The sequence below is a fragment of the Cinclus cinclus genome, chromosome 6 (assembly GCF_963662255.1).
Source record: "Cinclus cinclus chromosome 6, bCinCin1.1, whole genome shotgun sequence".
Lineage (NCBI taxonomy): Eukaryota > Metazoa > Chordata > Aves > Passeriformes > Cinclidae > Cinclus > Cinclus cinclus.
This window is the reverse complement of record NC_085051.1, coordinates 11,010,783-11,299,140: the sequence shown is the minus strand read 5'-3', so window position 1 is coordinate 11,299,140 and position 288,358 is coordinate 11,010,783. Positions and strand designations below refer to the sequence as shown.

The 288,358-nt window shown below is 39.4% G+C and overlaps 2 protein-coding genes across 2 annotated transcripts; one reads left to right on the top strand and one right to left on the bottom strand.

Annotated features, from left to right (window-relative positions):
- Positions 1-46,429: 46,429 nt before the first annotated feature.
- On the bottom strand, positions 46,430-276,625 carry SBF2 (SET binding factor 2). The gene is made up of 41 exons (XM_062494271.1): positions 276,571-276,625; positions 231,935-232,020; positions 178,158-178,295; positions 165,429-165,542; positions 163,773-163,883; positions 161,370-161,475; positions 144,427-144,559; positions 143,288-143,396; positions 141,718-141,831; positions 140,870-140,947; positions 138,145-138,258; positions 137,502-137,630; positions 136,676-136,774; positions 134,269-134,473; positions 132,177-132,286; positions 130,543-130,692; positions 109,693-109,761; positions 93,504-93,674; positions 92,365-92,621; positions 90,955-91,127; positions 90,619-90,692; positions 90,038-90,233; positions 89,263-89,390; positions 86,896-87,071; positions 85,591-85,736; positions 81,634-81,832; positions 79,839-80,035; positions 75,732-75,869; positions 74,709-74,804; positions 68,923-69,107; positions 66,946-67,122; positions 64,015-64,116; positions 62,677-62,862; positions 56,167-56,293; positions 55,156-55,283; positions 54,403-54,636; positions 50,168-50,272; positions 48,872-49,065; positions 48,338-48,425; positions 46,800-46,931; positions 46,430-46,528 (listed from the first exon to the last, which is right to left on the bottom strand). Exons 1-41 carry the CDS (start codon positions 276,623-276,625, stop codon positions 46,430-46,432), a joined length of 5,628 nt encoding a protein of 1,875 aa, XP_062350255.1.
- A 6,549-nt stretch (positions 276,626-283,174) lies between these two features.
- On the top strand, positions 283,175-284,490 carry ADM (adrenomedullin). Its single transcript, XM_062495700.1, has 3 exons — positions 283,175-283,272; positions 283,532-283,672; positions 284,187-284,490. The coding sequence occupies exons 1-3, from the start codon at positions 283,175-283,177 to the stop codon at positions 284,488-284,490; spliced, it is 543 nt and encodes a 180-aa protein (XP_062351684.1).
- Positions 284,491-288,358: the final 3,868 nt, after the last annotated feature.

The following is a 288,358-nucleotide window of genomic DNA, read 5'->3' as shown; positions in this document are numbered from 1 at the left end:
GGCTCTGCAGGAAAGCACCTGGCTCTGCACACAGAAAGGGGTAAGGGGTCCCTGCTTGGTCAGCATGCCAGGGGCTGGACACAAGCTTGCCATGAAACACACAGCCAGGAGAATACAGCAGTGCCTGTGGAAAAGGGGCTCCCCTGATGCTCAAACCACAGAAATGATGGTATGCAGCTTCAGAGATTTACAGTTTATACTCGCCTCAAGGGTATGCAAAAACTATGAATAATTAGAAATATGGCTCTGGGTTCTCTAGGAAGTTCCCCATATCCATTTTACAGATAAACAAGCCGAGGTAGAAAGCAACTGAAAGCTGCTTCAGTGGAATGATACTGCCAGCAAATCAAACATTAGAGTTCCCTGGGAGATGCTCCTGCACCCACAGATACCTCATCATGCCTGCACATGTATTTCTTGCAGCAGCACATACCAAACAGCTTTATGTATCCGTGCCTCACCAGGAGCCAGCACAGTAAAGACCAGGACCTGCAGCTTCCAACAGCTCCTGCTTTTTTCTAATCACACACACACACACACACACACACACACAATATTAAAATATATGGTTTAAAAACCATAACCAGCAGGTTAAAAAAGAATTAAAAATAATCCCTTCAACAATGTGGTCACAGGGTGACAATTTCCACAATGGAAAGAAGATAGGGATAAAAAGCAGAAATCAAATCAGTTCAACTCAATGATCTCAGATTCATAGAAGAGTTTAGGCTGCAAAGACCTCAAAGTCTTTCCTCACTACTTAAATACTGTGCTTACACCTGTAACACAGGCATGGACGTGCAGGGGATGTTACAAGAGTCAGATTGCTCTAGATTCAACAAGCTCTGTTACAAGAGGATAAACTCCTTGTATTTCACCTAGAAAAACGTGATGCCAACCATTCATTCCTGGCAGAGACCCCATGGAGACATCCTGGCCATGCTCAAATACAGTGTTATGTATTTTTTTCTCTCAGAGTGTAGCTGCTCATGCTTGACTGTATTTTATGTTTTTGTGAAGAGCTGTGAACATCTAAAGATTAAAAACCTCAGGTTTATTGAACATCCCACTTAGGGTCAAGAGAAGCCCTCCTGTGATGCATGACCCACAGAGAGAAGCTGGGACATTGCAGTGGGTGAGGAGAGCCTTTGGATGCTGCTTCCCTGTGGGATGGGAGACCTTTCTGGCTTCTTTCTGGGAACCTGGAGTTGGACTGGCTCCTGGAGCTGGCTTGTGCATGTTGAGAGCATCTTACATGGCTCTGAAACACTTCCCTACCTCAACAATGGCATGAGGAGACTTTGAGGAGGGACAATAACAAGGTTTTCCTCAACTACTAAAAATACCTGTAATACAAGACTGGAAAGGATGAATGGGCTTTAGTGATTGGATAACTTGCAGAGAGATTAAAAAAATATTATCAGGGCAGAAAACACCCCAAAAAGTATCACCAGATTTTTGCCAGAGTAAAAAGGCAAAAGAGTTTTTATTTCTAACACGAGTGCCCCTGGTAAGTTCAGGTTGAGGAGTGATGTAGCAATTTTACCTGCAGTCTTATGCTGTTTGGTACCCCAAAGCTTTTTGGTGCATGGTCCTCTTGCATGAGAGAGTCTGTAATGGCAATGCCACCGCTCCTTCCACATGTGGATAAGAGTGGAAGAAAAAAGTCAGCAAAATGAGCAGTCTTAAGGGCACCTTCATGTAGCCCAGAAGCTGAGAATGCTTGCCTGTCAGAGCCAGGCAGGGGATGCTCATTGTCCCCAGCCCTTCCTTTCAGATTTTGCAGGACAGTAGCCTCACTTCCTGGAGCACTGCATTAGACAAACAATTGTAATTAGCAAGCAATTCTATGGAAATAGCCGAAATGCTTCAAGCTGTAGCCCAACAAATTTCTAACCCATGGCCAATCTCCAACTCTCTTCCCACTGAAGTCAGAAACAATCCCCCCTGCCCCATCTACAGCTCTTAGAAATGCAGTGAGCATTTAAAATTTTGGATGCCTTGCCCATTCTTATAACAGGGCAAAAGTCAGTTTTCCAAAATGCTGCTCATGCTGCATAGAAACTTCCTCCCCAGAAGTCCCCTTGTTTCCAGCAGACAATCCCTTATTTGACTACTGGTTCTAAATGCAGCCAAGCATCATCCTATTTAAAAGTCATCTTCCAGCAGCGGTAGCAATGAACACATTTGGCCAGTTAATTCACCTTCTGCACTCATGGAGCTGGGCTAACAACCTGCTTTATCTCCTGGCAGTGTAGCTTGTAAAACCAGCTCCAACTGGTAGCAGAGAAATATATAAAACGTGGAGAAGGGTTTCATGAGAAGGTGGGTTTGTGGCTTCTTATTTTGACTTGTTTCCATGAGATTCTTAAAAGTCTCAAAGCCTGGAATGAAGGAACCTTGGTTGTGCCTTATTTTCCAGCAGCTTCTCTAAAAGATGAGTCATTTGGAAAGCACGGGAAGTATCAGAGTAATTGCTTTGATGTCTTTTATAGAAATCTAGGATGGATTTGGAAGAAATGAGGGAAGTGCTGTTATTTCCTCTTGGGATGGCAGGCTGACACGACTGGTGCTGTTATACAACGGAGCGAGCAAGCAGCAGCGCACACGCGAGCCCGGCAGCGGCTGAGGAGCTTGTCCTCCGAATCAAGTCTAGGTCTGGATGCTGGTGGACTCAGCAAACAAACACTCGTGTTTATTATAACAGAATGAACAGAATGTACCACAGGGAATGTGACTCACTTTTCCATAGGACGCCTGTCTGCTCTCTGGGTTTGGATAAGGAAATGTCGCACCTCTCGCTCACGGTTTGTTTTACAAAGCTTTAACGAGCCTGTCCCAGCGAGCTGTCGTCCTGCCACATAAAACCTGATTCATTTGCCTCTGTGAAAATAAGCGTGGCTTTTGACAGGACACCCTGCACCAGGCCCTACTAAATCAGCCAGCCAGACTCGCTCACAGGTGGTTTGAGTCTGGAGTGCTTTTTGAAACAGAAATATGCAGCCAGCCTCAGCAGCATGTCAGCTGCTTTCCCTTGGGTGACAGGCTGTCCTGCTGTATCCAAAGTACCCCTCCTCCTCCTTCTCTGCAGGACAGAATCTGCCTTTTAAACTGGGCCTTTAAAACCACAGCTTTCTGTAAGAAAAAGGTTTGTTGAAAGCAGAGTTCGGGGAAGGGGCAGTGAAGAAATGATCACATTTTTATTTCAAAACTTGTAAAACTCCGAAAAAAAGCTGCCTACTAATTCGCAGGAAATTCTGATTAAAGTACGTGTCCTTACAAGACCCTCCTGCAAGAAATTCAAATGAAGGGAAGGGGAGGGAAAGAGATTTTTAAGTAAACAAGTGAGAAGAGCCAGGGAAAACAAGAGCAATAAGCAGAGTCTCAGGTGGCTGACTTGGCAGAGCGGGGTGTGAAGGAAGGAAGAGGCTGTGGGACAAGGAGCCGCTGGCGTTTACAGTAGTCAAGAAGTCTCCAGAGTTTGTGACTTTAACCACAAGTTGCTTAACAATACTGTATAATCCTTCTCCTTCACATCCAGCCCCAGCCAGGCTGGTAAATCCCTCCCTGAGTCCAGGGGGAGGATGCAGGTGCAGGGTGGAGGTGTTGGGCAAAGCAGGAGGAGCAGGACTGGCAGAAGGGGTGTTTCACTGCCCCCTGAAATTACAGGAGTGGTGATGAGAAAAGACAGCTCCTGGCTCTGGTCTCAGTCCCTGGATAGGAGGAGGCTGGTGAGTAACAAGTTTGGGATTGAGGGGCTGCCCTGTGGTGTAGACAGGGCCACTTCCAGCTAGAGAGATTTTTTTTTCTCCCCTGAAGTCAGTGAAGGCCTTCCAGTGCCAGAAGAGAGTCGTGAGAGAAGAGAAATGTTGTGTTTGTCCCTTCCCAACGATGGATGCAGGAGAGGAGAGGATCCACTAGAGAAGAGGTGAATGTGAACTGGCACTTCAGAGACCAACTTTTTGCTGTGGTTTTCTACCAGGCATTGAAAGTTACTGTGAAAGGCACTGAGATTCATGCTTGTGATGGAGATTAACCTTAGCTAAGACTCTGTGAGTTAGAAAACCATTTCAGATTAAGAAATGAAATATTCCCCAGGCTAAAGGCTGCTCAGGTAATATATCTCATCCCTATGGGAATTTGCAAGGATTTGCGAATATACTGTTTTAGAGCTACCAGCTGCAATAATGGAGAAACTAACTGGATGACAGAAAAGCAAGCCCTAAAATAGTTACCATTAACCCCAGGAGGGCTGGGGGTGTGTTGAGCTGTGGTTTTCTGTGCTCAGTAGCGATGTGTCATCATGAAGAGCCTGCATTTAGCAGCAGAACAATGCTGTGCATGGTGTCACCTTCCCAGGGGCTCACTGTGCAACAGCTTCTCCAAACTGCTCCATTTCTACTGCTGAAGCAATTCATTAAAAAAAAAATATCCTCATGCAGCTGGGAATTATAAAACTCCACAAGAGTCTGTGATGCCAAGGACCTTTATTTGGAGGCACACCTCCCTTCCTAGTGCTTTGGAAGCTGGTCTTTTCCAAAACATCTTTCTATAGATGCTAAAGCAAGGATGGATCTGGCAACAGTCCACTCAGCATGAGTGATTAGATCTTAAAGGGATATTTCCCTCTTTAAAAATTCCATCTCTTCTTAAAAATTCTAACCCATCTTTGTGATGGGTTAAAAAAAACCCATCGCAAAAGAACCAACCCTTGTGCCTAAGTCAGTGTCTTAGCTGTATAAATTTAAACATTCCATTGTAAGCTAAGATTATCTTGCCTCTTGCCCACTGAGACATGTGGGTTTGGCTTTATAAGTCTCCATAACTGGCCTGCTTGAACCCTGTCCAGCAAGTTTTCATCTAAATTGATTAGGACTTGGAACGTATTTTCTTGGACAAATTGTGTTCTAATGAATAGAACACTCCCTCACAGCTGTCCTGCCAGAAAGCCAAGATTTTTTCTGTCTAAAAATCATCCCAAAGCGACCCTTAGATAAAGTTCAGAATCCATTTTCATTTTTTTAATTAAGAAAAGGTTTGCTTAATTCCATTCCATACATTTCAGCGCTAGGCAGCTGACACATGATTCCCCCTAAACATTTTATTTTAAAGAATTCTGTTGTGATGTCAGGTCGGCCACAGACAATACATTTCTAAGCACACTGTTTACATTAAACACAAAGCATGAGGATGGTTTCAGCAGGAGGAGAAGCCTCTCTCGTCCCTGTACCTGTAGATGGCACATAGAGCAAACTCAAGGTCAGCTCTATTCCCCGCAAGACAAATTTAAACATCAATGAAGACAATCAGAGAATATCACTATACAGCCTCACCCAAGAACCAGAGATTTCCACAGCACCCTTCTTCAGGGACGAGGTTCCCCAAGAGACCCCTCCTCACCCCCAGGAGGTACCTTCATGAGCTCACCTTCAAGTCCAAGAGTGGACTGGCTGGAAATTCCTGCCATTAATTATTGCTGGCCAAACAAAGACATCACTCCTCCAGCCACTCCGGAGTAAAAGCTGTCCCAGTAAGGATGAATGCACCTTTTCTTTTTAGCATTTTGCTCTATAGTTGTTCTCCCAGATGTTCCAGCTTGAAACATCAGTAAATGTTTGTGTTATGATTAGCCCATCTGGAATTTCTATTCTATGACCACTCTCATGATAGACAAGGAGGATTTCATTCAGTCCAGAATACCCAGGGGATATCCATGGTTACATCATATTCCTTATCTCCTAGCAAGAGTATTTCTAGGAACCAGGAGTACAATTTGAGACGGGATCAGATCCTTTCTAGTCTGGCAAAAGATGGCTCTGACCCATGTGGAAATAATGTGTCTTCACCATGTTTTCAGGACTTAACTGACACGTGGCACTCAGAAATTAAATATGTATGCAAGAATTTAAAGGAACTGGTCTTTCAAAAAACACAACTTCCCAAGTCTTTAAACATTAGTTATATCTTTAACAAGACAGGAAATTGAGGCAAAGCCACTTCTCTTCAATCTTGAATGGAATTTGACTACTTCAGCTACCAGCCATGCTCAGACAAGAGAAGTAGATAATGAGAAATTGCTCAGCTACAAAAGAAATGAGCATCATGGTACTGCTTGTGGAAAATGGGCCATGAGAAGACAGGACATACTGACCTTCAGAAATTTACCTGGAATTCCCTGAAGAAGATGGTAGGTAGCTGCTGCAGCTATTCGTCCAGTCACATCAACATGATTAGTCAATATGCATCATTAGATAGCAAGATCTTACTTAAGCTTATGCTGCTTTGACAGATTTAAAAAATATCATGTACCTCTTCTAGAGCCTTATGTCATCTTTGACTGTGGGTGAAGAAAACTGGGTACATCTGCATTCATTAACTTGAGCCCCATTTAAAAAAAAAATCTGTGTGCTCTTAAACCATTAGAACCTAAACATAATGACAGGGAATGAGCACGAACAAGATTTGCTAGTACTTTATCACACTGTGTTCTGCAGCCTGCTATTGTCTGGAGATGTGGTTATAATGGGCAGATTATAGAGCATTAAACCCTCCTGAAAGCATAGACAGAAAATATGATATAATCTTGCTCAGAGCAATTATCTTTAAACACAAGAACAGCTTCAGCACCCAGTGGAGAGCGGCAAGCAAAGTTATGGGCCCGGGGCAAAACAATGACCAGCTGCCAAGAAACATCCTCGTTAGCCTTTGTTAGAGTTTGCCTCTTTAAAGTCATTGTGCAGCATGATTGAGTTGGTAACATGCAGATGAGAAAGTGGAAAAAAATGTGAAGACATAGGGAGATGAAATACTAAAGCACTGAAAGATGTCACCTCCTCTGCAAAATGCTTATATTGTGAAATAAAAAGAGAAGAAAGAACGAGTCATTTCAGGATATGTCTGGAATGAGAGATAAGAAGATTAGAATCTTCTGGTAGTCTCCCACAAAACTTCTTTCTACATCACAAGGGCTGAGTACGAACACAAAGCAAGAGGGCAAGAGGGCAGTCATAGAGAACAGACAAGATGAACTGGGGCCTAAGGAATGGGATCTCAAGACATGGTGGCTCTTTCAAGATCCTGAGAACTTGATCCGCGTGTTCCCCGAAATGGCAGCAACAAGAGCTGAAGGCTTGACCGAGTCTAAGCCATTACAGAGTGGTTAACTTGGAGATCACAGATGTGCAACAGGATAAGAAAGCAGAAGAGGGAGCAGAGCTTGAGTCAACCCTTGTGATCATCCTCTGGTGGCTCCTGTGTGCTACCAAGCTGATCACAGGCTTTAAGTCTTTTTTGGTTGTGCTCCAGCTTGTTAAACACGCTCAGCTCCTCTCACTGTTTATCTGTTTTGCAGTGTGGGATGTGTGAGTAGTTTCGTGACATTATTTAAAGCTTTTAAGCAGAGACAGACAAAAACATTTAGACAGAGACAGCAAACTATTTCTTGAGTTGAAGAGGAGATTTCAGGCCAAGATCCCAGTTGCCATGTCCAGGTTAAGTTCCCCTTTCAACATTTCCAGATTTGGGCTGTCATGGGGAGCAGCTGGGAATTTCCTGTACCTGAGGTGACCCACGGATGGGATAAGGCCAGAAGAAGCCAGACTTGTGCTGCAAGCAGGGGCTCCCCAGGTGCCTGGTGACAGGAGGGGACAACAGGCATCCACTGCTGCTGTCCCCTGGCTTGGAGCCCAGCAGGCTGAAGTTGCAAAACTCACACGAGCAGTTCCTGCCTTCCCACCCACAGGTACCAAAGAGGAGAAAGCAGGGAGCTGCTCCCAGGATTTGTGCAGCAAGCAGAGCTTTGCCCTGGCTTGTGCTCCTGGCATGACTCAAAGGCTGGCATGGAGTGGCCCCCCTTTTACAGACAGACAGGCAGGAGACTCTGGCAGCAAGACCAGGCATTGCATTCCCTTTAACTCTTACAGACCCAGGAGTCATGTGGATTGCCAGCATCCTGGAGCAGCCCTGGCTTGCTGGATTTCCACCCTGCTTAAATGACTTCTGCCCAGAGACTGAGTCTCCATTAAAACCCCCCCAAAAAACAGGTGCTGAATACCAGATACACCAGATACAAGCTCATGGTAGGTGGTGTTTTGCAGGATCCATCCTTGCTGATGGACTGCACATTTGTATCTCCGTGGCTGGATGGAGGGACAGAAGGGTTACAGGAAAGGCACAGTACAGCATGACATGAAATGAGCCAAAATGTCAGTGCTAAGCAAGCAGAATGGGGTAGAAAGCTCAGAATTATAGACAAATTAAGGAACCAGCAGTACTGGAAATGGTAACAAGCTGTCAGACCTTCATCTCTTACAAGGAACAACGAAAATATTGTAATTTCTGGTGATTTTGATGGAAACTGAGTTATGCAACACTGATATTGTTCACAGTGATTTAATTAAGACTCTGTCAGCAAGGTCAATCAAGCCTGATTAACCTGGTAGTTAGCCTTTTATAGGAATCAGTCATAAAAATGTGCCCTGCACTAAAACCCAGCATTCTAGAAATGGTCTCACTCCTAGAAGGGTCACTTTTTTGGCACATCAGGCTATTGAGACCATCCCACTAAGGTGCTAAGATATCCCTGTCTGAAAAGTTTACAAGTTCATGCTGCATTCCTTGCCTACACAGTCCTCTTCCTCTCCTTGCAGTTTGTGGGAATCTGGGGTGTCTGAGGAATGCAGAGTCTTGTGTCCTGGCAGCATCCCATCACCAAAATTATTTCACAGAGAATTAATCCCCAATCCTGACACTTCTTGTCGTGTGAGATTCAAATCTCTGCCTTTCCATGCTCATTACAGCTCAGAAAATGCAAAGACTAGACAATGGTCTTGCACCACTTGTGAACATTTTGGTTTCTGGGCTGGATAGTGACAGAAGCAGTTCATTATGTGGAGGAGCAGGCTCCTCTGCATGTCAGCAAGAGCCTATGGGTAGAACATGCCACAAACCTCAGCTGCTGTCATGTACAGCCCTATTCACTGGGGCCACAGCACCTCTAGCACTACCTCCTGCAGCTGTGGGACATGCCTTTCTCCTTGCCTTGTGGCAGCAAGCACACAGCAGCCTGGAGTCACCAGTGAAATCAGTTAGGTCTCCAGTGACCTCTCTCAGAGGGTATTACAGATAAGATTCAAATAGACGCTGAAAATTAATATAAATGAGAGCAACAACCAACACTCCCAGAAAATCCCATGTTCTGCAACTGTTATTGCTTCATCAGTGACAGGAAAGAGCAGTGTTCTAAAATAGAAGTTCACTTAATTGAATTTCCCTTAAGGCACAGAAAATAAGCTTCCATGAAGTGGTATCAATTGTTCAACAATAACATGTTCTCCCAGCTGAAAACTGGGTTAGGAATTTGCATTGTATTTTCACAAAACATAATTCCTAGCCCAGTTTCTTCCTCCTCCTTGAGATAACCAGGCAGATTCCACCTCAGTGATCACTGGGTTAGACTATGTGGGTCAGTCAGTGTGTAACCAGTGTTCAGCTTCTCCACACTCCTACTTAACTGGGCCTGCTGGATCCACCACAGGGTTTTAGATGTACAAAGCCATTAAAGGAGCTCTTTGCTTAAACACCTTTGTACTTAAGGATTTTTTCTGTAAGTACCTCTGCATCTTTATGCTCTGTGCTGGGGCATGAGGTTCAGGACTGTGTCAAGCCCAGGTGAGGTCAGCTGCACGCAGGGCTCACATCCTTGTCCCTCCTGGGCTAGAGGGCAGGCAGAACTGTACACCTCGGGGTGCAGTAAAATACAAAGGAACACTCAAAAAGCTACAGAGCAATGAGGACTCTTATCTTGCTTGGTAATACAGAAAGTGTTAGCAACCAACACTCACGTATTTATGTGTAAAATATTATCTTTCTGAAAGTTTGTCATAAATGTGGCTCAGAACACAGGGATGGCCACGCTTTCCAAGTCTGTGCAAGGGGAAGAATATTTTCTAGGGAATAAGGTCAAAATATTAGCATTCAACTGAATCAGTATGGGCCAAATTAATGAAGTTACTTCTCCATCACAGACTTCCCTACGTGAAACCTGAGAAAGCGGTTGTATCAACAGCACATCAATCCGTGGCACTGGTCAGCAGAACAGAAAACCCAGCCTCCAGTCTCAAAGTTTCACTCAGCTTTGTCACAGAAAGGTTAACTGCTGTTTAAACAATGCTTCTGAACAGATAATGTTAATTAAATGTTTGCATTCAAATCTTATTACACAGTGCAATAAGTTTGCTTTCTACACAAACACTGCGCATCCGGCGTGGAGCAGAAAGCTGGGGGGGCAGACCCTAATGAGTAATAGTTCAATCCCATGGATCCTTTTAAAACTAAAAGCAAGGAGAGGAGAATGTTGGCCATCTCCAGACTCTGTGTGTGTCCGCCTCTAAGTTTCTTCTTGTTCTCCAGGGCTTTGAAAAATTGTGTGTTTAAATATTCATTATCCTTCTACTCTAATACTGCTTAAAACTCCTTTTTCAAGCCCAGGGATGACATAGCCAGTGGATGAAAATTATATTTCGCAAAAACAAAGTCTTGTAGCAGCTCTGGGTAAGTCAAACACCCTGATGTGAAGGAAAGCAGTTAAATCATCCATCCAGATGGGAAATGTTGACAGTCCCTTAAACCAGAGTAGTTCTGCAATACAGAGAGGTGTGCAATTTGGCTTTGTGAAGCAGACATCATGGAGCTATTTATTCTGTCCTGGAGCTGAGCAGGAAGTTTACTAAGCTCACTGTTGCTGGACACATCACCTGGCTGCTGTGTTCCCTACTGGAATGCAGGGCTGGATGGACCCTTTCTGCACTGACGTCATGCTCTGCCATGAGGAGGATTTCTCTGTGAGCCCAAGACCTGTTCCTCTGACCCCAGGAGCACATTGGATGTGGTGCGTCCAACTCCTGACAGGAATGCTTCATTCTGCTCTTGAGCAACCATTTCTGAGCAAGCCAGGAGCAGAATCCAGCTTTTCTTGGCTGAAAAGATTGGGATGTCCCAAAATGGGGCTTTTAAAACAGATGAGTGAAAAAGCAGAGAGCCCAAAGGACCATCGCTCTCCAAAGAAAATTGTACAAATCAACAAGGAAAAATTCCTCTCCGTAGTTGGACTTTCTACGATGGTCAGACAGCTGTGTGCTGTTGGGCTTAGCTCTGCTCCAGCAGAGCCCTGAATATCCACTCCACTGTCTGAGCAATCCCCAGGGGACACAGGGAGGTCCCTGGACCTGCCTTTGGCAGAGGCTGAACAAATCCACTCTGAGCGTGCCCTAGATTTCCTGTGGGACACTGCCTTGGTCGGACAACTGCTCCTTGCCCATCCCTTCCTGCCACCACACCACCCTCCCTCCCCTGGGCTGGCTCTTCCCTTCTGCCAGGCTTGGCTGAGCTGTGGCTTCCTGCCCTGCCAATGTGGTGGCTTGCAGCCACCAACCCCAAATTGCTGGGGACGTCCTTGTGCTGCCACCGACTGCTCTGGCAGGCTGGAAAGCTGAAAATGTGGCACTGCTCCCTGTGCAGGGCAGCCCTCACCTTCCCCCAGGCCCAGGATTCTCGTGGGGTGCTGGATGATGGTTGGGAGCACAGAATTATTCCCAGCTGGAGGCTCAGGGAAGAGAATGGGGGTGATCAAGATTTTCAGACTTCAAGCGGTGAGCCACCAAGTTCCCCTGCAAATGCATCCCAGAGAACAAGGGAGCCCTTGTTCTCTAGCTCCTCTTTTCTGTGCAGTGAGCTGAGCATGACCATCCCCTACTCACCAACATAGGCTGTGGGGCAGAATTGATTTTTCCCCACTTTATTCGCCCTCCAGAAATAACTACCACGTCAATATCAATCCCAAATTATTTCCCTTTACTCTGATGGAAGTTTTCTCTTCAGAGCAAATAGTGTTGTTTTCAAGCTGCTCCTAAAACCTCTCAACACACATGCAAAATTTTGCTGAATTTAGCCAGTGGACATCTTTTCAAAGTGATAATTAAAAAGATGACTTGTTTTCAGCTAAAACAGTACAAAATACACTAGGTACTTTGTCCAAAGAATCCCTCCCAGATTTACAGCAGGCCAACTGGATTCATAAACTGCTCACAGGCGAGTAATCAAAGAGATTTAAAATAGGAAACATTTTCTCCTCTGTTTGTGCTGATTTTTTTTCAAAATCAGATGGCAGATACAACATCAGCAATGTTGTACTTATATGTATTTCTATTATACATATATAATATGAAATTTATACAAAGGCATAAAGGCCCTTCCCTGGCGCTTTTTAGCAGCCTGCAGAAAGTCATTTAAGAGGTAGGTATTTTTTGAAATATGAAGAGGGGCACACTCATCCAAAGCACACCAATATTTTTGGCTTGTTCCGAACAGAGAAACTTTAACAGCTACAGATATTTCCAGGAGGCTGGATATCTCTTGAGGTGGAACATTACATCTTTTCACTTCCAGCTTAACATGGTGGAAGCAGGCAAACCCCAGGGTCTGTACGGGCACGTGACCCCAAGTGCCACCCTTCAACGTTCCTTTGTGGCCTGATGATAATTATTCCCTCTGTTTCTGCACCCTGCCTGTTTGGCTTTGCATTTTGCTGAACCTCAGGGTGACCTCCATGGACTGGCACAGAACACAGGTCCAGTGGGTGTCACTGAGCCCAGCCTCCTGCATGAACCAGCACCAGAGCAGTCACAGGTTCAGCTGCTGTCCCAGCCACCACCAGGAAGTTTTGGCATAAAACCCACAGCAATATTCACACTTCAGCCCTGCCTTGAACCACTCCAAGGACCTCCTGAGTCTTTACAGTCCTGACAGTGGTCAAGAATTCCCTCCTCTGAAGAAAACAGTGTGGAATGAAGGTCCTCAGCTACACAGAAGTAGCTTCAAGCCTGACAACATTATGAATTTTTACAAACTGTAAAAACAACCAGATTCCAAGCTTTGAAGTGGGGAGAAAAGCTAACTCTATGCTGTAATTACATTTTATTTGGACTTTCTTTTCCATACACGAGAGCTGGGGTTGAAAGCACTTATTACAAAGCACAGAGGAACTTAAAGCATGCTCTTATTTAAACCAGCCTCCATCACTCTTGCTCAAAATAAATACACAACAGAGATAAAATTTTAGCGTGACAGGACAATGCTTTCTTAATTGCTGTCCTGTCTGTTCCCTTTCCAGAGGATTAACACCCACCTGTATGACTGTTTGACCTGTGCTGGCAGGAGGGAGAGTAAGAGTGCACAGGACACTGCTGCTGATGTGTTCACCCAGCCCCTGAGGCTCCCCACTGAAGAGCAGGCAGAACTGCTACCTGCTCCATGAGCACTTCTCAGCAGGTTCCTCATGCAGCTGCAACCCATGAGGGTATCTATCCCCTGGGTATAGCAGCCTTCTAGGCAGGTCAGGTGCTGAGGAACAGCTTTGTGACTTTTGACTGTGTGATGCCCTGATTCTGCTCTGAAGTTTCTTGCCATGAGTCAGAAGTCCTGTGCATTCCATTCACTTGCATGGTGAAAAGGCTTTCAGAGAAAAAAAAAAAATTCAGATACTTTCTGCAAGTTCATTGAAGTTCAGTAAGCTGTTTTATCTCAGTGGTAGGAACATGTCCACTTCAGCTGGAAAACTTCCTGGCAGAGTGCAGGTCTCTTACAGAGGAGTCAGTACTTGTCAACCATGCAGGAAGCTTGAGAGCACCTTTCTCAGCAAACCTTACACCTTCCTCAACACTCACTGTGCCTTTGCACATGCCTGCAGCTACATGCCCCAGAATAATATCCTAGTTTAAGAAGTTTTGAACTTTGGTTTTGTTTTGAAACCTTCCCCTTTTCTCCTGACTAATGCAGCTCATAAAGGAACACCTCCCTCAGGCCAAAAGCACAGAAGATACTTGTGATTATCTGCCAGGATTTTAACAAGGATGTCCTCAGCACCTCAGAGCTGCACATCCATGGAATGTGGCCCATATTAATAATGCTTTAACTGCTCTCAACATGCTCAGAGACAGCCTTGATGCCAACCCACAGGTTCCCAGGGGCAGAATGACAGCATCCACACAGGGCAATTAACCTGAAAGACAAACGTTTGCATTTTTTGCTAATCCCCTCAAGTACTTAGTATTTCGGAATCTCTTTCCTCATATTCGCCCTCACAAGACCATGGAATTACTTATTTTAGACTGAAGGAGGCCAGTCATGTGCTGGCATTAATTGTGAGAACTGTCACTTGTTTATGACTGTAACACTGTTGGTGCAAAGACAAAGTACCAGATTTACAGCTGAAGGGCTTTGCCCAGGAAGTTGCTCAGACACATGCAAAACCTCACCAAGAAAGGGCCTTTGGGGGATGTAGGTGTGGATAATTCACAACATGCCTGGGGAGCATTCTTCTGCACACCCAGGAGCCAGCCTGGGAGGGATGGACCCTGCCTGTGCACCCTGTCCTTACCCTGGGGCAAGCCAAGGAGCAGAGCAGCCCTTCCCTCAGTGTTACAAAGGCATCAGCTATATTATACACAGCTGATATATCAGCTATATATCAGTCTATACTGACGTTTCAGCTGCAGGAGTGCAGGTGACCACTGCAGAAAGGGGACCAAGGCTCAGTCTTTCCTACAGTAGATGCCACTATGGCATCAGCAGAGATCGAGAACATCTTGATTTGCCCATGCACTTTTGAATTACTTCATCAGAAGGAATATTACAAGCAGCAGGGATCTAAGAGAGTCACGTAGCCAGGGCAGTTTTATGCTGCTCTTATTGGAAGATGTTGCAACAAGATACTCTGTGCAGTGTTTACATTTCCAAAATGACGAAACTAGAGGATGGAACAAATGAAACTAAAACCCTTAATGTAGTTTCTACACCTTGGCAAATCAAGGTCAAACTAAAACCCCAAAATGTCTCCCCAACATTTTCTCCCTTCTCATAAGGGGGTAAAGAACGATTTTTAAGTGCTGTTGAAGGATGAACTTTTAGCATCACTTCCTCATCTCCAGTTTGTTAAGAGAGCGCAGTGGTGACCCCAGTACACCCCTTGTCAGGAGAAGACAGCTGTCATAGTAAGGTGAAGAAAATACCAGCAGTGCTGAGAGAAAGAACAGCAAGAAAGCAAGTTTAGTGTTACAGACTTTGTTGCCAAGTGGAGGCAGATCTTGTCCTGTTGACATGACACAGGCTTTGCTCTTGGGCTAGGTGTGCTGTGCAGGAAAGAGCTGGGATCCCCCCCAGCTGCTCCACTGCTCTTGGTCTGGTTATTGTCCACCAGAAAGACTCTTGCCAACCCTCTCCCTCTTCCAGCCATCAGAAGTAGCAAGGTTAAAGATCAAAATCCAAAACCAAAACATGTTGAAAGACTTGTCTTCTCTGCAAGTGAGAAGAAAGTATGTGTAGCTCTCCAGACTGCATGCTTTCCAGTGTGGGCATGCTGCATTATCAGAGTTTACACCATAGCTTTCACCAGGGCATCACACCACACACTGCAAACCAGGCACTCTTTAACCCTATAAGGCAGGAATAAATGAACCTTTTCTGTATTTCACCGAGCAGAAGAGTGAAGAACTAGAGAAATTTAGGAATTTGTGCAGGATCACATACCAGCAGGAGCACTGTGAAGGCAGCATCTGACCAAAATAATGTGGATACATAGGAAAAAGTCCAAACTCCACAGTTTGTCTGATCCTCATGGGATCACAGGCCCTAACATTTCACCAGGTCAAGCAAGTCACGGTCTGCTCAAGGATATACATTCCTTTTTTATCATGTAACCACTGTGTGACCCTGACAAGAAGTTCAGAGGGTTCTTTTCTCTAATGTAGGCTCTAACTACTTTTCCTAGGGAGAGGAAAAAAAAAAAGAGATCCAGGAAAAAACAAGACCCAGGTAAACATACAACAACGAAGTAATTCCTCCAGCCACACTACATTTCACATGCAAACAGCATCAGTACTTTTCTGTTCAGGTATATATGCTTTTTATATACACTGTAGAGGTATACATTTCATATAATATTTTTGTGTTCTGAAATAATAATAACCTGTCTTCAGGGCACAGCCCAAGCAAGAAGAAGATTAGAAGATTAATTATCTTGCTACCAAGAAGCAGCTACTCCAGCGTGGACTGGGAGTATCCCATCTGGGAGAAGGGAACCAGAGCTTGGAACTGAAGATGCCATGGGACAGACACCCCGTCCCAGAAGGACCTTTGAAGCCCACACACCCCTGTCCCCAGAGAGCTGTGCTCCCCTGTGAACAGCAGCACTACGCTTCCCTTTCTAGCCATGAAGCAGGAGTGAGGGAGATGCAAGGGCTGGGCTTGTTTTTGGTTCTAGGAGAGTTGCAAGATGAAAACCACGTCTGTTGAGCAGTACCAAAGAAAAATAAACTAGGCATCCCACAAAGTTTTCCAACATGTCTATTCACACCCCTAGCAAGTGACAGCCTCTACCTTTTGCAGCCAGTGGCATCAGCAGATGTTATGAATTTAGCGATCCAACATTTCAGTGAAGCGTAAACAAATTCTAGTGAACAAATGGTCCTGAAATCTGATCTCAGAGATATTTTCTTTTAACTCAGGACTTGATAGGGTGTGCTTACAGATGTAGCAGGGAACTTCCATCAAACTTTGGAGGAGCTTATGGGAAGTGCAGTACTCTCATCTGCAGCAGACATCCTTCTTGGGAGATTCATTCTTCTTAAGCAGAAAAAAAATTTAGCCATTTATAAACCCCTTAACTTTAAAGCTAGCAGGCATTCTGACACTGCATGCAGAAGGATGGATTCTCACTCTTTTCCCAGGAGGCTTGAAGACTGCAGCCAAGCACATGAGGATGCCAGAAAGATGCCTCCCACAGACTTGCAGAAACCCTTCTAGCTTTTTAAAACCTGAGAAGACCTTTGGTCCAAAGTCTTGCAGTGTGGAGTTCCCAGAAATGGCAACATGCAAAGGAAAAAAAAACACCAAGCCCTGGAGAGCTAACCTTATTAATAATCTGCTTCTCCCTACTTAAAGTTGGTTGGGATAGAAACACTGAATCTCAAACCCAGGAAATTATGAGTGTGAAGCTGTCATGCCCAAATAAGCATGGCAGAGCTCCCAGTGACTTCACACAGTCAGCTCTCAAGTTACAGAAGTTGGAGCTGGATTTACAAGTGGCATCAACCAAACCTCCAAATCCAGATCCTGAGGTACCTTCAAAGCCCAGACACAAACCTAGTTCCTTCTGCCATTGGCATGGACACATAAACATTCCAAGGATGGAATGTTGCTCTCGGCCCACTTGGGTGACAAAGTGCACACTCATTGGAAAGGTCAGGGGCTGAGAGCCTGTTCTGCGCTTTTATTGTATTTGAGGAGGAGAAATGGGTGGATGGAGAACTGTCTGCTGCCAATAGAAACATTGCTTCTTATTCACTGGGACATGCAGCAGCAAAACCAAAATTACTTAAAACAAATAGTACTGGAATTACTGGGGTCAAGGACAGTGGAGCCAAGAACACCCAAGAAGGGTGGGACACAGGTACCTTACATCATCCTGACATTTAAAAGGACTTGTTAGGGTTTAACCCTCCTGGTCTCCTGAAGGGAGTCAGTGGTGTGAGGAAAACCTCTCCTTTCCTCCTCTGGAGCTCTCCCAGAAAGGGACACCCAGTGTCTCTGGTGACAGACAGGTTTTCCTGCAGAGGAGGGCTCCAGCTGCCAAAGCTGCCAGGAGAGCCACACAGCAGCTGCAAGTGCAGCCACCACACCAAAGGAGAGGGTTTCCTCCACCCATCAAAGCCCTGCAGAAACTGGACTTTTTGGCTTTGTAGAGGCTGGAAGTGTGTGAGCCATGGCTGCTGACCCAAAGCATGGCAGGGTCCTGAGTTTGGCCAGGCGTGGCTTTGCCTGTTACAGTGCCAGCCCAGCTCAAGCCATGGCAGGGCAGTGTCAGCAGAAATGCACTAACAAGTTCCAAACTTCCATCCCAAGCAGCACAGAAATGAGCCCATCAAGGTCCCCACGCCACCCTCGTTTGGGCTCTGACCCTCAGTGGGTCCAGCCTGGCCAGCACAGCTGCCCCTCTGCTCCCATTAGCTGCAAAGCAAAGCAAAGCAAAGCAAAGCAAAGCTTACTCAAAGCCAGCTAGTTCAGAATCCCAGATTAGAGAGTGTCACCAGTTAATGTCACCTGATGGCATTGTTTAGCTAGGGATATTTTTTTTTTGAACTGCATGTTTATAGCACTCGTTTTGATAGAATAATCACAGCACTTAGTGCTGGCTTTCATCTCCCTCATGTGACTCACCCCTTCCATTTTCCAGGACTCAGCTGTGATTGCTGGAGTGGTTCAGCTATCTGCACTGGTGCTACAGACTGGCCTGTGCCACCAGGCTCAGATCTGGAGCAGTAGTGCTGGGAGTCAGATCAGGAGGGTTTAATCACCCTGGTTCTTATCTCTGCAGCTGGCTCTGCTGCTTGTCTGATGACTGCAAAGGGACAGGGGTAGTCTGGGGCTTAAAATGTAGGTTTGGCTTCAGTCTCATCTCTAAATATATATGGTCAGAGATATCTCTATTTTACAGCTACATATTGCCCTAAATATATGTATATTAAGAGATACTTTTGATTGTATATCCACTTAAATACACAGAAGGTTTTGAAACTTCCCCTCTCAAACAGCGAGGGAAAAACACCTTGTTTTAGACATACCAAAAATTCCCACGGGAGTTCGGAAAAAAAATATCCCTGCCTCCCAACCCAAAAGCATCAAGAGAGTCCTTGAGGAGGTATTCCCAAGTTCTGGGGTCTGGCAGGGCAGAGCAGAGGCAAGCAGAGACCTCTGGCCCAGCCCTGGCACAGAGGAGCCCAGAGGGTGACAAAGTGGCCGTGCCCTCTGGCCCCGGTAATGAGGTGGGTGGCACAGCAGCTGCATTGAGCAACATAAAGGTGGTGGGGAAATAATTTCAGTTTCCTGTAGGGTTTCATAATTTTATGTGTTTTTACATAAGCCAGTATAAAACCTCTTGGCTTTTTCCAACAGCATTAGAAGCACAGATAAACATGCAGATTTCCATCAACACTCCTTGAGCTCACTTTCTTGCCAGTTTTCAGGAAAAACTGCCCATACATGACTTGCCAATTTTTTATGGAATTTTGGCTCAAATAATTTTTAACTACTTAATACAGATCACATTTATTATGACCATCAGTGGAAAATATTATCTTCCCAGATTTCCTTGTATTGTAAGCAGTGGGAATAAAATTAATTCACTATGCAGTTACACAAATATGTAAATCCATTACAAATATAGCATTGAATGCATTTTCTTGAATTCCTGTGCTGTTTGCAGCTTTGCTTCTGGCAGCACCAATATCCTTCTGCTGATGATAGGATTGCCCTTCAGCCTCAGAATAATTCCTGGAGTAAACCTATTGATTAATGCTCTTGTGACATACTAACTCATATGGCATTTGGGAACAATTTTTATTGCTGGAGTCCATTTGTCCCTCGTACGTGCACACATTTTAAGTTCACATTTGATGCATCTCTCAAGCTGTCCTAGAGTTTGATGATATCCATCACACCACTGCAGCTCCAGCACTCCTGTTAAATTCCATTAAGCACTAGGGGTCAGTCAACCGCATCAGAAACAGAGAAATTTACTGAAGTGTACATTTAATGAGGCTGCAGGGAGGGAAAGGATGACATGTGCAAGTTACGAGTTTTAGGAATAAGACCTAAACCTATAGTGGATAAAGTCTAAACTGTGATGAGTCTCTGAAAATCCTCAGCGTAACCCCATGCCAGGATTCTACCAGCAGACTGTACAACCTACACTCTATTGTGTGTTAGGACTGATCTGTAGCTGTAATTCACCATGCACTTTCTCTTTAGATAGAAACAACTCCCAAAGAAATATAACAAGCACCTCAAACACCCAAAAAATATTTGGGAATGCAGATTCTGTTGTTGCTACCGATGAGCTTTGTCACAGTTGTGCACAAGGAGACGGGAGTTCAGGTTTCTTGCAGTGAAGCTGGAGGCTGGTTCCCACCCCAAAAACCTGTGTGAGTTCTGCTGGGCACCAACCACTGTGAGGAACAAGTGCACAAAAGCAGACACTGATGACAGTGCCAGCAGGAAACAGAGCCCGAGGTGACCCCAGTGCGCACAGAATCCCAAACCTTCCTGCTCCCTGAACTGGGATATACCTCCAGTAAAACCCATCCCAGCCCTCTGTGGGCACCTCTGCCCTGCAGCAGGTGATTCCAATGTAACAGTGAAAGCCTCAGGAGGTTCAGCCAGGGTAGAGGTGCTGATCAGTGGAACAGGATGCTCACAGAGCTGAAAACAGGAACATTTCAGCTGTGTCAGAGCTCCTCTTGCCTTACCAGCTGTATCATTAAGGCAGCCTTGTTGCAGGTGTTCATCTATACTATACCCCACCCTCTGTTTTAACTAAAGGTGCTATCTCTAACTTGCTCCAAGTATAGGCCAGGCTGGAAAAAGTACAGGATGCAATCTCTGGGTTCCTCCTAATGGTGAGAATGGCCACTTCATTTGCTCAGATCCAGTATGATCCAGCTGCTCACATCGCCTTCTTTTTAACACTCCCTCTGCCCCCACCCTCCACAGCCACCTGACTGAAGGTTGTAGCCCTGCAGTAACTGGGCAGAAAGACAAGCTCTAACTGCAGTGGCAAAACTGCAGCTGAGGATTAGGAAAAGAAGCAGCCAGAGACTGTAAAAATACAAATGATTCAAGGCACAAGTAGGGTTTTGCATACTTCTCGCTGGGCTGTTGGGTCACTTAACTCTTGTGCAATTCGTGCTGACTGCAGCTGCTGGGAAAGGTAAGAGAACCAAACAATAAAAGCAACCTTAAGGAAATCTAATTGAGGGAAGAGAATTGCACAGCACTGCAGTTCTCTCCAAGTGACTCATAACAGGCAGTACCATTCAGAGCCAGTGGTGTCCTTCCACTCCAGTGCAAAAGCTCTGTTTGTCCCTGCTTTTTGGAAAAGAGATACCTGCTTAAGTGAGGACAGCCAGTACCAGTGTGTAAACAAACACCACAAAACTGCTTTGCCTTTGTCACAACAAGCTCTGTAAAAAAGGATGCAGACATCAGTCTGATTTGCACTGAATTTTACCAAACTCCTCTCCTCAAGGTAGACTGATGCCCCTCGTTCTTTTTTAAAGGCAAAAACATTTTGAAAATGTCTTGCTGCCTCAAAGACTGGGAAGAACCAGAAAGCTAAAACAAAGGGGGAAGGGGGAGCAACCCAAGCTCTTTGTTCCAGTTGGCATGAAAGAATCATTCTTACAATAGCTCATTTTCTCCTTCCCCCCAACAGCTGACAACTCATGGCAACTAAGGACAGGGCTGCTATTGTCGTTAAGCAAATTCTTGTCCAATCTACGAAGGAAAAAGAAGAGCTCCAGAGATGACGACATGTTCAAAATGCTCAAAATGCTTGCAAGGTCATCCCAGGAGGCAAATAAAGAGGCAGAGCAGTGGAGGAAAGGGTTCCTGAAGTGAAAACAGGGGACAGAGCAGTGGCCTTGCAGATGCAGCTGCAGCAGAGGTTGAAGAGTCAGACTGCTTGACCCAGACAGGGACTCAGGCTCTAGGAGTCACCACAGATGCCAGACTGTTGTCATTCTCTGCAAGCCCCTGCTTCTGCCACCACATTTTTCTGGGGCACACCGCACCCACCAGCGTTCATTTCTGCATGGAGTGCTGGCAAAGGCACTGGGAGAGCCCCTTTTCCTCAATCCTACCCATAGCAAAACTTACCTCCAGCATTCAATGACCAGTGTGCACTGACGACACACACTTAAGATCTTTCACCAAAAACTACTTTAAAAACCCATTAACAATCAAGCAAACAAACAACTCACCACACTCCCACACAAAATGTGTTCATTGTTAGAAATCTCCTCTTTCAGTACAAAGCCTGAACTCTCCCCCATACAAAGCATTTCTGCATGTTCACCCCTCCAGCCACACACTTCAGGGGAGGATGGGGGCCATGCATCACAAACTTAACATGCGGGATGGGCTCCAAACAAAGCACAATGCACATTTTTCCATGAGCAGTCCTAAACCTCAGAGCAGGACCACTAATGACTACAGCCCAGCCATGACAGCATTGGTTTAGTAGTTGATATAAGGGCAAGTCTGCCTTCAAGGTAATCAGCATCCTCCCCCACCATGTCCCATAAAGCTGCAGCCCTTCCTTTCAGGACAAGTTGTGCACAAGAGCTCCTGCAGTTGCAGTAGAGCTCGGTGGAGACGTGCCTGACACGGGGACAGCAGGCACACACACCAGTCTCTGCTCTGCAGTGGCCCTGAGGGATGTGGCCAGAGGCTGCAAGAGGCACAAGAGTGCCTGGAGGAAATCTGCCACAAGGGGCTTTTCAAGACCCTCATGCCTTAATACAGGTGAACCTTCAGCTGGACCCTTCTTTATGGATTACTCCAAGTGTAAGCAAAAGAAAATCAAACAACCTGGGGGCTCCCAAATGCACAGACTCACAAGTACCCACTGTGGGCTGTTCAGCTCTGCAGAGGGCTTTGGTCACAAGAAATCTGACCCGTTTACAATCCTAGACCTACAAAACTAACCTGCTGCCAGGCATCACTGGCTGTTCGGATGGACCACGCACCATGGAGCAGGGCTGTATGGTAGGGGCAGGGGTGACATCCTGCCTGCCTCGTGCCAGACTCCTCCTTGGCTGCCCTTCCTGCCCTGGTCCTGACAACTTTGCATGTCTTCAGACATGCTTGCAACAGCCTGTTTATATTCATCGCCACGAACATCTCGGTGCTTGCCAATGTTTTTAAACTGGTGCTGGCTGGGTTGCAAAAAAACAAGATGGATGTGAGGACGAGAAGAATCATGGGAATTCAAATTTCACTCCAAGCCTCAAAATTCCATCTTCTTCCAGTTGGATGCCACAAAGCACACTATGTAAAGTCCCAGAACTTTGCACAGCAGTGGCAATGCATCTGGGGAAGCCTCAAGAGCCCAGCATGCCTTTGGTTAGACTGCAATGCTGGACAATTGCAGTGATCTGCAGCTACATCTGCTTCGGGTGCAGAACAGCGGCATTCCCTGCACAATGGTTGTGGATGTACAAGTCAACTCCACAAAACCACTGTATCTTGTTGCCAGCCTCATGAAAACCCTTCAGCAAAATGTTGGCTACACACAGCTGTGCTCTGGCAGCAGTGAAGTGGGACATCCAGCACCACAAGAGAGCACAGCCACAAAAAATGGCTTTTATTATGCTGGCCCTCAGAGATGCTTTCCCAAAAGGAGAAAAAAAAACCAAAAAACCTCTCAGCATTTTCAGTCTGATAGATTTTGTTTCTGAGAACATTATGCTTCAGTTTCTTATCAACTACTGAAGAGTTTGGAGCTTTTCAGATTGTGAAATACCTAAGAAGCCACAGCAGACAGGCACTATGCAGATAAACAATCTCAGCACAACAGCAGCTGCAGAAAGGCAGTAAACATGGCCTTCTGCAGCTAAACATTGTAAGACAAAAACAAGAAAGCATCCATGATTAGGGCAATTTATAGCCTAAAATAAACCTGAAGACTGATGTAGAACACGAGACCAAGAGAAACCATTCCTTCCATTTCACTGGTTTTGTAATTCCTTTGGAATGGGAGAGAACAAGAATTTAAGAGATTAGGGGAAAGTCACTCTTCATTCCCCATGAGTCTGATCCAGAGTTTATTGAAGTAAATTAAATGAATCCCACTCCAGGTCCACTGGATTTTCTTTTGAACAGTCACATGAGGTGATTCCTAAAGCGGCTGTGCATGAAGGATCACGTTTGTTTCAGAAAAATGTATTTAATCAGCACTTCCCTTGAAGGTAATCACAGACCCCACTAGGCAGTTAAAACTCAGTGCATCTAGCCACAGCACAGAAAGGTGAATTGCTGTGAATAACATCAATTTAAGATGTTATTTAAGAAAATTTAAGAAAACAACATTTGTTTTCAACATTTTTTTCCACCCATTTACTGCTAGCATGCCCAGGATGACTAGAGGTGATAAAAGAAAATAGTGTTGGTTTCTGCCCCTTCTCTCCAGCCCAGTGAACCTGCACATTTGAACTTGCACATTTGAACTTTCACTGTGTGCAGCCAGGCTCATTCCTTCCTTGAATTTTTGTGTTATTTCTTATACAACAGTGAGGAAAACCTGCAAATGTGAAAAGCTGATAGCACAAGACAAAAATAGGAGAATCCACGTGCAGATTTGACTTAAACTGCTCTTAATTCATCATTTACAGTTGTTTGGCTTGCGAGTCAGTGATGACTCTTCAAGCTGGAGTTTCCCCTGAAATTCTGACTTTACAAGCAAGTTTTACTCAGGCCTCTGTCCAGAAGGGGGAAATTAATGGTCCTTGCAGCCATTATCTTTTGGGTCATGTTTTTGGTTTGCTTTGTGGTTTTTTTCTGATAGGAACTTTCTGAAACAAAGGCCGAGTCAAGAAAAATACTAGTTTCTCAGTTTCCATTATGGTAAAATGGAATGTTCTTCCTAAAGAAAGCAAACCCACAAAAGCATAAACAAAAGAATCCCCCAAAGCCACACTGTGTGCAGTGAAGAAAATTTCAGCAGTTCAAGCAGGTGACTTCACTGGGTCAGTAGCTGCCTGTGCTCTGAAGCTCCTTGACAAACATTCCTGGCTTTAACCTTTCTAGGACTGAACTAACTTCTTGTTGTCATTAAAATTAATTAAGATAACCTCAATGGTTATGTTATTTTGGAAAATAAGCATTTGTCTTCTTTGGAACAGGTGCTCTTCCAGGTATATTCAGCCCTACAGCAGAAATATTGTACAACTCCATCATTGCTGGACTAACAGATGTGTTCATTTCTTCATAACCTAAAATATTCATCATGAATGTGGTGCACAAACTGCCTCCCATGTCTGCACTCAAAACAGGTCTTAAAAAGGTTCTAGAAGGAGATAATTTAATTAGGCCTATCTCAACAATAGTCTCTTTCAGCAATTAAAAAAGAAAAAAAAATATTTCCACATTCTGTTCTAACTCTAAAGTTAGTACTGACTCCTGCTGCTAAGGTTGGTCTCAGGTTCCATCTCATCCAGAAAAACAATTTACAGAGCTGGTTTCTTGAGGCATGCCATATGTACACTTATTCCACTATCAGGGTGCTTAATCCCTATCCACAGTGCCCAAAATCTCATCTCGCACATTCCAAACACGCCTCTCCCGATGCACTGACAGCATCCCAAACTATTGTTACACCACAGAAAAGGACAGAAGCTCATACATACAAGACAAGTGATTCTTTGTGCCCACATGTCCTGTACTCTGAAATCTCAGCTGTGCCATGGAAGTGAGTGCTTGGATCCCATGGGAGTTTGAGCTGACACTTTACACTGCTGGAAATGTGGAGGTTTTACCTGAGGGGCACAGAGTGCTTCTGCTGAGGTGTCCCTGTTTGTCAGCCCAGGTGCTCTCATGGGAAACTATGCAGTTCTAGCTCCTCCATCAACAGCAAGGGAACTGGCTCTGTTTTTAGGGAAGGATGAACTTCCAAAAGGAGCAGAGTGTTGGAGCTTTAAGACGTTTTGTTGCTGCTTTAACCTGGTGGGTTTCTTCCCCCCTGTCCCTTTCCAGCTCTTAGCCAGAAAATTCTGACTGCATCCTATGAGGAAGTTGAGCAATGAGTTTCAGCTCCTTCAACTGGCATTATTAGTGCATTCATGACCAATTCTACTCAGCCACACTTACAGCAGTCACTGCAGAAGAAAGTAATATTGAAGTATTGCTGCGTTTCCATTCTTTCAAGTGAGGGGTCCTGTTAACACAGAAGTAGCTCCTCTCAAATAGTGCAGCTAAGGACAGGCAGCAGGACTTCCCTAAGGAAGACAAGGAGACCAGAAACATTTTGAGTCAGAATCTGACTTGCTATTAATTCCTGGCTTTGCCATTCTGGAGAGGGCTGCACATATGTAGTGCTGGAGCAAACAGTGTATCTTATTTTTCCTCAGTGCTACCAAGTCTGGCAATCACACCATTGAATCAGAGGTTTACTATTTAGCTCTGCATTAATAGTGGGCTGGCCTGCACAATAATTTTCAAACTGGGGCAGAAACCACAAATGATTAAGGCTGAAGTAGTTGTTATCCATGAATGATAGGTCTTTGGAGCTTCCAAGTCCATTTTCAGTTGTTGTTCAGTATTTCTGGAAGACTTCTCACCAGTTGAACTAAGAAGTCAAATAATGGTACATTTGTGTATTCCATGTGTCTGTTTTCTGTCAGTGTATTTGCACACGTTTTGTTTTCCAGGACATGCTGATTCTGGAGAGACAGCAGACATTTGAGAAAGCTGAACTGAAGTGCAAACTGACCAATATATTAAAGCAGCAGAAGCTGCAAAACAGCCAAATTCCTACAGAAGCAAAGACAAAAGAGAGAAATAAAAAGAAACTAAAAAATGCAGTGATATAGCCAGTTGGTCTTACCTATTTTGGGCTGCTTTAGTTGCATCTCCTCAAGTATTCTTGCAAGAACACCTAACCTTCGTGGGCAGGAGGAGGAGGAGGAGGGGAAAAGCAAGCCTGCTGGGTTGGAAGTAGAGGCTCTGTGCAAAGATTATTCCCCAGTCATGCCCCAGTCAAGGAAGCACACAAAGCTGCAGAACTGTCCTCCTGGGAAGGTGCAGCACTCTCAAAGCAGGTGATCAAGAGTACTTCTGCTACAGCTTTTTATTTGCAATATTCCTACCAGCATAGCCCTTTTATTGAGCTTCCCTGCTGTCCTGATCTGGTCTGTCTGCTCTGATATTTTTAAGTTGGAAAGTGATTTGTAAATCAGAAACATAGTAAGGAAAGAGGGGCATGCCATCAGTCTCTATGGCCTATTTGAACTTTGTGCTAGTCTGAATAACACTGACTTGCCAATAGGATTCCAAGAAAGCATGGACGCTGCTTTGTTTTTAAGTTTGCTTGGGAATATACTTCTCAGCTGTTGCACAGGAAACAGTCAGCCCATCCACTACAATTGCTTTCTTGGGACCAGGTTTGAGGTATTTCATGGAGTCTGTGAGGTATTTAATTAATTATGCAAGATTGGGGAACTATCTGAGTTTCTTTGAAATCCCACAGATGGGCACATAAAGGACAAACAAAGTAAGCGCTGCAAAAGACAAACATAAACATGCCTGCAAACACAATTGTTCACTCTGCCTTGAATTCCAAAACAGCATTTTTCACATGGTTGGAGTCTTAGGTCATAGCAAGTGTCAGCGGAGAAGAATTCAGAGAGGCGAGGATGCAATATTCTGGAAATACGTCTGGTAGGACCTGGCTTTGGAAGTCACTTTTCTCAGAGAAAAGGCTTTAATAATAAGCAAGTGTATCAGATTTCTGCAAACACACTGTTAAGGTCGGCAGAGCAGCTGGCAGCAAGGAGAGTTCTGTGACCTGCTCCTGAACCCTTCAAACTCATTTCCTGTCAAACATCAGACCCAAGAGGACAAGCAAAAATCTGTTAAGCTCTTTTCTAGAAGAGTCTGAGATTAGAATTCCAGTAATGGCTCAAATTCCTTTCCAGTTGTCCTGAACTGGCCACTTCCAGTGATTGCTATGCCGTATGGCAGCGCTGTCCTCCTCTGGGGGAAGGAGGAGAGAGTGGGGGTGGAAGGAGCAGTGAGGCCATGGAAAATGGGATCCAGCTTTTCCGACAGCAAGCGGGAGAGCCAGATGTGCCATTCATTTAAATAAATCAGCGCTGCTTCCAGGGGATGGGAGCAGCTGGTGGGGATTTATTGCCCAGCTCGTCCTGGGCAGCAGAGGTAAGCCTGGATGCAGCCTGGGTGCCTTGTGCCTCTTCCCAAAGGCAAGCACCCAACAGGCACCGTGCTCATTCCAGCACAGGAAACACGCATCTGCACAGATTTTGTGGAAACAGCTCTTAACATCTCAAGCAATACCACTTTAAGACTTGCCTCTGTCCCAAAGTGGATCCAGCATGTCAGAACACGTAAATTAAAAAACCCCATTGAGGAACATCTGTCCAGTTGGTTCTGCACAGAACCTTCCCAGTTTTCTGAACCAGCTCTGCAGGGGAGTCCAATTTCACAAGGAGTTGAGCAAACACCTCAAATGCCCTTTGGGTTTATTTGGTAAGACCATTCTGGAGCCAAATTCTTCCATCCTGTACTGTATCTATGGACGGAAAGGTGTTGTTCAACACCAGGACAGATCTCCTTTCCTCTTGTCTCAAGGAATCACCAGTATTTCTCTCTCTTTTTAAAAAAGTTTACTCAGCCATCATCAACCTTTCTGTTAACAACTGCATCTCTATAACAAAGAAACAAATATTATGATGAAATTTTGATTTTCCACATTTCAGAGTTAAGAGGCAGCAGGGATCTGAAAACAAATTTAATAAACTTTAATTTATTGTATCGCTGTAGCTATCTTCAATTTCATCTTTCTTTCCAATTATACAGTTATAAACTAAACAATATATCTAAATATATAGAAGACTATTTGTATAAAGATGCAAATCCAATAATAAAGAAAAATGCTAAGGAAAACAAGAGAAGTAAACTTGCAGCAAATTAATCAAAACATTTGCTTTCCATGTGGGTGAAAATGCGAATAAATCATTACAGACAGGCTTGCTTGTGATTTTGTTTTTGTTTCTCTATTATTCTACCTATTACTGGCCAGGGGTTTATATTCATTTCTGGAAATGAACCAGCTTCTGATAAAAAGCACTTCTATAGCAGGTGTATAAACTGAGCAAATTCTACCATCAACAAAAAGTTAATATTTGGCAGGATTTTTGGATTTGGGTCTGTTTCCTCTAGTCAGTTCATTAATACAAAGTTTAACTGCCTTCCTTCCTTAACCCAGAAATAGCAAACAACCTCTCCTCTTTCCCCCCAAATCACACAGCTCCTAATCACTGGTTTGTGTCCCAGGGGCTCCACTGCTGCACACAAATCACAGTGGCCACCACACAATCCTTCATGTCAGAGAGGCAGGAGAACGCTTCAGCAGGATCAGATGTGTTCTCCAGATTTACTGCAGAAAATCCTGGGAAACCTAGGGACAAGCTAACATTTGAGTTGAGCTCAGTGACTCTGAATTGGCCAGTGCAGCTGCTGGCTGAACAGGGTCTGACCTGCAGCCAGCACGTAAAAATGCAGGGCTAAACAAAGAACAAATAAATAAGGGAAATGCCACCCTGAGAGAAGAAGGCTTGAGCTCCTCTGGACAAACCACAGTGTAACAAGGTCAACTCCCTCATCAAGGACACAGCCAGACTCTGCTTTCCCCTCACAGGCTTTCTTTCCTGAGAGCAAATGTTCTGTTCCATGGATAAAGGTGGGATTCCTACCTATTGGAGCAGCCTGGTGAGCAGCTACAGCCTGTGCCAGTGAGCTCCACACAGCTCCAAATGGGAATTTCTCTGCCCCCAGGATTTATTACAGGGCTCTCAACTGCTGTCTGCTCTTTCCAAGAATCTGTGTCAGAGCTTGAACTTCACAGGTTCTCCCCCATGATGCCCTAGATGTGTTCAGGAGTATTCCTGAACTTTGAAAAAGCTTGGATGCACCTGGGGCACATTTCTAGCCTCCACTTGACTGCAATCAATTAAGAGCAGTTGTAACCTCTCTGGAACAGAGGAGGTGTGCACAAGCAGTAGTTTGTACCTATCATAGCTTGAAGAAGTGTACAAGGAAAGAGATTTATGACCAAATCCTGTAGAATGTACTGAAAACCATGCTCCCAAGATACTAATCACACAGCATCAAGAGGCCTCGGACTCCAGACAAAAACAAGTTTTTCTTTCACTTATATAAATAATTTTGTAGCAACAAAATCAAAAACTAAACTTGACAGTGCCAGGTCTCACTGACCTCAGTCCAGGACAGCAGTAAATACATGTCTACCCTAATTAAGTTCCATTTGAGTTAGCAAGTTAAAAACATATTTACTGCTGTTTCAAATGAGAATATTTGCATTTTCATCTATTCTTACAATTAGGGCCCCATGGAGAGCTAAAAACAATTCCAAACTCATTATCAAAGTATAAATAAATCAGAGCAGCACTTTCCTGTGCTGTTATGGCCAAGGCATTTATGCTCAATAAACCACAAGATATGTGAGGTTTACCCTAGAAAAAAGGATATCAGAATAAAACTAGAAGCGAACTCTGTATTGCAGATGCATTTCAGATTGTAGCAGAAAACGTTCTTGAGAACCACCAGGCTATATTAGGTAAGGTTTTTTGGAAGGTATTACACCCACTGGCACCAGCTCACAAGATCAGTCCTGTTCAGACACCAAGGTACAAGAGAGCCCCAAAAGAGGACAGGAGGTCAGCACAGAACTGTGCACTGATCAAAACCAATCCAAACACTACCTGAAGACTTTTCACATGCCCAGGCAGTCCTGTACCCATATGGTTAATTTTACATCCTCTTTTACTGCTTAGCAGCCTTCAAAGAAAACTAACACTTAGGGAGGCCCAGTTAAAGTTGGGTTTGATAGCAATCACCTAAGTATTGTGCAGGAACAGCTTTGTAACACCCTGGATTACTCAGGAGAACTCTGCTGGGACATCTTGAGGTTTTGCTTGTTCTGGCTGACCATCACAGGAAGGAGCCATACAGAGCTAAATTAAAATAAGAATACATGCAGGGTGATTGAAATTTAAAGGCTGCCTCACTCAGAATATGCTGAGTTGGAAGGGACCCACAAGAATCTTTGAGTCCCAAAAATAGTGGAAAAGGAAGTGGAGCATGGCTGTACTCCTGTCCCTCCTGCTTTTGAGCAGAGTGGGTGCCAGCTGCCCAGAGAGCTGAGAGAGGAAGCTGGGCTGCAGGTGGAGGCTTTCAGAGAAGGTTGTTTCTTGTCACGAACGTTAAGGGAATTGGTTTGGATAATCACTGGAGCAGGAGGGAGCTACAGCTAATCACATATCCCAGCAGGAAACTTAGTTCATCAAATGAGGTTACTAAAAGAGGCAAGAAGAGGACAAGGTTAGAACACTGCAAAAGCCAATGACTGTTTCTGTATTGAAGAGTTTAGAATAATAGCTCCCAAGCATATTGAAAACAAGAAACTGAATTAGGTTCAGATGGTCTGCTCCTGAATAAACTTCACTGTGGAAGATATCACAAGGCACTGCTGAAGCATAAATATCCATACCCAGTATAACAATACATTTAACTTCGGAGGTGGGAAGAAAACAAAAAACCCCTCACAGGTCTAGACAAGGTCAGATCAGCATTATTTAATATTATCAGTAAGAGGTAAACTCAATTTATGACCAAAGGCCATGTGAGTGTGTGAAGTCCTTCAAAAACAGACTGGGTTAATGTCGTCCCTCTTTGCCTTCCTCCCTCCCCTCTGCCCAAATTTGATATATACTCTACAATAGCATTGACATTTTGGAATCCAGTCTTACAGATACCTCAGTGTTTGGCATAAAAACTAATAATTGTCATCTGGAATAAGGCATCTGGGAAACTTGAGGAGCAAGTTAAATAGGAATTGGTTTCAATCTTCAGAAAACCTAATTGTTTTAGGAATGACAAAGGTAGAATTTAGGCTTACTTGTTCCTATTGAACAGCATTCAGTGAATTTCACTCACTAGTAGAAAGTTATGTTGTATCTGAATATTTTACAAAAGTTTCTGAAGGACATTGTCTAGCAACCCGAAGTAATTTCTAGGGATTCTCTTGAAAGCATTAAGAAACATACCCTGTAGTCCTAGGATTCATTTAGGAAGGCATTAATAAAACTAACTTCTCAAACCTTTTGCTTTTAACTTCCCATCTAAACAGTGTTTGTTACACCCAAGGACAGTGTAGTAAAACAAAAACTTCCAGCAGTATTTAAATAGACTTTTCCTCTTCCAGAGAGTAGGAGTTTGGTTGCAAAGCAAACATTGCAGCACTGTCATAAATACTCTATAGCAGAGATATTGTTACAGCAGAGGTATTATTAACAGCAAGAGGAATTTTTAGGTCAAGAGTAACTCTCTAATAAGACTTCTGAACACAAAAACCCCCACATCAGTGAAAACAAGCAAAAATTACTCCCAAATCCCACTCATCCAAGCATTCAGATCCTATAAGGTCATATTTGCAGTCCCATAAGTTGTTCTGCATTAAGAAGGGAAAAGAAGTCTCAAGGAGAAAAAGAGTCACAACCTCAAAGTGGCAGCCCTTTCATTGTAAATTAGGTGACCTTCTCTGTATTTTAAACTACAGCATGCAAAAAGATAACTGCGCACAGAGTGAAGAAATAAACTGCACTGTTTGTCCTCCTGGTCTTACTACACAGAGGACTAGAAGATCTAGAACAAGGAGACATATAACTCTGAAATACACCAAAACTTTGGAAATGCCCACCCAGAAAAACTACACAGAGTGCAAAGTTCTTGCTTTAGTCAAGCCAAGAACTTCCCCAGATAATGACAACAAGATGAGAAACTCAGGATAACCAGAATAAGTAGAACATCTGGATAACTATGAAAAAAATGTAGGAGTAAACTATCACATTGCAAGAGTGAAAGCCTCACCCTGGTGCATAATTTTGTAGGACTTTAGAGACTGCAAATGCTCTCTGGTATTATGGATAACAGCATTTTGTTATGGAAAAGGCAGAAGGACAGAGTATTTGTCCCTGCTGGTGAGCAGCAGGCGTGGGATGCTCCCTCCTGAGATTTCTCAGTATCCATGAACTGTTGCAGGCCTTCATGTCATGTTCCTCACATAATCCACTGCACTGCTCCAGCTTCCTCAAATCTCATGGTGGGACACAGATGTGGTTGGTTCCTGAAGTAATTGACTGTTAGATAAAAAGCAGATAAAAAGGACGGAAAAAAAAAAGATAAAGTACAGTTCTCTGCTGTTTCTGCTTCCCAATTCACAAGATCTTCCATTTGCTCCACTAAGAAGCAGTGGTTTCACTTAGCACTTCCAGAACTGGTTCCATTCTCCATGGGTTAAAGCCATAAATAATTAATATTCAGCTCAAGGTTGTGAAGGCTTGAGCAAATCCTGTATAGAAGATAACACTATTATTTTGCTAGGTGTCTATGCCTTGGTTTGGTTTGGTTTTGTTTTAAATCATGAAGTTGACCTCATAATGTCTGAACTTGTGTCTTTGGGAAAATGAAAGAAGTATCAAACCTGGGAGTTGGACTTGTTCAGCCTTGGAGAAAAGAATGCTCCGGGGAGACCTTAGAGCATCTTCCAGTGCCCAAAGGAGCTACAAGAGAGCTGGAAAGGGACTTTTTCAAGCGCAGATAGTGGCAGGACAAGGGGATATGGTTTCAAATTGAAGGAGGGCAGGGTTAAATTAGATATTAGGAAGAAATTCTTCCCTGTGAGGGTACTGAGGCCCTGGCACAGATTGCCCAGAGCAGCTGTGGATGCTCCATCCCTGGAAGTGTTCAAAGCCAGCTTGGATGGGGCTCTGAGCGACCTGGGATAGTAGAAGGTGTCCCTGTCTATTGAACTGAAGGATCTTTAAGGTCCCTCCCAGCCCATTCTAGGACTCTTTCCAATGAACAGAGCCACAGACCCTCCAGAAGGAATGCTCGTAACTTTACTAAAACCAGAGTTAAAAGGAAGATGTGCTACTGTTTCTGCATGTTAACAGTGGATAGTGGGAAAAAAAAAAAATTAAATTAAATAAGTGGTTTCAGCATGCTGAGCACAAATGCCAAAGACACAGAAGCATTTTTGTGGTGTCTTGACAAAGCAATTTTTGTCTGTGACACACTGTAACAATGGTCCAGAAAACTTGACTGGAACCCTGGCACTGACCAATACAAAGCTGTGTCTAAACAGAGACCAATGCATGATGTGCATTGCAAACCATATGAAACACAGTGCAAATAATTTTTCAGTGAAAACTGTATGCAAAAAAACCCTTCCATCTGAAGGCTGTGAGGCAGACAAATACTGGCAACACCGAGTTTAGAAGTATTGCATGTCCCTCTCCTGCAGTAAAAACATCACTGGCAAACTGCATGGGCAGCTGCCTTGGCTTGCAAAGCAGGATGTAACCAAAAGTATGTATTCTATCACCTCCTGTTGAAACCAGGTGGGGTAGTGATCCTCATCTCCATGGAATATATCTACTGTTAATGGGCCATTTAGTCCCACTGCATGACTGATAAAATTACATCATCCCATTGGGAGATGCTCCACCCAGGGGGAGGAGGAGGCAATAATTTCCGACCTAGATAAAATCTGAGATTTGGACTATCAGAGCAGCCTTTTTCCACTGGATTCCAGAGGAAAAACAGACCCTTCTACATCATCACTGGACTTTGGAGGAAAACTGCACCCTTCTCCAGGAGCACTGCTTCAACCGACCCACATCTGTCACTGCAGGAGGATGCAGCCACCATTCAATGGGACTGCTACCAACACCCTGACTGACTGATGGGGTGTCAGATTGGATTCTGACTCTGTCAGTGTTTTGGGTTTGTTTGTTTTTGTTTTTGTTTTTTTTTTGTATTACTGTATTTTTAAGTTTCTTAGTAAAGAACTGTTATTCCTATTCCCATATCTTTGTCTGAGAGCCCCTTAATTTCAAAATTATAATAATTTGGAGGGAGGGGGGTTTACATTTTCCATTTCAAGAGGGGCTCCTGCCTTTCTTAGCAGATACTTGTCTTTCAAACCAAGACAAACACCCAAGCTGGAACAGGGCCTGAACAAACACCAACCAGTTCCACTAAATACCTGTAATGCTGATTTTCTCTGCCACGAAACATTGTGACTTACATCACAGGACTTCACTGAAGTTTGGTTTGAACCAGAACAACAGATCTGAGTTTTCCTGTGCTTTTAAAGAATTCCTTGGCCTGTAACTTGACAGGAGGGATCCATCAAGTTTGGCCCCGTGCTGAATCATGATATAAGGAAATGTCTCTGAGCTTCTTCTCCAAGTGTATCTCTCTAGAAGGAAGGAAGGAAGGAAGGAAGGAAGGAAGGAAGGAAGGAAGGAAGGAAGAAAAAGAATTGGACGTCTGCAGGCAGTTTCAGGGCTCTGCTGACCCAGGGGCAACTGCTCCTTACACATAGCAATGAATCCCATATACCTCATACCATGCCTGGCATCTAGGAATATGTGCTTATAATTCCAGAGATAACTGGGAAAAATTCTGTAGCCAATACTATAAATTATGGCTCTACACCAGTTTATTTTGAGCTTTGCCTTTAAAGGAGAATGTTGAAGGACTGAGTCCCATTTAGCACAGCAAACATAACCACCCCAAGGGAGCTCTCTCCTTGGGCTGTGCTCTCAACCTGCTGGATGCTGTGACATAAAAGTTTTCCCTTATTTTGCAGATAACCAGATCATAGGGCATAGGAAGCACTAACCAGTTTCTACAGTTGCTGTATTACCGAAGAGCTACAGCCCAACCAGCTGACTCTGAAATAAAATAATTCCTGCATCATATATTCATCGTGATTACTTCTTGTAACAAGCACAGTCTCATAATTTTTTTTGTGAAATCATAAATCGACAGAATTAAAAGCAATTTATGGTGTCATTTCCAAACCCATCTGAAGCTTCCCAGCATCCCATGATTATTAACATGTATTATTTTTGTTCTTTTTCCAGAACACAGTATTTTTGAAACTATGATGGTAAATCCAGAGAGGACAGAAACATGGTTCCAAAATACTCTGCTGAAAGAAAAGCAGCTTTAATAATAACAGCAAATACTGGTTTCCATGTGACCAGAGCTCAAACTCCATTTAGCAGATATGATAACCTTCATGAAGGACGGAACCTCTGCTTTGCTGAGCTCAGGGCAAGCTTTGCCAAATAGTTAAGCAGGCCATAATTTCACCCCCTGAAAAAGACTTCAGGAATAACAATAAAAAACAAAGGAGCTAAGAATAGCATTTCTCCTGGTCCCACATACATGACAGCTGTTCAGCTGCACGTTTTCCTGAATTTTGCTACCTATGACAGCAAAGAAACGGGCTTGTCAAACAACGTGCCAAGGAAATGGAGAGCTCCAAATATTTTTATCGTTGACTATGCTATTCAGGAAGTTAGTTATAAGTCAAACTAAGTGCTGCAGTATCCAATATATGCTGTTTATATTCATGTAATCACAGAGAAATGCTCTAGTTGGCCACAGTATCACTCAAGAGCAGAGCAATTGATCCCTTCTGAGAGTCAGCTAAATGCAAAAGTGCTGCAGCAAAGGAAGGGAAGATCCATCTTGTGGAAGATGCTTGGCTGATCTGAAGTAACTGCTACAGCCATTAAAATACAGTAGCTGAGGGATCTTTGAAAAGTGCTTTGAGATGATGCATCCATCCTACTGACAGAGAAAGAGGGTTGACTGCAGGTTCCATCCTATTCCATGCCTCCCAAACCAGCCATCTAAATGGAATTCATCTGCAGCTTACAGGTAAATTCTCGTTTGCCACACATGAAGTCTTATCATGGTTTCCAGCACGAGCTGTTTAACATCATGTAAAAAAGGATTCTGCCTCAATTGGCATGTTACACACACATCAGTGACATGTGTAATGCACAAAATGCAAAGTGTGCCAATATACACTCTCTGGATCAGAACAGAGGAATCTTCTCTCTTCTTCTGAGCACAGGAGATTTCTTGTTGCTCATAATTTCAACAGAATTTAAAGAATTTTCTGACATAGCAGAAGTACGATTTTTTTTTCCGACGAAACACAAAACATAGTTAATTAACAAGAGGAAAATTTATCAGTGTTTTCTAACACACTCTACCGTAAAATGAGTTGAGACTCCTTGGTTGGGAGATGGAAGAGCTTGCATCTGTGAAGAGTCAGTCTGACTTATCCCCTCATGCAGCAATTACTTACACATGATTTTAGAGCAAAATACAACATCAAAATATTCTCCATCACATTAACAGAATGTCCAAACTGTCTTTTATTCCACACAACTTCAACACGTTCAGCATATGTGCAGATTCGGTGTTTTATTTTAATGTGGAAGAATTCCACTGACGTGATTAGGCTCAGAGGTATTTCTGATCTACACCAAATCCTTTGGGAAGCTGGGATTGGATACAGAAAGACTCTGGTGTAACATAGAAATTAGATGCTGAAGGTGGGTTAGCTTCACTTATCTTCTCCAGTCTGTTTAATTTTTATTTGCTGATTCTGAAGCCCTTCTTTTCCACAGAGGCACATATGGAACCAAACTGTGCAATAATCTAGTAAACAACAGCTGCAGCCACCTTTCGGCTTGTTCCTGTTTCTGTAGCATATTAGCAGCTTTTGCTAGGACTTGGCAAAGCTCTAGGTGTTACCACTTAAAGGGAAGGGAAAGCACCTCTGAATTTACCTCAGAGTTGACAGAGATCAGCTCCAGCAGGATGCACCGTCCACAATCTCTGCATAAAATGTACTGTGAGAGACCAGTGTAACACATCCCAAACACTCCACTGAGTCCTGCAGCTGGTCTTGGGACAATTATTTGAATGAAATGGAGAAGCTTCCCTTCTCAGGGCAGAGTTCACCACTTGGATCATGGCATTTCATCTTACCCCACACACTTCAGCACTCCCAGCGGAGCTGGCTAAAGGTGACATGTTAATGGCACACACACACACACACACACACAAAATCACCAGGGAATCTCTCATTCCAGATATAAGAATCCTTTAGCACAAGAGACATCTGTGAATGTCCTCCCAGTGCAGGCTGCAACAAACCATCCAGAGCAGGACATGCCCTCAAGCACAGCAACATCCTATTCCCAAAATATCACGCTGCAAGAAAGACTGCTGCAAACTGAGCTGTTAACTGTTTAAAAGCCTTCCATGTTTTAGGAGTTTCCAGAGGACAACAATTCCTGGAATGTTGCACCATCAATCCAAACTTCCAACACTTCCCCCCAAACTCCATATGCCCCACATGGAGTTATCTTTTGGAGCAGCCTTTGGCAGAATCCCATTTAGAGCTCTGGTGGCTCATGGTGGCTTCTGCCATTTCCTTCCTGCCATTCCATCCATCCAGAATGTGCTTCTGGAAAGGGCATTAATCACCTGTGGATCTCATGGCAATCCTCTTTTGCCCTTCAGAATATCAACAAAATATCAGTCTAAATAACATACACTAAAATGATGAAATTAATGCAATTCACCTATTTTTCTACCCCAATTTTGTCCTCAGTCTTTCTTGTTCAGAAGAAAATGCTGCAATGCTCTTGAAACATAATTCAAAGGCACTGACCCCAGATAAAAACACAATTTTTATAATTTCTGTCCTTCCTGGGTTGGAAATTTTCAGTCTTCCATTCTCCCAGGGTCTCTGCCACCCTGTGCAATTCCAAGCAGTTATGACAACCTTTTACAAGTTCTGTAAGTAAAGAACAAATTCCCATTTTCTCCATTTGCCTGGCTGCTGCCCAGCCCAGTCATCTGTCCCTCTCTTCGATCAATGCCACCTTGTGGAACAAGGAAAGGGCAAAGAGTTTTAGGATCTACTTTATACTTCCCTTCTTTTGCATGTGTTGTATTTGTAAATGCCTTCTCATAAAGGCCTGGATTTTGCATTTTATATAGAAATGTAGGATAACACTCATAATTTAAAAGCATTTTGTACCATGTTAGTATTAATTCAGCAGTAACTATTTCAGATGTTGGCTGCTATGAGGGCTTGTTTCCCAAGTACTCATCTCCCTGTGTTTGAACAAACTACCCATGTTTGTTCCTAAAAAAGGACTACAGGTTTCTCCCTCCTCTCCCATTCTCTTCAAGCCTTGCAAACCGGAGTTTGATAACATTAATTTCTGATTTTGCAAGAAATCCTGTATATTAACTGTCCTCTTTTTCATGGGCTGTGTGACTATTTCTTGTTGAAGTGCACAGTGTCACTGGACTTTTGTCTTTAAAAGGAACTGCTTTACCTAACGCAGCAGAAGCTCAGGTTTGTTTTAACCACATACTAAAAGTCCAAAAGTTAAGTGTTTGTGTCATCTACCAAGTTCCTTTAAGAGCAGCAAAAGTAATAGCTCTAAGTAGCATTTCTTTCCTCAAGCATTTATTAGCACTGATATTTGAGCCCACTTTTACTGCCATATCATATATTTTGCTTTTTCCCTATGCAGATGAAATGGAACAGACATGTTTGCTATGTGGTTTGTGACTGAAAAAACATTCAGTGGATGCACCAAGGGAGACTTTGTTTTAGGTGCGGTGTTGGTGTTTCAAACTGCTAGGAATTCTGTCCTATAGAAAACAACAATACTAATTACATAATATCTCAAAATAACATTTGCAGTAATTACTAATAGGACACAGCAGTGCAGTAGCAATTTTTGGTCAGCTCAGCTACACTGAGGAAAGAAAATTTATCATCAAATTGTTTTCGTAAAAGCAAGAAACGTAAGGCAAATCATGTTTTTCTATATGGATAAAATCCTGTATTACAGGTTATTCCACATTTGAGAATACCCGTATAGCAGATAAGTATGTTACATCATGGAAAGAATGGCCCCAATTTGGAAATTCGAGAAGAGACTTGACAGTGCATCCTTTGTACCCATCTCCAGCAGCTGATAATAATTTGGCCAAGTCGGCGTTTGATAAACAAAGCTGTGATGTTCTCCTGGAAAGACACTGATAGCAACATTAGAAATGGTATTTCCAAAGACCAGAGTTCAGCATACTTGATGCTGGCTTCACGTTAACCTCTTTCCCCAGCGCTGTTAAATCTAATTCCAAAGAGTGATAATCACATGTCAAATGCTGAGGGTGTTTGAAGTCCAGGCTCAGGTCCAGTGTTATCCCTTACGGCAGCCCAGCAGACCACACTCAGTTTCCCTGCTCCCCAAAATTCCAAAATATACATGTACAACTTGAGTTTCAGAGCACTTAGAGAAACAAAGAACTTTTCCCTTTTGGCTTGCAGCATATCAGAGCACCTGCAAGTACTCTAGGCACCCCTAGGGAAGGAGCTAACATGGATCATCTTTGCTTCTCAAAAATTTCTCAGCTAAATTTAGACCTGATCAGACAAGTAAAGGTCAAAAACAAAACAGAGAGTGAGATAAGTATGGAGAGAGGTTTTGGGGAACAGATAAAGCAAAGAGGGAAGGAAAGGAGAGGGGAAGCCTTCCTCTGCTGCTGAGGGTGTGGGTGTATGGGATGCACTTCCAGGTCTGCTCACCTGCAGCTCTTCCCATTTGCACTGGGAGCTTTCCTACACCCCCCTCTGTCCCAGGCACTGCCTCTTCCCTGTGCAATGCTCTGATCCTCTGATCTTTCACCTGAATGTGCACCGAGCTGCTCACATCTGCTGTTCTCATCTCTGCTGTGCACTGGCACCAGCTCGTTGCTTTGTCAGGCACCTGCAGCCAGCCAGGGCTTGCTTTACCTGTGCCCTTCTCGGCTTCCTGACATCCACAGTCTTCATAATCTCATAATCATGGCTTGGTGAGAAGAGTTTTATCTAAAATCCTAGCTCCTAATACACTCCAGTGAGAGCAGTGACAGAGTCACTTGTCATTTCGAGTGTCACTGGAGGCCTCATCACACTCTCAGTAACTCAAACTGCTAATGAAAATTAACAGAAATCACTGGGCTGCAATCCCAATATAAACTGAAGGAACTCTGATTGGGTTGCATGTACATATTTTTCAAACAAAGTTATCACTTTTCTTGAGATACTATAATGAAATAAGGGAAGATGTCCTTATCTCAAGTATTATATGAATCTAATTGAAAATAATTAAATATGCATAATGTTTCACTGTGGAATGGGGAGCAGGTCTGCTGGAGAAAAGATAAAGTGGGAAATTGCACAGAACTGTGTTTCCAGGAAAAACCTGAACACCATAAGGCAACAAGCATGCAGTGACCTAAGGCCAGGGGAGAAGTATTTTTCAATTGAGGCTTTTCAGACAACAGCTAAAATAATTTAGTGGTAGTCCATAGCAAGTTGCTAGGGTATGCATGACCTTATTGACAGCAACATTTAGTTTTGATAAAAAAAATAGAAAATCAGCTTGCAAGACAAAAACCTGCGTGCAGCAGTCTTTGAGCTAAAGCACATTCAGCATCACAGGAAATATCTGTGTGTTTGGGTTTTGTTCCTAGGCTGAGAAACTTGTCACACCTGCACTGTGTGGTCAGCTGTGTGGTTTTAATGACTGAAATAATAACTGATAAATACAGTTTATCTGAAAAATTATTTTCTCACCAGAAATTTGTGTCACTGGAGAAACAAAGTCCCAAAGGCCTATGCATGAAGACGGGCATGCAGAATGTAGATTTCTGCATAAAACCAGATGTCTGATTGCTGTAGCAACAGAATGAGACTTTCTGGGGCTGTCAGAAGAGCTACAGCCTGCCCTGACACTGCTACCATACATCACACACTCAGTGGTCAACGACACCACCCCACATACCAAAACCAGCTCCCCAGTTTATTCCTGGCTCTGGTTCATTAGCACTTGATGGGATATTTTCCAGCTTTTTGTGCTCATACCAGATAAAGACTTACTGCAATCTTTCCTTTCAGTCAGGGGCCTGAAGTGGAAGCTAATTTTTACTTAAATTTTCACTGGTTTTGGCAAGTTTTCAAGATGAAGAAAAACTAGCTGTTTTATGTACAAAATGCAGAATAAATTTTTAAACTTAATTTTGCTTTGAAGCAAATACATGATTTACCCTAAATCAAGAAGCATGGAAAATGAGAGCTCTTTGAAAATTAAAAAATAATACAAAAATAATCTTAAAAGCATCCCGGAGAAACAGGCTGCCCAACTTCATAAAAAATCAATGGCAATTCCAGTACCAACTCTTCAACAGTATTTTTAAAGAAATTTCCATTTTAAACCATTTGACTGCATGAAACACTACAAAGATTTGAATGCTCTACACTAAATAGTCAAAGTATTTTTGACTGAATACTTACTGCAAGCACTTGCTTCAACTACTGCATTAAAATATTTAATGTGAGGGATAATGTGCACACAGCAGAAATAAAACTGGGTTTAAACTATTGTGAAGGCACAAAAGCAATGCAACATAAGCAAAGCCTGTGCATGCAATTAATTAGTGTTCTACTTGCACTCTTGCTCACTATATTGAGTTTCTCTCATAATTACATACAATTTTATGATGTTATCAAAAATTGGAACTTAGTGGAGGTCTTGACATGAACAGGGATGTGCACCTTGTATAAATCTTGGAAAATTAATAGAATTCAGATGGACACTACCAAGTTTTGGACCTCTTTTTTGGTGAGAGACTTGAATTACAAGACCTCTGGGTTGAACAGTGAGAGGAATTCATTAGACAACAAATTATTCATTTATTTGTTCAATACACAATGATAAAGAAGGCATCAATAAATAAAAGAAATTAAGATTATGCCTCAGGTTTTTCTAGGTGAGTACAGGGGCAGGAAGGAGCACTATTTAATACCTCAAAGAACTGCTACCTTTGTATTCTCCTTCCAGGACAGTACTGTGGTCCTTTTAGCCTAACTATTTACATCTCCTACTATTGCCTGTTTCACAGATAAAAGTATCAGCTCTCTGTGAATCTCCTAAAAGACACTTAAACACATCTTCACCAAGGAGCAGACAGTGGAAAAACTGAAAACGTGCCAAAACGAAGCAACATTTCCTATTTATAAGGGTGCAGGTTCTGACTTCTAAGCAAAGCCTGAAGAGGGAGGCAGAATCTTGAACTAAATGATACAAACTGAAACTGGACACAAATTTCCCACTGGAAGGTGACTGGTAAGTGAGAAGAAGGAACAACAGTGAACTTGCAGCATCCGTATTGACAGTCAGTTAATGAAAAACTGGATGAGAAAAAACTAGAAGATGAAAATTTCCTAAATGAGAATGTGAATGCTCACCACTGCCCTTGGCTTGCACAGTAGCCAAAACTGGGGAAGAATCTGATCAAAAAAAACCAGGTGCGACAGTGATACTCAGCATGGACTTCAGCATAACTGGGGAATGGGCAGATTAATTCCAGTTTTCTGACTCTCCAAAGCAACCACAGGATAATCATGAACAGACAAAATATTTGGATGATCACAAATATGAAAAATGAGAAATGTGGTGCAGCCACTTCGATACACTCCAACAATATTACCGGATGAAAAGGCAAAATGACAGTGTTTGGACAAGATCACCACATTTTTGTTATGTCTGAAATTCACAAAATATCAGATACAAATAATGTGTGTGGGATGTGACACAAAATTTTGAACATTCGTTCTTGGGTCTGCTAGCTGTTTGTGTACCATTACATAACCAATGACCCACATGTGTGGCATGCTAAGTATTTTATTTTTTAGTGTAGTAATTTTAAGGCTCCATCAAAAGAAAGGGTTTTTATAGAAAACACTTGTTAGACAGGAAAGAGAAATCACTGATATAATACCCCAGTAACAACTCTTCAAAGTCTAAACTTGCTTCATTCCTCCACCTACGCCGTGGATGTTTTGTTACTGAACAGAGAAAGGCAAACAATCCTCTCCCCTTATGTAAGACCTGCAATGTTGCAATTCTCTTTTCTACAGTAGGAATGTTGTGATACACAGTGTGGGAATAGTGATGTGACACAGCAGAGGGAGCACATCTGCTCATCCCCCAGCTCCTGGGTGGATTTTTCCAGAATATTTTCATGGAATATGAAGTTGAATCCCTTTGTACACAGCATTTTTCCCAAACAAATTCACGGTTCCTAATTCTCTGCTGCTGCTGATAAAACACACTGGTAAAACCTGTAGCTGAAGCTAGGCTGACCTACCCACATTTTCTCCAAGTCTCTGTTGGAATCTTCACATTGCAGAGGAGAGACCTTCAGGGACACAGCAAACTTTGTCTTCATACTGAAAGCCCTTCTCACCATTTCTTTGTACGTTCCCTACACAGACACCACAAATACCACGTCTCTCATGTCAGCTTTTATTTGGGTATTTTTAAATTAAGTTGCTCAAGTCCATTCTCCATCAATACAGACACTAAAAAACTGAGATCAACATTTAAGGCAACATTAGCATCCATGCCAAGCTCAATATGCAAACCACATCCTCCAAGCACCAAAGCATCCCAGAACTGCCACAGGCCCCCACTCCTGCCACACGTTCCCTTTCCCTTTGGACTCTGCTGCCCCACACCACATCAGGAATTCCATTTAGATGCACAAGCTCCAGTAAGACCTTGTCATTTCTTTTATAGTTTGTTTTTTTTCAGGAACTAGATCATTTTTGCATAAGGTGATATGAGTGAGATACATCTCAGGGTGAAAGCATGTTGACTTACGTTGGTGATACCACACAGAATCTTTTTTTAAAAAATATATTTAACATCATTATGCAATGACTTTAGTATGAACATTACATGTATTCAGCCTTTTGGCAAAGGCTATACGTTGAGACTCGTCAGAATGATAACTTTGCTTTAAATTCTGATTTCTTTAGCGTTACTGTTGACAAGTGTTTGAGTTAGGGATGCCCAAGTGCAACTTTTAGGTAAAAATATTTACAAGTATACAAAAGACCACATAGTTTTGAATACACCCACTATTCTTAATACAGAGTAAATAAGGATTTGTCTTGTGCCCGTGGAATATTTCAACAGGTGGGTCTTGATTTTCTCTCTTTTACAGTAAAAGGAAAGTTGTTACTTTTCCTTAAGGAGTGTATTTATTACAAGATGGTTAGCATACATATATCACATAACATACAAGCGTTAAAATTAACCAGTTACAAAATAAGCAGTGGTATGTATATCTTCATATAACCTAAGAACAGGATCAGTATTTTACAAAGTACATATAAAAGTACTTCATATACAAAGAAAAATACAAATGTGCAAACACCATTGTCACAGGTGGAAATTTGTCAATTGAAAAATGCTAGAAAAATCCTTCATATTTTTGTTTTGTAATTGCAAATGCATTAAAAACAGCTGCACTTCCTATTGTGTGTGGTGAGAAATCTATGTTCCTTTCTGACAAAATACATTAGTTATAAAAAAACCCACAAAGTTTAATAACTGAAAAACCTTGTAAGTATAGTCAGTTTGGTTAGGCTGACATTAAATTACAAGCAGAACGTCTGGAAAAATGAGAAAATAGTGGATCATATATACAGACCTTTTGTAATATTAGTGTGCTATTTAACATATTAACATTTCAAAGTAAAAACAATGGCTTAATTACCTACATATTCTACTCAAAGTCCTCATTATTGGTAGACTGCAAAATTTCAACTAATATGGGGCTATTAAAAATGTTTCACCAGAATTTTAAGCAGAACAAACACAAGTTCATCAAAAGTAAAAATCTATAAACAGTCTTCCAATTAATGTGCAAAAAAATCTTTAAAAAGTATCAAATCACGACACCTCAAACTCGCTTATGTACACATCTAATATCTGTAAATGCTGTTAACTAGCTAGTTTTGTTTTGTTCTGCTACAAATAACTTACCTCTGTCCTGCAAAATGTCTGCATTGTAAAGATTTCAGTGCAAGTGCTTGCTTCATTGTTTAGTGCATTATCATGTTCGTTATTTTTTATTTTACAGTGAGCAGAACAGCATATAAATTAACACATACAACTCACACACAAGGGATCCTTCATCTACTGAATTCCTAGTCTGGTGTTTTCCATCACTCCAGGGTAGTGTCAGCCAGTTTTCTTTCATTTATCCCATTGGAATTGCAAACAGAATCTAAAATAAAAGTGCTATCTATGGTCTTCAGGTAATCCCTAGGTTTTGAAATTCCGTAACAACATTGCAGAAGCACTCAGCAGAGCACGGGATTAGAGAATGACCTGCACACTGAGAAGACACTTGAAAGTCTGGCATCAGGCAATTCCACTTTTTTGGTCTTTAAAAATATCGACTGTCTATAAACATTGGCAACCTCCTGTGCATGTCACTGGACTTACATGCCTCATTCACTGATTTGTTTTTAGGAATTGTAGACCTGTTCCCTCTTATTCTTGACTAGCCTGGAAATAAGAACATTCTGCTTAAAAATCTAAACGAAGTGGAAATACACTTCTTTCTGAAGGGAAAATTTCTACACTTTCCTTTGGACAGGTTTCCTAACAGAATAGCTCTGAAATGAGAAAACAGGGATCAGATGCTAGTGCAAATACATCCCACTTTTATAGCGAGGAATTGTACTGAAGAAAGAGGAAATTCAGGATAAATGGATTATTATTTTCCCAAGCCCTCCCTGCAGAAAAAAAAAATAATAGCAGTTACAGTGGTTATAATTACTGAACAGAAAAGAACTTGTTATGAACTTTTATGGCTGAAATGTAAAGAAGGCAGGTTGTGTGTCAGTAACATTCCAGAACTCAGTTTCTTCCAGGATGAGGTGCTTTAAATGGGACTTTATTATGGAACATTTTTCTCCTTTCTATGCATCTGAAATGCAACTCTGGATCCTGTCCATCCATTGCTGAGCACTCTGTGCATCTTGAGCACAAAAGTTATACACACGTTTGTTTGTCTTCAGCTGCAAAGGAAAAACAAGGACACAAAGATATCAGCACATGGAAAAGAAAACCTGCAAACTTTAAACTGCAATATTCAATGTGCTAACTGGGTCTGAATGCAACATTTTAGAACTACTGCCGTTGAGAGTGATGCCAGCTACATACATTTTTTTTGTCTTGAGATGGCACAACAGCTCCTTCCTAGCTCACACAGGACTGGAAGCACGAGCTTAAAACCACCAAGGGAAGGAAGTTTCACATCAAGATCAAGTAAAGACCAGATATACTTACATCAAAAAATGCCTTTTCACTGGCATGTTTTGGAGCTCCAATTGTTGGAGAAGCAGGAATCACAGTTTCTACTTCTGCAAGGTCTATGTGTCCCTTACAGCTCGTATCCTCACCAGAGTCGTAGTATCGCAGCTGGAACACAAGAGAAAAAACAAAACAAATCCAGACATGCTTTTAGATGGACCTTCCAGATTAATTCCCTTTTCCTGGATACAGCCTGGGGCCGTTGACTGCTAAGGGTGGGAGGCACAGAGATTACTAGCAGCTGAGGAGGTGGGGGAAGAGTATTTTGTGTCCAGAGCGGAGAAGGAAATAGTCATGGATTGCTCTGGGCACAGGACATGTGAGGCAGGAAAGCAGAACCATTTCTTCACTAGTCATTACATAAAACTAACACAAAAGCTTAACTTCACCAAGGCATTGCCAGAACACTTACTCTCTGTATTTCAAGAATTTAAAGTGATCAGCAAAAATTTAAGCGTAATTTCAGGTAATTATAAACCACACAGAAAGCTCACATTTTCCTATACTGCACATAGAGGTTGAATGAAGTCTGTGCTCTTTTTTTTCTGCTCCTTACAAAGGTACTTTGATATGAATATTAATCATTCTGTAAACTGAGTTCCAACACGTAAACAAGTGCCAAAAAAAGCCCCCTCAACAAAACCCCAACAAATTCCCATAAACCAATGTAAAACAGCAACACAACCTTTCAAAACAGAATTCCAGCTAGGACTGACCTGTGTTTCTCCTGCATCTATCATACTCAGAAGGTTATTTGGTTATACAAAAAATGAAAAAGCATCTTTTTCTCCTGCAAAATGAACCTTTTCTTCTCTATATGATATACATAAGATATATTAGAAGAATAATTATAAACAGCATATTTGTTGGTATTTACCACACTGATCTCGAGTACTCAATTAGCATTTCAAGAGATGTCTGTCTTTATCTATGTTCCATATTTGTAAGTGTATTGACTACAATAAATTAATATTTTTTTAAACAAAAGCATGAGTCTGAGAAGTTATAACCCCCACTGTGAGGAATATTTGGCTCAGAATATTTTACTGCTTGATGACCCGACATTATTTGAAGTACACAAGACCATAAATTTCTACTGCAGAATTCTGGCATACATTGCAAATTGGATAAAAAGTTTAGACCAACAGATGTCTACTTTTGGCACTCCTTTTTGTACAATGATTAGGTAGAAGACTTATGAATAATTTTGCTACTGAATTGTATATATATCCTATAAATTTTTACATACTCTAATATACTTTTATAAAACACTCTTATGTGTTTTTTTCTGAAAAATAAAAGGCAAAATACTAAAAGCCCTCTGTCCACTGGGAATTCTGTATCAGCCACAAGACACACAAGAAAAACACAGATAGGTCTAGAATGATGTAGCAGACATCACATCTGAAAATCATCATTACTAATATTTTTTGTAAGACCAACCTATACAAACCCAGTCCCTAAAAAGGGAGCAACATAATAATAAAAAAGTCCATTATCTGGAAAGGTTTTACCTGGTGTTTTGTCACATCCAGCACAAACCAGCGAGGTTTCCAACCTTTTAGCAAAGCTCCTCTTTTGTACAGCGTACCTTCAAAAGACCTGAGAGGGACATGAAATACAGGGGCATGTGATTCCATAATATGGATACTGCTGAGGAATAAAAGCCCCAGAATTATACATACTAAACACTTACTCACAAACAAAATTAAACACTTATTTTCCCGCAGGAAAACTAGCAGGATTTAAACCAATAGTTTAGCTATTTGTAACTGTGATACACAGATAAAACACCCTTTTAGTACTTTGGATGCATTAAATGTGCAACTACAGTTTGCTTCTGCATCTAATGAAAGGAAAGGGTGAAGGATGCTGGTAGGAGATAGAGGCCCACCCACTGAGACAACTAAATGTAATCAGATCCAAAAAGAAGGAATAAGATAGCCACAAAACATTGTGTGCACGTGAAAGTTTCATTTCTTCCTAAGGCAGAGATTTTTACCAATCCAATAAAATATTACTAAATACTGCCTGGTTATTCAGTTTACCTATTTTCATCATTCTTTGATGTGAAATGATTGTACAGCGTCGTTGTTCTTCTGTCTACTCCATTGGAGGGAGAGATGCTGGAACTCTGCTCCTCACCCAGCCCACTGTCAGGTATTTCCAACAAAGACCTCTTCTGATAGGAATGTAGATTAGGTGACATCATCCCTGAGGAGCCAGAAGGATGTCTCCGGAGCTGAAAAAAGAGAGAAATAGAAGAAAAAAGGTAATGCAATGTGCTATGGTCTCAGTGCTGCACTGATAATAAATACATGGTACAACATGCAAGTTGGGAACTACTGGAAGGCCAAAAAAAAAACCCAAAAAAACAAAAAAACAAACAAAACCAAAAAAACCTTTCTAATATAAATCAGTGCTGCCTCAGAGAAGAAGCCAGAGGGTTGGCAATTCCCTGCATTTCTTAGGCAGAAGGGTTCACAGGGAGTGAGAAATCAGTATTTCAGAAAAGCTTCATATATTCCAAAGACATAATACTGAACACTGTTTGCCTTGCTTTCTAGAAGCATCTAATACTAAACAGACATTTGAACACAGTAAATTTCTCTGATTTCAAAGGGAAGGAAGGGGGAAAAGGAAAAACTACAGCTTCCAAGAGCTACTTTATAGATCCATGTCATTTTAGTAGAATCTCAATAGCCTGGAACAAGAGGGAACCTGTACTTGGTCCTAATCTAAATGACAACACTCTACAGCTACAGTGTTGAACTGTAACTCACTGTGCAAAGCTCAGAGGCCAAGCTCCCAAAAAGCAGTATCTAGCATTATTCCTGGTGTACACAGAGAACAAAGAGGCAGCCTTTGACTTAGAAAGAATCTATATTGTCAGGTCCTCTTGTTAACATGGTCAGGAATTGGAAACACAAGCAGGAATATTTCTTATCTCTGCTTAGAAACTGTAACTCCATTTAGCCATGGAAATATCTTTACTCATCTCTGGGAATCTGTGATATCCTCTTGGCTGCTTTCAGGAATTGAGCTTTTTTAGTACTTCAAGAATCTTTTAAACATGTGAAATCATACATCTGTGCATTAGTGAAATGCTAATTTTATCTGTATGCCTTAACCTACTCTGGAAAGGCAACTAGATAAACAGCACAAGTGAAAAAACATTTTTCAACATGAAGAAATAAAAAGCCAATATCATGGGTTAGAACAACACATTCAGTTTTTCAAAAGCAGTATTTTACTCCAAGAAATACACTGATTTTGTCAGTGCCTCAGGTAGCCTATAGAGCAGGAACTGAATTATTCTATTGGGCAAGCTCTTTGCTACTTACATTGTCTTGTCTGGTGTCATCCTTTAGATTAATTTTGATCCTTTCCCACAAAAGCTGCCACCTCTCTGGGCTCTGATTTAATTTACTTTCCAACCTTTCGATTTCCTGAAACAAGGAACAAGGGTTTCCTTAAGAATAAACATTTCTAACAGATGACTCCATGGCAATCATTTTTACACAACCATTCTCTAGTTAACATTTCCGCCCAGTGAAGTTCAAAACCCTCTGTCATACAAGCTATCAACTGAGATCCCCCAGAATCAGGAGTCAAAGGCACCCAAGGACAGCATCAGCCACACTGCTCTTCCTGCATGTCCCAGGTTGGAGGAGCCACCAGGATTTCAATTCCCCCCCAGTTCTCCTGAACACACAAAATTCAACACCCACTGCCTTAACAGAAACACAACACTGATAAGGACAGGCTGTATTTTGTGAAAATATTTACAAAGAACAAATTCTGTACTGCGACACCAACGTTGCACATTGCCAATATTAACATTTACCCTGGTTTATAAAATGTGACACAAAGCTGAATAAAAGAAGGAAATGAAACAGAAAGATTTATTCAATTTGGATGCCAAACTGTAACAACATGTTCTGGTTGTGGAACTTGGGAATATGACCTATGTTGATAACCTCCAGTTAGGGTTATTTCCTGTTAATAAGACAGTGCAAAGCTAAGTAAAAGGAAGCAATTTTATGAGTTTATGTTTAGTTGTGAACACTCATTGATACATTTGTCAAGACTTTGAAGGGTGGTCCATATTCCTTGCCATGCTTCCTTTCTCCATTTTTACTTTCAACAACTATATTATTATGAACATCTTATTAATGAAATAAAAACTTCAATTTTTCAAATTCTATTAAGAATTCATGGTGGAATTAAAAACTGCCACAGGACATAGGCTTCTCATGCTATACAGAAGCCAATTAAACACCTAAGACATCTATTTTCAAAGCAAAGAAAGTAAGTCTCTACTTACTTCTACCCTACCTAATAATTACAGTAGATTTCATAATATTGTCCAATTCTTATTGACCTTTTGATTGAAATTTTTTTCAGGAAATTGCTAATACCTGAAATACAGAAAATTATTACGCTTTCAAAGTAAGAAAACATTTTGATAAGGAAGTTAACTTCTGAACTAAATTTTGAGCTCTTAGGTGAAAAGAAAAAGCCACCATTTGAAAATGTAACAGGAACAAAATATTTCTACAAACTTTTCCTTGCTGAAGGTAAATTAGAAAACCCCAAAGTGAAACTGAATATAAGAAAGGTGGCTTAACAGCAAGAATCAAAACAAGAAGCTTTAAATATTGAAGGCCTCTGAAAGTCACACTTGCTCTCTTTCTGCTAAGAAATAAAACCAGAATAACTTTTGGTTGGAGCATCTTCAGGTAGATGAAAAAAACAAGGAATGATGAACAGAAGCCAGACTAGAACTTTCACTGGATTGATTACTTGTTTGTCTTTGAAAGTGCTGAAAGGAAAACACTTCTGGGGCCATAAAACAGAGTCAATTTACCACACACTTTTCAAAGTAAAATTCTTTCCAAATTGCTGCAAAAGGATAGAAAAATCTTTACTGTTCTAAGTTAGTTAGTTTAATCTGATCATTCTCTTTCTGCCCTAGTCTTGACTTCTGAGTACGAATCCTTCCCTGCAGAATCTGGAAGTAACTGAAACTTGTTACTTAGCAACTGGGTCACATTCCTTCTTTTTTGGCTCCATAGTGAGTAATGCTTCCAGAACTTAAAATGAAAAACTTTCATGAAAACCTTTCAACAATCTCCTGTATATAACTTGAAAAGTTAGGACTAAATTCTCCTTTAATAGACTCCATGTTAAAAAAAAAAAAAAAAAGCATACATGGCAATAAATCATTAAGATTTACTCTTGCCTCTTCAGTTTTAAATTTTACAGAAAGCAGTTTTTTTTTTCCCTTTCCATGTGTAGAATGGACTCTGAGTAGATGCATTTCCTTGAAAGAAAACAATATAATCTTTAAATTTATCTCTCTGGTTCATCTCCTGTTGTCCAGGCTTACAGGAGCAGAAAAAAAAAATAAATATATGGTTATAACAAATTAACTTATGAGAATATAAATTCCTCCAATTAATAACAAGCAATTAGCACTACTGTGCCTCCCAGAAGATCTGCTAAATAACCTGCTTGGGAATATTTGAATGGCAGGGACAGAAGTTACATCTGCAGCAGCAGCTCCAGAACTCTGGAGACTGATCACCTCCTTTGCATCCACAGTGTGCCTGTGAATGCACCCAGGTTTATTTCTCACAATTCTTACAAGTACCAGAATCTGATCCACTCTTAAAAGAAGAGCATCACACTCTACCATGAAAATTCTGAATTATGGCATTCAGTAGCTTCTCTGTTTCAGCTTTACATCCTGAAGTGCACTATCTGGTTTTTCAATTGAAAAATATCTTTAGAACAAACAAATTTGGGCTTATCATTATAAACTAAGCAAGAATCAACCTTCCCCAGTAATTTAGGATGCTAAATATGGTCTCAGCTGAAACATTTTTTGGATACCAACACATTCTCAGCGGATTTATGATTAAAGAGAGGTCTTTCTCCTACATCAGCAATAGCCCTAAATTAACAACTTGTTTCAAAAGAACGTTCACTTTGCTTTTTAAACTTAGAAGAATATTTTTGTAACCTTTATACAACCTCTCCAAAGTTTTCCAAATGTTCTCTGCATTGCTATCTTTTATTACTATAATCTAATTCACAAATAACATTTAAACTCTATAAAACCTGACCCACATACCTTTAGCCTATAATATGGCTAATTTCCCTGTTATATGGCAGTTTCTCACAGTTGTGGATATGGATATTCTGGCATCTAACCCGGGAAGAAATGCAGGAGATCACTGTTGTATTCCTGATGTGCTTCTGGCCTCTGGCTACCTGATCCAAAAGCTCTCTGTGCTTTGCTCTTCCTTTGCTTCTGGGAAGTTAGAAGCTGTCCTATGTTGAGTCAAGGATGGTTTTACATGAGATCCTCTTTATTTATCATTTTTTTATTAGGCCATGCTCCTGTGTTCGATCAATTGGGATTGGAAGGGGCAGCCCAAATGGAATTTGAGGAATGTGCCAGAATAAAGCTAACTCTATAAAACCTTCACAGACTCACATTCATTCAGAAGCTTCCTGCAATAAGGCTTTCTAAAAATCATCTTTGGTTCAGGAGAATTGGGGGCCTACAGCATATCCAATTTTCCAAGCATTACACTAGTGGGCTCCATAATACCACCTTAAATGTAAGGTAAAGTCTGCAAAGAGTTTTCAAAATAAAACACTGCACCCAGGGATGTGTGACTGGGCATGCAAGTGGCTCAAAACAATGGAAGTGAAGAATGCCCTTGTCCTTTTCCTGCACTATCAACTATGGTTATGATGATAACCAAATGTTAGGCTGTTAATTAATTATAATCAACAAGCATCTTCATCTTTAAAAGAAGACAGATGTTAAATCACTCTAAACAACTACAACAATGATGATAATGGGATAATTTTTCATCTTCTAGTGAAGAAACGATAAAACCTAAGCAGCCTAAGTGAGCCCGAACAAAAAAAAGCCAAATTCAAGCATCTATTTCATGTACTGAAATATTTTGAAGACTCTAAATTTATCAATTTGGTTCTGGTAAACATGACTAAACTAGGAGCAATCATGGCAAGCTTTTTTGAGAAATGTGGGCCAAGATGTTCAGTTTGTGTATCTGCTTCCCAATTGTTAAAATCAACAAGTGTCAGAGTCTGTTTTCTGATCTGTCCAAGAATCTGGATCATTATTTTACCACGCACCTACTTTAAAATAAGGAGAGGTCAAGAAAGCAAGATTCACCATTTGCCCAAATGAAAATAGCTGGTCCTGCATTTCCTGCAAAAGGCAACCTAACATTTTACTTATTCTTTAAAACAGACAGTGAAGAAATGAATCCATGAGTAGTTATTGAGTACAATTAAAACACAGTCCCAGGGAGATGTGCATTTAGAACAACATCAGCTTTGCAGGAAGTCTGATTGATCCCCAGAACCACCACCACATCTCCAGATCAACCAGTCTTACTGAAGACCTTTTATTGACATCTATCATGACCCTTTTGATCACAGTACATCTGTAAGGCAATAACCTCCATAAAAAGGAGATATGAATTTCATGAGCAGAAGAGAACTTACTGTTCTGTGCAACACAAATACTCACATTTAAAAGGCTGGTGATGGCATCAGGCTGTATTTTTTTTACATCATCATAACATGGCCACACTATTTTCCTCTTAGTCTGAGAGACTGATCCATCTGTTTGGTCATTTTCTTCTGAAACATTGCATTTTGCAGGTACCATGGTCCAATCATAGGAAGGACCTGTAGCCAAAATCTCTTCTACATAATAATCCCACTTTTTGAGGCTGGACATATTTACATTTGGCTTCAGTGCCTATTTGAAACAAAGTGTTTTTATAATGACATGAAGGAAGCCTTTGAATTTAAGATTTACACCACAATACCTTTATTTTCCAGATTACTCTTAATTCAATTCTACAATGGGGAGTGTACTGTGAATTTTCTAAAATTATTCAAGACACAGCCCAGTGTAGGGGACAGATATTATCATATAAGACAGAGATGGAGATAATGTGATGCAATCCGATTGTTAAGAAATGTGTCCCATCATGACTCTAAACTCAGTTGCCCTTTAGAGACAATTTTAATAATAATTCATATAGTTAAATGAAATAAAACAGGGAACCTCATTTAGTTCACCAGGATGCATGAATACATGTTTCAGAATTTGGCCATTTAAATTACATTTCCGTGACTTTCAGATACTGCTCCAATCAATCATGCAGGGTCAATTTTTCCACCAAACACTTAGTTCAGAACAATTCAGATATCAAAATGCACTCAAGGAATCACTCAGTATAACAAACCACCTGTATTTTAAGAAAAATCATACCTCGATTTCAGCAGGGGCATAGAGGTAATTGAAAAAAATAGGGCTCCTTTTGTGCATCTTTTCAATACATTCCCAAATACAAATTCCTTTCTTGGCATGTTTATCTCCTTTATCTTCAAACAATGTCCCTGGGGAAAAGAAGAGCAGCAAAAAGATGGCGTTGTGATAATGCTTAACAAATGCTAAAGCACAGCCTAAAGGAATTTCACTGATTCAAGGTATAGCAAAATCTACTTTCAAATGCCACTGCAAGAGGAAACAAATAAAGATGATAAATAACAGAAATCAACATTTTTTTAGAATAAAATGGTTGCTCAAGTCTAATCTGCCCCACAGCTAGAAGAGTTTTTAAGAAAAGCATTAAAGTTGATCATATGCCATGAGAAGCAGCCCACAAAGCAGAGGAACTCCGAGCCTGTTCCAGTGGACAAGTCCCAAGAAGAGCCTCAGTAAGATGGCTCTGAGAGGAGCTAAGGCCCTGGAGCCAGTAAAGTTGGACATGACAAATGGAGTAAACCAGGAAATATCTAAAGAGAAACACTGAAGGGAATGCAAGAGGAAGAAGTGGGAGATAATTGATGGAAAGGCTTTTCTTCCTTGGAAACTTTCTGCACTCTGTGAAGGGCTCACAGAGACTTTGTTTCTGTTAAAAGAAGGTATTTAGTAGGGAAAGAAGGTATTATAGAAGGTATTTAGAAGGTGTATTATAGAAGGTATTTTAGGGAAAATGGAACTAGTGGAAAGATTGCTAAAAGCCCTGAGGCATGGCACTGATTTCTTCCACTTTCTCTTAGGGCCATCAGAGGCATGGCTCAGGAATCACTGAGGCAGAAAATACTGCCTGTTCTTCACCTCCATTTTGCTTTCTAGATCTGAACTGTAATTCATTATGTGCTCACCCCACAGCTACTGGACCATCTCAACACAGGCAAATTTTTGTACACCAAATATTCAGGAGAAAAATATCAATAACTACAAAAGCAATATGCAATACACAAAGATCACACATACCATGTTCTAGTCTTTCATAATCTGAATCCAGAAGAAATGTTTTAAATCGATTTGATATGTGATGAAAAGCCAGAAACTTCAGATAATATTGATTGAACTCAAACTCAGTCGGGTATTGGTTATGAATCTAAAAAATAAAATTAAAAAAAAACAAAACAAAAGGAAAAAAGTGGATATTGAGGTATAATACAAATAGGTGTGTAGGAAATAATAAAGTGAAATGACAGCAAAGCAATCCCCCCCCAAATGAATGCTGAAAACAAATTTCAAGTGTCCTTCAAACATTTTGTCCTAGAATATTTTTTGCCTAAATACATTTATATATTGCCTATGCTGCAAAAACATTTCAGAGCAGATAGAGTGAACTTTGGAATGTGCAGTATTAAACTCTGTACAAACCCCACAATTCTTCCAGGAAATCCAACTGGATATAAATCTTCTATGACAATTCTTGAGTCACCATGAAACTTCACAGGTAAAGATGCTACTCCTGGGTGTGGCTGGAATTCAAACTTGAACTGAAAGGTTTCACATTGGATTTCTTGCTATTGCTCAGATCCCCACAAGGCAGACAAGCACAGAGACAATGCTGCAAATGCCATGCCATCTACCACTCCTGAAACAGCCAATTTCTCAAGTACTAACTAGCCTGCATAGATTTCTTCCTTTTCAAAATACGACCCAAAATATTAGAGTGTGAAAAAAACCATCACACCGAGGAGGTGTCTTGCCATTATTCTTTTAAAACAGTAAAAACTATGTCATTCCTTAAATTGCTACCCTCATTAGGTTGTGGGTCTGTCTAATTCAGAGAACATCTCCAACACGAGTCAGGAGCTGATATTTATTTAAGAAAAACTACACAAAAGTATCAGAGTACAGCACTGTGAAATGGTTGGTTCTTCACAGCTGCTTCTCTTTAACATTATAATAAAGAGACTGGTGTAAGATTTTAAGCATGAAGTTTAACATTCATGGCAAAAAATTACTGATATTTACACTTGATATCAAATAAAAGGAAGGATTCTAAAAATTTTGATGAGATAGTGCTTGGAGAAATTTCATGTGTTAATTTAAAATTTACTCTTCAAAGAAGTTTATGACTCACAATCTTTATTTTCAGAATAAACATGGCAGTTAAATTCCTAATTGCAGTGGAAATAAGCACAGTTTGCAATTGAAAAAGAAACTGCAAATTGAATTTCACATTTGAAATAACTCCCTCTGTGCTTTGTCTAGCTCCACATCAAACCTGTAATACACTTTTGGGCCTGCAATCCTCCTGTGCCTTGTCTGTTGCATTCCCACCACTCATTTTCCTATTCCATATTTTCCCTCTAATTTCTTATCTGTTTCTCTCTTAACTTGTCAGTTACCCAATGGGTTGTTTTCAGTACTGATGGCAATTGTTATTAAGACTATTGGAAGCTCCTTACATTTAGAATCCCACATAGACCAGTCAAATAAAGGGGGAAAGAAGTGTTTAGCAAGGAGAGGTTTTCCACTGACATACAACAGTGACAGGGAAATCCCTTGAAAGGGCCTATAAACACCCACACAGCATTTCAGAGAATTTGTAGTTATTATATCTCAATGTTATCTTGGGGCTGGGCATTTAAAGTGCTAAGATACTCTGAAGATATGTCAGTTCAATATACCCACTCTTATTTAATCCCCATTTTTCCCCTGATACAAATACTACATTCCTGTAGTGCTTTGTAAGAGTAGAGCTAAGCAATTTTTTTTCTATAATAAATTCAGGACTTCAATTTTATAGACAAATATTTAGCTCTAATTATTAAAAAAAAAATAGGGTTTTTTCCATATCTTCTTTAGTACATATTTTCCCCTTGTGTTAGGAGAAGATTTTTCTAATATACTGTAAGAAGGAAAGGCAACATTCTGCTATTTGACATGAAATATATACAGGGTCTTAACTTCTACTTATGGTCCAACAATTATTTTAATACATGTAAGAGTTACAAGAACAAGCTGCTGTTAAAATCCTGTCATAGATCTAGATGTTGTGGCGATTTCCTTTCTGAGATTTCTGGTTGCAGAAATATTGTAATAAGTTATTACAATATAATTTACTTTTAAAGAGAAAACAACTATAAAACATTTCTTTGATAGAGGTAAACAGTGTAGTAATTGTTGTTGTCGTAATCTCCATAATACATGAACATTTAAAACCTAATTAAACCTGTATGTGTTTCTAATACTATGATTAGAGAAACTCAGCATTTTGGACTTCTTTTTACAATTATCATGTTCCCACTGAAGTATCTCCTAAATGTCTTTAGTTATCTTACAGCTCTATCAGCCTGCCTTAGTTTTCTAATACATTTTGGGTTTTTAATTCCATTGAAGTTAATGGAATTTAATTCCACTAAAATGATCTTTTTTTTTTTTACTTAGTATGCATGAGGAATACAGCACTGCAGGTATGGTGATGTAGCTGGTAATGGCTACAAGGCTACTCCTGCAAACCCTGGAATAAGTGAGCACAATTCCCATGGGGGCAGCACTCACCTCCTCTCACACAGGGCACTGTGACCACAGCTCCTCACTGAGCTTAAAATATGTCAGCTCTAGAAAATCATCCTGTTCTAATTATATTTAATAAATGACCAAATAGATTCAGAAGAAAAATAAGAAAAGCTTCCTCACTGACATCACTTGAATAAATCCAGTCTCCTTAGAAGCAGGGAAAGTATCTGCCAGATGCTGCTATTGTGAAAGACTGATTTTGCATTAATAATTCAGCTGACACCTGGAGATATTGGCATAAACAATGACTTCTTATAAGATGATGCAGTTCTAATTTAGGAACCACTGCTTCATTTGTTTTCTCTGTATCTTTAGTTTAACCCATGACATTTAATGCATATACTGGTAATTTTCTGTGGTAATTTTCTTACTGCACCGACTATGCATTCTAAAGGTTAAAAAGACTTTGAAAGGACCAAATGTTTGCTTCCAGACAACGAGTAATTTTTTAAAAAACTGATCATAATATATTACACTTCAGGGTCCAGTTGCAATCTAATTGGATCCTGTAGTTGTCTTTTTTGCACAGAAACCAATGGAACCACAAATATTTTCAAGTACAGATGTTGAGAAAACTTCTTTTTCATGGTAAATTCATACGAAATTTCAACCAATAATTTGAGTTCAAAATCAATTTCTCTGGAAATTACAGCCACACTGTTATAACTTGGTAACTCAATACAATGCCATCATCATGAGTTAGGAGAGTAATCTAACTCTAGTTCAAGCAAAGTTACTCAGAACTGCATTCTCCATGGGAATGGAGGTCACTTAGCTTATAGACAAGTCAATATTATCTATATTAGACTGATTATGCTTCCCATGCCCTGTTTTGGATGAAGATAAAACTGGGTAAAATGATGATAACCCCTTCGCATAAGAAGTTACTGTCTCCTTCAGACAGAATTTAGAAGCTGAACTGCTTCTAATGGTCTTTTTTACCAATTTTTTTCCCAACATTTTGTTTGGGAAAAGCAGGCAGGCTCCCAAGAACCCCTGAGCTAAGAGACTGGAAGGATGCTATCTCCACCAGGGCATGTGCAAACAGCTCACACTCACAAAGCAGAAAATACACTTCTCTCTGTAAAATGTACCTAATAACCTGTATATCTCATAAGATAGAGTCAGACACCTGCTGAATACCAAAGCTGCTACCTGAGGTGAATTACAAAGGTAATGTTCTTGCATTTCCTTGACACATTCACGTGTGTGCAGCCTGAGGCAAAGCTGTACCTGACAGTTGTCAAAAGCAGGGATTTATCCCACTTTGCATTTCATTCTAGCTTTTAAAGGTGGGATGATTATAACAGATTTTGTTAAACATAACATAAAGAAAAACCAAGAATTCTGCCATGAAGAAAACACGGTTCATTCTATTTCACGACAATAAACCCAAATCCTTGAATTTAATTTTTAACTTTCTTCTGGATAACACATTTGTTTCCAAAATCTCTGAATCACTTGAGAGAGAAATACTACATGGGTATTTGTGGATATATGGATATATGGCTTTGTGGACAAATTCCTTGTAATGACAACTTTCTGAGATTTATTACAGTAAAACTGAAGCAAAGCGTTTCCAGTGGCAGACACAGGTTATGTCTACATTAGCAAGTAACCAGAAGCAACCCAGAGTAGACAACCAGACTGAAGCAGCTGCTGCTGAGGTCCCTGCAGCCATACTACACATCTGTGGTTTTATCTGGACTAGATTCAGTCCAGCTCAGTGGATGACTCCACACTGATCACCTCAATGGTTTTAAGATACGTGACAAGTCATTGGTGCAAGTTTAAATTCTTCCTCCCCAAAAAAGTCTAGAGTACATGCACCAGACCAGCATCAAAAAAATGGTAAGGGGAGATGCTGGAAGGATTCACTTCCAATTTACACTAGTGCTGAAAATCAGAGGTAGGTTTATTCCATTCTGCTAATGGATGGCATTATGCGATCAGCCAATTTAAGCTTAGAGAAAACACCTGGAAACAGAGAGAACACAGCACCATGACCACAACAAATTATTAATTTACAGAATTGAATGTAAATGCCACCAGGCAGATGAGTTTCAGTATTAGAACACATTACAATTTTGTCCTGTTGTAGCCATTGCAACCAAGAATATGGGTTTTCTTCTTCAGAAAAGGAGTAATAACCCTAAGCCTATTGTAAGAAAAAGTGACATTTGGGCAGATTATTTCATTTGAACAAAAAATGCAGTACTGACTCTCTTTAGAGAAATCTCCCAATTTCAAATAAAAAAACCTTGTGACCACAACCACTGGGAAATGGATGAAATGGAAGATGTGACAAATATTTCTAAGGTTTTCATAAGGGGAATGCTGTAGGAACCAATGCAAATTCTAAGAATATGACTATTAACTTCTGAGACACCACTAATGATGGCTGTTGGTGTTTAACAATGGGACACAAAGAAAGCTGGGGGTTTTTCCATAACATGTTTATCATTCATCTTCTTATAAGATCATTCATGATCAATCTCACACAGGTACATCTGAAGATTGCTTTCCATTGGTTTAGCAAGTTATTTAATCCGTGGAGTTTTCTTCAGGTAGCAGAGTAAGACTCCCCACAGACTCCTTTTTCATGCAAATTTTCACTATGAATGTGTGTTCCCAGTACAATGGCTGGTGCTTTACCAGTTATTTTCTGTGATACACACTCATCCATACATTTTAACTCAGGTTAATAATGCCAAGGAAAACTTTCAGCTTTTTCAGTGAGAAGAATCAAGGAAGTGGGAAAAGGAGGACACGTACAAGAGGAACTATGCAAGAACACCTCTTATGTTTGCATCCACAGAATCTCTGAAAAAAAATCTACATTTAGTGGTTTGAGATGAAGAAAAGGACAGACTCCAGAATTAACCCAAGAATTAGTATAATCTTAACCTAATTTCTTCCTATACAACACAACTGTTGGTGTCCACCTTCTTCTGAACATGTACTGACATAAAAGTCATTGTTTCTAGAACTGGTGCAGTAAATGACCTCTTCAAGGCTCATCATCGGGCACAAGGAATTAAAAACTGCCTAGTCAAGCCACTAGAAATCAGTCCCTTCTTCCTTCTGAACAAAGGACTCTAAAGGCCAGTCACAGCTTAAAAACCTTCTAATTGAAACCTCTACATAGAAGACCTTAATAGAGCAGTACTACCAACCATCCCTCTGAGTCTGCTTTGGGTCAGTCTCCTCTAGACAACCATCCCAGCTCTCCTCCAGGTGAAATCCACCCACTTTAATAAAACCTAGGGAATGTTTTTACAAGCCTGCTCCCAAACCTGTATCTAAAACATCAGAAATATTGGAATATACACATTTCTTCATGAAACTGTTATAAATACATATTATGGTATTAGCTTTTTGCAAATATTAAAGTGAATATTATATGTGCGGTGCTGCAATACTTTTTAAAATATAGTTTTCTTTAGGAATAACATAGACCAATAAAGTGTGTTCATAGTTAATAAACTACTTGCATAATACCTAGTGAAGTCACCTACAACTAATATACTAAATGCTAGCACTGACCATTTATAGAAATTGAAAACTACAGCCTAAATTAAAACCAATAAAATAAAAATAAACTAAAAACGCACGCACTCTAAAAAAGCAGAATCAAAAAGTAGCCACGTAAAACAATTCCTGGAATATAAAAAATAGTTCATAAATATGCAACAGGCTAATAAATTTAAGAAGTGTCTCCAAAACAGCAAGTATGCTCTTGGCTAAATGCCATTATAACCTTTTACTTTATTATTTATGTCTTATTGTCTTTTATTAAACCTTTAAAATCTACCCAAAAAACCACCACCACCACCACCAACAACAAAAAAAAAACCAAAACAAAAAACAAAACAAAAAAACCCCAAAAAACAACCAAAACAAAACAAACCTCATTTCTCACAAAACCTTCTTGTAAATGGAAGTTAGGGATTGGCTCACCTGATGCACACAGTCTAAGAACTGCAGGAAAACAGGAGTAAATCCACTGCCCTGACAATTGAGGGTCAGATTACTGCGCTGACTGAATTTGTGACCAAAAGAGAGCCACTCTTTCTCCACCAGCATTCGGAAACCTTCAAGTGTCCTGTAGAAGGGATCACTGAGTAACTGCACCAGAGACACCACCTGCATCACAGGACAGAATATTCTGTGTTATGAGTGACAGAAGTTAGGAGAAACCTTTAGCAAATGAATGTAAGCATTCAGTAATCTGTTTAAGGTTCAATAAAACAAAAGCTTTCGTACAAGCTCAGTGACAAGTATTTTATCACATACATTAAGTACCTCTATGAAACAAACCCAATGATATTCTACATGAAAAAGCTTCAATTACATTGAGATTTTATGGTATCTGTAGAAGTAAAACCTAAGCAGCTACAGACTTGGGAGGTGGTTACAATGCTTACTACATTTAAATCACGTTTGAAATAAAGCCCCCTTTTTAAATAAATGTTTAAAAGATAGTAACTGCTACCTCAGCAAAAAAAGCATTAAAGAATTGGTGCTAAGGGTGACTTCCAAGTTTTTGCCCCAGCCAACTGCAGTCTGTCTTTATACACAGCATCTCAGGAGACTTTAGAACGCAGCACAGCCTTCTTGCACTTCCAGCTATGTATCTCCCCTCTCTAGCTTCATTGTTTGGCAAGGATTCCAATAATTATGGTCACATTCTTTTGTGTGTTTGTTTGCCTGGTATTATGATGCTGGCTGCACATGAAGGTTGTATTTACCAGAATTATGGATATCTGTGTTTCTCTTCTGAACTATGAGCAGCAGCATGGACACAATGAACCTATTAAATGAGGCAGCAGATCTTGATTCACCTAATTTATAGTTTGAGGTGATCTGTCCTTGCAGCAGGTGTTACAGGCACTTTGGCAAAAATTCACTTTTCTCCCTGTGTGGTCTCCTAATGTTACTTATGGAAACTGAATGGAAGAGAACACATTTCCCCTGTGTTTAAAATGATAAATGAACAGTTGTGGCAACTTTTAGCTTTCATTCTTACTCATGATCAGGTGCAGAACTGCAGATCTTATATCTAAGCCTTAGAACTGCTAAGACCATCAGGACCTTTGGAATGAATTCATTTTAAGGAACCATATAATGACATAAATTGCAAATGAATGCAAGGATTCATGCATTGTGGTTTCTCCTCTGCTGCCACAACACAAATTTATTAATGTTGTGCCAAGTTATCTGTCACTTGTATAAAAAAGTATTGCCTGTTTCTTTTCCTTAATATTTAATTATAGCAAGGTTTTTATAGCATCTTACTTGAGCAGTAATATCCCAGCCATCTTCCAAACAAACCATAACAGAAGAACCATTTTCTAGGAGTTCAGAGATGATCACACCCAGTTGCATTATCCTGTGAAGCTATAAAATATTATGAATGAGTAACACACTCCAGATAAATCTTTAGATAACAGTAAATATAGTATTTTCATATTTTAAAATGCATTCCTGGATCCACATATAGCACAGAGAAATACATTGATGCAACCGATTAGGCAACAATAAAATGTAACAGACTAAGGATTTCTATCTGAACTACAATAAAACTAAAGGAAGTTTTGAAGATAGGAACTTAAAGTATTATAGCCAATGAGTACTGCAATAAAACAGCTGTCATAAAAAGGAGAATGGGAACAACACAGTTGATAGATTTACTGGAGAAAAATTCCATCCTGGGCTTAACACTAAAATAATTTCCTGTGAAATGTTAAGATTCCATAAAGTCACTAAGTACTTTGATGGGAGAACCCATGCAAGATATTTAAAAGATAATATTACTAATACTCACTCCCATGGACGTTGGAAATTAATTAACTGAACAATAATAGCAACAACAGAGAAAGAGTTTAGATAGTTGGGCAGACAGGCTAAAATATATGAAAAGAGGGCACTTTCATTATTTGCACTTCAATACTCATTACACAGTGATGCTAAAATAAGCATGTTAAAAAAGTTCAGGTGAATCTGGGCAATTTTATCTTACTGTGAGACTTTGCATCGTTATTAGCAAAAAGAAAACTCTATATGATGATTTTACCATTTTTGTATGCTATGACAGCACTCTTGGTAAACAACAGAATAGGCAATACGTAAACAATACTCTTTTTACAGCAGAGTGAAACTGTTCTTTGTGCAGCACTGAATATAATCCCACCAACAGAAGCAATAGGAAAGGTGAAAACCTGAATGAAGGAAGAGAACAGGATAGGAAAAACAAACAAAAGATGGTAAAAATAATCTAAGATCATTTATGCAAGGGAAAAAATAAGTTCAGAAAGTACAAAAGGCACAGGAAAGTGAGAAGAAAATTAAATTGAAGAAAATAGGAGGAAAAAAAAATCAACCAAACAACAGTTAAACCCTAGAAAATTCATCCTTATTCATGGCAGTCTGCTTTCTTCCTGTTAAAGAACTGATGAATATGCTATGGAAATTGTGATAGAAAAACCCTGACTCCTCTGAGCTTTCACACAGCCATTATTTAGAAAAAAGCCCAACCCAAACAGACTAATTTTACTGCTATTTTTATAGGAAAAGACTGAAAAGAGAAGCACTTTTAAAAGCAAGTTTGTTTATTCTTCTATGCTTTCTTAGGCAGTAGAACAGAAGAAAGGCTGTTTTTTCCCCATCTTTAATGAGGAAACTGATATGCAATCTGGTTTTACAGATTCACTGCTAAAAATGCAAACCACTATTTTTATAATTTGTGTTCAGAAGACAGGGCAGGGCTTCAATTTTCTTCTCTGCATTCACATTCTTACAAAGAAACAGTCCTTACAGTGTTAAAATCAGCAATTTTAAACTTCTGTTGCCCAGAAGAGGAAACCATAATACAATGAAAACATTTCTGAGATGACAGATCTATGTTCTTTCATGGGAATAGTAGAAAATGTGCCAAGTCAGTCATAAATTAATGCAATCACTCATAAATTAATGCTATCAGTCATAAATTAGCTTTATCACACAAGTCAGACGTGACACAACTTAAACCACAGAAATGTGGTTTAAATGCAACAAAACTAGTGTGTGACATTATGTCCCAGTCCTCAGCAGAGTGATGCACTCAAAGCAAAGAATGATCCTCTAAAATATTCCAAAACAGAGTAACTCCAGTATTACCTGCCCTTGATCCCTGGGCTGCTACAAGGGACATGTTTATCTCATCAATTCAATGATGAAATGACATTCCATTATTTTATCTACACTTATGAACTTGCTCTGTGATAGAAAATGTTCACATGATGAGGAAGTCAAGTCTTTTTTATGCTCTCCCAACTTGTTCCCTTCCTGAAAACCTTGGTGGCCAGACCCAGCCATGCCCAGCTCCTGCTCTCAGGAGAAGTTCAGCCACTTCTTGGAGCACATCTCAAGCAGGAGTGATGTGTAACACCTGACATGTTACTCACAAGTACTTCCTCCTTAACAAATCAGCACAAATTTCTGTTCTCCTTTCTGTGATTAATTGCATTTGAGAAAAGTATATTCTGCAGTGGATTCCAAACATAACAAGTAGCTGTTAAAAACCATTCACTGTCATTAAAGTTGTTTCAGACTTGCAAAGAGCTGGCTTTACCACACCCTTCTCATTCTGAATCTTGCAAAGTTTGCTGCAGTTTTGCCTTTGTTAGGTTAATATTTATGTAAAGGAATATGAGAAAGGGAAATCTAAAGGTACAGATTCAGAGAGAAGAGAGTAACACACAAAATCCTCTCTTCCCCATATCCCACAACAGATGTTTGCTTGCTTTTTAAGTTGTGCAAATCAAAATCTAGAGTGGGAACACATAGGAAGAGTCAAATATTTGTTTTAAAATCAAAGAGCTCATTTATTGTCCCACACTTCCTTTTTCTGATTTTTAAAATCTATAAAATAGGAAAAATAATTTAAAACCAAGGCCATGAATTTATGCAGACAGAAAACCCAGTCATCTCTCCTTGCGTGCGTGTTCCACGTTATAAAACATAAATTTTGCTCTAAAAACGCCTCCCATATTTGTAAATGTTATGATGGCTTTAAAATAATAGCAATTCTTGTGTAATGCCAGAATAGATAGCATGCAAAGCACTTAGAATGAGCAAAGAAGAACAGCTGGTTAGAACACAATAGTCCTCTGTCACAAGAGCTTGGAATTTACTTGGTGTGATCAGTACTGCACATAGATTATCAGAAGTACCTGTCAGACAAATTACCTGTGGGAACCACTCTGACTCCCCAAGTGCTTTGAGGAATGTTGCCTCAGATTCAGTAGGAATAGTGCTGGGAACACAAGCTCTCATCAGCTTCTTAAAGCTTGCCTTTGTCTGCCGGATGTCACTGAATTCAACAGGAACAAATTCACAATTCAAAGCAAAATCAAGTTTGAACCCCTGCATGAAAAGGACAACGGCAGATGTCATTTAAAAGGGAAGCATATTTTTTCACTGACAGTCTCCTTAAATCCCAAAGTCTTGCCTGTTTTATTGCCAAGTAATTAATTCCTCATGAAAAATCTGTGTAGTTAAACACCTGCCCAGGATAATAAAAAAAAATAACAAAAATCCTTGAAAAATGTACCACATTAAAAGCACCCAACTATAACCATAACAGCAGAATGTACTGCACAGCATTCATCATTTCAATAATAATTAGAATTATTCTAGCAGTAATAGTGGTGAAAAACCAAAGCTGAGTGACAATCTGTTCAGCTCTTTATACACAACACAGAGTACATCCTTTAACATTTTTAAAGCTAATCAGCAACAAGCAAATAAAACTGAAAATATCTGTATGGCTGACATATGAACAGTCCAGGACACATTTTAGGAGTTCAATAAAACAGAAAAAAGTAAACCCCACACCCAAAAAGAAGCCCCATAACTGCAAACCAGCTGCTCATCCAAACAGTCACTGGACATGGAGGGAGTTGCTTGTCTGCAGGACCTTGTTCAGCACAGAGCAGCAGCTGGATGGTTTTCCTAGCAGAATTCCTCATCTTTTATTTAACTTACTGCACTTAGCAATAAGAGAGGACAACTGAATTAAGGGAACAAGTTAGCTGACTGAAAAAAAAAAAAACCCACCAAAATCCAATGGATTATGATGAAAAGGGTAACATGGAGAACATTATGAGGAAGTCTCGTGTAGGAAAAATCAATGAAGACGTTCATGCCAAACTTTTTGAGTTTTCATCAGAAATTGCCTTCATTGAATTAAACATGGCCTGCAAATAATCTTCATTAAGCTCCTTCACAGAACGCCAAGCAAAGATGCAGGAAAGTGAAAGCTCAGTTTTAATTCTGTTAGTATTTTGGCATGGTTCAAAAATAAATTCAGTAACTCAACAATGGTAACTTGTAATAATGCATGACAAAAGCAACTGAGGAAAGTAGCATAATTGCTTTAAAATGTTGCATATTTCTGTTTTCCTCATCAATTGATTTGATGGGATATTTAGCAGAATAAAGCAGTAGTTTCTGTTACACAGCTGTAGATGCATGACTGAACTCTTCACTTACCATTCATTAAGAAATCAAACAAATAGAAGCAGTCATTATTAGTGGAATATAATAATTTAATTCCATGTAATTGATGCATTCTAGTACAGCATGTCTCCTCCACCCCCTGACAGAACACAATTCCAGAAATTATGTATAGTGATGTATTTTCCTACTACCAATAATGAGTTTTGGACCTTTTGTATTTCAAGAAATACATCAATGTTTTATGTATGTCCAAATTTTGAATAAGAAAGTAGAAAAAAACCCTGTTTTTTTAATCTTTGAATGCAAAGATTTATAAAAAGAAATCTGAAAACATTTTCAAAAAACAAGTAAGTCTACTAAGAATTAGAGGACACCTGTTTTTCCAACAATTGCATCTAAAATGTTAAAATCTATCAAATAATATGTAAAAAACTGTAGACAACATGGTCCTCTTCATGCAATCAAATCAGGAGTTCTGGTTGGCCTTATTCTCATCAATTTGGCCTTATGTGAGTTTAGTGCTGCCCACAGTAGTGAAGGTTTCCTTCTCTGATAATTGCTTCCCTGGCTAACAACATTTTGTTTCCTCCATAACATATTTCCAAGCTATCTTGAATATCATTTACTGTTTGTTACAACACGAGAATAATTAAACTCAACAGAATAAAACCCACACTAAACATGAAAAAAAAAAAATGTCATTACCCTTAACTGAGATTTTTCTCCAAATATATAGAGGGCTGCTTGTCTTCTCAGAAGCTGACTTTGCAGAAAAGAGCTGCTGCTGTAGGGAGGGGTGTTATCTTTTCCTGCAAGTCTTGCACCAACATCAATGAACGGAGTCTGAGTGTTGATAAATCGGTTGCTTGAACGAAGGCTCGCCCATACACCTTCATAAGGATGAAGAACATTTAAAAAAACACTTTGTGTGAGGCACTGGAGACCATAATTACTAAGACATATGTTTAAACATGGCACATGCATCCCTCACAGGACATAATTGACAGCATGTACTGGAAAGAAATAGATCTGAGACAAAAACTGTCAAAACCATCCTACTGCATCGTTGTTTAACCTGAGACACTCATCTAACTCTGCACAGTGCTTTCCCCTGCACAGAAAATAGTTGCTGTGATATCAGTAATGCAGTGATAAATCACAATTTGCAAATAGCAATGTCCATATATGTGCATGGAAATGACATTTCTAGAGGGACAGAAATCAGGAAATCCCAAAACCAGCAACAACATGAAGTGCAGTGTGATGTGGAACCATGGAGTGCAGCTGCGAGCAGCACTTTTTGAATGGCATCACACCAACATCCCAACAGCACTCTGAGTCTGCAAACTGTACACCCATATATGCATACATATATATACACACATATAATATACCCTATATATATATATACACATATATATATATATGTATACACACATATAATATACAAATAGTACATATTGCTGCTGCAGCTCTACTGGCACTGTCAGGGGAGGAAACTCCCACAGCACACAGACATGATCTGGTCTCATCATGCTGGAGGAAGTTTTGATGATTTTAACATAAGATAATGATAAACCTGATTGCCAAGGCCTGTTTAGTGCTAAAAGAAAAGACAAGCAGTAAATAATTTTCTGTTTCTTGTATCTCAATTAACACCCAGGATTTTGGGAGATTGTTTCTGTGTGTACAATGTAAGGCATGTGAAAGCTATTGGATTCTCAGTGTATGAATAGCACTACTTGAAAATCAAATCCCTTAAAGTACACTACATTTGGCGTCCAAATGCCTGTGTGAAATTCTTTATCCCAATATGCAGTAAATCAGATTATCAGAAGAGACTCTTGCCCATAAATCTGTGAAGCAAGATATCCAAAAGAGGCACAAGAAATACTTCACAGTACTAGAAATTTAGATAGTATAGGACCAACACCAACCACTCTTCAGGAAAATCCAATAATGTGTGCACAGAAGAAAAAAGATGCACGTAACAGTAAATTCCACTGAGACAGCTCAACCAGCAAAATAATTTTATTCTATTTTTTAGAAGCAGGATTGGGTTTCTATTCAAAAATAATTCTGTACAATAACTCTCATGAGAGACTTGTCTGCCTGCCTGGCTGCTAGTCTGAGACGTGAGCAGATGAACTGCAGCAACTGAGTTTGGCTGGCAAGAAGTTCTGAGTCAGTAACAGATCTCAGAAGCTCCCACTTCACAGCCAGCCACTTTTATAAAACACCTCAAGTAGGAAAGGAGAGTGTTTAGTACAAACTTTTATTCCATGTCTCAGCTACTGCAAGTGAAATAATAAAAGCTTTAGCAAGCAGAAATCACATCAAACACTTAATAAGAGAAAGACGTTCTCATCAATTTGGTGTGAAAAATGCAAGCTTCACCACAGACTGCTGTCCCCAAAGATGAAGTGCACAAAAATACACACTGACACTTCAGAATATTTCACACATGCACCCATCATTAGCACTTGTGGCACATCAAAAGCAACAAAACTGGCTACAAATGCATGCAGATGAACATTTTTACCAGCAAGGGCAGCAGTGATTAAAAGGCACAATTATGTTTCTATTGTACTTTTGCCAAGTAGTTTATTTTTGTTAGCAGTATCTTGATTTTATTATTTGGCACACACTGTATTATTATGACTTTCTGATTTCACAGTCATCAATTTCCCCCTGTTCATTAACATTAATAACGACTGGAAAGAAATTAATTGACTAGGTAACAGTGTTTCTTAGTTATTTTACTAAAGCATTAGGAATACTAAACTCTTTTTCAGAACTGATTTCTAGCTGTTTAAAATTTTCACACAGAAAATTTTCTACATAATCACTCTGTGTTACATCACTGTCACTTGTGCATACATTCAGCGGGTGAAAAACCTCCAAAACATAACAAATCCATAACACCGAGCTAAAAACCCCCAAATTTTGTTAATGCAGAAACAAGGCTTTGTGTCAGTATCACTTTAGAATTAATTAAGACATTGTAGCAGAGGGTGGTAGAAAGGAATGGGCTTCCAGGACACAGAATACAGTACCTTGATGGACTCTTTCCTTAGTTGCAGATTTGGAATTTGAATGAGTGAAACATTTATCTCTGTAGCCAAGCACTGGCAGATAACAGTTAAGACAGAAGGAGGAGGAATGGAATGCACATTGCAGCGAAAAACATTGCAGGAGAGAAGAAAAGGGTTACTTATTAATTTCCAAAGATCTAGTATATATTGCATTTCTTTATAGCACATGATTTATCAGACAGCACAGATCTTAGGCATCACAAGACAAAACATCAATCAAGCCACAAAACCAATATAAAATGGGAAGGAGGTAACCATTTATCAAACAGGAATAATTTCCATTGTCATTGCAATAGCTTCAAACATGTAGCAAAGCCATCATGTGTTTTTCCATAATTATAATACCAAAGGAAATGGCATGATTAAATAATTCTGTTGGATAATTTATTTAAAGTTTCTATCCAGCTGAAAGTTAGTTTAATTGTAAATCCCAACATTAATGCCTGTTACAAAGAACTGGTTTAGTCTAGGGACAATAAGTGTAAAAATTGATGGTTCTCAAAATTAAAGCAGTTCTATACACCTACAAACATTTTTAAAGGTCTGTGTACAAGTATACAATTTAGAAAACATGTAATATCTACCACAGAAAGAGATCTTCTCTCCCCTTGCAAAAATCATTATTTTCTGTGGGAGCCTGATGTGTTTATCAGTGAATATATCTTTGGCTCAAAACCCACATTAGCATAACCAAATCCTTTCAAAACAAATATTCTATTAAATCATACTCAAAATGTTAATGCTTCCTGCTTTGAAAATAATTGTCTGAGCTTGGTCTGTATTTTTAAATTATAAATATCTTAGTATTTCTCCAAAAGCAGCAAAACATACTGAGAAAACTATTTATTCTGTTAAATTACACAGCAATGCCAGGCAAGAAATGCTGCTCTGTAGAACTACATTATACTTACAAAGTAATATAAGAGGAAAAGCTATGGCTTTTGAGTCAACTTACAATTCTCATGAAAGGTATCAACCAAGAAAAGGTCAAAGAAGGAAAATATATTATGATACATAAGTATTTGACCAAATATTTCAGATCAAAACCAACTTGACTGAGCTTTGGGCAGATGCTTCGTGACAATGTTCCAGATAAAGTAAAAAAATCCTACTTGACACAGAGACAAATATTCAGAACAACTGATGAGTGTTCAGAACAATGATGGTTTTAAAAAATGGGAAATACTGATGACGCACTGGAACATATAGTTTAACTTATATTTTAAAACAGTATGTGTTACAAATACATTGTCTGGTTAAAAAAAAATAGCAAATGTAATTTTCTACTGGTGTATCATAGCTGAACCTGGCTCTTGAGCTTTGGTATGTGTGATAATAAACACAAGGAAAGAACGAGTGGTCCAGAACCCAAACCACATAAACACTGCTATTGTATTTTGCAGTGTAGTGTATAACCCATAGCTACCTGCTGCTTCACATGTGAAATACATCCAGCTGTGAAAAAGTAGTGAGGAACTTTGCAATAAAGGATTTGAGAACAATTTTAAAGGTTTTATATACCCTGTGTATTTTTAAATTTCTTTTAAAATAATTGTGTCAGCTAATGTAAAAACCCCTGGTGTTTACTTCTCTCCAGGGAGACGTTCCCTTTCCCTGTTCCCTCTTCCCTTGTCAGCTTCTCACCTTCCCTAGGGCTCCCACTGTACTTGTGCAACATTCCTATGTTCCCAAGTGCTCATGGATCCTGCAGAGCTGTGAGCAGACACCTTTCAGAGACACAGGGCAGGTGTGGCAGAGATCCAGCACGGCACAAGATAACTTCCCTGCCCTCTGACTGATCACTGCTGAAATGCAGCCAAGGGATTTCAATGTCCAACAACACAACACAACACATCTGTGACCTCATACTGCCTCCAGGCTCCTTTTTTCTTCTCAGAGTAGCAACAAACTCATCCTATCACACTTCCCACGAGCCCTAACCCTAGAAACCAGCAGCAGTTATTTCAGTAATCCCTTTATCTTCAAAGGACAACTTCCACACAGCAAGCAGCGAGCTCTCCCTGATGTGCAGCACCTTCACTGCCCCTCAGCACCCCTGGGCTGCTGGTGCTTTGGTGCTGGCACCAGGGGATGGAGCCAAAGCAAAGCTCAGCTGGCAGCCACCAGCAGTGCCACTGCTGCAGGGCTCAGCCAGGCTGGCCACAGCACCATGTGTCCAACAACTGCAGTCACTACTCCCTCCTGCTCTCTTCAGCCCCAGCTCACCAGATTTATTCATCTCCAACACAGGAACAGTGCAGTGAGCACAGAACATAAACAAAACTCTATGAAAGAAACATGCATTTACTATGATTCACGAAAATGCACAGAATTCCCCAGTCTGGTGATCCCCATGTCCTCTCCTGCCCTTTCTCTCTTCCCTTCTGCTATAATTCTCACATCACTTCCCTACGCATCCCTGAGCATTTTCCTTTCCTCCTCTCTCTTGTGTTATTCTTCCTTTATTAATTTCTTTAATCCCATCTACCTCTTCTGGAAGTTTTTCTCCACAAAGTATTTTTATCCTTCCTCATATGAAGCTGTGGGTTTGGTATCACACAAGAAGATTTAGGTTGAAATGGGCCTCAGCAGGTCAACACAAATCTAATTCTAGATAAGGTATCAAAAGAGAAGGAAAACAGCTTTTAGATGCTTAGAAATAATTATCAAAGGAGCCTTCATGGCTGAAAGGTAATAAATCAAATATAAAATGCCCTCTCTTATGGAGTAGATTCATCCCTATTTTATCAAACCTATATTTAAGGAATTTAGTGCATTAATTTATGCACATTACAAAATCATAGTAATTTCATCAGACTAGAAGTGTACCAGTAGATGGAATCCCCCTAACAAAATGAGATGTTCTTGTAGAAATGACACTGATGAGCCCCTGTAATTAGGAATAACTATTTCCAAAGAATGTGCTTTATCTCCCTACCTACTACACCTGGTCACATAACTCCCTACTACTTAGAGTGCAATTATTTGCAGATTATTTGTAATGCTACGAAGCATCAGGTAAGCTTCAGACACATATTGGAATGATCTGTAACTGCAGATTCTAAAGTCTACTAAATGCTTATATAAAAATATGCATTTTTCAGGCCATTCACAGACAAATTAAAAATATGGATGAATCTCAAATTATTTAGAAACATAATCCCTATCTGAGCGCTTAATTTTTTACCAATTCCAACATGTAACCAACTTCATTTCAATGGAAAGTAAAGGATTTGAACAGAAATTAGACAATGCTGTGGACTGAGGCCAATCTAATTTCTGTTTTGTTGTTTCACAGAGCAACAAATCAATAACGAGTACAATAATTTTTATTTCACTAACATATTTTCATCATTTATTACTTCAAATAATAGACTTGGAGCTAGTCTTACTAACCTCCTCGAGCAAAGCTATTGGATAGATTTACATCCAAATGTCCTGGCACTACCTGCTTAAACACAGTAGACATTCTTGAAGCCCTCGTTTCAGTGCCTAAAGTCAGCCAAGAAAAGAATAGAAGATTAAAAAAGCTACAGTGTTAACCAGACTAACAATATACCTGAAAAAATGCCCTTTTTCACCCAACACAGCTAATTCTTGCTAATTTTGCACCTTGGATTTATTTTTTAAGACAAATGCATACATTGGCAAAAGTATGGAGGTGTTAGATACAGCTAAGCAATCAAGGTTATTTTACAATAAATGAAGCAAAGCACACACACTTTGGGATGGTGTTACTTCACAAGAAAAGCCACTGTTTGGCAGTATTAGGCCAATAACAACCAACTAAGACAAGACAGACACAATTTCAAGTCACATAGTCCTTCCTGACATGTTTGGGGTTACCCTCACCAGGATTCATCATAAAATAACTGAAATAAAACAAATTCATTTTTTCAAGGTTCCATCTAGGCATAATTCAAGCAGTGTATTTTGAAAAGAGTTTTCACTGCAAAAAGAGCTCTATTTAGAAATTACATTAGTAGAAACCCATTATGAATATGTAATACATAAAGAGGTCTATATGCCTTCCACTGCTGCTGCAGCTAAACAGTGTTACCTCTTCTGATCTTGCAAGCTCATACTTCCCCCTTACACAAAATAGAGCAGATTTTGCCTCATTATATAAAATAGAGCAGCTTTTGCATCCTTTTAAATCTGGTAGTCTTTTATTCAATATGCAGTTTATGCTTAAAAGACTTTACTGACAGATTAATACCGAAAAGTATTTCAGGAAAGATTAAAAGCATCCTTTACGAAGAGAAAACATATTCACTGAAACCAGGAGTGAATAGTCTAGCTGGAAAGTCTAATAAGAAAGAAACAACAGAATTCATATGGAACACTGAACTAGCACCAAATCAGAGAAAATCACTTGTCAGCTTAGACAGAGAAAAGCACTGTACAAACCAATTTTACCTGGAGACAGAGCAATGGTTGGGCTAACAGTGAGAGTGCTACTGCCATTCCGTTTGCAGTGGACGGATATCACATTCAGTAAGGCTTGGAGGTATTTCTCCTGTTCTATACTGCTTGAAGATTCTAGAGAAGCAGGAGCTACAGTCACAGGAAGAACGGAATGCATTAAAAAAGAAAATTACTATTTGTAAATGCATAGAATAAAAGGCTTACTGTGTAAAGCAAAGCATTGAAAATGTCCTAGTTTGTCTGTCAAAGGTTCAAAAAGCCTTTCCTTTGATGAAAAGCTGTTCATTACCTGCCTGCACAGCAGGATCCAGCAATGTTCTCTTGCATTCCACACAAAGCTGAACTTCTGAAACTTTTACCTCATGGTCACTACTTAAAACACTAATCATTAGCAGTTACGTGATCAGCACAAACTGAATGAAGATCATGCAACTTTTCCTTCCCTCCCCTATTTAAAAGTAACATTTCTAAGTTCGTGCTACTTGTCAGCAAAATGTGCAGAGAATAGACGAAACTGTTCCTTTAACAATAGTAAGTTAACATCATACTCAACCACATTTCAGGAAAGGAAGGCTACTTACCTGAACCTGGAGGTTCTTTGGGATACAGTGCCCATTAAAAAAAGTTAAGAAACCATCAACAAAATACAGAATCAAGGGAAAAAACACTCAAAAGTAAAAAAAAAAAACCAGTCCCAACCAGAAAAACTCCACCCATTGTGTCCAGGTGCAAGGACTTAAGGAAAGGAGATGAAGCTCAGGTCCTGGGCTATAGCACAATGACAAAGTAGTGCTCACTATCAATGAGTCAGTTTAATTTTTTTCAAATGCCAAACAAAATTTTTGGAATTCCAGTTTATTGCAGCCATCTTTGGACTTACTATAGGGCAAAAGTTTCAGAGCTGCTTAAAGTAGGATTTGTTATCTTGCTCATAAGAGGCAAGTTTTGGAGTAAGAGACAGAGTCAAATAATTTGATTGAGCACTTTTTGACAAAATACCATGGTAATTTGTATATGGTTTTCTCCAATGATGATCCAATCAGATTCTATGCTGGAGACTAATAGACAGGAAGCTAATTAGCTGGTAAAAGAAATTTCAAAATAGAAATGAGTATCTGAATTGAAAGTACAATTAGGAAATGATGATGGCATTTCCTGCAGGAAACATTGTGCTGTTTCTGTCTCACCAAGTGGAAAAAGCCTGAGCAGGAACATTATTTTCTCTTCTATTCCTAAACAGGATTTACACACCCTGAAATCCACTGGAATGATCTCTGGGCCCCCTATCCCTTGAACTAATATTACAAAAGGTCAATTTAGATCTTAACAATTTAGTTAAATTAAAAGAAATGAACTGTCTAAATGTCTATACCACTGGCACTTTCAAAGTTTTATTTGTGAAGAGTATTGTGTGTGTTTCAGAGAACAGCCTGACTTACATCAAAGTCTGCCATTGAACCAAGGAGATGTCAGAGGGCAAAAATGTCTTTGTGACAGATTAGAGATGGAAAATTTGCCCCTTCATCCTTACCACATCTCATCCCATCACAGCAGCACAAAAAGGTGACTCAAAGCATTTTTCCCTCCCAGCACAGGTGAACTGGGAATTCTATGGAATGACCCTTTCAAGTGCTGCAACACATGTGAAGGTCACCACAGCAATGTGGATTTAAACAAAAGAGAGGGGATGGAGATCCCAATAACAATTTTATCCCATTTAACCTTGCTTTTATCTCAGGAAAGAAATGCATTGCTCAGTCCTGCAGTGCTAATATGTGCTTTATATGCCTGGTCACAGATTGCTCCATCTTTACCTTACAAGTCCTAATGCAATCAGTAATGCAGCCTGAATCAAGACAACTGTTCTCTTGGACAGTGTTACTACATCCAAGAAACATAAATGTTCTTTCCACAGGGTAGCTGACCAATAAATGCTAATTTAGGTGTAGAATGCCATATTTAGAACTACAGTGCTCTGCAACACAATTCCCAGAGAGGCCAAAGTAATTCAGAAACCAACTTGCAGGTTTAAAAGGAACAGTTCAAAAGATCTGTGTAGTCTCCATCACATATTTGAACATCTGTTAATAATCTTTTTTCTTGGACAGAAGTTAGAAAATACAATTCTGTTGCACATGCAGTTTGATTCCACACAGAAATTAAGTACTGTGCATAATTTCTCTAAAAATACATTCTGTGCTTCTTATAGAACATATTGACCTCCAGCTATGCTTTGACAGCTTGCATAACACACCGCACAACAGGAAATCACAAAAATGTGCAGTAAGTTCCAGCAGGCCCTCCTTGTTTCTCTGTATCAATCCAGAAATGACCAATAAAAATCGACTCTTAGGAAGTCTCTTCTTAGGAAAGAATTCATTTTTCAGCTTGAATTTAACTTCAGATTATCTCTTAGTTTGCTTCACACAGTGTTTTTCATTATGGGCTTTCCTTCACTGCACACAACTCCTGCTGAGGCAGCTACCTTTGCTGACCATTTTTGTTTCAACAAGCTTCAACTTCATTAAGAGTAAGATAAACACCCTATAAATATCCTCCATTTTCACTGCTGTACCTTCCTGAGGGAAATCTTCATTTTCTTCACACTTCAAAAGAAACACTAACCCCAGAAGCAAGTATCTGTCAGACACAGTTGTTGTCATTCCCTTTATCTTCATAAATAATTCTGGTGGAATTATATTACAATAATCCCACCAGAATCATTATAACTCCATAATAGTGTGGAATAATTCCACAATATTCTGGTGGACATATGGCAATGGCAATACAAAAGGCTGTGTAAAAGTAAGAAGAGAAACCATCTGAAGATTACTACAGCAAACAAAGTGTTTGCATTAACATAATTCTGAGACTATTCCTGCAGATAGTTTTTTTAATTTATTCTCTATTTGTACCAGATTAAAAGATGCCTCATCTGCATTTCAGTCAGGACAATCAGTATTAAACCAGCTGAACACTGACATTTGAATTGCCATGCCTGGGACTCTCACCAGAAGAACTGGTGTAGCCATTAGCTTTGGCAGCTGCTCTGTCAACTATTGGTAGTACTTCACTGATTCATTTTAATCAATCCTTTCAACAAAAACTCATTCTATAAATTTCAATTCATTGTCTTCATTGCTCATCACTCCAACTAAAAAATGCTCCCATAAAACACTGAAGAGATACACTCAATCCATGTTATAACAATGAATATGCAGCAGAGAATTAATTAGAGATTCACAAATTAGCCTGAACAGTCAGTCCAGACACTAACATTAAAAGCATTTTTCCTAATATCTTTGAAATAATGAGTTTTTAAAGGTGCATTTGATACAAACAAAATCTCATTATGTCTGAGATAAATTGCTCTTGAAGGAAAAATGTGGCTTTCATAAAGGTATTCTGTGAAGGAAAAATTATGGAAGACTGTTAAAAAGATTTAAATCACATAACCTTCAAATTCCTTTTATGCCACTGTATGTAAGTGCACAGAGCATGTTTCTTATAGGTTTTGAAAAATTCTACAGAACACACTTGAACAGAGTCAAAACTTTTAGTTGCATTTTAGCCATTACTGGGGAGAAACACAAACATAAACAGGACAAAAGGATTTCTTTGCTTAATGAGTTTCTGGTACTCCAATTCAATCTCACATTTCCTTTTCCTCCAAAAAGAAAAATTTCTAGACAATTATCAGTTTGATTAGAAAACACTGACCCATTCTTACTTTAAATTAACTCTGAAAAAGCTATCAGCATGAGATGGAAATCCAAGCAGTCAGAATTATCCTAACCACTACCTGTGAATGATGGAAGTCAATGAACGTCATTTCCAAAATTAACGTTACCCTAATATTATATTCTTCTGGAAAACTAACTATTCTGATAAATCTTGTGTTGGTCCAACCTCCGCCCAAATTATTCATTCACAGTTTTTTAACAGCTTTCATACCACTCAAGAATTTGACATAAAGTAACTACTAATATCAGACAACCACTTGTAACATCCTGAGACTTTCGATTCCATCGAGTCGCTGATTCTCCCGCATTTCCACGTGAAATCCCTTCCACAGAAAGGCTGGCCTTATCCACTCACCCGTGGGATGTGTGTTTTGGGATTTGAAGAGGCCCACCACACTTTTTCCATGGAAGCCCCCAGACCTCAGGAGCAGAGTGCTGTTCCTGGTGTTCTTCCAGCAGACAACGGGCAGGCGGTTGTGCCGGTAGCAGCGAGCCACTCTCTGCAGGCTGCTGTCCTGCACGGACTGGGGCACCACCAGCAGCCCAGGATAACTGCATTCACAGCAAAGTGGGGGGGTGGGGGGGGAAAAAACAAAGCAAAAATTGAACAATTAAAATCGCTTTCAAAATGCTCAGCAATTAAAAAAAATAATTCCTAGAACTACAAGCTGAAAACACGTCTTAATGAAATACACCTTAACTGTTAGAGTTACTTTTATTTTTTTAAGCAATTTTCAGTCCTAGCAAACGTATTAATTTAAGTGAACTACATTTTAAATAGAAATTGAATTATGAACCATTACTAATCACTTTCCATTTCAGGTTACATTTGATTTGGTAGTATTTTTCTTCTCAGCGTATCTCTTATCTGCCACCATAATGAAGCTGCATTTTTAAGCATGACAGAAAACAGATTTTTGAGGTACACAAATGATGCAGTAGTTCCATTTTGACAATTGTACATGAAATACGAGAATTGAAAGGAAAGAATGTTAGACTGCCTAAAGTATCACAATGAAAATAATAGTCTTTGGTTTATGGAAAAATACATTTAAATTTTACAGTCAGAGTCCTTGGAATAGAGGGCTTGACACTGCATTTTTGTGCTCTGTTTAAAACACTGCAACACACTGAGAGATTAGGAAATTCAGATATAATACCTTTAAAGATAGAAAACACAGCAAGATGGTAGTTCTGCTCATGCTAGTGAAAGAAGTGATTCAAGCAATACAAAATATGATTTTCTATCTCCTCCAAAAAATCAGAAATCAACTTAAGTGCCGATTTCATGCATTAAGAAGAAACTAAGATGAGGAACAAGGAACAGGTACTGCTTACTAAGTAACTTTTATTCCCTATCCAATATACACCATTTCTGCAAATTCAATTATTGGACATTTATTCAATTGCTCTCAGAGAAAATAAATGTCTATGGTATTTACAGTCTACACAGCAACCACAGTAATGCAGCAGTAGGTAAGCATTTATATCATGAGATTTTTAATTGTTTTAGATACAGATAATTGTATTTTCAATAAAAGTCTAGGGAATATTAAAAACTCATGGTTTTAGGGGAAGAAAGGGTTGTCTGCATAATGTTCAAAGCATGATGAAAATGGACAGATCTCATGCCTCCATCTGCACTGTACTCCACGGTGACTAAAGAAAACCAGTACTCTAGACATGTCAGAAAACAAGAAAGGATCTAGTATTTTTCTTCTGTGCCCTTCTTCCTGGTAATTCCATTATCCATAATGAAAAGCAATGACCAGCCTAAACTGGCTCTAGAGAATGCAAATATCTTCTCATATGACTCATGTAGATAGGGTTTTGTATTAAAAGGAATTTCTGTGGGCAGTGTCAGTAAGCTACATCAGCTTTCACAAAAAAAAAAAAAAAAAAGGACTTAGTAACACTGATGTGCTAAAACACAGCATGTGACTTTCAGCACATGACAAACTTTTAAAGTAAATACTTTCATGAAGTCACCTGCAACAAATACATTTTAATTTAAAGAAAATAGTTATTTATAATTGCTTCTGAAGCTTGCCTTTTTATTTTGGAACAGAAGAGATTTTAAATGCAAATACATGAATGCAGATATACACACGTGACCAGTTTCACCTACTTAAGTGAATTGATAAACTCACCTCCTGCAAAGGGAATACATCCTGTTCAGTGCAGTTATTCTTAAATATTCTGTTTTTGAGCGAGAAGAATTAGTGCTGATGGTCCCCAGCCCCAAACGCTGATAGTCCCTGAAACAGGCTCGCTCTACTAATTGCTCCATGGTTGATTTTTCTGATGCTTTCAGGGTCCCACCGGTGTGCAGCTCGCTGTCATCTGAAACTAAAGGGGAAAATCTTACTGGGGAGGCCACAGGTACCCAGCAAACAGTGTTTCTACTTTCTCCTGAACAAGTTTGCCCTGCTCTCAGTGATGAATGGGGCAAGATCCAGGACGTGCAAACACGGTTCACCGAATTTCTAAACCCTAAATGGAGTATTTTAGTCGGCAAACCTGATTAGAGCATGGAGTTACCTGCTATGACTGACATCTCTCTAGCTAAATCTAACTGGAGAAAGTTGTCTCACATATTCATTTGAACTGAAAACAGATAATCTTTCTTTACCTATTTACAAATCTTTTACAGATTCATTACACGTTCAAGATAAAAATAAACGACACAATTTTTATATTTAACTATCTTCAGAAGAGGTAACAATCTTTTTAAGGCTTGGTTCAGCCTAAGAAATGTTTCAGTGTTATAATTTCACAAGAGATGGCTGTTGGGTTCTGAATGTCTCAGTTTCAATGTCAGGCAGCAGCTTTCTTCAGCCGTGCATATCAGCTGCCCTTTCCAAAGCAGAAAAAACTTCAGCCATGAGAGATAAAAACTATGTCACAAGTTCAAACTACTCTGAAATTCAAGTCAAGCAAGGTCTTTGTACAAAACCTGCCACCTGCCTATTAGTGACACTTTCAACCATTCCCAAATACTTCTGAGCGCAGATTTACTGCTCACAACATGTATCAGTTACTTGCTACCACCTCAAGCATTGAAATATGTGCATATGAGAAGCATTTCTTCATGGATGAGGGACTGAGAAGTATATGAGGATTTAAACTTAAAACAGGACTTCATAAAACTGGAATTTAAGCTTATCTAGAAAATAAAAATTATGCTATAATTAACATTTAACTGGCAGTAGACAATATTCAGAATTTACAGGAGCAGTACCTCAATGATTTTGTTTTTCTTTACATCTTAGCATAAAATCTAAATGAAAAATGTTCTTTGCCCATTCAGCTAAAGAAAAAACACAATCTCTATTTGAGCTAAACAATAAATAAATTTGGATCTCTCCAATTTTTTTCCTCTTCTTTCATATCTGCCATGGTAAAAAGAAGTTACACAACATCTGAAGTATGAGTACGCTAATGAGAAATGAATTTAAATGAGCTTTAGAAAAAAATTTTTTGGATCACACAAAAAATTTGGTTGGTATTTAAGAGTTTTGAACGGAAAGCTGTAACTGACTATAAGATGAGAGTGCATTTTGTGAAACGTTTTTTCCTAAATGGATTTTTCTCCCATGAAAGCAGGTACATTGGTGATCAGACTTTGCAAAACACTCTCCTGCACATAAAAAGCTCAATGTAAGAGCTCCTGTGCACATCCTTAAGCTGAAGAGGGAGATGAAGATATTTTGCTGTCTCAAATTTAACATGATTCACGAAACAAGGAATAACCCTTCTGTTATACTGTTCTTGAGACATTACTATTTTCAAAAGAAGGTTTCACAGTCTCTTGCTTTATTGAACACACCCATATGACCACTAGAAGAAAAAGTATTTTCTAATGACTGAGAGATTCTAAACTCTGAAAACAAAGAGATAAGGAGGAATTTGAGGGAAATTAGATAAACAACTAATAACTAATACAGTACTGTGCCCAGCTTTTGAACTCACATTGCAAGCTATACATGGACCACCTAAGAAGCCTGAGAAAAGAGCAGTGGAGATGATCAGAAGACCATCAAGACTAATAAACAAAGAACTGAATGAACTGCATAGATTTAACATTCAGAAGACAACAGAAAAATATTACAATAGATCATAAACACATTATGCATTGCAATCAGAATGAGTGGAATCATCTCTTCTATATGTATTTAGTGGCAGAAGAAGAAATTACAGGATTGCTGTAAGGATTACAGCATGACAATGTTTAGTCCTGAATCTCAAAAAATTTCTTGTTTTCTCCAACATTAATGATGGTTTAAGTATTAGCATGAGCTGCCTAGAGTTGTGGAACCTTCATCTTTGAAAGCTTTTAAGAGGAAGGTAGGCAAACACCTAAGAGGAACAGATGAAGTATATTGATCTTGCCTTGAGGCAGAGTTGGACTACTTTATCTCTTGAAGTTCCTTCCAGCCCTATCTTTAACATTTCTTTTTTAAAGACAGTGCTTCACCTGCTGTAAGAGTTCATTGCTGGCAGAGCTGCATAGTTTCCTACACTTCAGTTTTTGAGACTTGCAAACAAGTCAAAAACAAAGCCAAAGCCACAGAAGTCAGTATAACAGGAATTGCAGTGATTATTCCCTGTGGCTCTCTGCACTCTGTCTGAAGCAGAGTCACTGCTGTTGACAGGTCCCTGTGCCTGATGTGCCAGGGCTGCATGGAAAGAAAAGCAAACTCAGCCTGTGCTCACCTTAACACATTCCCAGCCAAGACACCTGGAAAGCAGCAGACCTAAAGACTCACAGGTTATAATTTTGTAATTTTTTTAGGAAAGGAATAAAGTGACTATCACTAATCTTATATAGCACCTGTGCTCATGGAAGACTACTGTTGTTTTGTATATCAGCAATGTAAAAACACTTCAAAGTTCATCATCAAGAGACTATGCATACACAGGTATGACTTGCTTGGTGTCTCTGGGTGAAAGACACAAAATCACCCAAAAATCACCCAGGTCCCACCTGCAGAATTGTTTCTGACCCAAAGAACATGCAACATCAGAACACCTGCTAACTCAACGTTCCAGGAAGATGCTGGAAATTCAATTATGAACACATTTTTTTTCCGCACTCTAAAGACACTCTTGTGTTATCCAAACCTTTATTTTTGCCTATTTCTCATCACTTTATCTGGAATGAAAGAAGAGAAACAGTATTTTTAAGCTTGCCTGGAATGGATTTCTTCCATTTCAGAGACAAGAGAGGCTTAAGTCCTGCTTTAGGCAACATTCATACCTCTGCTCCTAAGTCACATGAGTTGCTTTGCTCAGTGACCAAATATTCAACATGAAAATTCAGCTTGTTTGATGTTTGGAAGAAATTATCAATGTTTGAAGAACACTTCATTATCTGAGATGCCTACTTTTTTTTTTTTTTAAAAAAGAAAGAATGCTTTGACAAAACAACACCTGTTTATGTACAGGAGAATCTGGTTCCCTCTAGTGGTTTATTATAAATTAGCAGTGGTCCAGATAAGGATACACAGACAGCAGGATATGGGAGGAAAAGAGGGTTTTTGGGGAAAGTCAAACTCCACCCCATCACACAAACTGCACCAAGTGCCTAAACCCCTTTCTACCTTCTATCCCAAAATAATTTCAACCAAAAATATGGGAAGTGGTATTTTCAGTAGTAATGAGCTCTGCTGCTTTCATTTGTCAGTTCCACATCCACAAAAGTCTCCAATTTGCTCATTCTTGCACCTCCCCAGTTACTGCTTTTTCATCACAGACTAGCTGCAGGTGTCAGATGTCCAGAGATAAATGGAAGCTGCAGCAAGCTTCTGTGCTGTTTCATCTCCACCAGCATGAAGTAAAAATGATCTAAAAGATATAATTTCTAAAACAGTCTGCTAATTAAAAAATAATCTAGTACTTTGCTGAACCACTTAATTAAGTCAACCTCCTCTTCTCACAGCAAAAGAAAACACTCACTAAATGCACAAGTTTGAAACCCTTCTCTTTACTGCGTAGGAAAACCCTTCGATTTCTTGTTGAAGGTATTTCTCATCCAATATACCAAAACAGAAGCATAACAGGATAGACTTATTAACCAACATGGATAAAAAAAGTCACACCCTTACCAGAGATATCATCATCTTCATTCCAACCCGGCCGAGTCCCTCTTTCCTCCACTATCGTGCCCGTTTTCTTCTTCAGTAAGTACTGGCGCCCAATTGTCATCTTCCCAGCACGTTTTGCTCCCTTCACAATGCTTTTGGAGAAGGTACTATAAATCCAAAACAACAAAAATATTTGGAAAGATTAATCTGATTCTGCCTGATAGCATATACAGATTTCTATGACAAATGTAAATAAAATGGATTTAATAATTTTTTCACTTAATACATACAATTATAAACTTCAGAAAAATTGCTTTCTATATTATTTTTAAACAAAAATTGTATTATTTTGAGATAAATTTGTGTCTTTTTTTTTCTACTGGTAAAGAATAAGCAGATAACATCTTTCTTTAAGATTTTTAATTTTGCTAGCAATGTGATAAATCTAGAAAGCTGACGAAGTAAAGGCAGGAAAGACAGAAATTACCTTTAAGTTTTAGGACTTCATTACTAGTTTGGGATTCTACTTCCTGTGTCAACAGTGCACTAATCAACAGAGAATCACTGGAGCTACCACTCTGGAACAGACTAATGATGCAGCTGGTCCAGTAAAAAATAATGTGTAACATAAAACTTGAAAGAGGACCCAAAGCTCAAACTCTAAATTAAAAACCAGTAAGGCAAATGCACAGGGTAAAATCAATCTTAATCCACACTAGGCTCTAAGTGGTCAGACTACTAATTTTAAAGTAATACAATTTATCTTATTTCCATGTTGAAGTTGCATAGCTCAAGATGCTACTTCCATTTAGTGTGTTTCAAAATGTAGTAAGGTGCTTGGTCAAATCTACTGCAGCCAGAAATTTAGCTAAATAGTATAATTCCTATCCCAAATAAACATCTGTATCCTACTAATCTCTCTCTCACTCAGGAAATACAGAGATGCAAAATAGCAATCACTTACTCTCACATGATCTCCGCTTGTGCGGAGCTTTCAGATTGTTCAGTGCATTTGGAAAATACAAGACAAGAACATCAGGGAGAGGAGAGGAGAGGAGAGGAGAGGAGAGGAGAGGAGAGGAGAGGAGAGGAGAGGAGAGGAGAGGAGAGGAGAGGAGAGGAGAGGAGAGGAGAGGAGAGGAGAGGAGAGGAGAGGAGAGGAGAGGAGAGGAGAGGAGAGGAGAGGAGAGGAGAGGAGAGGAGAGGAGAGGAGAGGAGAGGAGAGGAGAGGAGAGGAGAGGAGAGGAGAGGAGAGGAGAGGAGAGGAGAGGAGAGGAGAGGAGAGGAGAGGAGAGGAGAGGAGAGGAGAGGAGAGGAGGACTGTACCGAAACGAAGTGTTCTTTTCTTTCTGTTTAGGTAGAATTATCTGTGGTGCTGTTTGGCCAGCTGCAAAGGCAAAAGTGCTGAAGATGGACTGAGGATAACGGAACTTCATCAATTGTTTCTTAAATATTTCCACCACTTCCGGACTTACTTCTTCATCAAATGCTACTTTAATTAACTGTGTATTAAAGACAAGACACATTAGAAACTGGAAAACAATCTGAGAATTTCAGAAACTGAAACATTCTAAAATATAGTAGCAAAAATTCCCATACTTCCACAGTATTATGCCCTTCAGAAATACAGATATACGTACATATGTGTCATTTATTTTGACAGCTATTACACATTTTAAGGATTTTTTTATGTCTTATTTTAAATGTATGTCCTAATAGTAAGGTAACTTCACTAGAGAGAATCTGGAATTCTCGTAAGATCAAATACAAAATATTTTGGTAAATCCCAGTTGTAGTGCTGGCGCTAAGACATCTACAACAGTTCAGATTGTGGTCACAAGGGACAGCTTAGCTGGGAAATCATCTGCCAACTCTGCCCCTAACTGGGAACTGAGGTTGGTAATGCACTTCAAAGACTCAGCAAGCCAGCAATTTCAGCATTCATATGTCACAACCATTATATTTCTATTACTCAGACGTTCCAATTCTGGCCTCACCTTGCAAAGTATAGAAAACTGCTAGTAACAAAAATGTGATAGTGAAATCTGCTCCTTAAAAAGGAAATAACCTAGTGCTATTCAACACTGATCTGTCCACCACTTGACTAAAACTGCTTTTTTGAAAGCTTCTGGGGGAAAAAAAAAAAATCCCATCCAATCATCCTCTGCTGAAGGGAAGTCAACAATTCGGGGAAAATGAGTAAGAGACAGAGAATACGGAATCCATAAAAAGGCCCAAAGGAACTCTGAGAATGTGGAGAAAGCAAACAAACAAATATCCTAGAGCTCTATTTCTGAATGCATACCTAGACACCTTTTAAATTCCTTTGCTTGCCATCTAGGAGGTGGATTTCATCCTTGCTTTTCCAATTTCACTTGTTTTGTAAATACTTTCCAAATGACTAATGGCTCTGTGGTTCTAGGACCTCCTTTGAAGGTCCTCTAGGACCTCTTCAGTCTTTTGGGGTTGCAGTGATCCGAAGTTTTAAAGATATCAAACAGCATAGCTGCACACAAACCCATCTGAAAATCATAATTAATAAACAAAGGGGAGGGGCTATTTCATCTTGTGTTGAACTCTGGCTGTTACATAGGGGATAGGGAAGAAACTGTTCACAGATTGTTTTTGTTCTCATAACCTAATACAAAACTATGCTAAACAAAAGCAAAGATGATGTTTGACCCGAATCCAGCTCTGAAAACACTGAGCTGTGTCTGTATTTATCACATCATTGAAGCATGCTAAGTATTCTGGTAAAAAGATTTCTGGAAAATAAAAGTCAAAAGTCCACAAGAACAACCTTTTTTTTTTTTTTTCTTGTTTTACTCATTTGCATTCCTAGTTTTGTACTTTCGAAGAGAATACTGAAGGATGATTAGGTAAATGATGTTCATTATTGTAAGGAACTAGTAAAATGTTATTTTGCTATATTGTCAAATGTTGGAGTTCTTGTCCTCAATGAAAATACATTTCTGCAGTCAGTCAACCCAGCAAAGTACTTCATATCTTAAGCACTGCAGTCCACTTTCAGTCCATGATATAAAATTCTTTGCTTGCAGCTTTCAGTATCTTAGGGTTTGACCATCCTCAAGATCAAAAACCAAAAAGTAAAAATTAGGAATCCTGAAGTCTTCCCTGAATTTTCCAAGTACATCTCTGTCAATTGCCCTGAAATACACACTTTTGTTGAACACACCAGTGGAGATCCTACAGAAAATTCAAGATTTCATTGGTTCTACCCTAAAGATTCCTGGGAAGAGCAGCTTCCACATGTGACATCCCATGACTTTCTGCCATGGATTTTAACAGAAAGTTGGTGAAGTGACAAACCTTGAGAAGAAAGCAGTACTCAGAGCTTTTCCATATTGATTCCATGTAGCTGGAGGAGAGAGAAAGCAGGTTCTCACTAGCCTCCCATGGCCTCTTACATGAAGGGATTCTGGACTCGACCCAGCCCTTTTCTGGTTCCAAAATAGGTGAGGAAAGCAGTGAAAGAAATCCAATGTGAAAATAGCAACCCTCTGTAAATATCAAGTGGGCCAAGAAATGCCAGGGTTTCTATGAGCTCTGCCTTGTCTTATTGACCTTACGGGGCAGAAAATCGGACTCTTCACGAATACCAGGGCAAAATGCTGCTCATAAATATTCCGAGCTGACTGTAGCCACATAAATTTTCACAGAACTTCCTTTTACCTGAAAAGTGGCTGAACTGATCTGCAGCCCCTCCTGCATGCTCTGCTGCAGCTGGTTCTGGATACTGATCTTCTTCTCCTTGGTAACGGAGGCGATAGGAAAGCTGCGGATCACGGTCTGCTCCCCAACTGAGGATACAACACACAGACACTTGTTAGGTCACACCACCAGCTCTGCCCTGCTCACACTGTTACTGGGATAAACAAGAGTGAATAAGCACAAAGCAACATGAACATAGGATTAATTTCAGGCAAGATACCTGAAAAGTTGGCAAATTCCTAAAGCCTCATTTGTAATCTGAACTTCTACTCTATTTCAGCAAAATATTCTCCTTCTTTCTGAGTCTTTCTACATAATGGAGATGCACCCCTAAAACCTAGGTCAGTAGGGGGTAAAGAAACAATTTCAAGTTTAGTCACATTTCATAATGCAATACATAATTTATAAACAGAAGTTATATACTTTGATATCTTTATCTGTGACCATGAACTTTCCACAATAAATTTATACTTCTGAATGCCAATCTGCTTAGAAATGGCACACGTTAAATCATGAACAATTATCATTCAGAAGAGGTGACCTATTAAAAAAATACTGTTATTTCCAAGCAATAATTTTTGGTAGAATACCAACTCATGAATACTTTTCCTTTCACTTGCTTCCAGCATCTGAAAAAAAACTGTTTAATGATGTTGATGCTTGAATAGGTGGACAGGTCAGCTCAAAATCCTGCCTATCTGAAGGACCACAATTATCACTGTTTGGGTTTTCTTACCCAGCTGATCATGAGGAGTGCCTTTAAATATAATTCTGTAAGTTGTAAGGAACAGAGCTCCTTCAGCAGGGAGGATATGAGGACCTCCAAGCAGTCCTCCTGTGGCTTCCTCTCTACCATCAGGATCCAACAGCACACGGAGACCTTCACAAACAAATTCTTCTCCTGGCAGTAAAGTTGGCCGTAGAATTTTGGGCTAATGCAAATAAATGGAAGTGTAAGTGTAAATCAGTGTTATACCTCAGGCTAGTAATAATATTTGGTTTTAAAAGCTTAAAAACAAAATTGTTATGACACTGAGTCCAAAGAAAGGGGGATGGAGTTTGGATTCAACAAAGAGAAACGGGTCTCAAAAAGCAGTGGGCATGCAACAGCTTGTTTATGATCAGAAGTCTGGCTCTACCAGTTTCATATTTCCTAAGACCAAAGCCAAGCATTTTATTTATCACTGGTGGAAATTTTCTTTTAACATTTTGATATTTCCTCATAACATTATTGGGGGGGGGGGGGGGGGGGAAAGATGACTAGATTTCATGACTCTAATTCTTGTAAAGAATACAAACATGTTTCATAACACTTGCCTTTTGTATCGGTGGAAGCCTCCTACTCTCACGATGGACAGCCTCCAGAGTCTCTATGTGCATTGCTACAATGCCTGGAAAGCAGGGACACCATAAATGCACTCTCACACAACGTGAAAGAGAAAGCTGCCCTGTAATTAAAACTCTGATAATTCTGAAATTCTCTAATTTTGACACCAATGATATAATTATCTGAGATTCAACAGCAGTTACAGTCTGGAAAAAAAATCTAACACTCCATCTTATTTGAAGGTAACTCAAATTAGAAAGTGCATTTGTTTAATCCGGGAAAGAAAAGAGCAAGACTGTAAAGCACCTTTTTGTGACAATTCCTACCTGGTATCATGCAGTGCAGACCCTTGATGTGATCCTGTGTGACCCCACTTTCTGTGCAAACCTTGTCAATGAATCTGGTGATGAAGCGCACGACTGCGTTTGCAACATCATTGTTCTCTGAGTCCTCAAACCCACTCTCAGTGTCGTAACTCTCTGCAACGCTGCCTGCAATGCTGAAGGCAGAAATAAAAGCAGTAACAAGTGTCAACAATTCAGCTGGTGATGCACATATGATATTTGGATAGACATTGACAAGCTGTGGGGTTTTTTTCTAGTTTCAATTCACATAACTTGCTAAAAGCATATGGTGGTATCGCAATTACATTTTACTTTCATTGCCAAAACTTCATGAATGATGGCATTGGACAATTTTCTCTCCATGACCCCAGCACAGATAGGCCCAGAAGAGAAAACAGCTTTTTGGAAGTGAGCTCTATGCCTTCTCTTCATAAAGTCAAGTAAAGTATTTGCAACCCGTGGTAAGCAAATATCCAGTTCTACAGAGAAAGATACATTAAATGTATTTTTAGGTTGCAGAGCAAAACAATCACGAACTAAAAAGATCACAAGAAAATTGTTTTCTGCATTAGATAAGCAAGCAAATCAGTGGGAGAAGTACTTTGAAGGTCTAAAAATGCTTCCCATAATAATATTAGGGGCCAAATTCATCGATTGCAACATATACTACAAGCAGTCTACTGAGCATGTCCTAATGCCTGAGAATAGACTTGTGTAGACAGCAGAAATGAGTAACTCCATGGGGAGTTTCATCCTGACAGTCTTTTACTTGATGCCCGTGTTCTCACATAGTGTTCCATAATTTTATCAAGTGAGAATTTGTACAGAGAGGTGATAATGAAGACAATAAACACAGAGGGAGGAAGGGTTGTTATGAAATGTCCTGGTTTTGCATGCTAGGGAATGAATGGAACTGGCGTTACACTCCTACTGCTTCCTTAGTAATTTAACCTTTGCCATTGTGGTTTAGCCCTGTTGCTTTTGTGACCTCAGTGCCTTTCCTCCTTTGCAGCTGTTGCACAGAAATGCTGATTTTATAGATGCTATACAAATGCTTTTCTTGATTTTAGGTTCATACAGTGATTTTTCCAAGTTATATAAAAATCTAACGGAGCAGTTTTGGGGCTGCTGTTTTCTTTTTCACCAAAGCCCATGCTTGTCTTCAACATCTGCATTACTTGATTAAAAATTCTTACTGGGACAATACAATGTTCCTTCAAATAGAAGTAAATCACTCCAGACAAAGTTCTGTTATTTGAGAGGACTCATGTTAGACTCCTTCTCTCCTTAACTACTGAACGTCAAAGGAAGTGAAGATGCTGAAAGAATCTGGAATTTAGAGTACAGCCATGTACCCCTCCTGCTGGATGAGCAATGGCCTTGGACACTCACCTGTTTGTGACAATGCTGTTGCTCCCACTCTCCCAGTCCCCAGTAGCTGATGATCTCAGCAGCTTGTTCTTGCTTGTATCCAGTGGTACCAGCAGGTAGACCATGAGGTTGGCAAAATGAATGGCCTGGCTGAAAACTGTGCTTTCCTCATTCTGCACCAGCTCCTGCTGCGTCTGTTTATTAAGGGTTGGCCACAACCTCAGCTGCTCAGCAGCCAGATCCATTGCTGTCTTATCCTGGTCTGCAGGAGCTTTCTCCTAGAAGACACAAAGAAAGGAATTATAAAGACATGAAAGAAATGATAAAGCTACAAAAACCCTCTTGTTAAAAAACAATGCTTAGCCAAAGCTTTATTAATAAATTGCTAATTAAACTTCTTCAGTTATTTAAATTAGGTGTTCATTTTAAAAGAAAGAGCAAATAACTATTCTCAGTAGGGTTTAAGGAGAGTTATGATTATGGAAAGAGAGCTTTGAGAACAGTTTACTGAAATGCACCAGTAGCACAACGTGGGCAGATCTAAATAACATCATTGCTTTTAAGGTCTTTTTTATGCCATCCAATCTTCCATGTTTCTTCAGAGTGGTTTACTGATTTTAACATAGCTGCTCTCCTCAGCTTATCCACTTAGCTCACATAAGAACAAGCATAAATCAGATTGAGAAATAACATGGAGCTCATGGCTCAATGCTGGCAATATTCTCCAAATTCCTAGGATGTTCAGGTGAGTGAAGCTTTTACATAAATAGTTTCCAGACCAGCTGAAACATTCATGTTTTTATATGTCGGAGTCCAATTCTAGCATTAGATTAAAGCAAACTAGGTAGATGGCACACAGTCAAAATAGAATAAAGGAATCTGGCAGCTGGTATTAGTGACCTGAAGCCTGGTGTTAAATTAATAAATAACTAGGTATCTTGCAAATGCTTTTTCCACACTAAATTGAGGTAACATCAAATTATAATGCTTTGCAGATAAATGCAAGTTTCTGTTATTTCTCATGTTACTGTACACTGTGTAATAAGGGAGAAAGAAAAACACATAAAATTGGAAAAACCATAATTTAACTCTCTGTAACCTAGGAGGCAATTCATATGTGAATAAAAATATTACTTTAATATTTTAATGTGTTTTCCTACCTTCTGTTTCAACTGTACTGCATGGTTGTCATCTTTGGCTGTAAGGTAGAGGGAGCGAACTTGATTTTGCACATTGCTGTAGAAGGTTGTTTCCCAAAACTGTTGGTTAGTCCAGATAGGATGATCTTGTACACAGGTGTAAGCAAACTGACTAACCCCAGGTGCTAATTTCTGAAAGCAAAACATGTGCAAAGTTGACAAATCAGTCCTATTATTCAATTTCTTTTAAAGGCTATGACTTCAGAACTGACACGTGCGCACACACACACACACACACACACACACACACACACACATATATGTAAGTGTGTAAATATATGATTAGGATATAAACTAATATATCAAATTTTGTACTGCAATATGGGATAGAGAAATTATCTCCAGTTTTGTGCCATTCAAGAAATTAACACACAAGGAGGCTGTGTTATTGGACTAGTTGAGTTTAATGAAAGTGGCAAGGCATGGTTTTCTTGATACAGAGAAGAAAAATGAGAATTGAGGTAAGAATTTTGTGATAACAGTACAGAACACATCTGTAATATAAAACATCTTCCTTGCCAACAAACCACAGTATTTTTAATAACCTGGCTGTACAACATAGAATCAGTATTTAAACAGATGAAAATTATTTCTCGTTTTATTTAGAACTGTAGTAATGAAATTTTAAGGAATAGTAAGTGTCAACTGAGTCCTTCCAATAAACTGCATTTGTTGCAACAGCAGAAGATTAGATAAATCGTTATCTTCAGTGTTATTTACTGAACTGTGTGACCCAAATCCAGCTCCTGAAAGAGTGCTAATTTGGGTATGTTCTTTGAAGTCACAAGGGTCTGGATCACTGTAAAGTCTCAAACAAACCCAGAATTGTTACAGCATTAGTCATTATGAACAAACTATTTATTTCAAGTAGATCTATTTATTTAGGTTGCACTAGCCTCCCAGGAAGTTGTTTAATATTCTTGATAACCTCATATAAAGAAATTAAATTTATTTCAGTGACCTGAACAATGAAATCCTTTATCATATGTTCTCACTTTCTGAAAAAATAAGGCCACAAAACAATGTGTTGTATACTGCATGTAGCAAAGAAGCAAGTCATCTAAATTTGTGCTTATGATTATTTCTGCAGCAGAACTGAAGAACAAATTACATTACTGGGTGCCTCATTTAATGGCTATCACTGACAATACTACCCATACCTGACACACACATAGATCTATATCTAGAAATTAGATTTTACTTCAGTGATTATGTTCTGAACCACTTTCCTGGAGAAAATGAATACTACTCTATTTAATATTTGCAATTGTAGAATTGTACAGAACAACCAGTACTTAAAATATTTCCCTAGCTGGCACTTGGGCATTCAAACAGGAAGGTAGGAAATTACAACCAAAATTTTTGCAGTCTGGTTTACAGATTTCTGGTTTCGCAATTCTTCAAACTGTATTTTCCTCACTATGCTCTTCCAAGCACAGCATGAACTTAAAGTCCTGACCATGTGCCATGTACTTATTCCCTATCAAAGGTTCTTGAAAATTCTGTATCTAAGGAAATGCTATGTGACACGTTAATAAAATTTACCCAATTGTTGTGCGTAGCCATCTAAAAGTGAGCAGTTTTATTTTGATTTGATCATGCAGAATTTTATCAAAATCTCTCGGTAACTTGTTAAGAAATCTACATTATTCAATGTTAAATGTGACTTGGTTTATTCAATACAGACTGAGAGAGCAGATAGCTGTTTTTTTTAACAGATACCCAAGTTTCAGATGTGGTGCAGCTGATGGCAGATCACAGGAAATGATAACTGATCTCCCACGCCTGATCCAGCTGTTAATTCCAGAGCAGGTCAGCACAAAGTGTCCTACTGATCTTTGTAGGGATTGCTGGACATTCCCTTGAAAAAACCTAATCACGCAAAAGACACACCACAGGGCCCACAGATTGATCTGGCACAATCACTGACCTACCTCAAACTCCAGATGCACAAAACCTGTGTTACAGAGGAATAGGGATGATGGGTAAATCATGCAATAAAAATGTGGACAACTTAGCTTGAAAGTAAAGGTTAGTGCTAAAGCCATATCATGGCTTTTACTTTGATTTATTATTTGTTTTTTCACTGGGACTAAAATCCCAGTCACAACAGACCTGCAAAAAGGGAGTATGAATGTCAAGAAGAGGGGGAAGGAAAAACAAAAGGAGAAAGGAAAAAAAAAAAGCTTCTTCAAGCCTAGCTAGTTGGTAAGGTTAACTCACATCAATTTGTGTAGTAAATGCCCACAAAGGAGTGAAGTGACTACCAACCTCTTCAGCTGCCTTTGATGCCTCAACCCAAATCAGGTAATTGTGTAAACTGGGTAGAAAAGGGGTGATCTTTGACACAAACTCAAAAGGAAGTTTAAGCTCCTATCCCTGGGTCTAAAGAAATAAAAATGAGATAAATGATTTTCACATAGGGACAAACATGACAGGAAAGCTGAGGGGCTTTTAGATGCTCTTCCTGCGCTCATAATTTAAAACCATGAACAGCCATGTACAAAACATAATTTTTAAACAGTGGAGATTTATGTTCAAATATAGCAATGTAAATCAACACTGACAAGAACTCCTAGACCAAATAAAAAAGTTTGTTTACAAAAGCATGAAAGAAAACACATCAAAAAAGCTCAGCGATCATAAATATTATCCTTCTCATCACCTGCATGTGTTGAAACAAATGGCAAAACCTGATAGCGGCCAGGGCACAGAATCAAAATCAGGACTTGCAGTTCCTGGCTCTGCCAGTTATTTTGGGCAAAATCACTTTGGATTCTCTGCTTGTTTGGGTTAGTTTGTTTGTAAAAGAAGCAGTAAGACTATCAGCCTCAAGAAGCACACTGTTGTTCCTACGCAGCCTAAATCCATGGACTAAAAATACTCTTGGTACAAATATAAGCATTCCATGAAGTCTGCAGTGTCTATATTCTCTGTGCTGAGAGTGCTTAGTCAGCCCATTTCCCTAGAATGGAAACCCATCTAGCACATCAAAAGGGCCCCAGTGTTTACTGCTGCATTCAAAAGAATTTGCTCAGAATTTCTCCACTTTAAACAGAACAGTAGTTTGGTGTTTTCCATCAAGACATACTACATATATAAAACATATCTTCACCTAGCTCTCCACAGGGCAGCTAAACCACACTGATATTTGTGCTCTTTCTCTCTCTGTCCCAATAACTCACTCCTGCCAGACAGAATGAATGCAGGAGGCAGCAAAAGAATTTCCTACTTATAAGGGAGGATTTAGGGACTGACATCTTAAAAGAGACCCCAGAAGAAAATAATAAAAAATAGTTCTGAACTGATGAAGTCCTTATTCTAAAGCAGTCAGTATGACAGAAAGAGCACTGAGGGGTAAATTGTAACAACCAACAGAAAATCAGTTAACTTCTGCAAAGGACACTGATTTCTTTACATAGATTAATGAAACTTAAAAAACCCCTGAACACTTCCTTCCCAAATTCCATATGAAACAGACCTTACCCCTATCAAAATAATTATCTACATACTACAGTTTGTGAAAACACAAGGTAGATTTGGGATTTGCTATGTATGACTATACAGGCAACTTCCCAAATTCAGGAATTGTCTTTCCATTATTTCCACCTTACTGAGAGGTACCGGGGTAACACCTGCCTACAATTATCTCCCTGTTTCCTGACACAGGATACTTCTGATTGTGAAAATGGTATTTGCAGCTCATTAAGAAATATGCACCAGTTCCAACCCAAACTTGCTGAGGGTCCAGGTCCTCAGAGAACATTTCTGTAACATTACATTATCTAGACTGCCTGTTTCTGATAAACAAAAGCATGTGTTGTGCTGGTCACTCAGCAGTTACTACCCTTTACACCACAAAAGCTTAAAGAAGGAAGTTTATGACTGTGAAGTTGAAAATTATTTTCAAACCATAAAGAATAAAAACCGAAGCATGAATATACCTAACTGCTCTTTTCTCACAGGATTTTGCTGCATATCTCTCAGTTATGGAAATGAAGGGGTAAACTCAGCAGTGCACTGTATTTTGGAGAAATCCAGTTTAGTTCAGAAATAAAGTGCATTTCTGTCTCCAACTGACAGCCTGGGTTATTGGTTTGGATATATTTGCTGAGCAAACGAGGCCAAACTAGTGAGGAGGAGGAGGAGGATGCTGAATGCAAAGAGCAGTTTCTTCCCCAGCTCCTCCAAGGATCACTGGCTGTGGATTATCCACCTGACCTCTGTGATGAAGCTACTGCAGTACCTTTGCATGTCAAAGCTCTTCCTCTCCTCTACTGGCTACAGCTCTCCCTGGAAGCTGCAAGTGTTAGAGATCATCAGGACACAGTGACACAGTGGCACTGCCAATTTAAGGAGCTGCTCCCTGTCTCTGAGCTGCTCAGATAAACATCAGGAGTAGGTACCAGTTACTGCAGGCAACAGCTGCCCAAGTGATGCAAACTAAATTCTGCACATAAACATGTTCCATGATGTTGGAACCCAGAAGCCTGCGAGTTTTAAACTTTCTGTGCTTTCTCACACTGACCCCCAGAAGAATACTGCTTTTGACTTAAGGCCTTGGAGGATTCCAAGTTTGACTGATGGAGTTAAAATCATGTGCGTGTAGTTTGAATAGAAGTGTGTGATATCACATGGTGAAGGGTTATGAGTTTGGGGTTTTAGAATATAGTAATAGGAATGGGACAAGATGGAGGTTTTTGGGCATTGTCTCTTTCTCCTTTTTGTTCCTCCTTCTTCCTAGTTTCATGTAGTAGTTTTTGGTTGGATAGAAATTCCCGCAGTGCGGGCGTCTGGTTATTGGGTCAACAGGATAAATAATATAGGTGCTAGCTTTTAATTGGTTATTGGGTCAAAAGTATAAATAATATAGGTGTTAGCTTTTAATTGGACTGCTAGGCTTTGTAAAAGACCTTGTAACTAGCTCAATTCACCTCCATTTTGCTCACTTTTAGCTTGATAGCTAGAAGTGCTGAAGAACGCTCGGTACTTTAGATAAGATTTAATAAACAAGAAAGTCCGAACAGAAATCCATCTCCTTCGTGTTTTAATCCTGACTCTGAGTGAAGGCAGAAGAAAACAAAGACAAGCCACTAATTAGGTGGTGCAGCTAACCCATTACACTAGGAGCCAGTGCTGCAGTCACATCTGTGCTGTGCACACACAGATCCTGGTAAAGCCAAAAAGACTTCAAAGTTGTCCCCCAGGATGAGCCTTCACTGACTGACCAGCAGGACTGAGCCTTACCTACCTCCCACCTGCAGATAACACCACAGTGAGTGCATGCATCACAGAATCACAGGATGGCTTGCCAGACACCTCAAAGATCATCCAGCTCCAACACCCCTGCCATGGGCAGGGACACCTCCACTATCCCAGGTTGTTCCAAGCCCCATCCAGCTTGGCCTGGAACACTTCCAGGGATGGGGCATCCACAGCTTCTCTGGGCAACCTTCCCTCATGCCTCATCACCCTTGCAATAAACAATTTATTCTTGCTATCTATTCTAAATCCACCCTCTTTCACTTTAAAGCCATTACACACTCATACTCCAACAAGTACAATTGTATATGAATATGTTTTCAAGTCTGACTGCATACTGCATGGATAACATCTGCCAAAAAATTCAATTCAGTGAATGGCTTTCCTATTTGGTCTAAAAATATAAAATTATACCCTCACATATTGTGCACACAAATGTGGGGAAATGTCATAAAAGCATGAATGAAGAACTGCAAAGCTTTTGTAATTTCTATTTTACTGCTTTAGAAAGAAAAAAGGTGAAATACTAAACAGAGTTTTGTCTCCAACCTGAAAATCTTGGCAACAAAAAAGAAAAAAAAAAGGTCCCTTCTCCTGCCTTCAGTAAGCCACCAAAGCAGAGTCAAGATTGACTTCTATTTTAAAATAAAATGAGGAGTAAAGTGGTCCATTACACTGTTTATTTGCTATTGTTTCACCATGAAAAATAAGAGGAAGGTCAATTCACTCATCATTCAGCGCTACCAAATCACAGCCAGGTACACTAAACCAGCAGAGGGCAATAGAATTCTAGAATTTTGCAAAAATGGGATGTAATTCTGGATGGAGCTTTATTTACTGTATACATTTTCTGGCAAAATTCACTTAAACATCTAATTGCTCATGGTCTGTAATCCTAGATTCCTGAAGGTCCTGTGTAATTTACTAGACATTACTTAATGCCATGTAGAATACATCACATTTCTACATAGATTTATCAAGATAGATATATGCTAATACAAAGCTCCCTGTAACATTAAATAATACACTTAATAACATACTTCTTTTTCCAAAGAGATAAAAAGAGATTTAAATAATTCTGTTATACAAAGGTAGGAAGGAAACTAAAATCGTATGTTCAGATCCTACAGAAAACAGAGAAGACATTTTCATACCAGAACTTCACAGTTCTAAATCAGCTTAAACTCCAAGTGGATGAGAAACAGTTTGATTTTTCTCCCAAATAAAGTTTTGGTGGGTTAAATCCATTAGTTAAGATACAGATTTCACAAGTTCTCAGTTGAAGTGTTGAATCCATCTGAGGAGTTTTTCAAACTTTGACACAGTTATTTTGGAAATCTCCTAAGAAGTCATCAAATCCCTTTGGATCAGGTGGTTCAGCAGTGAGTGTGCACCTGTGAGTGCATTGGACTGGTGGCATTGGCTCTACCCACAAAAATAACCCACAGCAACCAAGTTGTTATCCAGGTCTGTGCTCAGAGATAAATAAACTCCGTAAACCTCACAAGTTTATGGGTTTTATCTATATTCAAATAAATGGTTCTTCGAATTATTGATGATCTGATACGTAACTTAAAGCCCAGTTAAAAAGAGCACCTAAGTAATCCCCCAAGGGGGTAGTAAAGTAACTAAGTTCTTCTGTCACTTCATTCCAGTTGTTCTTGAGTTACTATTTCATTCTTCTGTAGCAGCATTCTCTGCCTTCACTGGTCAAATTATGTCTCAATTTCTCTCAATATGCAGCATTTCCTTATCTGAAGAAATTATTAAAACAACAGTTCTCAATAGCCCTCAAGAACAGGATGAGCAAATTTGAAAGATGTAAAGGTACAATATAGAAGATAAATTGCACATTCATAAAATTTTAACAGTAATAGATCTCATCTTGGCAATACAAATTATATATACACTACAGAGTCCAGGTGAAAGAAAGAGGATGGACAAAACCAGGAACCACAGTATTCTGCAGAATTCTGAAAGTATGGACAAGAAAATGGAACCTGAACTCTGAGCTAAGCCATTTGAGGGATTAACCAAAATCCAGTTTGACCAACAGACACAAAATGACTGTGGAGGTGCTGAATGGAATATTGTCAGGATACTGGAGGATATTGTCAGGAACAGCTCTGCCAAATGCAGAGATGCAGTTTTGGTATGTGCAGTGCATGAGGAAGAAGAAAGCCACACACCCGCCCTCTGAATTCTTACTGGCACAGTGTTATGAACTTGTAACAAGGAGCTGATGAGGTATGCACAAGTTCAGGGAGCTGTGATCAATCAGAGGCAGCCAAGAAGAGCATCCTACCAAGAATTCCAACTGCAGGTACTGTCACGAAGGGTTCAGAAAGAGCAAATGGAAGAAAAATGCAAGGCTATAGATGAAAACAAGAGTAGGAGACACAAACTCCAATTATGGGTTTAAATCACTCGGATGTGTAAGGAAGAAAAGCAGTTTTGTCACCTCAACTCTTTGGTCACAATTTAAATTGTTGATGAACTATTTAGGATGGCAACTGAGACAATCACACAGAAGCAGGCAGTACACACAAATAAATCAACTATTTCTCTCCCTTACCATCTGCATTTGCTCTCTCTCTTATGGAAACATAAAATAACGCTGCTCAAATCATGAGGGATAATAATGCTACAGTGAAACAGGACTCAATGAAGGAAATTGTGTTTTTATGCAGAAAGTTCCATTCTACTGGGACAAGGACGGAGCGATGAGGAGGTGAAGTTGAACTTACACATATGGAAAACGCATGGGGGACTCTGTTACTTCATTTACATTCCTTCACTTTAAGGTCAGAAGCTTTACTAGATTTTAATTAAACCACCAAAAATTCTTTCAGGGTGAAAATTCACAGTGAATCAGAATTTCTGTAACACTGTAATCCCCCTCTAGAAGTAAAAACACAAAGAGATGGGCTGTAACGAAATTAAAATTGTTAAACCAGAGTTAGGTATCATTTCTAGAAAACAAGCTCAAGTGAACTCAGTGACAAATTATGTGATCCAGTACAGAGGAAATGCAACTGAAAGCTTTCTCTCTAGGCAATAGTGGGTCCGTTCCTCAGTAACAGAAATTTACTACAAAATTTATCATTATGTCTTATTTTAATTGGGGGGAATGCCCTTTTTTTTTGTTTGGTTTTTTTTTTTTTGTTTTCCTTCCTGACCAATTACTTCCTTCCACAAACCACTAAGGAAGGGAACTACAGATTGCCAAGTTATGTTTTCCATGATTTTATCATTCTGGGAAAGCCAGCTTCTTGAACAGAGCAAAGTTACCACAGTAATTAATTTCCTAAATTCCTTGTAAAGACACGTGTTAAAAACATTATCTAGTTTCTCTCCTATTAATATGCTAACCTGTTGTATTATACTTTCCTGCTTAATTTCTTTTTCCCCCACCTAAAAGTAGTTTTGGAGGTGAGATATTCTCTACTGCAAAGACACAGATGTACCCTACTAGCATGTATTATGTATCCATTCAGAAGCAAAGTGCACAAAATAAAATCTTAAGGATCAGAGATGACATTTGGGTGTCTGTTTGCAAGGGATCCTGCAAAACCATGCAATCATAACTAACAAGAACCTTCAGATTCCTGTTTTAACTTGAAAATTATGCTTGCCTTTACAAAAATCATTTACTGAACTATAGTATTTATATGAAAAGAACTTCTAATGGATGTAAAAAAACTTCTGACTGGAGGAGTGTTTGGAAATATTGACAGAACTTTGACCATTGCCTTAAAAATGCTCGTCCATGACCCCACTCATATTCATAAGCACCTGCCAAGTAACCACATTATCCTCTTTCAAAAGTCAATAAAATCCTGCTTTTAGGTCATGTCTATAAAAACCTCAGTCCTAATTAACTGACTGGGGCACAGAATCACCAACAGTAATGATGACTATTATGAATAATGATGACTGTCATGAATCAAGAACAATAATGATGACTCCACAGCTTCCTTCCAATGCTTCAAAACTGCCTAGCTTCAAGTATTGTAACTTATCACAAATACATATTGTAAGCATCTTCATTTCTCTGTTCTTTTGTATAAAAGCAACACCAGCAGTTCTGGAGCTCCACAATTAAGGCTCCTGGATTTCCCAGGAATGCAAATAATGCTCATATACACACTTGATAATGTTGTAAATGTTCTTTTGTGGTTCAGCTTCTTCCCTGTTTTCCATTACATGATGCAGCCATGTTCTTTCTGAGCAGGCAACTTAATGCATTTCTATATTAAAGGGTTTAGCATTCTGAGAATGGATAAACAAAACAATTTCAGTACTAAAAATAATGTTACTTAATACTATTTCAGTCACAAAAACATTTCCATAGACTAAGATAGTATCAGAACTGGCAGAATAGAGATACAAAAAGAAAATTAATGGAAGCAGACAAAACTCTTTGCCAAGACAATAAAGGAAGTCTTTCACGATGGGAGTTTCCTAAATTAAAGCCAGCAATTCAAGAGTGAAGAATTTTAAAGTAGAAGTGATTTTAATCCAAGCACGCCAGAGTAAAGGACAGAAAGTTTTAGAAGTATAATAACTAGGTGCAAGAATGAAAATATTTCAGTGCAGAAAGCTAACACTTAACAGAAAGTCCTCCTAAGCTTTCCATGGCTAAATGGATGCTGATGGTTATGAGAATTACTTGGGACAATCACAGTTGCGCAGAAATTGAAGTTGAAAATCAAAACTCACATTAAATGTAAAAAGCCCCACTAATTTTGCTTTTCTAAATTAACTGCATCATCCAATAACTTTATGCGATTCCCTGGTATTTACACAAATTCGAAAATGGGATGGGATGGGATGGCATGGGATGGGATGGGATGGCATGGCATGGCATGGCATAGAATAATAAAGCAACAGAGATAAGGTTAGTATCAAATTATTCCAGTTTTTCCACAGCACAGGTGGACCAATATTCCACTGATTCAAGCTGACACTAACTGTAAAATTTGCCTGACAAAGACATAAAAACACAATCAACTCTCCACCCATCATCACAGGTTTTCCACATCAGCCTCTCATGGGGTATCTTCCCTGTGACTTGCTACACCACAGAGAGCACATTTCAAATGACGAAGCTTCTGTTATATAATTAACCTTGAATTGGGTCTCTCCTGAAAGGGGGGGATCATGATAATCATTAAAATATTATAAACTATTCTGAATTTCACCTACAGACAAAACCTTTGTCCATGAAACTGGGAATGCCTCCTACACCCAACAGGCTCAGTCATTTATTCAGGCATTTCTTCCACTGATTATCTACCATAACTGTTACTGAAACTTGGGAATCCATTTCAGCTAGGAAAGTCCACACTCAAATTACTTTCATTTTATTACTGTGCTATGCAAAACACCATATATGTTTCACGATGGAAAACATTTTAATTACTTCTACTGGTGCATTAACATGAAATACTTCCAGTTTCACTTTTTTTAATTAATTCAACTTTTTACTTAACTCACAATTTTGTATTCACCTTGAAGAGTATAAAAAAAAACCTCTGGACTGAAATCTTTTTCCTCACAAAAATGTTGCCAGGATAATTCTTAAGATGACCTGAATCTGTCTGTTCTGTCCTATATTTAAAGATCTTAAGTTAAATGATTTACACCACATTTTGCTCATTTAAAAACTCTGAAAAAAGTCTCCTATTTTATGTAATTCTATTTCACTCTCAACAAAGCTACAGGAACATGGACTACAAATAAAAAATGGGCAGCCATGCAGATGAGCGGCCCAGTGATGCCATATCCTAAGGATTTCAACCAGCCCCAGTCTGCAAAGCTGCAGACTCATTTGTCTCATTCCATTTCAAACTCTTTACAAAAAAACTCACATCAGTATCCAACTGAAATTTTATTGGAAATTTTGTGGCTTAGAAGCATTTAAAAAAATAATTAAAACTTCAGTTTTTCCCCTCTCTCCCTCCCAAGAATTACATAATTTAGTCACATAAAAATTCTAAAACAGTCTCCAGTGCATCTTGCTAAAGGACAAATGTCAATTTGAATGCGATACATCCAAACTGCAAGACATTTTGTTGCATTTGGGTTATTTTTGCCTAAACTAGATCAGCACTCTCCAAGTATACATCAAACCGTTGAAAACATCCGACACAGAAATTTAAATTAAACACCTGTGATTCTGAAAAATAGCACTGCTCTGAATACTGCAATTTAAAGAAATGCTTATCTGTAAATGTGGAAGCCCGTTCATAATATCTACACAAAGAAAACTTTACTCTCAGAACAGTGTATTTTTATTACGCATTCAAACACTTCTGAATGCCAAACAACAAAAAATTTGCAAATGTGTTACTGTGGGCTATGCAGTGTGGTAGAATACACTCAGAAAGGTATGGGAACACAGATGACCATATACAGTTTAAGCATAACATTTTAGCCATGAAATTTTGGAGATGATCCCTGAGGGGTAGAAAATGTTACTGTAATCTGCACAATCAGGTTCAGAGGGGAACACAACTGTGTCTCACATGGAGTGGATGCAAGAAAGACCGGTCAGAGTGTCAAACGTCAGCTTAGCTGCACAGGGAGGGCAGATGGAGAGCACGGACAGAGGTGGAGCAGCTTTTGTTCCCTGTGCTGGTGTCCAGGACAGGCTGGAACTGGTGCCTGCCACTGATCCTGCCTGGCTGCACTGTGAGCCCCCCCAGAAAACGCAGCCTGGGGCTCACCACATCCTGCCACCTTGGCAGGGAGCCACAACTGCAACAGGGAATCCAAACCCTGCGACTCCGACAATGCCACTTGCGCAACCGTCAAACTGCCGTCCTGGATGAGTTAATAAAAGGAAAACATGATTAAAATACATCCCTTTCCTCTTGTCCTTTCTTCCCACACGTAGAACAAGACCTCTTTTCTGCTGCACTAAGGAATACTACATTTCCACTTCATCCACAGAAGTGACCACATACTAAATAAGCATGGGTCATTCGTACCGTGAAAACATGGAAAAATTCTTTTATCTTCACGTATAAATACATTTTATTTATATTGTTTCAATTTTAAACAAAATTCCAACGGCATTACTAATGGTAAACTAAAACCTTTTCCTAACTCAGAAGCAAAAATTTGTTTGTTTTTGTGACATTAACAGTACACACCAAAGTCCACTGTCACTGATGAGTCACATTTTGCTAACAGCTTGTGTCCAATATTTAAAATTTTGAAAAAGCATTGGGACTATTTTTTCTAGAAAAATTCAATTATTACTCTAGGCCACAAATATGCAACCAGTGCTGACTTCCTGTCTATGACTTTAATCCCATCAGCTTTGACTTAGAGTGCGATCAAATCCTGCCTGATCAAGTTTCACAATAGATCACTCACCAGACTTCAGGGAGAATTCTGAAATTGCACCAGACATCCCAAGAGCTCCTAGCACACTGCACACAGTGTGATGCTTCTTGTAATTTTAATTGGATCTGTGTAGAAATATCCTAGACTAGTTTTTAAATAAGCAAAGGCATTAAGACAAGTCGGGTTACATCATGCCAGCTTGCTCCCTTGCTCCCTTCTTTAAATTTTCTGCTGTTTTACCAAAAATATTTTGAAATCCCTCAAGGCTAATGCATGACACAACCATTCCAGAATCTTACCAACATCACCCCAAGTTTTAAGTTGTGTTACCGCTCAGTTTCTTGGTTTATCTGCTGAACTCAAACAAAACCGTGTCCTTCTCATTATTTACACACCTCAAATTCGTGACTGCAAGATTTTCAGTGAAACACATTAAATTATTTAGGAAGAACAGGTAATTGTTCTATTTATGCTCTGCTTTATCTTAGATAAATAAAATGAAGCCTAACATTTCATGAAAACAACAGTCCTTCCATTAAGGAACTGGGATGTTGTGTAACTTCTTTTTCCCACTTCATTCGCAGCAACAGGAATTACACCAACGATGAAATGCTGCGACACAAAATCCCATCATAATGCCACAGCAAGCATAGATGGGAAAATATCAGACTGGACTGAACTCTATATACACTTAGAACTCTACTACACTTTCAGATTTACTACAGATTGTGTCACTGATAACTCGATTTGGAGCACTGCCTGTGCAATGACACCAATGGACACACAAATGGAACCCTGTGTCACTGTCAGCTGCACAATTCCTGTCTATTCCTGGCCACTAAGAATATTGTCCAGTCTCAAAAGGGGTGGGGGAAATGAGATTTAACAGGCTGCTGGCATTAAACATGGTATTCTGAGAACAGAAATACCATTAAAACAAGTGCACTCTGCCAAGCACTGCTTCATCCTTGGGACGTATTGACACACTCATATGGCAGGGGTAAGAGAATTCTTCACGTTGAAGCACAGGTTCATGCCAGATAGAACATACTCACTCTAGTCCATGACACAATTTTGAAAACTTCTAGAGAAGCTGAAAAATCCTCCAAACAGTATAATTTTTTACCCCAAAGAAATCAGTTTACTCAAAAGTGTAAGTTTTATTCAGACTGAACCTTAAACTGTTAACCTGAATTTTAACTAATCACTGCAAAGCTAGTCTAACAATTTTATGTTCTGAACAGCATGTCAGTTTGTGTTTCGTATGAATAGTTTTATGCCAAAATAAGTACTTTTGCCAAAGAATTGTATCTAATGGGACATACCAAAGGGGACCATCACTGAACCTGAGGATTAGATCTGGGAAAAACAAAATTCTTTTTCTATTATGCATTAACAGCTGGGTTTTGCAAGTTAATAGTCAGGTTATTTTAATTTTTAATTCAGGTCAGGCATATTAAAAAAATCATCATGCTTCTTCCATCCAGGGACTCACAACTTCCTGAGTGTATTTTTGGAGTTAAATAGTCTAGGCTATTAAAAAAAGATTTCAGAGAACCTTCTGTGAGAGATATGGTGTGAGATCTTGGTACCCCTACCAAAAAAATACGAGTGTGTAGATGAAATTTTTTTAAACATATTTTATATTCAATCCAGATTTTTGCTCTGCTTGATGATGAAATCAAAACTTGTTTAAGCTTATTTCAAAACTCCTGATACTACATTAAAAAGTCTCTTTTTAATGTATTTTTTTTTTGCCTAATTGATCAAACTTTACTGAGGTAAGAATCTAATCAAACTGCTACAACACCCCAAAATACTCACTGTACCACTCAAGGTAAAGAGCTATGTGGACTCTCCTGGCTACTCTTATAAGTAAAACTATACAGAAAATAAAAGAAAGCAGAAGTTTCTTCAAGACATAGAATTTATGCAGTAGTAAGAATAAAATAAGAAAGAGGAAATTTCTACAGCTCATTAGATCTTCCCTTAAATTAAGTATTTGTGGCAGCAGCAAATGTGAAACAATTCTGCTACTGAAGGACTCAAACCAGAGGGAACGGAGAAAGGTGAACTTGGATCTAAAGATGGGAGAAGGTCTATTTGCTGGGACCAAAAAATTTAACATTTCACCATGCTACCTTAGATAAGAGAATGAAAATACACTCCACATTGTTCCCTAAATGCAGTTGTGGGGTATTATGTACAGCTATAGACTAAACCACATTTAAATAAAACTTTTTTACAGTTCAAATAATTTGAAGAGGAAGAAACCCTGCTACTTCATGCTCCATACACGTTGTTAAGCACTAGTTTAAAAATAAGAAATATCAAGAAACCTTTTACACGTTTAAGTTTCTTAAAATTGCTCTTGCCTTCAACAGATGATTCTGGTTTCTATGACTGGAAAAGGTTGACATTTTTCATTCTAAAAACAACATGACAGAATCTATTTCCGGCTTAAAAAAACCCCAGAAATTGATTAGAACATATAATTTAAACTACAAATGACTGACTGGTTTCTCAGCTTCTAGTTGCAGAAACCTTGGTTTCCATTCAGCTAAAATAGGGGATTTTCTGCATTTTACCTCTGGCTACTCATAAATGCCTCACAGGCCACCTGAAAGGTGGAGTTTGCATTTTTCAATTTCTATATTAATAATGTGTAGATAAGCTATCAAAGCCACTACTGTTTTTACAACATCAGTGTACCAATTACCAATGACTAAGCACTTATTTCCCAAACTAGGCTGTATAACAACATTCACATTAAACCAAGTTTATTTAGTATTGCAAGCAAGTCCACATTCTGAACTTAGCTCCTCAGGTATGTACATCTTAAAAAGCAGGATTGGAGGTACCCATAACTGGTGAAAACACTTCTGTATTGGGACATTGAAATAAATACAGTCATTCTACTAGAGTTCTGCTTCTGAAATAATTACTGATAAAATCTGCATTATTTACATTTTTGTATTTACTACCATATTGTATTTTGCCACTATCAAACATTATGTGCTTTCTCCCCAAAAAAGAAACCAAAACAAGAAATTGAAAACAAACATACAGTGGGAACAACCCATTCGTAATATCCTCCAAAATTAGCAGCTACAGAGATTGAAAACTTAACTTGTACTTTTGGCCAAGTACTTTATTGGCCAACTGTACCACAGTGACCATTGTGTTGTATTGGCCAGTGTATGTTTAACATGCCAAATTAAACACTGTAGTACTGCAATAAATAGTTTTTACATAGTAACATCAGAAATTATTCTTTTCTATTATTTTAGTGACTAAATATAATTCAATGATAATTCCCTAAGCCATCATATAGCCTGCATTTCTCTCTGGGTGTATGTCTCATAATCATAATGACCTAACATCAATAAATGTCCTTCCAGTGACATTAATACATTTTAGAATTAAATTTCCTTCCCATCATGTATCTCCTGTCATCCCTTTCTGCATTTTAACAATGTATGTGATGTAAAAAAACCCCACAAAATATCAGTGCTTTGCAATATAAACCTACCCTATAGAAGGCAGTTGTCAGGGGCAGCAATGCTGCAGCAATGCTGTATTCTTCTGAAGATGAACAATCCTGTAAGAAAAAACAAAGAAGAAAATAAGCAAAACCATGTAAAAATAACACATATTGTGTGTGTGTATGTACATATATATATACACACACACACATGATTTTTCCTAGACAGGTATTGCAGTCATTCTTCCCACTTTCGAAATTTATTAGCCAATTTCTCATTCATATGTCTGAAATAGAAATTCACTGACATAGTTGATACACAATAAAGAAAGTTTTCCTCATTTAGGGAACAATAAAAAGGTAGCTTGCTTCCAATTTGGGTCAAGAGCAAACCAGACTAAAATGGAAGTGATGTGATGACCCAAGAATGCCCTTTCAAAACGTCTCTGTGAAGGAAGTGACATTTATGCAGTATGAAATAATCATCTCCACAGCCTCTACAGAAGTTTGGCACAAGGTTAACTTTAAAAGAAGATGAAAACCCATTTTCTTCAAGTCTCTGAATGCCTCATTCAACAGTCAAGTGTGTCATTCATGTCTCTCTAGGCAGAGTAGGGTATGCCAAAGTAAATCAACTTGTAATTGTGCTGATGGAAGTTGTGATTTTATTACGGAAGTCTCTTCAAAGAAGGCAGAATTGGAATGCAACTTCATATTTAAAAAACAAACCACTTGAATTTTTATGACCATAGAAAAAAAATAGAACAAAAAACACCCCAGCAAGAGTTAAAAGTGATACCTTTAAAAAAAGTGATCAGGTGTTTTTTCAGCAGCTCTGCTCGCCACCACTAAGGAACACAACAATGCACATAGTTGTGCTAGGCAAATGTATCACCACTGTGCCCCTGGATGATCAGTGGACAACCAACATTTCCAGCTGAACAATTCACTTCAGTATTTTTAACATCATTGTTACAGTGGGCACCCTGCAACTCAAGCCACTCCTACTAACTGTAACAAGTGACCAAATGCCAAAATCGAAATATCTCAAGTGCTCCGGCGCCAGACTTTACATTTATGCTTTCATCTCCTATCACAGTTATCTAAAACAGAACAACTAGCAAAAACCTGGCACTAGCCAATTGTGACTGCAGAAATATGAAATCTACATTACAAAAACCATTATTAAGGATGTTATTTGTATCCATCCCATTCTTGGTTCTTAAATGGCTGCAGAGTGACTGCAGACTGCAGGTTTAAAACAACAGAGCAAAAACACTCATCATGAGACTATTTTGCTTCTCATAATTTTAAAGTCCATTTTAACCTTTGTGATTTTTCAATAACAAATCCTTCATCTTCTATTACTTTAATCAAACTCACCTAAATGGATTACCAGTGTCCATTATAGTTAAATACAGCAGTTAAATTGCTTACACATATATTCTGAAAAGGGATACAACAAGTTCACAATTGCACAGGTTTATTTCTGCACAGAGTTACTGAGGGTTTCAATGTGTCTAACTCTGCACAAATGCAGGAATGCTAACTGTGCATGGACAACATGAGTTGGGCAAGTGCTCACACTTCCTAACACTCTTCCAATCTGGTAGAGAAAAACTAACAGAAATGGACACTCAGAAACTCAATAAATGTTTCAATGATGCCTCTTGGTATTGCAACATGTATATAGCAAACCCAAATTAGTTTGTAAAATCTGAGAGCATAAGGCTAAAGGACACAGCCTCAGCTGCTTTCAATTTTCCATTTCTGCACTATTCCCTATTGTTATCCACATCCTTAATCCCCATTTGGAAGTTAGCACACGTATTTTTAGTTTAATATATGATAAATATTCTTAATACTTTTTTCACTTAACAAGAACACTTCCCACTTAAAATTTGACTTTCCAATCTTTAGAAGCATGCAACAACTTTCAAAAGAAATACATATCTTATTTCTGTACATGATTATTTATAACCAGGTATAAAATAATCCACCCTCAATTTCAAGTTACCTACTTAATCCCTTAGCTCAAATTATTTGAAAGAGTTTGGGCTTTTATCCAAAATATACATAAAAATATCTTTATAAAAACTGAGCAACATATCTTCACCTAGAGAGCATTCAATACTCCACGAGCTAACATATGTCTCAAAGATATATATCATCACCGTATAAACAACATATTAGATTATTTTTCCATTCCTTCCTTCAAGTATGAAATTCTCCACATATTCCATGTCAGCAGTACATGGACTTGCAGCATGGAAGTATTATCTTTCTATATATATATTTTTTTTTTTCTTCTCCTGTATATGACAAGGAATACAAAGTGATCTCAGTTAGGAATAAATTATAACACTGTTGTTTCAAGATGAGTGGAACTAATTAACTGTTTACCTGCTTTGTAGCTCCAAGACAGAATGCCACAGTTGAAAGAGATGTTGCACTGAAATCTCAGCTTCTCAATTTTACAGACAAACCGAAGTACTGGAAATGTCATGTATGTGTTGTAGGCCATTAATTTAGACTCCTGAAACAATGCAATCCAGCTGCCTTATATATAATGTCTTTACCAATTGTGAAAAATATCTCTTACTGCTGTTACAGATGTAGACAAAAATCAAATACCATAAAATAATCAAAGCTTTTCCACCTAATTTGCACAAAATGAAGCTGAAACACATCGAGGGAACAAAAATTATTTTCAGCAAATTAATCACCAAAAAACAACATCCTCTGACAGTGAAATACAGACTTCCACCATGACATATGCAGAGTAGTGCTTTGAATCCATGCCTAATTGAGTGAAAACCTGGCACGCTGCTCTGGCCATACCGATCCTATATCCAGACAGTTGCTGAACTCTGTAGCAGATTGGAAGTGTTACAGGAATTCATGTACACTTAAAATAGCTTTGCTACACTGAATTGACAAGTGAATAATAAAAGAAGAATGTTTTTCCTTACATCACTTACTTTGACAACGCATGTGAATTACTTTTATATTCCAGTCAGTTTAAATATGCAGCAAAACTTTGGTGGTTCAATACTGCCATCAGATTGCAGAGCTGAGAGCTTGGAAGTTATGGATTTTGACTGTTTGGCTGGACACATGGGGCTGATATGGGGGAACATTGATGCCTTTTGGAATCTGGTATGTGGCTTATGGTGCTGGAGGAGAGAGTCAACTCTGCTCCTCACTCTTGACTTCAGAACAGGCACTGCCCGAACTCTTGCTTGGAAAACAAGGTATAGTACATTACCATGAAGCTGAGATGCCCTGTGCAGTGTGGTCCTAGTGATGAACAGCTGGGAAAAGTCACCCCAGGAAAAGATCTTCCTTGATCTGCTCCTAGGCATGCAGGTGCAAGAAGGTTGTTAAGTCCTCTCTGATATCCCACAAGAGCAAGCCCAAGCCACTGAAGCGACGGTGCACAAAGACTACCTCTCCTCCTGCATTAAACAGCAACTTACACTTAGGGATTTCTGCTCTTAGTCACATGATAAAAAACTAGAAGACTTGTATGGAACATCTAGATAACATGAGGTGGAATTGAAATTCCATTGAGGTGGAATTTTCTTTTTAAATTCATCTTGATAGTCTCTCTCATTAACTGCTACCTGATACAGTTACCTTCCTGCATTAAAACCCATTCTTGCTTTAGGCACTAAGCTTTTCAAACACATACCACATTTTTAATAATCTGCAGAAATCCGAGGAAGCCAAAAACTTTGAGATCCAATTTTGCCTTACATTCAGGAACACCATAAATACATGGAATTCCCCATAGGCCTGACCATCACATGAAATCACTGTAGCACGCAGTGAATGCATCCAAACTAAAAAGCTGAACATGGCAGCACTTGACCCACACCTTTTTGGCAGCACAGTAGGATGCACGCATGCTCTGTTAAAAATGCTGCTCCTCACTGCACTGTCCCTCTTGAGAATAACTGAAGTCAATTTGCAGGCATTCAAAAAAAAAAAAAAAAAAAGACAAACTTTGGGGTCAGATGTGTTTTTAAAGCACTAATCCAAGAACTGTTAAATCAGCCTGTGAAACTACGTGCAGAACATCAGCTACAAATTACAGGTGAAACATTAGTTACAAATTCAACAGATTACTTCACTGTTGTCAGGATTTAATCCTAATTCTTACAGATGTATTATGCGGGCAGGGTTTTACTGAATCACGGAATTTTTATTATTGATGCAGTTTATATTTTGGAAATATAAACTGTCAGTCCTAGTGCATAAACTACTACTTTTGTCTAAAGCAGTAAGAGAATTCAACAGTCCAGCATAGAAAAAATGCTTTGTTTACTAAAAAGAATAGAGATTCATCAGGTAGAACTGCAATGTTACTCATAACTGTGTTTTAATATTAATGAGGTTCTTTTTTATTTTCATTAGATTAGCTACATACATTTTATTCATTCATATACAAATACAATATTAATGCAATTAACTATTACAAATGACAGTTTTGAAAAAGAAAACCTATTCTATGTACATTTATGTTACCATCAATGTCCTTTATATTCAATCTTTGCAGTATCAAAAATGCAAGTAAATAAACTGACAATTTAACAATATCTGATTATAGCTAATGTAATTCTGTGTTGTCTTGAAAAAACACAGTCCTGCTTGGAATTTCCAAAACAACTTTTAAAAGTATTTAACTTACAAGTTTTAACTTCACAGATAAAGCCATAGTTAAAATTACAGAGTTTGTTGGAATAAATGCCAGTATGACAATAATCACTTATATTACCTTTACTAGCATCATGTAATTAACTTCACAAGAAAGTTTTAAATCTTATTGGAATCATAAGCAAAATTGCTTTTTTTCGGTGAAAACTAATGCGCATTTTCCTCCTTGCTAATATTCATATAGAGCTTTGCCTAGTGAAGTTACCATCAATGCCAGCTGCTGCTCTGCTTTATAGTGGAATCAAACTTTTCCTTTTTTTTTTTGTTGACAAAGGTGAAATCAAACCTTATTGAAGCAGCTGTAATTTTATCAAGTGGAACTCTCCTGGAACCTGAGAAATAGGATGAAGAGTAGACATAATGAGGAAGCTCCACAGAGCTGACTACCTGTTGCCTTATCTTTTGTCAGAAACTAAAAGAACAAACTCAAAACTTGGTAGGTACTGCCTTTAAAAAATTCTCATTATTTTTAAAACTTCTTGACTTGGTAAGAACATAAAGAAAAGCATTAATTCACAAAAACCAACTCTTCCGTCATAAATGACCCAAACACGTTTCACGTGTTGCTCATTATCACAAGCTTTTAATTTTATTTTTGTTCTGCCTAAACACTGCTGAAGGGATGCACAGTTAATAAAACCAAGACAAATAAACTCTCTTGTCTGTGGTTTCCAGGTTTAACATTGATCAGATCTCTGGGCTTTTGATGAGCAGCTTCTCATACTGCTGCCTGGTCTGACAGCAATAACTGAACACAAAGTCCAGATCACAGACTTGACCTGTGCTCTGAATTCTGCCACATGTAACAGTTCCTTCACTCTCTGTGGCCATCACAGAGAGATGCCAGTGCAGAAGACAAAGGAACAGCACCCAACCCAAGAGAATCCTCGCTGATTTTACTTTGTGGTCCTTCTGCCTGATCAGAAGCCTTTGCAATGAGTATTTAATTAAGGAACCTATCCTGTCAGCAACAGGATGAGAGATATTGTGGAACTGCCATTCAGGCAAGAGATCCAGTTTTATTTTAGAGGTGTTTTACTTCCTGAGGAACTCCATGTTTGTCTTCACCTGGTCCTGAATTCTCCTAAGTTTGTCTGCCCTTGAAGCACAGCGGTATAAGGAACAGAATTCAATCAAGGCAGTTTATATACAATTACACAAGCATATAGTAATCAATGATTTTTAAATTTACTCCACACATTCACAAGCTAGCAAATGCAACAGATTTTCTCTGTGCAGCCCCATCCTACCCATGATCTCACAGCAAGTGAAAACAAGAAACAACATTTCACTCAAGGAAGAGCTGGCAAACCCCCCCTCACCCCCACGCTTTCTCAATAAATACATTTCCGTCTAGGCTTGAGGTTAGTCATTTCCTCCTCCTCGTTGCAAATTACGTTTAGGAGATCAGGAACCTCAATTTTTATGTGCAGAAATTACACATTTGTCACTGTATTTTTCCTGGACCCCAAAAGCCTAAAAACATTTTACTTTTTTTGCAAGAAGCTGATAAAAACAAGAATGCCATCCCTCGCGTCTCAGCACATCTGAGTTTCTTTAACAGAAATGCCATGCATGTTTCTGAATACTGTCATGAGGCCCATGGCAATAAAGTTCAACATGCTCAGGCTGTAATCTTCTCCCAAGGAAATGGTTGGGATGCCAAGATGCCTTTTGACTTTTATTTCACAGCAGGGCTTCATTCACAGTGACTCTGTCCAAACCTTAAACTACACCAGCTGTGATACAAGGTCCTGCGCAGCAATTTGTAAAAACTTTTGACAAACAACACTCCAATGATAGAATACATTGCAATTCATGACAAAAAAGTGATCAATATCCATTAACTGCTCAGTTGGAGGGGCTGATTAATTTGTAATATGTCTAGGAACTGCAGTGTACTCCTAGAATAGAGGAATACTAGACTACTCCTACTCCTGGTCGACCAAAACATTTCTGCAGCCACTGCAAAACATTAACATAGTATGCTCTGTACACTGCTGTACAGACAGACTGTTTAATTGAGTTAAGGCACAAGAGAGAAATGCTAAAGACATTAAAAGAACTATTAAAATAGGTGCCATATTACACTGAGGTCCAGTTCCATATTAACAAAGCAGTTCACAAGCACACAGGGCACATCCTTAATCCCAGCAGCATCTCCCCTCCTAAATTTTAAAGCAGAGTCATAAAGTCATTCACCATGCTTAACTTAATTTTACTGCTCTTTTCTAAGTTTCATGTGATTTTCCAATTTCACATCCTTTTAATAAAAATGCCTCACATCATCAGCGCACATTCTATACAATTTTTACAACAGGAATGAACTAAAAAAAAGAAAATCAGATTTATATCGCTATGTAAAGTGACTCACTGAAAAATTAGCTTTTCACTTTAGAAGGATAACATTTGGACAGAAGTGGAATTTTACATCCATCTTCTGTCACGTAATGAGCTGATGCTCAGCTCAAATCAGTTACCAAAAGATTTTGGGTCTACTTCACTACGGAGAAACTGAACAGTGTCTGATGAAACGGAACTTGGAAGTAGGGCTCGCTGAAAATTTTCCACTGAATAGCACATGATAGCAAAATAATTTTTTATTTTTGCTAAGAATCCTCAATGACATCATCTTCAGAAAGAGAACTTACAATTCCCAAGGTATTCCCCCCGGGAGATTCCATCTGTTGCCAACTGATTTTCTGGGGAACCAGAAACAAAACCTTCAATAAACAATTCAAAGCAGGCAAGGAACAGGTCTGGGGGAGCTACAGGCTGGACAGTAGGGAGCAAGTCCTCATAGAGAGCATTCCCAGACACAGGAAAAACACAAAAAAACAGCTGACCAAAGAAAACTAGGTCATATTCTTCAATGAAATACCGAGCTCTGTATCTGAAGAAAGAGCAGCCTGTCTTTTGTAGGCTCCTTTGGTGCCCTTGGGGACAAGGTGAAAGTCTGAGCAGAAGAATGGAAAACTGACTGCACTGTCAGGGTCAAGGTTTAACAGGCAGGTGGCTCTGAATCCATAAATGTTTTCACTGACAACATTGAAAATGGCATGAAATGCATCTTCGTCATGTTTCTGACTGACATCCAATTTGGGAGAGTGGTAAATATGCTGGAGGGCAGGACTGCTGCTGACTGCCATCACAGCCTGGCAGACACAGACTGGAAGAGCCTCCTGAGCCTCCCAAAGACGAAGTTCTCTACAAGGGACAGGGTAACTCCATGTGGAAACATGAACTACACACAGAAAGCACCAGGAGCCATGTGCTATATGTCAAACCAAGTCAAAAATCCTAAAACATTCGTCTCACAAAGAGTTCTAGCAGGGGCAAAAGAACAACACAATTAGAAAGTTTATGGATCTTAACCAAGAGACTGAGTCTACCAGGAGAATGCACAACTGAAAGTATCCCAAAAAGCCTAAATAAACACATAAAGAGAAAACAGTGTGCTCAACCAGCACAGACAGAAATTATTGGCAAGAAAACTGATGCCAATTTTATATATCTTTATCTATGTCCAATGCATCCACAGGGTTCTGGCAGGTGCTCCTGGGAACCCAAGCCCATGTTTTCTGCCTGTAGCACTGCTTCTGGCAGAGGCATTTTCCACCAACTCCCCAAAATGGCGTGTCTTTTCAATATGTATCTGACATCTTGCTGCAGGACAGCTTTGGGCTTTTTAAGCCAACCTTGATAGTACTGCACAGCTTTCCTACACTTTTGGCAGGGGCACCAGATAGTCTGCGTACAGCTGCACTGAAGGACAACACGAACGACGCTGACCAGCTGCTCCTGGAAGAAGCTTTCTTGGATCAGCTCTGTCGGTGCAGCTCCATTCCTGGATCATTGAAACAAGTGTCAGCTGCTGGAAGAGGATATTTCTGGGATGACCTGCAATGGCTGCAGAATTTCAAGGATGACAAGGGGCATTTTGTGGGTTTTTCTGAGGTAATTCTGATGTTAAGGTTCTGACTTTTGAATTCATCCAACAAGGGCTCTTCCATGCTCAGGCACAGATGACACACTGTATTAGCTGTGCTGGTGAACTTCACAGAACCCAAAATCCCTCTCTGCCAAGCTCGCTGCCAGACCTCTCTGCTCCTTAATAGGCTGGAATGTAAATCTTCTGTTATGTTTCAAAGACTAGTGCAGTTTCAACAACATTAATGGAAGCTGTTGTAGAAGTTGCTTAAGCCAAAAAATCAACCTTGTAACAACAACTGGAATTAGGCACACTGTACATTATGAAAAAATCATGTTACTAGGGCTGTTATCAGAAATAACCCATTTTTTTCTGGAGAAAAAAGAATCCGGCAATAAAGTAATTTCATGGACAAACAGTTCATAGAAGAGAATACTTAAAGCAAATTTGGGAAACTGAAAGACATATGTTGTGCATGATTAAGTAGCATGTTGTAGAGCAGTGTCCACCTTGATTAACACATCAGATCTGTGTGATCAGGGAAGAATGTTGCTACAAAGCCCGAAAAGCCCAAGAGGTTCAGAGATTTCAAGCCTGCCTGATTTAGTAAAGTGCTCCCTCCAAGATGACATCCGTCAATGAAATATATATTCCAATACAAATATTTAAGCTACGGAAAAAGAAAACACAGAAAATACAATATTTCTATTTAACTTGATGTTAAATATTTTAAACTTTCTGATTGTACTTTTCAGTGCATGGACAGCAGCCATCTCTTTCATAGAGATACAGATTTTATTTGAAATCTTACACTTTTTGGTGGTTCAACAATAAAAGCATGATAAATGCACAGGAGATATGGAAACTGTTTCTTATGAAAAAATAAATTTCTTGGTTATTAACAAAACGTTTGCTTCTCTAAAAATCCTAGTGAAAACAAGCATGAAGCATTTTTTTTTTTAAGAGCTAAAGACAATGGAAGAAAAAGTAAACCGATTTTGAACTGACAAATGTAGAACTACCCTAAGAATCCTTCAGTCTTAAAGATTGCTGAATTGATACTTTTCTGTGGGATCTTCTTCTGTGGCTTCAGGAAATAAGAAGGTTAGAATTCCATGAAGTAACTCCAAATTTGGCTACAGAAGTCAAAAAGTAAACTCCCAAAACATACTAGCTGGTCATCTAGCTGAAGAGGCACGTTTGGATGTCCTTAAAAACATTCCCGTTCTCTGTAAAAACTGGTGGGGCAAACACAACCAGAGGAAAAAAGACATCCTTGAGCTCACTGTGTGGACCAAAGAAGCAGAAGTGTACTAGCACTGCCTTCCAGCAAAATTCTTTCTTTGGTACAAATTCTAAGAAATCTTGGTACGATCCCTTCCTGTTCCACAGCCTTCTAAATCACTGCTAGTAGTAACATCCAGCTAACTAGCCACAGAGAAAGCCTTCTTTGCCAGATTTTGGATTGCCAGTTAATCCAATTTAAAACCCTGACAAATCTTCTCCTAGGCTAGCTGATCTTCCTTCCAGAAGGTTTTGTTCCAAACACCTGTTTTGTTCTTATTTCATTGATATTTTAAGAAAAAAATGAAGAAAGGGTAGTTCTGCTATGTAACCACAGTAAAAACAAGAAGTTTAATAAAACTTCTGTACCTTGGGGTATAGTGAAATATTTGTGAAGTTCTAAGTCCTAACTACAGTCATACTGTTTGAAATTCTTTCCTCACAATTCATGTTTGGAGCTTTCAGCAAGATGAGCCAAATTGCAATGGCAGGATAAAAAAGAATGGGTAGTGAAAACAAAAACTGAGAAGTTCAAGCATTAGCAATGGCTTTGGCATCCTAAAGCCAGCATGACTCCAATTCCAGAGAACACACTAGCAAATCACCAAATGAGTACAGAACACAATTCTGAAGATCAACAGATAATTTCTGGACAGCATGGCATTATTTAGTGCATATACTGAATGAAACACACTGTATCAGCAAGAACTATCAGCCATGTACAATAAATGTGATGACTCAAATGATAAGTATTTCTTATTTGTGTCTCTTCCTAACAAGAAGCAAGAGTGGATACCCTGATGCATTTGACCATCTTCTCATTCCTTTTATCTTATCTTCAGTTCTAAGTACCAAAGAAATCCTCAAGTTTTCAGGTAGACCTTCACTATCATAGCTAACATTAATCCCACAGTACCCCTTGCCTTCTCTTACCATGCTAGTACCATGCTAGTGTTGATGGCCACATTTTGTCCAAGTTCCTTATGCTGCTAAAATTTTAGATCTTGTTCTTTGCTGTTTTGCAAGGACATTTAGGAGCATAGCTTTTGGTTCATTCCTGAGAGACATCCTGCCAGGTGCTGCTAGTCAACAACTTCCTAAAAATTTCAAATCCTTTTAATTACCACCCTTCTTTGAATCTTCTCCTACGCACAGAAACTAAAATAATGAGGACTTGCATTTGCTAAATTAATACACAACAGGGTGAGAGCTGTGCACAAGCATGATGTTGCTGTGTCATCTGCTGGAACCCATTTATGCAACAAGACGTGACTGTGAGGATGCAGTCAAAATTCACCACAGCTTTAACTATAACAGAGGTGCTATACACCTGATTTTGATGAAAAGCTCTACAAAATATCTTACCATTAAATTGGTTGGAACAATTAATTCTGGTTTGCTGGACTGATTTTAAATTCATCAGTTCCAACACTTACTGTTTTCATGCACAGGTTGTACCTTGAATTTGGAAATTAGAATATTGCTAACAGAGTATTATAATGCAGACAAGGAAAAAATATGAAGTTGCTATAGAAGAAGTGCTGAAAATCATGGCACCCTCATAACCAAGTTGATTTTAAGTGTATTATTATTACTACAATTAGAGTAAGATCTAGAAAGATATTTCACTCCATCTACCTGGAAGGGATAAAGACTATTACATGCAAATTGTATGGAATTTACCTATGTATAACAAAGGATTTGTATTCTCTAAAGTGATGTTTAATCAATTAACATTCCAAGTAAAGGTTTTATAAGGTGCTCAACTGATAATGGACCTAATCAAAAGAAGCTGCTTTTGTCCTCAAAAGTCAAATATTCTGTATAGAAAATCAAATCACTTTGTTCATTTACAAACATTGTGGGACTTTAGACTGTTAAACATACACTTTCAATTCCAATTCTTCACTCCCAAGTGGAGTTTTAGACTTTAGAGTTCAAGAATTAGGGGAGAGGTGGACAAAAGGGGGTTGTGGGATTTGTTTTATCTATAGGAATTAGGTAAAATAATTTTTAAATACTTTGTTGGATCACTAGACACCAAAGCCTGCCCCTGTGACTGAGTACAGGGAGGGAGGGAATTACTAAAAATAATCCTCATTAAAGCATGTTTACATGGTATTTTCCATGCATCCCAAAAGCCAATTAATTAAAGTCATAATTCTGGGCTGTAATATTGAAAAAGAATGTCAACAGCAGCAACATATGCAGATTGTCAAATGTTCTTTTGTTTACACCTTATTTTGTGTTCTCATTTTACAGTGGCACACAATTCCAATGTAACAGCAGAGGCAGGTCTTTTACTGTAAAGGAATTGATCCTTATGCTTTTTTCCTTAGAAATCATTCTAAAATGTGACACAGTTCACTACTGTTTGTCATATTCATGCATTTGTCAAAGTTTACACAAAATACTGATAAAACCCAGAACTGGCCTGTGTTTTATGGTATTTCTTTCAGCACCACATTTCAGTTTTTGAATGAAAGCTGCCAAGATCTCCATTGTTTAAACCAAAGGTTATGCAAACATGACAGCAAACAAATGATTAGAATCATTAGGTATTTTTGGATATTGGATTAGAATCATTGGATATTTCATCTTCTTTCTGCTTCAGAAATGACCGTATGCAAAAAATAGTGAGGCTCTTACAGCCATCAGTCATTTTTCTGCAAATTCCCATAAAATCAAACACTTAGAAAGAGAAGCTTCATAAAATCTCTTATAGAACAGCAAACCAGTTGTCCATCTGGTGTGTTTCTCCTGGTGGCCAAGGCAGCACACCTTGAAGAGATGTCTCACTGCAGCTTCTCTACCTGGGCTTACCAGGCACTTGAAGGGTGAACTTCAGGGGAAGGAAGATCAGAGACCAGGTTACCTAGGAATTCCTTTTCCAAAAAACAGACTGTGCACATATGTTGCTACAGTGGTACAGTCACTGCATGGGTACAGCAAATCAATGCATGCAATATTCTGCCACTTACTGTACACATTAAATGGCACTCAGAGCAGATGAAGTGCATGCACACACAACAAACAGTGTTAGACACATACCTATAGGGAATGATGGACCTGTACTGTAATATATTTTATAAACATACCTAACATCTTAGATAAAGCCAAAATTCCATGTGTTACTTTCTTATTTATATAGATACAAAACCTGTAAAAACAGAAGCCACTGATTTCACACGGCTTGTTATATTAGCAAAGTGCCTATTTTTTCCAACATGAAAGACCTTTTGTTGGTTTGTTTTTTACTACCTTTCATCAGTTCACCTCTTTCCCAGCCAGGCTGGAGAGCAACTGCACAGCAGTAATTCCTAACACAATTCCTAACCCAGTCTTGTTTTATTTACAGCAGTAAGCAGCATACAAACACGTCTGCTTTTCATCACGACGACCAAAAATATTCAGAACATGGAGTCATTAGGAACACTTGGCAACCACAAGGCCACAATTAGCAGTAATATCACTTCAGAACACTCAGAGCTTACCATGTCAACACCCCAAGGAGCTCCATGGTTTCAGTGAGATACCTGCATTGAGCAAACACAGAGGAGCAGATCCTGCACCAACAGCAACTGTGAAAGGGTTGAACAGAAGGCCACCAACAAGGAGACATCCATGGAGAGTAAAACCTGAGTAAAGCCTGCTCCAACTGCCCAACAGAGCAGAGACCCATCTGGGATGGATGGGTTTGTACCACCCTCCTCACCCATGACAGGGAGCTGCTCAGGGAAATTCCCCTGTCAGCCCCAAAGCTGCAATCAGAGGAGCTGCTGGGGCCACTGCTCACATGCAACTCTGCTTATTCTTGTATTAAAACCAACATCCAGCCATCATTTGATATTTTTATACAATATTAAGAAAAGACCCTTATAACAAGGCTGGACCTGCTCTGGTATGCCTGTGCATATGCATACACATTGAGGGGAGGAGGAAGTGTGTGAACACCACGTTTTGGTCAGAAGCCTGGAGGGAAGTTGAAGGCAGATGCAGGAATGGTCAGCACACCACGGGACTCTCATTTCTGCTAATCCCTCTCTTTTCCTTTCCTCAAATAACAGTCTTGTGCAACAGTTCTGCAGGGCAGGTCCATGCAGAAGGCAAGATTAACAGAAGCATGGTCTCGGAAGTCTGCAGGAAAACAGCAATTTAGGAATTTCCCTGCCACACACGAACTCATTCCTGAACAGCACTGCTGGCACAGCCCCAGTGTGAAAAGCAGCTATGGTTCTCTGCTGCCGGGTCATCAAAAACCCATCCTTACTAAAACCACAGAGGCAGTTTAACACAGCTGGAGACAATCCCTTGGGGTGTGGGCACACATGCAGACACTAACAGCCCCAAGGATACTACAAGGAATTACCTGGACACTGTCACCTACACAGGGAGAGTCCTGGACCAAGGAATGGTTACTGCTATGCCAAAGGGGTCACCCCCCCGACACCTGCAGTGCAGGGAACGCTGACTGAACCCCTCCAGCAGGGGTAGGGAAGCTGGCAGTGCCATGACAGCAGCACACATCCACAGACACACACACCTAATACAGGACACACACAGGCAAGCCCTGCAAAGAAAGCAACTCTGTTTTTTGGGTTTCACAATGAAACGCCCTTGACTGGAATCTCCCAGGACTCTGTGGCCATCCTATGAGATGGGATGGTCCTCAGAGTGAAGAAAGGAAAAATGAAAACTGATCAACAATACAATCTTGTACAGTCCGTTTCCATTTTTCTTCTAGAGATATTATGTGAGCACTATCAGTTCAATATCAGTGCAATGATATTCTGGTACTGTGAAATCTCTTGGGAAGAAGACACTATCAGAAAGATTCAGGAATGGCAACTTCTTTTATTAAGTCCAGAATTTTATAGGCGGACCCCTAAAAAGTCAGTAGGATGATAAAGCTGTTATTTCTACTTTTTGGGAATCACATATCAGAGAAACCATATGACGTTACAAAAAACCCCTACCAAAATCATGTTCAGCACAACACAGAATTAAATCTGGAAGCTTGAAGCCCAAGCCTTAAACACTGGAATCTCCTTTTTTTCCCTCACTCAAATAATACCATTATGATGTCTAACGTGCTGAGAAAGTTCAAACTGGTAATAACTGATGAATTAATAGAATTAAATGTGGGCCTGTTAAACTCCCATGATTTCTCTTCATGTCCTATTTTGTACACTTTAAATTACCTTTAAATATTTTTAAATAGTGCTGTTTTTCAAACATGCATTCTGAGACTCTGCTTCCAGGAATGCAAGTCAAACTGAGTAACAAAAGACAGGTCATGAAATAGAAGGCCAAAAGGAGAGAAATCTACTGTAACACTCCAAAATAAAGACGTTTAGCAACATAGTTTTCAACATAAAATATGAGAAATGCTAGCTCATGTAACCTTCATATTGCCAAGAATTTGAATCATATGACACACACACCAAGCTGATTTTCTCTTAGGAATAATAAAATCCTTCTTGTTATTGGACAGTATTCGCAAACCTCTGAATTCTGAGAGGTTTTAAACTGACTGATAGGTTTTAAAATTTTACCTGGTGGCAAAATATAAGAGAAAAGTTACTTGTCTAAGAAAAAGAAATATTAGTTACAGAATGCCACTGTTTTTAATTTTGCTTATCAAAATTTCTTTCCCAACAGACTGCATAGTAAGTGCTACAAAGAGGCCCTTATTACATTAAAGTGATACAGCAGAATGAATCACAAGCAAAGTTCTAGAGGTAAAATAAATCAGTATTATCTTCCATTTGCTTTTGGCAATGTTGGAGAACAGATGATGGCCTAGATGTGCCTTTGTTGTAACCTACTACAGGCTACATTTTAGATTTTGTCCTGGCTGCTCCTAAGCTGTGTTCCATACTGTATACTTGTAGTATACTTATTCTAGAATATACAGTATAATCTATTTGAAAGACAAACATCTGGTTGTTGCCACTATGGAAAGCCACAGTGATCTATCAGAAACTACCTAAAGCACTAAAACAATGACTAATTAGTCTACTATTAAAGATATTCTCTCAGTTACAGTGGTACAAGACGTGTCTGTTGACACAGAGGTGACATTGGAGCAGGACCTAAGCCAGCACTGATGACTGTAACTGCCAGATTAAATCACATCACAAGAAGACCTTGCTCCTTCCCCAAAGCTTAAGACCAAAATTTTGAGAGTATTTATGTATTTATCAGCTTTAGGCACATTTTCTTCCGCTCTAACCACATTTAGATTAAGAATCCAGATGTCTGGGGCAGATGTGTTTTCCAATTTGACTCACATTTGCCAAATAAAAGCATTAATATGCAGTTAGGCAATACTCCTGACCAACATCTTAGACAGGCAGTGTTGTACCACAACATCCTGGAGCTCTTCCTTTGAAACTAGAAGTTTTATCTGTTCCAACTACCCAAAGAAGGTGTCTCACAGTCCTGATCTTTCCCCAGAAATACATTTTCTTAGGAAGATTGACTGTTACTGTTAAATATTTTATGCATGTTGCTTTGAATGTCATCAAATACCATCTCCAAACTGTATTCAGGCCTCTTCTTGCTTTTACTACCACTTTTTCAAACTAAGTGCAACCACATTTCAAAATACAGTGTTCACTTGTTGCTGCCAGAGGAAAGTTAGAGACAACTGAAATTCTGGACAAGTTATGACTGCAATAAATGAATGGAGAAGTAAGTAAATTCAGCCTTGAGATGGTTTCTGCCACAATTTCTGAACAAATATTAAAAGTACAATATGTTGTTGAAAACATAATTACATACAAGTGTTTCCCTGCTAAAAAAAAAAAAGGCATTTTTAGTTGCAAAAAAAAGTTCAGTATTTTTTTATGAGATGTCAGCAAATGTTATTATAGAAAATTAAAACAGAAAGAAAAATGTTTGAAATAGCAATTTATGTGGAACTGCAAATTTTTCTGCGGTAACCACAGCAAAGGAAAGCAAGTATAACAGCAATAATCTTTAGAGCTATAATTTCACATTTTTATCTGCAGTGGTATCTGTTTGAATGAACTGAATTGCCAATCAATATATTAAACTTTCACAACACTGCAAGTGTTTTTTAACAGTAATTTAGTCATATAACATATGGAACAGAACGTAATGCTCCTGCTCCTCTATCAAGGGTATTAAACCCCATGTTAAGACAGGCTGATTTAAATATTTGCCATATTACATGATTTTCAGGGGAAAAAGCCTTACTCAGGGCATGACAAAGTTTTCAGCAAGTGGTCAGTGACAACTCCTAGCAGAGATAAAAGCAAGGATTTAATTGCCCTCATTAGAAGGTACCTGCTTTAATCAATGACCATCACAATCTCCATGTAATTTTGAACTTCCTACTGCTAAAATCGATCAGAAATAGTTCTCTCATTTCTATTTCAGCAGCAGTAATTATCAATACTTCTCAGACACAGAAGTTTTTAACACTTGAGCCCTGACTTGCTGCATCATACCTTATTTTAACTGTATTTGTAAGGCCTCCTACACTCTACCACAGGTGTTAAAGAAGGCAGATTAATATGAAACTCTAATGTACTATTCCACAAATCATAAGTCTATTAAAATTTGCAGGTTCTACCTGTTAACAATGGAAAGAGTAACAGTTTACAACAATGTCCTCTTGGACTGAGAGAACTCAAGCTGACAACTACCAGAGATGTGGCTAGTCCAAGTTCTGCCATCTCTAGAGAAACTGGGAAAATACCACCCTCATTTCCTCCCAGCTGCAAAATGGCTATATCAGATCCTTGGGAAAATACAGCCTATGGAATTGTTCACTAAAATCAAATAGCTATTATTCACTCGAAGCAATAGTAGGAGTATTTTATTCCACTTCCTTAATCTCTTCTCAAGTCTTGAGGTAGCAGACAGATATGAGACCAGCAACAATGTACAACATGGTGGAATTATCACAAGCATTTTGTTAACATACAGCTCTTCATGCACAAAATGAGTTTACAGAAGCCCTGAAAATGCATCTGGTCTGTATTTTTGTGGACTCCAATAAAAAAAGAGAACAGATTCTATTAAATGAGAAAACCTGACACTAGACAGAGAAATCTTGACTAGCAAAGGAGGGCTCTGCATTAGATTTGCAGAATGCAATCCTCCTGATTTCCTAACACCTGGCACTTCACAGTAAGACAAAGAATTCAGTCCAAAAGACTTACCAGAAATGGCCAACCTGCATCTCTTGAAATTCTTCATTTTTTTGTGTCTTTTAACAGACACTGCTTAAATTACCTGGTCTAACGACCTGCAGCTAACAGCATTCATTGTCCATGGCAAAATGTTGACTTGCCGAGTTTGCAACAATTCACCTTTTTATTAGCAAAGGTTTGGTGGCTGGACAGCATCAGATTTCCCACCTGGATGAGCAGGTGAGACTGGTGTGTCCCAGGGGAAGCCACGGCACTGGAGCTTGCTGCACACACATCCCCTCTCAACCCATTGTCCTGCAGGGAGCCAGGGCTCTGCCCACCTTGCCCCTCTGCCAGGGCATTCCCTTCCCTTCCTCTCAGCTCTTGGATCACCCTCCCTGTGCCTCCAGCCACAGCAGGATTTCAGTTTGCATCCCAGAAGCCAATGGGAATGTGCAATAACCTTAGCAGAAAAATCTGATGCTGAGACTGAGGCAGTTTCTACAACTCCAGTAGTTCAGTGAGGTCTGAAAGCCCTACTGCAACCTGACTCTCCCCAAAAAAGTCCATCAATAATTAATGTGGTATTTCCCTATAGCTTCACTACATCTCCAGTTAAGACCACATTTCATAAATTAGATTTTTTTGTCTTTTAACAGACACTGCTTAAATTACTTGGTCTTATGACCTGCAGCTAACAGAACTCATGTGTCTACAGCAAAATGCTGAGTCCCACTGCAGAAAGGGCAAACTTTAGTAAGTTCTTGATAATGAGCTTTTTTCTTTGACCGATACAGGGAAGCTCCAAAATGTCATTGTTTCAAATAACACACTTGAGCAAAATGCACAGACAAATTATAAATCAGGTTTTTATCTTAATAAATAACTTCATATGTCATAAAAGTAGATGTTAAAAATACTTGCTTCTAACTCACTGCCCAGTGTCAGGAGTTCAGATGTTTTTATGTTGACCAAGCTTACTGCAGAGAAATGAAAACTTTCAATTCATATTTTCAAATATATGAAAATACTGTTGGGGAGGGGAAGGAATAAAAACTGTGCCTCCTTATCTGATCTCTTTCCTCTTCATGATTTGAGTAATATTTGTTAATTTTACTGAGGAAAAACAAGCCTGTTTTAATTTCAGTAACTCTTCAGACACATTCATTTCCTTGAACTTAAGCTCCTTCTTGGGCCTTCAAATCACCAGGATGGGGAAAAAGGTTTTTCTTCCAGAGTAAAATCGGCTTTTATTATTCTATTAAAAGATGATGTCAGTATTTCTTTCCTCAGAAAAGCAAATTTCATTTTCTTTTGCCATCATTTTTCTAGGGGGAAATACAGAAATACAGGGGATTTGTAGTTTGTTCCTGTTGTCTAAAAGCATCTGGATGCTTTTTTAACTCAGGAATGATGAAATAAGTAGAAGCCAAATCTGTGACACATCTAGACAACTAGATTCCTGGTTTGAAAGAAAATTTCTAACTCTGGAATACACAGCAGGTGCAATATTCTATTAGTCATAATTTTGGACAGAGAAATAGTTTCACTGATAAATTCAATTTTTCTTCCAGCTCTAAGGCTAAATTTAGGGCTTGGAAAAGGTGAAGACATGTGCCAAAAAGCAGATTCTATGTGCTGTGTAATTTCAGCCAGTCAACTTCAGTTTTCATCTGCTGACTGCAAGTAGTTTTGCTTTTAAGACACTGCTCAAAGATGTACTCCTTTCACAACAGTAGAAAAATATCTTACTGTGAACGAACAAGAAATGCAATATACTGCAAAACTTGCATTTGATGGTGACCTGAGGTAGCATTTGCTCAGCCAATGTTAATTTCTGCACTTCAGTGAAAGTGGCATTTAGCACTCACCTTTTGAAAAATGTGGGCCAATCTTTTTTAAATTGCTGCTGAACAATTTCAGTGGGTTTTAGGTTAGAGAAGAGTGGGATTAAAATACTAAGGCTTCCATCAAGTCCCTAATTTGATGCAATAACTCGGGTCAAAAGAAAAATTATAACCAAATGTGATCACATTACAAGTTAATAAAAATACCACTACATTCTCAGACAAGAGACTGAAAACATATAAGTCTATAAAATATTTCACATGATGAATTGAGAACAAGTGAAGGTAAAACAGACCTTTTATTGAAATGAAAGTCAAAAGAAGTCACCCACATATTTTGCTTTCATAGGTAGCTATCACCATATGTTGAGGCTTATTCAGCACATCATAATTTGTCAGTAGAATTCACTTTGGAGATGAACTGCAAACACATGCAGTGAGTTTCTGACAAAGTGAGATGTCACTGTGACAAGCAGAACTGCCACCATGAGCCACAGAAGCAGAAAGTATGCTTTCTTAAACTATGTTTAAACAAAGAAGACAAACTTCTGGGATTTTTAACTGAGCAGTGGTTGATACACATTTTATGAACTCTGGGTTGAAAATTACCTGGAAAAGCCAAGACCCACTCATTAAAAGAAAAAGCAGTTCAAGCCATAACATTAAATCATTTCAGTACCTACCAAAACTCAACTGCATCTAAATTATGGGAACAGTTTTATTTCTGCTTGTCATATCAGGCAGATGTGTACAGACCTGAGTGCTTTGTCTCTTATTCTTTCAACAAAAAAATATTTTAAATCCACCATCAAGAAGTATCTGCTACACCACTGTACGACACGGTCAAGTAATTTAATTATTTTGCTTCTCCGCAACCCTCTAAGCAATTTTGCTTATCCCAACCCTAAACAAGAGAAAGACAATCAAGGCCAAAGCCCTGCCAACACTGTACCTGCAAAGCACAGTTCATCATTCTCACAATGTAGTCAAACTGCTGGTGGTCCAGGATTGCTCGGTTTTCTTTAACGTGCTGGCCCAGCTCCTGAGTCAGGCAGTGCCGAGCTGCTTTGCCTTTCAGGGCTCTCAGAGCTGCAGGCAGGGTCTGCAGAGGAGAACATCTCACTTTATGGAAATGCAGTTAACTGGCACTACTCATACTGAACAGCATTCATTTTTTATTAAGAAACTGGAAGTGACAATGAAGAACGACTCAGCAAATTATTTGTTAGCTTGAATATCAAACTTTCACACAATGGTGGATTTAGCCTGAGTTACAAGTACTAAATTTTTCCCATTTTTTTTCCAAATGCATTAAACAGCATTTCTCACCTACTCCTGTAAATAGAAATCCCTTATCATGGGCAGGCATTGAATGGATTTGAAATCAGAAATGGATTATTGTGGATGAAGTGCTCTGTTCTGCACGGCCAGGCCAGGGCTGGAGTTTGCCTATCAAGGCCAAGCAGCACGTTTGGTGATAAGCAATGAGTGACAAATGGGTTTACAAGTGGCACAGCTCTCAGAGCAGTGAGGCCACTAGATGGTCATGCAGTTTTTCCTAAACCAGGGCCAACAGAATATTTATATCAAAGTTTTAAAGATGCAGCAAATGCTACAACAGTGATTATCAGCTGTGGCTCTTTAGGCTGGAGGTAACAGCCGAGAAAGAAAAGGCAGTGTATTTGCTAAGGAAAAATCTGCTATAGAGAGGTACAAAAAAGCCACTGAACTTTCCCAAGTGCCTGGAAGTTGAATGAGGTTAACTACTGCGCTCTCTGCTTGGATGAAAACTCTTCTAAAGAGTTGCACACTTCATTAGGACTTTCCCCACGAGCATTTTGACACCGTAACTCGTAAATCGAGCAAATCTCATTTTCTATCTTGATCTGCACAGAGATACACAGGTGATATTTCCCTGAGATATAAAAAACCCCACAACTTTAAAATAATTTTACAGTCATTTTCATATGTAGGATTAGATTTGATTGTAAGTTTGAGTGACTGTTCTACAACCAATACCTGAAAACTCTATGGACGGAGTCTACGTAACCTGGCAACTTCTTAATGAAGAGAAAACAAGAATGCCAAGGGTAACAACTCACTAGCACATTTCAGTGAAGACAGACGTGCCAAATATTTATATTCATCTCTCAATTCTATCAAGTTACTGATTTTTAAAACCAGTAAAAATTTCCAGAGAGCACTGGTTGTAAACACCAAAGCACATAGGTATGCCTTTTGTTTGCATTCCTTCTAATTAATGCTGCTAGACCAACATACACCCACCTCTTTAAAAAAATTATGTGGACAACGCTACTTATAACAGTAATAAATTTTGCAAAAAGGGTTTTCAACTCACTCATGTAGGATTAGAAACAGGTTTTCAAATCCATTAGCCTCATATTGCACACAACATTGCATTTAGATGATTATTTTTATTGCTTACTTTATTCATTTAAAATGGCCAAAATAATCCTTAGCATTTGGAACAAGACTTGAAAATGTACTTTGTGATTAGGCCAGTCTCCATTTGCTCATTAACAGAACAGAGAGTAATTTGGGAGAATTAAAATTTCATTTTATTACCTTTTCAGTCTCCAAAAATTTGTTTTCAAAAATAAACGAGATGCAGTTTCGAACAACTTCCAGCCTTTGAGCACTGTTGAAAACTGTGCTTCCTTTTTCCATTATGGAAACTAACAAAGAAAAAGAAGAATATACATCTGTGAAATGTCTGCAAGAACCACAAAGAATACCACAAATTTATTTTAAAAGATAATTACTGCATCCTCCCCTTTACTCTGTTAACCAAATACCATTCATAGGCAGGTGGGAACACAGGATCCCAAATCTCTGGTTTTCCTGTACCATCTGAAGAGGAAAGTGCTCTGAATTTTAACTGGAGTAGTTGATTTTCCTATTTGTTCTCTCTGTGCCTCACAATCCTCATTTTACCACGTCTTGCTGACAATTCTATTTCTGTGCTGCAATTAAACCCATTACTTCTTATTGCAGATTATTCCCCTTCTTTTTCTCACTGTCTCTTGAAGACTGCTATTATGTGTCCCCTCAGTCTCCTATTTTTCAGTCTAAACAACTCCCCATCTTTCCTTGTAGGTCACATTCTCTGGACCACTGGTCATTCCTGTTGCATTCTTATGGACTCCATCCAACAGAACCAAAAATGGAGACAGTCTCCCAGTGTCCAAAAATGGACACAAACACTCCAGCTGAGGTCTTAGTGAGCACAATGAAGAGATTTCTCCATGGGCATCACTGACTGCATTCCTGTTTATACATCCTACTAAGATGTTTGGCTTTTTTGCAGTAGCTGGATATAGTTGGGTCGTGTTCACCCTACAGTCATTGAAGTTTCCAAATTAATTTCTGAAGAACTGATGCCTAGTCAGCCGATCCCGCCTAGGCAAGTGCCATACCATATTTGAAGAAAAGCAGTGGAGAAGAACAGAATTCAATGGAGTCTTGTGGTTAGATATCTCATTTTTAAAGGTTGATTTGAATTCTGATCCCATCCTTCGAAGTTTTGCAACCTCTACCAACTTCACATGCAAGTTTACTAACCACAGTGCTTTATGCCACCATTCACATCAGTGAGTATGACTGTGAGTAATGGAACTTTTTGGCATTATAATTAAAATGACAGGCCTACAATGTCCACATCTGTTCTTTATGCTTAAATACAGGTATATTTATTTTGAGACAGATGCTATCTTTTCTCTTTGCCTTTTTCCAGTAATTTATATGTCTTCCACTGGCATCAAATGAGGAACTCCAATGGTTCAAAGCTTGGTTCAGCCAGTGCTTCAAGTGACCTATGGTGATATTTAACAGGCCTAGCTGAGCAGACAATATTGAGTTAATTGTTCAACTCAAAATCTAATTCAGAATAAATCCACCTTTTTTTGTTAGCAGTTACATCCCCCACTCTCTGGATGTTTGACTTCTTAGTAAAGGCATATAAAAAAGGGATTTCAAAATTGCACAGGCAAACACTGAAGTCTACACCCCAGAGTTTGCTTTGTATTGGAACCCTAAAGCCTGGGAGTTGTGAACTTTCTGTGCTCTCTGACACTCACCCCCAGGAGAACACTGCTTCTCACCTGAGACCTTTGAGAAGGCTTCCAAAACTGAGTGATAGAGTTGGAGTCACTGCTGTGTAGTTTGAATAGAAGTGTGTGATACCACATGGGGAAGGGTTTGGAATTTGGGGTTTTAGAATATAGTAATAGCTATGGGACAGGTGGAAGGTTTCGGGGCGGTGGCTTTTTCTTCCTTCTTGCTCCTTCTTCTTGGTTTTAGGAAGCAGTTTTTGGTTGGATAGAAAATCCCACACTGTGGGTCACAGGTGTTTGGCCATTGGGTCAAAAGTATAAATAATACAGATATTAGTTTTTAATTGGAGTGTTTGGCTTTAAAAGACCTTGTAAACAACGAGATCCAGCTCCATTTTTACTCTCTTTTAGCTTGTTAGCTAGAGCTGCTGTAGCACCCACTGTGCTATGAGTAAGGATTAATAAACAACCGAGTCTGAACACAAAAATCCTGTCTCTCGTGCTTCAGCTCTGATCACAACCACCACAATATTAACGTGAAATTGGGAGCAACACATGCTAATTATCCATGAGAACCAGGTAGGACAGGGAAGAAGTGAACATACCCACAGGGGGACCTGCTGGAACCACGCACTTCTTGTCCCCACGGGTGGCAGGGGGAGCACCCTGACTCCTGGCCAGCCCTTCCTGGAGCAGCTCCTGCACCCGGCCCTCGTTGATCCGGGGGAAGGGCAGGATGTGAACCCGCAGGTGAGAGCCCTCCGTGGGTCGTGGCACCTTCTGGAATGCTATGTGGGGATTGGGATTCTCCTGCAGGTCAAAAGCAAAAGGCCAAGCACAAAATTAATCACGCAGTGTTATCGTCTGCCTCATCTAATTGTGCTGTTGTTTGGAGAATCTCCCATACCTGAAAGATTAAGAAGTCAAATATCTAATGCAGATGACTAATAAAATGTTTCATATTCAAATCGCCCTTGACTCATGAACTTTAATATTTCCAACTTTCTTAAAGGCTTTTATAAAAAAATATTTTTGTCAACGTGCAAAATTCAAAACAAGAGCAAAGGAAAGCCCCTGCTTAACTTAGGCTGATTTTATGCAAATTAATGAATATTAAGGACTTGAATACAAACCAGTGTGACAGTCAAGCTCTTTATTAGAGACTATCTTTCACCATGCATAGAATCACACCTCACATTTCCAGGGGGACAGTTATCAAACAAAATGGGGTGTTTCCATCTCTTCATTCATGTCTTCTGAGGTTACCATTAATCACATCTGAATTTACTGCTGTCCAATTTGACCCTATACTGTTACTCATTGCTATACACCACTGGCAAAGAGTGCTATCCATCAATGAGGTTTCTCTTGTAAATGCACAATAAGTAAGAACATTTGTAAACAAGAGCTTAATACTGTTGTTTACAGGAGCAAAGGGCAACAAGGAGATCAAATGCATCAACTTCAGAAAGAGCAGTCAAAACAGAACAGCTACTTAGCCACATACATTCCCTGCAGAGGAAAATTTAATGGAACAAGCAAAAAATCCAAGGGTATGAGAGCAGCAGATGCCAGGGGAAGCAAGGGAGAGAAAGGTAACAGAGTCTCACAAGGAGGTAACAGAGGACAGAAAACACCAGAAAAGGAGAGTAACTGTTCCAATATCCATTTCAGTGAGAGGACAGATTCAGAGGAAATACACAGGAAAAGTCACTTTTATCTTGGACATCACAAATGGTATGTCAGATGTACATGGTATCAGACTAACAAAGATCTAATGACTTAGATTTTGCACCTGTACCAGCAAGACTCATGCACACATTATCTCTCCCTAACAGTAGAGAGACTGTCTCTCCCTTGTATCTACATTATCACAGCTACAATATTGTGATTATTAGAACTGTGAAAAAAAATGTCAAAATAGATTGTGCAGTCTGTTTAAAATCAGGCAGCTCTAGGCACAGCTTAAGCAGTGTTACCCACCATCTATATTTAGTCAAAGACAGGTGTATGCACAAGTACTAAAAATCTGATTTCTCAAGGCACAAAGTCATTGACTTAGTGGTAGTAAGGGAGCAGGTCAGTCACAATAGTACAAATAAATCTCATCATCAGAAAAGACAAAAGAAACCCCCAAACACCCCAGAACTCAGCAGCATTTGGTAGTTTTTGTGGGCTTTTTTTAAGAATTGTAAATGTAAACCACAGTTTTGGGGAAGTGGGATGTAGAAAAGAAAGGGTGACAAAGGTGTCAGCTGATGGTGTAATAGATACTGGTCTGGGGAGTCTGAATAACCACAGAAGTGGGAGGGGGAAGGAGACCAGTCCATGCCAAAAAAAGCCCACAAACCTCAAAGCAAACAAAAAAATCTAAAACACAAAAAAAAAATAAAAAATCCCAGAACCAGCTAATGGAATAGTAAGAGAATTTATAAAAGCAGTACATAAAATGAACATGATATGAAGGCAAAAATTCAGCTGGAAATGGAGTTGTAAGAAACCTAAAGAGTACAAGAAACAGGTGTAAAAAAATGAAATAATGCTTACTGGGCAGGCAAACCAGGGTGACTGGGTCACACAGTAGGAAATAAATGCTGAAAGTACACATTATGCCAAATTGTATTCTATATATGTATATTATATATATTATATAAAATACATTATAAATATATAATTTTAATATAATCTGTTGAAAGGCAAGAAAAGAGATTTATTTGGCAGGCTAGGTTGCAGCAGAGAAAATAGAAGTTTACAGACCTTATGTGAATACACACTAAAAAACAGATAAGTAGTTGTAGCTACTTCTTAGCATTACTAAATCAGTAACATCATATTGAATTTCCTTTGCATGTACAAATTTAATGTTCTTTAAAGTTTCAAAATCTTTTGCCATTATGTAGATGATGATTACCACAAGCAGTCACTTTTTCATGTTCTGGACACTGGATCAATCTGAGAAATCAGAATTTTCAATGTTACCACCTCAAGATGCAGCAGGTACAGTCAACTTACATTTTTGAAGAGCTGTTCTGCAAGTTCTCTAACATGCTTTATCATTTTTGGTGGATTGCCCTCTTCAGCTTTAATTCTTTCGACTTCAAAGGCCACCAACTTTTTTTAAAAGAAGAAAGAATAAAAATGTTGATAATTCAACTAAAAAATTATTATTTCCTATTCAAGTTATGAAATTTTAATCTGAAATTGAAACCAAGGAAAGAAAGCTGAACACTGAAAAATGTGTGATGTCACATTGCTCTAAACCATGAGACATTTTCAGTTTCATATGCAGCATTTGTTACCAGACAGAAAGTCCTATGTAAATGAACAAGTCCTTTCACATTTCTATACCTCAATCCAAACTTCTCATAGATACTACAACACAGAATTAATATCACACTTTATTTTTACTCTACATTCAACTCAAAGCCAACACAGTAAAAACTATGGTATTCCTTTTTAAATTCTTTTTTTATCTCAGTTTACATTGTTGGGTATTTAATGTAATATTTTTTGATGAGGTTGTTAACATTTCAGAGAATATAACTTAATTGTTGAAAAGAATTCTGTACTAGAACGTGCAATGTATTATGAAGCTACAGATCTGACAACAGGAACAGCATTACCAAAGTTTATACAACTATTTAACTTCATAAATATGAGGGGGCATAATCTTATGGAAGTAAACTAGAAATATCTCCTTAGCAGAAAATAGGAGTTGAGATTAGCATATACTTGATACAATAAACAGTGGGGATTCAGAAGCATTCCAGTAGTTTTTCCCATGCTGAAACATCACAGTAAATTGTAATTTACTTGGGAATACAGAAACAGTTTTCACCTCATCAAAAAGATCACAGGTTCTGAAGGGAGGACCCCTCTCTGACACAAAGCCAGCAAATGCCATTCCATTGAGGACTTTGGTTAGAAAGTCATTCTCAATTAAGCCTCGCTGTCCCAAGAAGGCTGCCTGCAACAAAGACAAAAAAAAAAATGTACCTTTTAAAATCAGCATCAAAATTACAATTAAAAGCAACTGTTATGTACTAGTTAAGCATTTTCACCAGCCTATCAGTTTACACTAGTAAGTGGGACTTTCTAGTTAATTTTTTTACTATACATAGTATCTTTTTATACCTAAATTCAGAATTGGAAATTTGATGCACACATTTTTTAAATCTCACAGGTAATCAAAGAGAAAACTAGTACCTTCAAGCAAGTTATTAAATACAGAGGTTTTCAAAATTCCACAGTAATTCCTCAAATGTTTATTTGTATTTAAATTCAGTGTTAACTTTGTCCTGTCCCTGCAATTAGTCCCACTAAAACACACTGATAATGCACTATGCCAAAACGATGTGCTTATCACATGTCGCTAATTTTATTTACATTTTTAAATGTTACCACTTGTTCAAAAGGCAGGCTCGTGGGAATAACGTGGCACAAAAGAATACCATAAATACACAGAACTGCTCCTCCTTTACCTTATGGAAGTGGATGACAGGCTCAGCATGAATTCTGATCAGCTGGAGACACGAGCGGTACCCTTGGAAGAGCTGTGCAAACAACCTAAGGAAGATTGCTCGCACCTCTTTGTCCTGGAAGCAGGAATTGAACATGCTGTCAAAACATCCTTGGATCCTAAATTTCTCCACACTTTGTATGAATCTGTATGAGAAATGCCTGCAGCTTCACGAGCGCAGCAGTGCAAGACATGAAGCATATCTGCACAGGTATGAGGTTTTCTCACAGAATGGTTGGGGCAGGAAGGGACCTTAAAGACTGTTGGAACCCTAAAGCCTGGGAGTTGTGAACTTTCTGTGCTCTCTGACACTCACCCCCAGGAGAACACTGCTTCTCACCTGAGACCTTTGAGAAGGCTTCCAAAATTGAGTGATAGAGTTGGAGTCACTGGTGTGTAGTTTGAATAGAAGTGTGTGATATCACATGGGGAAGGGTTTGGAATTTGGGGTTTTAGAATATAGTAATAGCTATGGGACAGGTGGAAGGTTTCGGGGCGGTGGCTTTTTCTTCCTTCTTGCTTCTTCTTCTTGGTTTTAGGAAGCAGTTTTTGGTTGGATAGAAAAATCCCACACTGTGGGTCACAAGTGTTTGGCCATTGGGTCAAAAGTATAAATAATATAGATGTTAGTTTTTAATTGGAGTGTTTGGCTTTAAAAGACCTTGTAATGAATGAGATCCAGCTCCATTTTTTTACTTTTGGCTTGTTAGCTAGACGTGCTGTAGCACCCACTGTGCTATGGATAAGAATTAATAAACAACTGAGTCTGAACACAAAAATCCTGTCTCTCGTGCTTCAATCCCAACTCTGACTGAAGGCAGAGGAAAAAAGAACACAAGACACTAATAAAAAAAGACATTAATAAAAGACCACCGGGTTCCCCTGCCTCGTGCTCAGATGGCCACAGCAGATTCTGTACACAGTCACCTCTCAGCCCTGCTGATCTCTCCTCTGCCTGCAGCACAGGTTCTGGGCAAAGCCAGGGTGGCTGAGGGGTGGGCAATGTTGTGAACCATACAAATGAGCTGCCATGAGAGAAACTTGATGCAAATAAAAGGAAAAGGCTATTTTAGCCTGGATTTATTTCCCAAAATAAGTGTGGCTTTGAAGCCACACAGTATTACAGAATCATAGAGTAACTAGATTGGAAGAGACCTTGAAGATCATTGAATCCAACCCATACCCTAACACCTCAACTAAACCACGGCACCAAGTGCCACATCCAGTCCTTTTTTAAACACATCCAGGGATGAGGACTCCACCACCTACCCAGGCAAAGCATTCCAATACTTTATTAGTCTTTCTGCAAAATATTTTTTCCTAATATCCACCTGTATCTCCCCTGGTGCAGCTTGAGACTGTGTCCTCTGGTTCTGTTGGTTGCTGCCTGCTGAAGACACAAGCAGTGTCTTCAGGGTGAGCAGGGGCAGCAGGGAATAACAGGAGCCTATGGTGGCCCTGCTACTGCTGCTGGAGAATCCAGGCTTGGAGCATCCCACTACAGCTCCAGCTGCAGCTCTGCCACATAAGCAGACTGCTCCAGGTTTGCCCAGCTACTTGTCTAGGACTCTTCCAACTCATATATTCACTTGCCAACCTTCTGCCACCAAAACAAGCCAGAGATACTTTAAAAAGTTGAAAATAGTAGATCTTTAAAGTCCTGGTTTATTTGAGTAAAAGAGAGTTTATATACACACCACCAGATAAATGGAAATTATGTGGACAGCTGGGGCAGATTTGGGGCAGTGACATCTCCACCTGGCCCAGAGGCCCCTAAAGACTGACATCAAATCCTGGGCCACACTCTTATTTAATCTCAGAAGCCATGTCAAAAAACCTGAGGTCCCAAAAATTGCTTTATGATCTCAGGTTTTATGGTGTTACATTACAAACTCTAATTTTAAATGTTACACGCAGCAGAGAATATTTATTATCTGGTAACCAGCTGATCAGTTAATTAACAAGCAAATATAACCTAAGTAAATTACAGCCTGTAACTTATTTTTAAAGAGAAAATGAGTATATAAGATTATATAAAGCTGGAATATATTATAGGTGTATTTTAGTAGATGACTGTTTGCTCTTTACTGGAACGTGATCACTGCTGCTCTATTTTTAACTTAATATTTTGCATGGCTCACTTCACTGACATTTATGCTCATTTTCTGCTGCTCTACAGGATTTGAGCAGGTACATTGGTATCCTGACTTTTCTGACTACTTGAAAACATGGTAATTTCTTTCAGATTTAGCAAAATTCTTATTTTGATACAAAATTATATAAATTTGAGACTTCCCTATTCAAAGTGAGAACTTAGCTGAATTCATCCATTAGTTTAGATGAAGTCTGGATGACATTCTCTGTCTTCAGCAATGGAAAATCCCATTCTTAAAGCAAGAAGTAAGTATAACAAATATACTGTACCACCTAAGAGTTTCACATTTTCAAATATATCTACACAAAAAGCCCCTGTGTGTGTTCTTAAATTGAACTGGCTGTTGGATTTTATAAAACTTCAAACCCATTGAATGCTATTAGAGAGCAAAAGGCATTTCTTTGCCCCACCAATAATACTATAAAGTATATGGAAAAGTAAACACAAATTCTTATAAAAGGACGTTAGTCTAGAATTTCAACAGTTTTCCACTTATGAAAGTCAGACACAAAAAATAACACAGACATCTTACCAGCATTTTTGAGTGTGATAAAGCTGTTCGTGGGGGAGGGAATGCATAATCTGCTGTTTCCAAATCAGGATGCAAAACCTAGAGAATTTTGAAAACAATCTTTTTTCCTTCATTTTGCTGAGGAAAAAACTTTTTTTTTTCTTTCTCAAATTAATATTCATTGATACTGAGTACCTCAAATAATAAATTTAGTTAAACTGTGAAGGCTGTAGGGAAATAAAGATGGAATTAACTTCTCAGCTTCAAGTCTCTCTATGTGAGTTAGTTATCAAAAACTCCTATCAGAGTCCGTGAAGCTGATCAACACCATTAGGGATTTTAGAGTCAATTCATCTGAAACAGATTAAAAATACTTCTGTTTAAGATAAGATTTGCTCAGAAGCCTCCAAATAAGGTGATTTCTAACTTATTACGACAGCATAAAGACAAACTAAGTACTTTTTATGGTGGCCCCCTAATGTAGAATCCATCATTCCTAAACTCTGAAACAAGGGCATCACACAAATAAACTTTAAAGAGTTATTAATTCATTAGATTTCAAGAAAATTCGAGCTGAAATGAATTCGTAAACACAGAAAGGCAGCAGAACTGAGTAGTAATAATGCTGCTCAAGTACTCATTAAAAATCATTATGAAGGAAAAGTCTCAACCTCTTCAACACTGAAAAGACATTTTACATTTCCATTACTGATGATATTACTAAGAATAAACTCCTCTAAAACCAGGAATATTGCATTAATCATTCTATTAAATCTCATTTCCAGCGTGCTTGAAATCTTAACATTGAAATTTTTCATTCTTTACAAATATGTGAGAGGGTGAAAAGTGGGGATTTTACTCAAACATACCAGAGAAAGTGCCATTTGAGTCTGGTGTAGCAGTGGCTCTGGCAGCTGGGACAGATGAATACATTCAGGAATTTTAATTGTTCCTCCATCCAGGTCTGCTATGATTACATCTAACTGTAAGGAACAAGTAGTAGTAGTAGAAGTGCATACAGTGAGCATAGCTTAAAAAAAAAAACACAACAGCTCAAATTTCTGCACAAAAGTTTAAAAGAAAAATTAAAACAGTAGCAACTTTAATGTACAGTATGCTTTTGATACAGGAAATACTCCAAATACTTCCTATTACTGAATCTAGCCCTAAAAAATGAAATTAAACCAAAGAAAATTAAATTAGGCCAAACTTTTAAAAGCAACTTTTGTTTCTAGATGTTCCAGGTCTGTGTTCAGAGACATCAGATATCTAATAGGCTCTTTGCAAAGGAACACAGTGAGGGCAACTAGAAGTAAAATTTCATGTTTCTAAGAACTTCCTATAGCCCTGGTTCAGCTTCTCCAAGCACATACTTAAAAAGGGTAAAATAAAACAATTGAGAATACACTTGAAAATCATTAGTGAATTGCTCAAACTCAGCACAAATAGATGACAAAGCCAGAAATGGATCCATTTCTTCCCCTCCTGTACTAGAATCAAACATTTTCCCTCTACTTGACAGCCTCAATGTATTTACATTAAAAATTATGTTTTTTCTCTTTTTTTCTCCTCTTGATTGTCTTGCCTTGCTTTCTTCCAGTAATATTTGGAACATATGTGGGTTATTTATACAACCACCTCCAGAGCACTCAGAAATGCTCAGCAGCTGAACACTGTCTTGGGTTGCACTGCAGGATGTGACCAGGGGTGTGTATTCTATCACCATCTTCTCAACCAGATGGGGCAGTGGTCCTAATCCTTGTGGGAGATACTCCCTGCTAATGGGCCATCTGTTAAAAACCAGGGGGGCAGTGATCTTTATCTATTCCACAACTCATCCTTCCTCCAGAAGGTATCTGCTGTTAATGGGCCATTGAGTCCCACTGCACGACTGATAAAATTACATCATCCCATTGGGAGATGCTCCAGCCAGGGGAAGGAGCCAAAAGTCTTCTTCCTAGATAAAATCTGAGATTTAGACTATCAGGGCAGCCTTTTTCCACTGGATTCCAGAGGAAAAACAGACCCTTCTACATCATCACTGGACTTTGGGAGGACAACTGCACCCTTCTCCAGGAGCACTGCTTGAACTGAACCACATCTGTCACTGCAGGAGGATGCAGCCACCATTCAATGGGACTGCTACCAACACCCTGACTGACTGATGGGGTGTCAGATTGGATTCTGACTCTGTCAGTGTTGTGGGTTTGGGTTTTTGTTTTGTAATACTGTATTTTTATTTTGATTTTCTCAGTAAATAACTGTTATTCCTATATTTTTGTCTGAGAGAACCTTAATTTCAAAATTATAATAATTTGCAGGGAGGGGGTTTACATTTTCCACTTCAAGAGAGGCTCCTGCCTTTCTTAGCAGACAAACCAAGACAAACACCCAAGCAGGCACAAATAATGGTGACTGTTAGCAGGCACAAATACTCACGAGCTCATGAATGTCATTGCGAAAGACAGAATGAACCCCAATGATGAAAGGTGTTGGGGAGCTGAGCACCTCCAGCAGCTGGGCAGGAAGAATTGGAATATAGGGATAACTGTGAAAAGAAGAAATGAAATAGAATAAAAGCTTCTGACTATCCTTTCACATAAGGCAACTTTTTTTCTTAAAAAGAAACTAAAAATCTTCCTGTTAATAATCAGGGATGCCAAAGTTATAGATAATACATTCATTTTAAAAATGGTATTAGTTTTGGCCATATACTGACAATTCAGCCTTTTGTAAAATACCTTTAATAAGAAGTCTCTAAAGGAAATATTTTGTTTTCATATTTTATTTCAACATTATGCATAGAACACTATTTCAAGTATTGTTTACTTGGTTTGACAATTTTAAAAACTCTGTGTGTTCATCAAAACAACATCAAGAGCTGGATCTAAACTGATTAATGCATTTCTACACCTAATCTTAATAGTTATTAAACGTTTCCATTCATTATATGTTAAACATTAAGAAACATATTCCTAAACTCAATTTCCAGTTTTTCCTTCTTATTCTATGTTATAATGAAACTAATCTCCAAAATATTTTAAATAAAACAAGCTATTGAAATACAAGCAGAGTTTTAAAGAGGTGATTCAGAATAAGATGTCTTCTTACAAAAAAAAATTGATTGACATTAAGTTTTCCATTTCAAAATTCTTGTTCCACCTGCGACTTTTTAGAGAGGATCCATTTGTTGACTTAAATTAATTCTTTGGTGGACACTTGTCAGTGACTTAAAACTGATAAGCACTAATGAAGCTGCTATCTTTGAGCCACAGAATCTTCTGGGTTGTGAGTAGGGCTTCTACCCTACATTTGCAGGTGGAATATTTCTCCCTTAATTGTTTCCACTGCCATGATGCAAGGAGATTTTTATTAATGATGTGTACACACTACGATTTGCATATATCATCATTAATAGCTTTGCTTATTTGAACAAATACAGCTAAGCTTTTGTTTGGGACAAACAAAAAGTATGTGTAATTTGTTTTTGTGATAAATTATACTTGGATTTGTAACAAAAGTTACAAAATTAGTTATAAAATTATTTAAGGAGTTCAAAGAATCCACACTTAACTCACCTGTATTTGAGGGGAAACATCAAAGACTCGAGAGCCCTACAGGCATCACTGAGCCTTTGAAAACTTGCTGAGTGGAAGAGAACCTTATTTTCTGTAAGCACGGCACAGAATAAGCTCAGTACATTTTGGATTCCTTAAAAAATAAAATAATAAGAAAGAATTATAATAACATCCCAAAAAATTCAAAATTACATTGAAATGTACCATTTTCTGGGAGGATTTTCAAAAGCATATGATAAACACAGAAATTGCCAAGCTTTTCTACCTTTTATTTGACTAGTGCAGCTTCCTTCTGCTTTTCAGGTTGCTAAAATACTATCTGAATAGATTTCTACATTTCAGATATACTGTACTACATCTCCCTCTCAATACCACTTGCAAGGATTTCCACTTCTCAGCACAAATCCCAGCAATGCTTAATAATGACTTCAAACAGTATTATGTGCATCTTCTGCATAGCCTTCTGTGCATCCAGTACTCAATTCTGGTCACTTCCAGGCTTAACTTCTAAACCTCTTTTGTATCTCCAAGCAGGGGGAAAGAAAATAAAATCATACTGCCAAGTTCCAAAGAAAATGAAAAGATTCCTAGTGAATATATTCAGACCTTATGCATGGAAAGCATTCTAGGAGTCAGGAGGTTAAAAGAAGGCAGTAAGTGTGTATCCATCATTAGCAAGATACTTAAAGGAAGATCTGACTGTTTAAAAAAGCCCCACTGGATTTAGGGTAAGACTCATGAATCAGATGACAGGATGGTTTTGGGGTTTTTTTAAGACATTATAACTTAACTAAAGAGACAAAGCCACGTGCTTTCAGGGAAAACCAAAAATATATTTCCTTTTATAAAAAAAAGTCCCATCCTGAGAAGCAGACATGCCTGACACATGTGAGATATGCTGAAATTTATGAAATTTCCTGAAATATGCTGGAATGTATGATGTTTCCCTGAGGACATGGCTGGTGTTATCAGTAAGACAGCCTGTATTACCTTCCCAAAGCTGCTGCTTATCCTGCAATAAAGTCCCCAGAAAGAAGTGTGACTACAGAGAACGACTGTATTAATATGTAATTAACACTATGGGTTTTTTTAAGTAATTTGTATTACATGCTTTGACAAATCCTTTTTCTTCCACAATGTATGCAGATTTTCCTAGCTGGAGTCAAACTCAGCTCATAAACACAGTGGGACAAGGATTTGGAGAAGGTTGCTTAGAAAAAGAAGACTTAATTCCTAGGGAGAAAAAGTCTAACAACAACATAACAGCTTGTGCTTCCAAGCTCCATTCTCCAAGAGTCCTACAGAACTCACACAACCAGGAGCTTGAGAGGACTGAGGATAGGGGGCTTTGTTACAAGGCTGAGTTAATCACTATTGCAAATGTTTGCTATAATTATCAGTGGCATAGTTAATACTGTGCTAGTAGAAAACAAACTGCTTTGTAACACACAAGGTAATGATGATGCTAAAAGGTCCAATTTGCTTCCTCATGTGAGTGAAACAGCAGCCAGCAGTGAATGGTTAGAAGGTAACTGGAAGTAATGTCCTTTCTTGTGTTTATGCACAAGGTGTATGAATATACTGGAACACAAGGTTAGAAACTGCTGCCTGCTTGAAAAAAAGCTCGGGAAAAATTTAATAACTCAGACTGTCCCTTTTATGCAAAACCACCCTTCTGCCTTTCCCAGAAAACTGCAAAGAATATTTTGGAGTATACTTTTTGTTTTAAACTAAGTTTTTGTTTTCAACTGGGTTTCTGACTCCATTTCATTCCACACCAAAGATCTTAAGACAGCTAGGAATACATATTTTTAAATATCTAATGATTTTTTTTCTATAATTAGATAGAAAGATTCTCAAGCAGTGCTCTAAAAACCCATAACATTTTGGCAGGTATTACTGAAGAAATAACACCACAAAACCTCACAAGTATTCAAAACATTTGGTACAATGAAATGCTCTCAAAAAGCCCTTCCTGTCATCAAAATACCTGTAATTGAAAATTCCTGAAAGAGATGGTTTTCCATTCTGCACATCTTAAAACCCAAATTTGAGTTATGAAAGGTTAGAGTTCTAAAATATTTTCTGGATGCTACTGACTTCAAACTTTGTTTTGGAAATAATTAGAAAATTCATTTACTGATGTAGAAGATTCAATTGAAACCAACCTGTGACAAAAATCACCCTTTTTAGCTATATGATATTATTTTGCTGTGTATTATGATGATTCAAGCATTTAGAAGGAATATTTTAATTCCAACATCTTTGAAAGTCATAAAACTTATCCAGTATCAGTATTTTTAATTTCAGATCTCTTTGGAATACAGGCTTCCTCATCAGATACCAAAAAAAAAAAAAATACAGATTTCTCCAGAGTACATAATAACTGAACACTTTTGCAAAAATTTTACTAAACATAAATGAAGGGGAAAAGAGAATTTTGCTTTTGTATAAAGAGGACACCTGCAAGTACTTCAGAGTATTCCAACAGTGCTTGTAGATCAGTCTCTCTTAGGGACTATTAAAATGATACACTTCTGTGTAAATAATAAAGGTAATCTTCATGTTCCTGCATAGTGTTAAGATGTATGTCTGATTATCATCTCTTTTTACCACTGTAAGAAATGGATTTTGTCAGCATCTCCAATTTGCAGAAAGTTCTGGATGTCCAGTCAATGGAACACAAAGTTTATTTCAATTACTTAGCAGTGATGGTATGGTTTGTGAGGTTTGCATAGTTTCACTAGGGAAATTAAGTCTGGTTTTGCTGCATTTTAGTGGCCACAGATCAAGCTACAGTTTGCACTCCACAAAGGCATTTGTCAGTGCATCTTAATCAGCACCAATATAAGCTGAGATTTAAATGACTACTTTCAGCAACTATTTTCCACAGATAAAGTTGATATTCCCCAGCAGAATACAAACTGCAAACATGTTTTCACTACATTCTGGGAGTTGGTCTCCCAGATGTTCACTACATCCTAACTGGCCATGAAAGGTGAATTTGAAGTGTTTACTGTGATATGAATGCACCTGATGTAGCCCCAGCTGTGCTGAGCTAGAGAAAAAACACTGCTTTATTTGCATTTATGGAAGAGACCAAACTTGAGAGCATCTAACACACTCGGACAATAAAACCCAGGCTAACAAATTCCACTGACTGAAAAGCTTGTAGAGCCCACACAGCTGCTTTTACCAGTGTTCTCCTTCTCTCTCCCTCTTTCTCTCCTTCCTTCTTTATTTCTCTAAATGCTCCATATGCAATACAGAAAAATATAAAATGCATAATACAAAGAAAGTATGCAATACAGACAGCTAGTCTGGAATTTTCTCATTTTCAAGATGACAGCCACTAATTCAATACAAAATTATTGCTCCACATGTACTTTGAAATGTATCTTTTCAGGAATATCAGCAGTATAATCACTGTGAGGGAAACCTTCATCTGTTAAAATCAAACAAATTACAAATAGTAGGACTTTCGATTACTTTCCTTTTCTAAACCATTGAAGCCATTGATGAAATTGTTTGAGGAAGGTGTTGTTTTAAGTTGTTTACTGAAAACAAGCCATTCCAGACCACAGCCTGAGCCCTGTTTCCTCATGCTGCAAGACACAATCGTGTCTGGCTGCAACCTTGAACCCTCTGCTGCTCTGCAGACTCCACTCTGCATCCGATGCTCATTTGTCAGGGCATAAATAGACAACATGAAAAACAACAAACAAGTTGATTTTTACAGATTACTCTTTTGCAGTCTACAGACAGACATCCTGTAAAATATTATACATACACTGGAAAATTTTGAATGGAGGTTTCCTGACCTTCACTGTTTACAAGTATTTAAAGAATCTGTAATTTGTACTAAATTATCTGACATCCTACATCAACAAATGTATCACACTGCCTGCTTCCTGTTGTTCTAGAATTTAAGGACTTATTTAAGCATGATTTAAAAAAAAAACAAAACAAAAACACCAAGCACAAAGTCTACTTGACAAGTTACTGTCTTCTGTATTGGGTGAAATCAAAATATTACCACTTACTTCTTCAGACTTTACTTGTAAAGAGTTATACACGTGGATTCAGAAACTCAACCAGTTGAATACATTATTATGCCAATACACCATTCTTGAATTACTGGACACAAGAAAAAGCTTAATAGACAAAATAATCCATAACTTAGCCAGACTAATCCAGGAAACGGGTCAACAAAGCCTGAAAAGCCTTTCTGAAAGGCCACTGGAGACTGCATAGTACAAGTTCTGTGCCAGGCAGTGTCAAGCTCTAAAGATAACTACGAAAAGAGTAGAGAAAAACAAAACTCTTTTCATATTTATTTTTAGATGTGGCTGCATAACTCTGCTAATGACCAAAACACGAGCTTAACTAGTAAATAAGAGGCACCAACTGTACTCAATACTCACATAGTTAATGCCTGCCAAATTGCATTGATTTGTCCACCCAAAAATCACACAGCATCTCCAATCAACTACACAGAGTGAAACCCTAAGTCACTCATCTGAGGATCCATTTACATTTAGGAAAACATGCAGGTCTGTTATTAGAGCAGGACTGCCCACTCCATGATTAAATCACAGCCAAGCTTGCTCACAAACTGGGAGCAATCCGGCTGTGCCAGCAGAGAGCTTTGGAAGGGTTAATTTATCTTGCTTTTTGGCTGGGAAACAGAGGACATGAGGCAGATGAGTAGCCCAAGAGATTAACTTATTTGGGCTTTGTCAGACTCAGGAGGAAGAGAAGCAATCCATACAGCATGGAGCCTTCAGCTGAGACTCCCCCAAAGAATCTAGCACTTTATGAATTCATCCCAATTCGAAGCCCACAGCAGGAAACACAGCTGTGATGTGCACTACTGAAGTCAAGCTCCATTTTTAGAGATGCATTTCTGATTTGGGAACTCAACTGAAGGCAATTCAGAATCTGAACCATGAATTCTGCATGTTCTTTGGAAGAAGGGTGGAATGAAGGCTTCCCTACAAACCAGTGTCTGGGGAGGGTGGGAAGAGGAAACAGGAGGATCATACAGAAGGATTCTGGTATAAACACCACTGAAGCCAACTGATCATTAAAAACTATTGAAGAGACTGTGAAAATGAGGAAATATATATAAAAAAAAGATGTCTTCAGCTGATGGATAAATACTCCTACAGCTATCACTCCCCCAAAGTTCAACAGTATCCATTCTGTTCTGTCCACACCGAGTCAAGCAGATGGTTGTTCTCCAAACCCTAAATCACACAAGCACAAAGAACCAGGGATTAAGCACAGCATATGGTCTACTCCAGAAAACTGTCTGTCTGTCTGTCATTTGCATGTTGATATCACTGCATTATTGCCAATTTCCTTAAATCCCTCTGCAGACCTACTTAAAGAAGCAGAAAAAGCCTTCTAGCTTTCTTGAGCCTCCAAATACAACTCTGCCAATACACTGAGTGAGCACAATCACTGATTTTTTTTTTCCAGAGACAATGATAAAGCTAAATACAATTTTTAATAGAAGATTTAGATAAGGTTGTCATCCCTGAAAAAGATAAGTGCAATACCATTTCTTACGCGTATTTTAAAGCTCTACATACCCAAAGGGAGATTGATAAACTCAAGATAATATGACTGTGTTAAGCGAATTTTCTTGACAAAGCAGAAAAGACATTGGAAGGTAAACCAGCCAAATAACCCCTTCCTATAAAGAAATATTCACTTGGCAAGGAGGTAAATGCCAATTTCATGTGAAGGGAGTGAGCTGAATTACACAAGTACACAAATATAACCTGCATTACCAGTTAAAAGTTTGCTACTGATTGTATGTCTGGCCCATACAAACAGGTAATGTTTGATAGATGCTACAAAAATAGATTTAAAGGGAAGAAATCAGATATGAGACTAATATTTTTCCCAGAGGGAAGGTAGCAAGCACTATTTCTAAACACTGAACTGTTAACTATGAAATTAAACCAGAAGGTTTTGTTCTCCTACTGTGTGTCTCTATATGCAGGCAGGTATTAAGATCTGAGTAACAGACTACTGTGCTGCTGAAATACGGTTTAATTTCTTGTCTGATTTTGCATCTCCTCTTCTGCTTAGTTATTTAGTTATCTAGAAAGGTAATTAAAATAGGAATCTATTTGTTTTGGATATTATTCCCATAAATATCTACTACTCCAACCCGGGAAAAAAAAAATCATACATACAGGAAAACAGTAATCCTGTATAATGACTAGTAATCTATGTACTAATTGCTAACTACCTGTATAATTACTAATATCAGGATATAGAAATTCTGCATAACCCTCACAGGTCCACACTAACAGAAACTCAATGAAATTCTGTAAAAGAATTTTGAGTGGACTGGGATAATGTATACACACCAATGAATTGAACTGCTACCCAATTTCCATGAGTAAAGTGCTACTGAAAGTTTCCCATGTTTTCACAAATTTTTACAGGTGAATTTCTTTCATTCATTCTTTCGAATTGCCCTTTCAAGAATAATGATTTCACTGCTTGAAACAAATGTTTTGTGAAACCTTTTCTCCCCACATACATCAGAACATATGTCATAAAAATAAGCACACGTTATAAAAATTATTTATAGCAGTTTGATTAGCCAAAATTATCTCTTTGTATTCTGACAGCAAATCGAAAACTGAGACTTAAGAAATTATTTGCAACTGCTGATATATTTAAGTAATCAAAAATAGAGCAGTTTACCATACCTCCAAACTGATACACAGATGGTGGAAAGTAAAGGAGGATTCTGATCAGCCACCAACAGACATTTTAAAATTTGGAAGGTCCATTAAAATTTTTTGAGCAACCTGATTTGTTTTTAAGATTTCATCATTTTTCCGGATTCACTTAAAGCAGAAAAAGTGTTCTTTAACAAAGCAATTCAGAGTGAAGGTAATACCAGTGGGATCCTTAGAAAGTAAACATCTAAGAATGAGAAGAGTATTGTCTTTCTTGAACTGTACACAGGAAAAACGGCCAAGGATACACAAGGGACTGCAAACATACCTGTTTCCTGTCTCAGGACTACAAAGTCTTGCTCAAGGAACACTATTACAGAAGTATTACATGTACATAACAAAATAAATGCAAAGCCAATAAGAACAGATGTGGCTGATCAGGATATTCTGTAAGAGCAATCTTCAGCCACTGTTGGCTGATACTCATGGAACACAAAAGGACAAATATTCAACTGAAGAAACATGAAAAAAATTTAAAAATCACTTTATTTTCTCTAAAGATCATGCTTAGATTCTCTTCAAAAAAAATTACGAAACTTTAAAAATTCTTTGTCAAATTCTCTGAGATCTTCCTGACCTCCTGAGACAGTGATACTTCAGCCCAAAATGCAACTAAAGAGCAAAACTTTAAATGAGAATTTACAAGATCGAATATATGGAAGTAAAGGTCTACAGAACTGCTTTTCTTTGCCTCTCACCACAAGAACTAACGCTGAAGTTTAGAAATTGCAGTTTTGCAAGTTCTTATGATTTGACAGCTACCAAGCCTGCTTTGGAGTACTGAGAAAACTTCTGCCTGCACTCATACCAGCAAAAACAGAAAGAAAAGCAATCTGGTCCCAGTAGGATCCCTTTCAGTATTTTCTATAAGCAGAGAAGGTTATTCTGCATAGTTTTGAAATTTGTCTGTTTCTCAGACATCTGCAGTTTGAAGCTTACATTTTGCTCATCTCTGAAAAACAATAATTTGTTTACACTCTTCTGGGACATGTTTTCTGAAGTCCTGCTGTAAACAGAAAATAACTCTTCTTCTCAAATGTCTCAAATAATAGTTTAAATTAATTTCATTGACTTGTTATAGAGCAAACTGCAATACATAATTTTTTTCTCATATTTGAAATGCTTCCTTTTAGCAAAACTCATTAACTACAGCACTTGATCAAATACACTGCTTCAAGCTTATTTACTTATGCCAGGTAACTTTGTTTTCTCAGATTTATAATTTGCTTAAAATAAACTACTGAACAGTTTGTCTCATTAAAAGAGTAATAAAAGTTCAGAGTGGATATAAGTGAGCATCTTATGTCGTGTTTGCTGTGCTGAAAAACACTGAGCACTGCGAGAAATATTGGATATAAGAACTATAGTGCCTCCAACTCGTTTCAGACTCCTGGCAGCTGCCACCACAGCAGCAGCATCTCAGGGAGTGCTGACCAAGCTCCCAGGGTATCCACAGGTGTCAAACAAACAGAAACAGAGCAGGACATACTGAAGGAATAGTTTGGCATTACCTGACTGGAATCTGCCCTAATCAGCCCCTCTGACAGGGGTGCTGCTGCTGCTTCCCTCACACTGCAGCAAAGCTCACAAGAGCGAGTTCAAGCTGGGTCTGTTCTCACTGCAGCACTTGGCCATTAGGCTGATTGAACCACAGCATCAAACCACAACAGATGGGATTCTCCCTCCTTCCACCCTCCAAATATTTTCTGTTAACTTGGTGAGATAGAACTGCTCAGCACAGCTGAGTCAAGCACCATTTTATCAAAGGTGGGGCAGCATTGTGCAACTGTTAGTGGACATACCAGACAGGATCATCTGCTTGGCAGTTTGTGCTGCTGGGGAAATGAAGCCTCAGTGACTGTCCATAAAGTGCCTTTACTTGGAAATGCAGAAGAGTCTCTGCAGAAAAACTCACTATGACAATGTCCCCTTATTTCTAACAGCATCTAAAAGAACACTTTCCTTTTGTTCTGCTCTTGCAGAAGTAAAGCCCCATTAGCAGCAAATGCCACATCAAATCCCTTCATAATCTATTTGTTCTTTGATGAACTACACAAATCTACTTGGAAAGCTTGTATGGCAAATTCTCTCTGGCTGGGTTAGGGAGCTAATTGCAGCTCACCAGCCAATGGGATTTAAACTGTAACTAGAGCATAAGCCAACAGCATCCAGCCATGTGATGCCAGGTCCCATAGGCTGGAGAGTATACAATTTATTAAGATCAAACACTGATTAGAAGTGTACATACCTCAATAAAATAGTTCTCATTTAATTGCACATGCTGCTAAAAACCAACAAAAGTTATCTATATTCCCATCACAGGATACATGATGTTTCATGGAAAGGAAAGAAATTGAGTGAGTTGGGTGAGAAGTTTGTAAACAACCTGACAGAGTGAAAAAGTTCTGGTTCGTATCACTGAAATCTCATAACACAGATAAGATGTGGAAGGGGTACCCTTGACCCTTACTGCATCTCCCTGTTATAGGTATTAATGTACTGAAAATGCCTGCATTTGGATTCTTCATCTGCTCTGCAGATTAAATCTCTCATTGCTTTGCTGCCCTACATATTGAAATATTAAAATATTCTTGCTGTATGTCAAAAACACCAGGATTTTCTTAGTCAACAAGTATAAGCCAGCTCACGTGCTGACTGTGCAGTGACCCTTTCATAATGTCTCCCAGCCATACAAATACTCATATATATTCATCAGGAATGTCTTTCCCCATTTATACAGTAATTTGGTATTGTCATCTGTTGGCATAAAATACATTACATGAGAGACTGAACATTTTATCTCCCTAAACCACAATTAAAATAATGAGAAGTTATTTTATTACAGAAAACATTACTCAAAGTGTCAACAAACTGAATTCAAAAGCAAAAATTCTGGGTATTTTAATAAATCCTGGATTTAGAAATATGGGATTGAAGGGTCTATAAGCAGTGAGAGAGTCCAGTCTTTTCCCATCACGGCCATATCAGACAACCTCAAATAAATCAAGCTTAATCTTAAATGTACTGATAATGCTTTGCATTACTATTCCCAATAGAAGGTGTTTCAGGATGTTTCTCATCCTACAGTTAGGTATTATCTTTTAACTTCCAGCCTTAAATAACTCATGATCTTTTTGTATAAGCCTGTCCTTGGTGCTCACCTGTTTCTCCAACTTGTGACTTCTCCCCGAACAATACTGAAGCAAAAGGCAGCAAATGGTAAATACATATGGTCTATGACAGAGAATAAACTAAAAAGAAAAGAGTAAAGCAGAAAACCCTAACAGTGTTCAAAAAGCAGCCTCTAGAAGCCAGCATGAGCTACAACACGACCAACAATTTAAATATTCCTTTCAGACTCCACCTTACTCTGGGATTTCTGTTTTCTAAAGGAAGCTACACTTTATAAGCAGTAGGGCTATTTTTACTTTCTTTCAGAATAAAAATGTAAATTCAGTTTTTTCTCCTTTTGATTCAATAGGTATTTTCTAACTCTCACAGTAAGGTTACACTGTTTATGCTACTCTATAGGCTGGACACTCTCACTGTTAATAGCCCCAGTAGCTCACACCATAATTTCTGAGGCAGGGTGTTGGGAAGCAATAAAACATTGGAAAGACAGTTAACAAATGAAGCCAGCTTCAGTGCAGAAGGCAGAAACTGAGCAGTGTCCATATTTTAAGATCAAGAGAACAATACAATTTAAAAATCTTGTTCTCTTCCCCAGAATCAAATTATACCAGGGAGTTGTGGTGCACTATTTCATCTTTTGTAGGACTTACAAAGCCTGAAATTGAGCATCAGAGAGAACAAAACTTCCTGCGAAGAACTGATACCAAAGTATCAGCTCGAGGCTTTCCGAAGGTAAAGCAGTGAAAACGGAAGAACCAGCAACTGCCAGGGATCAGCATCTCTACAACAGAGGGCAAAGCGTGGGGCAGGGAGGGAAGGGGCAGTGCCCTGACCAACAAGTGGGGTACCCAGAGAAGATGAGCTGGGTGGGTGTGGTGGCAGTCAGCCAAAAGCTGGGACAGCCACACAAGACCCCAGACACGAGGCAGGGACACAGGCCGGCACAGCCAGGTCAGCACGAGCTCAGTCACGGTGACCACAGGGCAAGTCCAGGCCACGAGCAAGACCCGAGACCAAGGCAGATGAGGATGCACTGCCTGGCACAAGAGTCATGGCCTGGCAGGCCCCGGGGCCACGGGCTGAGCTTAAGGCCAGCACCCAAGCAAAGAGACCAAGCAGCCCCTCCTTGTCCCATGTTCCACACGGCTCTTCCCTCTGTGCAGCTGTGCCCAGCTGTGCTGGCCTCCAGCACAGCCCAGCCCTGCCAGGAGGCCTTGGGGGCTGCCCCGTGCCATGACATCAGCTTCCAAAGGAAACAGGACTTGTAAGAACCACGGACAGAGCCTGCTCAACTCTCAGCTTATGCACAGATTTCTTCTGAGAGCAGAACATCAGTCCTATGGACCATTCTAAAATGTGGTTTTCACCAATTAACCAAAGCTGTAAAGTGCAAGCCTGTCGGTTTAAAACCCCTCGGCGCGTACAAATATCTACTTCCAAAGAGAGCTGGAGCAGCACGCTTCAATTTAAAAAATAATTAAAATAATGCTGCTGCAATTAAGACCTTTTCCAAGCAAATTTCTAAACACAAAATAATTACAGTATATTCATCATATTAAAAAATCCCTAAGCATCCATCATTCTTCATTAGTTTCCAGCAAATCTGACAAATTAGAAAATACAGCATTTATTTTACCTCTGTACAACTGAATACACAACTCCAAAAAATTCTAAACAGGTATGACAGTTAAAATATGATCCCACCATTATGTTTTACTGGACTTATCAATCTGTAACAGTAACAGGGTTTGGCTCCATGGCTGTTTAAGCCAACAAAAATCATCTCTGCCAGTGTCACTCCATGGAAACATGGAAAATAATTCACTTCTCTTTGCTTGCTTGTTGTTGTTTAATTATTTAATTTTAAGCAGCTCTCAGAGAAGGGTATGAGAGAAGTATCTGCTCTGATGCAAAAGAAAGGCAAGAACATGCAAGCAGGGCAAAAGGACAGGGAACGCTCTGAACTTCTCAGTCTCAAGTCACGGTGTTGAAATTTGGAATTGAATATTCAAATATTCACATTAAGAAAATACATCAGTGCTGGAGTGGAGCATTTAAAAGTGCTTGTACCGAAGTACTTCCCTGCTCAGCAACTCTGCCATCACCACAAACATCTGCCCTACTATTTATATTTTGTGTAACTGCAATAATCTTTAGAAGTTTAATCAATCAATCACTTTTGAGATCTGGAATTACAGATATTTAAGGACACTGCAGTCTTCAACTATACTACTTTATTTTTAAGAATTTTTTTTAGAGGCTTCATATACTGTCTAATGGTACACACAAAACTTCTAGTTAAAAATATTTTAAGGCACATAAAAAGGCTGGAGGATAATGATGTTTAACACTTTCAGTTGCATCATAGCTTGGACAAACCAAAGGCAAGCCTGCCAAGCAATCTGGCTTCACTTACCATGACCATTCATGTTTGTCTCATTCCACTTATTTCATCTCTATCCATACACATATACTCTATTCTGCATTCCAAAGCACCCTAACCTTGTGTCTTCATCCAGAAGATTTAAAGCAGAATTTACTTAAGTGTCATTTTCACCACGTAAAAAAATTACTTTTTAACACAAAGTCAGTATGATTTTACTGAAAATACTTGAGTGATGAATTTAAGATATGAGGAGGAAAACAAGCACAGGCAAACAAAACACGACAGGGGAAATAAGGACATAGGAAAACATACCTGGTATGAGACTAAACAAGAAGGAAAGGAAGGAAAACTCTTTTGTCTTTGATTATGTACTTGGAAAGGAGAGAGAAATTCTTCAGGAGAATAAATTTTCATAACTGTTCTGCTCAGTTTAACAGTGTGATTCATGCTACCATTCCTTGAAATGTGCAAAAATCAAAAGTGCTGGCTAAATCTTAGGTTTTTGTTTTGTTCCTCAGGTCACTAATTTTTTGCCTTGGCTTCGTTTGAAAAAAGCCTGCCCCTTGGGGAGATGGTGGTGTATGCCCCAGATTCAAAGGAGTGAATACATCACTGCTGAATACCCATATGGAGAAGGCAAGTAGGGTTGGAGTCTGGAAAAAAGAGCTTCAGGGAGACACTTAGGAATGTACTGTTAATGCAGTGAGACAGGAGAGAAATATAACCAAAATATAACCTAAATCTCCTTTAGGAGCTTTTATATATATATATATATATATATATATACACACACACACACACACATATTCTATAGATATCTGCCATCTTATTAACAGACAAGAAGAAATAGAATACTGAAAGTCTTCCTGCTACCATGGATAATTTTTAAAAGTAACTTTATGGTTCCTGTTTTTCTACCTAATCCTTTGTTGATTAAATAATTTCTAGTGATCCAGCTACAGGCCTGGTTTTTATCACACTATTCTTATACATTAGGCTTCTTAAAATAAAAAATAAAAGAAGGTATGATTTAAAATGTCAAACACTGTTGTTCCTTATTACTAAGCTTAAAACCTTTGGGGATATTTTTCCCAGCTGTAGTTTAACGCCTAAGCACAAATAAGGTCTGTTTCCAGATATGCTGTGGACTTGGTAATACAGGGAGGGTCATCTCCTGACATGGTGTTATCCTGCCAAGCAGAAAAAGCATGATGAAGCTACTATTGCACAATATTTCTCAAAATAAATGTCAAAATTACTTTTGTATCTATTCATAGCTGATACATGTTGTCTTGCTGCCCACCTTCCTCCAAGAAAGAGCTATTTTTAGAAAGGTGATTTATGCAGTTCACAAATATTTTTCTAGCTTCTCTTTAATTTTCTATTAATAATTGAGATAGGATGAAGTGACATGTACCAGCAGAGAAATAACTGAGCATGTCCTTATCTGACAAACAATCTGCTCAAGATCTGTGTCCTGAACACGAGATTGGATGGGATAACAGCTGCCACTGAAGAACTGAACAGCAGCAGAAAGCCTTAGCCCAGGTTGTAGAGACAAATACACATTAAGCAACCAGGAAAGAGAAACAGAGCAAGTGTGAATATTGTTCCAAGAAGCACAACAACTTCTGACAAGTTCAGCTGTGATCTCCAGCAGAAAGAATTAGGCCTTATCTTAGGAAAATAAACTTTCTCAAAGGAATGAGCCAGATGAGCCAGTAGGTCCTACCACACTCTTCTCCATTCACTGCCTTTAACTCTTCATAAGACTACATGAAAGGTGAGAAGAAACAAAAAGTTATTTTAAACACTCTGTTCATAATTCCTGGTCCTCCTTTTACAGTTAAAAACCATTGCAAACAGGCACGTGTGGCTGTAGTAACAACTCTTTTTTTCAGTAAATCCAAACAGAAACTTGGGATTAACAAGCCTTGGCACGAGGAACACGATGACAGCCCACCATCTACATGGAAATGGAATTTTGTGCTGTTCTGGAAAGCGAGGTACACTATGAAAACACAAACATTTTCTGATTTGTGTCCTTTGAGACACAACACAATTCTACCATTGTGCTGTATCCCCAGATACTTTGACAACTGAAGCACATATGGGAAAAAAACCCTAAACAACCCCTCAAAACACAAAGAAACAAAAAACCAAACCAAACAAAAAAAATAGGAGGTGGGGAAAGCAGCCTTTAACAAAGTGTTCAAGTACTTGCTTTAAAAAAAAAAAACAAAAAACTACCTGCCACCTTATTTGCACATTCCTTAACTAATACCAGGCCCATTCCCAAGAAACCATACCAAACAATAATGAGACACAAAAAAGAGGGCCTACACAAAGCCATTAGACAAGCTGCTCCTGATAATTCTTACAGTCCTTTAAAACACAAAGTTCAGCTACAGCAGAAGAGAAGGAAGACAACTCTTCTTTTTGTCCATGAGCTTGCATGATCCCCTCCAGGGAAACAGGATATAAGCCTGTGAGCTTCCCGTGGCAAGATTTGCCAAGTTTTATAACCATGCACTTTCTTCAATCTCTCCCTTCTTCAGGCCAGCTGAAGCATCACTAACTAGAGAAGTGAGCAGTGAGCTTTCATTCCTTATCTCCCTTCCTCTCCCCCTCCTTGTGCTGATCTTCCTATCCTTATGTGCACTGTGGCTGGAAAATGCATCTGGTAAACACACGCTTACTGACTCATGCTTCTTACAAGGCAGAACCTCCAGACATTTACTGGAAGTCAGGAGGAGAAAAGTAAAGCAGAAGAGCAGCAAAATCACACAGAATGGACAGCAAAAAGGCTAATGGACTATGGGAAAAGAAGGATGAGATGGTAGACAAGGAGTAAATTGGGGGCATAGATATGGAAAGTGTACAGGAGTGAATAAGGAATAACACAAATTCAAAATATAAAAGATTTTTGACTGCTAGCACAACAACCTGGTCCTGGTTAAACTCCAAACTCTTCACTGCTCTGCTACAGTAGATTTAGGAATTTACATGACATCCATCTGTACATATAAACCCTTTAATAACATGTGGTTAATAATATTAAATTAAACTGTATGTGTTTGAAAGAAATGCTAAATTCTCATATGGAAGTTTTATTAGTCCTTTTTATACACAACGAGAGAAATTTTAAAAACTTGTCCTGCAAAATATGCTATCAGTAAGACAAGAGAAAAAGATAGTCCTCAGTTTTCTGTTCCATATATTCACATTCCCACTGCATCTTTGTGGCTTACAATGCATACAATGACTTTTCAGGTTTGTTCTCATTGTTTTCCTCAGTCTGATTCTGTAACAAAACACTCCAATCCCAATTTGCCATCCAAAATCCAGGTGCCAGAAGACAGGGTACTTACCCAAGAACTAACTGAAAGCCCCATTTTCTTTGACATTTTCTGAACTGTGCATTTATAGCAACCTTCACTAGAACTGATTAAAAAACTGCCTCAAATTAGTTACCACATACACTATACTTACAGAACAAACATACCACACCACACGTTGAAACCTGCTGTACTTATGGTATCTCACACCACATTTCATGTCTTCAGAAAAGGGGAAAAATTGTTAGGCCTGTCCATATTCAAAACATTGCCTGCAATCTGATCAGACATTCAATCATAATGAATCTTGACATAATAAGCCAAGTAAAACCTCAGGACTGTGATCAAGCTAAGCAGCACTTATATACCATGTTAGCACAATTTCTCTTCTATTTAAACTGCTATTAAAAAAATTAAAATATTCCTTTTGGAATAATATTCTTTTTGGAAGGATACAATTAAATCATCCTAGTAAGAGATGGCATTGAGGCTCATCAGATCTGATACTGCTTAGTGTTCTTCACTATTGTTTTTCTGGTTTCCATTCCTTCTTACTGTCTGTTTGAGAAAAGAATGGATGACAACACATATCCTGAGGCCATTTGGTTGCTTGAGAGTAAAACTGAGGTTCACAGGTTCAGAAAAGATTATTAATTGTGCCTTTATCCATGGCTGCTTTAGAAGTTTGTGATTCAAAGTCACTTCACAAACCAAAGGAATGTAAGACTAAAAGTGTCAGGACTTAATGACAGACAAGATCAGTACTGAGGTACCCAGGTAAGAGTGATGCAATGTTGCAATTGGAATGAACAAGTAAACATTTGATGAGATTGTGTTAGAGCATCTTCTTGAAAGATTGGGAGTAACAGATATCAACAGAACTATATGAACTTTTCGGTCACACCAGTTTTATTACACACCTCCCTGCTTTTCTGTGGGGTTTGTACAGTATCCAAAGGGAGGGGGGAGCAGGGAATCTTCCTACATGAATGTTTCTGTGATTACATAGGGGCCATGCTCACTTCTGCCCTCAGTAACTTACAGATACTACATGGTGGGACTAGACTAGATGACCTTTAAAGGTTCCTTCCAATCCAAACAATTCCATGATTCTCTAATACTGGAGATAACTTACCACAGGCTGCACAAAGAGGTTCTCTGAATGTCTGATTAGGGAGTAAAAGCACAGTTAGTCATTCGAAAGAAATTAATATTTACCATGCAGCTTTCTTGGCACATGATTAGAATTGAATTAGAACAGAAAATACCACAGTTTATAATTTAGAAAAATAACGTTTTTCAAAGCAGACCTAGACATACCCAGTTGCTGAAAGAGAAGAGCCACACTGGTGCCTGTGACAGGAAGGCTATCATGTAGAGGAGTCTGTATCAGCTGTCGGTCTCCAGCTCCCAAAGAAAACAATTTCTGTAGAAATATTTTTTTAAAATTGAATTTATATAGAATGAACAAGCCATCATCATAAAGATAAGTGATTCATACTGCAGAAATTATTCATTTTGTATGTAGAAATTTAAAGTCAAAGAGAGATCTGAAATATAATCTGGGGGCAGTGATATGCCTCCTTGAATATACAGCATGATAGTGTCTCTCTTGCATTTACACTGCCTTTGTTAAATAGTTATGGCTTTGAAGGCAGTTAACAGAACATTTCTATCAATACAATAAAAAAACTCCCAGGAAAGAAAAAGGGTTTAAAACCCATTTGAATCAGAAAAACGTTCAGTATTACTAAGGGAGATTCTTTGCTATTTACCATCCTCATTTGTGTATTAAATATGAACATACTTGTGACATGTGGTTATTGAAGAGGACACTTCTGGTATTCCTGTGTTCCTACTCTGCACATTAAAGCAGAATTACAGCTTCAGTTACCTTTCCAGCACAAGAACAGATCTCCCTGGAGGGAGGCAGGAAATGGGAGTCAAAGGAGTGCACTTGAGTATCACATCCCAAGCAGAACTGCAATTGCAAAATACCCTTGCTTTCCTGTGAGCATATCCACATGGCATTCAAGCAGTGAGTGATGCCAAGCAGTTACCTCTAACCAGACTCCCATGGGCTGGGGGGCATTCCTGTGTGGTAAATCTTCACTCTGTATGGCAACAAAGCTGGGCAATGTAGGAAGGCAGCAAGCTCTGGCTGCTGCACAGCAGGTATTTTAAACCAAAAATCTCCCCAGTAAACCCAAAGCACTCCCTGAACTGTAGCAGAGATGCTCTGCCCCAGCACTTCAGGTCAGTAACCCATTTCACAGCTGACTGTTTCTGGAAATAAATGTCACAAGAGTGTTCCCACTCTAAGGTATATAATTCACTATAATTCACCTACAGTCCTGGAAGCATAAGGTTTAAGAAAGAAAAGAGAAACATTTAATCTCTGATTTATATGACAGTTTGACAGTAGCAAACGGAAGGTGGGAATGAGTGAGCATTTTATTTGAAGAGAGAAAGCAGAAGGAAGAACAACCAGAGGAGCATGACTTTTTCTTCCTCTTCTAGCAGAGCAAACAGCCACTGAGAAAAGCTGCATTTACAGACAGGGAGAAAAAAAAAAGAAGATAGAAGAAGAGCCAGAAGTTCAAGTGCATCACCAAAACCAAAAATATGAGGCTCAAATACCACTGAAAAAGAGGGTTACTGATGAGGAGATAAAATCTGCTTACTCCCCTTGAAAACCAAAAGCCTAGGATAGAAAAAAAACAGAGATGTGGCAGCCTGGAGAGCAGTAAGGCAGGGCTTGACTAAACTGACAGAACATTCTGACACTGTCTGCACTAAAAGAAGTTTCACAGCAGCCAGGGCTGCTGGAAAAACCAGCACAGAAAAGCTCTGGGAAAACCAGAACAGAATTAGGGAATTGTAGGATATTAAGAGGGTTGAAAATCCATAGATTGGGTGGGAAGCTGTGTGTGTAACTGACTTTAAAGTGTTGCCATTTGCACATGTAGTTTTCTGGTATGTCTCATAATAAGGATCATAATTTCCCATCAGTGTCACAGCATAAAGCAAAAACCAAACACAGAAGACTCAACTGGCTTATCAAACCCCACAAATGTAGAGGAACAATTTATAAAATGTAAATCATGAAACAAACCTGACTTTCTGTTCACAGAAAGCACAAGTGAAAAGCAGAAATAAGTCTGTTCGCTAGAAAACTTTATTTTAAGTTTTGAATGCATGGGCTATTTGCAGTATTTAATTCCTCTGAGGAAATAACATTTGAGTTACTTTTTAGCATTTAAAAACAGAGTATGAAAATAGAAATTTAAACGAGTTATCAAAGAAATGACCAGTGGAATCCTGAGGTCCATCAAGGAAAAAACATGCATAAGTGAACTGATATGAAGGTTATGTTAGAAAATGGCAAAGGAAAAAAGCCTTTAAAAAATTTATGTAGCAAGCAAAAATATTCCTGAACACTTGATTATTTAAAAACTAACTTATACAAACTGCTTAATTTGTTAATGTGCCCTGTAAAAGCCAACTCAGTGACAAAATTAACCCTTTGACCTTATCCTGGAATGGAATTTTTGCTGTCTTTAGAAGACAGGCCACAGGGAAAGCACTCACAGGCCACAGGGAAAGCACTCAGCTGAACTATGATCTTTTTTTCTTCAAAAATATCTCAAGAATTTATTTTTTGTTTTCTTCATAAATTAAATTAACTGGAAAAATACTCTCCCCCCCCCCCCCCCCATTTACCTGAGAGCCTCCAGAAGCAGGGACAAGGCATGAACACAGATTTGCAATGAGAGTCTCCAGTGACACATTCAGGCTGTCCACATACACGGTGTAGATCAAGCCAAGGCAAGCCTAGAAAGGTTGACAAAATACATCAGACTGCAATACAAGGAAGGAAGATGACAAATTATTCAAAGATCTATTTATATGACCTTTAAAAAAATAAGTTCTTAATAGTTACCAGTGCAGAGAAGTACACTCCAACCAAAGTAATTTGCCACAGAAGCAATGATTAATTTAAAACAAAATGGCTCGGCTTACTTAACAGGGATGTATGTCCTCTTTAAAAGCACTTCTAGATATAATATTTTTGCTTTGTTATCTAAGAAGTGTTTTATTATAAGTTACTGTTAAAAATGATAAAAATCAACACAGTGCTTTCAACTCTAATGGACTTAAACCTGACTGGTTTCCAGTCTAGAGTACTGATTAATCAATGAGCTTCTGAGGCTCATTTTAAGACCAGTATCAATCACTAACAATTCCATATGTTATTTACAGTGTAAATATATTTTATATTAATAGTACATTAACATTTCAGCGTATTTTATTATTGGATCCAATTTTGATTGAGAAACCACAGATATAGCTTTAGCACTTTTATTAATAATTTAATCCACATCAACATGACATTCTAAGAAGCCTTAGGACAAAAGGAAATAACAGCTTCACAGAATCTTTTGCCTTTTAATTGCTGTAACTTTGACAAATCAGCAAATACCTTAGTAATTCTCTTCTTAGAAATAATTCCATCAGTAACTTCTCATATCACACATAGTTAAACAGTGAAACTCTGCTGTGGATTGTTTTAAAATATCAATGTTAAGAGAGTGAACTAATTATAGAAAAACCCCATACAACCAACACCTCTGGTTCAGGATGTCACTTAACTATTATTCACATTGAATTAGCAAAGCATTTTGTAGAATTATTTCTACAGCCTGTCCTATTCTTACACACTTTGCTTTGCAATTGCTATGGGCCACTACGAGAGACAAAATACTGGGATATGAGGATTTCTAATCCCACATGGTGCAGTCATCCTTAATGTCTAAAGACATCTGCTGAATGATCTCCTCCCTTGATCTGTAAACTGAACTTTATTTGTTTCTGTTAATATCTATTAGCTTAGGAGAAATTTAAGCTTTTCATTTATCTCAGGTAAGTCATATTTTACCAGCTGAAAGTCATTCAAGGTCCTAAATCTCTGTCATGCATCTTGATTTGGTCTTGAAGAAGATTGGACATTCTGCTTTATATATGGAGGAGACTGAATTTTCACTGTTAATTTACCATTACACAGTTAATCAAATATTGTCTGGTTTTGTCCTAATAACTCCTTTCATTAGGGAGAACACTGAGCCCAGAAAAATTTCCACCACTCCTATGTAGTTTTAAAACTGCTTGAAGGGTAAAAAGGCACTACTTTAGCCTACAGGGGCTATTTACTGTCACACATGTTGAATTTTATCTCGTTTATCTAAAGCTGCTTTGGCTTTTAAATTCCCAAATCAATCCTGAGTGAGATATTTTAAATCAAAAGTACTGTCGTTGCTACTAATTTAAAACCAATTTTTTCTGCTGATATATTGTAAATAGAAATTTCAAGTTCTTTACCCTGAAAATTTCTGGATAATCCAGTCTGGACACCAACACCAGACTTTTAGGAGCAAATACTTCTGCAGGCTGAATTAAACCAGACTCCTCTTCACCTTCAATTTCCTTCGTTCCCTTGAAAACAGAAACACTTCAGTTAATAAGCAGGAAGAAAACGCTAACAAAAATGTTAGCATTTTAACCAAAAGTTAACATTTCCAGAACTTCAGAAAAGCACTGCATTACCTGAAACTGGTAAGAAAATCAAGTAACAGGGGCACACTCCAATGGTTGCCTGAAATCCCTAAAGCCTCTGGACGTAATTCAGTTTATTAAAACTCAGCCTGGGAAGTTGTGCACCAAAGTACCTAAAATACAGTTCTCTAAAGACAGCAGTTTAACAGGACACTGTTCCACATTAAATACTCCCTGTGCACATTTTAGATAGAGAAGGGGATCACAGAACAGGATCTTTCCACATCAAAGTGTTCGCTGATTTACAATCTCTCCAAATACAGAGATGATGCATTTCACAAAAGAATGTTTGGTTGTCCTCCTCATGTTAATATAATTCAATTTCTTACCAAATTCCCTCTAACATTACAGCTGAAATTATCTGTAATGTCATCTCCAGCCTGACCTAATGACTTTGGAATTTAAAGAAATCTCTTCACAGAAACTGATTCAGATTTCTCAAAAAAAAAAAAAAAAAAAAACAACAAAACAACAAAACAAAAAACCCTTACATTTATGAACCACTAAGGCAAAAAAAAAGAAAAAAAAAAAAAGCACAGTCCAAACTTGCAGTTGTTTGTGATATTTTGCAAGTGGCTATAACCTTCTTGCCAGAACTTATTCAATCCCATAATAGTTTATTATTATTCATAGCCAAAATTGAAGATGTCACTAAATATTTTCATTTCTAAAATTCCACACATTCTTTGACAAATTAAGTTTTCAGATGACAGAATGTCCTTGCTTTCCAATTTCTGCATGTAATTCTCTCCAACCCCACACCACCCACCAAATTTCTTGTATTTGTTCCTCTGACCAAGCATTCTTCCAAGCAAAAATCACTGTATTATCTTAATTAGGAATACGAGAAAAATTATGTCCATTTTCATATGACAACATGAAATATCTGCCTTCTATTTCTGTCACATTACTACTCATCATTTCAGTTTCTTTAAAAAAATTCCAGCATTTCTCCTAAATGGACAAAATCTGATAAAAATGCTCTTAAATGCCAGGAATGTTGCGAGTTCATGAGCTTTATTTCACAACCTTAATTCAGAATGTACACTTTCTTTAGGCAAATGCTAACCCACAATTCAGCTTTCAAGTTAAAATGATGTAAAAAGAGAGCACTGTGGTTTTATACTATGGTTTTAATCAGGATGGCTTGGTCAATACAATACTTCCAAACCAAAATAAAACCAGTTGGTTCAACAATACATAGGGGCAAATACTTGGCTTTCCACGTTAAATTTTACCTAAATGTCAAGCAATGCATTTGCATTGGATGAGCTTAGTTGAGTTTGCATCTCACTTCTAAGATCAAATTGTGATTCACAAATTCTAGAGAAACACAGTAACTCAACAGTCACACATCCCACACAGGTTCATTAATTTTCGTCCATTTTTATGCTGACAGGAAGAGCTTTTACAGGAATTACAGTTGTCTTCCTCTGCCCCCCAAAATCCCCAAATGTTTTACTTATCAGCAGAAGTTGACTGTATCAACCTTTCTAAAGAGAAAGTATGAGTTCTAGGCATCAAGACAAGAGTTTGTGGATATTTGACAAGTTGTTGATTCTGAGGTTCAGAAACATGAAATTAAAACACACTCCACATTCCTAAAGGCAGTGAACATGGAAGCTCCTCCATATTCACATGGTACTAAGATAATGAAACCTAAGGATGCAAAGGCAGGGAGGAGCTTTCCATGCAAGACATTTCTATTAAAATCCACACAACTTCAGATGTAGTCTTGAACTAATTCATAATTAGATTTAAAGCTTTTGGGGCACATGAGCAGCACAAAACTGATCGATAAAGCATTTTCACTCTTAAACCACTCTCTCCTACTTCATAAAAGATTTATAGAAAATTGCAATGCGACTGCTGTGTTTCTTCCCCGGCTCAACATTCTGACAGGCACACAGGCACATTATTAGGAGTCACTAGACTAAGTAGATAATCATTTCCAACACATGACTTTTAACCTACTTTTCAAACAAACTATTAACAGCATAAGCATTCCATACCAATAGTAATTACAAAGCAGCAAAGCCACAAATGTGATTCTATTTACGCTTCTGGTCAGACACACACACACACATTTCATCTTTCTTTATCCCTTTTCCTATCTATGGAAAAATACTGTCTAATACAAAATAAGAAAATGAAAGAGTTTGTTATGTTGGGAGGTTTTTACAGTAACTTTTTATTTTATATACGCAGCATTCAGTTTATAACTAAGAATATATGGATGGTATGGAAAGCCTTGCTAAGGATACACAGATTGCAAGATGAATTTAAATTACAGAATCACAGAGCCACAGAATCATTTAGGTTGGAAAAGACCCCTGAGATCACCGAGTCCAACCTAGGACTGAACACCATCGTGCCAATTTGACCAATGGCACTGAGTGCCATGTCCAGTTTCTTCTTGAGCACCTCCAGGAACGGTGACACCAGCACCTCCCTGGGCAGCCCATTCCAGTGTCTGATCACCCTTTCTGAGAAGAAATTCCTGTTGATGTCTAACCTGAAGCTTCCCTTGAGGCTGTGTCCTCTCATGCTGCCTCTCCTTGCCAGATAGAAGAGACTGATCCCTACCTGGCTACACTCTCCTTTCATGGAGTGGTACAAAGTGCTAAAGTCCCAGCTGAGCCTCCTTTCCTCCAGGTTCGACACCTTTAAAAACTCCCCCAGCAGCTCCTCATCAGACCCTTCACCAGCTCTGGTGCCCTTCCTTGAATTTGCCCAGTTTAATTAACATTGAAAGAGATTTCTCTTTTTTCCCCATTTTTCTCTTTTTATTTATTTGAGATAAACAAACTTTGAGAACAGCTGAATTTAGAAAAGTGTAACACTGGATAGCAGACCAGTGTTCCAGATCCTTAATAATCCGTTTAGTTTAACAGGTGCTAAACATCTAAAATCTAGTCCAGAAATACCTTGAGAAGGCAAATCAGTATTTTTTTCCTTTTTAACATCCAATTAGTAAAGTTCTGAAAAACTTTTCCACAGGCTTCAGAATAGTTAACTGAGACTGATCTAATGGTATCAAAGAAGTGTATGACCTGTGGCTATACATGATTTCACCATGCTTAAAATATTTGGTCCCTTGTACTTAGACATGAGCAAAGCCTATCAGGGTCCCTGTTCCCTGCCTGTCACACCTAGAATCCTCTTTTCTTCTCCATCTTGACTTGGTTTCTAAAGTTATAAGGAGAATATAATGCAGAGATCTGTAAACTATGGCTGTCTTATGTTCTTAGAGCAGTTTTCCCAAAAATTTTCCTGGATGTTTCAAACCATCATGAAAACTTACATGCAACATCAAAGTACTGAATCTTGACATTTATGTCACAGGAGATCAAAAAGAAGTATAGAAAAAATTAAGATAACCAATTTTAAAAGAAAAAAATATTAAATTCTTGAAAAATTAAAATACAATTAAACAAGCAGTTATTTCTTGTATAGGCAGAACATAGTTGAGGATTTATTGTAAGTTTGAACAGAAAATCTTACCTGGTTTTACAGCAAAGGGTTTGATTTATTTACCTGATCTTTTTTTTCCCCCCTCTCTTTTTCTGCATTAATAATATTTGACAAACAAACTCAGAAAATGGTGAAACTTCTTTTGAAGGTCATAGAATGCAACTTCATTTTGCTCAACTTGGTTGTTTATAGCTATAAAGTGGCCTCTTAAGAGACTGGCCAAAAATCTGTGTGTGTTCAGTACAGTTAAATCCCACCAATACATATATTTAAACTCAAATGTTTTCATGCATTTAACATGCTCACAACCACAATAAAATATATGTGTGTGTGTATATATATATATACACACACACATACATACACACACAAAACTCCTGGACTCCCGGAACGACACAATAATCAGAGTTTCACAGATCCTTACAAAAATGAGAGTACAGAACTAGAGAGTGCACATATTGCAACAGTTGGCCTTTCTTTTTTTATAGGAGAATTAGCCACTGAACATATTTGTGACCTCAGGGGATGGGATAAATTAAAATATACAATAACCAACCAATTGAACTAACAGCACCACTCCATAGTTCATTAACTTGTTCAATAAATGCAGCTGAATTAATAAATGCATTAAACCAGCTTTGACCCCTGACTGATAACCAACAGTTTAGAAAAATTAACTGTGATCATCACTGTTCATCATCACTCTGCTATTTATTTGTTTCCTTGTTTTCCAAAAACAATTTGTTCCTCAGGTTAGCCAAGGGATGTATATGGCATCAAGCCCAAACTAGACAAATTCAGTCTTATTATTTAAAGATTATTTTAACAAGGAAGGTAACTGACAACTGCAGTCACCAGCAGATCAGGAATGATGTTCCAGATCCTAGAAAAAGGTTTAATACCTTCTCAATCACTGTAGTTAAAATTGAATACTTGTGGGGTTTATACACATTAAGTAAGATATAGCTTTGCTTAATCAGGGTCCTTCTGCTCTAAAAATCCCTTTACAGCCATAAAGAAGTGTAAAGCTGAGCACAGTTTGCAGCATTTTATCAAGTAAAGATATAAGATTTTGAAAGCTTGGTATTAGAAGAAAAAGTATTAAACAAAGGGTAATTATGATAATAAAATATTGCATATTTCTGTCAAATAAATGGGAGTCAATCAAGAGCAAAATACTTTCTTAACAGTGAAATGCATATTAAATAAATTAAATATAATAAATATTAAATAAATAACTGCAACATGCATGTAACAAGGAAATAGGTACTTGTAGCCATGAATTATTTTCATTTCATGTACATTTGTGTCTAAGGTAAAAAACATTTGTGGGTTACACGACATCTGATAAAGGCTAACCTTACACTCCAAGTTTTCCATCGAGATGTAAATGACTATGAAACATCTCTCTGCTTCCCACTCACTTCCATGAAATCACACTTCTTGTTAAGTCCCATCTGGCTGACGCTGGAGGTGTTTCAATGTTGCATGGGGTAAATCAGGACAAAAGCAGACCCTGTCATCTAAGTCTCAATTTCTGCTTAAAAAATAAGGTTAAAATTTCTAGAAAGAAAAGGTGTCTGATTTTGTGCTACTTCAGTGAAAACCTGCAACTCCTTTAAAGGCAACAGAGGCAGCAGCCAAAAAAAAAAGCTTTAAAAAACAACTTCATTTGTATTAACCTTCTCTTCCTTAATTAGAGATATTAATTGCCATGATCTAGCCTTCAAACTTTAAGGTTTCCTCTTGAACTTTTATAACCCTACTTTTGCCACAACAATCACATCACTTTAAGATGTCAGCTCTGCTTTTAAATATCGACATTTAACTTAAAGATATCATCTAGCCAAAAATCAACAACAGGAACCAAAGTCAGTCATGAAAGATCAAAAGAACCTACCAATATGGTATAAAAAAATTCTCCCTACTACTGAGTGCAGTTATTATCATTTGCTCCATCAACACCCAACAGAATTACAGCACACACACAAACCATAGTCACCCTTCTACCTTTTCACCCTAATTTTCACAATCTGAAGTGCCATGTCTGATTCATGTTGAGCAGAGAAAAATTAGGCTTATCATCACGTCAGAGGGAGGAAAAACAATTTAAACTGAGGTACTAATAGAAAAGTTAGAAAACACAAGGCTTTAGATGTAGCTATGCTGCTCTGAGGGTGAAAGGTGGCAGGCATGATTTGAAACTCAAAAGGAAATCCAGTGGGAGCAGAAAGTGAAGTTAGTGTTGTGTCTGAACAATTGGTTCACCCTTCGAAAGAGAACGAACATCTCCCGTTACAAAACTTGCACTCTAGTACTTCATTATGCCAGAAACAGTTTGCCTTATGTAAAATTTTGCATTGAAATTATGCCAAGTTCAGCAAGCCTGTTGTTTTTCTATTAACTGCCCAGAGAAGTTTTAGAGACCATGCTCAATTTCTTATTTTAGGAAAAGTTATTTGAAGTTTACTTTAGTAATCTTATGCCAATTACTCATTTGGGACAGATCCCTCTCTCCTCATGTGACTTGGTCTCTGCTTGTCTTATTTGCAGCCAAATACAGACTTAGCAGCTTTATTAACAATCAAAGGCCAAAAAACATTCAGTATCAATTAATTTCATTTACTTGTCGGAGTATATAAATGCAGGTATCCAATAAATTCTAACACATGTATGAAAGTTAAAATAAACTAAACTGACTGCTGCCAGAAGTCAAATCTGCAGCCTGCCTGCAATCAGCTGTACTGATCTAAAACCACAGGTGAACAGATCTGATTTTTGGTTAGCCTACATGCAACAGAACCACCAGCTAAACTTATACTGAAAAAAATTAAACCAGAAAAGCCAGCAGAAAAGCCATTACCTTGATTTAATTATTCCAAAATGGGGATAACACACTGTAGTAATGCACAATAAGGAGACTATCAACTAAAAAAGACAGAAAATGACATGAAGATCATAGATTTATCTACTAGAGTAATCTCAAGTTTTTGTGACACGTCACCTTGTTCACTCCCTATGTACTAGTGACACTTCAGAGTACAAAAGTGACAGGAATGAGTTTGCAACGCACCCTCCAGCATTACACAAAATTTATACCACCACCATCTATTAGGAGTTTACCATTTAATACACCTCACTTTGAAAACCTCCAGAAGGTGTTGATATGGATTATCATATAAAAACATGGAAAGCACTTTGGAACCAAAATAACCTCACACCCACACTTTGCACATTCCAGTGCAGCTTCCCAGCCAAAGTATCTCTCTGGAAAAGGCCACTGGCATATGCAAGCCCCAGAGGATCTGGGAAGTCCCAAGGTGATGGCACTTGAGCTGCCCTGCAAATGCTGAAATCCCACAGGGCACTAATCTTATCTATTAATAATAATTAATAGCAGTAAGTAACTGCTGTTAATGTGTTAACCTTACCACTGAGGAATGGGAAAGAACTGCAGAACCAGGTCCTTAGCAAGAACTATGCATAAGCAAACATCATTTCAGAGCTTCAGGTTTACTAAACCTTTCTGAACTTACCCAAAGGCAGCTAACTTGATCCATGAATTCCATCCTTTCTAACTTTACAAACTTAAACTAAGGTGAGAAAACTGCAGACACCTATGAAATGCATGCAGAACAAATGGCAAAACTCAGTTCTAAGAACACTGTAATTCATACCCTATTTTAACTCACTATGATTTTTTTTAAATAATGTATGTATTAGCATATGTAGACATACACCAAGGCAAAATTTTACATGTACACAGATTGTTTTGGTTAATTAAAATGTTTAATCCCTTTGAATTGCACATGGGGAAATGCATTGAAAAGACTTCCAGTGAGTTGCTGAATTAGTATTGTACTACTGAAAGTCAGCTGAATCTGATCTCTACTGACAAATGCCTCTGCTTAAAAGATAGCATCTCCTTGTCCTGTGAGCTGAACTTGGGGCCTCTGTTCAACAACACAGGAATTAAGAGGACAAGGTGACCTTTACCCAACACAAGTTTTCATACCCTGCAAAAGCAGGAGTTCAGCTTGGGGATGTGTGCGCAAATGCACGAGCCATGAATAGGGATGAATAGGGCAGGAGAAATTATTGCCAGAGTTATTATGATGGAAATATGATTTCCTTTGTACAACTGTTCTCAACTTTAAATTCTGGTCTAAAGTGGACCTTAAATATATAAAACGACATTAAAATACAAATCTGTTTCTTATATAGAAAATTACCTGCAACCTGGCCTTTACACCAGAATAGAAAGGAAATAAGGCATTACTGAAATCTCCATACAATGTCACAACAGCCATTTTTCAGTAGATCCAGAAATATGATGATGCAACATACCAAACATTGCTTCTAAATCTGGGGGGGGGGTAATTTACACAAAATGTGCTTTGGAGCATTGACTATTTGAAGAAACTAAGACTAAATTTAGCATTTGGGATACTAACAAAAAATTATTAAACTTCATTTTAGGAAGAACATTCTCATTCAATATCAAAAGAAGGGGTCAGATTTCCCACACAAAGCAGGTACAACTGAACTGAGTGTTCCCAGCCTCTGGTAAAACCCAAACATCAGTGACTCATGAAGCAGCATATGCTTCAGCACAGCAGGATCACCAACTCTCCAGTCCAAGCTGAAAAATTGAAACTTGATGAAGCACAATCATTTTGTTGGCAGTTTTTCCCTTGACTCAGGAAATAGCTGTGAATGTTGTGAATCTGCCATTTTATGGTTTGGGATTTTTACAAGTTCTTCTTCCTCTTTTTGCAGGGGAGGGCAGAGAGAGGAAGAGAATGTGAATGGCAGGAAACAGGAAAGTTGTGAATTATTACTTATGTCCATTTTCCAGAGTGATATATTTAATCCTATATTTGTGATCCCAATGTTTTAACACACATACACTTGAGACAACACACAAGAATGATACAATCATGTAACAAGATTTTTATAAACAAATGTTTGGGGTGTTGTGCTGATCTCACTGAGCAGATTTTCTGTAATGCAAGAAATGCAGTTGCACAGGCTCAATTGCTGGCATAAATCATCCTCTAATTTGTTAATTGTGGGGTTGGGAAGAGAGGGCAAATTTCTTTCCAAGTGCAAAGCAATGTACAAATTGACCATTATGTTCCTAAATTATCTGAGTCAACATTTTTAAAAAAGGATTCTATCTGTGGTGCTCTTCCAAACATTGTTAATATAAATTCTAACTGCGTAACTGGTAAGAAGCACAACTGAGGTCACCAGAAGTATCTGCTGAGTCAAATGTATTAAATCAAGTCCTTGTCTGCTAAGTGGTAACATGCAGAAACTGCTGTTAGAAATAAGAACTTCATTTCAGCTAACTGTCTACACCACACAGAATTAAACATATTAATGTATGCATGTATATGTGTGCAAACATATACCTTTTCTATTATTAATAAAGCTACAAACAGGGAAACTGAATTTCATGGGTGAATTCTGTATAATAAGTTATGACTCTTCTGAACACACTTTGGCTGCTCCAACAGATTCTAGGTTCAGCTGCCAGAAAAAAAAAAGAAAAAAAAAAGAAAAAACCAAAAAAACAAAAACCCCACTAAATAGACTTGTTTTTTGGTTGATAGGACAAGGTTTTTCCAAATCAATGACATTTCAAGTGGATTTCAAATCTATGAGGTTTGAAGTCCATAGAAGCAATCAAAATACAGCAATGGGACATCACACCCTTCCACATCCTCCCAGCCCCCCTAAAAAACCCAACTAACTTTCCAGGCACTGTGAGAGGAAGGGAAATAGAGATGTTTTGATTTATTCCCCTCCTCCCAATTCCTGCAGATACATGGAAGTGATTGAGGCATCCAGCCCTGTTTGCTAGAGTATCTAAACAGCACCTTAAGCCAGACAGAAATGTGGATAAAGCCAAGCATGTGCTGGAAACACAAGAAGCTGGAAGGACAAACCAGTGCAGCATCTCAGATTTGTTTACACTCATGTAGGAACTTGAGGTGGGAGAGAAACCTTGCACACAGAACTGCTCTGCAACATACTCAGGATGCCTCTAAATGACAGCAGCTTTATCACTGTTAATTAAGATGCCTCGAGTAGGGTGGACCTGCAATCCAATTTACTCTGCTGCTAAGGCCAAACTTTCTAATGCTTCATTTTAAACCCAGATGAAAATATCCTTATTTAGCTTTAGCAAATGTTACTGAGATAAAGAAGTGAGACAAGTGTCCTGAGCCAGAACAATTCATGAAGGACTCCATGGCAAAGCTGTCTCACCTGAAATCACAGAGCACCAAGTGAGTTCCATTGCCCTATTTAATGGAAGGTCTTCATCTTACTCGTGCCTACAGATATGGAGTATTAATCAGACTAAAGTTCACAACAATAACTTTTTATATTATCACACCTTTTTGAGAGGTGATTGTTAATCAAACTGACCAGCACCTATGCAGGTAATAAATTCTGGGTCAGTCAGAAGTGCAACAGTGCAAAGGATGATTCACAGATAGCACTGAAGAAAACAGCATTCCGTTTTCTGTCCAGGGGTAAGAAGCTGAAAATAGGCCATCAGCTGATTGATTAGTAGAGCCTGTGCTTTCCTCTGGAAAACTTGTTAGGACATGCAAGAGACTAAACTGAATGCAGGACTTTCAGAGATAGCAGGGAAGATAGTTTTTTTTTTTTCTGCAGACTGTAGTTTTTGCAGCTGCTGTATTAATCTTGAATCCCAGGTTATCATGGTACCACATGTATTCCATGTGAGTACAAACTCCTTACACTTCTGGTAGCATTTATTTACAAATTATCCTGTAGCAAACAACTGAAGCAGGGATGAAAGGAACCAAAACAGAATTCTTCTTGACTTGAGTCTTCTCAGACTCAGCTGTGTCTAAAAGTTTTGTATTAATATGCAGAAGGTTCCAAAAAGGTTTGAAGGTTCTCTTGTAGCATTCACAGGCTTCAAAAAAAACTTCAAAATGGTTGATTCCCCCCCCCCTTTTTTTTTTTTTTTTTTTTTTTTTTTTTTTTTTTTTTTTTTTTTTGGTGAAGATGATTCTGCCAAGCCAAACATCTCATCCGCTGCTCTGGCTGAATTCCGACCAGTCTCCTTTATCAGCAAGGTTTACCTGGTGAAGGCTACTGGGAAAGAAGTGATCTTGTGGGGTTTATTTTTGAAATTTCATCTTCCTTTTGCCTCATTAAGTTATATCATTCAGTTCAGGAAAAACTGAACTGTATTTATCTGTGCAAAATACTGTCTAGATTTCATTTCAAGTCCTGGGCACTATGTTTCATAATGTTTGATATGTTTAATTAAGCACGCACCTGAATGGTTAAATCAGTATTACTGTCATAGCCCAATGTTCTGTGAGCTTAGATTTCACACGTGCTGAATTCTTGTCTAATGACCATGGAACAGGGCACGTTCAATTATTCTCTTTGGGTTTCAGAAAGAAACAGGAAGTTTGGCTATAAACAATGCAGTCATAGAATAAATTTCACCACAGCAAGTTCATCTGAAAAATATGCATTCTTTACAACACAGCCAGGAATGGCATTATAGGAACCATCATCCTGCTGCACTCAATTTTTTATTGTTTTTTTGTATTAATACTTAGGCAATATAAGAAAAAAGTTAATACTGGATGTTTTGTGATGAGCATTACTTCAAAGATGTGGACAGGGAATCAAAAGCAGCTGCTAGAAACCACAGGATAAATAACAAGTTTGCTAAATTTAGTTTATGTTATGAAATACATAGAGCAGAGGAAGAGTCAGCCATTATAAATTTTTATCAGCTGGGAAAGAATTACTAGAGAATACTTCACTCTCTAGAATATAAAGAAAATATGACAGACATTTAACTTTTAAGAGGAATGTGTCAGTTGATCTACACTAAACTTAAAGACTAAAATACATCTAATATTGGGCTACATTTCTGCTTTCAAATTCTCCTAAAAGTCCACAAAAACATCCAACTAAACTGCAGCACTAATGAAATGAGAATAACTATTATTATTCTCTGGCTTCCAACTGTGCCCAGAAAAAACACATCATTATTATTATTATTACTGCAACACATCTTTCAATTATTCTACAAACAGGATAACCTTTCAACTCCGGTATTAAATGAACAGAGTACTCTTGGATTATTAAAAACATTTTCTTAAAATAATCAATAACAATACAGTTCTTCACTAAAAGAACAAGAAATTACTTTGCTCAGCTATTTAATCTTAACTAATTCCATCATACTTAGTGCCAAGGTTTTAATTATTTTTAAAATTTTCCTGTTGGAAAGAAGATATTTCAAAGCATAACAATGGCAGTCTGCAATTACGATTGGATGAGGTTTCCCTAGGTTCTGGATTCTAAAGACTGCAAGTATTAAGTCACAGCAGACATTCTGTGAAGCACTATATATTAACTGGGAAACAAAATGTCTATTTTTGAAAGACTGAGGTTGCCAAAAAATAATTAAAGACATGTTTAAAAACAAACAGTGCCAATTAGCTGACACCTCAAATCTAAAAACAGAATAATTATTCCATCAGCTTTTGAAATCTTGCCAATAAATGCACTTACAGAAACCTGGAGATACACTACAGCATCCTTGTGCATATTTGTTCTGACAGAGCACGCCAGCAGAGGGAGCAGAAGTTAATAAACCTTCTCCTAGAACAAGGCTGAGACTCATCCATGCTATGTCAAACTATGTGAAAGGAAATGAAAGGAACACCATATTGCTTATCCCATTTGAAAAGAAAAATGTGGTGGAGAAAAAGAAATTCTGATCTGTGTCCTTGGCTGATTTTTTTTTTTTTTTAATTTCAAAGCACATGAGCACTCCAAGCACAAAAAAGTGCATCAAGCTCACCTTCTGCAAAAACACATGGATTTCTGCAGGACAGAAAAAAACACACTTAAGCAGGAACTGCAGAGTATTTTCTCATGTGACACTGATCCATTGTCTGTAGACATTTCTTCCAGCGTTTTTGTTCCTCACTGTACATCTCTTACCTGCAGGTTAATCTCTGCTTCATAGAAAGTCAGGCAGGAGCAGTAGTGCCTCTCTGAGTCTATGTCAGTCAAAACCACCACGAAGAACGTTGGCTGCTTCCTCTCTTTTGAAAGCTGCCATCCTCCAGGCTGGCAAAACTAAGGGAGCAGACAGACAGAGGTAAGCAGTGGCACCAACTGTTTTCAGAAATATGAAAAATATTTCAACATTATCAAGGATCATTTTGTTTAAAGCAAATCTATGCAGGGTTGTAAAATATTAAGAAAATGGGGAAAACCCAGTATGTCTTGAACTTGGTAAGACTGAGAAATTTAGCTCTATAAATATCGGTGGAGACAATAAACACTGTGAAAGGAAAATGTATTCCTTCAAATACAGTCAGTATTCAAGAGCATCTTTGTGGTGTTGAACAGGAAATAAAAGGAATAAATTTACACATGAATCAGATTTCATTTGGATGAAAGGTTTAGAATCTGAAGCTAAAATTCTTGTGTCTCCAAACATCTCTACAATTTTAATTTCTTCATTTATTTCACCAATAATTTATCCAATCAAACACAGATATATATCACTTGCACCTACTTGCAAAATTGTTCAATACCTACTCCTAAAAAGAATATTATAGAACTATGTTTATCACCCATTTATTGATTACTTCTGTAAACTTCATTTTAAACATTTGAAATGTTACATGCACAAGCAGCATGAACAAACAGAAACCACAGCTCAACAGCAAAGTGGAAATTGTGAGGTTTTTTTCCTTTTAAAATGAATGCTCTGTAATGCAAGAGGTGTGCTGAAATTCAGGAATCAGTTTGCTGACGACGGCCTTTATGGAATATGGTACCCCTCCTCTATTTTACTGAAGGCTAAAGCCACATCCACAAAAAAAACCCCAAAAAACACAAGTACATTTTTAATAGTTAAATTCTAAACCTAAAATTTAGACAAAAAAAGCAATAACCCCTGTATAAGAGTAATAACAATAATAAAAACCCACAATAAATTCCTAGAACTGTTAAACAATGCAGATACCCAAGGAACCAAACAGATAGGTCAAAATCTCAAGTTTCCAGAATTGCTTCATTCCTCTAGACAGATATTAAAGACTGAAAAAGCACAAAGAGTAAGTTGTAAACAAACATTTTCTACAGATTCATCTTTAGAACCTCTACAATAAAACCTGGGTAGTCTTAGGTGAACAGCAATTAAAACTCTGCCTCTGATATACAGTTTCTTTTATGATCCTGGGAAAATCTTCAAAACCAAAGTTTTCTCATGTTACATTCTTCAGATTCTAGATAGTCAGCTTAACACTTGTGAGTCTGTATCCTTAGAAGTGCTAAGCACTCCCTTCTACATCTGAGAATAACTGCTCTGAACATCAAAAAGTACTCTGTGAAAAGACATCCTAGTCATTCCAAGTTAAGCATCCAGTATTAGTCCATGATTTTGATAATACTGGCTTAATCTCCTTTTGTTTTTCATCCCATGTCAGTTAAAAAATAAGAAGATACTGCTATTAATCTTGCAGGACTGCTATAAAGATAATGTCATATGCTCAATATATACAGACATTTTAACAAAAACATCATTAAAAAGTATGACAATAAAAAAATCATTAAGAGGTCTCTATGAATTGCAGAGTTTGAGGGATGTCTGTGTAATAAATGAAGCCTGGAATCCACAGTTCAACAAGATAACCCCCAAAATTGAACTGCTCTTTGCTCAACAAATATGAGCCAAAATGCAAAGAATGCAGCAAGAGCCTAATGATAAATACAACCTTTCTATGATATGCCATTAAAACCAAATTATTCATACAAGGTAGGTGAAATTAAGGCTGTTCATGCAGCTCAGGCTTTTTAAGGTCCAAACACCTGAGTTTCCAATCTTAACACTCCTTCAGATCTGCCAAGTCTCCCAATTCTCACAGGAGCTCCTTGCTGGTGCCACTGCCTTTCATCTTTACAGGTGATGCTCCATCTCACACCTGGAAATAACAACCGCTCAGATTTTTGAGAGTCTGGGATTCCTGGACAAAGCACCACTGCCCATTCCAAACCCTACCCTTCCACAGGCACAGAAACGCTTTGCTGTTGTTTAAAAACACTTCTTTTTCTTGTAAAAATGCATTATTAGCAGGTCTGCTGCATAAAATTTATACCAATATCTGCCCTGTAAACTGAGAAATGCAAAGGGAAACCCAACAGCTAAACTTTTAAGTACCAGAGGAGACTTGGGATCTGGGCAGGCTGCTGTCAATAGCATTCTCTCAATCTATGCATGTCTAAAACCTATGACACAGGTGAGAATTGTCCCTGATTTCAAAGTGACCTTGTGTATAACACATTTCTAGATTTAACTGTTTTACTAGAAAACAACAATTAGTGATTGCTGAGGAAAACAGCTGAAGTAGAGTACATCCACTGGCTACACAGAGTCTGTGTTTTCAAATAAACTAGAAGGAATTTATAAATAAAGAGATTGAGGATAAAGACAACAGGCTCCTCCGAGAGATTAAACAATGACTGTTTCTCAGTTTCCTTAAAAGAAGGTAATAAATATTAGCGCAATATTTGAAATTCAAGCAACATTGAGAAGAACTTTCCAAATTAGTATAAATACAAGTTACCCTCCAGTATGATCACCAGCACTCTCTGGCTACTAAGAACAGGAAAATGTCTCCCTACCAAACCAGATGCTTTACCAAAACAGACAAAAGCACCACTGTGAACATAATCCAATGGTCATGTGCCTTCTCCAGTCAACACAAAAAACCCCAGAAGTTTCAAAACCAACACTTACATATTGTTTCACTTATTTGCCAGAATTCTCAGAGGCAGACTACAACTTCTATCTAAGATAGTGAAAATAAGAATGAAGCAGATTGTCCAACTTAGGATTTATAAGAATAAGCCCCTAATGTTGGGTGAGTGCTTTAAGCAGACTCCATGTTACAACTGATTGCCTTCTAAAATTTGCTGCAGATATGCAGAAACTGCACTGAAGAATATGCAGCATGTCTTATACTGCAAGTGCTGAAATTACACTTTACACATTGTTTGAAACTGCAGGTGCCCACTGGAGCAAAGAACTTTCTCTTAATTATTCCCACAAATGCTTTCAGACTAAACAAGAAACCAGACAGATTTAAAAATGACGCATGGTGTTTTAAACCAGTGGAACTGGGTTTGTTACCTTCAAAAAATCTGTATGTCATTACCACAAGCCTTCTTGCTAAGGTCTAGACATGATTAATCAATGTTTAAAAGTGACATTTCTTCCTTCTGATTTTTATAATCTAAACACATCATCTTTGTTTGATTCATAGATTTGTTTCCTCCCTCCAACCTAGAGCCACAGCTGTGCTGCTACTGCCTGCCTTGCCCTTCTCTATTAAATAAATAATTTGCATAAATCAGCATATCCCCTAGATATACTGTATATAGTTTTGGTGTCCAGAAACCTAGGACATCCTGAATGGGAAGGGACAGGTCCTGGAATAGATCCTCCTGAGCGTCTTCACTTGAAAAAGGACATTGAGATGCTGGAGTGCATCCAAAGGTGGGCTTGAACACCCAGTGGTCTGAGGCCATGACAATTTCCCCAATGAGCACTTTAAAGTCTGTTGAAAAATTGAAGAAAATGTTGAAATTGTCACCATTTCTATTAAAGCACTGGAGGATTTAGAATTCCTAGGAATAAGGCTTGTCGGTTACTGTGAATATGAAGATTAAATATTATCATGATAATGAACAGTAATTATAAAGTAATTATAAAGTTTCATTACAGAACGTAACAGTTCTTTGTAACATAGCAAAGAACATAACAGTTCTTTAACATTCATAAACAGTAATTATAAAGAAATTAAAGAAAAATTAAAGAAAAATTTTAGTCCTTAGCATCCTTACCACGGCAACACTATAATATCCATAGGTCAGAAATTTGATCAGAAATTACTCAGAATTAGAAAGTAATTGTTTTTTTCTGGGCTTGCAACCCGAGCACAACCAAGCCCACAACAGAAACTCAAACCAGTATTCTAGCTAGGTCTGTGTAGTCACAGACTGCTCTCTCTGCACTTTACATTGTTTTCTGTATCAATGATCTGGTCAGCTTTCCATCAGAAAACCACCACCTCTGATAGCACAACCGAGGTAGAAAGGGGAAACAGCTTGTTCAGAAAATTTACAACATGAAACATTCTTTGCAAGTCATCCTCTGAAAGCATTTTGTGAAGGGTGTACACAGAACAGCAGACAAGGTCTGTGACATACCATTACAGGTTCCTGCATTTGAATAATTACATTGAAGTTATATCCTCATGCTGTATTTTTTTCTTCAAAATATATTTATGCACTTGCTCCTCGTCAAATAAAATCCAAAGCTATCTAGGATGCACATAAAACAGAAAACACTTGGACTCCACTGTCAAGACTTGAATTAAGAGATCCCAAAATTATTTTAAAATTTAAAACATCTGAGAGAGATATCCACTCCCCTTTCCAACTCAACTCTTCCACCAAACATTGAATTCTCCTTTGAATCACTCTGGGCACAAATATTCATTTCCTTAAGCCTGCTTCTGTAGGCTCTTACTACTGAAGTAACTTGTGTTTTGTTTTTAACATGTATCATCATTATTTTTCCTGCAAACCTCCCTAAAAATAAAGAACCATGTTCTGGACATTATGTGAAGGAAGTTTGTTCCATCTGGACTTGCATGACCTAGCACCAGCTGCTGACTATTTCACCATTTCTCCGTTCACTTATGTATGGAATTTTGGCAAAGGGACTTTTCTTTCTCAGATGGATACCTCCACTTAAAATAAAACAATTACAACGCTCACTGGCACGATCAAAAACGCAATGTTATGAAGCTTGTAAATATGAAGAAACACTTGGAGATTTTGGACATCTCTGGATGTAAACACAACACAAAATATAGACTGAATTTTGCAACAGCTTCCTGCCCTTCAATACTTTGTATCTAAGAAACCATGTATTTATCCTAATCCTTGTCTAATATAAAACCAGGGCACTTAAAATACTCTCCAAATTATTTCCAGGTAAAAGCCTATTTGCAGCGATGCAGAATATTCAGGTGATCAACTGCAAACAATTAAACTCACAAAGAAAACAAAAGCTTTCAATGCAAAAGCTATGAAGAAATAGAAAATAAAGACCTTTTTTCAGTTTCTCCCTTGGAATGAACTGAAATGCAGCATTCTCCAAGAGGAACCCTTACATAATCACCTTGTGGCACCTGTGAACTACAGAAATTATAGGTGAATAATGCTTCACTCTTTGCCTGGGACAGACTCTGCCCAGGTGCTGAGGACATTTCCACCTCAGCTCCCCACTCAAACGCTTCAAGTCATGGAAAAGGAGACACTAAGAAACACTTCCCCCCAAAGGAAAGATCCTCAACCACATTCTTGAGCTTCCTGAGGCTGAAAGTTGCTGAAAGATGTCTCAATGGCACTAATCCAGCACAAGTGACAGATGAGGTACTCTCTAATTGGAGCTGTGGATTATTCCTCAATAACCAGATGATACTCAAGCTTGTCACAAAGACCCGGTAGCAAAGTTCCACAAAGCAAGAAAATCTAAAATACGGTGGAACATCTCAATTAAAAACAGTAAATTCATCCTCCAAAGACAAAGATGGAGAAGTCTTCTTCTGAAATTCTTCAAGGTTAACCTCCCTTGCACACTAGTGTGTGATATATATACATAAGATATAAAATATATATGAAATATACAATCCTGGGTGCACATCTACACATGCACACACAAAAAAAATCAGTTTCAAGTTCCTTGCTTTGCCTTTTTAAAACCTTGTAATATTAACCTGTGTAATTTTCAACACCTTTCCTCAATGAGCTGCTCTAATGAAAATTCAAATTCGTAAAAAGCATTTGTGCAGCAACTGCATTCCTAGTTTATCTTCTAAAAAACCCAAAAACCACACTAAATTGAACTGACTTTTAGAAAGAAAACTACACCCACTGGGAAAACAGTTTCTTCTTGTGTTTTCAGAACACTTAGTATAGCCATTCCAGTGGCTTATTTAAAACAGTAACAACAACAAAAACAATCTGTCAAATACTCTTCTGACCATTCCTGAACAAAACCAGACTGGACTACAGAAATGGTGATTTATGAGGAAGTACTGCAAGCTAATGCCTTTATTTCAGAAATAGTACAGGATTCATAATGGCACTGAATGGGGTTTCCCTCACAAAACTAACTTCCAACATCTCTGTTCTGATGAAGTTTAGAAGAACGTGGAATTGGCAGGCTTGTGCAAAGAATTTTTTTTTTTACCTATTTAAACAGTGGTCCATCCTGTTATTTTCAGCCAAGTGTTATCAACATAATCTTATGGAAAGCTAAAAATTTTGAGAGTCTTGCACCCAGAATCTTTTCTTACCACACCCACCCGCAGTAAAACCCAGCACTGTGCTCTGGGCTACCTCAGGTAAAACAAGCAAGATAGCTGTGGACAACAACCAGCAATTCTCAGATGTACATCAGTATGGCAACCCAAATATCCATACATTTGGTGTTTGAAGACATACTTTACACCAGAAAATTTCAGGTACTTTTATTTTTTTTAACAAACATTCTAAACTTCATGGAAGATTTAAGTTGTCATAAATTTAAACTTGGGTCTTGCAACTGAAATTCAGGAACACAAGGCCTCTGTCTTCAGAATTTCGTTCATAAAGCAATCCTTGCTGGTCAGCAGTAATTGCTGCCAATTGTACAACTGGTCAAAGGAATAAGAGAAGTTTGGAAATTAATTGTTCAGCATGAAAGCAGAAAAGACAATTACAACACAGCAATAAATCCAAGTCAGACACGACTTTAGCAATTTATACTTCAGTCACAGGTTAGTGAATACAGGAAAACAGTTCTAGTGATGTACAAAAAGACAGTATGGAAGGACAATTTCTGATATTTAGAATACTTAAAGGAGGACTATAAGAAGATAACACTATGAAAGAAACTGATTCCTTGTATTAAATGTTTGTGTTTTAATTTTCATCACAAAGTAGATAAAGAAGGATCTGCATCCCTCAACCTTTTAAACAATCATTTTTCAGGAGTGGTTTTGAAAATGCATTGAGACACTATAATAACAGTTAACTCATTTGGGAAGGTTCTTTTGCTTTCATTTTGTTTTGGGGCTTGGTTTTATTCCTATTTTTAATGACCCCCGACCTTTTAAAAGATAGGTAGTTATCTGAGGTTGACAAGCCTAGAAATAACAGATTCATTTAGAAACTCAGTTGAGCATTTTATGCACAATTATCAGTGAAGCATGAAATACTAACCTTGCCTACCTCCTCTCTCTCCTTCCTTCTTTCTTTTTCTCTTTTGGCAGTAGTAGCACTGTGTTAGAACAGCAGCCATAAAGGTTTCCCAGTCTTCAGTGACTTCTTAACTTATTTACTAGATAAACTATAAATTTGCTTTAAAATACATACAAGTATGTGCAATTATTGCATTGGCTGAATGTCAAAAGAAAAAACAATACAGCAGGGTAATTAAAATATATCACTCACCAGTTACAACTGGCACACAGTAAGCTATCATACTGTGTTAGTAAACTTCATATTTACACGAACGCAAATTTTGAATTAGGTCAATGATTAACACTACTCCAGACAACTCAGGTCAATGCTCTATAAAATACTCCCATAATACACAAAGTCCTCATTATCTCATTTCTATTGCTCACATCTGCACAATCAGATACTAAACCACCCTGTTAATGCCACGCTACCTTTTGGAGATGGTCTGCTGCTCTCCAGCAATTGTAAAAAATGAAGCCTTCCGCTAATATGAGTTAGGGATTTCGTATCCATCATCTTGTAAGTCCTTAGAATATATATGCCAGAGATGGGTTCAAGTCTCAACATCCAGAAAAAGGCACGTGGGTGTTGGGGGCGGTGTGTGTAAGCACGTGGCAACGCAGCGTACGCTGCAAAGAACACTGATGTGACCTGAGAGGTCCAAAGACTGCAAGGCCTGGGACTGCTGCAGCAAAATAGACTTAAGAGATTCAAGAGAGATGCCAACAGCCTCAAGATGACAGGATACAGAACAGGAAGTCTTGAAATAGGCAAATTAATTAGATGTCAGGATTTGCCCTTAAAATAGCAGAAATTCAACTGGAACATAAACTTGTAGAGCAAACCACAAAAGGGGTAATACATACCTAAAACTCCTGGGGGAAAAAAAGTGCTCAGTGCAAAGTGATAACCAATTTCTTTTTGAAATATCTCCTAAAACCTCCACCTTGTCACATGTCACATTGCCAGCAGCACCATGCCTGACACTGCCTGCTCACCATCAGCCTCAGACCCACAGACATGCAAAACTACAACAGCTCCCTGCACCAAAATCTTGACTCAGCCAGGAGAAGTTAAATTAAAAATAAACAAAGGAAACTATAGAAAGGGCAGTACATTGCTGGTCTGTTAATTTTGGGAATTTAACAATACTTCTTACATGAGTCATATTATTGTTTCCCACTTAAGGTCACAATTGATTTCCCCTCTTGCAGGTGTGAGTTTCTACAAGGAAACAGAAGAGTAAGTACATAAACATAGAAAAATTAAAAGTCACTAAAAATCTCACAAAGAAACATATAAGTGAAAGAGTAGGCTGGGAGCTGAAATAAAAAATACCAAACAACTGGATTGCAACGTGAACATATCCCACTAATGAAGTTCTGTACATTGGCTGCTGCTATTACTGAATTCTACATTTCCACAGCACTTACTAAGACAAACATGGAATGTATTTCCTGTCAGCATTCTCACCAGGAACACAGTCAAATACATAGCATGAAAAGACAGCTGAAAAGTTTGGTGCTTTCCAGTGAGTTTCAGTTTCCTGTGCAGAAAACTGGGATCAACAACACGAGACATGCTCGTCCTGTCCTCCCACAACACTGGGTTCTGTATTGTCTATAACCAGCGGGCACCAGTGCTGGCCTGCACTACAGGATGTCTCTCAGGGCTGTGGTAAGAGAGCGTGCCTGCCAAAAGCCCCACTGTAAACAAAAAGCCTTTGTGCCACTGCAGATGCTTCCATGTGCACAGCTGGCATGCCAGGAAAAAGCTACTTTGAGCAAGAGACTATTTCCTCCAGGTAGGCTCGCTGAATTTAGCAGTTTCTGCGCTATGAGATTCCAAAACTCATCAGAATGAAACTTGAGAGAGGTTTGGCACTGAGGAAGTTTGTGCTTCTAAGTTCCTATCTGATCATGGTAGCCACTTTTCCTCCCTTCTGGCAGCTCTCCACTGTACTCCACGTTTGGAGGACATGCTAAACTGGAGTTTTGCACAGCCACAACAAGACTGCAGTTTGCATGTTCTCTGTTCCCCACCACATGGCAATTAAAACAGAGCATCACACGTTCTTATGGGGGAGCAGACTTGTGTCACAAGATGTTGCTGGAACAAAAACAAAATTAAAAAAAAAAAACAAAACAAAAACAAAAATTAGAGAATGTGAGTACCTCTGATAAACATCAATATTTTCAAGCGAACTGGCTCCAGTAACTTGCATGCAGCAGAAAAGAACTAGGTATTCCAAAAGGAGGAATTCCCAAAGGCCCAGACACCAAAGACATAATTTTTATGCTTGAAGAGGATAAAAAAGAATGTCCATAGGAAATTACTGACTAGCTCAGCACAACAGTCAACTCAGGTAAATGAACAGGAGGTATTTAAAGCTGTATCAGAGCCAAAACCAAGATGCAAAGAGAATGATGACCGATATGTTTCTGTAAAAAACAAGGCATTAAAACGGTTTTTCAGTGGTAGGGTAATAGCAATACAATGCAGCTAATGAATACAATCATAACCACGTAAGTATACCTGGATATTTTTTTTCTTTCTTAAAAGTGATTTGACGCGTTGTGGCAATTACATTTTAAAAACACATTCATAGATTAAAGACAAGCCTGCTGAGGGACCAGAAAAGATAACCCATCTTTTGTTACCAGAGACACACATCAGTGAAGTCACTGAAGAAGCATTATCTAATATCTATCCCTGCTCCCAGCTAAAAAGCCTCATCCCATCCCATGTATCCTAACTGGGCAGACACAGAAAACTGCCAAAAAAAATCACTTTGTAACATGGTGTAGTGTAGAGAATACAAAAGAGAGTTTTCCAAGTAAGACAAAAAAAGCCCCAACCCTCAGGCTGGAAAACAAGTGTCATACCATGAGTTTAAAAGAGCTCAGCTTGTGGAGTTCACTGCAGAGAGTTGAGAAATACATCATAGAGTGGTTATTTGTAGATAAGGTGTTTGCTAGTAAGATGATTTCAGTTAAGTGTTCAGAATTCATTATCATAAAAATTCCAATCTCAAAATAAGATCTCATACTCTAGTCAGTGAAGAGGATGGAAAATAGAGTCAGATTATCAGGGTAAGCATTATGCTTCCCTCAGCTGGAGCTGGAGTCCTTCAAGTAAAATTGAACCATTTTTGGAAGCAATTACTTCGTCCACATGTGTCGGCACAAGCCAGTTCAGACCTATGTGGGACCTGGAAATCTGCACACGAAGCCTCTTGTTCTTAAACTTTCAGGGGCTGAACGTGCTCTTAACACTTGAAGCCTTACCTTATTATACAGCTATAATCACATCTCATACTTCAGAGCTTCAACCATTCAAGCATAGAGATTTAGACAGCATTTCCACCTGGATACCTAATTGGACACCCGAGTTTTTGCAAGAGAGCCAGTGGCAGCCATCCAGCACTTCACGGGGCTGGCAGGTACTTCCAGAGAAGTCTGGCTGGCCTGTCTTGCTTATGTGACTATACATTGCATGCCAAATCAAGGGTTGAGATGGAATTTTCTACCAAATCAAGCTGAGAGGGATTCAGGGATTTATTTTACTTGTTTGTTTTGCTTTGTAGCATATGGCACGTTAACATCATCAGCGCAATCAATTCCCTTAAGCTCAGGAGATGCTCTGTTTTCATCCTAATCTCAAGAACACTATCTAATTGGACAGGACTGAAACTAGATGGAATAACTAGAATTGCTGGACATTGTATCACAAATCAGTGGTGCTAATTAATAGACTCTGGTCAGATTAAATAAAATGATGTATCACATATGGTCTCCTCCCTGAAGCCAAAAAGGGGGGGGGGGAAGCTTTTAAAAATAAACTAAAATGTTTTAAAAAGAAACCACACTTCATTGCTTGTGTGCAACATATCTGAAACATTGTATCATTTCATACCATAAAATTTAGTTCTTGGAAAGTTTTGAGTAGGATTGTACATGAAGGAATAAATATTTTTCAAGTGGATGGGTAGGGATAAGAATTATCTTGTCTCCATAACTTGATGCAAAATAATTGGTCAAATTATACTTGCAAACTGTATTTGCAAAAGGGTTTGCTGCTTATACCGCATATAGGTAATTAATTAAAACAGTGTTAAGAGAATTGAAAAATGTAAGCTGATAACTTTGCTGTTCAGAAAAACCATGCATTTCCCCCTCTGTCCCAAGTGGGTTAACAAGTGCAGACAAAACAGAAGCACTGCACTTCAGCTGCATGAAACATCTCTGCAGGTACAGGATGCCCAGAAAGGGTTTTCTCTTTACTGCTGGGGTAATTCCAGTCCCCAGTATCCAAAGGGACCTGGGCTGCCCTTCCTGTTCTTTGAAACTAAACATTACTGAACATCAACAATTACAGGTCATCTCATAAAATACAGGGAGCACAAACAGAAACCACATCTTTATCATCTAAATTGCACAAGAGATGAGAAAAATATACTGTTGTTGTTATTATTATACATGTCAAATTATTACCAAATAGTTACTACACCATAGTAGAGACTACTAAATAATAGGAATTAATACACAGAAAATTACACTGTAAATATCACAATCTCATTGAAAAAAAAAAATAAATAACATGTTTCCTTCCCCAAATTAATCAAATGTTAGTGGTACTCATATATAAAAATAGAAACACTAGTCTACCATGGGGGGTTCCCTTCAATTGTCCCATAAGCATACAAAGGAAATAGAAATATTTCAAGGCATCTGTAATGTCTTACATACTTTGAATAAAATAAAGAGCCAAAACATTTAACAGTACTGAATTTTATTCCAAATTATACCCAAGAGGAAGCCATCTGCAGGAAAAATAAAAAGTAAAACAAGTAAAAACCCCACTCTTTTGCCTAGGACATCACTTGTGCAATACAGCTATCCAAAAGGACAGCATGTTCTTTTGAAAGAATGACTACTTATTCTTTCATGATACAGGCAGCATAAAAATCACCTGAAAACGTTTGGGATTTTTCTTAAATACTAAAACTAAATTCTGCACTGGTTCAGTGAAACATCGAACTACTTTTGGCTCTTTTATTTTTCTCCTCATCTAAGATAAAATACTAATATATTGGCAAAAGCCATTTCTAGAAGACTCTGAAACTGAAGTTACCCACAGTCAAGCAAACCACTGCTGCTGTGGTCTAGTTTGAGAGACTGAAACCCAAGGTCTAAAACTCATTAGCAGCTCAACATCGACACCTACAAGGCCATGAAAAGTTTGAAGCCTTTGCTTGAAACAACAGCAAATGCCTGGTAACATTTTGGTGGAGAAATAACATACAGCTAGGCAATACACCCACAGCAACACTAAAATTCAATGATGACAACATCTCAGACATGATGGTCTCGTCTGAGCGGCAAGGACTGCAAAGCTGCCTACAAATATTAGCACAGTCACTCGTTTGTCTCAGGAGAAATGATACAAGATGAGCAGAAATACCCCACTGCAGGCAGCATTTCCTGGTGCATCAATGTTTCCTACATTCCTAAGTCGCCCAAATATGAAACAGATCATACGAAAGAAAAATAATATGAAAAGTATTCGCTGTAAACTCCAAACAAATTAAGTGAAAATTTGAAAATAACTATGTAGTACTGGACAAGCATTAAAAGAATAATAGATGAGCTTTGACAATGTGTGTATGGGTTACATTATAAAAAAAAGGAAAGAAAAAGAACCAAAAAACAAGCAAATCTCCCCCCTTTCAAGAGTTGCATACCAGGAAACATGTGTTGACCTACGACACTTGAACAGCAAACAACAGTGTCCTACACAAAACCTCCAGCAGCACAGAAGAAAAGGAATCTTTGAGTATTTAGGGATTCAAGGACCCTGTAAAACATGACAAAAATTTCCTGCTATTTCCATTTTTCCTAGTCAACATCATGCAACTTAGGAAACTTCTTCTTCCTACAAGGCAGCATAGCAGGCAGTAGATTCTTTATCTAATACTTTTGTCACCGCAGAGCAGAGATCAGTGCCTGCCCCTTCTCCTCCCCTCACGAGGAATTTGAAACTCAAGAGCAGATTGCCAGAATGATTTTTTTATTATGCACAGATTTGCACCAAAACAGAAACCAAGAGACTGCTCTTCATGAAGGAGTATTCCCTACCCCCCCAGGTATTTAGGATATTATGTCCTTAAAAATCAGCTGCTACAGCTTGAGAACACTGGTGTAGAGCTCAAGCCATAGACACAGGCCTACACATTTCTGCAAGTGGTCAGAAAGTCACTGCACTTCATTCTGCAAGCTACATTTCACCCAGAACAAAAAGAATTCTCCATGTAAGGCCAGAACCATGTGCTATTTTTTTTTTAATTGAGCTCAATTCTTGAATATGTCATAGAATATGCTGAACTGGAAGGGACCCATCAGGTTCATCAAGCCCAGCTCCTGTCCCTCCACAGGGCACCCCAAGAGTCCCACCATGAGCCTGAGAGCATTGTCCAAACACTCGTGAGCTCTGTCAGGCTCGGTGCTGTGACCGCTGCCCTGGGGAGCTGTTCCAGTGCCCAAACACCCTCTGGGGGAGGAACCTTTTCCTGATATCCAACCTAAACCTCCCATGATGCAACTCCAGGCCATTCTCTCGTGTCCCGTCACTGTCACCGCAGAGCGGAGATCAGTGCCTGCCCCTTCTCCCCTCACGAGGAATTTGTGACTGCAATGAGGATCTCCTCAGCCTCTTCCCTCCAGCCAGAATAGACCAAGTGACCTCAGCCACTCGTCAAACAAGCTTCTCCCCCAGACCCTTCACCATCCTCCCTTGGTCCATAATCCTTGCCGAAGGATGCTGAAAGGCAAAGAATGCGTTGAACACTTCTGCCTTGTCCATGGCCCTATTTGCAGTGATAATCCTCATCCTGTAATGGGCCAGTTATTTTCACACTGCCATTAATGTATTTTAAAAATTCTTTTTATTGTCGCCCACAGTTCTGGCCAGCTTCAATTCCAGCTGAGTTTTGGCCACAAGAATTTGCTCCCTACAGTGGCAAGCAGCACCACTGTATTCTTCCCAGGACACCTGACCTTGCTTCCATCGGCACACACTTCCCTTCTTCTGCCTTATTTCCAAGAGAAGATCCATGTTCAGCCAAGCCTCTTATATGCCTCATCTGCTTGACTTGTGACATTTGGGAATTGCTGCTCCATTGCTCTTTAGGAGATGATGTTTAAAAAGCGACCAGAATCAATTCACACGTAAAGTTCACATCAAGTTCAACAAAGGCAAAGTCCTTCACCTGGGGAGAAGTTTTTCAAAAGAAAACCACACAAGTACATTGACTTACTTGTTACTGTGCAGTGATTTTTAAAGACCTAGTTTTACTTTCTGTTCCCTGCAGATATGGAAAGGAATCCATTACAGCAAACAAAGATTGCCCGACACACGAGCCTACTCAAAATGTTTGCAGCCCTCCCCAAGCAACTACCACGATCCACGATGTTATCAGAATTCTGGACTCTCTTCTCATCACTTCTCGTTCATGAAACCAGAAAACATTTCATTGGTATTACCATGGAACAATTGACGCATTTTAAAAACATTCCTCCATATGTTCGTTTTTCTAAAAAAAATTTGAATTAAATGGCGAAGCACAAGAAAAGTGACTTCAGCGGATGAGCACCGGATACAGGAAAGAAAAACATACCACAATACCAGAACGAAATGAGGCAGAGGGAACAGAGGGAACAGCTCTGCCAGGATCTAGACAGCATTTTCTGGAACTGTAGGTTATAGGACAGCTCACAGACTGATCTTCATTTGTAAACCACAGCTAAGCAGCACCTCCGAGTCACAGGAGTTGCCATCAAGTGTCACATGGAATAGCAAGGCTGTGAACAGCCCCCTCCACGCTGCCAGGGCACAGAACTGATATCCCCTGCTCTCCATGCACCAACTGATTCAGGTATCTTACAGTTCAAAACCAGTGAGGAAAAAGCAACGCTAGGGAAAAAGGGAAAGGTCAAAGTCACATCTATTTCATTACCTTTAATCCAAAAAATATCAGCAATGTACAAAGATCCATCAACACTTGGGACTAAGAACTGGATATATAAACATGTTTACAGACTGAGTGGCAGACCAAAACTTGAGTCATTATCCACAGTCTTTCAGTTGGTATTCCCACCCGCATCCAAGAAAATGTCATTTTCTGCCATAGCTGACCACCTCCTCTTCCTGTCACCGGTGACTCACATCTTTTTGACCCATTCTTCACTTACCACTGACACAAAAATTTCTTTATCTTGTACCATTTCCTTTATAACCTCTAATAAATATCTTTCTTTTACATTCTATTTGAAATTACATAAATTCTTCACTAAACTGAGGAACTAAAGCACTATAATTTGAACTGATTCTCTTAAAAATCCTACTCAGCAACTTCCTTTGTTTTAATTACATCAGCTCCTTAGCAGAACCCTTTCTTGTATTATCTCCTGGACAACCATGCTAAAATTTTAAAAACTAAACCGAGAATTTACTTACCCCTTTCACAAACTCTTACACTTGTTCACACTTAGGAATAACCTATTTTTTGGTGCAGGTATTAATTTTCTTCTTCTGTAGCCATCTGGGAAGCTCAAGAACTCCCTTCACTACCTTTCCCAATTCAGTTCAGCTTGAGCTTCTACAGTGCTCACTTTGATCAGAGACTTTGGTGGCATCACACTTATGAAGAGCAACTAATATGCCCTTGTTGAAACCTTTTCCTCAATTCAGTTTTAAAGATAGACACAACACACTTCACAGAAAAGCTGCCAGAAAAATGCAGGTAGAACATTATTACTTGAAAAAGAAATTCAAGGAAAACAAACTGGATAACACTCCCACTCCTGCATGGACAGGTCTTGAGTGCCTAAAATGGGCATATCTCAATTTTTTGTCTCACTGAAAGCTGCCATTCCAAAAATCATTCCCCCAAAAGCACAGCGACAGCAATGCTGTGGCCATAATTCAGTCCTGAGGGAAATGGCATCTTTCCCCTTTACTACTGTAAATTTTATTTTACGTTTCTTTGCATATATCGAGTATCCTATCCCAGAGTGTCAGAGATGAACAATTCCTTAACAGAATTCTCATCCTGCAAAAGTGAAATTAGTATGCTGCTGAAAGAAAATCTCCTAAACACTAAATCTTAACAACAAGCAAGGAACACCATCACATTTTGTACTCGTTTAGCTGTAGATTACAAGACACAGATCTTCCAACACACGCCAACAACAAAATCCTGCACAATTTAAGCTGCCTAATGCTGTACACATCTGCAAAGCCATCTCCATAGAAGTGGCAGAGCCAAGTGTGACTCGTGACCTGTGCCTGAAGCACTGACCGCACCCTGTAACCAGAATAACAGTGATTACAACTTCTGGAATGACAGCACGGGATCCCGACGATCCGGGCGTTCTTCCACTGCTCCGGTGACTCTGTGCTCAGTAAGGTGCATCTGTGCTCGGCTAAATGCTTCAAGGCTTTCATATTTTTAAGAATGTTTAATAATCTTGGGTGAAATAAGGCAGATCTTCACTAACATCTTGAATTTCCATTGTTACAGGCTTTTCCTCACTTCTTTGGGTGGTAAAAATGTAACAAAACACCCTAACACTGATAATGTGCTAAATTCTACCATGTATTCACAGCTACCAGTGCAATGTCTTAGAACACACACAAAAAAACCCCAGGTCTTCTTTCTCTAAACTAAAATGCATCTATTTCTACATGATTTAATTTAAATCCCCAGTCACAATGATGTTTAAAGCATGACAGCCAATAAATGTGGTTACAATTAAAACTAGAGTTGCTGTTCTGAACTTAATATTCTTTAAAGCCCACTTGTTCCTCAAAACTATCATTCTACTGCCCATTTTCTACTTTTGCTTCCAGCTGTTCAGCACCAGCCACCAAGACAGCTTACACAGCAAATCAAGCTGTGCTTGAAGGGTAAAGTAAAAAGTAAAGCAGAAAACAAAGATCAAGAACGTCTTGTTTATAATAGAGTAGAAAAGGAGAAATTTGCAGTAGCAGCTACTTAGGTTTTCAAAGGATTTAAATTCAGAATGAAACAAAATAATTGGGAATCTTTACACTGGCTGGCTCTCTTCCAAGTTTCTAACAGTTTACATTCTGTCTACAGAGAAGTAGAAAATCCATAACTGAGGAAGAAAGTTATGTATAAAATTATAGATCTTTGGATACTGTGAGTTATGTATGTGCCTTAAAAAAGTGCCCAGTGTTAATGACAGCTTGCAACTCAACATTTTGCAAAACAAGTTACTAGAAGGAAAAAAAAAAACCCCTGAAGAGAAAGCCTGGATCATATTCTTGTTTCTATAAACCCCATGACTTGCTAACAGCTGGGTAATTACCAGGCACATTTCATGAGTGAAGTGCAGATTTAATGATGCACTTTGTGATTTGATGCCAATATTCTTGTGATTAAAAAGCTATGAATCTTCAAGTAACATTAAATGTATCTTCAGTATGCATTTAAAAGTTGCACCATAATATTTCCCCTTTACTTAACATTTCCAATAATCAACTTTGCATGCAAAGTGTCATCGACCTACTGCACCACTTAAATGCAACAAGAACTGTTTTCAATTGCTCTAATGGCTTGCACTTCTCTAAAACTATTACAGAATCATAAAATGTCTTCCCCCCTCTTTTTTTTTAATATTTCACAACTATAGTTCAAAACAAGTTTAAGGAGACAAGATGATGCTCAGCTACATACTTTGCATCCTTCAGCATATCAGAAAGCCATACAAAACCAGAAAATTATTTCCAATCCAGTATTTCCACACCGATTTGGAAACTTTTCCAAAATCCAGAAAGTAGGGTATGAACTGATGCTGCTACTTCCCGGTAATAGAAAGCTGGGAGTGGAAAATGACTCAACTCCCCAAACAACTGACTACATCCACTTACTAATGATTTGACAAGAAACATTTTATAGAAATTGGGCAATTCAGATGGAATATAAAGATGACTTCACGATTCCTTGTTACCCAGCAAACCAATTTTACCTGCATATTCAGCACCTGTAATCGTGCTACTTGAAAGTGAGCAAAAGAAGCTTCAGAAAAGTGAAGGAGCAGGGAAAAGCTGTGCATATCATCTGATAAAAGAAGAGGTGATAAAAGAAGTAATTTGGCTAGAAAACACTGACATTTAATACACACTGAGCTTCCTTTGTATCACTGAAGTTCCTGCTGAGAGTTGACACTTCTGAAACCTAAAGGTGGTTTCTTAATTCCAGTGCTAAGCATGCAAACACTCAAAAGAAGATTCACTGCTGCTAAGAAAGGAAGAAAACAGGGATGGGTGGGCAATCATAAGAAGAAATCAAGAGAAGTGTTTGTATGGTAAAACAGTGCATGTGTTTGATCAGCCACACAGGTGATGAGCTGCTGCTTTGGGAACCAGTACGTAACCCTGTATGTACCAATTTTCTGTGTGGTGCAGAGAAGACACTTCTGACAGGTATTCCCTAATTGCTACAACTGGACACTACAGGCACAGGGCCAGATTCTCAGAAATACTGAGCAGACATTGTTTTTAAAAGGTTTTCATTTGCAAGATAGGTAGTATGGAAAAATTGGTTCACAGATATTTGGTATTTGGCAAACTTGTTGCAGATATAGAACTGTCAAATCTCAATAAAACAATGTTGTGATATGAGCCTTGAGTACAGCAACTCTAGGGAACTGCTCCTATATCAGAAACAACAATTTACAAAGGACAGAAAGCAACTTTACATCCTTCCATGATGGCCTTCAACACATCAGAGGCTGCACTAAGAGATAATGATCTAGATCTACCTAGATCTTGAGTGCCCTTACCCACTGCTGATCATCTCTAAGGGATTCACTACTTCAGCATGAGTACTGAAGAAAAATTCATTCTACTCAACAGAAAGTGAAGACCTTCTAATATCGAGCTTAAGGGGGAAAGACACACAAACATAAGAAAGAGAGAGAACTGAAGAACTAAGTGGTGAAAACCATCTCTAGAACAAGTTTACAGCACTAGGCACACCTCAATACCACCTTTGTATGGCAATATAAACCAAATAGATTCTCTGCCTCTATTGGAACAAAAACTTTACATCCCCACAGAATTGTGAGGGAAATATATGGAAGCACGACCAAAATGAATTGATTGTGTTAATGTCTGCTCGAGTTTGTAAGCAGAACGAAAATAAAAATTTTAAAAGATAATATTTTAAGTCATCTACTATGATAGCTTGATGGCAACAATATTGCGGGGACACCAACTCAACACCAGAGAATTTGTACAACGTGGACTTGGTCATCAATCCAGCACAGTTGGTATCCTCCTATTTGAACCACTTCAAGGTTTAAACAAGTCTGGAAATGGAAACAGACTTCAAAGGTTCTTTTCCCAAGACAAGGTGGAAATGAAAATGAAATCAGAAAGCACACCGAGTGACTTTGGAGCAGCCCTGTCTCCAGATTAACATATTGTAACCAAAGTCTCATGAGGGTTTTTCTCTTTAGACAAGGCTAACCAAAGAGTTTTAGAGAAATTAATACAACGACTGTATGATGTGCATGGAGGACTTGGGAGAAAAGCCCCCAAATATTAATTAACCTCTCGAGTCTTCCTCACAAAAATAATTGGCACCAGCAAAAAAAGGTTCTTGCAGTTAAGTCTTTAGATTTCTGGTCTATGATGTTTTGCAACAAGCTGCTGACAATATTCAAGTTCCTGATGACACCAAAGACAATACAGTTTGAAAAAAGCCAGAAGGTCATCAGGGCTCTTTAGGAAATGAACTTCCAATCTAAAGATTTACCTTCTTTAATAGGACAAGAGGGCAACAGGCAGAAACTGATCCATGGAGAAGTTCCACCTGAACATGAGGAAGAACTTCTTTACTGTGCAGTGACCAAGCATTTAACAGGTTGCCCAGAGAGGGTGTGGAATCTCCCTCATGGAGATATTCCAGAAGCATCTGGATGCAATCCCCTGCCATGGGCTCTGCGATGACCCTGCTTGAGCAGGGAGGTTTCCCCAGATGACCCCTGTGGTCCCTTCCAACCTGCCCCATTCTGGGATTCTTTAGCCAGAATAAACAATGTGTCTTCAACCAACCAATTAAAACCTCACAAATGACCGCAGGATCATTTTAGGTAGCTGCCATTGGCACCACAATTATCAAAATGAGTAATTATGTACATTAGCAACATCTGCATTCCACTCTTGTGTATCCTTAACACACAATGTTTTGTTTTACAAAGGCTTATGATTTTTTTATCAATCTGATGGCTGGGTTTTGAAATTAAATAACGCAGCCTAATTGGTCTGCCTGCATGAAATAGCACCAAGATTCAAAAATAATTTTTGACTAATGTATAAGCAGAGAGATGCACAGACCAGACAACTTCTACATAGTTTTACACTCTAAACCAACAAATATCTAAAGCACAAAGCACAAGAATCTAAGGGAAGTGATATTCTGAAATAACAGTAATCAAGGAAAAAAATGTCTGTTTTCAAACAGAGAAGATCAGGAAGATTTTACTGGGGCATTCCAGTATCTGAGCTTCTTGGGAAACAGTACACACTTATAGGAATGAGATATGAACAAAGATGTAGAGATATGCCAGAAAAGACTCAATAACATCCACCCAAAACTACAGAAAACTCTGAAGTTTTGCAATGCTGGACATTTAAAATTCCAGAGGAATTTGCATAAAAAAAAAAATCTATATAATTCACAATTTATGAATTTAAATGCAAAAGAGGGGATTGATAAAGCTTGAGAGAAAAGACATTTTTTAGCTGGCTAGCACTTTCACAGGCTAACCAATTTTTCTTTATCTTGCCCACGAGACCTTTCAGATACATTTGTTAACCATTATTATGAAGAAGATAAGGCAACCCTATGATAGCGTGTTTGTACTCTGATAAAGCAAATCGTGCACATATTAACACACTCATCATTTTTTTATGATTTGCAAATTCCACTCTCATTAACAAGCAGCTTATTTTTGATAAATATGTTGATTCCAACTAACTTGGCAACAATTTTTAGATTAGAAGTTTTTGTCATGAGGAACTTCAATGAATTTGTGTGCATTTTTGCAAAAAGAGCAAGCACATTATGAAATCCCAAGACACAACGTGAAGCATAAAACAATTTTTAAAATTAGAAAATAGAGAAAGAAATGCCAAAATTAGAACATGAACAAATACCTATGAGAAAACTGATTTGTCCACTGCTTGAAAACACAATACTTCAAATTCCATTCAAAATCCTGAAAACCCATAAACGCTTACTCTAATCTTCACAATGAATTTGGAGTTTTTCCATATAGAAAATCAGCCAACCAGATGTGAACTCAATTGACTACGTTCCTTTCTAAGCCCAGAAACAAAAGGGAAAAAAAACAAACCAACAAAAAAAAAAAAAAACAAAAAAAAAAAAAAACCAAAAAAAAAACCTCCTTCAGCTTCACTCAGAGACTCAAGTTTTCTGTTTCTCACCCCATTAGGTTACAAACTGATGACAAAATTTCTTACAGATCAATAAACCTAATAACACCATTGCCATTTGGGAAGTACTTTTTACACTGTCCCCAGGGTGGAAGGTACTACTTTCACCCAAGAGCCACCCCAATTCTAGACAGCTTGCCTGAGACTGAGCATTGGAAAGTGAATGTTGTGGGAATAGTCTCCCAGGGATTGAGCTCATATCTGAACCTAACAAACCTAGTGAGGCTGCAGCTGACAATGCAGAAACCATTGCAGTAATTTCTGTACTGCACGTGCCACTGCTCCAGATTTAGAAACAACACGCAGACTTCCCAAAGGATTCCAGGCACAATCAGCCCCAGGCCAGCATCACTTCCCCTTTGCACAGGCAGAAGGAGGTGGGAGTGCTTCCTAAAGCAGGCTAACATGGAAGCTGGACAGTGACCACTTTACAGGAACAGCATCAAGGGCATAGTTAATGAGTAACTCAAATGCTCAAAGCCTGGACAGCTCAGTGTAGGGATATCACTGTCCACTGTCAGAGCATTTTTACTCCGCTTTCCTAGGAAGTACATCCAAGGCCCTGCCACAGTCAGAAATTGGTATGCAAATAGAGAGATACACATATTTTTGATAAATCTTAGGTAGCTCTATCAAGCTTCATTGAATATAAATCTGCTTTTAACAGCTGTATTTTAAATCACTGATTTTCCTTTCGGAAAAAGCTTATCATATGGAACCTTCCACATTATTTACACTGAATCCTTCTGCACTTGTCCTAAATTGCTCTTCTCTGGCAGATGCAACAATCCTGTTTCTACAGAAAATGTACCACCAATCACCAAAGCTCTGCAAAGCAGTAAAGCTGTGGCATAAAACTAAGAAATAAAGCACGGATGTAAGAACGCAAAGGGAAAGAATCTCTGCTTCTCAGCAAGGTGGTTTAACTTCACTCACAATGCAGCAATTAGAATCTCTTCTGTTGCAAATCAAGTGTAAACAGGACAACATCTCTGGGGATGCAAATCAGGCCCCTTTACCAGATTCTTTTCACGGAATGCAGAATAAACCAGGCATGCCTCAGGTCCCTAGCACAGTTCAAATCTACCATTTCAACTACCGCCTCCTGTTCATTATTCAAATTACAATTTTGGAAAGTCATCTATCTTTGGCAATGTAAGCACAGCCCTGTGCATCACTCAAGCTGACAAGCAGGGCTCCTGGTGGCCCAGCAGGCACACAGGTAACTCCAAGCTCACACACCAGCTGGAAGAGCAGGAATACCCTAATATCTGCAGTCCTGAACAGAACTGACCTCAGGAACAAACACTCTCCATGTCACAACCCCAATCTCTGTTAAACAGAGGACAGCAAACCATCCTGCAAGAAGAACCATTCCAACATGGTCCAATTTCCCAAAATCATCCAGCTCTGCCACCTCCCATCTTCCAAAGTGATCCTAGGCATACCATGGCAAAGTCCTCTAGGCACAGGTCCTGAAAACAACAGCCTTTCCCAAGAACATACTTCTGGTTTAAAACTGAGAAAATGCCTATAGAAAAATAATCTCCTGAACCATGCATAGTTTAGAGTCTGCCAGGAGGCTAAACCACATTCCCCAGTAAAAAGCCTTTGGTGCTCTACAGGGGGCATCCCACAGATGAATCCTGGAAAACTGGCAACAATGGGGAAGTTTCCTGTTAACATTTAGAAAACACCAAACAGCCAGAAAAGTTGAGGAGACAAAAGAGAGATTATCCAGTTTGCTCTGGAATTTTCCCTGAGCTGGAAGAAAACGCATTCTTAAAATTGGCTCTGCACTCAGTGGGAGCTGGGCTCACAGGTCTCTGAAACACACACCTACCCCGTGAGGAATGCAGAAAAAAGTTCTTTTTATTGAGCCCACTACCAGCAAATACAGAGACAAGCAGTGAAAAGGACAGCAATAATTCTTTCCAAAATAAAGAGCTATTTTTTTTCCCAAGCAGCTATCTTGATCAGCTAAATCTGAAACATTATTCATCTAAATAAACCTCGAGATGGAGCATGCTTGCTAAGATTATAAAAATTGTTTGGATAAGTGCAATGAAAATTCACTCTGGATGGTTGTCAATGCACTGCTGAAAGTTTAGCAGACTTTACTAAAGCATAAAAACCATCATGGTGCATATTTATCCTGACTAAGAATGTCATAATCTTGCTGTAATCTTTACTACATTCCGCAACTTTCAAGGTCAGTATATCTAGATGAAAAATTAACTTCCTTTTTTTAGTACCAACAGAAATACATTATAAATTCAAAAATTACACCACCACTATAAATTCTGCATATCAGACAGTTCTTTTCAGTCAGTCAAACCCAACAGATAGAGAAGTCCTTCTGTTTAATGGGAACCATTCACAGCTACAGAAATCTCTATTTAATAGCAGTAAATAGTCATGTCTATCTGTGATGGAGCATGCAACACCAAGCATGCTGGCCACTGTTTCTCCAGTTGTTGAAATCAAAGAATAAACTCGGCCCAAGAGAGGAAAAGGTGAAAATGAGTCTCTATGAAGAATTACACATGGACACAGCACACCTATCAGCCAATACTTCATAAAACTTTATAGGAAAATAGAACAGTTTTGGCTGGAAGGGACGCTAAAGATCGCCTAGGTCAAAATCCCTGCCATGGGCAGGGACACCTTCCTCTGGCCCAGGTGGCTCAGAGCCCCATCCAACCTGCAGCCACACTTCCTTTGCTGCAGTTCAATGGAAAGCTCTGAGAAGCCAAAGGGTTTGGCACCTTCAGCTGTTTGCCCACACTCTGAGAGCTGCTGGTCAGTGAAGTGTGCTGCTCTGGAAGAGGACAGCAACTTGAAAGGACAATTCTATAATTTTACACAGAGCTGCTCAAAAAACTTTATGGTGGAACTGGTAACTGGACAGGTGTCAGGGTTCATTCAGGGTAACATTCAGAGGTTTTGGACTTGAATGGTGGCTTCATCTAGCTCTATAAACTTAAGAGAGATGACCCACACAAAAATATTTGCTGAATTTCCTGGGGTTCCTGTCAGTACATTCCTTCAGCCTGTCCAGGTTGATCTGATCTCTGCATTCAACTGCACCCCTCAGTTTTGCATCATCTGCAAACCTGATCGTGCTGCAGTTTGCCTTCCCCAGACACTGTTTTTCACAGCTTTTGATGATGGACACAACGTATATCTTTCTCCAGGCAACAGGGACAAGTTTCAGCATGAAAAACAGATACATATGGGATAATTCAATAAATTATAATTTTGGTAGGTTCTGCCATGTACATTAATGTCAGACTTTCAAAAGCATAGTTCTAATTTTTGTGCATGTATCTTTAGTTTCTCCTCTTTCAAAAGCATAAATAATTGGGTTAGACTTATAAAATGAATAAATTGAAAACAAAAGTTGAAATTAACCACCATACATTCCTCTGACTAAAAAAGCACAATGCATAAGCAATTGCATAAGCAGTACACAGACAAATAGGCAACATGATACTAGAGACTACATTCCAAACCTTGAAGTTTGTTTGTTTTATAAAGAGTTCCATGATATAAGGAACACTTAATCCTCCAAGCAATGTATGTGCTTAAAAGTATGACACTGGCATGGAAACGTTAGTGTGCCCACCTCAGTGCAAATCACTAGACTCTACAAGATAAAGCACTGTAAGCATTCAAACAGAGAAGTTATTTTTAATTAGCAGAGTGCTTTTAGTAGTAGTCACTCTTGCCTGAAACTGATACAAGACAGAAAGGAGGACTGGGCTTTTAAAAATATAATTATATAATGTTTAAAAATATTGGCATTAATAAAGGTTAATAATAATGTGCATTAAAGAGGCAGATAGATGTGAAATCACACACACAGATGCATTCTCATATCCTAAATTTGTCAACTGAGTCAAAGCTAGAATGTGATACATGTGACTTGAACATGATTCACAAATCAATGTTCTAGATGACAGAATTAAAATTCAGATATTCACAAGAGCATAAAGACATTATTCAGCTCTGCAGAGAAAAGTATTTAGTCTTCTAGAAAAGAATGCAAAGTTTTGCTATGTAGCTAAACACATTGTATACAAGAATTTAAGAAAATGCCTAAATGTAACAAGCCAGTATTCTTAGAACAGAAGAACATGCATCTCCTGCCTGCATTTTTGCCAAAGAAAATGAGGCCTGAAAAACACGTGCCTTCAGACAACCTTAGAGTTCCTCTAACTCAAAACAGGTGGCAAGTCACAAAGGCTGATCATTTCTGCATGACTTAAACATACACAAGCATGTGTAGATTGAATTCAGCTTTATAAGCCAAAGAATTTATTTATCACACAAACAAGCACAGCTCCCTGTACACCCTTAGCCAAATGCATTCAACCAACACCAAAATTCTGAGCAAACCTGTCACCCATCACTCTTAGCAATGGTTTTGCACTGCCCAACTGAGATGTTCAGTATTTCATACATATCTGTGCATGAGCTCCTGCTCTGGCACATGCACTGCATATATACCCTTAGCTTCTTCCAATGATGCCATGCCTAAGGAGGCTTGGAAAAGCCTTGAGGATTTTTAAGGATTTTCTGGCTGCTCTTGGATTGTTGCATTTATAACTTGCAGCCTCTGAGACAGTAACATGCTGACATAACTTCCTCCCTCCCTGCAGAAAAACTTCCCTTACTACAGTTCTTACCAGCGTTAAAAGGCATTGATGCTTTAGAGGCACAGAGGCAGAAGCAGCATCTTCTTCAGGAAACTGCTGATAACCTAAGCAGGGGAAGGGATCTACTGAGGAGCAGAGGAAGCTGCTTAGAGGAGTTGCTCCCTTGAGACACGAAATGTCAAACAGCTCAGCTGCAGACTGAAAAGCTGAGCTAAGGGATGGGGAACTCACAGAGCTCTCAGACCCAGCCCCTGGAAAGGGAAGGTGATGCCCTGCCCCTGCTGAGCCCTAGGTAAACAACTGGGAGCAGGAAGCACTCACTGCAAATCTCTTCACTTGCTACTGTTTTTGTGGTTTTTATCCAGCATAAGCAGGCTTTGCTTTTCACCAAAACGCATGACAGATGTGTCAGTATTCCATATGTTAAACCCAGGCTGTGAAATGCAGAAAAGACACTCTGAAAAGTAACCTGACTCTGGGGATATCAAAAGCAGTTTTACAGCACCAAATGAAGGGATTCATTGAGTGTGAGAACTTGAACAGCCTTCTTCACTTCCCCCCTGGAGGGTAACTGCATCCTGGGTTTCTTAGGGCAATGAGAAGATAATGGGACTGAAGGAACAACTCAATAACCAGAACTACACAGACATTACCAGTTACCAACCTCTCCTCTTTCACAGCAAGAAGATCTTGTACAACTGTATCTTGCAATCACCACTTCCTTTCACTTGCCAAACACTGAGCAATAGTGTTCTGTAAGTATCAGAATCATCTGATGACTGACTGAATATTCCCTGATGTGCTTCTCCTCATTCTTTTCCTCAGCCTCCAAATAGAAAGGTCTACACCACCTTGATCTGTATTTTAGGATGATCTTTTAATTCCATCCAGTTTTATGCAAAATAGATTTTTTGTCTACCACACACTGCTAGATTAATTATTGGTAAAACTGAAGTGGTCTTTCTCTCTCTTTACACATCAACTCATTATATTACAAAAGGATTTGAGCAGTGAAGGCCATCCTTAAAGCTAGGTGTGCAAGAGCTACACCCCAGCAATCCCCAGAACCAAAGGCTTTGAGTTCCTACAGCTTCTTTAGAAGAGATACACATAGAAGAAATATTAGCATAATTAAAACAAATTATCAAAGGTAGACACACTAGGAAAAAATATTAAGAAACAAAGGTTGGCAGACATTATGTTAACCTTGGGCCAAAAATCAAGCAGCAATGGCTTTTCCAAACTTTTAATTTACTAGTCATACCTTTGTGCAAGAACAGCACCAAGATGTACGCCAAAAATCAACTTTCCATTTGGGATACAAATTTCTAGAAATCCAGATGGTGAAATCCAGTAGAAACATATAAGCAATATTTATTTTTAATAATGATAAATTATTCTCTAAAACTTAATCATTAGTATTTATCTAGTATATCACAGAGTGACACTGATCTTAAAGTAATTTCCTACAGACACAGCTGTGAATCCCGCTTCTACTCCAAAAGAGAAAATTTCTAAGAAACAAACCAATACTTAATTCATCTATACCATAAAAATGCATACAACAGAGTCATCAGTAACAGATCTCAGAATCACCTCAAGGCAGTACCATGTGCATCTTCACAATGCTTTGCTTTTTTGGCAATGGTGCCAGGTGAGAACCTTGAATCAGAAGGATAAGCAAGAGCTATGGCAGTCAGTGTATTTTTTAATAACAACCATTTTCAGCATTGAGAAGGCAACTGGAAAATACCTGTTGGCAGAAATTCACTAGAGCCAGAAATCCTTTTTAATCTAGTTCTTCTGCTGCTCAGAAATGAATTTAATGTATTTTCTGCATCTTGCAGTCTCCTAAAATTTACTGTGAACCCCAAATTTAATTGCATGCATCCACCAAGATTGTTCAGTATTAAAAAGTATTTACTTATAGGCATGATTTAAACCAAAAGCACCCCATTCATTGATTAGCACTGTAATTTTTTAAAGGATTTCTGCTTTACTTGTTCCAAGCAGGAAGAACATTTATTAATCATAAGAGATGCTCAGATACAACTCCTCTAATAAACTGCAATTTACAAATTAAGAGGCCACCACCAGTCTAAAGCACAATGGTGAGAACTAAATAAGAGATTGAGGAGGCAGTGTATGAACACAAAGCTCAGCTCCAGCCTGAGTGACAAACAGGTGCCTCACTGCAAATACATAATCTCACAGGCTGTTACAGAAGTACAGCAAATACAAAAAAAGTCATTCCCTTACATATGGCATTTCTCTCCAAAAATAAATTTATCTGAGTTAAAGGATTTGGAAAAGTTTACTACTGTTGAACTAAAAAGATTTTGCCCATTAATCTGCAAATCCTTAAACTACTGTGAATGTTTTCTATATGAAAACGGAAATGCAAGAATCTAGTGGTGGAAACAGGGAACTTGTTCTTTTCCTACAAGCATCACAGGATTTTACAATTACGACTTCTTGTCCAGAAAAAAGTTTTTCTGAGCATTTAACATTGCTGCTAGTTTTTGTTCTCCAATTTTTGTGTTCTACAAGAGAAGAATATGCCAGGTTCCAGAAGATATAAAGAATAAAGACATATCCAACATTTATTATACATCTCCACAAGCTTTTAATCTACCTTGTCATTCTAGTAATCAATCCCAAATTTCTTGTTTCTGTGATTCCAGACAACAGGGGAACTATTTGTTTATGCATTTTATTTCCACAATTCTATCCTTAACAAATCTTAGCTTTTGCTTCTTTTCACAAACTGTTGCTTACTGAGCCAGAGATCTCCAACTCTGCTGCTCTGCTGTCCAAAACATTGCTCAGATGTATTCTAAATTTGTCAAATTAATTCTTAACACAGCAAAGCTTATGCACAGTTCACATTACTTCCTTGACTATGCACGGGTTTGCATTCATCATCACTGAATTTCATCTGCCATCTTGCTATCTATCCAACTCATTTGCGCTCACAAAATTCTCCCAAGGGTTTCCTCTGATCCCAACCAGATAAACAGTTCTAATATCTTAAATTTTGTTAATCCTGTCACTGATGTTTATTGCATATAAGCATTCTTATCTCTAGCAAGGAACACTTCTGCTGTGATGAACACTCTTGTTTTGCACCTATTTTTTTCAGCTCTCCTGACCACCACCTGATTCCTGACTGTCCCTTGCTTTGAAATTTCCTTGACCTATTTTGAAGGGGTTTGGCAAAGGATCTGGAATCTTCAAATAAATGATGTCAATGATTCAGCTGTATTCACTGTTTGGTTTATGCACTCAGAAAATATTAACACATTAGCAAGGCATAGTCTTGCTTCATGAAACCAAGAGAATTTTGTTCAGCTACAGTTCTCTAAAGCAACGTATTTTAATTAGCAGTCTAATGACAAAATGAAACACTTGTAAGACTGGAACTGAAACTCCTCCTCTCCAAATTCCCAAATACTGCAGACTCCCTCCCCCCTTTTTATTTCATTTCACACGATTATTAAAAACCCAATATCCCCTGTGTGTGTCACTCAACGTGATGAGAACGTCAGTTCCTGGAAAAGGAAGAGCATGTCAGCAGGATGCATCCTCCTTTATGCACACGTTGTTCCTGGGCTTTCCCAAAATAACTTCAAAACCGACAAAAAAAAAAAAAAAAAAAAAAGTGCTTTGGATGAGGTGCTGGCATGGAAGGATTTACTGAAATGGAATGCAGGGCAGAGGAATGAATCCCTTATCCACTGTGTCACACACTCCAGGTCACAAGATAAAGGGATCAGCTGCATGGAGTGAGCAGCCTCTCCATCTACAGCACAGCTGGATCCAGTTCTGAATGTGCACTCCAACATGAACAGATTCACAGGGCAGTCTTCCTTTCTGGAACAATTAACTTCTTCTTTGATATCTTCTTTATTTAAAAAATATCTGCTGTTTGATCAGCTTCACAGTTGTTCTGGTTAAGTTCTACCATCTTTTCAGTGCACACACCTCAAAGATTTGATGCTTTTTATTAATACAAAAGGAATGTACTAAATAGTCTCTAAGGAAAAGTGCCCACTTCACTTTCCATCCAGAGCTCTAATCACCTGTGCAATTAAGGCCTGACATGTACATTATTTATTAAATCACTCAGTGCATTTTTCTGTAGTAATGATGCCCTTCCTGCGTGATTTGGTGATCTTAATTACTAGGAGCAAGTAAGGCAGCTGGTACACACAGCTATAAATTTTTCTGTGTCATGAGAGCATTACTGCTCACATAGAAGACTAAATTCACCATGCACAAGATATATCTATCAACTAAAATGAATTCTAACTCTAACGAATCATCAGTAAAAATAGCACCAAAACAACTCCTTTTCAAGGTAAAAAGAAAAATAAAAGTTTTTCAGAGTGAAAGATCCTGAAGTAGTGGAAAAATCAAAATGAACTTTCACGAGCTTACCACAACGTGACCAAATATTGTAACTATAAGTAATATATAGTATTGTAACCAAAACACGTAAAATACTGAGTTTTACAGCAGTACTTAAACCAACCAACTCTTCTGATTATAATCATCACACCAACCTCTTACACTAAGATGTAAACCACAGTTTCAGAAATGCTGGGCTGTCGCATTCTAAGATGAGCCTTCTAAACAGTAACACGATGCTTCTGGTCTAAAGTTTCTTCTGGAATATGTTCTAAATGAAAGGAATCTTGGCAGGTCAGTGTCTCACTAGAACGTGCGATTCTGCATGTCACTGCCGCTTGCTTATTCACTGAAACAACACATTTCATTACCAAACAAGAAAGAGAAACAAACACAGCCTCCCACAGTTCCTGCTCCAGGAGCTGCTTCACCTTTCCTTTCCTTTATCACCACAGCCATTGCCAAGACCACGTTTCACAGCAGGACAGGAAGACTAAAGAAGTGAGGAATTGCTAAGCTGAGCTCAGCTGCCCTTAGTCACCAGTGCTGGTCCTGGCTCCTATTGAGGCGTTTGTTGGAGCAGGGCTCCAGCACTTCCCGGAAGCTCCACTGCATTCCACATCACAGCTGGGACTGCCCTGGAACAATGAGGAGAGTTTAAAAAGTCAAGCAGTCTTTGGCAGATAAATACCTCCATACAGAACTATCTGCTGAGCCCCCAGCCAGGTTTGCCCTGCAAACATCACATGGAATAAAACACAGCAGATTTACAATATATATAATATATATATTTACACAAACTGCAGGTTACCCATAAAGTTGCCTCTATCGGAATCACATTTTTGTTTGGGGCAAGGGGGAGCAAGTCTAAGTTTCATTTTCATTTCCCTCATGGAACTTTTAATGCGCTGAAATTCTTGAAACATAAATTAAGCCTGGAATAGAGTCTTGCCTGAAGCTGAGCACTTCCTTTCTGTAGTAAAAGAAATCTCTTAATACTAACAAATGGAATACTGAGATATTTTCATTGAGTTGCTTTCATTTTCCTCTTTTAATAACACTTTTTCAGGACGGTATATTAAAAATCTATTTATTTTCAACTAGAAGAAAACAGTTTAATTAGATTTCCACTCTAGGATGCAAAAACACATTTTCACAATTTACATCTTTAAAGTATCTAAATATCTTTCAAAGCAATTCCCACAAAACTTTACATAGGCATTTCATGAAGGCCAAACATACCATTATGAAGGATGAACAGAATTTCAACCATTTAGTATTTTTATAGAGAAAAATGCTGTCAAAGAAGGAGGTAAAGAAAATGAGCAAGTTGACATGCTAACAACGAAGCAAATTTCTGCTTAGGATTTCTTTTCCTGAAATGAAAGTGATTGTGTGATAAAGCAGACAAATTTATTTCTCCGGTTCTTGTAGCTGCTGTTTCTCACATTCTAAGTGCCATAACTAAAAGCAATACATGTGTGATGCACTGAAGGTCCATGCTGTACACAACCACCTCCCTCACCTCTTCCAAGGAAAACATGCATTCCTTCTAGAGCAAGGTGTGAAAACATATTCAGACCAACTGTTCATTAACTTTGCCATTTTCACCTTTGCCTTTTCAGTAGACAACCACGCTCACCCAACAAACACATCACCTACCAACTAATCAAAACCATTTATCATAAGAGCAGCTACATTGAGCTAGTGAAGCATATATATTGTGTCTAGATAGAGCTGATAGCAGGTCTACTGGGAAGAACTTCCAGGCCTTTAATAATTATTGATCAAGAGATTTGGTAAGGCAGAAGTGGCTTTTCTGCTTCTACAGGTTTCTAGGAACATGCACATTGCTATAAAACAGATGCCGTTGACGAATACCACAAAATCAAGGCACTAAATTACTAAGAAAACATCTTGCATATCTGGCTCTACACATGAGAAAGTGACAGAAACCAAGTGACTGGATGGAGTAATGAAAACCATACCACAACCCATCAATAATTTAAATATCAAGAAGGAAAAAAAAGTATTTTTAAATGAGCTGGGGTTTTTTTCCATCTCTTTTTAAATGCAGATTTGTCAGCTAGTCCATCAGCTAGACCAAAACGTTGGAAATCTTACAATAAATAGGTCTATGTCCTGCACTTTTAAAAAAGTAGTTCTTTCCAACAAGGTCATTTAAAAGGTGGAATGTGCACTTGGGTTTTTTTGTTAGCAGGCCACAGCAGCAAATGCAGCTGCTGCTTGCTCTGGACAACTGAAGAACATCTCCAGGTACCAAGGGCCAGACTGATGAACAACATCCAGAACCAGTTCCCAGATTAAGGACCCTTAGGATGCCGGGCAGAAAGCTGGAAAACAACTCTTCAGAGTCACCTGTAAGAAATGAACTGCAAAGCCAACCACAGCATGAGTGCAACCTGGCTCACTGAACGTGAGCTGCGTGCTGGGATGCAGCTCTGCCCCCCTTGCTCAGCAGCAGGGCCCTTTTGCAGAAGCTGCTTTAACTGAGATGCAATCTCACTGCAGATCTTCCTTCTCCCCACCAAACTCCGCACACTATGATACCTAAGGCTGCTGACGACTGGAGGTCCTAGGGAAGGCACTTCAGGGGCTGCACAGCCCAACCTCCTGCTGTAAGTATGATGAACACCAAATTCACACCAGGGATTTACAGTCAGTCTTGAAAACCTCCAAGGATGGAGACCATAAGTCTCTTGGACAACTTACTCCAATGCTTGACTCTCCTCACAATGCAAGCTTTTCCCTTGCTTGGCTTACAACTCCTCTTACTTCACTTGATACCCATTGCCTCTTGTTCCCCCAACACAGGGCACTGAGCAGAACCTGGCTCCATCTTCTTAGCAGCCTCAACGTAGGTATTGGAAAGCTGCTGTTCAGTCATCCCAAAGATGTCCCTTCTCCAGCTGCAGCCTCTCCTCATGGGACAAGTCTTCTGGGCCCTGGCCAGACCCTCTTGGCTGCCCTCCTCTAGAACATCTTCATTTCATGGACATCTTCCCTGCATTGGGGGACCCAAAACCAGATGCAGCATTTTGGATAGGTTCTTTCAAATGCTGAGTAAAGGACTTCACTGATCAGCTCCCTCAGGCTGCTGGCTGTGATCCTCTGAATGCCATTTGGGATGCTGCTGGAGACCTTTGCTGCCAGGGCACACTCCAGCTCATGTTTAAGCTTGCTGTCTAAGCAGGACCTCGAGGTCATTTTCAGCAGAGAGGCTTCCCAGCCAGCCAGTCTCCAACATGAAACACGACACATGCTTCTTCCCTCCCAAACATAGGCTTTGCATTTTTTCCCTGATTCATTTCATAATGCTTTCCCTGGCTCACTCCTCCAGCCTATACAAGCTCCTCTGGATGGCATCCCTGCCCCTGAGTGTATCGACTCATACAATTTCTAGCACCAGATTCCAGTATCTGCTGGATGCCAGAGCCCTGTGGTTTCTTCCTGTAACCAGTGCTAACCAACTTCTACTGGCTCCCACAGCAGAGACATTCTTAAATGTAAATTCACCTCCACCAGGACAGTTTGGAGCACCAACTGGTCAGATATTTCCAATGAGACAGTGAAAACAGTGAAGCTTAGATGGTAAATACCTGACTAAATGTATGCTTTTAATGCCAACACTAGACATAGGAAAAGCACAAGAGAAAATTTTATAGTCATGAATGCAATACATGCTGTTAAAAAATATGCCCCCAGAACTCACGACTGACTCCCACAATACCTGTTAGCCTATTTGCAAAACTGATGCCAATAACGATGTTTTAAAGAGAAAATTATAGTATCTAGAGTAATGAGTAAATTTACTTTACAAAATACATAATGAGTAAATTACCAAGTGTTCATAGTTGAGAAAAAATTGAAGCGTTCATATTTATCTATAATTCTAACGTCTCATCTGAAATAATTGCTTCCAGAGCCAGCAGGTTTGTGGGTTTGTAATAGAAATAGTATCCTCAGTAAAGGAAAATCTTAAAAAAAAATGTTAGAAGGAAATACTGCCAACTGAAAGAAAAAAACAAACATCTAAGAAAAATATTCTGCTGGTCATTTCCAATGAATCCACATGAAAGTGTTCAAAAAGCCCTGAGGAAATGTACATCAACATATAACAACATTTAACAAGCTTCTTCCCCCAGCTCCATAGTATTACACAAAGTTTTGTCTTAAACAGAGTTTAAGACCAAGATTGATTTGATACAAAATCAAATTCAATCTAAAATATCAGCTACTGTTCTGAATAGTGAATAAATTGCTGTATTTGTTGAATACAACATACTGAGAAAGTAAATGTAAGACAAAAATAGTAAAGAGCACCCCACGCATTTACATTGCTTCCATTTAAAGCATGCAATTACTTATTTATATGCATTTTAAAAGCCATGGTAAAAACACATAAAACTTTCCAAGCCACTGCCTCTTTCACAACCCAGAAATTCTAAAAAGTAAGGGATAAAAACTGTCAGATTTTTATTTAACATGTATTCATACACATATTCATTCAGTCACACTGACTAAAGTCAACTCTAACTGTGACCCATGGCATTCCAAGGATTAGGTTCATGACCTCAGAGCATTTTAATTCTTTTCTAGATGAGGTTACTAATAATGTTTACTGTAGTTGAAAACATTGCACATAAATTGCAGTCTTGTGCAAAATTTATGGCATGTGTGCAATGAAACTAGAGCCTGAAACCTTAAAAGAAGAAACAACCCCCAATAAAAGGACTTTTGTGCCCCAATACTGCTACAGATTTTAAGTAACATCTCTTTGTCTTCCCACCACAAGTGTGGCACAGCTGCATCCCAAAGAGGATGTATAAGCAATTTCAGACAAACACTCAAGTTTGACAGCACCATGTACAGTCTTCCCACTCTGCTATAAAAATATCTGTGATATTCCTCCACTAAAATACCTGAAATACCTACCTGAGCAAGAAAAAAAATAACATCCTTTTCATCACTTCAGGTATTTTCAGGAAAGGTACATTATCTTCAAGTAAAACCTGAAGAAAATGTAAAAGTACAAATATACAGTATGCAGTGAAAACGTACACAAACTAATTTCAAAGAGGAAGGATAAGCACTTATGAGGGAGGTTTAGTATGGACATTTCAATACTGTTCCTACTTAGGAAAATTCAGGCAGTGACAAGCAGTCCAAACTCCAGAGTTCTGTTCCAAATGAACACAAGTGAGCTGGCCACAGGCTTTTACATAAGGACTCACTTGCCAGCTTGACTGAAAAGTTTAGAGACAAAATCCCTGCTTGGAAAACTTCATTAACACTCTTTCCACACACCCCTCCCCACCCCCCCCCCAAACATTTCAACACTTTTTAATTGCATGCTTCTGTACCAGAAATTGAGAAGTCAAGGGAAAAAAAAGCCTGACAGTAAGTACATAAAAACTGAAAGATCAGCATCCACAAAAACCATTCCCTCCTCCTCCTCCTGCCACATCCCAGTGGTGGCCCCACATAGTTCCCTTGGTGAGCTGTGCCCAGGCACTGCTCCTTGGAAGGTGATGCTGCTGCTCCTCTGCCAGGAAAGCAGCAGGTCAGTCAGACTGTGCTGGGCCAGCCAGGCCACGCAGCACAGCCCCACTCCAAGCCTCTGCTCCTTTCTCAGTATTCACAAGTCCCACACTAAGACAGCATTATTCCAAGATAGAACCCTACCAGCAGCCTTGACCCTCTTTCCATAGAGGACATTCTCACGGTAGGAATGAACCCAGCTTGGAAGGAAAAACAAGTTCTAAAGGCAGGAGAGCAGGACTAGAACTCACACCAGCAAGAACCTGTAGCAATTTGTTTGTTGGAAGTCAATGTGATAAACCTCACGTAGACCTGACTGTTTCTAGGCTAGGAAGTGGTGATGAGTCTGTGAAGCCTGTTGCTGTCAGAGTGCATCACTCATCAGTCATAGTTATCTTTTGAAAACAATCACTGTCAGGGGAGGAAAAGTCCTGTCCAAGATAAGGAAAATAAAAGTACGCATCAACTCCAGCAAGTTACATATAAAACTACATTTGAAAATGAGTGAGAAAGGTGGCAGAGAAATCTACTAAGGAATGAAGATTAGTAACATCAAATCACAGAATGAGCTGAGCTGGAAGGGACCCATCAGGATCACCAAGTCCAGCTCCTGTCCCTCCACAGGACACCCCAAGAGTCCCACCATGAGCCTGAGAGCATTGTCCAAACACTCGTGAGCTCTGTCAGGCTCGGTGCTGTGACCGCTGCCCTGGGGAGCTGTTCCAGTGCCCAAACACCCTCTGGGGGAGGAACCTTTTCCTGATATCCAACCTAAACTTCCCCTGAAACAGCTCCAGGCCATTTCCTTGGCTGCTGTCACTGTCACCAGACAGAGGAGGTCAGTTCTTGCCCATCCTCCTACCCTCATGAGGAAGTTGTGGCTGCACTGAGGTCTGTCCTCAATCTCTTTTCTCCAGCCAGAACAGACCAAGTGACCTCAGCCACTCTTCAAACAGCTTCTCCTCCCACCCCCTCATCTTCATGCCATCCTTTGGTCACTCTCCAATAACTTTATATTTTTTCTATATTGTGGTGCTCAAAAGTGCAGGTGGAACTCAAGGTGAGGCTGCCCCAGTACAGAGCAGGATGGGACAATCCCGTCAATCACTACTAAGATATGTTACATCATGCATCAGAAGGAGATGGCTTCTAAAAATGGTGATGAAAATGGCTAAAATAAGAGCAAAGGTAAAATCCCTCAAAGAGGACTGAAAAAAACCCCTCCAAGAAGTCTATGTTCTAGTTTCTTAGAAGGGCTCCTGGGGAAGTCCCCAGAACAAAACTGTATTTTGGAGGGGAAGACACAGAAGATTTTGGAAAACGAAAATTGAAGTATCAGAGAGCGTGATTATAACTGTTCTGTGGCATCAAAATACAAAATTAGATAACTCTAAATTGTGGATTTCTGAAGACAAGACAAGATAGGGTTATTTGAAGTAGGCAAATGCTTCATCTAGTTATAAAAGCATTATCCAGAATTTTTGCTTGCAAGTAGCAAACGCGCAGAAGACATCAAATTACAGAACTAACAGCCCTACAGAAAAATAAATTACACTGGACAAGACTCAGAAAAGCTTCTCTACAGCTAGATCATAAGTCATCCATCTATTAACAGCTCTTCAACAAAAGTAAATGGATGTACTGAACACAGCAGAGTCACTTAGTAAAAAGTCTTTTAGCAGCAACATTCACAAAAAAAAAACCTCTCAAGTTAAATTTTCATGGTACAGGAGAACAGTTCTCTTTTGAAGTAGTAAGCTACTTTTAAGAATAAATGAAAAGAAATAAGAAAACATTCTTATTTCAAAGTAAGAATTAATCTGTCCCCAAGAGACGCAAATTAGATCTCTGCTGGGCTCTTTGCAATGTGTCATAGGGGCTGATTGACTTAGGGGGTTGTTTGTTTTCTACAGATAATTTCTGAACATATCACAGACATTCAACAGTAAATTCATCAAGTCCAGGGACAGTAAAAGAATCTGGAACAGTCAATACTAAAGTCTTCTGTGATCGTACATGACGGCTTTACAATACCAAGCAATTGGAAAATGAAGCATTACACGTTCCCTAACTGAAAAAGGGAAAACTAAAGCACATGAAAAAAGAATCCTGAAGATGCACATGCAATACCAGACTTCTTGTTACCACGCAGGAAAGGGAACCTGAAACACGTTCACTTTAACCACATTAGCTGAACTACCAACAGTGTAATATCTCAAGCTGCAGCAGAAAAAATACATCTAAACCTATTTATCTGTCATACTTGTTAATTCCTGTTTAAAACACAGACTTCCAAAATTCATATGGTTCCCACAGCAGTAATACCAACACTTTTGGAAGGGAAAGGTAGCACACATAGAGCAGTAAGAAGACAATCTTGCAGAAATTGTACTGTAAATGCCATAAACTGAAAGTTAAACGGCACGTCACAGAATCATAGACAGGTTTGGACTGGAAGAGACCTTCAAGATCTTCTAAGTCCAACTCCCTGCCCAGGAACAGGGACACTTTCCACTATCTCAGGTTACTCAGAGCCCCATCCAACCTGGCCTTAAACACTTCCAGGGATGGAGCATCCACAGCTGCTCTGGACAACCTGTTCCCATGCCTCACCACTGCCATAATGAATCTTTCTATCACCTAATCTAAACCCACTTGCCTTCAGTTTGAAGCCATTCCCCCTTGTCCCGTCACTACGTGCCCTTGTAAAAAGTCCCTCTCCAGCTCTCTTGTAGCACCACTTCAGGCACTGGAAGGCTGCCAGAAGAAGGCTTCCTTTGGCATCCTCTTCTCCAGGCTGCACAACCCCAGTTCTCTCAGCCTTTCCTCTCAGGAGGGGTGCTCCAACCCCGGGATCATCTTGGTGGTCTCCTCTGGACTCACTCCAACAGCTCCATGTCCTTCCTGTGCTGGGAACCAGAGCTGGATGCAGGGTTCCAGGTGGGATCCCAGCAGAGTAGAGGGGCAGAATCCCCTCTCCCAGCTGCTGCCCACTCTGCTTTCTGCAGAAAGCACACACCCCCTGTGTGCACTGTCTCTTACTGGGGTCTGGAACATGGAGGTGCACTTTGCAAATCTCATTTACGCATTTCTAGACTGCACCTCAAATTAGGTCATTGGCTTCCTCCTCTGCCTCTGGATCGGTGCTGGCACGGAGAGCCGCACCCTCTCAAACAAGGAAACCCAAAGAAGGGGGTGACTCCAACTAAAATAAAATTACAGACAGCTCCTGAGTACCCCACTCTTACCTCATTCATGCAAGACATCACATACTGTGAAACTGAAAAAGCACATTCTTTTCTGCCACACTTAAAGCCAGTCATCTGAAGAGACAGGAGTCATTAAGTTTTCTTCTTTGAACGCCCTTCAGAAACCACTACTAAATTCAAGCCCTCATTTAAATACAGTTTCCACTGGAGTGAGGCTCTTGCAACAGACATGTGAGGTATTACCCATAATAGGTGAAATAGTGCACATAAATATGCTGTTACCTAACTCACTGTAGTAAATTCATACTTTAAAAGGAAAGCTTATAAGCACTATCATATTTAAGCAATAAGACATAAGAGGGTGTGCATGTGCTGTAATAATGACACACCTTAATAATATAAGAAGTATGTCAACTATTATCCCATACTACACACCCTGAAATGCTTCAGCATAGATCCCATCTATGCATTTAACAAATGAAATTAGAATACTTAGGAAAATATGTCTATTTAGTGGCTGAGAAGCTCAAAATGTTTCACTAAGAAAACCCAGCCAATACATAAAATATGCCACCATATTACTCCTTTTCAGGTAATGCTTTCCAGCCTTTTCTTTTCATGATCAAACTACAAATACAGACTGTTAAAAAATACTTGCATCATTAAATGCATTCAGACCCTCCAAGAAGTAGTTAAAAAATAAAGGAGAGCCAATAAAAATATCTTGTTTTCTGTAGTTTCTAAGTGTTCTTGAAAGGTACAGATAAAACCTTTAACTAAGTGGGGGGTTGTTTTGTTTTGTTGTTGTTAAACTGCTTCTGTCTTTCCATTTCAACAACCAAAGAAACAGTTCAATAAAGACATCCCACTTAGGTTATCTCTGTTAATTCTCAGTCTGAACTCAGGGGCTGGAGTTAAGTGGTTTTAGCTGAATTTTCACACGCAATACTACTTGCAGTCTAAAGACAAAGTCAGCACAAAAATCTGACATTTGATTACATTTTCCTTAATTATATCATTGTTCACCTTGGATCAAACCAAAGCCTTTTGGAAAATGTATTACTAAACACTTCACTGAATACTATCTACTTAGCCTTTGCCACACAAAATACAAATATAATTATGTCTGTGGAAGCCAGAATAAACTAAATTTAACACTGATGTGCTTTCATTTTAAACCAAGCTAAAATATACTAAAATATTTATTAATTGCATACAATTCCACAGAAGTTACTACTGCAAAAGTTTTTTCTCAGGCATAGCAACTCAAATAGTTACTTTCTTCAGGTAAGGCACACTACTACAAAAATCTTATATTAACAATCTTTCAAGCCTGAGCAAACTTAATGCAGCTATTATTATTTAATGTACTACCACTCAATCACTCTTTGGTTATATAAAATGGAAACAGTTTCCCAAATCATATGAAATTTTTACAACTGCATTACCCAGACCCACAGAAAATTGTAGATATATATTTATTACAATATCACAGTTTTCCAACTACACAGCTAGAAATGCTGAACTGAATTTCATTCAATCTTTTGAATGAAAGACATTCAGGCATGAAATTACCAAAGCACATCCTTTTAAGTAACAGTATTAATGAAAGTGCAACAAGAATCAAATCTTGAATTTCAAAACAGAAAACTTCAGCGGTGCTTATATAAAAGATTCAGCCATAACCCAAACCAGCAAGTGACACTTGGGAGTAATTTTTGCTCCTCAGTGCCAATACAATAACTTGCTGTGGATGCTGAAAAGCTGCTCATGCAGAAGTGGCTGCTGCAAACACACATTTGGTCACAGGAGCAAAATATTTAAATTGGGGGGAGGGGGAGAATGTACTCTCCACCCACTTTTTGAAAGGTCTTGCCAGTTCCTCTGCTTTTTGGGAGAAGCAGATCAAATTCAATATACGAGACATGAACCAGATATGAAAATGGTCCAACAACAAATCTTCAAAATTGCAAATGCCAACAAGTCTCTACAAGTATATTATCAGGCCAGAATGCAGGAAAATCCTTGTGAAATAAGGTTTTCTGGTATGCAGTTATAGCAAATAATCATGAGGTGATGCCGAGAACTAGACAAATCTGGTATTCAAGGAATGTTAAAAACATTGAGGTCACGAATGCACACTGTAACTTTAGTACTCACTTCTTATCCCATTATTTTGACACTAAATTGAATTCATTCTTCATTCTAAGCCTATAAGCCGTGATTTTAATGAACATCTCTTGTCCGCTGCGACAGCAAATCAAAAAGGAAGCAATACAGTTTAAAAAATGAAGGGAGGCTGATTCTGCATGTGCCATGTACATAACAGGAGTACTGCTTGTTTTTAAAATACTACATTATACCATAGATCTGACAGTAAACTAAAAAACAGATCTTGGTTTTATTTACATTTTTTTAGAATATTGCTTCCTGTGCTCCTAGCTCACAGGTAAGCCTAAGAAAAAGCACCAAAATCATAACTGCACTGGGCATTTTATTAATAAAAGACTATTTGGGTTGATTACAATCCAGTGTAATACAGTGCATGAATCCACAGCAAGTAGTTACATAATTCAGCCTTGTCCTACCAGTCTGTTTTACACACGCTAGAATGGATTTGTGTACAACTGCCTTTGCTTAGACAAAGAACTAAAATTAAGCTCTGAAGACACAGAGACCAGAGACACAGACAGGGGAGAAGAGGGACAGGACATGAGCAGAAAGTTAAAGCCATTTCTTACTGAAATTCTCCACAATTTATGGCAGACTGACAACAGAAATACTAGCAGCTCAATAAAACACATCATTTTATCTGGAGGTGGGAGATGGGACTACACATAATATAACAATATAATACATTATGTATTATATTAAAATTGATTTAGTCCTAATATTATATACGTACTAGTTGCTTTTGTCCAAGTAACTTGGCAGAGATGCAAATCAGAAAGACACTTTCAAAAAAAAAAAAAAAAAAAAAAGACATTTTTGACTTGAGCATAAGCAATACTGGTCAGTAACAGGGCATGATCTGCTCTTCTGATCCCCTTTTGTTGACATAAACAAAAGATCATTTCACATCCAAGTTAAGGAACCAGTCAGTGTAAAGGAAAGTGGAGCAAGCAATCTGGGGACACCTTTATGACAAAATCCAGAGAGAAAAGTTCCTTCAAAAGCATCAGTAGTACCTTAGGGCATCAGTAACCTTTATGTTAGAAACATAAACCAAGAAGGGCAGAAAAGGGAGCAGAGGAAATGTGTCTTTTTTTCTAGGGAAACATGCAGAGAGCAGGTGGTATTTTAAAGGCTACAAACCTGCAAGACTTGTGATATGCAGTCAGGGAAGCTCAAGTTGCAAACAGCATCCAAGAGAAGTCCTGGGTGTCAGAGTTGTCCCTCTTTGCCTAGGCTCACTCCACAGCTCAGATTTAATTAATTGCAGGATGAACAGTAACTACAAACTGGGCAAGCACCACCACACAAGCAAAGCCTGAAGTGCCTGCTCTCCAAATCTGTAGGCTGGAGCTTCAGAGATTCAAACTAGCAGCCAGTTGAAATGCTTCATTTATTACTCTGCTACTGATATAGAAATAAACTTCCTTCTATTATTTATTTTTTTAATTATTTACATTATTTTATTGATATTTTATATATAAATATTTTATTATTTATTTAGCTTTTAAACAGCTAAATAAAAGCACCAGTTCAAGTGATGCTTTGGCAGTGTGTCCCTTGAAAAACACAGACACTGCAGCCCAACAGATCCCAGAGAGGTCTCCCTTAGCAACTTTAAATCAAGTTCTAACACTCCATGGACCAGCTGCACCATCAGCACTCATCTTCAAAATCTGACATTTCAGAGGGTTTGGGCCTGCACTGGTTTAATTCTGACATCCACAGAGCAATGAGGACAGGGAAAGAAGGAAAGGTTTTGCCAGGAGCAGCCCAGGTAAACTGCTGGCAAAACTACTGGTTCCACACTTGGAATTCATTACATGAAGCCATGCTTGTGGCAGATCCTCACGCAGGAGAAGTTCAAAGACAAAAGTTCTTCTTGGTGACTAGCCTTAAAACAAGTACTTACAAATCATATCTGAATACATTTTTCTTCTTCCTCTTGACACGAACTGTATTTTGCATATAAAAGTACATTATTTTACTCTTTTACCTTATTATGACCAAACCCACCCTCCTGTTACAGCAAATATATATAAAATAATTATTTATTGACTTCTGCTTAAATTAAGATTTCTTCAGTAAAATTTTCATAGTCGTTTACCAAATCCATACTGAAATTAGGATCAGAACCAGAAATTATAAAACACCACATTACTTCAGAATAATACAGGAGGAAGAAAGCAATCTAAATAGCCTAGCCACCTTTTGTATCTTCTAACCTTCAAGTTCATTCATAAACTTCTTTTTCCACCTACAAATGCCAAGTTTTGTATAAAAGAAAACAATTTGTTACATGTTACTGGGATGTAGACAAGAGCTCAAAAAGGTTTTACAATCAAACCTGCACGTTTCAAAGTGGTTCTGCCAATTCCATGCAATCAGCCAAAAGCCAGCACCACCATGCTGTACTGAAATTATATTAAGCAGTGTTTGCTTTGTAAACAAACAAAACAACATCCCAGCCTCAGAATTCATAAACTGAGCTCTGTTTGAGACTTCAGTTTGTGAGGTGGTGCTGGAGGCCAACAGTCTGCTTTTGAAACTTGTTAAATACATTTTAAAAAAACTGGTAATAAACTTGCCAGACCTTTGCCAAAGATTCTGCATGGCACAGCCTCAGTCAGACACTGAAGCTCTGGAATCAGCTTGGAAACAGGATGGAATCTGGAAATCAGAAATTATACCAACTGGGAACTGCAGAAAGCCTCTGCATTGATCTTTCTGTTTGGCTTCACACTGGATAATGCAATGATAAAATGAGCTGTGGCCCACAGAACTGTAAGCTATCCTCACAAGATTTATTAATGTTCTTTTTCTCTTTCTGGTGTACACAACTAGGACACACCTTTTATAATTTATTATGAATAAGCACTTCCACTGTGTAAAGGCTTCAAAAAAGTGTTCAAGTTTAAGAATCCAAGGCTTTAAAACCACTAAGATTATTTAAGCCAACAGAAGAAACCTACATCAAAACACAACAAAATTTATGTAGAGTACAAACTAAAAGTTCAGACAAATTGGGGGACAGGGGGAATATAATGTACAAGTACTACTGATTAGAAATTCTTTGCATGAAAAGTATCAGCTTTAACAAACACAAACCACTAACAAATTTGTTCAGAAAAAAAAAGTACAATACCCTTTATTTTTCATTAATCTGTTTTCTTGAACTATCAGAAAACATTCCAAAGTGATTTACAGTCATAGGAATCAACTTCACAGATAAATTATTCCTGGATTCCCAGAACACATTCAACAACCCAGTTCAAGTTTCACAATCTTGTCTCCAGCCCAATAGACTGTGTTTGATTAGATGCACATCATCTGCCTTTCTGCTTCTTCACACAACCCCAGAGAGGATGGCTTTGTGACAGCTGGATATATGGTTAGAAATCCAACACACAACACTCTTGCTGGCTGGCTTTCTCCAAAACCACACCAATTCCCAGCTCCCTGCACAAACACACAAAAACCAAACCAACCAATCAACAAACCCTAGAAACATCAGTCAAAAAATTGTCAAAATTACAGCACTCCAAGCATAAAAAGTTCCAGCTTCTTACAGAAAGCTGACAGATAATCTGTAATAAGGAGCTGAAATAAAACATGGGCATTTTAAACAACAAACTGGAAAGTGGCTCTGAGGTAATTCAGTGGTTTTCAGGATTGAGGCATTTGTCCAATTCTCCCTCTTCCTCTTTGGTAGTGACAGGATAATGATCCAATGGTGACAAAGTTTGCTGTGCTTAACAGCAAGGACAAACATCTGACAATGCCCCACAGACACCAGGTCTCAAATCCCATGGTAATCCACATTATTTCTTCATTTATCTCCATTCTGATGTCCCAGCCTGGTACCTTGCCATGGCTCTTTCTGCAGAGAAGCAAATGAGAAGGCACACAAGAGAGCTGGAGCCTTTGCTTTTCACATTAACAAATCTAAGAAGAACCTCAGGAGATTATCCAAGCAACTCCCCTTTCCATGTCATACTAATAGTATGACACATGTCATTCTCCACATGTCATTCTCCATCAGCAACAAAAAATACTGTTCAAAATTTTAATTCTAAAGAGCTCCACCTATTTAAACATCTATTACTGTTTACACCAAATCTCCTTCGCTAGAGAATCCATTTGCTCACCATATTCTCAAAGGACAAGGAGAATAGTTCATCCTCTTCATTTCATTTATCTGATGTCTTCTCATGTCTAACCTCTGCCCATCTCACAACAGTACTTACTTTTATTCAAAAGCTAAACTTCTTCGATTCATGATGAGCTCAACTTTGTTATTTGTGGAGACACCAGATGGGGAAACGCAGACACGGCACACAGCTCACTTAGGTACAATCATCTGCACATGGCACAAGGAAAAACTGGGAACAGGAGTTTTGTATAACAACAGACCTGGATGTGATAATGCACACAAATAGATTTCAATTCATTTCTGTGTGGCTGAGTCAACATAAAAACAGTGCTGTAAACCCAGCAGGTACAGCACTCCCAGGAGTTCCAACTGACTCAGTCATGTACACTGGTTTGTGTCTTTCCAGATAAATTGCTCTTTTGTTACTTGCATTCCAAATTTACATGGATTTGTGTTCATACAGAATTATTCTGAAATGATCTTCAGGAATGAATAGGTCACTTAGGCTAAAGAACCTCCTCTGATGTTAAGGACATGCTCAGCTTCTCAAAAACATGTGTCACCTTACAGTCAAGTGCTTCATTCACCCAATTTAACTTTCAAGTATAAACTAACATTTTTTGGAAAAGCACAAAGCACATCCATAACCTGGCTATTCATAAAGTGGAAAATAATTAAAACCATAATTTTTCCCCCCATAATTTTTGCTCTCACATATAAAACAACAGGTTTTCTGCTCTTTAGTTTTGGTTTCTGAGATACAGCCCATTTTCCTATCATGTGTTTGAGATGCATGCTTCTTTCTCTTTTTAGTCAAGAGTATTTAAAGAGCCTTTTAAAAAAAGAAAAAACAAAAAACAAAAAAAGGAACAACAGAAAACGTTTAATATTTAAAATTCAGAACCTTCAGGAAAAGCGGGGTCTCCCAGGAGACTTAGCACAGACAAGCCTGTAAGTTGTAAGATGGAAACACAATGAAACTCACAGAATTCTGTGAATGCTACACCACCTCATGGCTCAATTGGTGGTCTCAGACTTACACAAAAACCCCAAAGCAGAGACTTGGAGAGAAGTCCATGTTGCAGTCTTCCCTCTAACTTCTAAACAAGTTGAAAAAAAAAAAATTATGGAGGGGTAAAAAAGACTGAATCACACACAAAGCTTGGGTGGACAAGACCATCTCATGCAGTCAAGTATTATCTGTGAAGAGATGAACAACGAAGAAAAGCAGCCCAAATTATTCTGTGATTTTTCCTAAAAACACCTGCACTTCTTAAAGCCTGTAAAAATGACTTTCTCCTCCAGAAGATCTGAAAAGAATTTAACTTAAAATGGTTGTGTGTGGAACTTAAAACACCATGATAAGATGCAAAAAAGGTTACACTTGAGTATACTCCACTGAAAGATTAGAGAGTTGAAATTCCAAAATGGTGTCACTTCAGTATTTTACCATTTCTACTAAAACTGTTGACTGTGGTGTTTTGATGTGGTTATTTTTCCAACTCGAAACAAGACTAAGAGTGGATAAAGCTATTCATTGAACTCTTTGATAGCACTTAATCAAGTGAGACAAAGTTATACTGCACAAGGACTACTTGCAAGTCCTTAGATACCAATATCAAATTATCTACCACATTAGTCTACAAAATCCAGCAGCTAACATCCATTCAATAAGACCAGATTCCAAAACCAGAATGTAGCTGCTTTACAGCACAGCAGAGATGTTACTGTAAAATCCATCACATTAATGGCACTCCAAGTTGTCTAGTGGAGGCTAATATGATCAAAAAATATAACCTGAGTCCAGAAAAACTCTGACCAAAAAAAAAAAAAAAACAAAAAAACAAACAAAAAAACCCCTGTACTTTTGCTATCATCTGTTTCCTACTAAGTGCTGAAAGCAGCTGTAATGCAGTATGAGAAGAAAAACAACACAGTGCATTTTTAAGTGCTACACTGAGCTCTGCCGTGCAGTTGTTCATTGAAGAATTACACATGTAATGGTTCTTGAGAGGTAAAAAATGTTTGAGGGGAAAGAGGGGCAAAAAAAAAAAAACCCCACCAAATAAAAATCTCTGCAGCTGACCAGGTGCCCTGAAGGTTAAATGCATGCTGTGGACAACTCCTTATTCAGGTCCTTCAAAGCATTAATGCTTGAGAAAAATTGGCTTACAGATCAGCTAGCTAAGACTGCAGCATTTAAAGATTAACTCCCTTAAAACTTTAATCACTTCAGGCCTTAACTGTCTAATCTGCAACTCCAGTTGCCTCTTATTTAAAATAAGCAGTGAAATGTTCAAGCATCAGATTATTTTTTTCCTCAGAAAAAATGCCTTATGCCAAGGTGGCAAAACAAAAATAATACTAAGAGATCAGCACTTGAATTTTAGAAGTATTGCGTTTGATTGAAGGTGCAATGATTTCCAGAGACTCTGCAGTGGAAATTTTCCGAAGTTTAGGAGTTCTGTAAAACTTCGTTTTTAACTTTAAAAACTGGCCTTCTTTTAAATTCAATTGAGTGCAACTTGGAAGACAAATGAACTGAGTTTCAGTAGGGGTTTTTTGACAGTTTTTTTCTCCCCATTTCAACGGTAAAAGCTCCAAAAGAAGTAAATACTAGTTAAGATCTCGGGTGTAGAGATATAACTCATAAATTACGTACACACAAATGAAATGGAAATTTGTACAAGACCAACAAGATCAGTCAGAATACAAATACAATTTGAAAATACCATTGCTTACTCTCATTTGTTGGGGGTTTTTTTGTATCTCAGGTTAGTTGGAATTTGAGAGTTAAATCCAATCTTTCATAAAAGACATATTCCACATCCATTTAAGAGTTCATGTCTGAAGCAAAATAAAGGTGCAAAAATGTTAAGATCCACAGCAAGGGCTGTACACAAAGGAGGAATAATCTAATTCCAACAACACCAACTCCTCCTTTAGAAGGGAACACGCAACCTTCCAAATCCCAAAGGGATACGTGCAGCCTTCCTTTCTCTCTCAGCCTCATAACTCATGTAAGTAGTCTTCAAATGATTGTATTAAACAGCACTTTTTGCCAATTAAAAATAAATTTTATAATTTAAGTAATTATGTGGATAGGTGATTAGCTTGTCTAGACATCTATGTTAATTTCTATACTTGCACATACTTGAAATGCAAATGACTAAATCAGGACACTAGTGCTAACACCAGCAGCAGTTACAGTAGGTAATTTCCTTTCCTGCTACTCAAACTGCAGAAACACATCATCATACCCAGTTTAAACTCAAGACAATGTAACTGTTTCTAGGTATGACTTTCACTGGCCTCATTAAGATCCCAACACTGAGTAATGCAGATGACACTTAGTTTAGCTAATTTGGCCTTGGGACAAAAATGACTTTACAGCGTAACATTACATAGCAAAGCTTCCTCTGATGTATAACTAATTATGATGTCTAGAAAGTTACACAGTGGAATTAAAACTGCATTAGAAATAAGAAAAATATGCAGAAATGTAAAGCAAACCCATTCAACCAACATACACTCTCAAGCATTCTTTCTACAAGCAAGAACAAGAAGTTTGATTGTCCTAATCTCACACTATTCTGTAAGTCTCAACTAACTTTACAGTTATTTTTACACTTAAGTTGAATCTAAAACAGCTTCTTGGAAACACACAGACTATGGAGAAGGATACCCAAACAGGTTCATTTAAAATTTCATGGGGGGCAGCTATCAGATTGGTATGTTCTAACTGCATTCTTTCAAAACCCAATGACTGAAATGCTTTTCTGAGCCACATACCTTATTAAGAATGAGCATAAATCTCTTTACCCCTCAGAGTCAGCTTACTTCCATGGAACTGGAAGAAACTTACTCTAAATTGCATTTGTCAATAAATTGCAGATGGACTGCAATCTGTCACTAAAACAAAGGTGCTCAGATTCTAAACTGAAATTGTTCACTTTCTCCTCAATAGCCCACAAAAGATTCTAGCAAATGGAAGAAGAGCATTTTATTGCTTCTGAAGTGACACTCAATATGTATGATATATAACATTAAGAAATATCTTATTCACAGTTACATCACACAATTTAACAAATGGTACAAAAGTCTTCAGACCCTTAGCAGCTATTGTAATTATAAATAATCAATTGCAAAAGACTTCAGGTATGTTTCATAGCAATTTGCAGATGGCTTATCAAAGTTTCTGCATGCAGTTATAAACAGACCAAAGTCTTTAGTGAAATGGCAAATGCAAAAAGTATAAGGTGTTTCTTAACCTCTTTAGGTAATTTCAGGGGATGCAGACAAGTAGGAGGTGTAAGAAAGCACTGAGCAACTCCTGACATCATCATTCCCTCAGCAGAGACTCATGGCTTTGCTCACCACTGACAAACAGAAGACACACAATTTATTGAACAAGACTAATTAAAGTACTTGACTCAAAATTGAATAGAGTGTATTTCTGTTGAATTCTGGACAATGTGTTTACTCCCAACCTCATGTGTTTGTGGCCAGAACACAGCTATCCTGCTGCTCACATAAAAATAGACAGAGTTTCAGTAACTCTTAATCCTTTAATCCAGAACATGAACACTACATACAACACCCTTCAGTGAGGTTCAGGCTGCAATTGTGTTTTATAAATACCCAATCCTCTACATATTTATGTCAAATTACAAAACTACAAATACAGCCAAAGTAAAAGGTGAAATCAGGTCATCCTTCCTAAAGAAGGTGTTCTCAAAATGACCCCTTTTCACTCAGTCAAGGGTAGGTCCAATAGGCCCAGTTTGTTCCATGGGTGCCTGTTTATCAAAACTGGGCTTAAAAAAAAAAAAAAAAGTTAAATAAGAAAGCCACATCAAATAACACTTAACTTTAAAAAATTACCTATACAACTCCACTCTTTGCAGTGCTTTAATTATGTCTCAGAAATCTGATCACATCAATTCAAGCCCACAAGGATGGGGGGCATGCAGGGTTGGCAAAGAGAAGAATCCTCCAAAAAACTCTCAGGATTTTTGTCTATCAGTTTTTGGCTGGAGATTGGACTAATGGCATTTCTACAAGCCACAGAGACCACAAGGGTTCCCAGAAGTGATTTTCCATCTTTAAAGCACTAGAGCTCAAAGGGTAGGGGTGTGCATAAGGCTTTTCCACTATTTTCCCCTTCACTTGTTTCATAAAATGCCATTAACAACATGAATAGGACATAACTATTAGATCATTTAGGGACACAGTGGAGTTCTCACTGCTGGAGGCTTTTGAGATGAGATAGGACAGGGTGGTAGGATAATCTCAGCTATGCTTCCTTTCCCATGAAAGGCTGGGCCAAAGCACATTTCCAGGTCCTTTCCAACCTGGGCTGTTCTGTAAATCCTGTCATGTGTGGATATATCACCCATTACATGTCACTACAAATTACCCCATTCAACCCATCTTATCTGAAAAAAAAAAAAAAAAAAAATTAGAAAAATCCCACAAATGTCTAATCTCTCAAAGAATTCACAAAAGAGATGAGAGGGGTGGGGGCAAGTCATTGGCACACTGAGATCACCAATAATCAGCTGAAGGTTTTCACAACTGGAGAACCACCTTTGACAGAAGACAAGATTCACACAGCAAATCTCCCTTCAGTCCTATCACTAAGTATGAAAAGCTTTGGTCTTTTTCCTTCATGAGAACACAGTGAAGAGAGCCTGACATGTTTTTCAGATACAACCATGGCTTTTTCTTCCATTTAACAGAAATCATACAATTCCATACAGATCTTTCAAAGAAGTAGTACAATTAAGAGGATATTAACTCAAACTTCTCATTAGTACTATTAATAAATCTCTCTTCAGTCTCATATACATTTGTCAACTATCCTATTCTTACCTTTTACCCCCTTCTCTTTTTCCTTAAGGTTAGCCTACTATCCCCTTAATTATATTAAATCTGCCCCTAAGGTGACAAAGAGAACATGGTAACGCAGCTTTTCTTCTTTCCTTTCCATGAATTAGTATTGCCTCTTGTTAGACTCATCCAAAACCTCGATAAAAACTTCCTGCCAAAATCTCATGTTCCGAAGTGATTTACTTGAGTACTTGATCTTTGTAGCATCTCTACCTCCTCAATCTTCATTAACTAAAATTTTATTCACTACCCTTGGAAAGCAGATCAAAACTTGACTGATTTTGCCAACTGGCTGAATCGATGTTCTTAAATTGTCAGATTTTGTTTTATTTGGAAAGTTTAAAATCTTAAAGGCTTTTCCTAATGAGTCATTTAAGAACCAATACAGAAATAACATTTTGTACCATTTAAAAAAAATAATAATTTCCTTTAGAAAGGTGTTTCTTGTAGTGCTAAAATCCTACAATTAAACTTAAATGAGAGATAACAACTGGGCACAGATTACAGTACACTGCTTCAGGAGAAGCTGTGCTGATTTTTTTCACATCTTCACAGGCAGCCAGACCCGTTGCTTTCTCTGAACAAGGTAAGAAAGATCTGTGTAAAGACAGAGGAAATCCTACGATGACTCAGCCTTGTTCGAGGCAAGATCAACCCTCCTGCCTGAACCTTGGGGCTGCCCCCGTTTCAGCAGAGCTCGGCATTGCCAAACCTGCTGTTATGCAAGTGCACCACAGAGGCTGCAATTCCCCATCACGTGGGTGAGAAACCATGCTCACCCCAAAGATCAGGGCATGGCAAGCCCTGAAACCCCAGGCTGATGCCAGGCTGTGAAGAAATGAAACCGCAGAGGCAGAAAACACGTACACCAGCTCAGGGAGCAAGCACCAAGGAGAGAGCAGCAAACGCCAGGGTTCCCTTCCCTGTCCTTCATGGAGAGCTCAGCATGTGGCAGTGGCACAGAGCAAGGAGCTGAACACTGCCTGGAAGGTACCAGATTGGTAAAAGCCTGCTCTGGTTCCTGGATATGTGCAATAAAGTCAGTGAAGAGTTACTGTCTTTGTCCTCTGATGCTGATTCTGCCCCACGGTACAAAGACTTCAATTGCAACATTTCCTACAGCCCATCTCCTCCTCCAGCTCATCCTGTCCCAGAAGTTGCTAAGTGCAGGGCAGTAAAAGTTTCACTCTGACTTCTCAGAAACCTCATTTTGGAATATGGCCACAGTCCTTCATTCCTCTTCAGGGCTTTTAGAGACAGGCGTTGAGTGAATCCCTGATCCAGATGAGTGAGAGACACCTCTTCATTGCATCCCCCAAGAAGAGATCAAGGGAAAGAAGCAGCACCTTGGGAATTCTCTGTTTACAGATATCCCTGCACAGTACCCTTGCTTCATCCCAATAAATCCAGTTAATTGGAATATTAATTTCTTTTTTACTCTACATTATACAAATACACATTTGCAATTATTTGAACATGACAATGAGAAGTCATCTGCCATCTGAAGGCTGCTCACAGAAACGGAGCACAAATAAGTGTTTCTTTTAAACACACTATTTATAAATTTGAAGCAGACATTTTCTATATTCTAGGAATTATTTACTTAGCTGTGCATACCAGAATAAGTTATCTTCTGTTAGCCAAAATTATTGTTCTTAAACCTATTATCTATCCCCTCTGCTCACTAATTTGTATCCATTTCCTGATGGGTTAAATAATACAGATCATTACATGAAGGCAGATGTATCATCCAACTGCACATAAAAGAAATTCTAAAAATTGCAAAATGTAATGCAAACTTACCAACTCTATTCCCTGTGGAAAAGGAGTGTCTTCCCAGTCCTTCTGGGGAAATCTTTGTATTATTTTCCCCAAACCTTCCGTTGGTCCTGCTGAAAGATAAAATTCAATTACTTAAAGGTCAACTTGTGGAATTAAAATCACCATACATTTGAGAACATTTTCAAAATAAACCCAATATAAGCAAATTTCTTGCCACAAGAGGCAGAACACGCTCCTCAAATGTGTCTTGCAAGTCACATAATAAATACAATCTTAACAATTTCCAGCAGTAACACAAGGAATCACTATGTGAAATGAAGCCACGAGCTGCATCCAACCTCTGGATGCACATTTTCAAAATGACAGATGATTATTGATAATCACAGATTAATGAGATGATTATTGATAATTTCACTCTCCCTCTACAAACAGCAGTGAATTAAAGACTAATATAATGGATAATGTGATACTTAAAGAAGAGAGCAAAAGTTTCTCAAGAACCAGTCTTCCAAAAGAAACCTATAGATTGAAATAAATCTGCAGATTAAAACGCCACATGATTAATCCAGGACACAGTTGCTCTTTGCCAGTATTTCTCACTAGTTTCCTTGTACAAGTCAGCAGTGGTTTTCCACACAAAGATGTGAAGAAAAACTGGTAATTTCTGATGCAACTATCCTCTTCTTGTACATGTTCCTTTTTTTGGAAGCAACAGTGCTATAGATAAATTTTGGAAACACCACAAATACACCACAACTGTTGCACAGTGTCATTCTGAATAGCACAGGAATGTACGTACAAACAGGAATTTTGGTTTCCACCTTCTGAAATCCTGCAGTAAATATTGAAAAAAATATTTCCCTAATATCCAACCTAAACCTCCCCTGACTCAGATTCAGGCCATTCCTTCAGGTCCTCTCCCTGATCACCAGAGAGAAGAGATCAGAGCCTGCCCCTCCTCTTCCCCTGATTAAGAAGCTGTAACTTCAATGATCCCCAGGTCCCTTTCCACAGGGCTGCTCTCCAGGGTGTCTCATTCTTCAGCCTGTCCATACAGCAATGGCAAAGTTGACATTTGCAACCATTTAAAATACCTTTTGCTAGCTGACCCATTGCATGTAATTGAATATAATCTGAATCAATCTAATTGAATAATCTTTTCTCTAAAGCTGCGTCACAAAATTTTGAGATTATGTGTTAAAATCGTTAAACATTGTCTTGTCCAATTCTCAAAGCTTTACTCTGGTATTATGAAGCAGTCCAATTTATGCATTAGTAGTAGCAGTCCATATGTGCTGCCTCCTCTGCAGACACCCAGGCAGCAGCCATGAATACATTACTCTCCTGGCTTTACCATAAAAAAAAAAAAAAACCCGAACATTTTTAGTCTGACACAACAAGTCTGCTAGCATAAATCAGTGTTACAGTGGAAAAAAAACCAACAAAAAAAACCACGTTTCCTCTAAGCTTCCTGCTAGTTTACATTTTGAGTTTGCTGCTAGCTTAAAACCCACAGTACATCTCAGAGGACATTTAGGCAGAACCAGTCTGATGGGTTTGTAAGAAGAGTTTTCTCCAGTTTGTGCACATTTACATTTCACATTCTGTGACTGTTTCTCAGGAGTAATCTCAGAACAGATGTTCTTGGTACAATGGATACACAGACTACAAAGACTAAACTCCCACAAGCAATGTTACCCTGGGGTAGCACACACTGTGACTCCCAAGGGCAGCCTGCTGATGAATTGCAATCACATGGGTTAGCTGGGAGTTCTGTGTATGAAAAGTTAAAAGCCAAAGGAAGCATCACGTTCTAGAGAAGCTGCAGAGATGCTCAGAAGGCAGAGCCAGGGTGTGCCAGAAACCGAGGAACAAAAACAGACATGGCTACAGCTGCAGATTTGTAAGGAAAAGGAACTCTCTGCTAGACTGCAATAACCTCACAGGGTCACCAGTCACCGATCCCACTGCAGAAGTGTTCCCTCATGCACTCTTCAAAGCATTTCCAATCCTTTCTGCAGAGAGCAGCAGTGACTATGGAGTAGGTGACTGCATAAAGGGGCTGCTCCTTCATTGACTCAGTGCCAGAACTTCTCCCCTTGTTGAGTTAAATCCTCCAGCTACCACATTATCTGTTTATCCTAAGTCATACTTCTGCCAAATCTCCTCTTCCTCCAGTTGTTCCAGGGCTGGCAGGTGGCACAAAGAAGAGACAACAAACAAATGCACCCAAGGCAGCAGTGAGCACAAACACCCTCCAGGCAGAGCACAGCCTGGGGTTGAGAGGCCAACAGCAAGACAGGGCAGAAGGACTGAGCTGAACAGAGATATCCAGACTTCCTGGAAAAGGAAATATCCAAGAATTACAGCAGCCAACAGTCCCTGCTCTGTATATGCTCCCTAAGTTTCTCTGTGGGAACACAGGTGACTTTTTTCAACCCTGAATCCAGTTCACAAAAGACTGAGACCTCTGACACTATGACACTACCAACTACGCTTATAAATTATGACATCCAGGAAAGTAGCTCAAAATTTCTTCTACTTCATCATGTCCTGCAGCTATCAATCCTCCTAAGTTCTCTTTTTCCTTGACTGCTACAAAGACTCTCCCTACATTACACTATAGGAAGCTCTTAATTCACAATTTAGACATGTACATTTTTTTTTCCAAGTTTTTAATATTCTCTCCTTTATGTCAAAAGCTTTTCAGGTTTTTTAGGTTGCTCTCCTTAGAAGGGCACTAATGCTGGCCACCAGTGTGAGAGTTTTCTGAAGGTAAATCCATTTTGCTTTCAAGAAGGATTCTAAACCTCCACAGAAATTTACCTGAAGAAAATTATGTGTTCCTGAACATTTTCTGAAAACCAGACTGAACTTCTTATGCTGCCTGAACTTGCACTTCAGGTCACCTCTGTGATTAAAGGGAAATCACTCCACACATCCCATGTAGCACCTCCCTCCAAGAGGTGCAGCTGTATGGTCCTCCTTGTGTCCCCAGAACCAGCCTGCTTCTACTGATGGGAAAACACTTGAAAATAAAACAAAACAAACAAGAAACAAATAAACAAACAAAACATACCTGTCTACCTTTAGTTCAGACACAACTAATTTGGTATCCAAGTCCTCAAAAAAAAAAAATAGAAAGTAATCCTTTTCAGAACAGCTCAAGAAGCCTCACAAACATTCCAGGTATTAAACCGTCAAACTTAACAGCAGCAAAGCTGAAGCTTCAGGAAACCATCAACTGAAATACAGAGAAAGACTGAAATTTTCAGAAAGTTTATGGAACACTGCATTAAGGATATAGGATAGGAATGAAACATTTTAAGGGAAAAAAGGGTAGTGACTAGTTCTGTGTTCAAGATATGAGCATTACAAAAGTATTCATATCCATCAGATATGAGTAAAAGAACAAAAACAAAACACCCACAGAAAAAGCATTATTAATCAGTCCACAGAAAAGTCCTGTGATATAGATTTATAAATCTACTTACAATGCATTAAATCTAACTATTTCACATGCTTTCTTAAAGTGAATACAATATAGATAAGTAGGAAACAGTCTTCCATACCACTAAAATTTGGTTTGGCTGGGGGGATGGGGAGGGTGTTGATTTTGCTTTTTAAATGAATCTGCACTCCTTCAAATTTAGGGATCCCAGAGTTTTCTATGTTTGCAATCAACGAGGTAGAATTCATTGCAATTTGATAAATTTGAATAAATAAATAAAATCATTCTTTTCAATTACAAAAGTTACTGAACTGCAAGTTGCCTTCTCCGTGAAAAGTTCAGACCTAGAGCACTTGAAAGAATGTCCTGTGCAAGAGCAGACCCAGCAGATGCTCTTCCTTTAATGATAAGCCCAATCTGGTACTGTATGCTCACCACATTTTCCCCAATACTTTATACTGCAATTACTGTTGATTCTCTGTTGACATTCTTCAATCCAAGCAGCAAAATCACAGCAAAATTGCAGTTAAGTCCCTAAATCCCACGGTTTGGGGTGAGGGGGTGTGGACATTGTCTGCCTTCTGCTGCCTTTTATTAAATCATCCAACTTTCAGCAGAGCAGTTGTGTCTGAAGATAACAGATTATTCAAGAAGTGGCTGCAACTCAATGCCCAAGTGAACTGGTATTCTTGACTGCTTCAGCACAACAGGAAGAAACAGAAAAATATTACGTCATGGGATTTCAACAACTACCACTTGTTTCACTATATGCTACTGATAACTTTGCAAAAATATTGAAGCCATGTGAGGAAAAAAAAAATTAAAAAGGTGATTCAGATCTTCCCATTAATAAATTCAGATTTTGACCACATTCCCTTCTCTATGTAGTCTTCTTCCAAGCCCCTTTTATTAATTCTTAACTAAAACTTAACTAAAGGGATATTCCCTCAGCATCCTGGTGACATTTTTATTAACTAAAGCTAGTTAAACAAATGTGACACCACATTAAAAACATGCACACAGTGAAACTAGAGTAGAAACCTCCTCAGTTAGTGCCTGATAATATCTGCTTTACAGACCTACCAAGATTTAAGAGGTTTTAAGAAACATTAGAAAGAATTTCATCATGGAAGGGGTGATTAGACACTGGAATGGGCTGCCCAGGGAAGTGATGGGGTCACCGTGCCTGGAGGTGGCACTCAGTGCCATGGTCTGGTTGGCACCGTGGTGTTGGGTCAGAGCTTGGACTTGATGATCTCAAAGGTCTTTTCCAATCTAAATGATCCTGTGAACGGCCACTCATTAACACTGACACCTTGTTTTTCAGCTGGAAAAATAATTTATTCCAGTGTCAATGGCTTTGGAAGAACTTCATCATCAATGAAAGAATGTTTGTTTTTTGGTATCCTTTCAAATAACATGCAAGCTGCCCAAAAACATGGTGGAAAGCCCATGGCTAGCACTGCTCACTGAATTCAGACCCATCAGACAGAAGCTTCTGGAGGTTTTTGAAACCACTTAAACTCATCTGCACTACAGACATCACTCAGACAACAACTTACTTAATGCAGTATTTGTGTGTGTGAGCAGAGCATGGGTAACCACAGCACATTAACAGTGTGCTCCATGTAAAACAGGAATTGCTCTCAGGAATAATATGTTAAACAGGAATAATTACTAATTATATACACAAAACATGCCCAGCAGCAACAAGAGACATTTCCAACAAACCTACTGCCATTCTATTATTATTATTATTGTTATTAAACACTCATATCTTAATTGTCATTCCTACAGAAGCAAAACTATTCCTACATTTCAACTGAAGAAGTTTGCAATTTTTTTCTTCCATTTCATAGTAAAGTTCTGCAACATAAAGTGAAGTACAAAAACTGTAAAAATATTTTTCAAAACTAATTTGGCACCTACAGCAATGAATTGCATTTTCATTTTCACTAAAGTTTCCAGGTTAAAATAATCATTATCATCCTCATCCAATAGTTTTTCTACCTTTAAGACGGCTTAACTCTTTAATCCATTAAGAATCACAGTTGACCACATAATAAATTAAGTTTCAAATTTTTACATATTACATTCTTGCCCACAGTACACCCACAGAGTGAACTGCCAAGACCAAACCCCAAATTTCAGCCTTTCAGAATTCTGAACAAGCAGTCTATACCTTAAGCTACTTAGAAAAAAACAATTTTTCTCCCCAGCTAACTTCTGATCTGCCCTCTCCTTCTCCTTTTCTCATCTTTTCCTTTAAACAGTACAAACATGCAACACATTAAAATTCTGGCATAATTTGCTGGTTCCTGAACCCTAGTTCTCTAAACTCCCTTCTTATATAAATCTTTCCCCTTGAAAGGTCACATGCCATCTCTTGCTCGCCCTTGAAATTCCAGAAGCGAGCTGTTAATGCAACTTACATTCCAAATTAATGAGGACTGTGATAAACTGTCTTTTCACTTAGAAACCCCTGATAAAAATGCATTTGAGCACTAAGTATTGTTAACATGCAAAGCTTTGAATGGAAGCACTTTGGTGATCTGTTACAAATGCTATAATTTTCAGGCCTGAAAAAGAAACACACAAGAAGTCACAAAGCACATCAGTAGCTGCGCCATGGAAAATAGTTTAAAACTACCACTGCAGATGTAAAGGTAATAATTTCAAGTTTTCAGAAGTCCAACTTTACACGTTCAAAGTTACGAACACACAATCAGTGTGAAAGGTGCACAGGCAGGTGCCAGAGCAGAGTACATCTCAAAACAGGATCTAGTGCTAAAGACAACACTGAAATCTGCTCTTAAGCAAAATTATTTGTGTATCTCTTAACTTGAACCTCACAGAAGTTTTAAACCATTCAGGATTCTTGTCACTTTTAAGGTGCTTTTGGAAATGCTTCTCATGGAAGCATGAAGACAAGTCATGTTCCATCTTGGAAACAGAAATAGACCTGAGGCCTTCCTGTACCTTTATAAACATCACTACAGAAATCTTGATGCCGAAGACAAAAATACTACAGAAGATAACCTCGTTTTAACTCAGTCCCTATACTTCTGTACATTTTTCATCCCAGTGCTGAAACTAAAGGGAACAAGAAGCTGAAGGAGAGCTAATATTAAAGACCTAGAAAGAAAAATGTTTCTTTGATAGGCCTATAATACATGAAATTCTGAAAAAAAAAAAAAAACCTGTCCAACCCCAGTGGCACATCACGGGCCATGTGCATCTTAAAGTCTGAGGTAGCCTGGACATGGAAGTTTACATGAATAAATCACAATTAAATGCTCTTTAAGAGAATAAAGACTTTATTGCAGCCTAATGGCCACAAAAGGTTAAACAAACTGCTGGTACATTTAGGAAGACAGAAGGAAGATGGGCTTCCCACAAGGACCACGGACACTCTTTGTACCACTGGCACAACTTGGAGTCAGTTCATTTTAATCAGGTCAAAGAGATGCACACAACAATCCTGGGAATTTGAAGGGCAGACATTCTGGAGGCTTGCTGTATTATCAAGGATGCAACAAATAATGGGATAAGGCAATCCTCAAGCTCTTTTCTTTGTAAACAGGAACAATTTGTTGAATGTGGGGGGGCGGGGGGAGGGGGGGAAGTAGTGTTCCAATCTTCCCCCAGATGTGCTGGCACTGCAGTCAAGACTACCTGGAATATTTGGGATGGTCCAAAATCCTCAATGGCATGGGATTTATTTGATTTTTGTACTTTTGTAATTTGCAGAGCACAAAGAAAGGGATGCACAAGAAACAGGCTCAATCATTGCCACCCAAATCATAGATTGGTACCTTACTTGCAGGATCATCCTCCACACTACTGCAATAGACATCCCTCTAGGCAGGCCAACATTTTCCTTGCTCCTGGCTATCAGAAATAATTTCTGTGCTTCGTAAATAAAGGAGGGAAAATATTCTAGCTTGTATTTTAATTAAGGGAAAGTGCGGATATGGCAAAATATGCCACATCTCATTGTACTAAATCAGCTGGTGTTTCTGCTGAAAGGAGGTTAGGTTAGCCACTGGTACTCAGGAAACCTCTAAAACAGATTATCTAAGGGAAATTCACATTTAGTGATGAACTTCATCCACTGAAGCTGTATCAGCACCAAGTGAAATGAAAATAGATAATTACCATAAAAAGCAGAAGGAAATGGAGAAGAGGGAAGCAGAATGAGGAGGAAGAAGAGGGAACAACAAGGGATTACAATCATCACCGCAAGGTAAAGACCTATTCATCTGCAGCAGCAGTGTCCCTGCAATGCTGCTCAGTGTGACACAGCACAGGCTGAAGGTGCACACAGAGATTTGGTCAGCCAAGACTCCACCAGCACCCAACCCTGCTGAAGAAATGTGCTGAATGCCCCAAACTCAGCATTATCCCTGGAAAACTCATGTGTCAGGCAAAGTTCTGCTTCATGCTGAAAATCACGTTGGAGGACAAAACCTTAGTGACCAGTGGCAATGAACTCAGTGACACTTTGCAAAGTTCTGTAAAAAAGGGACTTGACTTTGCTGCCAGTGCATCTCTCATCTCTCAAGAGCTCCTGGGGGAACCTGTGCAGCAGCATGAGCTGTCCTTTAAAAAGCTTTTCTGGCCTACACCTATGAAAATGCCAGCTGCTCCTGAAGAATCCCTTCCACACCATCATCTTCCACCTTCCACCAGCATTCCACTTCCCACAGTGTGTTACTTCAATAAGTTACTGATACAATTCATGTAGCTTGGCTGTAACAGCTGCACCTCAGGACTCTTCCTTCCAGACAGAAATTTGGGATGTAACACACTCCTGGACAAACACTGTATTTTCGTTGGGTGGACAGCAATATGGTTTTGCAAAAGCCTTAAGAAAAAAAAAAACAACAGACAAGAAAACAATAATAAATGTTAAATAATTTTGAAGTAACTCCCTACCCAATGGTTGGCATAATATTCAAGAAATTAGAAAAAAGTTTGGGCAGCTGGCAGGGAGAGTTTCCTGCTCACCAACAATTCCCCTTCTTGTTTGCAAACAAATCACTTTTGCCAGCTTCTGCATAGGAAGGGAAGATCAGACTTCAAAATAAACATCTATATTAAACAAACAGTCTTTTGAACACACCAAACTGAAAATGACTTCCCAACTGTCCTGGAGAAAATATTTGTTACTTATTTTCAAGGAAGGTATAAAAACCAGGAAGCCAAAACCATACTCAGCTTTGTACTCTGAATCAATGCATTAAATGTTTAATAAATAAATAAAATTTAGGCAGCTCCTCAGTTCTAACAAATTACGTTTACTTGCCCTGCTTTAAAAAATAACCCTGTCCTATTTTCTAAATATGATTACTGTTTTCATTGAGTTATCTTCCTTCTACAACCATCCTTTGGAATTAACTGTAACGATATACCAAACGAATAATAAAAAAGTAGCTCCACTTTGAAATTTCCTGAACATAATTGTAAGATCCTAATTTTACCAAAACAATTTTACATTTTCAATATCATTATTTCAACACTTTAATCAGCACCCATTTCAGCATACAAAACTTGAAAACATTAAAACAAAACAACCAGCCCATGCAAATACTTCTCTTATACTTTTTTTTTCTTGGTATGGTTGGTTTTTTTAACCAAACACAGATGGCAAGGTTTGAATCAGATTTCAGATATCTGCACTCCAGGGATGTAAGTAGCCATTATTGTAATCTGATTTTGTGGAGTATAAAGAAAAGTTATTCATACTCTAAAACTCAGCGTAGAAACAACTTCATGAAAAGGCTTTCTACATTTTCTCTTAAATAAGTCTGTTCATGTGCTAAAACTTCTCTTTCTAAATCACTTTATAGGAGTATGATAGGTAAAGAAGACTACATGTAACAGTTCTTCTGTATCAGTATTTATTTACAGGATTACTGAATACGAAGATTCAGGTCTAAATGCAATACTTAAAACATACCCTAAATATGCTGAAACACATGGTTTACTATTTAAGTAGAGTCACGTTTTATCTTCTACTATGGCTTGGGTTTTTTTCCTATTATGTAATTTTTTTTCCAAGGAGAAGAATATACAGAGATAATCTGGGGCCATGGGGTGGGAATTCCACATGTATTATTTTACTGACTGTACACTATTTGTTCAGATACACAAAATAACTTCTGGAAGTGTCTAATGATGTTTGGTCACAGCCAGAAAAAGTCATAATTAGATCTGTGAGCAGCACAATACAGATAATAATATTAAACAAAATTCTGGCACATTCAACTGAATATGGAAATATGCTACTGTGCATAGGGAAGGGAGTCAAAAAACAAAGTAATAAAAACTACCAAAAGAAAAAAAATAAAAATGGATGAGTGGAGAAAGAAAAAGTCACACTGTGAGCACCACACTACTGATGCCTTAATTCCTAGTGTCTTGATCATTCCCAGAACCAGTGTCTGTGGCTGTGATCAATTTTTCCTGTCTCTAACATCTGCTCCACAGCACTCTGGTGTGCAACACCACTGTCACTGCACTGCAAGCTTGGAATATTGGTACACTTCTGCTACTGGGTCTACCTTCTTCCCAAAATCTCACCAGAGCACCGTGCTCCCAGCATGTCCCGCGCCTGAGCTCTTGTGCTCTTACAGGATATCTTCACCCTCCCCCAGCTGGTTTCCTAAGGAAATGTGGTTTCTGGAGTGCACACTGTGTCAGTCCACCAGCTCCTCTCCATTCCCTTCAATTCCCAGCTACAAACACACTGACAGTAAAGCAGAAATACAAAACATGGAATGTATCACTCAGTTGCTCTTCAATTCAATCCATCATCACACTTATTTTTCTATTGCTTATTCTAAGATTCGAGTAGGGAAAAACTACTTTACAGAGACAGTGTCTTGAGTTCAACAAGTTCTTCCAAAACTGATGCTAAGAGAAAAATATAAAACCTGGTCTGTTTGGGAGAGTAAATTAGTAGTAGCTGGGTACAGAGAGTGGAATAAGCATACACAAAGTTTGGGGTTGGGTCTCCTGTTGTAAAAGATGTGCAAACTCTTGGACAAAGATATTTTTCTAAGGCAAACAGCAAAACTTCCCCTGAAGCTCACATTTGTATCCAGTGGTCTGAACAAGTGGTTTTCTTTAAGGGAGAGAGCCACAGAGTTCAAATTCAGTCAAAAAGTAAAGAGTTCTGAAATGAAATGTCTCATAAAAAGTTATTGGAAAGATCATTCCAAAAAGGAAAAGTTTTAATTGCATCTCAAAATAAAAAGTGGAAACAACTACAAGCAAATGGGTTCTCAAAACCAACGTAAAATTACACACTTTCCCTGTTAACAATCACTAAATAGAACACAATTTATTTTTTTTTTGCTTGAAAGATTACAACTGTTTGTATAACATCATTTAGACCCTGTCAGAAGGATTCAAGTAAATATTCAGATTGCAAGAAGACTCTTATCCCTACCACATTCTACCTCCGAAAAAAGATAAAATTAAATTAGCAGTGTGAAGTATCACCTGAAAATTCTGCTGATGAGAAAAACTGTCATTGTACAAGACCAAATGTGTCTTCTCAAGCATTGACTTGTTTCAAAGGCACCAGAGAGTCGGATATATCTAATTAACAGGGAATGCAATGTTGCAAAAGAGTAAGCAGAGCACTTCCCAGAGCTGGCTGATAACTGCATTTCAATGTAGGGCTCACCAACACACGGACCCATGATAAATGAGCAGAGAGAACAGTTTTGAAAGACAAAAAGACTATTCTGGAAAGATTTTTCCATCCCATGAGGAAAAGCAAGCACAGCACCAGAAGAGCGTTCTAGCTATACCAAGTTCACATTTGCAGCAGAAGATCTGGACTCTATATTTGAAGATTAATCTTGGCTACAAAGCAGACATCTTTCTCCTGTTTTAGACTGCATACAACTCCAAGCACAAACAGGGCAGAGAAGGGACTGAAAGCAGCCCTGAGGAGAAAGGACTTGGGAGTGTTGATTGATGGGAAGCTCAACATGACCCAGCAATGTGCAGCTGGAGAGGGACCTTCTACAAGTGCAGGCAGTGACAGGACATGGGGGAATGGCCTTAAACTGAAAGGGAGCAGGTTTAGATCAGATATTACGAAAAAATTCTTTACTGTGAGGATGGTGAAATAGGTTACCAAGAAGAAGCTGGGGATGCCCCATCCCTGGAAGTGCTCACTTTGGATGGGACTTTGAGAAACCTGTTCTAGTGGAAGGTGCCCCTGTCTGTGGTGGAGGTATTGGAAATAGACAACCTTTAGTGTCTCTTACAACTTCAGCCATTCTAGGATTCTGTGATTCTTAAGGAGAGTCAAGGGAAAGGAATGCAAGAATACACTGTTTTAAATCTAGAGAGTAACAGAGGAAAAAAAGGTAAGGTTCAGTTTTAATATGCAGCACTTAGGCAGTCATAAGTAGGAAGGAATGATAACTTGCCTCAGCTCTCATCTTCCCCAAATCTGCTTGACCTTACAAACTTTAATAAGTGGGATTATTTTAGTTAATTTGCTCCAGCACATGCACATACAGATCCAACAGTGGTTACTGAATTTGGTTTTTTGTTACAGGAACAGAATCGTATCAGCTTCAGAAAAATTTTACTCCTGGTAATCTTCTATAAAGCAGTAGCATCTGTATCATCTACGACTAAACTCCTAAAAAGCTAAGGTTTCTTTTCAGATCTGACAATGACAGTTGCAATGTTGATTGGGGTGCTTCATTAGTGTGATTTAAAACACCTATCCCACACCAACTGCAGATGCAGCCTTTAACCTTAGGGCAGAAAACGGGGTATGACCCAGCAGTGGCCACATCATGAGGTGTAAGAAAAAGTGCCCATGAGGCTCTCCTGTAATAGGTGACTCACAGAGACAGAAGCTAATAGTTCATCATTCCCACTTTTCATTTTCTTGCCTACTAAATACATTATTATTTTGGACCATCGTATTTAAAGAGACACTTTAATTTTCAAGCTTTTGACTACTAATTTTTCTTCAACCTAACAGCTGCTCTCAAATGACATTTTCCTTGCGCCAGATGTCAGAACACAAAATTGATGTTTCAATTTACAAAATACTTTCCATTATAGTATCACAACACTCCTAGCCAAAGACAGATGACCTGTCAAAACAGGGACACCATTTTATACTCAGTGAAAGATTCATTACTGAACACCAAAAATGACAGTACTACAGCTACTTATGCCCCACTGCAATATCTCCACTAAGGGTTTAAGTCCCTCTGTCCCCACACACAAACTCTTACAAAAGTCATTTTATTAGCACTACTGCCACAGAAAACCATTCTTGCCATAACCTGCTCTCAGCTGCGGCCCAATAACAGAGCTTCTTTAATATAAATTCTCTTTAGTTATGTGGTATTCTCGTCCAGGCCACACAGAGAATATGAAGAAGAATTCAGTGTTATGACAGGCACTACACAATTCTCCAAGAGCATTTTTGGTTATGCAGTAGTTTTGACAAAGACATCAGCCAGGAACACTCTTACATGCTTCTGAAGTCCTGCCAGGATGTAAATTAAATTACCTAATATGAATTTTAACTCACAGAAAGCCTCACAATTCAGTTACTTGACACAGAATAAGGCAGATAATTAGACTGAGTCTTTTACACTCCATACATAATATCAGGAAATAACAGATATGGAATAACTCTGCAGGAAGTTTACTTATCAAGAACCAGGACCCTAAGCAGTGTTCATGCAGTGCTGAATACCTTGTCACCTGGGTCTGGAGAACACTCTAACATACAGTAAGAAATGCATTGAACCAGTCTTGAAAAATAAGGTACATAAATACACGAGAAAGACCCCAAGGCTTAAGCAGGCCCTTAAACTTTCTCTACTCTTTCACACAATACAAAAATAGCAGAAGGTCTAAATATCAAAATTTTCTCACCTATATAAAAAGAAATCGATTTTCAGTGGATACACAGTCTTTCCTTGGGCTAGAAAGACTTGCAACAGTGGAACCACAACATAAATATAGCCAGATTGGTAACTGGGAGCATATCCAGGAATGTTCAGCGGCAAACTCGTTATGAGCAGAAAAGCCTCCAGCTGCTGAAGGAAGAAAAACAGATTGATAGCCCACTTTCTACATTTTAATCAGAATGCACTGCTCATGGTTTAAGAACAAGACATCTCAAGTTTACATATTAGAGTTTGAAGCTTCACTTGGGTGAATTGCTAGCAAGTAAATTTCCATGTACATATCCCAAAACTCAATTTGCTTATTAAAAGAGAAATTACTGCATTATGACACCTGTCAATCTGGCATTGGGTAGCGAGGTTGCCCACACATTTCCAAGACTGCACAGCCCCACAGCATTGATACAAAACGTCTCTTCCAACCAAGACCACAGACCTTGCACAACATCACTGAAAACGAGCTTCTCAACTGTCACGAAACACATCTGATGTCACTTTTTAGAGGATTCAGGGAAGTTCAAGTACTGAACAGTATTACCACAACAAATCTGAACAATGTTGACCCACTCACCAAAGGAATGCTTGCCAGAAGGACTCAGAACGATTCCAGATACTTCAAGTCATCCGAGGTAGCATTTGGTGCAATGAGTCACATAAGATAAATGGGTCATCTATTTAAGAAGGAGGATATACTGATTTACCATAGTGTGTAGCTATACAGCATGCAATCACAGAACCAAACTTACAGACTGGTATCAGTTTTATAGGAAATAGACCTCTCCTCACTCAAGAACCAAGAATACATCCAGTTACTCCACAACTTGCACCGGTACAGTATTTAAGCTTTTGCACAAGAGCTAACTCCACATACCAGCACCATCGAGGTCTCTGAACTACTCCTGAAGAAATGCCCTGAAGACAACTTGGAAGAAGAAGTAATTCTGTCTGGTTTCAGTGGGCAGAAAGTCAAAGAGGAACAGCTTGGTCACTTCAGGAAAGCAGTGTGAAATAATCTGACAGGCCAACTGCACCGAGGTAAAGGAACAAACGCCTTTGCTGAAATCAGCCTCGTGCTGCGAATGCTTCTGAGTCTGGAAAGTTTAGCTAAGAAGGAGGATTAAAGCAAGTGTTCACTTGCTTATAAAACAGGTATTCTCCACTTACTCTGTGAGCAGTGAAGTAACAAACTTTGGAGACTTTCAGGGACAGAATGTACTGGGTATAGCTGCATTGAAGTTAATTTCCTTCAAAGCAGCCTGAATGACTGCAGCAGTGCTGGTAAAAAAAAAAAACAAAACAAACTTTGAGCTGTCCCTCAGCAGTGCTTGCACAGCATCAAGACCTTCTTTGTTTCTCACAAAGCTTTTCCTCATTTCTGCCCTTTTGATTCTTTCCCCAGTATCACTGCACAGAAGTGAGCCAACACCTGGGAGGGGACTTAGCCATTGCCACCACAGAAGATTCAGGAGGTTTATCAGATTTCCTTTACAGGCTAGAGGCAGATAACAAAACATGACCACAAAGCATGGTTCTTTCACATTGAGGGACTCCTCCTCAGGAGGGTCCTCTGTTTATTTAAAGAAGTTTCATCAGTGCAGTACACCTTTCCCAAGAATAAAATAGTGGTTCTGACAGACACTGACGACTGGAAAGGCTCTGAGATACTAATTCCATGAAGGTGAGGAATTCTCATTGCAAAAGTAAAGATAAACCTGCTTATAGTATTTTTTATTTTTTCTTTCTGAAAGTGTATTGTACAAATGTGCACTGGCTGAATGCCTGGTCTGTAACCCCAGAAAAGGGGTTGTGGACGGTTATCTAGGACTCACAGTCAACAAGGACAACTGCTACTGTCACAATTCTGGCTTCTTAGTTCCAGTTCCCTGACACAAGCAGCCATGCCCCCCAAGACATGAGAACAGAGCACTTTGAGCATACATTAACTTTGTCTCTCTGGATTTTACTGAATAACTCAATGCTGAACAGTTGCCAAAATCTATCATATCTATCAGAGAGGGAATATCCTCAAAATGGACTCATTAAGATGGCAGCACCCAAGGAGCTGGCTGACAAAAACTTGCCTGCCACTAAAGACCCTGCTAAAGGTTCTGACTTTAGGTGATGTCAACTTGTGACATCCATAGGCCCTTCAATGCCCTTTCAAGAAAACCTTCCAATGTAAATGTTGCAGCAGACCTCAGAAACGAGCCAAGACACAGACTATCATTTACCAGTGGGAAATGGGTGCTGGTTTAGTCTTCTTTACAGCTTAGCGATCCTGACTCTGACCACAGCAAGCTCCTGCTGTAGGGTCCAACTGCAGACTGACTGCTGGCTATTTCCTGCTGGACTATGACTGCAAGTATTGGTTGGCAGACCCCGAATGCAGCTTTCACCCAGCTCAGCTATGACTGCAGGCTCCGACTCCATCAGACCCAGACTGACCTCAGAGCAGATCTTTCACAGTAGCAACTCTCTTCCTTGTTTCCTTCTTTGGAGCTCACTGGATTATTCCTTCTTCCTTAGGGCTCCTCTACCTCCTCCAGGTCCTCTTCCTCCAAGATGCCCCAGACCAGCTAACCCACCCCTTTTTATCCCACTTATCTTTATTAGTCACGGCTGAGACTCAATTAAAGGCAAGGCTGTTCCTCTTTTTTGGTAATTAGTACAACCGTGAGTTATCAAGGACAAGGCCACCTGTAATCTCTTCTTCTACACCTACAGGTAAAGATTTTACCCACTTTTGTTTTGATGAAAGCTGAATGGTGGAGTATCTTGACATTTCCATCTCTGTGGTAACAGGGATACAACACATGTGGAGTACAAGATGGAGTCAGTTCTCAAGTGGCAAAAGAAGAATTTGGGAAGCCAGAGCATCTTGGAAAAAGAACAAATATGGAACAACTTTCTGCCACTCTGAAAAGAAAACAACTCACAGCTATGGAACACTCCATCTCCCCAAGGAAGAGCCGTGCCAGATGCATTCCAGCTAATGTGTCCATGTGTTTTCTCATTCTCCACGCATGGAGCATGAATGTTCCAGCTACAGAGCCTGCACAAGGAAAATATTCCCCTTTCTCAAGTTTGCAAGTGTAAGCAGTGTGTTCAAATTCATGTGAGCCACATTCAAATGCAGAAATCCTGTAGAACTTAAAATTAAAAAAAAATGTATTATTGAAAAAAAAAAAAACATTATTACAAGCCTGAGGAAGCCTTCCTTCTACACCAACTCTATAGAAAAATTTTATCAACTGTGCCCAAAAGGATTCTTACACCCCCTCGAACAAAGGACAAAAAGTTACAACCAGGGACAACTGTCCTGTACTGGTGTTCTCTGTTACCTTTTGTTCTTATTTTTGAACTCTACAAGAATTTCAATATGGAAACAGAACCAGATGTATCAGGGTAAGTCCTTTCCTTCTGGCACGCTCCAGCAATATCTGCTTTACATGACTAAACATGACTAAACTTTAAATATTTAATTTGGGAGAGCTGCCTATCTATCAGTGACAACCCGTAGTCACTAGAGAGAACACTTGAAAAAATTAAAAAAAAAAAAAAAAAAAACTAAGGGGGAAAAAAAGCTAGTCTAGGAAAGAAACCAAAGCCAAGACTCCACTCTTACCTCCCTAAATGAAAATTGCAACTGTTTCAAAGGAAAATCACTGGACAGGAGTTCAACTGTGGAAAAAACCTATCACAAAACTCTTTCAGAAACAGGAATCACCTGTATATAAAGAGCATTGACTTAGGCTAGAATCATCTTAAACTCTAAGCTGTTAGCCCTAACACACTGGGAAAAAAAAAAAAAACACAAGAATGTTTTAAAAGATTAATGACTAGGAAAAGCGAGGATTGCTTCACTTTTGTATCTAACCCATATGCACATATTACAAAATGGTGAAGAACTGTGGCACAGCAGATTTGTTATTATTAAAACTATGCTATATACAAACAAAAAACCCCCAACAGCATTCATGTCTGCAGACAAACTACCATATCCAATCCCACTACTGGCTCTGGCTCTAGCACACCTTCTACCTCATCTTTAGGACATTAGTAAGTATCTACGTGTACAAGTCAACAATAATTGCAATTAACTGGATTCAGCACATACGACAACCACGGCACTCCACAGAAATGTTAAGGAAGTGTTCAGAATCATTATCCAGAAGTACATACAGTAGAGTGTATTCAACTGCTTTTATTCAGATCTCTATCACAAAATTGAAACTCCACTACAAATCCTCAACTGAAGTGGCACTTCTGGTTTTAGAACACAAAAATCAAAATCAGAGCAGACTGGTATGGCATTGTTTCACAGATTCCTGCCCTAGGTAGTTATCACTGAAAACCTTCTGGGGCTACAGGCACCACTGGTTTTAATATGTAACCTCCAACTCAAGTGCAGTGGTATTATCCAGCCCTGCCACCACATACAAAAGGATATTGAAGTGCAAAAGCCCTACAAACTTTGAAATCCTGAGGGATTCGCATGTGTAGTACAGTGTGAGCATCAAGTTGTCAAATTACCTCCAAGTGCTCTTAAATGTATTCTTCCAGATCAACACAAATACAGAAGCAAGAACTCCTGCGCATGCTGAAAGTGCCACATCCAACTGTTCCAATATATCCTTCCTCACACATTATAACCTTAATTCAGTGTGGATTGTTTTTCAGTTTCAGGGTTGTCCTAAACGTACCAAATGCTGTCACAGACTCACAGGATGGGCCAGGCTGGAAGGGACCACAGCTGATCATCACCTCCCTGCTTGAGCCAGGGCATCCCAGAGCACATGGCACAGGACTGAGTCCAGATGGCTCTGGAACGTCTCCAGTGAGGGAGACTCTTTCTTTGGGCAACCTATCCCAGTGCTTGGTCACTGCACAGTGAAGTTCTTCCTCACGTTTGCGTGGAATTTCCTGTGCCTCAGTTTCTGCCCTTGCCTCTTGTGCTACTGCTCAGCACCACGGAGCAGAGCCTGGATCCATCCTCTGATCTCTCCCTGCAGACAGTGACAGACATTCATGGGGTGCCCTCTCAGAGTCTCTTCTCCAGGCTGTACAGGCACAGTTCCCTCAGCCTTTCCTCACTGGAGAGATGCTCCAGCCCATTAAGAAGCTTTGTCACCCTTCCCTTGACCTGCTCCAGGAGCTTTGTGTCTCTTGTCCCGAGGAGCCCAGAACTGGACACAGCACAGGGAGCAACAGGCACTGTCAAACTGCACAGCAAAGCACCTTGACTTAAACATGACGTTACCGAGCCTTGCTTTTAAAACATCCAAACTCTTTTCTTCCAGAATGAGTTTTGACCCAAATTAGACTCAGGAAATTAGACAATCAGTGTGCACTAGACACCCAACTAATGACTCAACACCTACTGTAGAATACACAGATTTCCTAAATCCTTTGGAGAAGCCCCCATCACCTGCGGCACAGAGGAAAACAAACTTGTCTCCGCTGTGGGAAGAACATGATCCTGTGATCTCAGTCAAGCACTTGCCAACAGCCACTGATAGCATCATAAATGCACCTACAACGTTCCCCAGAGGAGAGATAACAACTTACAAGGTATTTTTATTTTCAGGATTGTCAGACCAATTTCCACATAAGACACATGCCTTCTGAATTAACAAAGTGTGCTACAGCCTCTTGTACTGGAACTTGAAAGCCAAAAGTATGCTGGATAAATAAAACATTTTGTAATATAGCTGGCTAGGACAAATGAATAAGAAGACGAAACAGATGCTCACCATCTCAGATTCCTATATTCAGAAAGGTTTCATTTTCACTATGCAGTTAGGAATTCTAGTAATATCTTCACACAAGGAGACTTCTATGACAGCAATTTATACCAGTTAAACTCTGTTTATCAAACTGGCAGCCCATGCTTTCTGAAGTAAACACTACTCTTACCACAGAGCTCTGCACCTTAAGCACTCTTTGTCCTGTGCAATGTCATCCAAGTCCCAGTTGTTTTCAGTCCATGGTTATACAATGCTCAATTAAATGACTTTTCAAACACTCTCTCCAAACTGTGTTTCTGTTTGTTATCCAGAACAGGAGCCCTTAAAATACTGTCAAACCATTTAATGGTATACATACAAAATCCCACATGGCTCTTATCCCACGACACTTTTAATCCCATCCTTAATGCTCCCACCAACTATCCTCAGAGCAATTAAGTCCTAGAGAAGGAATTACCATAGAGATTTTCATATCTTATTAAAGATTTTTACATTGAATTTTCATTTTTAAACCTTTCAATAAATACAATTTTCCTTATTTCCTTATTATTGAATATCCAGATATGCAAACATTTTATGAAATGACAGATTATGGCTTTTTTAAAAGGAAAGTAAATTATTATCTGGTGAAACATTGCCTAAAGCATCCAAATTACAAACTTACATACTCAGTGTCTTTTTCTTTGTACTACTAATATATTTAAGGTGGCTTTTTACTACCTGCAACCCATGGATCCAAAAAAAATGTATTTCAAGTCCCTGAACATGCAAGATTAGTCTGCTTCACGTGTCAGAAACTACACCCCCATGACAACTACCCCGAAAATTTCACATGGTTTTTATTCAAATTACCGTGAAGGTGAACAATGTGTTTGAGGACCTTCTCCCCAGCCCATAATTAACACTGAGGAGGAGGTTGGGGAACCTGCATTAAGCTATAAATATTTCTGTTTCACAGAAGAGCATCAGGATGCATGGAACTCTCTACCCTATCAGTTCCCAAAGCTGAAAGCCCATTTTGTCCTAGCTCCATCCTGCAAGTTACTGACTTTTCCAAACACAGAAGCCAGAAAGCACAGCAGGAGAGGGCAGCAGAGGCTGCTGCTGTGCTCCTTGACACTGCCTAGCAAGAGTAAACTCAAATTTCACACCTACTAAGAAACAGCTCTACATCTCAAGGGCTGCATCCTGTACATCCTGACAAGTGCACGGAGAAACAAAAGGAAGGGTATGAACATGGGGAAAAGGTACAAAAATGTGATGGCACATTGTTTAGATCATAGGTTTTCAGGGGGAAAAAAATGCCTGTTCGGACACAAACTCAAATATCATCACACAGTAAACCAAAACTGAATGCCTATTAATATAATAGATATCCACTTGGCTTTTTGTTCACCCATAAATTCTATGTTGTGTTGAATCTTTTCTGTTATTTTGACTTTTAATGTTTGTCCTCTTCTGAAAAGGAAAAACCAAACAATCATGCAAAATCTAGAACAAACTCAACCAAATATCAAAGCAAATAAAGATTGTGCAGCGCTGCTGAAGGTGTTATTAACATTAAATCCCCACTTCTCCAGCCAACTATCCAGGGCATTATGAACCATAAAAAACAAAGAAACAAGAAACTCAACACATTATGAACTTCCAGGACATCCCCTAAAATCACTCCTCCACTCACCCAATTTTCTTCTATCAAGAATCAAGTAGATTCAGAAACAGCCAGAGATGCTGAGCTGACTGGACAAACATATTTTGGGGGTTTACTGACGGCACCAACACATTCAGAATATTATCTTCTCAGAGATGTGATCTGTTGTTAATGCCACCCAAAATGCCATTCACAACACTGTTACGACAGGGACACAACTTCAAGTTTGAAGAACAGAAGAAAACTCTTGAGGATAACACAGACATTACTGAAAGTCCAAACACACTTGTAACTCAAACCTGACAGACATGAAAACTGACTTACGATTAAAAAAAAAAATTTAAAAAGGCAAGTATTAGAAACTACCCTGAAGGATAACAGAACTTGAATAATACCCTTCCACAGACTACACAGAAGTGCAGACTGCTTCCAGGCACTAGCACCTCATATTTTCATTAATGTGACTCAGAAAATAAGATCTACAATCTTGGCTAATTTCATGCTGCAAAATTCTGCATTTTGTAGATTTCTGAACATCTACCCAGGTCATTTCAGTGTAATAATTTCTACCTCTAACCTTACTTGTAAGAAATACTGTCAGTAAATCATGCTCTTTATAGCCAGGATAGATTCCTATCTACAGAAGTGATGGGCTGGCAAATTATCACATAAAAGCAACAGAAAAGAAAATCAACTATCAAAGGCAGTAATTTTGAATTTCAGCTGTCCTTTCAGGGAACGAGATACAATGAGGCGGGGTGGGGAGAAAGGAACAGCAGGGAAAAACAGGATCAGTAAGTCAATGAAGGCATATGAAATACATGCTGCAGCATTTGTGATGCAAATTTGATAATAATACCCTCCTCAATAAGCTTCATTCAAACCTGCTTTGTGATTCATTGTCGAACAAATAATTCTAGTGATTCATTAATGAAAGAATGAATGACCTAATGCTGCTTTGAAGTAGACAATGCACACTCTAGAGGAAGGTTGCCATAGGTTCAAAAGTAAACATTACCTTAAATGAAACTTTCCATTTCTTTTCTGTTCACAAAAAAAGGAATGGACTTAACATTCTTAATAATTTTAAGCTTTAAGCTTTAACTTTTTTTATTCTCACCTGTATTATGCTACTCTTAGTTTTAGAAGTGATGCAATTGCTCCTTATTAGCTTAAAAACAGCTTTTTATTTTTTTAGCAACTTCATGGATTCTGATGGACTATGTCAAGGACTTCTCTACTGAATCAATTCCAATTTGCACAGTAAATGCAACTGATTCAACTTCAGCAGCCCTTCTGGAGTTCTTCTGCATGGGTAAAAGCATCAGAATATTTTACATCACACAGCATTTCACAAAAGTGAGAAAACAAACCCATAAAAACTGCTTGATTACATAAATATGCTATATATTTAAACCAATGCATACCAACATGGGGTTTTATTGTTTTCAGTAACAGTAAAAAAACCTACAAACCTAAGTCAGGTCTGAAGAGAAAGACGCAGAAATATCTGTAAATATCTCCATACATACCAACAAGTTTCATGATTAAAGCTTAGGCATTTAAGCCTAGACATTTTAAAAAGAATAGCCTGGGGCTATTTATCCTATTTGGCTTGAATTGTTATAATGTTTTATTTCTGGATGAACAGTAGATGTTTTCTTTCCCGTAGTAGCAATAACTTCCAATCATTTAATTATGTTCTGGAGAACAGCTAATGCTGTTCTTAGCATGCCAAAGACAGGACACACTTAAAAACCGGCTTCGAAGCACACAAATTAATATAATGAACAAAGGCAAAATTAGGTCCTGATACACTGAAAATAATACTCCACTGGTAACCATTTCAGTCCTGCATGTGAGATGTAAAGAACAACCAAAACAACACAACCTAACTACAAATCATACTCAAATATTATTTTATTCCTCTGTCCAGGTTAAACATCTAAACAGTGGAGGTAAACACTTTCTCTGAGCACAAAAGAATTTACTTTGAGAAACACCTTTCACATTCTTTAAAATGCACAATGCCTTTGGGATTGTACAAGGGAGCTACTGCTTTCTAGCAGGGGAAGATTTCAACTCCTGATGAATGAAGAGTCTGTCATACCAGACTAACATGTCTGGAAGTACTTGGACTGTTTTTTTTTTTTTTTTTTAAGACTACTGAGATGCAAACTGCCCATTACTACAAAATACTCACACAGTTGTCTGTAACATAACTTTGTTTCTAAGCTACATATTAAATGCAACCTCCTCCACACTCTGTACAAATTGTTGCAAATTGCATATATTCTCTATCTCCAAATGATGTGGTTTCCCAGCACATTAGGTCTTCCACATTAGGTATGCTTGGCCCAGAGCCCCAGAGCAGCAGCACAGGACCAGAGGGCAAGTGGAAGTTGGTTATAAGCCACCTTTCCACTTCCTTTACCCTTTGCCTGGTGGGAATAAGACCAACCCTCAGTGTTCTGCTCAAAAAGCCCAAGGGCAGTTCCTAGACTTGCCCTTCAAGTGCCAGGACAGCATGGCAGCACAAGAGCTTCTTTCAGCAAGAATCCACCCATTAAAAAAACTAAAATGAAATAAAATCCATGAAATTACTCTGCATCGACACAGTTCCAGGCCTCTGCCTTCCTCTACCTGACAAATTAAATACAAAACTCTTCTACCACTGAACTATAACCAAACACATCAGCAGTAGCAGCCAGTGTACAATCTCTCCTTATTAAGTTAATGAATCCACTGACAACCAGGATATTCTATGTCACATTTACTTCTGATGCAATGTGAAAGCTTCCAGCTTTGTAATTCCATCATCATCATCATCATCAACCCTGAATTTGTCTTCACTGAACCTGCAAGATCTTGTTTAACTGCTTTATTCATTAAGGAAATTATTTTTATGATGCAAAGAAAATGCCCTACACTTTCAGGTTTATGCTTTCCTTGCTTTTCCACCTTCCCTACATAACTGGTAGCTACTGAGAGGATTGGAGGAGGAGAAAAAAATCTCTTCACAACACAGACAAACTGTACAAGCTACATCTCTTTTAATGAAACACCTGATACAGGCACCACGAAAGGGGAAAAAAATTTACTATAGTCTATTAGTTTGTTCAGGATGACAGTATTTTCAGATGTTACCCAAAAATACATCCATACACAGCATATATTTTAGAAATACGTATTTTGGTGTTTGAATTTTGAAGTAAGAAACTATTGTAAACTTCTGACTCAATTCAGGAAATACAATATATAATACACTGAAAATTGTTTCTGCTGGCCCTTGTATAAAAGACATTTTAGCACGTAAGCCTGGGCCACAAGAAAAAAGAATTAACAGGTAATGTATGTGATAAATATTGTCAGCAAAACCAAAAACTTTATCTTGCAAACAATCTGTTTGCCAAAGTAAAAAGCTTTATCACTACTACTAGCCAAAGCAGCACTTTGAAACTTCCTTATCTGATTTGCTGGTTTAGTGTGCCAAATAACTGAGATACGTACGAGAGCTGCTCCCTGAATTAATAAACTGCAAGCTTTTTTACTAATCCAACCAGCATTTGGCATCAGTCAAACGATGACACCAAAAAACGAGCATGGCAGAAAAACTGTCCAAGACAAACAGCCTTCTCCTCTCTAGCATGTCTTTTCTTACGTACAGGACCGCAGCCGAGCCACCACACACTTAAATGCTTGGGATTAGTTTAGAGAACTGAGAAGTTATGGATGACAAGACAATGTTGTGTGTACATAACCTCTCCTAACTTCAACTCCAAAAAGTCTCCATGGAGACTTAAGGGGAAAAACACAACCTCTCTGTCAGAATGAAAGAAGAGTCTGAAGAGCATCACTACTAATAAAACACAAAGAGCTACCTGGAAGTACAACCTGCACTTGATTTCAATTGTTATTAAGGTAACAGCACAGCTCCTGCCCACCCTGCTCCTCTCACACACTACCTATACATCTCTATTTTCCACTTCTCTTGGCTTCCCACTTAACCCCAGACTCAACTTCATGCAAGGAAATCTTCCCCAGCCCATCCCATTACTCATCCCTTTACTTTCGTGCAGTCCCCATGACCAGAGTAACTATTACTGCACTGCAACAGCAAAGTCTGAGTTACAATTTCAGACCTGCTTTTCAGTTCTGTAACTCTTAACTGGTATGACACTGAATAAAAGTAGCTTTAAATTAATCAGGAAAAAAAAAACTTCACTAGATTAGTTTCCTCATTTGTTATTTTCTCACACACTGTGAAAGAATGTAAAAGAGGTGAAACAAATTGACCAATGACTTCTGAATTTTATCTTTAAATCCTAAATGTGCTGTGGATAGCAAGGAAGGTGGCCCTTGACAGACTTACTAAGTCATAGCAAATCTGTTACTATGACAAAACCACAATTAATATGGAAGCACAAATATTCAAAGGTGCAATTTATAAAACAACCATTTGTCTTTAAACTGAAGTAATTTTCCATGTACTCCAGCCAGGTTCTGGGTTGTACTCTACTTACGCACAATACAATCACAAAACACATTAAATTGAAATTAACAGAAGTGAGAAAGATTTAAATTCAGAGGTACAACGAAATAAAACAGGAAAATATCCAAAAACACTCCCTAAAAGGCAGCTCAAACACAAAAAAAAAAAAAAAAAAATTGTCTCCACTGCTTTCCTCCTGCCCCCATCCTGACATCCTGGAAGCACAGAACTATTTCAATTTACATGCAGAGTACAGATCACCAAGTGAGACACATACTTTTATTATGCAGCTTGCACAAGAGAAGCTCAACATGAGACAATGCTCTGCATGTCACTGCCCAAACACTGAACAATATTTAGCCAAAAAGCCTTCCTGATACAGAGCTAAAAACCTTCCTGTGTGGCAGAAATAGATGTCACCTTTTCATCCTCATGCTTTCTATGCATCACCCCCTCAAGTGGCTGAAAACAAACACTATCAAACCCATTCCTACCCATTACTTCAACAAATGAAATGACAGAATCCACTTGGGGGTCTGAAGGCCCCAGACTTCTACAGAACACACAGAAAATCAAGAATTATTTCCTGGGACTTGGGGTGTTCTTGTTTAGGGAGTTTTCTTGGTTTTGTTTCAAGCAGTTTTTTGGTGGGGGTGGTTTGTGACTTGTTTGCCTTCAAAGTCTCCCTTGGTTTTGTGCAGCTTATCAGGGCTGGCTTTTGGGGTTGACTTTTGTTCAAGTGGCAGCAGAGGGAAGTTACTTAATGCTTTCTAACAAGACTAGAAGTGTTCTGACAATTATTGAGAGCACCTGAAGACAGAGAAGATACAGACCTTCTACTACTGAACATTCATCATTTGTTGCCATTCTATTGTTTTAGCAACACAGTCATACAGAAATAATTTATTAGCAGCTGGTAAAAAGCTGCTTTTCAGAAGTCTCAAATAATAATATATTGAAAATTCAGCAGTCACGAAACTGCATACAGTATATATGTAAAGCCATGAAACTGGCTTTACAGTATATTTTGTGCCCTATTACACAGTAAATGGTGTTATTTTTTAAAAGAACTTCCTGTATTCTTTGGCATCACCATGACTTTCAAGTGATTTATACACATCTTACATAGAGGAGGTCTCTGAGGACTTGTATTACTTAATAACTACTTATTTTAATAGAAATGTGCAAAAAGAAGCTACAAGGTTTGCACACATCATCCTGTTATCCTTGTCCTGGATTTGTACCTGTCATTCTTTATTTAGCCTCATGGACTTTCTTGTTGACTGTCAATGGAAAAGCAGAGGAGAAAAGAACTTGCTGGAGACTGAGTCCTCAAACTTCAGTACTTTCAAATCTAAAAATCAACTTTCAACATTTTAAAAAATCCCATGTTTGCATTAAGAGAAAATTTAGAATGTTTAGCCGTTGCTTTGGAAAAAGCAAATCTTACAGGTAAATAAAATGGCAGACCCCCAATTTTTCTGATGCAGCTACATCATTTGTTATAGAAAATGGAAAGGAAAGTATGAACTAGGATAACTGCTCTCAATTTAAAAAAATAAAAAAATAAAACTTGTGCTAAATGTCTGGATCCGGACTTATTTTTAAGAGCATCGTTCTCCTCCAGGGGAAAAAAGGAGGAAAAAAATCATCCCATTCCTGGATGTATCTTCAACAAGAATTTTTCTTGCCTTACTAATCCTACCAGACCCCAACTCTATTGTGTCCATCAGAATAAATAAAAAAAGGCAACTGGGCAACTCCTTCATGACTCAAACCAGAACATAACCAAACAGAACAACTATTGAAAAAGTTTAATTATGACCTTCAGTTTAAACTGAAGAGGCCAAAGCCACTCCTCTAATGTTCCCCACTAGGACAAAACATCAGTTCAGTGCTGCAAGACCTAACAAGGCAGCCCTACAGAAATAAAATAATGGCCCTAGAATGTATTCTGTATTTCAGCAGCATGAATGCCCAAGTTTAACCCACATTACTTGCAGGATGAAATGAGATGCAGAGCAAATGTACCAGAGCAACTCTCAGCAGTCACAGCAACCTCCCCCTAAATTCCAGAATATCCTCACCTACAGGAACACACAATGCACACCTGGAATTTCTACACACTCTCTTAGGCACTGCACAGGAATTCCATCTGCTACCTCAGAGCTGCATGTTTTATAGGCAGAATGAGAACTTATCAGAGTTTTACTTCAGATTTTCCAGGTATTTCTGCAGACCCCTCCATATGCAAAGTGTATCCCCCCTATGGCAAGACTCACAGTGGAGACCTTCTGCAGGCACATGCTCCAGGACATATTCCTGCAGCTGTTCCTCTGTTCTACCCCACTGACAGGGCAGGATTTGCCTTGGACTGTGCTCCCAAGCTCTACAGACCCCTCCACATCAGAATGACAAGTTGTGCTGTGACAAAGCAGTGTTCTTTCCCTCAGCTCAAGGATTTGGGCTTCATGTCTGGTTAATGACTGAAAAGGCAAAGGCTTTTTTTCTGGTTTTTAATCAAATTTTATCCTTGAGATAATGTGGAATATTCTGTGATGTTTCCTTAGAAGCTCTTTAGGCCTCCTTACCAAATAATACAAAGTGTAATCATAAACACTAGAGTAAAGTAGAACACGGAGCATTATGACAGTGTTTACGTCAAACAAAAAGTGCTTTGCATCTTCTCACACATAGTAATCATATATTCCATGCTCAAAAAGACTTTCTTTGCACAGAGCAGCTGAAAATGCAGAATGTTTATTCTCAAGCTCAACTCTGAGACGTTTGGAACTCAGCTGTTTCATTACACTAATTTGTCCAGAGTTCAAAGTGATGCCTCGATACAGTCAAGTATCCAAACACTCTGTAAAGGAGGATCTGTTATTTCTTTGTCATCAATAGTGCACATGAAGGATTAAAGTAAAATCAAGCAAAATGTACATCTGTGTAAAAGATACAGCAGCAAAAAAGCAGTCCCTTTCTGAAGCCAAGAAACCAAAGTAAACATGCATTACAGTATGCATCTTGCCTTCAAATAGGTGGAAAAATCCTTCCTAAATAACATTCTTTATACAGAAGGCAATGAACTTTCCAAAATCTTCAAGGTGAAGGTTACCAAAGCTCTAAGTCTACTGTAAGTTTAGACATAGTGTGGGTTGATGTTTTTTAACACCAGAAAGATGCTCCCCATAAGCAGCAGAGTGTGACTCGTTAAAGTTGGTGTGACACACTTTGAAGCAAAACAATCATCACTTCTAAAATAATTTCAAGGTCTGGTAGTTGATCAATTAAAGAAATATTTCCACAATATAAAAAATAAAAAAAATGCATTGATTCTCAGGAAAAAGCACTTGCCTGGAATCAAAGGAAATACATACTTGACCCAGATCTTATGTGAAAGATCCAAGTTTCCTGCTAAATTGCAACATAAGTGTAAGTTAATGCTGTTTTACACAGGACACACTGTCACTCAAGAGCTAGGGAATTGTCATGACCTCCAAAAATTTAAAATTACTTTTGGATACTATTTGCCAACTGTGTTAAAAGTGAACATCTTGGCAAATTCAAGATATTCTTGCAGTATATGACTAAGCCAGCTCATCTGAAATTTTCAACCAAGGGCCTGTGAACAACATAATTCAGGCAGCAGAGACAGATAAATCCCTTCTGTCCTCACTTCTTCCTCTCAAAAGCTGTATATTCACACACATCTCTCTTTCATCTGCCTCAGATCAAAACAATCCTCCTCAAATCTGAAATGTGTGAAGAAGGAATCCTCCTCATCAGGGCCCTTGTGATAGCCCACGCAGTGCCAGTGCTGCAGAGATAACGTGCAACTCAATTCTCCAGCTCCCTCACTTGAGCCTTAAATCCAGTCTCTATTTGTAGTCCTACCTCACAGCAAAGTCCTGCTCCAGAGCTTGCTCAAGCTACCTACACCTCAACCCAACCTGTAAATACAACTTAGCAAATCTCAACATGCAAGATTTTAGCTCTGCAATTCAATTCCTCCTGATCTGCTTTCCAACCCTCTATAAAGGGAAGCTGCCTCAACTTCCAAGTCCCTTAATTATCTCTCCACTAGCTTCACAGGATTCTTCCTCTGCACACTCCACACTTGATCTCCAAAAAACAATGTCTGTAATCTTGCAGTTCCTCCTCCACTGCCCTTTTATATTCCTTGGTGTTATTTAAAACACCACTTTTCTATAATACTTCCTGCCTCCAAGCATTTACAGAGCCACAGTCCTTTAATGAGAGGAACTGGAACATGGATCCATACATGCTCATGCCCCAGCAGGTATCACTCATATATATCACATGGCAGCAAACTTCCTTGCATCATACTTGATACAAAATTTGTTCAAACAGAATTTTTCTGACTGGAGGGTCATCTCAACTGTCTACTACAACATTATTTTTCCCTCAACTTCTCAGCAGCTGCCATAGACCTTTGAGATGCTCACTGAAAATCCACACAGAATTTTAGACAGTACCCTCCTCACATGCATTAGTTTCTTTCAAAACCAGGTTTACCTTCATTTAAAACAAGACTAAAAGGACAAAAAAACCAACAAGCTGATTTCAACCTCTTCACTCAATCCTTAACAATACATTTGTACTGTACATGTATTTTGGCATTGATTAAGGAAGTTTCAAAGCTTTTCTTCTACTCAACACATAAATATAAGCACTCATAAAGGATGAGGGAGCAAGTTTTCTCTTTTTTCCCAGAACTAACCAGCTGCTAAGATTTGTTTATTTAAGTCTGCGTGCCACTGCTCACCTACAGATGATGAGGAGTGACAAGTCATTTGGGAGTTTCCCACCCTGTATATTTCCTGTGATTCCAGTAGACTAAAACAATTAAATAATATTTTGATCTCACCAAAGCAAGATTTTTATACAACAGCTGTAAAAACGCACGTTGACAATAAAAATTTCTGAGTACATTCAATGTTTTCCTCATACAAAACAATTTCAGAACACAGATGATAAATGATGCTTTACAAAGAAGAATGATTCACATATCCTGGTAGGCCAAATATTTTGTCTGGACTGACTATAGACTAAAAAGAGAGCAAAAACAAAGAGCTCCCAGTACACTGAGCGTATCTTACAGCCCATATGTACTTAGCAAAAATCAGCTCCTTACCCACCTGCCTGAATGGCATCAATGCCAACATTCAGGCTGGTCACCCCATGGACCAGCTAATGCCACACTGGTATGTGCAGGCCAAAATTCTAAAGCAGTGTTCTCTCCCAAGAGAATTTGGCCATGAGGGCTTAGGTTTTGCTCCACAATCTCCAGTGCTCCAGAAGCTGAGGATGTGCAGGGGATGTGAGCAAGGCTCCATGGTTATTGCCTTCTGTCACGCCTGAATTTCAAGGAGCTTCTGTGTCACCATCCATACACCCTGAGTTACCCAGTGACAGCCTTGCTTGATGAAGAGGGCTCCCCTGGGGAACACACTGGAACAGAGACCGAGTGGCTTCCAGGTCAAAATAACAACAGCCCCGACCAAGGGATCACGTAAATATCCCCAGAATGCAATTCCATCCCTGCCTGCTTGACTGACCCCAGATGAAACAAACCCATGCCCCTGATCACGCTGACACCGGGGCAAACACAAGCACGCTGCCACAGTGGTCACCATCCTCTCATGATGTCATCTTGCTCCACTCCTGCACGACAAACTCTGCTCTTCACAGCTGCAGACAAGTTCCAAACAAGGTGTTTTGTTTCCGAAGCCAGAACAAAAAGCAAGGGTCTACTTCAAACAGGCAATCAAAATGAACACCATTGTTTGAAACACCCTCAGCTGTCCCCAAGTCAAACACTGTTTGTTTGTGCTCTGGCTTGCAAAGGTTAACAGTATTTCATTCCCTCCTTGCCCACAGAAAACGGCTGGCAGTGACTTAAATTAAGTGGGGACCAACACAAAGAATGTGAATTCTTCAAAATAATGCTGTATGCAAATGTGTTTTAAATCCACAAACTTTGAAACATCACAAGTGTTACTGTGTTTTTGTATTCCTTCTAACTCTAGCAACCTTAACTAAAGCTGAACTTTGCAAAAGGTGAACTGCATTTTGCTCATGTAGCACATGATATTTCACCTGATCTCTGTGCACAGCTAAACAAGTGCTGCAAATGCTGGTAAATACTTACCTCATTGGAAAAAAGACACACACACACACAAAATCAAACAGGAAGGCACAAGATAAATATTGACGTGTAAATTTGAACAATTATTATGGTATTTCAGGATTTTTGAGAGTTCGCTTAAAACCATTATGTAAGAATAAAGTATGGTTCTGTTCTTTTGCTAAATCACCTATTTCCTTACTGCCATCTCCTGCCCCATAAATAAGCTACACTGCCAAGATTCTGCACATTCAAATGCACTTCCAGTGCACGCACCATTAGCAGTAAAAACAGTATTTCTTTTTTTTTAACTTCTCAATCCATATTTTGCAATTGCAAGAAACTGAAGGAACTGGTTGCCTGAAATGAGAGCATAAACAAAGAAAACAGAGTCAAACCCATGTCCTAGCAAACAATTAAATGCCACTTGACTATGGGCCCGTAATTAATTAATAGAACATAACCTCTCCCTTCTGAGGTTGTGGCAGCCCCAGAATCTTAACTGGAGCATAATATAATGTGTCTGCCACAAAGGCAGGCAAATATTGTCCTAAGTGACAGCAAATGGTGTTCTCACAAGTAACTGCTACTTGCAGAGAGGTTTCCTACAGAAACAACGTCTGTGTAACCAATGGCCTTTAACCCAAATAAATAAATATTCAGTGACCTTGATCTGGAGAAAAGTTAGTATTCAAGACACCCTGTTCCTTGTCTGTAGCAGCACTACCAGGGCCATTCCAGACAAAAGACAAAAATGTGCAGAAATACGTCACTGGTTCTGTTGTTTAGGAAATAATTTGCTAGCTTGCTTCTCAAAGTCCCTGACTCTTAAAATACCACCCCACTTAAATGCACCCCAAACAACCCAAAACTTAGTATGCCCAGGGACATCAACTGAATATGCTTTCTGCAAATTTATCCACTACACACACTCAATCATATTTACAGCAGCATTAATTTTATCTCCAAGACATGATATGTGAGTCATTGTGGGGTCCAATGCTCAGTTTTTCGTTTGGAGTGGGTTTTGTTTTGGTTTTGATTAAAGTTGCAGCAGGCTGAAAGGCAGAACGTAACTGCAGCTGTTCTTTTCATGTGCAAGCATATATACAAAGAAATGGTTTTTATATATACACATCAATTATTTATTTTCTGAAAGTGCAGATAATAAACAGAGAAGAGGACAAGATATTAATTGAAAGGGATGCTGAAAGACTGGGGAAAAACGTTATGATAAAATGTTAAGAGTGTGACTAAGGAGAACAGCAAAGCTGCAGAGTCAGGCCACAACACCTGACTGCATATATAGTGCCAAAACGTGGTTTAGGTTAAAGGGATGTAGAGGTTAGAGCAGACCACAAAGTGACCCTCAGTGTTATGATGCTGAATGCTAAAAATAAAAAATAAAAAGCTCAGAGTGATATCAATGCATGGAACTGCCCACAAAACCAGCAAGTACCAGTCTCACTCTGTATTTTGGTAAGATTTCATGTAAATTACCATCATCTTTAAGGTCACTTCCATCCAGTTTGGTCACCACACTTCAAGGAGAAGAGTAATAACAGGCTGAAAACCGTACCCAAACCCACATGACTCAATCTCTATGAAAAGTCTCCTGGAAGTCAGCCAGAGGAGCACTGGAACAGACTTCCAGAGAAGGTTGTGAAAGTCATGTATGGAGGGGCTTGGAGACAGAGTTCCCATCTACCCCAGCCAGCAAAGGCTGCAGCTCACCGTGCCCTGGGACAGAACAGACCGGGAATTCCTGCAGGTGCTGCCCCATCTTTAAGCTTCTGGATCACAGGAACCAGGGCTGAACTGGACCTCTAGGATTCACCCAACCCATTCTTGGCCCCTTAGCTGCAAGTCCCAGTATCACAGTGGTTTTGGGTGGGTTTTTTTCACAACTCCACACTGTTTATTTCTGAGTGTACTGATGCCATACCAGACATCAGGCGGATGTTTTACAGAGAACTGTCCCAACAGATTCCAAGAACTTTTCCATTAAGTAACAATAGCTAAATTAGAGACCATTGCTATGAATTCCTTCTCACCACTGAATGTACTTTAGCTTGTATTTATCAAAACTGCATTTCATCTAAAATTTGAACACACTGGTCACTCAGTATCATGAGCTCTGTCTGGAGCCCTTCATCACAAGCTTTAGATTCAGCTATTTGGAATTACTTTTATTACTTTCTTTCAATCATCTGCAAGACTCAAGCATTAAGCATTTCATTTTTTACTGGATATTTACAAGTGGAACAAAAAAAGAGTAAAAGGTGTGCAAAATTAATTTTGGGAGTCCATGCTACCAATTTTGCCCAAGAGCAGTGATCACTCGCACCCACCCTTTACCAGCAGGTCAAGAGAGGTGATTCTCTCCTTCTGCTCTGCTCTCCTGGGACTTCACCTGGAATACTCCATCCACCTCTGGGGGCCCCAGCATAGGAAGGACAACCCAATCTAGTGAAAGGTGTCCCTGCCCATGGAACCAGAGGATCTTTAAGGTCCCTTCCAACCAAAAGCATTCTATGATCCTTGAATCTATACATAACTCTTGAGACTCCTACCATTAAATCAGGAACAGCTTAGATTCAGACATGAAAATTTGCTGCTAATTAAGTTTGGCAAGACCATATTGAAAAAAAACCTTGGTCCATCTGCTGTGAAAATTGTAGAAACCATACGGTGCTTTGTACAACTACATTAAGATCACTGAAGTCCAAAGCTCCTCGTAGTAACCATCAAAAAGAATAAAAGCAAAAGAATAAAAAACAATCTAGAGTCTTCACAGAACCATAAATCAAATCTAATAAAACACACAATTTATGTTTTGGTCTCTGCAAATCTATTTTCAAACCTTTAAGAGAAGAGTTAAGACTAGGTAGAGAGTACATATCAAACTTAGTAAGTAATGAGGGTTTTCTCATTTCTAGACTTCATATGGGAACTTTTAAACAGAACTACATTCTGAATCTTCTGCTTTGGAATTTCAAAGTATTTTATCAGTAGCCATGACTCCTCTTGTTTTCATATAAAACCTAAAACAAGAACAACTACTGATTTTTGGGGAGTCAGGAGAAGGAGAAAAGACATTAGGCATGGGAGACAGCTCAACCCACTGACTTTATAATAACTTCAAGAACACTGGCTGAGAATATGCAGAACACACACAACTCAGTTACAAAGAAGATAGGAGATCCATGGGTTTTACTTTTCAGCATTCTGTCCTTAACCACCAGAACTTTGGGAAACGAAACATCTCCAAGGCCTTTTCCACAAGACAGAAACAAGGGGATACAGACCACTTCTTTAAAAAAAAAAATATTATTGTTATTATTACTTTTATCTGAATCTTACCTCCGGGTTTTCTAACTTCAAATGATGGTAAGCATGCTCTCAAGAAAACAACAGATTATGAAAACAACACTCTTCTGAGTTAGGCCTCCCAAATCCTACCTCACTGTAAAGAGCAACAATCTTCATTTTTATTAGAATTAAGTATGGATGTAAACTGCTACCTCCTGTCTTCTGCTAGGCTATCAGCAAGAGGAGCAGCTATGATTATTATTAACAATAACTATGTCTAGAGACTAGACCATGGAACCCACATGCTCTTGAACTGCAGTTTTCCCAAAAAAGCTATTTACTAAACCACTGGACACATTTTTGTAAATTAAAAAAATAAATAAACAAATAAACCCATAAACAAGCACAAAAATAATTTTGTAAGAATGCAAAAACATCTTACAAGGTCAGAAAGGCAAAAAGCATGTCTTCTGAGTTCTTTTCAAGACCACTCTCTCACAAAAAATGAGTGACAGTTTTGCCTCTTCCAAAAAGATGCCATGTGGCAAAAGAGAACAAAATGATAAAAAACAGCCTCCACGAGATAATTTTGTTAAATACGTATGATCTCATCTCTTTTAATAATAAACACTATAAACAAAATATTTGGAAAACACAGTGCTGAAACAACAACCTTACAAAAGTATCACAACTTGAACGGACGCTGTTTATTCAGTGGCAAACCTGGTATCATTATTTATGCACGTTAGCCAAACAGGAAAGTGAACCTTTTGAAAGAAGAGTTTTGAATTCCAAATCACAAACATGTGGCTCTCTATGGCTTTGTTTTCTTTTCAGTTGCCTGTAGCTGAAACAACACACCACTGGCTTTGGCTGTCCCGCTGAACTGCAGTGCCATCACAGCTGCAGGCTGAGGACAACCCACTGCTTTGGGGGCTTTGGGATGTTCCAGTTCTCTCTGCTGCTTCCCTGCTGGAAACAATCAGCTCCTCAGAGCTGGAAAAGTCACCCAGTGTCAGGACAAACCCAGGTGGCTCAGCTTCAAGGATGCTCACAGGTAGCCTGAGTCAAAACCTCAGCTCATGAGTGGGAGCAGTACAGAACTGGCACCAGTGTCTAAAATTGCTGCCTCCAGCCAGAGAGCAAACCTGGCATTCACAGGCATTGTCTCAACTCACTTCAGCAAAGTGGACCAGAATCTATCACTGAAAATAAGCATCTCAGTTTTAGTCACTACAAAATAGCCAGAGAAGAAACATTCCTCTGCAACACTTTGAACACTCGCATGGATTTCTAAACACAAACTAAGTATTTATCACCACAGAAAACATCCTTTTATTCTGTGTGTACACCTCGTTATCTTATTTGTTTTGGAAATACCACTAAAAGCATCCATTCCAAACCTTGGGCTTTCTACCATTGCTGAAACTTCCCAATCATGAGAAACACGTGCTAATCAGCTTCCTATTTTGCAAAAGCAAGCAGCTCCTGAAAGGCATAAAATAAGAACAATTCAATAATTGCAATTCTAAAAGGGGGGGTGTGGGAAATCCCAAAGGCAAAGCTCAGGCAGCAGCTCTTGCCTCCCTTAACAGGAAATTCCAACTTGTTCCTCAGATGCAGCCCTATGGGCACAACCTATGGCTCAGGCAGAGACCCCAGACTAAGATTCTTCACAAAAAGCAAATTCTGCCTGGAAGCCCACTGAACAAAATACACTGAAGCAAAAAAACTCTCACAGACTGAAGATTCTAAGGACTTGCAGCCTAAAAGAGGAAGACACTTAATAGATTAAATTACTCAAAAAAAAAAGGAGGGGGGGGGAATGTGGGTTCAAATCCATGTGTTAGGAAGTAATTTAAAATTCATTTAATCACCATTTTTTCTTTGAAATCTTCTCTAAAAAAATCTATATTCTCAAAAAATATCAACCCTATTACTTCTCTCTTCACCAACTATAAAACATGAAGAAAGAAAATGGAAATCCTCTTGTAAATTCTATTAGAATGTTTTGTATTAAACCTAGTTTAAAAATAGCATATACCAACAGTATAGACCAGCAACAGCCCAGTCATCACACAAGCTTCATAAAATTACTATGTGTTTTTCTGGGAAAATGGAGTAATTATGAAGAAACAGCTCTGCAGGAACAAAGCATGTGGCTTTCTTCTATTTTTATGCAATTAAAATTTGCAACTTTATGAAAAGCAGTCTGTGTAATAGAATTTAAAAACACAGCTTTCCTAAAACTACAGTACGCCCACTCAACAATATTTCAAGAATTAAAATTCCATTACAGCTGAATTTATGACAAGATCACAACTTTGTCTTTCGAGTCTTGAGCATTTTGTTAGTCACACATTCGGCTTATTCTTACTGCCATTTAGGAATTAAGATTTACAGTTCAGAGAACAATAGTCACCAAAAAGGACGAGCGTCTGCATTTCTTTGTCCAAAACAATAATACACATGTTAAATGTACAAATTTAAGCTGTTGAAGACTTCAAGAACACAGTGGTCAAGCTAAAAGGCTTATTGGGCTTTAACTGGTGCAGTTATAACAAACAAAGAAACGAGTGTGATTTTTTTTTAGCTACACAAATACCTAACAGCTATAGGCATAATGGTGCTCTACCTTGTTCTGTAACTATTGTCAACTACTTTTTACTTAAACAAACTAAATTCACCATACAAAGTCTCAATGATTGACATCTGTTTCCAGCTCAACTATTTCAGTAGGACTTCACACCAAATAATTATTCTGCTTCCAAGAAATAAGACTGGGGAGAAAAGGAATTTTTTTGGCCTAAACTAAAATTCTACCCAACATGTTTTTAGGCCCAAAATTTACAGAAGGGACAAAACCTGGCCCTGGTGCTTGTGTGATGAATTTGAATTTGTTTATTTAAATGTGAAAACCATAAGAAATCAGACTGAGTGGCTAAGAGGACTTCATCTCAGAAATACACAGACTAGATAAAGAGAGTTAAATGAACACTGAGAGCAAGAGAAGGAAGGAGAAAGTGAGAGGTGAAAACGGCAGAGATTCTTCTGGAGTAAACCCAGAAGACAGAAAGCATTCTAAAATACCAGAATGTGTCAAAAAGAGTAAGCAGGAGTGGCCAATGTCTTATGAGGAAGGTTTCCTAAGCCACGAGAAGAGACACGCAGCCCACTACAGAGTCTGACAACACTCCATACTCCTGGCATCACTGCCTACAGCAGCTGGCAAAAGGAGCTCAACAAAACTCATTTTCCAAATGCACAACCTTCCACAACTGAAGTCAAGGTTCCAGAAAGAAAAGCTGTCATCCCTTTTCATCCTCAAGTATCTGAAAAATGCTCCACCAGAATGTCTCATCTTCCTTCCAGTTGCTATTCCAGCAGACCCAACCCAACACGCTAACATTTAAAAAAGACATTTTCTGTCTTGCTGAAGATTGATCCAAGTATCAAATAATGGATTTTCTGGGGTTTCAAATCCTAGGAAACAGCATATGAACCACAGTAAAAGGACATGATAAGGACATTATTCCCACCTTCTATTCCCCCCCCCCACCCCTTAAATTTCTTCCTGAGTGATTAATTTTGTAAGCACAGTTAACATTCTTTTGTCTCTCTTTATCCACTGAGGTCTTCTATGGTCCAATGGGGTTTTGCATGCAACTATCCTGAATTTGTAATCAAAATCATGATTTTTTTTTCTTCTCTTAGCCTTCCTCCACAACACCCTGACCCAGATCCATACCACAGTGTCACCAAGTGCTGGTTCCACCTGCAGGAGTGACAGCCGGTCACCTACGTCCAGCTCAGTGGGAATTCTGTGGTTACTTTGACATCTTGAGCACAACACTACCAGAAAGGAAATTCTAAAATACCAAAGAATTCAAGCTCTGTTCAGTGACTGCATTTTTTTCATAGTATTTGATTTGCAGAAGATTGAAAACTGAGAGCTGTAAACATTAGAGACATGAAATCATGATCTATCTAGTCACTAGCAGATAAGCAATAACCAGCATGTTCTTGGCTCAATGAGTAGGGATTTAGCTGCCAAATCCCAATCAACACTAATTGGATTGTCCTTGACTTCAGAACATACCACTGACACCACAGGAGTAATTTATTTCAACAAACACATATAAATGGAACACAATTCCCAAAACATAAGCAGAAGAAAATGAATCTCATCAATACTGATAATGCTATTGTTAGAAATATTTTTTTTCCCACTGTATAAGCAAGGAGCCTGAAAGTCTCATGCTACTGCAAAGAGGAATAAGAGGAGAGAAGAACTAAAGGAAAACCTACTCACCAGTATATATTTGCAGGATACAACTTTCACTGACAGTTATCAAGGCTGAACTGCGAATCTGCTGTTACACATTTTACAAACGATTCCACAGTGACTGTGGTTTTCCTTTGTGAGTACCAGTAATGGGGGAGGTAGTTGGTACTTTAAATTCATGTCAGAGAACTACCACAGCAGTATAATTCTCCTCCTCACTGTTTTAAGACAAGACTGTTATGTTTGGGAACACTGGAGAAGTTGAATGTCAGTCTCATTGCCCTCCATTGAAAAATATGATTGTGGTTATAGAAGGCCAGGGCTTACACAGTATTCAGGATTGCATAACAAACTGTCTTCCATGAACAGGCTGCAGGAAAAGTGACTTTTTGTCAGATAATCCACAAAGTTAATCCAGGACAGAACAGGGGAGAGAGAGTTCCTTGACTGCAATTTAGTCACAAAGATAGGAAATGCTACTTCCCTCAACATTATCTGTGTCCTCGTATTCCAGAAAAAATTAAAATAGCTTACAGAGAAAAATATCAGCCTCCATGAATATTTTTGTTTAAAACAAAAGGCTGGAAAAAAAAGGGTTGCTATTATAAAGGGTCTGAAATCCAAGTTCTTTCAAAATATTCATTATAGACACTTGAGGGAAAGAAAGTTTACATGATCTCTACTGATTTTAAGTTTTCTCCAAAATGATAAATCCATAAACCAAAATAAAAATTCTTTTGTTCAACATTATTTACTAGAAGAAACTGCTTGAATATCTTTTATGAACACATGCTACTAAAAAACACTGGGAGTCCTCCCAGCACACTTTCAAGAGAGCTTTAACTCACAAAAAAAGAAAAAAAAAAAACCCACTGAAGAACCAACAAACACCACCACAATCAAAACAAACAAAAACCATATGCAGTGGAAATATTTTTCTCCTCATTCTGTTTCAGCACAGTATTGTGGAAGCTGTTTTAGTTGAAAAGTAAAGCACAGGGTTTGGAGGAAGAGATAATTTCATTTACTGGAGCAATTAATGTGTTGACAAGGCTTTTGGGCTGCCATGCCCTACCCAGCCATAGCCAACTACATAATCTCCTAGCAATACACAGGCACATTTCTGCATTCTGCTCCAGCACTACACTTGATGCTTCATTCCACTACAGCTACAAGAATTCTCCTGCCACAACAAGAAAGATTTTGGTTTTGTTGTCTTTTTAATCCCTCTGAGATTTCCCTGGATTGCATTTGAATCAAATTAAGCCGCAGCACAGATAAGAAAGCCACTGAAGTAACAGCTCTATTCCCTTATCTTTCTATGTTTTCCGTGTTACAGATTGCATCCCATGGCATCAAGCAATCATCCACTCCTTATACACACACTAGCTCAGTGAAATGCCCAACTACAAATATACAGCAAATACACCAGAAAATCCTCATATTATATTCTTCACAGGCAAAATCTGCTCAGAGGAAAAAAACAGAAGAATCAGTCAACTCCATTTAGAAATTTCTCCCACTCCATCAACAATCACTTGTCTTGTTTCAAAACCCTCTGAGATACGAAGCTATGTTACACAATAAAGGCTTCCCTAAAGAAGAGTTGATAAAAATCAGAACAGAAACAACCACAACAGAGCCTACACATGTTATACCAGCATTTATCAGTTGTGACAACAGCCAAATAAAACTGCTACACTGTTGCAAGCCTTCTGTCCTACACATTGCAACTGCACACAGAATCAAGAACAAATCATTCCTCTGTCTTCTTAGAGCCACCAAACCTCACAGAAAACATCTTGCTCCACCTCACAGGTTTTCTCCTTTAACTTCTTCTTTAACTTCTCAACCAGCAGCACCCTACAGGAAAGCTGCTACAGGTGCATGGGATAATTAATCAAATCCAGTGACTGGATCCTCTCCTCTTTATCCTTACCTTTCAGCTGCTGAGCTAAGAAAGACACAGAATGTTCTCCCTTTTACCTTTTCCCAGTACCACTGTATGTACATTCTGTGGATAGATTTGTGATTAGGGCTTGTACCAGCAAAACCAAAAACAAACAAAACAAAAAAGGCATTTTTTCTCATGCCCTTCTGTGATCTTTGCAAACATCTGTGTCCTTCCTAAATCCCATCCACATTCCATTATTCAGACACATTAAATGAGAATTTCTTGGTGAAGCACATCAAACACACTTCAAAATCCATGAAAATAATAAAATGCATCAAGAGTAAGGCCTCTTGGGATTTCTCCTACCTGTTAATTCAGAATGCCTACATTTGGAAGCACCTTTGCTCCTTCCAGAGACTTCTGTAAATGCCTTTTGTAGCCAGTTATGTAACAGCTTTATATTGTGCTGATATGCTGGGGGAAAATGTGGTTATCTACCTTAGTCAAGGTTCAGCTAAAGGCAAAATACACCAAGGTTGATTGCTTTACTCTGCGCGTCACTGAAATGCTTCGTGCTTTCACTGCTACAACAACAAAAAAAGGGATTTAGTAAAGCTGGGGATTTATAAATGTGGTTTCTCCAACTCTGTTAGGACACTTAACATGCACTTCTGAGAGCAACTACTGCTGCTGCAGATCTGAGCAGTGGCTCAGAACGAGTTCCTAAAATACACAACAGCCATTACAACAATGATCCATCTACACTCAGTTTTATGGGCAGAGACACAGACTGAGCAACTTAAGTGGGCATACAGACCAGTGTACCTGAAACACAGAGAAATCTGGGTGAATCAGGTCATCCTTAACAACACAAAGATTTCTCAGCTCCTGAGTGCCTGCAATTCTATTGACTCTTGTCAGCAGAATCAGCAAAGCTCATTCTCCACTCAGGCAGAGCCTCTGTGCATCTTGCCAAGTGTGAATAAACTGCCTGTAAGGTAAATTATCCAAGGGTTCCCATTCCTTGGAGGATGTAGGAGACCAAGCCACCTCACTAACATCTTTGTGCCCAAGGCTCTAGGACCATTTAAGCTGACATAAATTCGGGGTGCATTGATCTGGCAATACTGGCATTCATCTGACCTCCTGGTGAGCCAACACTCTTTGAAAAATTAGCAGAAAAGTAATCCAAGGACAAGATAACACTGCAACACAGGTAAAACACCCAGCAAGAAAGGTCTTTTGGATAAGTCAGCATCCTAAAGCCAGCAAGGAAATCAAAGGAAGATTGAACACAATAGGAATGGCAGCACTAGGACTGCTGTAACATCACTTTACACAGGCCTAGACCAGAACAGGAATGGACTTTCATATGCTTGATTCCCAAAGGACACACTCTCTGGTTTATATGAGGACAATAAAACTGTTCACTTCCCCTGAAGACTATGCTGAATAAAAACTTGTAGTGTCAGCAACAAAGCCACTCCAAAACAAGAAAAATCTACAAATCTGCTTCTAAACTGCAGAAACACTGCATTTTAGATATTTACATATTTTTTTACACATATTTAACATATTTTCAGGGGTACTTCAGATATTGGCATGTGCAAATAAATCCATATAAGCAGTGAGACGAGAGCCAGCAGACACAGTGGGGGCTTTTCTGGGAGAGCAGTCACTACTATAAACACCCTTCCCTATAAACCACAAGTGTTTATCATCCAAACACTGCTGACACACAGGTTGGGAGACAGGGTGCAGGTTGGGGGAGAGGGTGAAGCATTTTTGTTTGCTTGTTTACACAGAACTATTCTACAGATTATGCCTGGTGGGGGGGGGGGGGGGGGTGGAAACACACTACAAAAATGTAAATACACTCAGCATTAAAATCAAGCACATTAAAACCAAGCCAAAAGGTAGCTGCAGATAAAAAAAAAAAAAGTAGGAAAGGAAAAAAAGGAACATATTTAAAAATATAAAAGCTTCAGGGGTAGCTAGCCTATAATTCTAGAAACGTTTGTCCCTGCTTTTCATATAGAAGGAAGCACAATAAATGCATCCAAAAACTAGTTTAATAAGAAAAATAAAGGTCAGCACTCCATGTATTATGGGATTGCATGTGGGGGTAAAGGAATTTAGAAAACAATGCATGTGCAGTCTTCAATAGAATGTTGTTCCTTCAAGCATTTTTCTTATGAAGCATTAAAGTAGCAACAAGTAATTTAAATAATCAAGTCTAAACAGTTACTTTCTGGGCATGACCTTCTCAAATTAAGGTTCAGGAGTTATTTCTGAATCTGCTCAATTTCACCCATTCAAGCAATTCTACCAAACTTCATGAGACAATTTATGTATGGGAAGTTAAACACATACTTAAATGCTACAGATGAAGACATTCTACAGACATAAAGCTTTCAATGCAATCTGTATCATAGCCATGAAGTAAGCAGCCTACTTGCTTTGTCTTCCCAAAAGCACATCTGGGTTTTTCGGTGGCTTCTTGGTTTTGATTTGGGTTCCCTCTACTTTGTCATGGAAAATGTTCCAAACAGGAGAGAGGCAAAAGGGAAGGTCTTTGTTTTTAACATAAGACGCTTCCCATTTCAGATGTCTCGATTTTGTACAATTAGGACAAACCTATTATGAAATGGGGTGAGAAACCAGGCTGCAATTAATAAAAAACTGCAGAACAGTAAAATCCAAGAGACCCTTAGCAGAACTTTGTAAGACACTGCATCTTTAAACACACAACGATTTCTTTAAAGATTATATTTATTTTTAAAAAATCCCATAGTCTGAGTTTATTAGCTGCACTTTTTGAATGAACAGATACGGACTACAGGCAACTGCTACTTCAAAGAATTACTCTGAGTAACAAACTCGAGTGTTGTTTGGTTTATGCACAGTTAAATAAATTACAGAACATCAGACTGTTTAAAATATTGTTTATTAACAACATACATTCAAAGGATCGCTCTGAAATACCCAGCACAAACACACACCCGTTGACAATCACTCCATTTTCCAACCAGTTCGAACACCGATTTGAGATCCGTGCAGCAACAAAGCTGGTATCATAAGGGAGAGTTACATAACGCAAACCACTCTCTCTTCGCCCGCAAAACGCCAGCAGATAACACCACTTCCCTTTCCCCCCAGCAGACAGAACGCGTCCCGAGGCTTTAGGGAAAGCACCCTCCCCGCAGAGCCTCCCGGTGCCACGGCGCTTCCCCGGGGCACACGCGGCCCCGCTCAACAGGCGATGGAGGAGCGGCCAGACGGGGCAAACCCCGCTGCTCGCCGAGCCCCCTTTGTTCTCCCGGGAGGCGCGGCTGTCGCGCCCCGGCCGGCGGGACACAGGTGGGGGCACGGCGGGGCCGCGGGGCGGGGGCCGGGCCCGGCGGGGCCGCGGGCCCCGTTTGAACCTGCCCGCGCTTTGGGAAGGAGCCGCAGCCGCTGCCGGCGGGCGGGAGCTGCCCCGGCCTGGCGGTGCAGGAGCCCCTCCGCTTCCCCCCTCGGGAAAGGGGCATTAACCCTTGGCTCGCCCCGCTGCCCTCACCCCCTCCTCCCCCGGCCGGACGCGCGCCCCGTGAGCGCCGCAGTCTCCTCCTCCCGCGGCCCGGCCGGAGGCGGGCGGGGGCCGGGGCCGGGCAGGAGCGCGGGGAGCGGCCAGGCACGGCGGGGCAGCGCTGCGCGCAGCCACACCTACCTGTCTTCTCGTGGTCATAGCCCACCACGATGAAGTAGTCGGCCAGCCTGGCCATGGCTGCGCGGGGCGCGCCTCGGCCTCACCACCCCAGCGGCTGCGGCGGCGGCTCGGGGCAGGCTCAGCATCCTCCGCTCCGCGCCCGCCGCAGGAGGAGCGGTACCACCTCAGCCATGTTGGAGGCGCGGGCGCGCCGTGCGCCTGCGCGCCGCCCGGACCGCTCGCCGTGACCCCGGGGCTGGGCGGGGGCTGGGGCGGCCCGGCCCGGCCCGGCCCGGCTGTCCCGCAGTGCCGCTGCCCCGGGCCGACCGCCGTGCCGGGACGCCGCTGCCAGCACCGCGGCCTCCCTTCAGCAGCCCCCCGCGGGCGGGGAGGGCCCGGCGGGGGAGGTCCGCGCCCCGCCCGCCCGGGGCTTTGTCTCCCGGCAGCCTCCCCCTGTGCGCTGGCCGCCCGGGGGGCAGCGGCTCCGGGACGCGTTCCCCGTACAAAAGACACTCGCGGCGGCTCCGAGCGCTCTATGTGCCCGGGGACACCCGGGTCCTTGAGCGGGGCTGTACCTCTCCCGGGAGGAGCTGCTGGGGCCGGCCATCGCCCCCGCCGGCGCTCCGAGGAAATGGAAGCCGGAGGCGAGCTAACGCCAGCCCGGCCTGGGGAACCGGGGACTGCGCTTCCAGAATGTGTCCCGGTCACGTTTTGTCCGGGTTGTGCGGGACGAGCCGTCCAGCGTCTCCGCTGGGCTCTGTAGCGGTACCGAGTGTCGGGGCTCGGCCCCGGCCCCCTCACAGCAGCCCCAGCAGCCCGGAGCGGGGTGCCCTGCCCGGCCCGGCCCGGCCCGGCCGTGCTGCTCCCCGCGGGTCGCCTGGCAGGGCAGTGCCCGGCAGTGCCTCGGCGTGACCCGGGTGGCCCCGGACGTGCTGGCCCGGGCACGGGCGGTGGCCGCTGGGGCGCCCGGCGGGGCCGCGCCGGGAGCTGCCGTGGTGCTGTCGGTAACGCGCAGATGAGGCAGGCTCCTTTTGGACCGCGGCCCTCGGAAGCACGGTGGGCTTTGCCAGCAGCCGCGGAGATGCTGAGGATAAACGGGAGGACAGGACAGCGCTTGGGTAGCTGGCGGAGCCTGCCAAGAACGCTCTGATAAGCTTCTATGTAAGTCCCGTTTGACAGCACAGGGAGAAAAACCAGCGCGGAGGACGTGGGTTGCGCTCCAGCGAGGAGCAGTCGTGGGTACGGGGCTGACTGGAACTGCAGCAAACTGGACTCGCTCCTGACGATCCATCCCGACGAGGGACCCAGCAAACACTCATTAGTGGTCTCGGAGACATTTCTGCTTCAGACACGCCATTCTTACACCTCTTAGCTGGGACATACTGACGCAGCGTCTTGCTGATAAGACAGATGCAAATTGGTCGGGAAGCTTCAAGCAGTGTTCCCGCTTGTGCCTTCTGAGCGGAGGGCAGAGGTTGACATCTCCTCGGAGTCATCAGCTTCGTGATTTAGCTGTTTTGAAGCAAATGACATGTGTAAAGATCCAATCCTAATACATTTCCTTCTTCAGGAGTAAAGAAAATTGTGTAATATATGAATAAAAAAGATTGACTGTACTTTTTGAGAAAGAGATGGACTCTGTGGGGTCAGTCACTTCTTCTAGGTAGGAATTACATAGGAATACCTTTGTTAAGTCATGCATAGGCATTTTGGTTGCAGGACACAACAGATCACAGAAGCAAAGGATAATGTTCTGTACAGCTAAACCTGGAGGGAAAGTTTAAAGACACTAAGAAACTACCTAATTCGGAGCTGGAATGGGACCTAAGAGTTACCATATCTGTACTCATAAAAAGATTCAATATGCAATAACAAATCTCAATAGTAAAATCTCACTGCTCTTTTAACACAGCATCTCTAGCAGGAGAGGATCTCTCACACCTTTCCCAGGGCATTAATAAATGCTGGTTCAAGTGCAAGATGTTTATTTAGTGATTTCCCAATACTGCTAGTGCTCACTTTACAGCCTTGTTCCTTCTGCCATCTGCATCAGTACAGCCCAAGTTTATAAAGCTTATAGAATTCATAAGTGGCACATCTTAAATAAGAAATAGGAAGTTCAGTTGAGCTCATTTATTTCTCAGAATCACAGAATGCTTTGGGTCAGGAGGGATCTTAAAGATCATCTTGTTCTAGCCCCCCTGCTACAGGCAGGGACATGTTCCACTAGACAGGTTGCTCAGACCCATCCAACCACATCACGAACACTTCCAGGGATGTGGCATCCACAACTTCTCTGGGCAACTTCCCTTAAATACAGAGCAATCTTTCGTTCTTATAGGACATGTGCGGAAGTGGAGCAGACAGCGTTTGTTCACATAAATTCTAATGAAAAGTAAAACTGAATGCTCATCCAGACCACCAAACCTTAATTCCCTCACTTGCAGCAGGGTAGCCTAGCTCTCCTCAGGAGAAGCAGGGGCTCACAGAGGATCCCAAGGCACAGGTCTCCACAAGCACCTAGTCATGTACTTACCCCAGGGGAAGAATTGCAAGGCTGCAGCCTCTCCAAGAGCCCAATAGCACTCAGGGACAATGTTGCCACACTCACACTGTGCACTTGCCAACAAGGAGTGAATGTTCACAACACCTTCTACAGTTCGCTCCTTCAGGAAACAGAGAATTCTCACTCTACCTGCAGTCTCTTAATCCAGTGTCACCCCACCCCATGCCAGAACAGGGGGCAGCCATGACCCCGACCAGGCTTTCCCCTCCCAACAGACATCCCCCAGTCACTTCGGGGGCTTTGTTTGGTGTACTTAAACCTGTCGGGCATAAGGCTCACCAAAGCACCTCCAATGGCACTACCAGAAATAGAATCACCCCTTTGTTGCTGTGTCCTTGGCATGGAGAGAACTGGCTGAGTGCAGGCACTAACAGCAAGGTTTTTCTGTGTGGAGCTTGGGACTGAGGTTTTAGATCCTTCATGGGGTGCCATTCTTCTATTAGTATTATCTTTCTGCCAATTTCATGCAGCCTGAAATACAGTCAAGCCTATTCATACTCATGACATATGAATTTAGAACAATTTGTTTAAACAAAGTGAAACATGCGAAGGCACTTCCACTGCCTTCAAACAACAGTTTTCTTCCATAATCAGCACAGAATATTTGCCTCGCACGATTCCCCATTGAATCCCACCCACAGATTTTAGACCTTTTCTTTTGGAAAGGACTCAGCCTGAATAAAATGCTCTATATAAACAGCAACTCATCTTCACCATGTCTCTGCCGGAGCAGATACTTTTTGTAAGGTCTCCTGTCATATGGCAACACCAAGAGGTTGAATGGTGCATCCCAGATAAGCAGTAAGCAGGTTCAGGAGCTGGCTGCTCCTCCAGGCCAGCTTCCCACCATGGATGAGGCAGCATCCAGGAGACCCTGCACTCCACATCACAGACTGGTCTTGCTGAACTTCTTGGCATTGCCTCAGACTCACAGCTTGTGAATGATGTTGCTGTGGAACATTCTGTGTAACTAGTTTTTTTTTTTTAAAGGAAATAACTATTTGTGGAATAATTTTTTTTAAAAAGTGGTCACTGTTACATCATAGTACCAATGCAGTGACTATTGCTCATTTCCAAACTGCATGAGAATGCAAGTTTGTAGAAAAACCAAAATGAGCATCTGAACAAAGAACATGATGTTTCGTGGTAGATTTGGACCAGCTGTACCTGCTGAAGCCCTTTCACAAATCACATCAGCAACAAACTGATCATTTATGCGTCAGAGTTTGCCACCTCACGAATTTGCATGAAGTAATTTTGTATCACTCAGATGATAGTTACAGTCAGTATGGAAGTCACATGAGAGTTGTGTTACTACTGTTACTACTATTCCTAAATCAAAGCAGGATTTTTTTTCTGCATTGTTTGGCTAAGAGTATACAAAATACACTTCCCGTTTAAGCCAAGGATTTTAATGAGGGATTTTCCAGCATTTGAGGAAACGTGTGAGTTTTTGGTTTTTTTACTGGAATGGGAGATTTAATTTGAGTCAAAGCAATGCTTATCACATAAAAAATCCCACCTTCTAATTCGGGAAAAACTGTTCGATTCAGTTTAAACTTCTGCTAATCAAGGAAATGCTTGAACTCGCACGAGCTTGAGCTGCCTCCCGAGGTCTCTAAGTCCAGCCATCGCGGGCTGATGCAGTCGTGCAGCTATGGTCATGATACGGTCCCATTATAGGACACTTCTTTTCCCATTTCTTCCTCCCTGTGTTTCTCCCCCAAGCCTCCCGCTCTGCGCGTTCGCCCTCCGGAGCACGGTCCGAGGCGGGGGCAGCGGCTCCGCGGAGCTGCGGGCGGACGGGACGAGGACGAGCCCGGGGCAGCCCCGCGTTCGACCGGGCAGGTGCGGCGGGCAGCGGGCCCGGGCTTTGCCCGGGGGATCGGCCTCGCCCCGCGGGAGCCGCGCAGGGGGCTCGGGCAAAGGGGCGGCCGGCTGATGCCATGGGAACAGGCTCCCGGGCCAGCCTGTCCCGCACAGGTAGATGCCGGAGACAGAAGCCTCCAGATGTCTGGACGCTGCTGGCGAGCGGGAGGAGGGAGAGAGACAGCACCTGAGACGGAGCGCACAGGAAAGTTTCTGTCATCCCCCTGCACATACCTCTCCGGGGTGTTGTTACCGCGGTTATCTAGAAAGGCAGAGTCACGAGCACACACTCACTCACCTGACTTTTGAAACACTTTGCTTGGGGCGAGAGATGAGAGAAACATCTCATCGGCTCGTTCCTTCCCGCCGAGAGTCTCTCGCTGGCCGGGGGAGCAGATCTCCTGGGGCATTTCCCTCGGTCCCGCCGAGTTTGCACTGCGACAAAGTAAGCGGAGGCACGGTCCATCCGCTGCTGGCTTCCAGCACCCCCTGCGAAGCCGGACCTCTGCACTTCTGAAGCGTCACGGAGCAAAGTCATTAAAGACTGTAAAAAAGCCAACAGCAAGGTGGTCACACCAAGGATTTGCTGCTGGCCAGCCGGGAGAATGCTGTTAGAGACCCCGATCCTGCACTGGTTTAGCTTTCTGGCCGGGAAGTGACAGCACAGAAGGTTTTGCGGATTGGGAATGGCACAAGGCACGGCGGATCTTCCCGGCGCCCGTAATCCCAGGCGTTCCGGTGACCCTGCGTTCGCCCCAAAGCAATAACCACTTGCTCTGTTCCAAGGCACAGAACGGGGCTCTAACTTTCACCTGCCAAAACCATTTGAATCGTGATCTAACTGAATCGATCAAGTAAATCAAATTAATTTTGTTAGATAAAAAATGCACCCAAGCTGAGTCACAAATATTAATGATGCCCGATTTGCCACCTCCTTACTTATACAAAGAAGGCTGTCATTCCATTTACTCATGATAAATTCACGTTGTCCAAATATGGGTTTATTTTTGGACCTTTGATGTTTGATGGATTTTCATGGATTTTGGAATGGATTGAATCTGGTTCCCACTCCCTTGCTCTCACCCACCTGAAGCTAAGATGTCTAGAATGAGGAATGATGCTACAGACAGAGTAAATATAATTATATATCAGCGGTTAAAACGTCTGTCCCCAGTAAAACAGGCTGAGGGGCTCATCGGATTTTGCAAGTTGTGCCATGACTCAGAATCCTAAAATCTGCCGTTATAATTAACTAAATACCAAGGGGGTTGTTTAAGATAATTTTCAATAATCCTCTTATTCTCGCCCCCCCCCCCCCCGCAATGTTGCCCCCAATCCAGGTCAGAATGCTTAAGGAGTGCTTGAAATGTGGGGGTGGGGGGTGCCAAAAGAGAGATCGCCCAGCCACGCCAAGGTCCACCCACTTCTCAGCGCTGCTCTATAAAAGCGAGCAGTGGAGCGCAGGGCTCGGCAGTGATTACTTCACACACATACACACGCGAAGGAGGAGTTCTCGCTCCTCAGGAAACCCTGCAAGCTCGGATCGCTACCACAAAAACATTTTTCTCAGTGGATTATCCTCACTGTCAGGTAAGAATTATGTTTTTTTTCCCCGTCCTTGGCAGCAACAAAAGGTTCAGGGGAGGTGGAATGCAAGTAAATTCTACTAAATTTGGACTGTTTTTGAAGAGTTTGGAGTTATGCTCTGGAGTCTTGCACTGGCTGTTGGCATCAGCTGCAGTTTACAACTTAAGATCCAGAACTAGCTGTTTCTGTGCGTGAAGTGGGAAGAGGAGCTATCAGGGAATAAACTTCCCGGCAGCAAAACACTTGCTGGATTTTGGAAACGATGCGTCCGATAGCCAGCTCTCTCTAATCTTATGGGTTTGCTAAATCCCAGTGCAAGCCGCTGGGGGTATTCTGGAAATCCTGCTGGTTTTCAGCCGCCTCTGCAACTAAACTCCCGACAAACGTAAACTTTGGAGGCTCTGTTATTTACTCTGTGATAAGTTGGTGAGCAAATATTAGCTTCTGGTTCATATCAGACACAAAGTCCCCGGTAGCCTGGGGGCTCTGAGAGGGAAGGAGCTCTCTGGAATCACCAGGAATAAAGGACAGTCCTTACTTGACTTTTATTAGCAAGCATGCTTACAGTTCTTCTCTTTTCCGTCCAGCAGGAGCCCAGCCAGAATGAAACTAGTTCACGTAGCCCTGCTCTATCTCGGCTCTGTGACCTTCTTCGGGGTGGATGCTGCAAGGGTGGACGTAGCGACAGAGTTCAAAAGAAAGTGAGTATCGGAGCGCGCCCTCCTGCCAGCGCCCCGCGCCCGCCGATCAGAGGCACTGAATTCCCTGCGGGAATTGCTCAGCTCCTTAAAGGCCTCGCGCCCTTTCAGGAAACACTGGAGGGAGGGGAGAAAAAAAAAAAAAAGGGGGGAAAAAATCTCGGCGCTGGCAAAGATTTTCGCCCCTCGAATCTATTTGGTTTGGCTCCCGCCCTGCAGACTTGCGATAACAGGCTCTCTTCTTCCCTTGTGCTCCTTTCAGATGGACGAAATGGGCACTAAGCCGAGCCAAGAGGGACGTGAAGCCTGCGGGCGTGCTCCGAGGGCTGGGGGCAGCCGCCGACGTGCTGCCTCTCATACGCACCCAGGACGTGAAGGAGGATTCCCGAGTGTCGCCTCCCAGGTAAATTCCAGCCCTTCCTGGGCTCGGGCACTTGCTCGAGGCAGCGGAAAGTTTCGGGGTCCGCTCGTTTCCGGGTGTTTAGGGTTATTCTCGCTGTGGATCCTCCCCGGCCCAGCGGCAGGTCCTGCCCGGGCTACACATCACGCTGAAAGCAGCCTCCCGCCTTCCTTTCCCCGCGCTCTTTAGCTGGCGGGAGGTAGTAGCGCCTTTGCTGCGAAAGTCAGATATAAATAGTAACTTGAGCCCGGGGTGCATAGGGAAAAGTAACAGCCGTAAACCGGCGGGGCCTCTCCTCGCAGGGGCAGCACGCTCTGCTCCCCGCTCCGGCGGAGAGAAGGAGGGAGGGCACAGCCGGGGCTGCTGGGGGGCAGCTGGGCACCGGCGGGACGAGCCCGTCTCCAGCCTGGGGGCTCCCTGCCCTCCCCTTCCCTCGCCCACCGGGTCCCCTCCTCCGGGTCCCCTCCTCCGGGCCCCCGCTGCGCTCTTCTCATGCCCGCTCTCTCTTTTCCTGCAGCAACCGGGAGGATGCTCACATCCGCGTCAAGCGCTACCGCCAGAGCATTAACAGATTCCCCCACTTCCAAACAAAGGCGTGCCGCTTCGGGACGTGCACGGTGCATTGGCTGGTCGACGAGCTCCACAGGGCGGCCGTCAACGATAGGAACGATGCCGCCCCTCCAAACAAGATCAGCCCCCAGGGCTACGGCCGCCGCCGGCGTTCCCTGCCCGAGCTCCGCAGCCCAGCGCGCTCCCCCCGCTCCGGGCGGCGCCCACGGACGCGCCGGGCGCAGCCCCTCGCCCTCGTCCTCGGAGTCTGAGCGCCGCAAGACCCGGCCGAGGCCGCCTCGACGGATGGATTTGAGGCACGGGCTGAGATCCGGCAGGAGCGGCGGAGAGCGCCTGCCCGGGCGGGACCCCGGCGCGCCCTCCGCGGGGAGCTGAGAAGGGCAGCGGACGCTGCGCTCCCCGCCCGCACGGACTCTTGCCCTGCCCGGGCCGGGCACCGCCGGCTCCCGCAGCCGCCGCCGCCGCCCGGGACGCGAAGGCGCCGCCGCTGCTCCCGGGGGGGCCGGGCGGCCCTCGCCGCCCTCCCCCGCCCCGAGGAGGGGATGCTCAGGGGGGGACCCGCCGGTGGGCGACGGGCCCCGGGCCGTCAGCCGTGGGCAAGGACGGGCCGCCCACATCTGCTCTAGCCTCTGCGTTATGTGCACCCGGCAGGGAATCGGACACTCACTAGTCCCTGCGGGGACTGCGATATACTTGAACGTCACAGAGAGGAAAAGTGCAATTGTACGTGGTTTTTGTTAATTATAAATGCGGTGTGTGTGGATCACGAGATATGCATTGGTATTTAAGATTGTTCTGTGTCATGTCTTTTTTTTTTTCGAAAAATATATTTTATTTTTATACGGTTTATATATATATATATATATATTGCATAAGGGCATTTTAAAACATTGTATCCCCTCTATTTTTCATATTGTGAATGTCAAACGTTAAACTCTTTTTCCGTACCTTTTTTTATCTTGCATTCCAGACTGGTGAAAGATATAGAGAATGTATCAGCTGTTCTCCATGGGTAATATGTGAAATAAAATAAACACAATTACATAAAACACTTCAGTTATGTTGTCTTTAGTGGGGGCAGTGGTCAAGATGACTCATTTCTCAGTCCTACCCATGCTAAACTAGAATGGCAGTCCTGGGACAGACCAAAGCTCTTCCCTTGCAGACTTTTGTTAGCAGCCACCTTATCTCATCAAATGGAGTAAACTCCGAGCCAGCAACGCATCCTAAAATTCCAGGGCAGGTATGTCGAGAAGGCTCGAAGGTTCTTTTCTGCTCACACGTTCAAGCCAGGACTGAAACGTGTCACAGCTTGGATTGATCATGCAAGTTTATTTTTTGCCCTAATTAATCAGAGAAACAACTGCACACTTCAACATTGCACAACAAAGTAACAGATTTATTGAGGCAGCACGTTCCAAAAATGGTCATGGCAGCTTCCAAGGTTATTTATGTTGAAGGATTTCCTGGGCCACAGTTCAGGTTAAAGTTAAATGGTGACCGGTTCAGTGCAGGGAGAACATTTTGGATAAAGACTTAGCATGAGGGATTTTGTTGTTTTGTTCTTTTTTCTTGTTTTGTTTTGTTCTCTCTCTTCTTTTTTTTTTTTTTTTAACAAATTCCAATCACAGACCAGAAAACAAATGCGAAACTGAATCTTATTAATGCACCACCAGCACCATCTATTGGTGTCTACTGCTTGCACTCCATGAAAACAAACCTAAAACCTAAACAAGTGTATTTGAATAACTTCTTGGATGAAACGTAGCATTTCCTCTATTTTACCATATCTCTGAACATAGTTAACATACATGGAGAGGACTGGGGAACAGCAGAACTCAATGCCTCTAGAATAAATGAAGTGGGGATTTAATTTTTTTTACCTAATATTAAAATTCCTCAAGAACATATATTTATGAGAAAAATTGAAAAGAGCTGGCAATGGCACCTTTCCAGGAAACTGCTGCAAAAACTTTGGGTAGGGATCTAGTGATGATACACTTGGCAAGTATTAATGATTTTTCTTTCCAAACTTTGAAGTTCAGCTCAGAATTGCCTATTTTTAGTTACTTTCTAAGCACTTTCAACTAAGATTTTTGAAATCCTGAGAGGTGGGTTTTCCACTTGAAACATTATTTAAAAATAAAAAAAAAGAAAAGATAATGACACTGCCAGTTCTAATTACCTGTTTGTTAACAGCTGGAAGAGAATAAACTGCCAATAGCCTTTCTGATCCAGATTTTGCAAGATGTAAAGGATGACACAAATGCATGTTTCTCAGCACAGGGTATAGCTGCCAGCTGAGAAACAAGCAAGTGGGTATTCTCAGACCACGGAAAACCTGGAAATTAGAATTGTTTCTGTTACAAATTTTGTGGTGCTTGCAGTGAGAAATTACAATGTGTAGGTGAAAGCGTGGTCCTACTTAATGTACACAGCACAAGAAAACAACAGCAACAGAACCATCCAATTGAATAGCTATGTTTTCCTTTTAAGTTCCACAGTTAGTACTTTTGCCATCTAAATTTGGAAAAGAAGGCTGGATTGGGCTACAGTGTGGTTAAGTATGTACTTTTCAACCAGTTCCTTTTGTTTGTATTGAACTTTTTTCTTCATTTCCTGTCAAAACCCCGCATAGAGTACCTTTTCTTCCCTCCTTCCTTCTTCACTGGTGGAAAACACTTCACTGAAAGCTGAAAGACCCTGCCCTGAACCAGGCAGGGCTCAAAACAGCCAGCTGGTGCAGGATGGCACAATTCTGACCTGACTGGGGTTTAGGAAGTACAACTTGTGTTTGGGAGGACCAAGAGCACCACCTGCTGTGCCTGTGAGGAGAAGCAAAACTCTCTGCATTAAATAGCAACCAAGGAAAATAAAGATTGGGGGTTTTTTTCAGTCCCCTCCATTCCCCCACCAGTCTGTGAAACCATGTGTTTTAAAGCACAAACACTGCTGAAGGAGACTGTCAGAAAGTAGTGAGCAGCCCAAAGATGGCACCTTCGTTGAGTGCAAAGAGCAGACAAGGAAAGCCTGGAAACATGATGTCAGTGGATTTTGGGCTGACCTAGGCTAGATAAGCTGGAGGAGAATGGCAGAGCAGGAGAAAGGCAGGCAGGGACTCTTTCCCATTGCACAGACTAACACCCCAGTCTCAGCTCCAGGTTTCAGGCAATGGGGTAGAATATATCAAGACAGCATCCTCTCTTCTCATCCATTTCTGCACCAGCCTCAGGTGTAAGCTGCCCAGGTGAAAGCTCTTCCTCCTGCCCAAGCAGGGGATGATACTGAAATATCCCGGTGAAGCATCTTTTCACTGCATCCCATAAAGCAAAATGTTGGGCATGAATGCTTGAATAGTGGCTGAAGATCATCCATGATTTAAATTAAAATCTCTGAGAAGTGTAAGGATTTGGGGGTTCAGGGAGAACAAGACTGTGACACAGCCCATGAAAGTGAGCATCCTCCTGTAATAGCAGAAGTTCAAGAAGAACTCTGTACTTAGGTCAAAGCCAGCTTATGCTGTTATGTGACAGATGAGAGGTGGAAGATGTCATCAAATGCCTCCAAAATCAGGAGTATCTGTTTACACACCACCTTAGTTAAAATATTAGTTTCTAAGAACAGTCTGGTGTCCCATAGGACAGTATTTCAAAGGCTGCTAAAAACATGACTCGAAGTTCAAACAAGGTTCTAAATTAAAATTAAGTTTTGCAATGATAAATATGTACTGGAGCAGGAATCCATCCTTGTCCACCACTCTGTTCAAGAGCAGATGCCAAAGGAGTGGTCACCATTGTCAGCACAGCCTCCACAGTGAAGTGTCAGAAGAGTTCATGGAATATTCTTTATGAGTGATTACTATGTTTTGTACCTACCCTAGGGACACCCTATGGCAGACAAAAAAATTCTTCACTATAGACAATTTTTCATTACCAAAATGTATTCCAAAGGCTATTTTTATTTCAGAAAAATTTCTGGGCTTCATTATTAGTTCTATATGGAATGATGGCAAGGTGCCTAAAATGCTGATATACAAGGACTTCCCCATGAAGCCCTAGTACAGGTCCCCTAACCTGGAAGAGGAAACCAAGTAATTACTTTTTTTTTTCTCCAGTTAGT

Coding starts and splice junctions, on each gene's coding strand:
- SBF2 (XM_062494271.1), bottom strand. CDS start 276,625: ATGGCCAGGCTGGCCGACTACTTCATCGTGGTGGGCTATGACCACGAG. Junction 90,693..90,954: donor TCTGCACTGCATGATACCAG/GTAGGAATTGTC, acceptor CCTGCTTTCCAG/GCATTGTAGCAATGCACATA. Junction 48,426..48,871: donor TCAAAGAATGATGAAAATAG/GTAAACTGAATA, acceptor TGTCCCTCTCAG/GTCTTTTGAAGGTACGCTGT.
- ADM (XM_062495700.1), top strand. CDS start 283,175: ATGAAACTAGTTCACGTAGCCCTGCTCTATCTCGGCTCTGTGACCTTC. Junction 283,273..283,531: donor GCGACAGAGTTCAAAAGAAA/GTGAGTATCGGA, acceptor TGCTCCTTTCAG/ATGGACGAAATGGGCACTAA. Junction 283,673..284,186: donor TCCCGAGTGTCGCCTCCCAG/GTAAATTCCAGC, acceptor CTTTTCCTGCAG/CAACCGGGAGGATGCTCACA.